Source organism: Ictalurus punctatus, chromosome 6, assembly GCF_001660625.3.
Source record: "Ictalurus punctatus breed USDA103 chromosome 6, Coco_2.0, whole genome shotgun sequence".
Lineage (NCBI taxonomy): Eukaryota > Metazoa > Chordata > Actinopteri > Siluriformes > Ictaluridae > Ictalurus > Ictalurus punctatus.
In genome coordinates this window covers 13,301,492-13,555,300 of record NC_030421.2, presented here as the reverse complement: position 1 = coordinate 13,555,300, position 253,809 = coordinate 13,301,492, and the positions used below count along the sequence as shown (strand labels likewise).

At 39.2% G+C, this 253,809-nt stretch overlaps 5 protein-coding genes and 2 long non-coding RNA genes across 12 annotated transcripts; 3 read left to right on the top strand and 4 right to left on the bottom strand.

Moving 5' to 3' along the window:
• Window positions 1-10,339: 10,339 nt before the first annotated feature.
• rab3gap1 (RAB3 GTPase activating protein subunit 1) lies at window positions 10,340-98,987 on the bottom strand. 2 transcript variants are annotated; one of them, XM_017470105.2, is made up of 25 exons: window positions 98,913-98,987; window positions 98,755-98,810; window positions 91,125-91,200; window positions 90,069-90,201; window positions 89,667-89,745; window positions 88,004-88,123; window positions 73,756-73,921; window positions 73,008-73,107; window positions 67,158-67,239; window positions 66,849-66,917; window positions 59,575-59,648; window positions 58,512-58,604; window positions 56,771-56,940; window positions 50,423-50,530; window positions 49,164-49,336; window positions 45,714-45,768; window positions 41,874-42,167; window positions 34,658-34,795; window positions 24,827-25,054; window positions 23,594-23,690; window positions 23,362-23,465; window positions 23,152-23,267; window positions 18,808-18,910; window positions 12,682-12,702; window positions 10,340-11,653 (listed from the first exon to the last, which is right to left on the bottom strand). In XM_017470105.2, the coding sequence occupies exons 1-25, from the start codon at window positions 98,928-98,930 to the stop codon at window positions 11,411-11,413; spliced, it is 2,916 nt and encodes a 971-aa protein (XP_017325594.1). In that variant the 5' UTR covers window positions 98,931-98,987; the 3' UTR covers window positions 10,340-11,410. The 2 variants fall into 2 exon arrangements, with proteins under 2 accessions (XP_017325594.1, XP_017325595.1); XM_017470106.2 differs by lacking the exon at window positions 12,682-12,702.
• A 3,110-nt stretch (window positions 98,988-102,097) lies between these two features.
• On the top strand, window positions 102,098-114,383 carry ubxn4 (UBX domain protein 4). Its single transcript, XM_017469737.3, has 13 exons — window positions 102,098-102,283; window positions 104,910-105,012; window positions 105,167-105,195; window positions 105,328-105,446; window positions 106,201-106,330; window positions 106,613-106,745; window positions 107,717-107,771; window positions 107,919-108,083; window positions 110,840-110,967; window positions 111,356-111,458; window positions 112,462-112,593; window positions 113,356-113,570; window positions 113,669-114,383. The coding sequence occupies exons 1-13, from the start codon at window positions 102,202-102,204 to the stop codon at window positions 113,805-113,807; spliced, it is 1,533 nt and encodes a 510-aa protein (XP_017325226.1). The 5' UTR covers window positions 102,098-102,201; the 3' UTR covers window positions 113,808-114,383.
• A 5,566-nt stretch (window positions 114,384-119,949) lies between these two features.
• parp14rs3 (poly(ADP-ribose) polymerase family member 14-related sequence 3) lies at window positions 119,950-136,398 on the bottom strand. 4 transcript variants are annotated; one of them, XM_017469739.3, is made up of 27 exons: window positions 136,063-136,398; window positions 134,961-135,178; window positions 133,956-134,137; window positions 133,633-133,657; window positions 133,367-133,525; window positions 132,947-133,183; window positions 130,967-131,203; window positions 128,698-130,763; window positions 128,469-128,565; window positions 128,276-128,380; window positions 126,617-126,679; window positions 126,325-126,501; window positions 126,082-126,248; window positions 125,954-125,984; window positions 125,718-125,822; window positions 125,299-125,361; window positions 124,933-125,109; window positions 124,673-124,845; window positions 124,057-124,162; window positions 123,865-123,984; window positions 123,670-123,732; window positions 123,080-123,256; window positions 121,950-122,132; window positions 121,210-121,842; window positions 120,906-121,060; window positions 120,643-120,817; window positions 119,950-120,557 (listed from the first exon to the last, which is right to left on the bottom strand). In XM_017469739.3, exons 2-27 carry the CDS (start codon window positions 135,130-135,132, stop codon window positions 120,262-120,264), a joined length of 6,144 nt encoding a protein of 2,047 aa, XP_017325228.2. In that variant the 5' UTR covers window positions 135,133-135,178; window positions 136,063-136,398; the 3' UTR covers window positions 119,950-120,261. The 4 variants fall into 4 exon arrangements, with proteins under 4 accessions (XP_017325228.2, XP_017325231.2, XP_017325230.2 ...); XM_017469742.3 differs by lacking the exon at window positions 136,063-136,398 and having other exon boundaries at window positions 124,057-124,159; window positions 134,961-135,224; XM_017469741.3 differs by lacking the exon at window positions 136,063-136,398 and having other exon boundaries at window positions 133,633-133,654; window positions 134,961-135,224.
• Window positions 135,284-145,590, top strand: nmi (N-myc (and STAT) interactor). The gene is made up of 9 exons (XM_017469745.3): window positions 135,284-135,463; window positions 139,134-139,202; window positions 140,729-140,887; window positions 141,863-141,979; window positions 142,230-142,410; window positions 142,680-142,786; window positions 143,142-143,328; window positions 144,499-144,602; window positions 144,934-145,590. Exons 1-9 carry the CDS (start codon window positions 135,440-135,442, stop codon window positions 145,138-145,140), a joined length of 1,155 nt encoding a protein of 384 aa, XP_017325234.1. The 5' UTR covers window positions 135,284-135,439; the 3' UTR covers window positions 145,141-145,590.
• LOC128632914 (uncharacterized) lies at window positions 142,245-146,456 on the bottom strand. Its single transcript, XR_008396548.1, has 3 exons — window positions 146,059-146,456; window positions 145,901-145,941; window positions 142,245-142,432 (listed from the first exon to the last, which is right to left on the bottom strand). It is a non-coding gene; the product is annotated as an uncharacterized LOC128632914 (long non-coding RNA).
• Window positions 146,457-147,788: 1,332 nt separating this feature from the next.
• LOC124628263 (uncharacterized) lies at window positions 147,789-187,526 on the bottom strand. Its single transcript, XR_006982698.2, has 3 exons — window positions 187,041-187,526; window positions 161,924-162,234; window positions 147,789-148,343 (listed from the first exon to the last, which is right to left on the bottom strand). It is a non-coding gene; the product is annotated as an uncharacterized LOC124628263 (long non-coding RNA).
• A 9,892-nt stretch (window positions 187,527-197,418) lies between these two features.
• LOC108266936 (rho-related GTP-binding protein RhoE) lies at window positions 197,419-208,074 on the top strand. Of its 2 annotated transcripts, XM_017470770.3 has the most exons (6): window positions 197,419-197,577; window positions 197,661-197,815; window positions 198,412-198,499; window positions 202,898-203,007; window positions 204,390-204,524; window positions 206,204-208,074. In XM_017470770.3, the coding sequence occupies exons 2-6, from the start codon at window positions 197,678-197,680 to the stop codon at window positions 206,450-206,452; spliced, it is 720 nt and encodes a 239-aa protein (XP_017326259.1). In that variant the 5' UTR covers window positions 197,419-197,577; window positions 197,661-197,677; the 3' UTR covers window positions 206,453-208,074. The 2 variants fall into 2 exon arrangements, with proteins under 2 accessions (XP_017326259.1, XP_017326258.1); XM_017470769.3 differs by having other exon boundaries at window positions 197,422-197,815.
• The last annotated feature ends 45,735 nt before the right edge of the window (window positions 208,075-253,809 follow it).

The window sequence follows — 253,809 nt, the reverse complement described above, 5'->3', positions numbered from 1 at the left end:
AAAGGTATTTGACAAACAATTCTCATCTCTCGACGGACAGTTCAATATTAAAACTATAATATACTATAGGGGGTGGGAGGGACTAACATCAACCGTATTCTGTTTGCTCTTCAAAGCCTCCAGTGTCACAAAAGATCACATCCGGGTCTGATTAAATTTGAAATAAAACCCAACGTGGAGGTTACAGGAAAATAATCAACACTGGGGTGGTGTGATCCGGCCCAATGAGATGTGCAGAGCTATTACCATGTCGAGGATTATTATTTTCCAATATGTGCATGTCCTGAAGTGTTGCATTAATCTTATACAACAGTAATTTGCTAGAAATGACAATTTAATTATTAATTAAAGAATTAGATCGTTATTAAAATATATATATATATATATATATATATATATATATATATATATATATATATATATATATATATATATATATATATATATATAATAATCAGTTTACAGCTACAATTAACCTTGTGGAACGTTCATGAAACAAGTTAGTTATTACATATGTTATAACAGTCATTTCCTCACCAGCCTCTCTCTATGTTTCGTTCTTTTGAAGACACTAAACACCATCTTCCATCCTGATGTTGGAAAACTTAATTACAGCTTAACCTGTGAAAGTATCGACACTGGAGACTCCTTCCAAAAACATAGTATATAAACATCTCCAGAAAACTTCACCGGATCACCAACCATTTTAAACTCCATTTATCAGTCCCTCCAGGATTTTGCGATCGCAGAAATTGACGCAAAATCGAGAAAACTCTGCAATATTCAGAAGAGCTTGCAATTTATTCTAAATCACAGTAGATTCTCCGCAGATGTGGGCCAAGAAGCCTCGTGTGAAGTCATCACGGTGACGGATTCCGTCAAAGCCATCGTCGATGTACGTGCGTCGAACATGTGTACAGCTAAAAGGTCTCATTTACCAACAAACCTCACCGCGAAAGGCTGTGCAAAACAATTTCACGCGATTGCAATTTCCTCAATTGTGAAGTAGTTTTCCAAAAAACCAAAAGCACAGAAAACGTCACATGTTGCTTCGCAAATTTTGAAAAAAAGCCAAATGTTTGGCTGCAACAATCGCAAGAAAATTCCACGGAATCCTGTATGGACTGATTTATGCTGTGTAAGTTACTACAGAAGCAATAACATACTAAAACGAGTGCATTAATATCGACGGTGCATCCAGCACTACCGTTATACAAAATTAATCAACACCTTCTGACCAATCAGCATCAACATTCAAACTCAACACACCGTAGCATAATCGGTTGACTACGATTATAAGGTAATATCGTACCGTATCCATCTGAGCCTCACTCAAGCCTTTTCCACTGACAGGGTACTGGTTCTGAAATGGTTTTTCCACAACAAAACAACTGGAACTTATGTTGCAAAATGGGTTTGGCTCCAGTACCAACATGATGTAGGTCTAGAAACAAGAATCTCCGACATCATCAATCGTTGGAGGATTTGGATCTGTATCATTACGTCAGTAAAACAAAACAAAACAAAGAAACATGCCACTGAAGTTGTCTTCATGACGTCCACTAAAATAAGATGTCGGATTTATGACAAGTTAATTAAAATTGGGAGCAAGACTGGTCATGCTCTCTCTCCCCTGTCAATCATAGTAATGAGTCAATCGTGAATGTCTGTGAGCTCATGTATGCAGAAGAGGGCAGACAGCACCGTGGTCTGTATTGTATATGTGGTGATGTCCTGTGCAGCAGTTTAAAAAGATAAGAGCGGTGTTTGACTTCACGTGGCGTTGAGCAGACCGATCGGCGGTTGCCGGTTAAAATTTTTGTCCGACTTGAGACGGCGCAGACGCCATGTCACTGCAATGTATGGCATCAAAGAACTGCGATAGCGCTACGAGAGCATCCAGCTCCCTCAGCCAGCGCAGCTTCTCCAGAGCGGCTATACGAGCTCTGATGACAACACGACCGGCCATACTCAGCGACGACAACAATGGCATGCTTTTCATGTTCATTTTCAACCTCGTCCAGGCTCACAAATCCGTATTTCTATAACAGTAAAAACCCTTTTCATATCATCTTAATGTTATATTGTGTCATTTTTATCAACATAAAACTGATTAAAAAAAGAATTAAAAAATGCAGACCCAACTTTATTGTTTTTGAAAGAACTTTCTTCTCGTACATACAGGTACTGTTTTAACTTAACCTATTCAGTGAAAAGTGTTTCTGGTTGCTACATGTAAGATTCAGACGTCCGTTTAGCTGAGAAATATTACATGTAATCTAGCTCGTCATCTAAAATGTCCGACTTGACGGCTCCGTTTTCAACTCCTCCCCCGACTGCAAGCGGCAAATCTCGCAGATCGGTTACCGCCGCAGCCGAACACACTGAAGGTTAACTGGCTTCACGTGTCTCAGAGGAAGCAGGTATTCACCCTCACCCTCCCTGGTTGGTAGCGGTTGTATAATAGAGGGGACCGGACTGGTGGGTGGGAACTGGCCAAGACCAAATTATGGAAAATAAAAAATAAGAAAATTAAATATTGGTAAATGGTCTGCACTTATATAGTGCTTTTTTAACCTTAGTGGTTCCAAAGTGCCTTACACTGGTTCTCATTCACCAATGGTAGCAGAGCTGCCACGCAAGGCGCTAACTTGCCATCGGGAGCAACTTAGGGTTCAGTGTCTCACCCAAGGACACTTCGGTATGTGGAGTCACGTGGGTCGGGAATTGAACCGGCAACCCTACGATTAGTGGACAACCCGCTCTACCACCTGAGCCACAGCCGCTCCACAAATATTGCAATTGTAAAGTTTTACTTCCAACTGCATTTAAAGTAAATGGTATAGAAACAAACTAAATAGTCTTAACAATAAGGTTAATGTTTTTCTTCCTTCAAGAGGCCACACACTCAAATGGCTAAGAGGAATAAAAAATGACCAGATGTCTCGTGTGTAAGTCTAAAATTGGTGGAAATGCAATGGTTAAATGGTTCAGAGAGTGTGTAAGTGGTAAAGAGGTAAATGGCAGGTGGACGTTCTCCTGGGGGAATTGTGGTCTAAGTGAAACAATGAGAAGAGCCAGCAGGGGCTTCTGACAAAGCTGGAACTCTCAGCAACAAAGCAGGTCAATAGGCTCTCACCAGTGTACTCTGGAAAATGGGTCTACTCTAAGCAAAGGCTGAGTGCAGCTGCTGGAACAAAAGGTGCTTTGCAAACAATTCAATACTAACTTTTTAGTATAAATATATATATAAACTTAGTTTGGGAGTAATGTAGAGCTGGGTTGCAGCTTTGGTGCTGCAGGGGGTAGAAGGAAAATGAAAAATGGAAGCTATAAGCATATTTATTGTTTACCTCTGAAGCTTCACTGTTTCATATGCATGTGTGAGGGAAAGAAAATACATCCCAAAATAGCAATTTTGCCAAATAAAGCCATGTTGATGTCAAAAGGTGAATGAAAACGCAAGAAAATTTTTTTGTGTTCTGTACATTAGCTTCTAGTTCTCCCTCATTTACCAAAAAAAAAAAAAAAAATCTCCAAAGAATTTCAATTTCAATAAAGCCAACGATACATGAGCATGAACAGCAGAATAAATGTTGCACAAATAGACATTATTATATCCATTACCAGCGATGTATCTTTAGATCCATGCTAACTGTTGTTCGCAAAACACTATAGTTTGCAAAAATGATAAAAGGTGGGTTGTAAGTTCATATATTAATTAAATAAACCATGCAAACCATGAACCCTCTGGCTGTGCTTCCTGGACCCCACTCGGAGAACCAGTGCTCTAGTACCTGCAAGAAAGACCAACACTTCCTGACTATGAAGCAGGATGGACAGACACACTCGAGGTCCAAGGTTAAATTTTGATAACCAAAGCCAAGATCTCAAAGATCTAAAAGAATCAGACATGCAGGCAGGGATAAAATCCTGAAAACAGGACATCCAATTGAAACATGAAACATACCCAGGAACCAAGTAAAGACGATGTTATGAAGACAAATAAAGCAACTGAAATACATCTGCGGTCCAGGGTATTAAACTGCCGCCGACACGTTAGAGAGAAGCGGCGCATGAATCAAAGAGCTGATATGCCTGACATTTCGAGCAAGGTACAAAATGCTTTACTGCTGAAACGTTTACAATACCCAACAAGAACAAGGGTAGGAAAAAGAGCACGGAGCTGGAAAGCTGGCAAACAGAAACGGGCAGATGGGGCAAAGAAACATCACCACAGCCTTCTCTCTTCTCCAATGATCTGCTGCTTTGTGTTGGGAAAAGATAAACGATTTGGAACAGCGTGGAACATATTCCCTCAAGAAAACTGGCGACAACACCAAGACAACCAGTGAAGAGTGCTGAAGCGTAGTATTCAGGGTGTGACAGCAAGGCAAATTTGTAAGATCCTTAAAGGAACACAAAGAGTTTTAAAGAGTGAGAGCAAGAGAGAGAGAGAGAGAGACACAGCAAGATTGCATGGGATAAGCCAATGGCAGGAGCTGTTTGGAAAGAAATAGGATCCTAGGGTCCGGTATAACCCGGATTGATTTTTTCCCCTCCTTCTCCCCTTGCAGTGATTATGACTCCTTCTGTGCTACTGTTTGCCATTTTGCTGAAGAGCCTGCAGAAGAAACGCTCCTAAAAATCAATGGCTAAGACATCCTGATATCTTTAGGGGACAGCTACATAATAAATATTATTTGTACAGATCATGACTAAGAACCATGCAGTGAAGGTTCCTGGTAGTCCAACCTGCCGACTTTGAAAGTTTGAGGTCCGTGATCAGGGAGGGAGGGACGGATAGAAGCGTGCATTATTGTGCACTCGGGTGATCGTCACTCCCACTCACAGTCACTTTATGGTCTGCGGTGTCCCTCAACCCTTCTTCGGCAGAGTGCCAACCAATTACCAGCGCTGTGCTCTGGAATGAGGATCGATTTTGCCCCCTCCCCCCTCGGGGGCGTCTATGTCTAAAGAGGTGAATTGGCCCACTGGGTTGGACTTGCGCTTCGAAATGTCAACGTTTACACCCGCATGACCCACTCTGGGATTTCCAAGCACTCACGCTGTGGCGGTCTGTATTCTACAGACATGGTAGCACTTTCGCTTCACTGGTAACGATATGGATGGCGATCATAAGCAAATCTTTGCACGACACAGTTCTTTAATATGCTTTCATGAGCAGTCAGCTAGGCCTTTTTCTAAAGCAGGCGATCCTGCGTCTATGTCGAAATCATCAAGCTCTGGACGGGAAGTTCAGGTCTTAATCTTTAGTAATAATTGAATGGTTGGTGATGTTGATTTACTGTAGTACCAGTGAAAAAAATACAGAGGGCACAGGCTCATCGAAATCGGATTGAGAAACTCTTGCGTGTTGCCCATGGTAGCCGAAGTGCTTTTGTGCTGACGTTGCGCATCCGCCTTAAGGTCAGTAGTGTCCTGAGATAATTTTCTATTCATCATGGTTGTAAAAAGTGATGATTTGAGTTACCGTAGCTTCAACCAATCCGCCCACAGAACAGCGACTTACAGGATGTTTTTTTTGTTTGTTTTTTTGCACGGTTCTGTTGTGTCCCAGGAGATTTCTAAAATACTCAAATCGGCGCATCTTGTGCCAACAACCACGCCACAGTTACAGTCACGGAGATCAAATTCAAACATGTTTGATGTGAACATTAACTGACGCTCTTGACCTGTATCGTCATATGCACTGCACTACTGCTACATGAGCAGAGGTACAGCTGTTCCTATTAAATTGGCAGGTGATTGTGGAAAAAAAGAAAGAAAGAAAGAAACAACGAAAAGGAAAAAGCCAGCTGCCGTTGCCCTTTCGTGTAAGCCGTTGTCTACTTATTCCAAAAGACAAGCAAGAACCCATTAGCGCTCAACCGTCAATTAATCAAAACGTCAGTACTCTTAATTCAGCTCTAACTGTTCCCTGAAGCTGAGGAGAATCAATTTTCAACATCTTAAAAGATCAGTGGGCAAAAAAAAATGAAAGAAATAATAAAATCACAACATGGAGTGTTGCATTTAGCGAGCACAACCCTTTTGTCCACATTTCCTGGATGAGATTGGTTGTATAATCGCTCCCCCACACCATGCATTGCTTATATAATGGTGAAAGCTTGCTTCGCACAATGCCCCTGAGGTGTAGCGCTGCGAAATCCATAGCATCACTAACCAAAGGGAGCATGCACCACCCACGCAGTCCTATCTGGCTCCATTCAGGAATCATTTAATCCTGACAGTAATCTGTGCGTCTGCCTTTCACAGAGAGCATTAGGCAGGAGCCAAGCCATTTAAGAGTCAAAACCACCAGCATGGGCCTTGTGCAGATTCACCATCGCCAAATTAGGTCTACAATTACGCAATTTGTTGCTGTGCAGAAAGAAAGAACTATCCCATGCAAAAAATGTTTACTTTGCCTGATGCTTTCTCTTCCACCCCCCTACCCACCCCTACACAGGTCATAAGCTCTGCTGCCTAAAAGACGAGGCACTCTTCCAAGTTAGGATGTCCAGAACTTTGCTTAAAAATCGAGTACTTTCAGAAAGCCTGGCAGTTCCAGGACCTCGTGCAATCTTATTTCACGTGGGAGTCATGCTTCTTTTCAAGCACTCGGCTACATTTAGCCCGACAGAACTTTTCTGAAAGTTAGCCCTGTATTAGCAGAGGTCAAGGCTGACCCAATACTTGCCTCATTTAGGTTGCTCAGGTAAAAATCCAGGCTGGTGTTATGGCCATAATGAGCCAATTGTGTCATTTGGTAATGTAACGGAGGTGGATCTATACGCCTACAGAACACTGTCAGGAAAATGTCTGCAAGGCCTGTACACACAGAGTGAGATCAAGGTTTAAAAATAGACGTCCGTCTATTCATGGAATTACCAAGTTAAATTAGTGTATCGGTACAGCTTGTCTGACAAATCAAGATTGGGGAGAGAACAGGGCTTACTCTAATGCTAAATGTAGAAAGCACTACATACTACATAGCAAAAATGTATCATCAGACACCAGGCTTGGCTCCCCCCCCCTTTCCTCTCAGGTATTGGCATCATTATTATTATTTTTTTGACCTAAAGCCCAAAGTAAGGAAGGAGTCATAGCTTGTGTCAATCGAATGTGCCATCTCCGGCCTAAAATCCACCTGTAACTCTGACCACAGAGCAATGAGTTGGAAAGATTTGTCCGAGTTAAAGCCGTGAGGCTGACAGTTACCGCAGTGCTCAATCACTACGGAGCGACAAGCGCTAGCAAGCGTGTAATCTGCCGTTATCCGGCCTGCATCTGTCTTCCTCCGTGAACTTATTTCAGCAGAACTGAGTCAGATTTGATTTATGACAAGCCTATCTGGCTTTGGGAGGGGGGTTTGGGTAGGTGGGGGGATGGGGGCATGGTGTGCATGTTGGGGGGGAGAAGATGAGGGAAAAAGCAGAGCAGTCTGAAGAGCCATCCCTTTAAAAAGTGGAGCAAAACTTTGCAAGTTATTTGCAAACCCAGTTATTGTAGTAACTTGTTTGGCTTGGAAGCAGCACTAAAGAGGGGAGGAAGGCTTTCAAACTAGAACAAAGTAAAAAAAAAGAAAAAAAAGAGAAAAAGTTCCGAACCTTTTCTTGTTATTTTATATTGCTGCATTCTTGATTCCTCAATATTGCTCTCCACATTGCTTGCGTGTTTGATTTTGGACGGCAGTCGGCACACAAAAAGAGAATTGAAAATAACAAGGCCTCTTGTGAAAAATCTGTCCATCGTCTCAGAGCCACCAGTGGGCGTGTGTATGCAATGCCACCCACACCTTTTCGTTCTCTGTTAGCAACTTCTCACGAGTGTGCGTGCCAGTATAAAATCGGAAGGAGACACAAAAAAAAAAATAAAAAAGTCAAAAGGTTGGAAACCGAGGAGGGGTGGAGAGAGAAGTGCTGAGCGCTGCCATGGCAACAGGAGCGGGTGAGTGATAAGCGGCGCTCGGAGTGTTAAAGCGTTTTGCAGCCATATCTCTGTTTAGGGAAACGCTACGGGACCAGCCAGCAGCCACAGATTCAAGCTGTGAACCGCTCTCCCACGGCACTGATCTCATTGTGCCAAGCCAATGATATCTCAAGCTGTCTCGCGTTCACAATTGTAACAGAAGAAAATGAGGAGGCAGGAGAGAGAGAGAGAGAGAGAGAGAGAGAGAGAGAGAGAGAGAGAGAGAGAGAGAGAGAGTAATCTTTCAGAGAAGTGCTGAAAAAGAAAGTTTCAGAGTGTCCGATTCAGGTGCTGAGTGTCTTTTTCTCATAATGCATGAGCTGAACAGGGTGTCGAAAGAAGTCGTTATTCTTGACATTTGGAGAATTATTTATTATTTTATATCAGCTTTGGGAGCAAAAAGCAGTCAAACCCACCAACTATTCAATGATGTGCCATTTCCCCAAGTCTGTATGACAAGTATATTTATATATCTATGTCAGGTGGCTTTTATGGTCATTTCAATCATATCCAGCCGGTACAGTACACAGTGAAACGCAACAACGTTCCTCCAAGACCATAAAACTACTAACACTAAGCGCATGAGACGACACGGAACTAAATAAGACCTATACATTTTTACCTAAAGTGCACGTGTAAACGTGTGCAAACAACACAAGGCAGTACAGTATCTACTAAAACAGGACAGCAGGCACAGAACAATGCTCTACAACCCCAACTGCGAAAAAGTTGGGACAGTATGGAAAATGGTAAATGTACTTTTGACTTGTATTTAAACTAAAAACGTATAAAGACAAGGTATTTGATGTTTTACCTAATCAACTGAATAGTATTTTTATTTATTTATTTATTTATATGTATTTATTTATTTTTAAGGATAAACGTTTGTTTGGAAATTGATGCATGAAACACGTTCCAAAAAAGCTGCGACAGGGGTAATTTGGGACTAATAGCGATGTGACGAGTTGAAATGAGAAGGTGATGTGAAACAGGTGAGGCAATCGTCTAATCATAGTATATAAGGAGCCTCCAAAAAAGGCCTAGTCCTTTAAGAGCAAGGATGGGTCGAGGCTCGCTAATCTGACAACAGATGTGTCGGTGAATAATCCAACACCTTGAGATCAACATTCCCCAATGACAAATCAGTAGGATTTGGGGAATTTCACCTTCTACAGCGTACAACATAATTAAAAGATTCAAGGAATCCGGTCAAATCGTGGTACGTAAAGGACGAGGAAGAAAACCTGTTCTGAATGCGCGTGTGGACCAAAGGCTAGCCCGTCTGGTCCGATCCCACGGAAGAGCTACTGTAGCACAGATTGCTGAAAAAGTTAATGCTGGCTATGATAGAAATGGTATGTGTGATGATCTGGGCAATGTTCTACAGGGAAACCTTGGGCCCTGGGATTCATGTGGATGTTACTATGACATGTACCACCTTCCTAAACATTGTTGCACACCAAGTACACTCCTTCATGGCAATGGAATTCCCTAATAGCAGCAACCTTTTCCAGCAGGACTTGCACCTGTCCAAGTGCCACAACTTGGGGCAGTGTGGTGCATTTGGTGGCATAGTGGTTAAGGCTCTGGGTTACTGATCGGAAGGTCGGGGGTTCATTGTTGGGCCCTTGAGCAAGGCCCTTAACCCTCTCTGCTCCAGGGGCACTGTATCATGGCTGACCCTGCGCTCTGACAGTCTGGGGTATGCCAAGAAAACAATTTCACTGTGCTCTACTGTATATGTGACCAATAAAGACACATCATTAACTAGTAACTGGTTTGCTGACCATGGTATTACTGTGCTTGATTGTTCAGCCAACTCGCCAGACCTGAACCCCATAGAGATTCTATGAGAGACACCAGACCCAACAACCTGTCAAAGCAACCTGGGCTTCCAGAACACCTCAGCAGTGCCACAGGCTGATTGCCGCCATGCCACGTCGCATTGATGCAGTAATTCGTGCAAAAGGATTAAAGCCCCGACCAAGTATCGAGCGCATAAATTAACATACTTTTCAGAAGGTCGACATTTCTGTATTATAAATTCTTTATTCTAATATTTTGAGATACTGGATTTTTGAGTTGCACGAGCTGTAAGCCCTAATCATCAAGATTAGAACAAAAAAATGATTGAAATACTTCACTTTATGTGTAATGAATCTAGAATATATGAAAGTTCCACTTTTTGAATTTGGAACTTTTCCACGATATTCACATTTTTTTGAGAAGCACCTGTACATGTACACACACACATTCATAATGCACACAAAGAAACACAGAAATTTATGATGACTGAAGACAGCTTTGAAAATAATATCCACACGATACAGTAATTCTTTCACATTACTTGAGGCCATACACAAGCTGATTTGCGCCATTAAAATATTTTATTTCATTCAGGACAACAGTGTTAAATTAAGGAGGTCTCACATTTAAGATTGAAATGTTGACTTGACATTTACACGCTTTGGCCAATTTCACTCGTATTCATAAAACAGACTTGGCGCAAGATTAGCTGATCAAACGCGCTCTGCGATTTGACAATTAACAGCAGTTACAATTACTACGCAACCGTCAGGAAATTTGTAAGGCTACTATACGCGATCTAGAATTAAACCTGCACTTTAAACCTGTTACACACTGTAGGTAACTGAGACTTTTACTGTCATAACATACAAACTGTGGCATGTTACTGGTCCAATAAAACAAACAGCACATACAGCGAGATGAACATCTAGAATCATTGTGAAAAATAGTGATATACCATCATACATACGAGTTCGTTATCTGCTGAGGTGTCATTTGTTTAATCATTTTACAAGGCTACGGTTACAGAAAAGAAACATTGTTGTATTCTTCTAGTTACTCCATAAACATCCATGATATTTCTGTGAACACTGATATACATAAATGTACAACTTTTATTTTTATTTCTTGTATTATCCGCAAATCCGATCTTCACTTTGGCTCTTCTGTACAATGCCTTACTGTTCTTACTTCAGTTTGCACATGACATGCCCATGTAGAAGGTGTGTAAATATATATATATATAGTGTATATATAATAAAGAAATATTTTCCCCACATCAATGCTGAGATTTCTTTTCCTTAAGCATGATTTAAGAAACGGAATGCTGCAAGTATGTGGGAAACTGACAGGCCGATATTACTGAGGTGTATGACAACCCAAATGAACAGGTTGTTCACATCTATCAGAGGTGATAATGCATTCATGGGTGAAGTTACCCAAAAGAACTGGTCTAGAAACAAGCCACCCTACGAATAAAGATCCCAAATGGGTTTTAACTCCATGGCAACCTTGTTTCTTCATTAGTTCTTCAAGGCAACTTGAACACTCCCCCAACTCAAAAAACGTACGTGTTTAAAAACATCCACAGCGTCCTTAGTTTTCACCTCGGTTCCTCGAGCGGTTCTCCTCAGAAGAACGAGGTGTCGGACGAGAACGCTCCAGCTAGCCGGAAGTCTTCCCTCAGGAGGACGCAGAAGAGGCGCTGGGGCAGGGCTTTGGAATACGGCGCCGGCCGCGGCACGCACGTACGCAGCAGGATCTCCCGTCCAGCCGGCGGTGGGAAATCTGGAACTCCGCCTCCTGCCGGCTTGCGATCGTCGGGCCCACCCACTCGGCCCGCTTCTTCGTCTAACGGCGCCAACAGGGCGGCCTGCGTGGATCGAAAGACATTGTTAAAGTTATGCAACGGCACTGCAGATCTCGAGTCTTTCCACAGGTTTGGAATTGTCGCGATTGATTTGAAATTGAAAGAACTTCAACCTGACATCGTGCTTCCAAGACAAACTTTAATGAGCTGAACGTGCTTGAAGTCTAACATGCGCGAAAATAAATAAATAAATAAATAAATAAATAAATAAATAAATCCATCTCGTGTGCCCTGAGAGTTTTTCAGAACTGGCGAAACTAGCAAATTCACATAGTTTATAATTTTTTTTTTTTTTTTTTTTTTTTCTTTTTTTCAGTGGTGGAACAAATCTCACTAATTAGCAGGCTGATTGCAAATTAGCAAGTGTCTTATCACATCCACAAGATGTCAGAAGATAATGAAGGAGGGGGAGCTGGTAAGGAAACACTGAAAAGGCAGCGTCTAAAGGCTGCTGAGAGAAAGACGGGCGTCTACTTCTCGTGAAAAGGCCAAGCGCGCACAAACTGCGACAGAAAGACCAGGAGTCAAACGACAAACAGCACTTTTGTCCTAATAGGCCAGGACTAAAGGGGTGGGGGTGGGGGAAGCAAATGAGTCCTTTGACGACACTGACCTCCACGTCCATGAGAAAACCCTTGTTATTAGACAGCACCGGTGAGGAGATGAATAGACGGGTGAGCAAAGAAATAACTGATTAGTGCGAGACAGAGCTTATAAAAGGTTGAGAAATGAAAGGAAATGGTTCAAAAGCCGACTGTGAACACGCAACACTTTCCTCTGACTCACTGAGCAATGATCACTGACATCCTACACCTCTGCAGCTTGGTCATTACAGGACTAATAACTAATTATCTGTATAACTTCAATAAATCAGTGTCATTCTTTTTTTTTTTTCTTTTTCTTTCCGTCCCCCCACCATCCTTCACTTGGCAAGGAGCGAGAAAGAAGTTGGTGGGCCAAAACAGACAACCGAAAACCAAGCAGGAAGAAAGAGGAAGAGGCAGATGAGAGAGGATATTGCTTGTGGTTACCTCATCACTGGAATCAGCCAGCTTGGCAAAGGGTGAGAGGCAAGCCGTGTTAGGAGAGAGAAATAAATAAAGAAATAAACAAACAAGCAAACAAAAAAATCATATGCACACACAAAAATATCACAAAGAAATAAAGTCAAGGTGCCAGCTTTTCACTTTCTCAATGAACACAACAGTCAAAATAGAATTTTTATCCTACACATCAACAAGCATGACTGCGTTCGGTAAAATCAATGAGAATACATGACACGGTGTGTATCTAGATTTCAGAATATTTTTTCTATTATTATTATCATTATTTTTTTACACATGCCATGCTCTCTTTAGTGGCAGCTAAAGCAAGCACGGTATCCCACTTCCGCATACATGTACGATGCAGATGCATGCACGCACACACACGCGCTAGCTCCGTGTCAGTCAGTCGGCTCATCCCTCGGCGCAGTGGTCAAATTTTAATCACGGCGTTTTAAGGCGTCCGACATTTTTCCACCTCTTCCCTTTTGTTCCTCTCTTTCTCTCCCCCCCCCCCCCCCCTTCTCTGTTTATCTCGCTTTCTTTTCCAAGAAAGCTCACCTCATTTGAATCCCCTGATTTCGCATGATTTACATGAGGATGCTTGGGATAATTATTGCCTTTCTATTTCCAGCTTGGCAACACACAGGGTATAATTTAACACTCACACATACATCTTCCAGACGGGGAGGAAAAAGAGAACGAGAAAGAGAGAGAGAGAGAGAGAGAGAGAGAGAGAGTTTGGGCAAACAAACTCGATTTCAGCGAGTTCTTACTTAAAGAAAGAAGAGCCAGCCGTGACTTTATTGGCGTTTCTCAAAACACACCCGTGCTAAATAATACACTGGGCATTTTAACGCTGCTGGAATATTCTTAACCTGTTTACCTAGGAGAAGAATATCCTAAATTTGAACAGATATTCGGAGTGTCTGTGTACGTTTCGAGCCCAAAAGCATCATGGCGTCACCAAAAAGCCACAAAATATTTCGTTCATTTCAAATTTCAGTTTGCACTTTAAACTACAAGCCCAAAATTCAACACTTATTTATTTATTTATTTAATTCTTTTCCTTTTATTGCACCATAGGATCTTCCATAAACGCCTCTAATCTAATAAACGGTTAACTTGCCAGTATGACCGCTAATTCGAACCGCTCGAGGCGTATTAGTGACACAGAGTGCTTATTAACGACAGTCCTGCAGCATTGTGCATTAAACCACACTAAGTTTTGGGTTAAGTTGCATCTCTTGGGCTACTTCCCTATTAAAAAGTTTCACAATTCCGTCTTAGTATAACGCGATTATTTACACACCTGGGTAAATAACAAATCCGGTCAGAGGATTGGATCGGCACTTCTTGAAATTCCTTCTAAAGTTTATTGTTAAATCTTCCGGAGATATCGATGCGTCCTCTGTTTATAAGGTTTAAAAGCCATTACATCATCGAATCACGAAATGTTAATGCGTTCGGCTAATCTGTACCCGACGCAAACCTTACACGTGTTTCGTGCTTGCTCTGGGGATTTTTGCATAATTGATAAGGGATTGCAGGACTCTGACTAAGACACATTGCAGACTATTAACACTCGGGCTTCGGAGTCTCGTGACCTTTCTCCGCTGATCATCTTTCGGTGTATTTCGTTTCACGGAGTCGTATGAACGCTCTACGAACGCAACGCTTGTAGGAGCGGTAAAGACGGAAGAGCTTACACGCGTAATTGTCTATTCGCAACCGCTGTGAAGCATGGACGACATCCAGGAGTAAGCCGTGGTCACGAACAGATCACGGTAGAAAAGATCATCGTCCTGTAGCTTGTCTTTCGGACTCAAAACCCGGAGAAACCCTGCACAGATGAGGAACCAGAGCTGAGGATCGAACCCGACACCACTCCAGATTGATATTTCACCCGAGTATCAATCGAAATTAATATATGTAACGAAACACACACTTTGTCCTTCGTAAAATGGCGATTCTGTACAATTCGAACGTCAGAACTTTGTTTTTCTTTTGCCTGGCCACCCATCTAACCACTCGTCCCTGGGTCTTACAAATGTATTTATTCATTTTAACTGAAATATCCCCCAGACCATAGAATTCTGCAAGGACTATCTATTAGTCACACGATATCATTATCTGAATTCAAAATAAAATAGTGACTGCTTGAAGAACTTCACGAAGTGACCGCATATGAAATAAAAGCCGACAAGACCTAAAACCTCATTAAGTTGAATTTAATTTAAACTTCCTCATCTGCTTTCTGCTTAAATTTACCCACAAAAAAATACCACAGCTCTTATTTTACTGGCTCACAAGAGTGAGCTTCTTGAATTCACAGCTCAGTAGAGATGCACCGATACTAAATTTCTCAGCCGATACGATAAGCGATTATGTGATATCGGCCGATACCGATAACCGGTACAGATCGTTCTGCCTTTTATGCCTTATTTTAAATGAATAGAGATTAATTCCACAATTCTGAAAGAAACGCACATAAAAACTTTATTCTCTCCATCTCAACAAGTTGTTTCACAGTAACTGGTCTCAGAAACAGAAGACACATTACTCTAATTAACATTAACACATCAACTAAATTCTGAAGAGTAAAGTAAACTTATTGAATGTTATTAATTCATATTAAATTTGACTGCAATCTAAAAAACCTCCTGTTAGTCTCACATTCACTCACCACAAACACAAGCATTTCTACTTCATCACTGACATCAAACTGGTAATATATAATATCAACTTTTTATATATTAACATTAAATGGATATGAAATACACTACTCTACAAATATATTTTTCTGTGCAATATATATACTTTTTTGTCAACTCATCATTTAAACCTTTAAACAGTGTACTGGGCTTTAAGTCAGCTCGAGCAGCGCGGAGAAGAAAAAAAAAAAAGCAATTAGACTCGACACTGAAACTCCCGCTTCACTGCTGCAGCGTCCGGTGTAAAAGTTTATCAGTACAGAGATGACAGAGATTACAAACTGCAGTTTTGTCATCATTCCACACAAGAGACATCTTTACACACAGCACGGAATCTGTGTGTTTTCCCGCCCTCTTTTGATTGACAGGATATAATCGGCCCTGATCGTCGGATGTTTTTAAACTATCGGCCGATGGAGTGAAAAATAGCCTTTATCGGCCGAAACATCGGTGCATCTCTACAGCTCACCCAAGTCTGAACAAAACGAAATGGACAGCAACCAGAACTAAAGGAGTCTTTCACATGCCGCATCTTTTCCCATTTCCCCATTTGAGTGGCATTTGGTCTAGCTTTGGCTGAGAAAGCAGAAACGTGTAGCATTCCCAGGTGTCTTCTGTACCTCAGTAGCAAGGAATCAAAATTTGTGAACACTGGCTAAACTGTTCTAATTTCAGTTAAAAACTTCAGTTAAACACTTTCGCAGCTGCTGCTCTGAAAGATATTTGAATAAGGTGCTGCCTCGGAGTATTGAATATAGAGTCCGCCGTCATCAACTTCATTCTTTAAAACAAGTCACGTGGAAATGCAGAGAGGTTTTTATCCTGTAGATTCTTTAGGATAATGCGGATACAGATACCCGTGTTACACTGAAGAAAGCAATTGTGGCTGGTCAGATTTGAGAGACCATTTTACATGTAGTTTACATAAGAATATTCACATAAGAAGTTGATGTCATTGCTTATACTAAATTGAATTTAAAGCCATTTCTGATTATTAGTTCGAATTACAGAATTGTAGAGTGAGTGTGACCAATTCATGTAGTAAATCACTCCGTACAGGATCGCGGCAAGTTGTTTTTTTTTTTGTTTTTTTTTTGTGATTGCGACCGAAAACCCATCGATTTTGCTGGGTCTTCTTTCAAAATTTGCGAGTTTTTGTGCTTTTTCGAATTTTTCCGGAAAACTACTTGAATTTGTGAAATCGCAATCGCATGAAATCGTTTTGCACGGTCTTCCGCAGCGATGTTTGTTGGTAAACGAGAGCTTTTATCTGTACTGTACTCCGAATATTGCGGAATTTCCTTGCGGAATCCTGGAGGGACCGAGTGTTAACATGAGCCGATTAAACAAAATGAACCTGATGAATTCATGCACGATACAATAGCGACGTGGGTGATGTTGCCGTTTCACAACACCAGAGGCCCAGGATTCGGTCCTGAGCTTGGTTGAAAGTTTTGAAAAACACAAGATCGAATCTTTTTGGATGTAAAAAAAAAAAAAAAAAAAAAAAAACAAACAAAAAAAAAAAAACCCAGAACTAATTCTGGCATTTTCTCTTCCCCCCCACTCAGCGAACCGCACCTTACCACATGTTTGTTTGTAGAGGAGAAGTTCCAGGAGCCCAGCATGTCTCTAATCATATGTTGTGAAAAGCACAAACTTTACGCATAACGAAAAAAAAAAAAAAGCAGTAAAATTATGCTTTACAAATCAATCTTATTCAGAGTCATGGTAGAGGTTCGCTTGGCTCTACGTTGGCGCATAAACTCACACAGAGAGCATTCGAGGCAAAGTTTGCTTGAGCCAGAACATTGATATTCATATAGAACGTGCTGCAGACAACGTGAGCAATTATCTTCCTGTGAGACTCAGGTGGAGTTTCAAACTAAAACGGGGTCTTCGGCGTTTCCAAAAGTCTCCGCTTTCGAGGGTGGAAAACGCCGGAGTAGTGTAGACGACGGGCATAACTGTAGCAAAACCAAAACGCACTAATGTAAACGGGGCCTGGATTTCAAGCCAGCTTCATACATCTTCATCGAAAGCATGAATTTATTCGATCCGGCGTGTCAGACGTGTGTGGCCAAAGTGCTGTCTTGGGTTTGAGACGATGTGACGGAAAAAGTATCTCATCAAAACAAAAGCGATCGTCAATGAATAAAAGAAATTTACGAAGGCCTCATCTCAAAAACAATTTAACGCTTTAATGCGTAAACGTTTCGTTTTTTTTTTTTTCTTCTACTTGAGATGAGTAGGTGTGGGTTTTTTTTTTCTTTCTTCTTCTCCTTTTTAAACAAGTAGATCGGCCAGCGTGTTAAATTACCTCTGTGTCACATTAAAGCACTCTAAATGAAAACCCAGATATCTGCTTCATTTAATTAATTTAGTTAATTATGATGAACAGCTAAAAACAGCTCGCGTATGCCGGGGAGAGCACTTTTTTTTTTTTTTTCTTCCAACATTCTATTATTGCAAAACAGTGTACATGCTATGAATGATGGCTCTTCTCATTTACTATCCATTCTATATGATTTAATGTTCTTCAGCACTAGTTCGGATCTTGATGCGTTACTTCTTCATGCAAATTTAAAGCAAAGAATATTGTAAGTGATATGCCTTTTCTCCAGTTTTGGATGATCACCTATGGGTCATTCCATCTCAAGTGGTCCAGCGCAGGTTGCTCAACTGTTTAAACATTTTTTTTTTTTTGAGTGATTACCTTTATGAATTGTTTTTTTTTTTGTTTTGTTTTGTTTGTTTGTTTTATTTTACTTGGTATAATTTGATGACCTAGAGATCAGTTTTTGTTCAGGACCAGGACCATTCAGCTGCATAACCAAATTTTGTTGTGTGCCATGACACAAAGATGGCCATCATAGTTAAAGCAAGTAAAATAAAATGTAAAAAAATAATAAAAAATGGTGGTTTTGTAACGCCGATACAAAAATCCGGATAATTAAATATGGCCGAGCAACCAACTTTACAATTATTGCACCATTTGAGATAGGAATGACCCCTATACTGTGGAAGTCTGATAAAGAAAGAAAGGGAAAAAAGAAAATTAGTTCAGTTTGCTCTAACTGATGCTGAATATAATATTTGCAACATTTTCAAACACATGCAACATAACACACCGGTTCTCCTGTGTGAGCTCAAAGGGAATCCGCAAAAACAGGCATTGGCTTAGAGCAAGGTGCAATGATTTTCACTGTTTGTCTGTCATGCTTATTAGCCACGCCCCCTACAGGCTGCCAATCAATAGGTGGAAATTTTCTGCTCAAGCTCTTTCTTCGACCTGGAGGCCGCAGTGGCTCATGCGACACAATGCGAGTCCAGGACTCGGAAAACGGTCTATAGAGGCAATATGCGTGTGTGTGTGTGCGTAAGCAAGAGGAGTGTTTACCCGCTGAGCGCTGACGAACAGTTTATGGATGATGCTTCCTGCCGGACCCCGTCCCGCGCCAATCACGGCCACCTCGGGCTCTTCTAACAGAGAGCTCACGAACCTGAGAGGGAGTAAAGAGAGGACAGAATTGAAGAAACGCATGACGTATCGTCTTTGTCAGATTGCACGCATGCATACAATTATTTTGGTTAACGTACGGGAGATATGTCGAGAAACAGAGCGAGACAGAGATTGTAGTGAGTGAAACTGAATCGAGCCGCCGGGGAGGGGGGGCCGGACAAATGCTTTCATAATTGCACTTGCTCGATTCGTCTCATTTTAGTACCATGCGAGCTGGAGAACACGCTCCTACACCTCAAGCAAAAAAACCTCTGACTCATTAAAACTGAAATGCAAAAAAAAATAAAAAAGAGCCAGGTGCGTGCTGTAGTTTTTCAGTACACCAGCCCTGTTTAAAAGCTGTGCACAGAAAGCATTCACCTTTTCTCAAAAAGTCTCTTAAAAAAATTACCGTCATACTCTTAAAAATTATTCTCAGCATTTTCATTCGCTGAAGTTGCCTGGGCTTGTTTATCCACTCTCCCTTCCTCTCATGTATATTTTATATATATATATATATATATATATATATATATATATATATATATATATATATATATATATATATATATATATATATAGAGAGAGAGAGAGAGAGAGAGAGAGAGAGAGATAGAGAGATAGATCTCTCACATCTTAACTCACTCACTCACACACTCATCCCTTCCCCTCCTCCAAGGGAGCTGAGAGTTTCTCCTTAATGAGGCCGGCAAGCTTCTCCTGTCCTACCCCATGCTAACCTCTAACTGACCCCTGGGAACTAACGAGGCCCGCAAGCCTTTTGTGTGACATGACCCAGGCTGAACCCGTCAAAGCCACATGCTGCTCTTGAACGGCCTTCGCGGCTCCAGCGGGTCACTGACCGAGATGCTGCCTTCTACACATCTAAGCGGAATCTATTTTGGGTCTTGCTTGTGCAGAACAAACAAACAAACACGCGCAGTGCTGACATACGCCGAGACGCATGCCTGGTCATCTATAATGATATCCTCCTAGCACTTGGCCGTTCCTTCGATACAGGGTGATCTATGAAAGGGATTTAGCTTTAGCTCAGGGATCTATTAAAGAAGTTTTTTTTTTCCCCCCCTAATAGCTCTTGTGTACTCAGCCGGGCTCTTGAAACAAAATTGTTCTTCTCTTTGAGAGGAGTTATTGTTGTTTCAGGACCCCGGAGTAATCTGTTGATTACCAGCTCTGCTATTATTTTGACTCTAAAATATAGCAGCTACACAAAGTGAAAAACAGGCAACAATTTCACAAAACCACTATGATTCGAATCAGGAGCGGATTTTTGGGGGATGCAGGATGATATTAATAACGACAAAGCCTCTAGACTCCATTGTTTAAGGTTATCACACTTGACTTGTGCTATAAGCCAATGAATTTTTAGAGTATACCCCATAATAGGAGGGTCAACAATATACAGGCCAACCCAAAATTACTGGAAGACATTTGGGTTTGAGATCAAAAGATGAATATGAGAAGAGAGAGAGTTTAGAATTTCAGCTTTTATTATTCTGGTATTTATATGTAGACGTGCTAAACGTAGCATATTGTGTATCAGAGCACCCAAGTTATAGGAGAGCAAAAATATTGGAAGATTTGACTGACAGGTGTTTCTTATTACCCAGGTGTGTCCTGTTAGAGTGATTTTTTAAAGAATATAGAGCTCTGAACATCTGTGCTTGGTTTGAGCCTTCAGTTTCACCTGTGATGACTGCAATTTGTTGTTAAAATGCCAACATGAAGACCAGAGAACTGTCTATGGGAGAAAAGCAAGCCATTTTGAAGCTGAGAAAATAGGGAAAATCAATCAATCAATCAATGCACAAACATTGGGCATAGCCAATACAGCTATTTGGAATGTCCTGAAAAAGAAAGAGCAACAGACACCGAGTGAGTCGGCCAAAGAAAACACCACCACCTGATGACAAACAATGATAGAAACATACGAGCTCATCTGTGAAACACGGTGGAGGTAGTGTTATGGCTTGGGTTTGCATGGCTGCTTCTGGAAGATGCTCACTAATCTTTATTAATGATGTAACTCATGATGGTAGCAGCAGAATGAATGGAGTAGCCTGCAGAAACCTTTTGTCTGCCAATTTACAGAGAAATGCATCCAAATTAATCGGTAGGAACTTTATCATGCTGCAAGACAATGATCCAAAACACAATGCCAACCGAATAAACAGACTTCATCTTGGGGGAAACGCAGGAGGTTTTAAACTGGCCAATCAATCACAAGACCTTCACCCACCTCCTGAAGAGGAGACTGGCGGAAGAAACCCCCCAAAACAACAACAAATAAATGAGGCTGTGGTAAAAGCAACACAAAAGAAGAACCCAACAGTTTGTTGATGTCAATGTGTCACCGGCTTGATGCAGTTTTCGCAAGCAAGAGATATTCTACCAAATACAAAGTGTTATTTACTTTAATTTTCCTCTTCTCTGTTCCTAGACTTTTGCTTGCCTAAAATTGGGTGGCTGGATACAAAAGATTCTATGTTTTATGTTGTTTAACAAGTTTAGATGTACATACCAGGAAATAAAAGCTGAAATCCTAAACACTCGTCTAATATCCATCTTTTGATCTCAAACCCAAATGTCTATGGTGTATAGAACAAAAATTTTTAATTGGCCTTGCTGTTGCAAGAGTTTCGGAGGGGACTGTACATGGAGGCATCCAGCGCGCTGTCTAGTAGCTCGTATTGAGTGGTTTTAGACGTATATTTGTTCTGTTCTCGAGGCAGCGGATGTGTTTCCCATCGCTATGTCAGAAAGTGCGAGTCAAACAAAGAAGAGTTAATATCACTAAGCAGGGTTGCCAGGTTGCAGCAAACATTTTCAATCAAATTACTCAAAAACCACACAAAAGATTTGAAACTAGTCCAAATGTTTCGGGATTTAGAAGAGACAGACTGACTTCTTTTTCTCAGCCTTTGTGTGACGGACGGGGTACACACGCAGTTTCTGATCGACACATATACATACACACACACATACATTTATATATTTTTTTTTTAGAGATGCACCAATGTATTTACTTTCCCGCTATAGGCTATCATATCGATAAAGGCTATTTTTCATGCCATCGGCCGATAGTTTAAAAACATCCAATGATCAGGGCCGATTGTATCCTGTCAATCAAAAGAGGGAAAACACATCGATTCCGTGCTGTGTGTAAAGATGTCTCTTGTGTGGAATGACGACAAAACTGAAGTTTGTAATCTCGGTCATCTCTGTACTGATAAAATTTTACACCGGACGCTGCGGCAGTGAAGCAGGAGTTTCTAATTGGCTTTTTTTTGCCGTGCTGCTCCAGCTGAATTAAAGCACAGTACACCGTTGAAAGATTTAAATGAAGCAGAGTTGACAAAAAAGTATATATATATATATATATATATATATATAGCACAGAAAAAGAGTAGAGTAGTACATTTCATATCCAGTTAATGTTAATATATAAAAAGTTGATATATATTATCAGTTTGATGTCAGTGATGAAGTAGAAATGCTTGTGTTTGTGGTGAGTGAATGTGAGACTAACAGGAGGTTTTTTTACAATTCAGTCAATGTTAATATGAATTAATAACATTCAATAAGTTAAGAAATTTTACTTTAATCTTTAGAATTTAGTTCAGGTGTTAATGTTAATTAGAGTAATGCGTTAATGTTTATGAGACCAGTTACTGTGAAACAACTTGTTGAAATGGAGAGAATAAAGTTTTTATTTGCATTTCCTTCAGAATTGTGGAATTAATTATTATTCGTTTAAAAGAAGGTATAAAAGGCAGAACGATCTGAATAATCGGTTAACGGCTGAGAAATTTAGTATTGGTGCATCTCTAATACACACACACACACACACACACACACACACACACAGAGAGAGAGAGAAGTGTAAAACCGTGACCTTGGCAACCCTGTGTTTAACCATCATGACTGCTGCTCCAGCTCCGCTGATATCAACATTCATAGAACGCAAGCATGAGGCAGTGTGAATCCTGCCCCAATGGGCCTCTATTAGCACTTGTTTTGTAATAATAACTCCACGGAGCTAAACAACTCCCGAGATCAAATCAATAGCACATCGGCTTGTCAAATTGAAATATTTTTGAAATCGTTGGCCGTTCGAAAGAAGTAAGGTAGAAACTGGATAATCCTCATCCGCACCCATAAACGAACCGCCACTGATTTAATGTTAATATATGAAAGCGATATATGAGACAGGATATGTACAGCTCGAGATCCTCAGTCTCCTCTCGTCTCTCTCCTTTCCCGAGGCCAAACTTAGCTCTGAGAGATCGAGCCCGGGCAATTGTGGCCTCCAGCATCGTGATCTGGTTAATAGTATCCTGAGAATAAAGCCAAAGCGTAGAAAAGATTAGCCATGATATTAAAAGTGTGCGTGCTTTAACAAGGCTAACATAGCTGACTTTTATGCCTTACCTCCAGTTTCTTGAGATCAGGACTGGGGTGGCGCAGCAGTTTACTGGCATGAGAGCTGACCTGAGGAATGATTTTACGCACCGATGCGATGTCCTCAACCGCCTCTGCATGCGAGTGTGTGTGTGTGTGAGAGAAAGAGAAAAAGGAGATTCTTTTAAACAAGAAGAACAAAAACTAGTCCTCACACACTGACACACAAACACTTCATGTGAGTAACCTTGAGTGCACTCACCTTCCTCCTTCACTTTGAGTATAGCAGCATGGACGATGCAGGGCAGCAGGTGTCGTGTGAGGTCAGAAGGTTTCTGGACTGCCAGATAATGCAGCACCTACACAGCACACAAATAAACACACACACACATATACATATATATATATTTATATATTAAGTGTCTATAATTTGACACTAATCCATTCCTTACCCTTATAACAAATACCAGGTGGACACAAGTACATTGTGTTAAGTGTCTCCATAATATTTTCTGTCCTGTCCCCATTTCAAACACCTATATGCCTAAATTTTTTATAATTAAAAAAAAAAAAAATAGAAGTCTTGTGTCTCAGTGACCTACTGGAGGCTACTCGGTATACTAGACCAAAGCAAAATGCGTCATTGGCTAGGACAAGTTACTAGAGCGGTTAAAATAAATAAAAAAAACCACAAACCTAATGGGAAAGCAAAATTAAATCAGTAAATGGATTCAAACTAAACCCTTCACTTCATGTTTCCCCAAAAGAGCTTAACAGACTGCTGAAGGACACGCAGCGACGACGACCTTCAAGCTGGCAACGGTTCTCCTGAACTCCCCTTCAACTCGGCGCGTGGGAAAGGACACCTTGCCCAAGCTTTGCGTTCTGACCCATTTTACCACTTTTGCAGGCACGCAACCACTCGGGACTCGCTCGAGCCTGCATTTGATCACTGCAGCAACTGGGTACAGATTTTTTTTTTATTTTTTTTTATCCATCGCGCAGGTGGCATGCAGATGGGACAGGACTTCAAAGAGTCCTTGAGTCTGAAGGAGCTTTGCAGCATTCGAAAGGGAATCTTGCTAATTGTTATCGCTTTCACACAGGAGTCCTTGAAGGAACTGGGGACAGTGAAAGAATTCAGACTGCTTTAAAGGGACTTTATAAAATAAAAAAAAACAAACAAACAAAAAAAACCTAGCACTGTCTGGGAGCTTAAACTGTCTTACTATAGATCTGTCAAATGAACGTCTTTTCGAATCATTCCGCCCGGTCATACTCATTTAAAATATATATATATATATATATATTTAATGAGACACATGGTATACACAGGCTCGTAAATGCCTTGGTTATATCACTTGATATGAATCTTTTTCTTTTTTTTTTTTACTGTCAGTTCAAAAGAAATCAAGAGAAAGAAAAAACGTCTAAAGCTTCTTCTGCACACCGGCTCCTACCAGCTCAGGAGAAATGATGCAGTGAAGATGCGTACCCTCTCGGCTTCTTTAGTGTCGTCGAACAGCCGCTTCTGCCTACGTGCTGGTGTGGCCTTGGCACTCTCCCATGCTTCCACCCACATGTTGCCCGGTATCTTCATCCTGGCACTCAGCGATCCCTGGACCACCGTCCCGCCCGCCTCATCGCTCACTTCCTCCTCCACGTAGTCTCTTGGCGAGTACCAGCGCACAAAATCCTCCAGGGAACAGCCAGGATTGGCCGCCTGAGGGAGTTGTCACACACACACACACACACACACACACACACACACACACAGCAGAACCAAATGTAAACATATACATTCATATCTTTGACAAACTTTGTTGTTTGAAGTATGACTTATTGCGATATCATTTAATGCATTTAGAAATTGGAATCTGGATGCTACATGTTGCCCAGTATAATAAAAAGCAATGCATTACTCTTCCACACAAAACTCAGAATTAATTCTGTTAAGAACCATTAAACGTTAGATCCATCGTTCCCTGCTCAGTAAAGTCCGTACGATTTGGAAATAGTTACCACAAAGGGTCGGCATAGGGTTCTAATCCCCTCGGCTTTGGATCCTCCTCTTGATACGGGCGATATATTACGTCGCACTTACAGTGCTACATCTGGATAGGTTTTGGAATATATTTAAACACAGCTGTGGACTCTCGTATAATGAATGCAAATGAATCGGAAATATTTCTTTTTGTTGAATCGTTATCCTTACGGAATCAATCTGTAATGTAAATGTTATGATTGACTGATCATACAAAAGACGGTGTAACAATTAAGAAAGAGTGAATTGTGAAGCCTTAATGACCTTAATTGCTACATGAAGCTTCAAAATGCTTGGTCAGGAAGTTTACCACTTGCTCATTAGGAGACTTGGTAGCAGTATTGTATGTCTAAAGAAAAGCCTTATGAAAACTGCTAGATGTACAGCTTGCTGAAACAGGAAATATTGGCTGTTATACTGTCTCCTCTGAAAGTATTCGAGCAGCAAGGCCAGTTCTTTTGCTATACACTCAAGACATTTAGGTTTCCCATCAAAAGATGCGGAGGTTGTTAGTGAGGTCACAGACTGCTGTTGTTCTCTTCTCAGCTCACACGATGTTTGTCATCAGCTGCTGTTTCTTTCCTTGACCGCCCTGTTCGGTGTCTGGTTTGTCAGCACACCAGTGGTTTCTTTCTTTTTCAGGACATTCCAAATTGTTGTATTGGCTATGCGCAATGCTTGTGCAACGGCTCTTTATTGATTTTCCTGCTTTTCTCAGCTTCAAAATGGCTTGCTTTTCTCCCATAGACATCTCTACGGTCTTCATGCTGGTTTATCCTTTTTAACAACAAAATGTAGTCTTCACCAAGAGTAAATGCAGCTCAAACCAAGAGTAGACATCCAGATGGATTAATTATTTAAACCAGAAATCTAACAGGACACACCTGGCCAACAAGAAACACCGGTCAGTCACATGATTAGATACATCTGATCACTTGAAAAATGGGTTGGTTCAAACAAAATGCGCCGTGTTCTGCGTTGTTTAACACATCTAGATGTAAATATCAGGAAATGAAATCTGAAATTCTGATGTCATGTCATACTCATCGTTTGATCTCAAACCCAAATGTATTCAGTGTACAGTGCTGTGAAAATGTATTTGCTTTCTTCGGTTTTTTTGTAGCTCTCGTAATAAATAGTTTTAGAACTTCAAACGAAATACAGCATAAAACAAAGGCAACCTGAGTAAACACACGATACAGTTTTTATTTATTTATTTTTTTGTTGATGCAAAAAAAAAAAAAAAAAAAAAAGTTATCCAACATCTATCAATCATGTGAAAAGCTAATTGCACCCTTAAACTTAAAATCTGGTTGTGCCACCTTTTGCAGCAATAACTGCAACCGAACGCTTCTGATAACTGGAGATCAGTCTTTCATTTACTTCTAGGACTCCTTTAGGATTTTCTGGTAGAGAGCAGAATTCATGTTTCCCTCAATTACTGCAAGTTGCCCAGGCCCTGAAGCAACAAAGCATCCAGTGTCTTTCCAATAGTGGAGTCATGAACAGTGACCTTTATTGATGCAAGAGAGGCCTGTAGCTCCTTTGATGTTGTCCTTGGCTCTTTTGTGACTTCCTGGATGTGTAGTTGCTGTGCTCTTGGAGGAAATTTGGAAGGTCGGCCACTTCTGGGAAGGTTCAATACTGTGCCGAGTTTTTCCATTTGGAGATAATGGCTCTCACAGTGGTTCTTTGGAGTCCCAGAACCTTGAAATAGTTTTGTAACCCATCCCAGACTGATGTATATCACCTCCTTCCTCATCATTTCTGGAATTTCTTTCAATTTTGGCATAGTGTGTTACTGGGTAAAATCTTTTAACCAACTTCATGCTGTTGAAAAAGTTCTATTTAATTGTTGAATTGATTGATTTTTGTGTGTGTGTGTGTGGGGGGTGGTGGGTGGGATTTGTAACTTTTTTGCTTAAATAAATAACTATCATTGAAAAACTGTATTTTGTGTTTACTCAGGCTGCCTCTGTTTTATCTTCGATTTTGTTTTAGTTTCTGAAACTATTTAGTACGAGATATACGCAAAAACAGAAGAAATCAGCATGTCAGAAATGCTTTTTCACAGCACTGTATAGCAAAAACAATGGAATTGGCCTTGCGGTTCCAATACTTTCAAAGGAAACTATCAATCTATCTAAAAATCACCCAACCCATTGTCAGAGTTGCATTTATAACAGATATAAGGATTATACAGCTAGAAGAAACAGTTCACAAAGGGGAAGGTGAAAATGCAAGAGCCTATCAAAAGCTGCCTTGATGAACTAACATTGGATTATTTGCATACAATGACTAACAAGGAAGTATAAAAATAATCAAAATATTGCAAAATGCTAAACCCTCCGTCCTGAAGACTTTGTGTTGAAAATGTAAATTCACAGCTTTACCTCTGACTTGTACAATGCAAGACTCTTTCCAAAAATGTCAAATAAACATCTCCTCACAGAAAACATCTCCACACATCCTTGTGGAGCTTCCATCATACAATTCCTGTCTTAGCCGTTACCATAGATACCACAACCAGAACCATTCTGACCAATCCGTTTCAACTATTCAGCAATGCTGTATTAAATACTTGTGTGAATTAATGATTTACTCATCTCCATACAATATTACACTGCAATGATATCCAGTGACGTTTACTCTGATTACATTATCCATCCATATGCCAATCAGCCTACAATACGTCTTTGGACTGGGGGAGGAAACTGGAGTACCCGGCGGAAACCCCCAAAGCACTGGGAGAACAGACAAAGCAAACTCCAACCTGGAGGTGTGAAGATTCAATCATTTTTACGATTAAAGCCTTTATAAAAAATTTTAAAATATGAACAAAAGGTAAAATCACAAGCAACGAAAAATCTATATCGCACGAGACTAGTGTTATAAATCATATTAAATCATTTGATCATGAGCAAACAAAGTTCAATGCATCTCCCCAATGTACTTCTGAATTACAGAGATGATCAATGCTATCTCTTAACAGTGCGCAAATAGTAACAAAACATCAACATCAGGTTAAATAAAGTCCCGATTCCACCCCTAAGCGACCGCTCAACCCAGATCTAGTAACATGGCATCATCCTGTAAGCCTGAATGAAAAAGGGAGGAATAGTAAAAAAGAAAGAGAAAAGGAAAAAAAAAAAAAAAAAAAAAAAAAAAAAGTCTTGTCCTCTATAATGCTTTTTTATTTCTTTATTGGCAAAGAGATACCAGTGCATGAATAATCCCAACGGTGAGCAATGAGTGCGCAGGCTTGTCAGCCGCTGCCTTTGTAAATGAGCCGGCTGACAAATTCCAGCGGCGAACTTTCTCGGCGTGACCTTTCCGCCTGTCTGCGGAAGTCCTGTGCACTTGCATGGTCGATAATTACTAGGAGACGGAGCAACAAGACATAATGATTCAAGTTTTACAGAAATGAGGCAGCTCGGAGACTTAAGGGAGCCAGGCGAGGGGGAGGCGAGGTGGTGGTGGAAGGAGATTTCTACAAGCTCGTCTCATCACATTTCATCACAGGGTGTTTACTGAGATGTTTTACAGTATAGCAAGGAGTTCTCAGACTTCAATCAAATGTGAATTACCGTTCGGCCTGCATCTGTTTATACAAGAGTGGCGCATATCTAATGCAGCTGCATTGCAAATTCAGTACAATGGTATTGTGATGTGCCCATGGATATTGCGGTATTTCACATTGTGGGAGCGGGGGCGTGGCCGAGCACCGGTTTGAGAATGGCCTGTTCAGTTAGGATCTCTTTCGGGATCGGCATCTGCAACACTGCTTACTGACTGCACTGGTTCCGGGTATCGTCTTGCTTAGTTCACTGTAACGAACAAAGTGATGCCCTCGTGCAGGCCGTTCTAATGGCCGGACAAGGTGCAAACCAATTCTTTTAAAAGGGGTTACTTAAGGGTAATGTGCAAGGGTGTTTTTGAAGTGGCTGGTGGATTCACCAGCTGACATTCGCAACATGCCAGACACCACCTGCGAACATTTCTGCGAATGCCCAGCCATTCAAAACGGGTGCTCGATCATGCCCCTAATTCCACACAAACTACTGATTAACAGAACATTACTAGCTGATGATATGCCCTTAATGGCGTTTGATCAAGAGACTAGATGAGACATCAAAGCTATTTAAGACATCAGGAATGGTATCCATACTAGCTGAAATGGAGACCAAATACAGCAGTAATGCACGCTGGTACCATGACAGATCTTATTGCAGGGCCTTGAGTGATGGTGGAAGCAGTGGTGGTGTTGAAAGAGGAGGTGGTGCTTTGAGGGTTCAAAACGCTGTCATATTTTTAAGTCACCTCATTCATCATATCCACGAGTCTCCCTTCTCCACCCAGAGGGAGATGGCAATTAAAGCCAAAATGCCAAATTATGCTTGGCTAAGCACAATTAAAGACAGCACTGCCGCTAAATTTAGAGGCCATCTTCAGCTAAGGGGGCCATTTAGTGCAATAGCTGAGCTCTCAGCAGTCATCCGCTGCAGCTTCAGAGAGTTCAGGGAAAGAAAGAAAGAAAGAAAAAAAAAAAAAAAAGAAGAAAAAAAACCACTGGTGCGTCGAGAGAAATTAGAGCATTTTGTAGGCCAGCGGAAAATGCTGGGAGAACGCGTCACCTTTCCTCATCAGCTTCGCCCCCTGCAGTTAAAAACAACCAGTCGGCACAGACGATACATAAACTAGATTTGGAAACAAGGGTGCTCTTGCTGTGCTTAAGACACCCTCCTTTTCTTTGCAAATCTCTCGTTCCTTAATCTCCCTGGATGGTCTGCGGAATAGCGCCGTGGGATAATTCCACGTTATCCGACAGACAAGGATGTACAGAGCGGAATAAGGCGCTTACGAAGATGAATAGGTGTCCGCGAACGACGGCTGAACAGCTCTTACCTCTCGCAATGCCAGCCTTAAATTTCCTTGCCGCTTTATAAAGGTGAAAGCTATAAATGGGTTGACAAATTCTGGCCAGCAGAGATTAAGACAGAGGCACGAGGAAGTGGGGATATTTGATCTCTTGCCTGAAAACGCGGTGCTCTGCCTTTACAGTCCTGTCACTGTTACGTTAAAGATATGGAGTGATATTTTGCGCCGGCTTTGCACCTGCTGACATTTCGGTGACGTTGACGAATGTGTTAGGCGAGTTGAAATCTCTACAGCGGGACTTGAAATCGCCAAGGCCTTTAGCCTAAACGATGAAAATCAGAAATGTGACCAAAAACAGAGAAAAATTCTATTATCCTGACTAGTGTTTTTTTTTTTCCCCCCTTCTTTTTTTTTTGGAAACCATTTGAGCATGATGAATACATCAGGAATATAACTTTATTTCAGAAATTAAACAAGAAAAGCAGAAATACTTCACTTAATGTAGCTTAATCAGCTTAATGTCTTACCTTGAATCACCTCAGCATCCGCCACGCTAATTCATTAGGCCAACTCCCTGATCCAATTCAAATGTTCAGTCTTTACTAATTAGCTGAATCCTCAGCGGTGAACGAGATATCATAAGCGATTAAATTAAGTACACAAAAGCGGTATCTACATTTCTCCGTGTGAGAAGGGGACTGCGGAGATCGAACGCGGGCCGGGAGATTACACGGCTTCGCAACGTTCGTCAGCACTGCACGTTTATGTAGCATGAGCAGGACCTCCTGCATTTCGTTATGACATGACAGCGTGACTCGCACGACCGAAAGAGGACACGATCGGCAATTACCGGAAGACAAAGCCCGGCTCGTGTTCTGTTGCCAAGCTACCAGATTCATTTGAACAGCCAGGTGAGATCAACCTCATAACGCTGGAGATTTGATATGGAGGTCAATCTCTTACGTCGGATTAACGCAACTCAAAACCGATAGCATAAAGTTCCTCCGCATGACATGACTCATTTCTTAAAACAAAACTAAATACACCTGCGTTTACTAGGAGTACACCAAGGAGAACAGCTAAAAAAATAAAATAAAAATAAAAAGTCTGCTTTTATGTAGATAAATAAGCCAAGTTTCTTTCTACTTGCAAAATTTGCACATAAACACACATGCATCTGTATATTAAGCCCTCGGTACAGACTAAGGCAAAACCACATGCTGGCACATTCTGCCTGACATGCCTAAAATGCCCAGAATAATGCTACTCCCATTTTTAGATTCTTCATGTTAACAGCCTACAATTTAGCCTTGCAGATTTTTTTTTTTTTTTTTTAAGTACATTTGCCAGACTGTGAAAAAAAAACGGGTTGTGTTAATATTTTATCTGGAGGATGTTCCTCGTTTATTTCACAGTCTCTCTCTTTTTTTTTTTTTTCCTCCCCAAGACAATACTGCTGCAACGTTTTATCTTCACTTTTGTAATGCAAATAAGATCTAAAGGTCTTTTTTTTCCAGCCTACAACACACCTCGGGGGACTGCGCTGTTTGGGAAATCTTTCATTTCTGTTTTTATTTAACAATATCATTTAACTGACAAAAAAAAAACAACAAAAAAAACACAACGTCCCACTAAACCAAGTCCGTTGTATTGACAAATACTGACAAAGTACGGACATTAGATTTGAATGTTCTACGAGAACACGATATTGAAACAGACTGCAAGCTGTGCTCAAGAGGAAATACAGAATCTACTTACAATATGAGTAACCTGATAATAAAACAAACTAATACATTTTATTGCATTTAAACAGCATGTTTACTAGAGAGTGTGAGGGTGGCTGACCTTAGAGCAATGAGCGGTATCGGTGAACGCGGTCATTAAGAATGAGTGCAAAATGAGTTGCGTAAATTGCACGCGCACGCACAGGGCATTCACAAGCATAGATCATTGAAGACAGTGTCCAGAGCAACTGTCATATGTAAGAGCAGTTCAATTCTGCGAGCACTGAGCCATGCACGCTTCCTTTCCTTTCGCTTGCCAGGTCTACACTTTGCATGAGAGTCAAAGTGCAATACACGGCACCTTGTGCTCATTTCTGATACTGCTCCGCCCTCTCAGCTCGGCCACCCTCCTACTTTCTATTAAAGATATTGCAGACCCACAATCCCTTAACTAAATCCCACCACCATATTGATGGAGACCAGGTATAATGATTATCAATTCTATGTAAAACCTATCTATATATGTGTGATTTTTAAAAATTACTTTTATGCCTTTTATAAAACTATACAACGCACAGGTGTGGAACATGAATGATCGAAAATGTTTCTGAACACTATAACTACTTTGATCAAGAGAACTAGGCTGTGATAATTCCATTCGTCTTACGTTCTAAAAACACTCGCATATTCATGATGTAAATTGGGACGAAGGGCACGTCTCGTTATCCATGACATTGTTAAATCTCTGGCTCTCAACAGAGCAGACACAGAGAGAGGCGCGAGTGCAGCGGGAAAGCAAGACCTCGCGCTTGCAGGACAGAACTGGCCACACTTGGAAAGTCGCTCGATTTGTCACTAGGCACTTTTTCTTTTGCAAAAAAAAAAAAAAAAAAAAAGTAAAAAAGGGAGGCCTGAAAAGTCACTAAGTTGGCAACACTAGTCTGCACTGACTGCTAGATAAAAGGTAGTCTAAGCTCCGCCTCTCCCCAGCAAAAAGAAAATACAGAGGGAACGCTGGGTTTTTCCATTGATGCACATTCTATTTTAAAAGCAATAAAATAAACAGAGTACCCAAATGATGCCCTGTCTTGAAAACAATTTGCGCCCCCTTCCGATCTCTCCGCGCGCCCCCCTCCCCCCATGTTGAGAACCAGTGCCTTAAGTGGAACAATGAGTGGTCCTGATCTTGCTTGCTAAGATTCTTTTTCGCATTGTACAGTACTCCAACGGACTTGACCATGCTGTCTGAACATGATGCCCTGTCTCTGGATGGAGCTCTCATCAACTGGAGGCTACAGCCTGGAGACTGCTTCGGATGGTACGGCTTGAAGTACCATGGAAATGGTTCTGGACCTCAATTTCCACATGGACATTCTCGCTGTGGTTGCTTCTATGGCCTTAGGACTGCAATTACCACATACAGTTTTGCACTCAGGTCTCCTTTAGTGAACAGTGGACTAGTTCAACAAACAGACTTCATATAAAAACCATAATGAACTTTCTTTTACTTTCACACTATCCGTTGTTACCCAGATGAGGACGGGTTCCCTTCTGAGTCTGGTTCCTCTCAAGGTTTCTTCCTCATATCATATCATATCATATATCATATCATCTTAGGGAGATTTTCCTCGCCACTGGCTTGCTCGATAGGGATAAATTCACACGCTTAAAATCCCTATCCTGTGTTTATACATTTCTGTAAAGCTGCTTTGAGACAATGTCCATTGTTAAAAGCGCTATACAAATAAAACTGAATTGAATTGAACATGGCTGTGCAGGAAAGCAAACTATGTTTTGAAACATTCACACTTCATTGTAAGCGTATTTAAATTTGTAATCTTTTGGTCAATAAAGCGCCTCTTTCATCGCAGAAGAGTGCCGTTTTCATGATTTCCTCTTGATGCTTTTTCGGCGTGCTTCATAAATATTGTTAACTCATGTTAAATCTATACTAACGTTAGCTAAGTCAAACATATTGATAGATTTTACTTCACATTAGTGAACTCAATATTTAAGCAAGTAAATTGAGCGGAGATGAAAGCATATGACTAATGTCAGTCCAGATTCCCATTGTGGGGCTGGGGGGGTTCTCTTTTTGCACATTAACACATAACACAGCGTGCGAAATGGCGCAGCATGTTAAAACACGGCCTTCCTATGCAAAATGCATAAAGGTCGGCGGGTCTAAGCGCCATATCATCTTGAAAATAAATCTCAACAAAGAAGTTCAATTCTAGAACCATCTTCTTCACACTTCACAAAAACATCCCTGTTTGCATAATACCAAGTAGTCTACTCATTTTAGTTTGAGCATCGGTATAAATGAGTACTAAACACACGTACTCGTACTGGTATTTTGTCAAGCATTAGTGTATATCAATCACAAGAAATCAACTGCTGGCCAAATGTAATGTAGGCTCTTTGTTATCGCAAGAATATCTTATTCAGCAGTATGCTTTGCATGGGTTGTAATGAACCTGAAAACTCCACTACTTCATCTCTCTCCCTTCAGGGTGTTTCAAGATTTATTGAAAATTTTCTGAGTAAGTGGCAAGAAGCATTATTGCCACCTAACTCTGAGCGTTTAACGTGCGTGTGATGTAGACAATTGAGGTTAACCTCAGAATATCTTCAGACATAACTGAATTTATATCGAATTACAGAAGTTACGTATTCTTACCTTGAAGGACTCCATGTCTGAGAGCAGGCAGGCGCTCTGCATGCGCGCACGGAGATGGGCGCCCTCAGCCGACGTGCCCAATTTGGCCAACACCTCCGACTGTTCCTCCAGCGCGTCTTCGGTCATGGGCGCTGGCTCCTGGGAAAGAAAACCCCAACAAGATTCGCTGTTGTGCAACACGAACAATTCCTCTGTGATATTGTTAACAGCTAAATTTAAGGAGTAACAAAAATAACTTGTACAACTTCCTGCAAAACTTGACAGTCGGTTTAGACATCCTGGAGAGAACCAGGCCTCCAAGGTCACACGATATGACTCGTTTCTCTACGTAGAAAAATCTGCTCAGCTGAACACTTGATTGGACTGTCAGTCATCAGATCCGGAGCTGAAGACAGCTGACAGCTTTACAGATTCATTAGTGTGTTCGTGCCGTCCCTCAGCAGTCGAAACCTCTAGACTCGAGCCTTCGGCCCACTAATGACCCCTGAGCTTCACTAACAAGTGCTTTACGGGAAGACTGGAACAAAACCAGACATCATGAACTCTCGCAGTCTCACCAGCAACCAAAACCTCAAAATGATCTAATATTTCATGACGCAAACGAGTCAGGAGAGCCATTTAACAACAGCTTGTTACAGGTATTTCTTTTTCACTCGGATGTCTTAAGCCCTTTATGGGGAGGTGGGGGTAATGTATTATTACTAGAGTATCTCTGGGGTTTAGTCTTAAACTCAGCTGTGCTCTCTGGGTGGGACGGATAGCATACTCTCACTCACTTGTCAATCACAGTGATACTAGCCAATCGTGGGCATCTGTGCGGTCATGTATGCGGAAGAGGGTAGATAGCGCTTTCCTCTGAGAGTGCGGCTCCGAGAATGTACTTTGATTATCAGCATCATTCACGCCATTCTCAGTCCCATCAAATTAATAACGCATGTCCTATAGTAAGTTTATCATTTAAAATTTGGCGGTAATTTCATTTTTCTATAAGCAGATTAGGTTCTAAATGTAGTAGGGATTTTCACTGGAACTGGAATGATATCTTTAAATGAAGTTATCAAATCTGGCAGGACAGAAGGTTGATTAATGGTCTAAGTTCTACTTGCAGCTCTGACAGCAGTTCCGGCTGTAAATCAAGTGAAAGGTTTAAATTTATGTGGTAATTCCAATAGGTCATTGTTTCTATAGTAATAACTCATTTACACGGACCTGTATGAGGGATGAACAACATTAATCTAAGATAATAAACTATAAATAATTTACATTTTAAATGCATGTTGTTACTTAGCATACTTAGAAAAAACATACAATTGTCGACGTGGGGAATTTTTCAATCCATTCTTCACCCAATTTCTCATTCTATTCCTCACCCCATTCTTCACCCAATTTCTCATTCTATTCCTCACCCCATTCTTCACCCAATTTCTCATTCTATTCCTCACCCCATTCTTCACCCAATTTCTCATTCTATTCCTCACCCCATTCTGTAACCCATTCCTCACTCTATACTTCACTCCATTTCCTCATTCCTCACCCCATTCTTCACTCTATACTTTATTCCGTTTCTCACTCCATTCTTCACCCTCTTTCTCATTTCTCACCCCATTCATGTACTTCACTCCATTCTACATCCATTTTCCTCATTCTATTCCTCACTCTATTTCTCACCCCATTCTTCACCCCAAACCCCATTCTGCAACCCATTCCGCACTCTATACTTCACTCCATTTCCTCATTCTATTCCTCACCCAATTCCTCATTCTATTCCTCACCACATTCACCACCCTATATCTCATTCCTCACCATATTGTTCACTCAATTTCTCACTCCATTCATCACCCAATTTCTCATTCTATTCCTCACCCCTTCTTCACCCAATTTCTCACCCCATTCCTCACTCTATACTTCACTCCATTCCTCACCCCACTCGTATACTTCACTCCATTCTTTCCCCCCCAATTCCACACGCCATTCCTAACCGCATTCAGCAACCCATTCCTCACTCCTTTCTTCACCCTATTTTTCATTACATTCCTCACTCCTTTCTTCATCCCATTGGTATACGTCACTCCATTCATCCAGTTTCTCATTCTATTCCTCACTCCTTTCTTCACCCTATTTCTCATTACATGCCTAAGCCCATACTTACTTTATTCCTCACTCCATTCTTCACACTACACACTCTATTGCAAATACTTGCATTTTCACAAGAATGGCTCTCTCAGAAAGTGCAATAGTCATAGCATTTTTCAACTGTTTCTTTGAACTTAAGACCTGTATCTTTTACAAGCATGCCTCATCAAGTGCTCTAGTCTTAAGAGCAGTAGTTAACATCCTGAAAACTTATAGTGTTTCTCAAAGTTATTCATTTGATGTACTCCAACACAAATATTTGTTTAAGGGTCACGTCCTTTGAGATCATATAGGCTGGTATATGCATTTGGTTCAAGCTTTTTCACAATAATTGGCTAAAAAAAAAACAACAAAAAAAAACAAACAAACAAACAAACAGGGCTGTACATTACACTAACCTCAGCATGCTAACCTGTATCCACAACTTCACGAAGTGGACCATTAGATCACAGTAATGTAGTTGTATAATGCCAATCAGCCCAAATGGGGTTTGCTGAATGTCAGTGGTAATTTAGCTGTTTGGTCATAAATGGCTCTGTTTGTGAATACAGATATACAATGCAGTCTGAGCCCAGAATACACGAAGACACACCAGGGAGTGTGACTTAATGAATCAGGGCAACATGCAAGCTCTTTGACAAATATTGCATGCAGAAAAACCACTGAGAAATGGAACAAAATAAAAAGCACAGTCTGATATGACTGGTCTAGCCCTCGAGTGGGTACACTGAACAATAGCATGGCACAAGCAGCCACCTTTACACTGTATGTCTTGCACTGTAAAAGGTAAGAAGGAACTTTCTATCCATTTTCTGAACCACTTATCATACACAGGGTCGCAGGGAGCCTATCCCAGGGAACTCGGGACCGGGTGCCAACCCATCGCAGGGCACAATCCCACATATGTACTACAGACAATTTGGAAAATCAGTCTACAACGCATGTCTTTGGACTGGGGGAGGAAACCGGAGTACCTGGAGGAAACCCCCAAAGTACGAGGAGAACACGCAAACTCAGCGCACACAGGACAGAGGTGAGAGTCGCACCCCCAACGCTGGAGGTGCGAGGCCAACGTTCTAACCAAGTAGACCACCGTGCCCCACATCCCGGGAGGAACTTCTGAAAATAAAATTTAAAACAAGTTGAAAGGTGGAGAAAAGGCAATTATGGATGAATTATATTTAGTTTAAATATTTGTCTGCCTTCATATTCTCTCTTTCACCACTTCTGAATTACAAGCCCTCTCTCAGACTCGGAGCAAAGGAAAAGACGGAAACAAAAACAGAAGACAAATCAACGGCGGTGCGCCGAAACGCACGCGACATTGACAAATATGAGGCAATGAGATGAGCGGAGGGCCTTAAAAGCAAAGCGAAATGAGAGATTATTAAAGGAAAAGGGGACGCGCTTCAGATCTAATAAAGGGGGAGCCGGGGGAAAAGAGAAAGGGTGTTGAGGGAGTGAGTGAGAGAAAATTATAGCAATAATGAGAGAGAGGTAGAGTGAGAGCGAGGGAATAGGCAGAAGTATGACAGACGGCAAACAAGACGCAAACGGAAAAAAGAGAGCCGAGTAAAATAAATAAATAAAAGGATGTACTACAGCTGTGAGAAACTGCATAGAAGATTGCTGCATCTAAAATGAAACAAACCAATAATAATAAGAAAAAAAAATATATATAATACGCTGACACTTTTTCCTCCTCTTTTCTTTTCTCCTCCTTTCTCGGGTGCTCTCAAAAAAGCAGCCAGACACAGACAGGTGAGGTTCAAGAAAAGAAAGGGAAAAAAGCCCTAAAGGCCCTGAGGCGATATCACGTGGTTGGACTTGTCCGACCGTGTGTGTGTGTGTGTATGCAGATGCTGGAGGTGCAGCTTGCACGTCCAAAGACTTTTTCCAGCAGTATATTTTTGTGACGCTTCACAATTCAGGGCTCGATATTCTGAGCTGTGAAAACGGCCATGAGGTGCTGGCAAAAACTACAGTTACCCATCTGTGCCCTACTTTTGCATGCTGATTAACTGCAGAAGCCTTTTTTTTTTTTTTTTTTTTTTTTTTAAACATGCTGCGCTACAGCTCATTTACGTCATCGTTTTGATTGAAAACTTCCTCGATTTGGAGCCTGGCAGGGCCGGCTACCGTGTACCTGAGCAGATGTTCAAAAGCAAACAAAAACTAAAATAATTAAATAGAAAGAAAGAGGAAAAAATAAAAAGAGCCAAGACATCTGTACATTTCTGCATATAACAGCAACAGCTCCTGTACAACAATAACTATAATAATATATAATGATATGATGAAACAATATCCAATGACCCAGTTGATATTTATTATTCAAGAAAAAAAAAAAAACAACCTGTGTATGAAACTGAAATATATTATGTATAGAGTAAAATACACTGTATCGCCCTGCTTAAATTTCATTTAAATGGTAACACATGCACACATACTGTACACACAACAACAACAACACGAACACCAGTAGGATGCATGTGTGTGTGTGTGTGTGTGTGTGTGTGTGTGTGTGTTCACAGGAGTTCCTGTGAAAACTGTTATGAATTTCACAGAGTTGCACTTATTGATCATGTAGTACACAGTTATAGAAGGGAATTATGAGGATGGGTTTGCTTTCGAGTCTGGTTCTTCTCAAGGTTTCTTCCTCATGTCGTCTCAGGGAGTTTTTCCTTTCCATTAGGGATAAAGTTGATTTTTTCATAAATAAATAAATAAATAAATAAATAAATAAGGAGATCCTGAATGTATTTCTTTCTGTAAAGCTGCTTTGTGGCAATGACCACTCTTAAAAGAGCTCTACAAATAAAACGGAATCGAATTTTCAGCCAATAAGTGCAAATGTTCTTATATTAGTGAAGAACGATGCATTGAGAAATATCATTTGGTTTTATTGAAGATGGATAAAGATTATGATCAACCTTAGCTGAAGCAAAAAAAAAAAAAAAAAAAAAAAAAAAAAAAAAAAAAAAGCAAAAATAGTCTTGCCCTGCATGTCACACTGTTTTTAACATGCTGTAGATTTTTCTCTTGGCAGAAACTCGGCTGCCTTCTCAAACACCACTTTCAGTACTCTGTAGGCTAAAGCAGGGGTTCTCAAAAAATAAAAAATAAAAAAATAAAAAAAAAATAAAAAAAAGGGGGGGGGGGGGGGGGGGGGGGTTTTTTTTTTTTTTTTGTAACACTGCCAGGGCCCTTTTAACTTGAAAAGCAATTCCACGGACACTCTTCGGCAACGATTTGTTTAATGAACATAATACCCCCATTCAATTATTTCCCCCTGCTTATTTCAATGCCTACATTTACATTAAAACCGTAGAGGTCCCCCCCTCCCCCCCGAACAAATTCTTAATTCCTGAAAAAAAAAAATAAAAAAAATAAAAAAAAAAAAGGGAATAACTATAAAACCTCAATAATAAATATAATTATAACTTTGATAACACTGTAACTATACTGAAGCTATACTTCCCAGACCTCATTTTGAGAACAACTGGACATCACTACTGACCTCGCTTTCTCTCCCCCCCAAAACAGCAGCACATAAAATTGTTCATACAACGTACAGATAATCAAAAAAATGTATGTTACATTCACACTTACGTTCAGCTAATCAGCACACAAGGTGAACAGTGCACCATTATGTCTCTTGTGTATATTTAGAAGGAAATAGATGTACAAATTAACCAACAACCACCCGCCCCCATTCACACTGTAATAAACCCCTGAGCTCAAGTACGGGGAGTTTTGCAACATATCGTGACATTTAAAATCCGCCAGCATGCTGGAATTTTCAAGCTCTTTGGTCTGTCCTCTGAGAAGCACTCCTAGAATGGACACAGTGTCAAAAATGATATTTATGCGAATTCAAGTGCGGCGTTGAGAGTCCTGTCCCATTTATGAACAAGTTGACCGAAATGTCTTTTTTTTTTTTTTTGGTACTGTACCTAAGTCACCTTGGAAGGCGTAATTATGACGTCATGTACATTCAAGTCACTTTGGTCGGAGAAAGATGGCGGTGTACCTTCTCTTAATTAACTAACTAACTAACTAACTAACTAACTAACTAATAAATAAATAAATAAATAAATAAATAATCAAGCAAAGTATTTTAACTCCACTTCGAGAAAATGAAAAAAAATACACATGAGGAGCGTTTTTCTTTTTTTTTTTTTTTTTACTGTTTTTAATCGGTTTATGAAGCCAATGTAAACTTTATCGTTACATATTATGTCGTAATTGTACAACGCGGTCATATTTTGTGCCGGCGATTAGCTTGTTTTATTGTAAAATTAAAATGCCTGACAAAGACAGATCCCTGTTAATACCTATAAATAGCGTGGCTTATATTTTACTTTTATTATCTCTCTTTCTCTTACCCTCGATCATGTTCTTCTACTGACACGCCCCTAGCACAGAAACTCGGAGCGCAGAGAAAATTCGCACTAGTAATTACGACTCTAGTGGCGTTCGTGTGCGTTCAACTTGTTCAAATACAATCTTTCCGACTTGACTTGAACACAGCATGAGAGTGAGATTAATACACCTAGCATTTTACCAAAAATAATAATAATAAAAAAAGGGACCAAAAAGTTTTGGTACTTATTTTGCAATTCAGAGAAAGAAAACATTTATTTACTTGATAGCAAGATCGGTTTTATTTTTTCCACTTTACAGCAGATCAGATCTCCGCCTCGACTTGTGCTGTATTTCAATTTCTCTCCCACATGACCTACCGGCTCTTAACCGGTGATCTCAGGATCGTCGTGTGCGGTATATAAGGCTAGAAGCAGCGCATTTATATAATCGCAAAGTGGGTGTACGATGATGAGTAAAGAAGTTTCATCACGATTAAAATAAATAAATAAATAAAATAAATAAAAAAATACTGAACTTTTTTTTTTATTATTATTTTTTATCTAAAATGGACACTGCATATCACACCTAGGGCATTCTGTCAAAAATGTCAAGCTTGCTGCTAAAGTGCCAAAACTATAGCTCCTCTCCTTAGTTAGGGGACATGAGGGGAAGAGAATAACACGGTAAATGTTGACCTCACGTCTACCTGACTCACCTGCGTGACTGGTATATAGAGCGGCTCGAGTGAGTTGAGCAAGGTCAGCTTGCCATGAGTCTGCAGTCGACCCTCAGGCTTTATTTTGGCTCCTGCTCCTTTAACTCCGTCCGCTGGCACCTCTTTCATATCTTCTGCATCGCTCAGACACTCAAAGAACTCGTCCTCGCTGTCGCTCCACGAGTCCCAGGACTTTCCCGATGACGCCTGAGGCACCGGGAGTCCGTTTTCACTGGCCGCGTCTTTCCGGACGTCGTCCCTCGCTTTCTTGTGCTCGATGCAACAGTTGAGCATCTGTGTACGAAAGAGGATTTGTGAAGAACTATCTAATGAAACTTCCATATCCATATCTGCCTTGCGCCTGATTAGTGCTCGGAACGAAGTGTAAATTTTTACTTCGCGTATGTCAACTGGCACGAACAACATTCCGAGTACAGTGGGAATTTTAACGCCTGCTCTAAATGCCTGTAACGTTGACTTTCCAGACGCAGCATAATAGCGCTGACGAACATTCCTTTTCAAAAATGTCAAATCAGAATGACTTTCAGCTTAAAACCCCTTGTGTGTGTGTGTGTGTGTGTGTATATACACACACACACACACACACACATACACACACACATATATATATATATATATATATATATATATATATATATATATATATATATATATATATATATATATATATATATATATATATATATATATATATACCCTACATATATATACCCCTTGCGTGTGTGTGTATGTGTATATACACATATATGCATATACATATACACACACACACACACATATATATATATATATACATATATATATATATATATATATATATATATAAAAACATTTTGCACATGCTTGTTCTTAGAACATAACTCCCAATGTAATGCTCAAGATTGCTCACAGTTCCATAATGGGAACAGTTTGAGTCTCAGTCTTAATTTTATAAGGGGTATGTAGGTAAGTACAGTGTGCAGGTAGAACATTTGAGAATGGTTGAGACTTCTCTTTTTATGGGGGCGGGAAAGTGGTTTATTTATTCATTTATTTATTTATTTAAATTCCCCTCACTTTTGGGTTGAACATCTCTGGTGGGGGACCGGATTTGAACCTGAAATTTTCACAGAAACAATTCCTCTATCGTAGAATTCTGCTGCAACAATTGGGAGTTTGAGATCCCACTGGTTACAGAGCAATGGCTAGAGGAAATCTGAAGAAAAGCCTACTCTGTCGATGCATTTTGAGAAATGAACAGATGTACTATAAGCAAAACAAATAATACAAATGAACAGTATTTTATAGTATTTATGCTTTTCAATGCGGTCTAAAATGTTATGATACTGGCAACAGTGAAGTCGTCATTTACTGCTTTTTATCAAAAGAGAACCACCACCACAGCTGTTTAAGACACTGATTGTTTGTAAAACACCGAACTGAAGACTGTAATGTACATTGGAATGTGCTTTAGATCTGTTTTGTTTCAAGGAGCTAAGACCAAACTGAGACAAGATATTGACGTGTCCATAAACAGATGTATAGCCAAAATTTGTTGTGTGCCATGACACAAAGATGGCCGTCGTAGTTAAACCAAGTAAAACTGGAAAACAACAACAATAAAAAGGTGGTTTTGCAATGCCGATACAAAAGAGGTAATCATGCAAAAAAAATAAATAAATAAATGGAATGACCCAATACAGATACAAACAGCAGGTGCACTATTAGTTTGTTGTTTTTGTTTTGTTCATTGTCAGTTTGTTATTGCCAGGTTTATTGAGTTCCAAAATAAAACCAAATTTCTATCAAACTGCTATACAAAATGGCCGCTACTCCTAATAGCTCACACAGCATGTGCCATCTCTGGTGGAGAATAAAAAAATAATACAAAAAAAAAGGTCATTTATTTATCATTTATAACTCGATAGAAAATCAACTTGCAATTCCACTGTGCATGTATTTTGTTGCTCTACTTTCTACGTTATGAATATCTTGCCAGGAAAACAAATGGTAAGACGTTGGTGAAATGAAATGCTGCTTATTAAAGGACCTCATTTTGCCTCGCAGGAGGACTGTAAATTCTGAGATCATGTCCTACAATCTTTCCTGAGCTTTTTGGAATGAAACAAACCCAAAATGTCAAGTAAATCAGGTCAAAATATTATTCGATGGCTATTGTCAACAACAGTGCCCTGATGGGAAAGATGGTTATATTGAAATATCCCTATAGAGATATATGAGTTCTCTCATATATAGGGATAAAAAACAAAAAAACAAAAAAAAAAGCTTCTAATTTACGCCACACCCACTTTGGGTGTAAATCCAAATACAGACACTTAAAAAAATACATAAAACAGCTACAGGTAGAGATAGTAGAACAGCATTACACCCCTAATCTGAACAATGTGCAAGGACAGATTTTATAGAAAGTGTCAGCCTATATTCTTTCCTAATCAGTATTCGTGTACATTACGTTTCTTATTATATTCTTTCCTTATATTCTTTTTATCATGACACCCCTTCCCTCTGAGAGCAGTTTAAGGAATACAATTAACATTTATTAGCTAGAAGAGTCACTGATATTATTAGCTCCAAATTAGCTGTAGCTCTTGTTTTTATTTCCACGAAATTGCCTTAAGTATCGGTTTCACGTCCACTTTATTCGGAACACCTGAGTACCTGCACATTCATGCAGTTATCTAATCAGCCAATCATATGGCAGCACCACAATGTAAAAAAAATCACGTAGGTACAGTTCAAGAGCTTCAGTTCACATCAAAAATTAGAATGGTGGAAAAGTGTGATCTCTGTGATCTGATGGGATTATCACACACGACAGTCTTTAGAGATCACACAAAAAGGTGCAAAAAACAAAAAACACTGGTGAGAGACAGTTCTGTCAGTGGAAACACCCACAGTTGATGATATGTTGATGTTTGATGTGAACATTAATTGAAGCTCTTGACCTGGAGCTGCACGACTTTTTTATGCACTGAGCTGCTGCCACATGATAAGCTGATCGGTTAACTACTGCATAAATGAGCAGGTGTACAGGTGTTTCTATTAATGTGACCATTAATTTATCTACACAACATGCTGGCTCATCTTCGCATCTGGACACAGCTGGGCACAAACTGGAGTATCAGGTACCACTAACTTGAGAAGCATAGAGAGATGAATAAAGCCCGCTGAGGGACAGTGAAATAAGAGCGCGAGAAAGAACGACAGACAGACAGAGCGTGAGAGAGAGAGAACAAGAGAAAGAAAGAGGTAATGGTGGCTTGCCACTTACTTTATGACCGTGGGTCCCGTCTGGGCGCCCCATTTTATTGAAGTGATTGCAGATAAAGAGGCTCTCTCTGCTTCAGCTACAGATATTACCCCTCTCTCTCTCTCTCCCTCTCTCTCTCCTCCCTCTCTCCTGTCTTTCTTCTCCCTCTGGATGGCTTTATTACAGCCTCCTCTCCTCTCCGCGCTCTCGCTATGTGTCTGACTCAGACGAATGCAATGGAATAGCTGTGAAATGGTCATCAGGGGCCACGTTGCTCTTCAAATTTAAATAAGGGCGTCGGTATTAAACGCTTGGGCGTCGCATCTAACGGCGAAAGAAAGATCCAGCTTAAAGCCACCGTTGCGCTGTAATGCTATCGGGGGCCGCGACGCAAAGATATGCGTGCTATTGAGACCCATCGAGGTACTTTTAGGCTTCGTTCACATTTAATGAGGCAGATATACAGCACAGAGTGGCTCAGTGAATGCGGTTCAGATTTCCATTAAGCGACTCTACAGTCCCGAATGCATAAAGAAGCAAAACATGAGAGCAAATTGTAAAGAGGTTACCTGGAGTTTCTGGTGGAGAAGGCAGCATCGCAGATCAGGAGGGCCAGCAGGCAACCTGAAAACAACACAAAGAGGGAGGGAAAAGAGAGGAATTAAACAGCAATACAAGCTGTTGATAAACTATTAATACAAAATGACAATACAAAATACTAACAATGGATCCATTTCCATATTTCCACCAACACATTCTATTTTCACTCTCATTTGCACACAATGATATGGCAGGACGGTGAGCCGGAGGGACGGTTATTGTTCCCCCATCCGCTTTATCAATGAGCAGGACAGATACAGCGCTTCCCTCAGTCTCTTCAGAGAATTAATCAATCATCCGGTCTGCCAAAAAATTACAACACGAACACGACACGGCCCGGACCAAAGGAATTCAACTCAACTTTCAAGACGAAGTCAAAAGTGAGGTCGTCTCGAGGAAGCCAATTCGAGTACCATCTGTTCTTGTTAGCACTTTTTGTTGTTAGACTCGGTTTTTCTAGTTCTAGTCGAAAAACATACCACGTCCACATCACTTAGCGCTTTCTGAGACGTTCTTTCCGGATGGTCCTAATCTGCTTCAAATCAAGATGTAAATTTCCCCTCATTGATGTACATGACAGATGGTCCGCATGGGTCTAGGGAGCAATTAGCAACAAGCATCAGCACACAGGCGGAATGTGTGATATGACAAATCTGATGTCTAACCAAACGATCAAGTATGACAAATCTGTTCATGAACAAACAAACAAACAAATAAATAAATAAATGCATAAAACCCCAAACTGTAAACTCTTCTTTTAAAGCATCAGCACACAGCCAAAGATAATATCTGATATAACAACTCTGAAGACTATTCGCATGAGCATGCTGCAAAATTCTTAATTCCAGAACTCCATAGTAAAAATGAATTAGCGGTTAATTTAATAGTTAAGTTTAGTTCATAGTTAAGAAGCATGCCATGGTAAATGCTACATCCCTTCAGCTCATGCCACAGGTAGCAAAGCTATTTGAATCAATTAGTTTATCTATAATTGAACCCTTTTTTTTTTTTTAATCACGTTGATAAAATCTTCAACATTTAATCTTCTTAAAAGTAAACAAATATTGCATGTCGAGTCATCAAGTCTCCATCCTGCATCTGGTTCACATCGAAGGTGCTAGAAGTCGATTCTAAAGAGAGTCAATACCTTGATCCCAGATACTGAAAACTAATGCATTTACATTTACAGCATTTGGCAGACGCCCTTATCCAGAGTGACTCACAATTTTCTCATTTATACAACTGAGCAGTTGAGGGTTAAGGGCCTTGTTCAAGGGCCTTGTTCAAGGGCCCACCAGAGACAGCTTGGCAATGCTGGGATTTGAACAAGCGACCTTCCAATCAGCAGTCCAATGTCTTACAAATCAGAGCTTGAAATACAAGTATGCCCCTTTCGCATAATACAAAATACTATGCGCTTATGTTAGTTTTAGTGTCTGATTTGAAATAATATGTTCATGCCATGACAGTAGTTAGTGTCCTGTTGTTTAATTAAAAGTTTGTGGACACCTGAACATCACACCCATATATGTTCCTTCCCCAAACTGTTGGCACATAGTAGGAAGCACACATTTGTCTATAATGTCTTTATATGCTGTAGATTTACAGTTTCCCTTCACTGGAACTAGGAGACCCAAACCTGTTTCAGCATGACAAAGCGAGCTCCATGAAGGCATGATTTGCCAAGGCTAGAGTGGAAGAACTCAAGTGTCCTGCACAGAGCCCTGACTTCAACCCCACTGAACAACTTTGGAATAAACTGGAACACCGACTGCACCCCAGACCTCCTCACCCAACATCTGCACAAATTCCCACATCCACGCTACAAAACCTTGTGGAAAGCCTTCCCAGAAATGTGGAGGTTATTATAACAGTAAACAAGGAACCAAGTCTGGAATATGATCTTCAATAAACACATATGGGTGTGATGGACAGGTGCCTACATACTATTGGCCATATAGTGTATAAATAGACTATTAGCTTTACATATTTTTGCACATTCGGAAATGGCTTCTAGTGGAACAAATAGTAAAATAAAACGCTAGCATTATTCCATCATTCAGACACACAAATACATTAAATAACACAGAATACATTATACCCATATTAGAATAACATTGAAGGCTAATAATCTCAGATGACTGAATGTTTTGATTGTTACTCAGAGTTCTCCTGCACCACGGAATTACCGCACTGTGAAACTTTTTCCAATATCTGTAATTACATTTTCCTTTTAAAAGACAAAGCAGGGTTCCTAAATTTTGGTTAAAAGACAAAATGCATATTGTATATTTATAATCAATATATTAAGCTTAATGATGTTTCACCTTATGGAATGAAATCTCAGCAGACGTTGCTAAACGCCATGAATAAACAGGCAAAGCTTGATCAATGATTTATGTAATTCGAGTAGTCTGCCAAATTCGACTAAAACTTGTAACTTGACTAGGAAAAAACAAAACAAAGAATTCCTACTCGTAAACTCGGGAAGGTCTCCTCAACGAGTTCAGCAAATGATGCCAAATCAAAATGGCTGCTCTCAGCTTCCACAGTAAATAAAGTAGCACTTCTTTACGTTTAAATGTGTTAACAAGCGAATATGCCTATATGTTGGTTAAATCTATAACACCATCTATACATATAAGTAACAAAAAATAAATAATAATTTAAAAAAAAAATTTTTTTTAAAGAGATCACATTCCGCCGACTGGACATTTGAGAAGTAGATCACATCACCATAGCAACGGTGAAAATTGATTCTGAAAAATACAGGCTGATACCAATAACTTGGTATTTTATTTCCTCACATTCCTCCTACTGAAGAATGGTCTGATATATGCAAAGTGCAATTATTTTATATTCATGAAAAAAATAACTCTTGGTCTCTGTATTAAAAAAAAATAATATAAAATAATAAAAAAATAAATAAAAATCAGCTCAAATATTTTCATTCTCCCTTAATACCTCTTCTCTGTTACAAATTAACTTTAAAATTAATTACAAAATTCAGAAAAGCATTCAATAGCATCTTGTGCATATTTGCCCCGTTTTCCAACAGCAGCTACATGATGTTGAGATCCATCTTTTCACACTGAGGACAACTGAGGGACTCAGTTGTCCATTCACTGATACTCAAGAATTCAAGACATTATTATTTTGTTTCAAAGATCTTATTTTTCCCCCCCATTTAGTACCGCCCTTCAGAAGACTAAATAATAACAATTAACAATCTACTTTAAAACTATACACAGGCAGGAGAAGGTAATCTGATGTCTAATAAAGTTTGATCTGTTCATAAAATCTTCTATAAAAAACCATCACATTACCTTGCCTGTGCACTCGGTCTCTAATGTGACAGAAATGATGTCACACCATGTTAAGTGCGTCTCCGTAATGCGCTTGACTAGACATCACTTTACCCGTAGATGAGGTAATTGTTCTCCCAGCGATAGCGCATCTCCAGCACAAACTCCTGCCATAGGTGGGCCACAGCTCTCATGCCACCGTGGTAGAAATTCACCAAACACACACACAGCGCCAGCCTGTAGGTCAGACAGTCCCACGGAGCCGATTTCAGCACGCTAAACAGATTCTATCCAAGAGAAAAGAAACACAGGACCACATGCTGGTGTTGAAAATTAATGTGGAATATATATATATATATATATATATATATATATATATATATATATATATATATATATATATATATATATACACACACACATACATATACATACATATATATCATTCCCCCCTAATATCCTTTACATGATTTTTATTTTATTTAAACAGTAAGCACTCTGCATAGTAAATGGTGAAGTGCAACTAAGATAACTCGTTATCATGTGACGCAAAATGAATCAGATACGAGACACCACGATATAAAAATGTTATATCTTGTACGTGCGCTGGCTTTGTTTGTTACGTCTTGTATCGGTATGATGTTATGTCTGAACCTCGGGGCTTTATCATAACCTCAAAGCCCTAAGAATGATCAAAGACAAAAATGCCAGCACTGTTTACAAACATATACGAGCCTGTTTGCTGCACTCAGAGTTGACTACACTACACTAGGTTCTTGGTTTTATTAACAGATAACAATCTATAATATGTAACACTCCACAGTCAATGAGCTCACTAATACCGCAGTGCATATTAAAACAAGAAGCCAGCATAAAAAAAATGTTTAAAAAGATACACTTCATTAATTCAATTGACCGCTTCACTTAATTTAACGCATATAGTGAAACCCAAATGCCCTCTGCCATTAACTGTTGTGGTTATATCATTAATCAAAATTTTATTCGGTCAATTCTTAAAGCAGAGATTGGCTTTAAAAATCCTATTAAATTCAAATCTATCTGAACATCCTGTTTACAGATCATTTGCTTCATTTAAGAGTAACACAACAGCACACTTCTAACACCCGGTGTTAATCGTTATCATCTCTACATTCAGGACACGCTGTTTCGATTTCTATTAGTGAAGAATAATGAGATCTTATTTCAGGGGAGAAAAAAAAAATATTAAAGTAAAATTCGTCCTTGGAAATAAAATGAACGCCCCCCCCCGACGCAACTTAACTGATGACCGAATCCGAATTCACAAATCCATTCAAGGTCTGATTGGTCCGAGATTTGCAATGATGTAACGTTGAACGTAACTCTGCACTTACGTAGTCCTCCGTTTCTTTATCTTGATCGCTCTTTCCTCCCGGGTTCGACTGAGATGCTTTACCTTCATTCGAGTCGGATTTGTCCAGCGCTGCATCTGGGAAGAGATACTAACAGAAACACCTACAATCAGCAAGCACGTCTTTTACCTTCACGCATCTTCCAAATGAAATTTCCCCAATGAAAATCATTGTAATAACTGCTTTTTGGTGACATTTTCTAATCCTCTGCTCCACATCTACGGTACAGGCACAGATGCAATTAGTTTTGCAAAACCAATCGACTGTTAATTGGTCCCAGACATAAAAAGACTCATTAGCAAAAACCTGCAATCATGACTCACCAGTTCAGTTGTAATCTTCACTGTGAGAACATACAAACAACCGTGCACTAATCACAGCGATGTTTTATTCGCCATTGAGTCACTGCTGAGGCTCTAAGCCAATAAGATCAAGGCAATGAGAGAACAAGAAAATATTTTATATATATATATATATATATATATATATATATATATATATATATATATATATATATATATATATATATATATATATATATATATATATAAAATGTATAGATTAAAGGTTCCACGATGTAGAAACTCATGACAAACTTAAACTTAAAATAATTAATAACAATACACGAAATGTTCATTACTTTTCTTTCAAGCAAAGGGAATGCAAAGGACTCATCTAGTCCTAATGACTTTTTTTTTTTGAGATTACAACAACTTTCCACTTTAAAGCCCGTTATCAATGATTACCTCAATCCAATCCAGTCCAATCCAATCCATTCCAAAGCCGCTCTCGGCAAAAAAAAAAAAAATAGATAAAATCAGCCTAATCAAAATCAGAACCCTCCATGAATCATTCTGTAAAGGTATTTTGTTAAATGTCTTTATTCACCCTTACAGCACTGTTGGATTCTTTATTCCGATTGGTCAGAAGGTGTTGATTAAGGTGTTATAACGGAAGCTCAGATAGTGATGTCAGCTGCCAGTCAATCACAGGTTTATATTAATTGTGCTCGATCTAATAGCTTAACGTTTCTATAGTAATATAATTCACATGGACTTGCATGGCAGATGCTCTACATAATCTAAGACTATTAAACAAAACATAAGAAAACTTAAGACTGGTATTATCTTTAGAATTTTCTGTGAGAAAGGTTTATTTAGGATTTTTGGAAGGAGTCTCCAGTGTCAGTAGTTTCCATCCATCCATTTTCTGTACCGCTCATCCTACACAGTGTTGCGGGAAGCCTGGAGCCTATCCCAGGGGACTCGGGGCACAAGGCGGGTGACACCCTGGACGGGGTTCCAATCCATGGCAGGGCACAATCGCATACACACGCTATGGACAATTTAGAGCCTAAAACGTATGTCTTTGGACTGGGGGAGGAACCAGAGTACCCAGAGTTTCATCCATGGTAAAAATCTTGACTGAGGACTGGTGAAGGAACAACTGTTTATAGCTGATATAACACAAGTGAGTTTCACAGTTGTTCCACAACAATAACTTTAATCATGAACAGATACCTATACTTACATTTAATTAAAATATATATATTACTCTTGGTAAAGTGCTGTGGTGTAACTAAAAAAAAACAAACACTTCAGGACATGCAATAAAAGAAAAATAACCAACTTCAGGGTGGTAACAGTAACTTCGCTTTCTGTCTGTCGTGTGTTATTTCGCTCATACCACAGCGATTTGCCAACAACTACAATGTTGAATTTACTACACATGTATATTTAATGTTGCGGAACGTCTAAAAGACAAGGTAGTTCCTGTTGTCACTTACGCTATTGCTGTGATAAACAGTCGTTCCCTCACCAGCTTCGCCCCCCCCTTCTCTCTCTTGACCACTTTCAGGGGTCTTATAACAAGTTTTTAATGTCTTTATTCAACCTGTAATACCACAGCACTGCTGAATTCTTGATTATGGTTGGCCAGAAGGTGTTGGAGCTCTGACAGTAGTGACTGCTGCAAGTCAATCACAGGTTTACATTAATGGGCTCGCTAATATGTTATTCTCACTCTCTCTCACAGCCTGTCATTACAAATGCATAAGTTCTACTGTCTTGAGACTTTCCTGTACTGGGAAACTTTTCAAAGCACTGTAACTGTTAAAAGTGCTAACAGCCAAGACTCCTTCCACAATTACTTAAAGGGGGAAAAATAAGAAAAGAAAAAAAAAAAAAAACACTCCACATCAACTATTAAGTTTTACTTTGTTAAACACTTTTTTTTTTTTTTTTTTTTTAAATAGCGTGTATGTTCATTATTAGTCTTAGATAACGTGGCGCATCTGCCGTACAAGTCCCCGTGTGAGAGCTGTTACTATAGAAACAATTATGTATTAGAACGAGCGCGTTAGTATAAACCGGTCGTTCATGTTACAGCTGGAACTACTTCTCATGCCATGCTCTTATATGAAATCATGCACACCTTTTGACCAATCAGATTCGAGAATTGTGCACGTTATGATGTTTTATTCCTTGAAAAGATGACATCCTGAACAGCAAAATTCACAGTAATTCCATACACAATGGTAGTTACTGGTTTATCTTGTTTATCCTTCCCTTGTTAATAAGGAAACTAGGTCAGGTTTCATTGATTGATTGACAGTTTAGTTAGTTGGCGTTCCTGTAAATATTAATTTACTTCCTTTTTTTTTTTTTTAAATATTTTTTTTTTTTTTTTACATTTAGCACTGTTTATTAAGGTCAGTCCTACATGCTGAAAATGTCACAAAAAGTTTAAAAGCTTCGTTTAGGTTTCATTACACACAGACTATAAAATCAGGGACTTATTTACAGCTGCCATTTCAGATTTCCAGCACATAAGACGAAACGATTTAGCTGAATGGCACTTTTAAGCTCAAAGATAATATCAGCGACTGCACGTTTCTGTCTGTTTGCGGAACTTCATACTCAGGATTTATTGCTCATTGCTAACTTCACCGTCGTGAGATGGAAATGGCAGTGGGAGGAAACATGCCCACATTTAACCTGTGTGACTGAGCACGTTCAGGGCTGGGCAGAGAAATGATGATGACTGAAGACTTTGCAATACACTCATATTCAGTAATGTACACCATTACAATATATAAACAGTGACTATATTTAAAATACATCCTGAAAAGACACATGGGGAGAAGGGGGGAAAAAAGGAAAAAAAAAAAAAAAAAACCTGTGCTGTATCAACATTGTATAATCTTACTATAAAATGATAGCACTAGATATTAGATAGGTGTTACTAATCAACACTTTTCTTTATGCTATGCTTCTGCATGGTGAACATATGGATACATAGAATAGTCAGGGAGCAACGTGAACGGAAATGCCAGATCAAACTACTCAAAATGTTTAAACCAATTCTCCTTTTACTACACCATTAGGATTTCAGGTGGATCTAGTATAAGAAAAAGCGAAGAAACAATCAAACATGCGGAGTATACAGTCGGGTCCATAAATATTTGGACTAGTGACAATTTTCGTAATTCTGCCTCTCTACGCCAGCACAATGGATTTGAAATGAAACACAAATCAGATTTAATTCAAGGGGTTTAACAAATATATATATATACAGTGAGGGAAAAAAGTATTTGATCCCCTGCTGATTTTGTACGTTTGCCCACTGACAAAGAAATGATCCGTCTATAACTTTAATGGTAGATTTATTTGAACAGTGAGAGACAGAATAACAACAAAAAAATCCAGAAAAACGCATGTCAAAAATGTTATAAATTGATTTGCATTTTAATGAGGGAAATAATTTGACCCCTCTGCAAAACATGACTTAGTACTTGGTTTAAAAACCCTTGTTGGCAATCACAGAGGTCAGACGTTTCTTGTAGTTGGCCACCAGGTTTGCACACATCTCAGGAGGGATTTTGTCCCACTCCTCTTTGCAGATCTTCTCCAAATCATTAAGGTTTCGAGGCTGACGTTTGGCAACTTGAACCTTCAGCTCTCTCCACAGATTTTCTATGGGATTTAGGTCTGGAGACTGCCTAGGTCACTCCAGGACCTTAATGTGCTTCATCTTGAGCCACTCCTTTGTTGCCTTGGCCGTGTGTTTTGGGTCACTGTCATGCTGGAATATCCATCCACGACCCATTTTCAATGCCCTGTCTGAGGGAAGGAGGTTTTCACCCAAGATTTGACGGTACATGGCCCCGTCCATCGTCCCTTTGATGCGGTGAAGTTGTCCTGTCCCCTTAGCAGAGAAACACCCCCAAAGCATAATGTTTCCACCTCCATGTTTGACGGTGGGGATAGTGTTCCAGGGTCATAGGCAGCATTCCTCCTCCTCCAAACACGGCGAGTTGAGTTGATGCCAAAGAGCTCCATTTTGGTCTCATCTGACCACAACACTTTCACCCAGTTGTCCTCTGAATCATTCAGATGTTCATTGGCAAACTTCAGACGGGCATGTGTATGTGCTTTCTTGAGCAGCGGACCTTGCGCGCGCTGCAGGATTTCAGTCCTTCACGGCGTAGTGTGTTACCAATTGTTTTCTTGGTGACTATGGTCCCAGCTGCCTTGAGATCATTGACAAGATCCTCCCGTGTAGTTCTGGGCTGATTCCTCACTGTTCTCATGATCAATGCAACTCCACGAGGTGAGATCTTGCATGGAGCCCCAGGCTGAGGGAGATTGACAGTTCTTTTGTGGTTCTTCTATTTGCGAATAATCGCACCAACTGTTGTCCCCTTCTCACCAAGCTGCTTGGCAATGGTCTTGTAGCCCATTCCAGACTTGTGTAGGTCTACAATCTTGTCCCTGACATGCTTGGAGAGCTCTTTGGTCTGGGCCATGGTGGAGAGTTTGGAATCTGATTGATTGATTGCTTCTGTGGACAGGTGTCTTTTATACAGGTAACAAACTGATATTAGGAGCACTCCCTTTAAGAGTGTGCTCCTAATCTCAGCTCGTAACCTGTATAAAAGACACCTGGGAGCCAGAAATCTTTCTGACTGAGAGGGGGTCAAATACTTTTTTCCCTCATTAAAATGCAAATTAATTTATACAATTTTTGACATGCGTTTTTCTGGATTTTTTTGTTGTTATTCTGTCTCTCACTGTTCAAATACAACTACCATTAAAATTATAGACTGATAATTTCTTTGTCAGTGGGCAAACGTACAAAATCAGCAGGGGATCAAATACTTTTTTCCCTCACTGTATATATATATATATATATATATATATATATATATATTGCATTAACCGTTTAGGAATTACAGCCAATTTTTACAGAGTGAAAAACCTATCAATCATAAATACTAGGATTATTTTTAATAATTGGATGCAAATCCTTTGCAGTCAATGACTGCCTGAAATCTGGAATCCATTGACATAATCTAAACGTTGAGTTTCCTCCCTTGAGATGTTTTGCCAGGCCTTTACTGCAGCTGCCTTCCGTTCCTGCTTGTTTGTTGCCTTTCTGCTTTCGGTTTCGTCTTCAGTAAGTGAAAAGCAAGCTCAGATGGGTTGAGGTCATCAGACATTTAAGAACGTTTAATTTCTTTGCCTTAAGAAGCTCTTGGGTTTTGCGTCATTATCGATCTGTACTGTGAAGCTGCATCCCATCAGTTTTGCAGCATTTGACTGAATCTGAGCAGAAAGTCCAACTCTATACACTTCAGAATCCATCGTGCTACTTCTACCAGCAGTCAAATCATCAATAAACACCAGTGACCCATTTCCACGGGCAGCCATACACACCCATGCCATAACACTTCCTCCACATGTGGTATGCTTTGATTCATGAGCCCTTCCTTTCCTTCTCCATACACTCCCCATAATTCTGGTACAATTTAATCTTGCATCAGAACTGGTCAGGCTTTTTTTTTTTTTTTTTAAAGAGGATTTTTAGCGAAATCTAATCTGGCCTTTCTGTTCTTGAGTGTTACCAGTGGTTTGCATCTTGACATAAACCGTTGGATAAAGAGCCAGTTCAAAAAATGTGGCTGGAAAAACAGCCTAAAGTCATTGAAAACCTTGCTAGCTAAGTGTGATTTCCTCACAAAGTAAATGTCAAGCTTTGATCAAGTTGCAAAAATAGGAAAACTGGTTGTGCTCTCTGGGTGAGAGGGACGGCGTTACTCTCTGATATGTAAATAATTCATAAACACATATCGATGGTGCTTTGTTTAACGAGTACAGAGGTATTCAAAATATTCTCCTAAAAATTTAACTGTATTCTGAATACTGACTTTTGCTTAATGAATACTGCGTATGCTTCAGTTTAGAATTCCTGAGTACATAACACCATAACTTGTCTTGTATTACAGCACAACATTGAACAGAGTTGTGTGTGCATGTGCGAGTGTCTCACCAGTAGGATAGAATTGAGCACGTCGTTACTGAGTGGAGACTGATCGTTGCGGCGGTGCCGGCGGATGTGCTTGCGGGCACTGTGCACCATGTTCGAGACGGACAGTTTGGGGATCGGCACCGCTGTGGGCTCCGTCAGCTTAGACAGTGCTTGAGTGATGTCACTGTTTTCTGAGAAGTCCAAACCCATAAAAAATAAAAATCATTCCTGTATCCATACAACATTAAGTAGTTCTGCATATTCCTGTTTATTTAATTTAAAAAAATATATTTTAGTATTTTTTTTGTCATTTCGAACCCTACATTCACACTAGCAAGAAAAAAGTTACTCATGTTGCTTGTAGTTTGTCTCTTGTGGGTGTGATCGTGCACGGTCTGGTGTAGTTTTAGCCCCGATGAGAAGCCGTACTAGCAAAAATGTATAGTCTACAGCCCACTGCATGATTTATTAACACCACTTCTGTTTAAAATGTATTCGAGTTCGATTTACATGTTATATACTAGACTTAATTTGCTAACTGCTCTGCTGCTTCCTTCCAAGCTTTATTTTTCTTCATAATGTCTTTACACACGTTTAATTGGAAGTCATATACAGTATGACAGGATAAGATGAAATCAGGGTTATGAGTTTTTTTTTCCTTAATTTTTGTGCCTCAAACAGTACTAACTGCATGTAGGTTGTGATGTAAAAAAAAAAAAAAAAAGGGAAATGGAAAAAAGAGAAAAGAAACCAAAATGAATCTAAACATTGCCAAAACATTCATACAATCACACCAAACCAAGTGGCAAAGTGTGTTATGGTCTGGTGAGACTAAGGTAGAACTTTCTGGGCATAATTCGTCTAAAAGATCTAAATCACCCAAACACCACCAAACCCACAGTGAAGCATGGGCTATGGAGCTTGTTTCAGCTGGGGCTTGGACTACAATCAAGATGGAGGGAGTCATGAGTAGCTCCAAATACCAATCTATGTTGGCACAAAACCTGCAGGTCTCTCTTAGATAGCTGAAGATGAAGAAAAGTCACCCCCCAGCACGACAACGACCCAAAGTACAGATCAAAGTCAACAAAGGAATGGGTTCAGAAGATGATGATCAACATTCTTGAACGGTCCAGTCACAGCCCAGATCTAAATCCAACTGAAAATCTGGAATGAGTTGAAGAGGGATCCCTGTGCAATCTCATAGATCTGGAGAATTTTTTCCAAGGAAGTGTGGAATAAAATGGCCAAATTATGATGTGCGAAGTTAGTAGAGTCTTGCCCAAAAAGACTGAGCACTGTATTACAAGCAAAATGCGCTTTGACAAAGTATTAGTTAAGGGGTGTGCGTGATAAACAAATGTTTGTTTGTTTTCCACTTGAATTTCATTAGTTTCATCACTTTAAAGATGGAAAAAGATCTGACACGTTTTATCTTGGGTTCATTTTTTACATCACAAAAACATGCAATTTTAACACGGTTGTCTACGCTACTTTTTAAAAAAAAAAAAAAAAACATATATCCACTTTATTTAGCTGTAATATCTTAATCGCTTCTTAGCTACATCTTTTCCTTCTTAATTACACCTGCAACTCAAAATGCGGCCTGAATGCAATGCCAGCTTGGAAGCATACAAAACGATCATGCGTGTTGTTAATCATGATATTTTCGATTATCGGCACTAGAATCCACAGCTATCATAAGCTTTGTTGATTAACAGGAGATGAAAACGTTTAGCACCGAGAAGCTCCAGAAACTGACCTTTGCTTTCCTCCTCGGCTGAACTCTTTCCCAGTATCTCATCCGTGGACTCCTTCCGGCTGCACAGCTTGAGGAACTCCGTGAGAAAATCGCCTGGGGTTCAAAAAGGTGTCAATCCAGGGTTTTGTCATGAAACCTGTTCTATTCATCCATATCGGTCTTAAATCTATTCTTTCTTACATTCTGAGAGTTTCCTATTATTAATACAAACATGCTCCAAAAGACAAACCAACAAAATAATTTGAGAAATAAACCCCACAAAAATGTTACGGTCAGCAATAGCAAACCTTCCTACATTTGATATTAGAACTTACATACTTTCTCCTAAGAGCAAGGAGTCGTGTCTACTGAAAGTACTTTTTAAAACACCTTTTCTGGGGCGTAATTTTGCACACTCAGCACTAAGTCCGGTGCATTTTTCCACAGGGAGCAATCAGACAGATGGATGGGACTCAAAGCTCCCTGCTACAATATCCACAGCATTATGGGTACTATTGTGAAGACAAGGATACCAATTGGGAATCTAATAGGTGGTGACCCTCTACCAACAAAGGCTTTATTGCCATTTTTATACAAGAGTCTCCATGTGCCTAAAGCAATCGTGAACAAGAGCCGACTATAATCCCTTTCCGTTTTCTCCTTCACATTACATTATGAAATGTGATTAGAAACACTAACGGCAGCTAATCCGACATCACCTCTTCAGTCATTACCCGCATTTTACTCCTCACAGGCTGCACGTAACCTTCCCAGCTAACTCTGTGGCGTCATCAGAATGTGTTGCGGTGAATAAACGGGAGATTTACAACTAGACTTTTCTCAAAATCCTCTCATGTACAGCCCAGAAAAAGCTGGCAGGACGACGTGTGACATGCCCACTCATCCACTCCCCCCCCCCCCCCCCCCCCCACCTTTTATTTCATCCCTGCTCTGATGTTTACTCAAATAAAACACTCTTTCTAATGAAACCGAATAACATTATAACAAATTATAAATTGTGCACCTCTGCTCCATTTCTAACGACCTAGTTTAAGAGTTACAAGTACAAGTGCGATATTCTTACCAAGCAAACATTGGGGATTGTCCGCTTTCCGCACCCTCACGGACCAGTGAGGAGCTTGGAGTGGGTCCAAATCGCTACGTGAACAGAAAGAAGACACACAGCCTCGGCTCATAAGAACGCGTTAGAGAACAACAAAGCAACGCACGATTCATTACAAGAAACAGTAAGAAACTTTCAATTAAAAATAAGCTGTTAGAATCCAAACTTGATAGCTAAACAGACTCGTTACATACAATGACCAATTCCAATCATTTACAGGGTATTTTCAGTGGAAATGTTGCCACTTGAGATGGCACAATACTACAATTTCTTTTCCACTACTGATATTGATACTGAAACCTTGAGTATCAACCCATACTGAAATCAATCGAAGGTTTTCGTCAGAAACTGCTAAGACTTCAAATGTTTGCTTTCTTTTTTTTTTTTTTAATGAAGCACTTCACAGTTAAACTCTTTCACACAATATTCATATATTGTAAACATAAATATAATAAAGTATAAGGTTTAAATACAGTCTAGTCTCTAAAAAAAAAAAAAAAAAAAAATCAATCCAATTTCAATCTTTGCCATTTGTTATCATAATGCGCTGCGATGCAAAATTGTGACGATGTGCATTGTGGAAATCAGCATTCTATTAATTATACTATCAACTATTAATAGAATAATAATCACTCTATTAAGTTTTTTCGTGGACGGCCAACAGACATTATATTTCATATGGTTACACATTGTAACGGTTTAAAAAAGGAGCTGTTTAATAGCTTTCAAGCAGCACCAGATGCAGCCGAAAACAGGCATTTTAGCCGACTTTGACGCTCCACTTCCGCTCCAGAGGTTATGATGTTTCAGTACATCATTTTCAAAGTCCCCAGATCAAACAATCAAAATTTTGGGGAGAATTTACACATTTATTTATTTACTTTTAATATTGCAAACAAAATGTACTACAGGTTCACCATATCTTAAATGTCTGCTTGTAGCAATTTTTGTTTTGCAACAATAAAAACAATTTTTATTTATTTATTTATTTTTTTTTAAAAGGAGTCTTTTCAGTTAATTTTTCTTCATAAAAATTTTATTTAAAAATATTTTGCGAATCGAATTAGCATCATGAAGCTAGTATCGTGAATGAAATCATCACGCAATGTACTGTTACACCTGAGCCACCTTTATTTGGGGGGCTTATCGGATGCCTTATTAAATGCCCGTGAAACCTAAAACAATGCATTTACTATATGAATACACTGACGTTAATTAAGACTGAAAATTTGTAAGCATTTTTAAGCTAAAAGATGTCAGAGTTCAGAGAGAACATTCCAGATTTGAGACATTTTTACCATAATTTTACTATTTTGAAGATTCTAGAATGTTGAATCAAACATAGATATGAGCCAAAAAAAAAATCTTCATCATGTACATCATGGAACAGATGTTTTTCTACACCAAAATAATGTTTTACTATGTACTAACCATCCCTGGATATCTGTGCCAAATCTCAAGAGACAACGATCAACAAATCATTGTTGTTATCAAAGATACAGTGGTGCTTGAAAGTCTGTGTTGAAATTTTCAATATTTCTGCATAAATATGACCTAAAACATAATCACATTTTCAAATTATTCCTAAAAGTAGATAAAGAGAACCCAATCAAACAAATAAGACAAAAATATTATACTTTTGTCATCTATTTATTGAAGAAAATGATCCAAAATTACATATCTGTGAGTAGCAAAAGTATGTGAAACTTTGCTTTGTATCTAGTTTGACCCCACTCACTGCAACTAAACATTTCCGGTAACTGATGATCAGTCCTGCACATTCCTCAGTACAGAACAGCTTCAGCTCGGGGATGTTGGTGGGTTTCCTCACATGACCTGGTTGTTTCAGGTCCTTCAACAACATTTCTACTGGTTTAAAAAGGTCAGGACTTTGATTCATTGTTCCATCGATTATAGCAAGCTGTCCTGGCCCAGATGCAGTAAAACAAGCCCAAACCATGAAACTACCACCACCATGTTTCAGAGATTAAAAAAAACTTAAAAATTGTATTTTGGTCTCATCCATCAACAAAACATTCTCTTTCCAGAAGCCTTCTGGCTTGTCCACATCATCTTTGCTGCCTTCTGCAGTTTGCTAATGTTCTTTTTGGAGAGTAGTGGCTTTCTCCTTGCAACCCTGCCATGCACACCATTGTTGTTCAGTGTTCTCCTGATGGTGGACTCATGAACATTAACATTAGCCAACGTGAGAGAGGCCTTTAGCTGCTTAGAAGTTACCCTGGGTTCCTTTGTGACATCATGGCCTATTACACATCTTGCTCTTGGAGTGATATTTGTTGGTCTCCACTCCTGGGGACGGTAACAATGATCTTGAATTTCCTCCATTTGTACACAATCTGTCTGACTGTGGATTGGTGGAGTCCAAACTCTTTAGAGATGGATTTGTAAACTTTTCCAGCCTGATGAGTTTCAACAACTCTTTTTCGGAGGTCCTCAGAAATCTTCTTTGTTCCTGCTATGATACACATCCACAAACATGCGTTGTGAAGATCAGACAATCATAAATCCATGTTCTTTAAATAAAACAGGACGTCAACTGAGAGTCATTGATTGAAAACACCTGACTCTAATTTCACCTTCAAATGAACTGCTAATCCTAGATGTTCACATATTTTTGCCACTCACAGATATGTAATATTGGATCATTTTCCTCAATAAATAAATGACCAAATATAATATTTTTGTCTCATTTGTTTAATTGGGTTCTCCTTATCTACTTTTAGGAATCTGATGATGTTTTATATCATATTTATGCAGAAATACAGAAAATTCTAAAGGATTCACAAACTTTCAAGCACCAGTGTATGTGTTATATTGTGAGATATTGTGTTAATAACTTTTTTTCATATTTTCTATGATAATAAGATGCTGATTGAACAGCCCAAACAGTGATATTCATTAGGTTTTACACTCTAAAAGTGCTAATTTGCACATCTCTTGCCGATAATAAAGGAGCTGCATTAGTTCAGGGCAATATGCCAGAAGGTTCAAACCACAAAGGGTTGCCAAGAAAAAGTGAAAAATGCAGAAAAGTTATTCTCCAAGAGCGTTATGTTGTTGCAACAAAAGTTGAACATCTATTTTCATACAGCATTTATAGCATACTAATAAACGACACCAAAGATCGTACCCACATATAGTGTATACAAACAAGCCATAACGTGAAATAGAATATGCTTAACAATATGGTCCTCTCCGCAGCATATTGAATGTGTGAGCGTCACTTTTCCATGATATTGATTGTCATAAGTGACGACTTATTCTATTAAATTTGTCACGAGAGAAAACAAACCTGTTTCTCACAAGTGTTTAGCTAAGAAGGGAAATTAGTAAGTAGCATTTCAATTACATTTTAATCAAAAAGATACAGCCTTATTTATCAAGCTGGATAGAAATGGATTTCTTCAACAGAAAGATTTACGTAGAAAGATTTGATTTAATTTTGCTAAATCTTATGTTGTAAATCATATTTTCCATTTTCTTAAAAATGTTATACAGTTAAGACATCTGTACGTCCCAGCATTTCTTTGCATGTGCCCAAGACGTTTGCACAGTACTGTATGTACATGTCAAAGACAGACATCATTTAAAAAAAAAATTTTTTATTTTTTTTGGTCTGATGACAATTCCTTAATAGTGCTGGTTTTGTGTACAAAGATAAAATTGTCTTTTTTTTTTTTTTTTTTAAATTATACAAGGTAATTGCATAGAAATATGGTAAATCGTTCCAGAAACACTGTAAGGCTAATTTCAAAAGATATAAATGAGAAATGACACTTTTCTGTTAAGGTATACCTAAAGTAAAGTTAAAAAAAAAAAATTAGGTTGTTCGTGTTACTAAGCAGTAAGTAAGCGATTAAGCTACTAGGTTTCCCGTTCCATGATATGTGCACAAACCCTATCCCCATATTTCAATGCAAATAAGAGGTCAAATTTTCTCCCCAGGAAGGGTGGAAGCAGCAAAAGTGTCCTAATACCACAACGCTGCTGACTTCTCAAATCTGAAAGTGTTGATTAATCGTCTATAACAGCAGCACTGACATTAGAGAAGGCAAATGACTCATGATTCAATGAGTCAAATGATTCAAATGCACTTGTTCTAATATGTTATCAATTCTACACTAACATCTCATTCCCGTGTATGATGAACCATCTACATCATTCAAATCAAATCAATTCAATATTCTTTGTATAGCGCTTTTAATGGGCATTGTCTCAAAGCAGCTTTACAGAAACATATAAACACAGGATACAGATTTTAAGTGTGTGAATTTATCCCTATCGAGCGAGTCGGTGGTGACAGTGGTGAGGAAAATCTCCCTAAGATGAACCTAAGGGAACCCATCTGGGTAAAAACGGATAGTGTGAAAGTAAAGGAAAGTTCATTATGGTTTTTATATGCAGTCTGTTTGTTGAACTAGTCCACTGTTCACTAAAGGAGATCATCATCTGAGCCTAATAATAATAATAATAATAATACATTTTTAAATATTTTACAAAGATGCGCACAGAATTATTGGTGAAGTTTTCCGTTAGATTTTCTGTTGTTTATGTAGCCTTTACAGAAGGAGTCTCCAGTGTCAATACTTTCATTATGATCTTCACAGTGCCAAAGACTACAGGACAATGGAATTTGCACTTTTTCGATTTCTCTATAACATGAAAAGCTGCATTTTTTTGGTTTATTTAAAACTCATTAACCGAGAGAGAGAGAGAGAGAGAGAGAGAGAGAGACAGAGAGAGAGAGAGAGAGAGAGAGAGAAAGAGAAGGTGACGAGAGAACAGCTGTTTATATCAGTTATAAAGCAATAGATCGCAGACTTTTCATAATATTACATGTAGACCTTAAATAAAAGGATGAAAAGCACAAAAGTGTCACTCTAATCAATGAAACATTGAAAATCGCTGTCGTGGAAGAGGAATAAAACGCTCGAGGTCAGCTCCGTTAAGTCGGCTTTGCGTGTAGCTGTATCACATAACCCCGTCGTGGATTATTTTCCTATAACTGTGCACACTCCATCGCATTTTATTCTTTACATAAACAATTAGAAATAGAGATGCACCGATACTAAATTTCACAGCCGATACGATAACCGATTATTCAGAGTGATATCGGCCGATACAGATCGTTCTGCCTTTTATGCCTTCTTTTAAATTAATGATCATTAACTCCACAATTCTGAAAGAAATGCAAATAAAAACCTTATTCTCTCCATTTCAACAAGTTGTTTCACAGTAACTGAAACACATAACTCGAATTAACATGAACACATGAACTAAATTCTGAAGATTAAAGTAAGGTTTCTTAACTTATTGAATGTTATGAATTTATATTAATATTGAATTCTAAAAAATGTTAGCATTGCAGAGATAACAGAGATTACAAACTGCAGTTTTGTCGTCATTCCACACAAGAGACATCATTTTTACACACAGCACGAAATCAGCGTGTTTTCCTGCCCTCTTTTGATTGACAGGATATACTCGGCCCTGATCATTGGATGTTTTTAAACTAATTGGCCGAAAGCGTGAAAAATTGCTTTTATCGTCCGATACATCAGTGCATCTCTAATTAGAAGCATATGCTTTTCAAGATTATTAATAATGTTTTCTGTTGATTTCTGCCATTAAAGAAAAAAATGACGTTAAATACTAAATAGGGATATCAATAACATGCTCGTGTACGAGCTGAATAGCTAGAATGGTTCATTTAGGGCGGCTGTGGCTCAGGTGGTAGAGCGGGTTGTCCACTAATCGTAGGGTTGGTGGTTGGATTCCCGGCCCACGTGACTCCACATGCCAAAGACACTGAACCCCAAGTTGCTCCCAATGGCAAGCTAGCGCCTTGCATGGCAGCTTTGGTGTGCGCGTGTGAATGGGTGAATGAGAAAGTGTAAACCGCTTTGTAGAACCTCTCAAGTTTAAAAAGCACTATATAAGTGCAGACCATTTATATATATATATATATTTATTAAATAAAGAATGAGAAAAATAAGTGAATAAAAAAAAAGAAGGAAAAAAAAAAAAAGCAGGGGTACTTATTATTAGAGAAGAAATTCCGACATATTTTCAGACCTTAAATTTTAGCAGCTGTGTATCATATGCGCTCAAGTGTACCAGGGGACATTTATCATACAGTGATCACACGCTCCATGAGAAATAACGCAACGCGACCTAGAGCCACGTTTGCTTACAAACCCCTGAACGACCAGCAGCTTGCTCTGGCATAACAAACGCTCTGAAGCATAATCGTCCTTCAAAAGGGATTGGAGGTCATCAAACTAATAATGCATAATAACCATACTCGGCGTATTGGTTGCTAGGTTTGAAAAGCCTGAATGGCCCGGCGGCTTATTCATTATCCCTGGATCATTAACAGCATACTATTAAACGCTTGAAAACAACGGTGGGGGGGGGGAATAAAAATCACGAGGTCATCTAGAGCAGCCGACAGCTTTCGGGGGAAGGCCGGTCGACGCCACATCAGCCTCGTACAAGCCGAAATCTGCCTGAAAGAGGCCGGAGAGCATTTTTCATGGAGAACGGCGCCACTATTTGCTTGAGCACCCTTCATTATTCTCTCGCTCCTTATCTGCAGGTGAGAGTATTTGTTCTTCTACTTCAGGGAGAAAGGAAAGAAAAAAAAAAGAAAAAAAAAAACCCCTCTTCAGAAGTGAGAGCCTCCATCACAGGCAGGCGCTGCTGAATTGCTGACAGGAGGAGGAAGAGCGCAAAAACGACATTAACGCCATGCAACGGCTCTCTCAGCAGCGCTATACTAAAAAAAAAAAAAAAAAAAAGCGTAAAAATCATTCAGCGCCAATTAATTGCAGGTCAGGCGGCATCCGGTGCTGGTGTCGAGCTACAAGGCTCGAACCCAGCACGTGCACACACATGCACACACACTCTCTTTCTCCCCTCTTTCCACTCCCTCTAACACTGTGCTGGAGCTGCGAAAAATTATTATGGGTAACAGGTTCTTCGGGAGGTGACAAAATAAATTAATTTGGCACAGACATCATCGGGGTGTTTTGAATTTTCGCACCTGCTGCATATTCATGCATCGTCTCCCCCCCCCCCCCCCCCCATACACACATGCACACACACACCCCTGATTACCTCATTCCTCACACTTCTTTTTTTTTCTTTTTTCTTTCAACTTCATACTGCCACTTTGTGTTTTATAAGCAGCTGAAAACATATCTAGTACTCACGAATATACGTCATTGTCCACGACTATGCCTTCAGTCAGTTGGGGCCAGGTTGTCGCGAGGTGCAGCTCGCTAGCGGGGGGAAAAAAAAACAGACATGAATAAATAAAATACAACAAAATCAGTACATTTATTTAGAATTCATTTCATTTATGATTCGAGCAGGATCGAATATTTGTGTCAAAATATCCGCGAGCGTCTTCAAGAGAGATCATTAACGCTGTTTTCCGTTCACATCATTTCGCTGTGGTTTAATCAAAGCCTGTGATATTTTGAAATAGGGATATGTTGTGCGATGTTGTGCCAAAAAACCTTATTGGATCCTCGCAAGCGCCGAACGGAAGTTTGCCAAACTCGACGCCTCCGACTTCTCCGGCGAGCAGGGCGTCAAAGTCTGCAATGAAACGGAATATATGACTTATTGGTGTAATTTTAGAATTTTTATTCCTGCGCTTTATCCAGCCGAAATAATAATACGGCGCACGCATCCCTCGCACTTCTCCCACATTAATCCATTAAGATATAATTGGAAGAATATCATTAGGCTGAATAAATATCTCAAGTGCACCTTAATACAGAGGTAAACATTCATGCCTTGATGAATCCACTGAGTAAACATCATCTTAAGGCGTTTCTATTCGGTGCTGCGGGAGAGATATGACTCCATGGCAACAATGAAAAGGCTTTGGGGTGTAATAAAAATACAGCTTCTATGGCTTTAATGCAGTGAGTAAAATGTGCTGGTTAGTAGTGTAGGAGTGCAGCCTACAGCTGAGGTTCAGGTTTAGGGCTCTGGAAAATTGTGACCTCAAAAAGAAAAAAAAAAAAAAAAGAAAAAATTTTATTTTTAAAGGTAGAGGGATTCAGAAGTATTATTTCTGACTAATCGAATGTTTAAATGGAAATGTCCAGTTTAACGTCAAATTGGACGTCTTCTGCTAAAGGCTGCTAGTGCTGGCATTATTGTTCAGCCATCTTGTGCTAATCGACACAAAATATTTTAGCAGAATCTTATACTTCGCAGTAACACCATTTCAAATAAACATTCTCTTTTGTCCCTTAGCAGAAGCTTGGAACCAATAATAAGATCATACCGTGCTCAAATCAACATTTTGTTAACAAGCAGGACCATGTTGAGGCATTGCTCGCCATCGTAGATAAACCCCGATTGCGTAATACAAAAATCTAACTTTTGAAGCTGTTATAGCTATAATAACCGGTTAGCTTTACATGAACCCGTAATTATACTACAGCGCCATTGAACTCTCGAATCTGATTGGGCAGAAGGTGAATCATTTTCACTCGAACGGTGGTGCCAGCTGCAAGACAAATCACAGGATTAGATTAACCCATATATTCCAACTGGTTATAGTTTCCATAGTAACAGCTAATTCACGAGGAATTGGAGTACGGTGGACGCTCTACATCATATAAAACATATAATCAATCACTGACTTATTATTTAACAAAGAAAAAAAACAACACATCATTGCTGATAAGATGAAGTTTCTCTACAGAGAAAAGGAAGGAGGACTCATGTAAGGAGTCTCCAGTGTCAGCACGTTACTTTCTATTTTCTGGGTAACATGGCATGATGCATGTTTTTTTTTTTTTTTTTTTTTTATCTTAATACCCTCAAAAGACAGAGAGAGAAAAAGATATTCTGCTGAGATCTGAATGGTCATTTCTAGCTGCAATAACATAAGATGATAACAGGAAATTGTTTTCCAGATGTTGCACAATTCTAACTAGAATTTAACTATAAACAGATAAAAAGAATGATGGGTTGTGTTTTCACTGATGAAAGATATACAGTTGCTGTAAACTTCTGAATTTGTTCTGCTGCTACCATTATGAGTTACATCATCAATAAAGATTATGTTGCAGAAGCAGCCATGCAAGCCTAAGCCATGACACTACCTCCACTGTGCTTCACTGATGAGCTCGTGCGTTTTGGATCATGAGCAGATGCTTTCTTTCTCCACACTTTGGTAGAGGTTAATCTTGGTTAAAGAACGTTTGAGGCTCATCTCTGCATTTTTTTGCTAATTTCAATCTGACTTCCCGATTCCAAATTGCTGCATTGGCTATGCCCAATGCTTGTGTAATGGCTCTGATCGATTTTCCCTCTTTTCACAGCTGCAAAATGGCTTGCTTTTCTCCCAGACATGTCTCTGATCGTCATGTTGGCTTACCCTTTATGACAACAAAAGCAGTCTTCACAGGTGAAACTGAAGGCTCAAACCAAGAGTAGATGTTCAGAGCTATTTCTTGCTTAAACAATCACTTGAACAGGACACACCTGGGTAACAATAAACACATGTTCCAATATTTTTGCTCACCTACAAATTGGGTGGTCTGATAGCACATTTTGTATCTTCTGTGTTAACACATTTACATATACAGGAGCATCTATAAATAAATAAATAAATAAACAAACAAACAAACAAACAAACAGAATATCATGGAAAAAGTACTTTTTTCCCCACATAATTTAATTCTAAAAGTGGAACTTTCATGTATTCTATATTCATTACACAAAGTTAAATATTTCAAGACGATGATTACAGCTTACAGCTCATGGAAAACAAAAATCCAGTATTTCAAAATATCCTACCAAATAATTTATAATGCAGAAATTTCGACCTGCGAAGAGCTCTAATCAGATAATTAATTCAAAATACCTGCAAAGGTTTCCTTTAATCTCTCAGTCTGGTTCAGTACACAACCACAATCATGGGGAAGATGAAAGTAAATTTTGCATTTAATTTGGAAATCAAGGTCCCAGAGTCTGGGGAAAGAGCGGAGAGGCACAGAATCCAAGTTTCTTGAAGTCCAGTGTGAAGTTTCCACAGTCAGTGATGATTTGGGTGCCATGTCTTCTGCTGGTGTTGGTCCACTGTGTTTTCTCAAGTCGAGAGACAATGCAGCATCTACCAGGAGATTTTAGAGCACTTCATGCTTCCATCTGCTGACAAGCTTTATGGAGATGCTGATTTCCTTTTCCAGCAGGACTTTACACCTGCCGACAGTGCCAAAACTACTAGTAACTGGTTTACTTACCATGGTATTACTGTTCTTGATTGGGCAGCCAACTCACCTGACCTGAACCCCATAGAGAATCTATGAGAGACACCAGACCCAACAATTCAGATTTACAGCTGAAGGCCGCTATCAAAGCAACCTGGGCTTCCAGAACACCTCAGCAGTGCCACAGGCTGATTGTCCCCATGCCATGTCACATTGATGCGGTAATTAGTGGAAAAGGAGCCCTGATCAACTATTGAGTGCGTAAATTAACATACTTTTCAGAAGGTGGAATATTTTGAGATACTGGATTGTTGATTTCCATGAGCTGTAAGCCGTAATCATCAAGGTTAAAAAATTTTTTTTAAAAACCCACATCTTGAAATATTTCACTTTATGTGTAATGAATCTAGAAGATATGAAATTTCCACTTTTGGAATTAAATTACAGGATTATCCACGATATTCAAATTTTTTGAGATGCACCTGTATATACCAGGAAATAAAAGCTGAAATCCTAAACATTCATCTCATATCCATCTTTTGACCTCTCATCCAAATGTCTTCAGTCTACAGCAAAATTGGCCTTGCCGTTCTAATAGTGTTGGAGGGAACTGTATATGTTGGCATATTCCTGTGGTACAAGAGGAATAAAACACTTCAAGACATGCTTTTATAGAGTAAATGCTCACCTTTGTGGTTATAATAGCTGTAATCACACCACCCTGTTGTTGATCGTTTTCCTGTAAGCACTCCCTGTACTGTGTTATTCCTTACTTAACTGACAACAGTGTTAGAATTGTATTGTGAGACTTTCTGTATTAAATTCAGCCGGTACAAGGCCATTAATTGCAGCTAGAGGCGTTTATAATACTAGATAACATCAATCAGCATATAATGTGTTTGTAAAGTGGATAATGTGAGAAATTATCCTGATACCAACAGTGATCAGAAGCATAAAGTTGACTTTTTATTGCCTACCATATAACAGTGGAACTGCAATAGATAAAGGGGTTTCAGTTCCACTTAGTGAGCTCCTCTGATGGTTTATAAGGGCTAGATTTATATCTATAACTGTTGCCATCTACAGCACTGGCATAAAAACTACCGTAGTGCTAAGTAACCTGAAGGGACAACACAATGCCTGTAGAATAACTGAAGTGTGAGCAGTCAGAAGCATCAGCACCAAACTGTGATGAAGAAAGGGGCAAAAGGGTGTCCAAGGAGGTGGGGGAGGGGGGGCGGGAGTCACCCCCCACACACATCAAATACCGAACCGATTACATGCACATTTATTCATTAATTCATGCGCTGAATAATTATTCATTATCACTTGAAAGCAACTTTCAAGTGAGACAGAATCGAAACGAAGCAGGCGATAACTAAGGGTCTTGCTGATGGGTCCAGCAGTGGCTTGTTGCTGTGTCAGGCCTTAATCTGCCAACCTTATGGCTTTTGATAAAGCAATGAATCTTACCCGCTGATTTAGCACTGCAAAACAGATAAAGGCCTCTGATAGCATTTTGACTCCACTGACGATCTCTAGTGCTGAGCATATTGCCATATTTACAGCTAGACATACTGCCATGTGCGACAGATAATGCTGGAGGAGGAAAAAATGACCTCACTCCTTTCAGAAATATAGACGTTTATATGAAATGGAGAAAGATGGTCCAGGAAACAAAAGCAAGACAAGTGGTAGTAAAGCTTATTTACTTAGGAAGGGAAGGCAAAGCAAGGAAAAAGGGAAAGGAAATGAAAGGAAAAGAAAATGGGAAAAGGAAATGGAAACAAAAGGAAATGGGAAGAAAATGAAAATAGGAAGGTAATATGATGGGAAGTGAAGGAAAATAGGGAAAGAGAGGAAAGGAATGGAAAATAGGAAGGTAATAAGATGTGAAGAAAAGGAAAGAAAAATGGGAAGAAAAGGAAAAAAGGGAGGCAATAAGATGAGAAGGAAAGGAAAACAATAATGAAGACATACAGACACAAATAATGAAGGAAAGCTCTTGGGCTGCCTACCTAGAGCATGTGCAGCCCCCCCCCCACCCAAAAAAAACCCCTGCTCCCTGCTACACCACTTCCCGCTGTTAGGAAGCTGAGGTCAGAGCCCGGACTGAGTCATGATACAGCACCCCTGGAGCAGAGCAGGATAAGACCTTGATCATGGGCCCAACAGTGGCCGCGTCAAGCCCCAGCACTGCCAAGCTACCACTGTCAGACCCTTTAACCCTGCCTGCTTCACGAGCGCTGCATCACACACCCTGCGTTCTGATCCGAAATTCCTAACTAGCTCTTCTTTCTCTTCTAAATTCATGTCTGAAAGGCCAGACTGGCGAAACCACAAATAGTTATGTTACATCTTATGAGCTTATGATTCCCAGCAGCATGAAAAGAAAGCAATGTGAGTCAGAAAATATTTCAAGGCCATTTCAAGCAACCAAAAACCAAGTGAATCACAGTAGGATAAATATGAAATAAAGCACAATGGGGCATACTGTAATAAAAATAATACAATCAATGACAGGGCGGTGTGATGTGGCTCGGCGCGAAGCGGCAACTATTCCAAAGTTGCTTACGTTTCAACAACAGCATGTCCCGAAGTGCTTAATTTTTCTTACAGAACAGCAATTTTTTTTTTATTTATTAAAAAAATGACACATGCATATTATGTATGCATTCAACATTGTGAAGCGTCTGCAAAACAAGCTCCTGTCATCACTTACGTTATAGCAGCTTAAGTTATTTCAACCAAAAAAATAAAAAAAATAAAAAAAAAATAAAATCGCAGCTTGCCATGTACCTGAGGACTTTCCCGTGTCAGAAACCACCTTACAAAAATGCTAAACAGCTCCTTACATTAAAAAAAAAAAAATCACAGATTGCAGAAGTTGTTTTGTGTGTTTATGTGGAACATCTGGCATACAAGTACCTGTGTTTGTTGTTACTATAGAAACAAGTTCATTGCTTGCAGCTGGAACTACTGTCAGAGCTGCTCATATAGAAAATTAAAATCAACACCTTCTGATGAATCTGATTCGAAAACAACACTATACCGTATATGGCTCAAGTTCGAAACGTTCACTGTATTGACCACTCGAGCATAACGAGGGGGTGATGGAGGGAGAAAACCTACCAGGAGGCTGCTGGGGCCAGGAGTACTGCTGCCAGTCTTGGAGGATGTAGGTGAAGCGGATGGCGATGTTGATGGGTGGTAGCGGGGTCAGCGGGCACCCCTGTGGGTTACAAACATGACAGGAAATAGCAGAGAGGCACAAGTTAAATGAAAAAATAATAATAAAAAAAAAATTAAAAAGAAAAGAAAGGCGGCTTAATGGTTAGCGCGTTCGCATCACACCTCCAGGGTGGAGGGTTCGATTCCCGCAGAGTTTGCATGTTTTCCCCCTGCTTCAGGGGTTTCCTCCAGGTACTCCGGTTTCCTCCCCCAGTGCAAAGACATGAGCTGTAGGCTGATAGGCATGTCCAAAGTGTACGAATGGGTGTGTGAATGTGTGTGTGCGTGCCCCGCGATGGATTGGCACCACATCCACTGGGTGCCACCTGGGATGGGCTCCAAGTTCCCTGCGACCCAATAAGGATAAGCGGTACAGAAGCCGGATGGATGGATGGATGGAAAAAGCAAGGCACATCTGCACCTTGCGAACAGGACGAACATCCGAGAGCACGAAGTAACAGCCAGAAAACTTCACAGCCAACACCTAGAGGCTTTAATCCGAATATAAGCAGCTTAAATATCTTAATTAACACATATGCCTTTATTTGGCTGCACTTTCCCCCCCCAACGCCCTTCAGAGAAACGAAAGATTTATTACTTTTTTTTTTCGGCACGACATAAACCCCCCACCTTTATTGTTCTTACTCACTATTTTGGCTTTGAAGATATCCAGCAGGCCTGAGAGGTGGTTGTATTGGCTGGGAACTTTGCGCAGATGCACCATCTCGAAGTCGGTGCGAACCCCGGGGCCCTGGCATTCGCCCGTGTACATCTTCCTCCACTTCTGCTGGATCTGCACGAACAGCGGCACCTGGCTACACACACAGAAAAATCAGCAGCTGTGAGAAGGCCATATGTTAAATCAAAAGTGAACATGAAGTTGTGTCACTAAATCAGACAGCACATGAGATCACTCAGTGAAAATAATCGTCATATTTTACATCTCCTAATATGGGCTTAATAACAACAACTGGGCCATATGGACATTTTTATATATACACACATACATTTTATATATATATATATATATATATATATATATATATATATATATATATATATATATATATATATATATATATATATATATACACACATATATACACACACACACACACACACACACACACACATATATATACACACAAACATACACACACACAAAAACACACAGTGCCCTCCACTAATATTGGCACCTTTGGTAAATATGAACAAAGGCAGCTGGGAAGAATTGTCTTTATTGTTTAACCTTTTGAGCTTTGGTTCAAAAATTTCCCAAAAATACTCTGCTCTTATGGACGTCAAACAATTGCAAACAACACAGGTTTATCCAATATATTATATTATATATATATATATATATATATATATATATATATATATATATATATATATATATATATATATATATATATCTTTGTTAAATATAAGTGTGCAACAATTATATGGGCACCCCTTTAGTCAATACTTCGCGCTATTTAGTGGGATCATTTCATACAGCGTAACACGTAATAATTTTAAAAGGCAATTGTTTAAGAAAGAAAAAGAAACGTGTTTTAGGCTCTTTTTTTTTTTTTTTTTTTTTTTTTTTTTTTTAACACCCCAGCTGTCGCGTATGTGTCCTGTATAAAGTGTAACTGAACTCAATTATATCTGGTGCTTTGATCTTAATGAATGTATGAATTCAATTTGCATTCATTTGTATTTCGGATGCATTTCGAGCACAAAATGTCCTCCCAACGAGCAGCTTCGGCCAGGAAATCTGCCACGCTAAGCACTTTTATCTTAATGAAGCACATTTATTAGTACTATCATCCTCCTGGTCGTGTAGCGTGACCATGGTGGCTGCGCTGCAATAAACAAGGTCTGCTATCATCACAGCTGAACAGTTCATCATAACACAATGATGGGGGAAGGAAGAAAAAAAAAAGTTCAGATCGTTACTTTCTTCGCTTGTGGAAGAAAGACGTCGCTCTAGAGGAGCAGATAACGGACGATATCGAAGAGAAGAAAAAAAAAAGTGCACTGGAATTGAGGACCGATCCTCGAAACGCATCTCAACAGAGCCACCCAGTGGCACTGCAGAGTCATTAACGCTAACACACAGAGATGAGGTCATTAGTCTTTCAAAAAGCCTGCAACAACACCTGAGCACCTGGAATCCATTACACTCCACACGTGCCTGAGACGAAGGATTTTAAAATGTTAACACGTACACCAGATTGTCCGTCATGGGCAGCACTGGAAGCGTCTCAACAACATTCTGCATACAGCTAAATGAGGAAAATAACAGTTCTGCACTTTTTAATCGATATTTTGTTCAAAACACCTACAAATAGGAACAATTGCCCGCAGAAATGCGGTGACCCCGTGCCCTATGAGCCTGTCAAAGAGAAGGAAAGCGAGTTGCCGGGGGCGACGCGTTCATCCTCTTGCATCTCAGCGGGATGTGTGCTGTAACCTATTGTAGAGCGTTGCTCTTGGAAACCGGTCGCCCACACACACACACACACACACACACACACACACACACACACACACACACACACACACACACAGAGCCTCTGTTTCACAGAAAACAGCTCAGGACAATGCAGTGATTAAAAAACGAACGCTGTTTTCCAGGCAAATGTAAGCGAATGTTACAAAACACGCAATGTCCGTGTGTAGGAAATTAACTTCCGAAAAACACGCATTAGGACAGCAGCAAAGACACGAGTTCATATACTCAAATGTCATTCAGAGCTTGTGTCAGACGGAGAGTTATACAATAAGCAGATTTTAATCAGTCTGTTGGGGTGTGTGGTCTTTTTTTTGCCCTCTATTACATGCTACAAAGCAAAGTAGCATACACACTGACTCCAAGAGTCACAAGAAGGTTGACGGCTAGAAGTTTGCTAAAAGCTGGTATGTGCAAGAAAATCCTATAATCATGCTTGATCATATTTTTCGCAACGCTGCTACGTAATGACTTATACCCATCACGAGGATGTATTTAGAGCTCTAGCAAAGGCTTCGGATCAGGAAACAGCACAGCAACAGTGAGCAGGAAGAAAGAAAGAGGGAAAAAAAAACAAGATAAACTAATAAGAAGGCTTGAATTGCTGTTTTGGAGGCAGTAATGCATTATGTAAAACAGAACTCCTGGTACATTACTCTACCAAACATTTCTTTTATAAAACCCAGAGACGTGGTATTTATCTTCGCGCCGACTTTGGATGTACAGGCAATTTACACCTTGATATCTATCTCTCTCTCTCTAGTGTGTGCGGTTTACAGCCGAAAAACTTTTTAACTCCAAAAGCACAGCAAACAAAACAAATTCGCCTGTGTTAATGTGCAGTTTCTTTACCATATGACACTCACGGTCTGTGACTCTACATCAAAATGTAGCACAAATCAACATATTATATCTTCCTCAGTTTACAAAGAAAAGGTGAGCTCTTTTGGAACACACCACGTCCTTCGGGTTTGGCTAACACACTTCGATTCATTTTAAGGTAAAGATGCAACAGTTAGAAAAGACAAAAACGAGTTCCATCCATCCATCTTCTATACCGCTTATCCTTCCTTCAGGGTCACGGGGAAACCTGGAGACTATCCCAGGGAGCATCGGGCACAAGGCGAGGTACACCCTGGACAGGGTGCCAAGCCATCGCAGGGCACAGGCACACACACACACACACACACACACACACACACACACACTCACACACACTCACACACACTCACACACACTCACACACACTCACACACACTCACACACACTCACACACACTCACACACACTCACACACACTCACACACACTCACACACACTCACACACACTCACACACTACGGACACTTTGGACATGCCAATCAGCCTACCATGCATGTCTTTGGACTGGGGGAGGAAACCGGAGTACCCAGAGGAAACCCCCACAGCACGGGGAGAACATGCAAACTCCGCACACACAGGGCCGCGGTGGGAATAGAACCCCTGACTCTGGAGGTGTGAGGCGAACGTGCTAGCCAACGTGTACCCACAAAAACGAGTCACATAGGAAAATTTTAACAAACTAAGTTACCAAACGTTCTGCATCGCCTGACACCTTTAAGAGTACACGTTTATTTTATGAGCATAATCCTACTACTCCTACCAGTCCTACTACTACTCCTAATCTTCCTCCTCCGACTAATCCTACTATTAATCCTCCTAATAATCGTACTACTACAGTGAGGGGAAAAAAGTATTTGATCCCCTTCTGATTTTGTACATTTGCCCACTGACAAAGAAATGATCATTCTATAATTTTAATGGTAGGTTTATTTGAACAGTGAGAGACAGAATAACAACAAAAAAATCCAGAAAAACGCATGTCAAAAATGTTATAAATTGATTTGCATTTTAATGAGGGAAATAAGTATTTGACCCCTCTGCAAAACATGATTTAGTACTTGGTGGCAAAAGCCTTGTTGGCAATCACAGAGGTCAGACGTTTCTTGTAGTTGGCCACCAGGTTTGCACACATCTCAGGAGGGATTTTGTCCCACTCCTCTTTGCAGATCTTCTCCAAGTCATTAAGGTTTCGAGGCTGACGTTTGGCAACTCGAACCTTCAGCTCCCTCCACAGATTTTCTATGGGATTAAGGTCTGGAGACTGGCTAGGCCACTCCAGGACCTTAATGTGCTTCTTCTTGAGCCACTCCTTTGTTGCCTTGGCCGTGTGTTTTGGGTCACTGTCATGCTGGAATACCCATCCACGACCCATTTTCAATGCCCTGGCTGAGGGAAGGAGGTTCTCATCCATGATTTGACGGTACATGGCCCCATCCATCATCCCTTTGATGCGGTGAAGTTGTCCTGTCCCCTTAGCAGAAAAACACCCCCAAAGCATAATGTTTCCACCTCCATGTTTGACGGTGGGGATGGTGTTCTTGGGGTCATTCCTCCTCCTCCAAACACAGCGAGTTGAGTTGATGCCAAAGAGCTCCATTTTGGTCTCATCTGACCACAACACTTTCACCCAGTTGTCCTCTGAATCATTCAGATGTTCATTGGCAAACTTCAGATGGGCATGTATATGTGCTTTCTTGAGCAGGGGGACCTTGCGGGCGCTGCAGGATTTCAGTCCTTCACGGCGTAGTGTGTTACCAATTGTTTTCTTGGTGACTATGGTCCCAGCTGCCTTGAGATCATTGACAAGATCCTCCCGTGTAGTTCTGGGCTGATTCCTCACTGTTCTCATGATCATTGCAACTCCACGAGGTGAGATCTTGCATGGAGCCCCAGGACGAGGGAGATTGACAGTTCTTTTGTGTTTCTTCCATTTGCGAATAATCGCACCAACTGTTGTCACCTTCTCACCAAGCTGCTTGGCAATTGTCTTGTAGCCCATTCCAGACTTGTGTAGGTCTACAGTCTTGTCCCTGACATCCTTTCAGCTATTTGGTCTTGGCCATGGTGGAGAGTTTGGAATCTGATTGATTGATTGCTTCTGTGGACAGGTGTCTTTTATACAGGTAACAAGCTGAGATTAGGAGCACTCCCTTTAAGAGTGTGCTCCTAATCTCAGCTTGTTACCTGTATAAAAGACACCTGGGAGCCAGAAATCTTTCTGATTGAGAGGGGGTCAAATACTTATTTCCCTCATTAAAATGCAAATCGATTTATAAAATTTTTGACATGTGTTTTTCTGGATTTTCTTGTTGTTATTCTGTCTCTCACTGTTCAAATAAACCTACCATTAAAATTATAGACTGATCATTTCTTTGTCAGTGGGCAAATGTACAAAATCAGAAGGGGATCAAATACTTCTTTCCCTCACTGTAACAGTACTCCTACTACTCCTAATCCTACTACTATGATCCTACCACTACTCCTTATCCTACTACTATGATCCTACCACTATTCCTAATCCTACTGCTATGATCCTACCACTACTACTACTCCTAATCCTAATACTACTACTAATCCTACCACTACTACTACAAATAGTACTAATCCCACTACTAATCTTACTAATCCTCTCTCCTCTTGACCCTATACCTTCTCACCTTCTTCAGTCTCCCACACTATTACCTGCTCTCACACACATCTTTAATACATCCCTCTCAACTGGTACATACCCTACTTCATTTAAGCAGGCCCGGGTTACCCCACTGCTTAAAAAACTGTCACTTAACCCTGCTGCAATTGACGACTACAGACCTGTTTCCCTCCTACCTTTTCCTTCCAAAATCCTTGAAAGAGCTGCTTTTAATAAAGTCTCAATTTTTCTCACAGAGCAACCTCCTGGACACCAAGCAATCAGACTTCAAAAGCAGTCACTCCACGGAGACTGCTCTGCTTTCCGTCACTGAAGTCTTACGACTAGCAAGAGCAACCTCAAGATCATCTGTCCTCATCCTACACGACCTCTCTGCTGCTTTTGACACCGTGTCTCATCAGATCCTCCGGTCAACTCTCTCCAGCCTGGGCATCACTGGAACGGTTCTGCGCTGGGTGGAATCCTATCTCTCAGACAGGTCCTTCAAGGTATTGTGAAGGAGAGGTATTTCTGAAACTCAGCATCTCACAACTGGGGTTTCTCAGGGGTCAGTTCTGGGTCCACTGCTCTTTTCTATTTATACTACATCTCTAGGGCAGGTGATTGAGTCTCATGGCTTCTCATATCAGTGCTATGCTGACAGCCAGCTTTATTTGTCCTTCCATCCTGATGATCCATCTGTTTCTGCACAAATCTCTGCTTGCCTGTCAGACATCTCGGACTGGATGAGGGAACACCACCTTAAGCTCAACTTGGCAAAATCTGAGCTTCTCGTCATCCCAGCCTGCCCCTCAATCAACCACAACCTCACTGCACAGCTTGGCTCAACCACACTCAAGCCAACCAGGACGGCCAGGAACTTTGGGGTGATTTTTGATGACGGCTTGACCTTTACAGACCACATATCAACAACTGCACGGTCCTGTAGGTTCATTATGTACAACATCAATAGAATCAGACCCTACCTCACCGAACAGGCTACATAGATACTAGTCCAGGCTCTTGTCATATCAAAACTGGACTACTGCAACACACTACTCTCGGGCCTCCCAGCCAGCTTCATCAAACCCCTTCAGATGATTCAGAATGCAGCAGCATGCCTCGTCTTCAACCAGCCCAAAAGAACCCATATCACACCCCTCTTCATCTCCCTCCACTGGCTTCCTGTAGCTGCCCGTATCAAATTCAAGGCCATGATGCTCACGTACAAGACCTTGTCTGGAACAGCACCCTCCTACCTCAACTCTCTCCTGAAGGCTTACGTTCCCTCACACAATCTGTGATCGGGTAACGACCGATGTTTAGAAGTGCCTACTCAGCGTGGCTCAAGGTCCCTTTCCAGAACCTTCACACTAACCGTCCCTCAGTGGTAGATTGAACTTCCAACCTCAATCCGGACCGCAGAATCTGTCACTATCTTCAAAAAAACAGCTAAAGACCCACCTCTTCCATGAGCACGTAACTACCCCTAAAATGCCAACCCCACATTATCCTAATAAACATTTTTTTAAAACACCTACTCTGGCTCTTACACATCTACTCTGCGCACTTTGCTTTTCTAGCGCTCAATTAAAAGATCTTGTATAATAGCACTACTTGTATTGTTCTCCGCTTGATATATCGCTTTGCTTGTATTTCCTCATTTGTAAGTCACTTTGGATAAAAGCGTCTGCTAAATTAATAAATGTAATCCTCCTCCTACTGCTCCTACTCCTCCTACTACTAATCCTACCCCTACTACTACTAATCATACCCCTACTACTACTAATCATACCCCTACTACTACTACTACTACTACTACTACTACTACTAATCCTACCCCTAATACTACTAATCCTACTACTAATCCTACTCCTCCTACTACTAATAATCTTACAACTGCTCCTACTATTAATCTTACTCCTAGTCCTATTACTACTACTAATTCCACCCCTACTACTACTAATCCTACTACTAATCCTACTCCTCCTACTACTAATAATCTTACAACTGCTCCTACTACTAATCCTACTCCTATTACTACTAATCCTACCCCTACTACTACTACTACTCCTACTCCTCCTACTACTAATAATCTTACAACTGCTCCTACTACTAATCCTACTCCTATTACTACTAATCCCACCCCCCTACTAATCCTACTATTACTAATCCCACCCCTACTACTACTAATAATAATCCTACTCCTCCTACTACTAATAATCTTACTACTGCTCCTACTCCTAATCCTATTACTAACAGTACTAATCCTTCCCCTACCACTACTAATCCTTCCCCTACCACTACTACTCCTACCCCTGCTTATCCTACCCCTACTAATCCTACCCCTACCACTAATCCTACTACTAATCCTACTCCTCCTACTACTAATAATCTTACAACTGCTCCTACTACTACTCCTAATCCTACTCCTAATCTTCCTCCTCCTACTACTAATAATCTTACAACTACTCCTACTACTAATCCTATTACTACTACTACTACTAATCCCACCCCTACTACTACTACTACTAATCCTACTACTAATCCTACTACTGCTCCTACTCCTAATCCTATTACTACCAGTACTAATCCTTCCCCTACCACTACTACCCCTGCTTGTCCTACCCCTACTACTACTACTCCTACCCCTACCACTAATCCTACTACTAATCCTACTCCTCCTACTAATAATAATCTTACAACTACTCCTACTACTAATCCTATTACTACTACTACTAATCCCACCCCTACTACTACTACTACTAATCCTACTACTAATCCTACTACTGCTCCTACTCCTAATCCTATTACTACCAGTACTAATCCTTCCCCTACCACTACTACCCCTGCTTATCCTACCCCTACTACTACTACTCCTACCCCTACCACTAATCCTACTACTAATCCTACTCCTCCTACTAATAATAATCTTACAACTGCTCCTACTACTACTCCTAATCCTACTCCTAATCTTCCTCCTCCTACTACTAATAATCTTACAACTACTCCTACTACTAATCCTATTACTACTCCTACTACTAATAATCTTACAACTGCTCCTACTACTACTCCTAATCCTACTCCTAATCTTCCTCCTCCTACTACTAATAATCTTACAACTACTCCTACTACTAATCCTATTACTACTACTACTACTACTAATCCCACCCCTACTACTACTAATCCTACTACTAATCCTACTACTGCTCCTACTCCTATTACTACCAGTACTAATCCTTCCCCTACCACTACTACCCCTGCTTATCCTACCCCTACTACTACTACTCCTACCCCTACCACTAATCCTACTACTAATCCTACTCCTCCTACTAATAATCTTACAACTGCTCCTACTACTACTCCTAATCCTACTCCTAATCTTCCTCCTCCTACTACTAATAATCTTACAACTACTCCTACTACTAATCCTATTACTACTCCTACTACTAATAATCTTACAACTGCTCCTACTACTACTCCTAATCCTACTCCTAATCTTCCTCCTCCTACTACTAATAATCTTACAACTACTCCTACTACTAATCCTATTACTACTACTACTACTACTAATCCCACCCCTACTACTACTACTACTAATCCTACTACTAATCCTACTACTGCTCCTACTCCTATTACTACCAGTACTAATCCTTCCCCTACCACTACTACCCCTGCTTATCCTACCCCTACTACTACTACTCCTACCCCTACCACTAATCCTACTACTAATCCTACTCCTCCTACTAATAATCTTACAACTGCTCCTACTACTACTCCTACTCCTAATCTTCCTCCTCCTACTACTAATAATCTTACAACTACTCCTACTACTAATCCTATTACTACTCCTACTACTAATAATCTTACAACTGCTCCTACTACTACTCCTAATCCTACTCCTAATCTTCCTCCTCCTACTACTAATAATCTTACAACTACTCCTACTACTAATCCTATTACTACTACTACTACTACTACTAATCCCACCCCTACTACTACTACTACTAATCCTACTACTAATCCTACTACTGCTCCTACTCCTATTACTACCAGTACTAATCCTTCCCCTACCACTACTACCCCTGCTTATCCTACCCCTACTACTACTACTCCTACCCCTACCACTAATCCTACTACTAATCCTACTCCTCCTACTAATAATCTTACAACTGCTCCTACTACTACTCCTAATCCTACTCCTAATCTTCCTCCTCCTACTACTAATAATCTTACAACTACTCCTACTACTAATCCTATTACTACTCCTACTAATCCCACCCCTACTACTACTACTAATCCTACTACTAATCCTACTACTACTAATAATAATCTTACTACTGCTCCTACTACTAATCCTATTACTTCCAGTACTAATCCTACCCCTACCACTAATCCTACCACTAATCTTACTACTAATCCTACTCCTCCTCCTACTAATAATCTTACAACTGCTCCTACTACTACTCCCGCCCCTACTACTACTACTAATGCTACTGCTAATCCTACTACTACTACTAATAATAATAATATTATTACTACTGCTCCTACTACTAATCCTATTACTACCAGTACTAATCCTACCCCTACCACTAATCCTACCACTAATCCTACTACTAATCCTACTACTAATCCTACTACTAATCCTACTACTCCTACTACTAACAATCTTACAACTGCTCCTACTACTAATCCCACCCCTACTACTACTAATCCTACTCCTAATCCTCCTACTACTAATCCTATTATCGTCATGTTTTTCTTTTGGGTATTTTAAACATTTTCCAAGGCCCTTACTGCCATTCCCATTTCCGGTAATCGAGCTGTGCGGATCTCATCGCCCGTTGTCCTGAACAATTTTGGATATTTTCATCACTTCTTCATTATGGGTGAGATATATTTTTATTAATGCTACACATATTTCTTCTCTAATTCTAAGTTTGTTTATATGTTTTTTGGTGCTTCTTAGACATTCTGTGAGTATATGCGTGTGTGTGTTTCTCTTGAATATTTTTGTGAGTGTGTGCGTGTCTTTCTCAAAACATCATATGAGTGTTTTTTTTTTTAATTTTACGCTTTTTTCCATGTCATGTATTGATACCTGTTTCCTACATTCTTTGCATGTAACTTTGTGAATATTTTTTTTTTTTAAGTGTTACCACTAATGTTTTATTTAATTTTTGTCCGTACTTTCTGATCTCTGTCCAACTGATCAACGCCCACCTGCAGCTGGACTTTCTCTCTCTCGGCTGCTTAATCTCAGAGGCCTGGATGAATATGTATGTCATCAGATGGCTTATTTGGCTATCGACGTTACAGCTCTGCTGGAACGTCTCTTCTCCTCACCTGTACCCACCGGGTTTCCTTATTCTCCCGCTTATCGTATCATTCCCTCAGTGACCTATGTTCATGCTTCCACTCTAACTGAAGCTCAACTTCTTCCCATAACTTTTGTGGAGGGCCCGTTTATTCTTTCCTCCGATTATGATAGTAGCTTTGCTACAAACACATCATATGACCTTTCACCTACAAATTATTCTCCTACAAGACCAATTCCCTCCCCAATTCCCAACACTCATGTTTTCCTGTGTCTTATATTTATTCCCACACTACTACTACTAATCCTACTCCTACAGATAATCCTACTCCTCCTACTATTAATATTACTACTGCTCCTACTACTAATCCCATTACTACTAATCCTACCCCTACTACTACTAATCCTATTACTAGTAATCCTACCCCTACTACTATTACTACTACTAATCCTTCTCCTACTACTGCTCCTATTACTAATCCTACTACTAATCTTATTACTAGAAATCCTAGCCCTACTACCACTACTAATTCTACTACTACTAATCCTCCTCCTACTACTGCTCCTATTACTAATCCTACTCCTACTAATACTACTCCTACTACTAATCCTACTACTAAAAACCTCCTGCAAAGACCTTACTGAATAATAGTGCTGTCTGATGACATTAAAAGACAAACACTTCAATAAAATGTGCTTCAATCTCAAAGGATAACTGGCAAAATGGTGCCTCTTTACCATGAATAAAAATATTATGTGTGAGTCTTGAATGAGCTCCACGTCATCATGCGCACGCAGTCCGATCCCAGCGAATTAACGTTTTTTTCATGTGGTTTGTATTCTCACAGGAAACCATTTCCTCTAAACCATTCCTATGGCATACCAGTATACAACCAGTAACAACTAGGACATGACGTAGTTTTTTTATTTGTTCTATTAGAAGTAAAAAAAAAAAAAAGTTTCGAACTATGAATTACATTGTTAATGAAGGAACGGTGTGACGGTGAACATATTTGGGGAGCAACGTGCAAGTGGGAGCTTTACACTATTGAAGTGCACGGATGATATGGGTCCAGTACTCTATTATTTAGAACACACAAGTTTCTTGAAAAACAGGATGCTTCATACATAACTCCAGCAGTACCACAAGAGGTAATGGCTATGATAATTCTTTCACCACATCTTGTGCTCTTATATACAGGGCTGATAGGACATGCTTTACAAATGCATTCACATGTATAGTTTAGAATGATATGTGGGATTACTATTGCTATCATCATCATCATCATCATGATCAAATCTTCAAATAAATGCTTTGCAAAAACAATGCTAAAGCCCCCCCCTTAGTAAATAAATGAATGGAGAGGATTCTAATACATTGTCTACAGAAATATGACTCGGATTGAACAGATGATGTGTACTAAACAGATACAAATACCAATAGAAAACGTCACACCAGCGAGAGGCTTTTAACTTTCATCTGCTATCTTTAACATGAACGGGGGCAGTGTTGGCTTGGCAGTTAAGGCGCTGGGTTATTGATTGAAAGGTCAGGGGTTCAAGCCCCAGCACTGCAAAGCTGCCACTGTTGGGCCCTTGAGCAAGGGCCTTAACCCTTTCTGCTTCAGGGGCACTGTATCATGGGTACTGTATCATGGGTGACCCTGCGCTCTGACCCCAGCTTCCTGACATGCTGGGATATGCGAACAAAAATTTCACTGTGTGTGTATGTATATATGTATGTATATATGATCAATAAAGACTCATTATCATTATGAACACGAGGGTTAGTGTAGTGCTATGCATTTACAATACAGTACATTATTTTGACCTGGTCAAGGTCACGGCTATTGGGACCCCCCAATAGCCGTTTTTTTCTGTGATGTATTTCCATTCTGAAGAAGCACGAATCTTGCTTCTCCGGTAGCAATCTTTACATTCGGCCGTACAGAGAGACACCAACATCTAATGTTTGGTTTATTGGGGTTTATTATCCCCCCCGCCAAGTCTTGTTAGCTAGGGGGTTCATTTCTTTTAAAGAGGTCATATGATGCTTTTGAATGTTTTCCTTTTCCTCTATCTGTTTGTGCATGTATACGATCTGCAATGTTACAAAGCTCATAGATAGAACGAATCCCTTTGGAGAAGACTATGAGCCTTGTAACTTTGCAGATCGTATACATGCCCATCCCGAAACTTTGATCGATGCGTTTTAACATTTCTCTGTTAGATAGAATAAAGCCTTTGGAAGAGAACACTGCTCCAGACCTGCCTAAATCACCTCGATTGAAGTACAGATATTACTTCCACAAACGTCTACATCTACAATCTGACTTATAAGCATAATTCCGCCATAATTTTTTTAAATTAATTTTGAACTGTGAAACTGTGAACATGTTGTCACTTCAGGACATAAAGTTGTTACAGCGAAGAAGACAAAGTAAACCATTAGAACATCATATCTGAAAGGTAAGAGAGTTACAAAATTTTATCTTAACACTGTGAAACCTGCTCAATTGCGCTTGCAAAGTTGGTTCCGATTGATCTGCTCGATCGTCCGCATTTTCAGAATCTGACTCGGGCTCGAACTGATACCGCAGAACCGATATAAACTGTGTTTATAATTACTTTAGACGCCTTGGAAACTGAAGCTTGCGATTATGGTAAGTGGCGTTACATTTCCGACACGCACAAGGTTTTTGGCCAATCACAACGCGATGGGTCAGCTGTCCAATCAGAGCACTCTGGGCTTTTCGGGAGGAGGGGCTTTAGAGAAACCGGAACTCAGAGTGTGTTTCAGACAGACTGAGAATAGAGGTACTGCAATAATGTACAGTATGCGAAAACTAATGTTATTTTTTTAACATTAAAGCATGTTAACGTGTTCTACAATATTACACCAAATAAACAAAATAACGACCTTTTAAAATCATCTTATGACCCCTCTCGTAGGTATTTTCTTACCTTCATAGTTCACGTATGAGGAGGCATACAGTCCGACACCTTGCTGCAGCTTATCAAGTGTTCTTACATATACGATGAGGTTATACGTAAGAGCGAATGATACATGATGACGTTCATTTTCAGGAGCTCCTGCAGACACCGGGTATAAAATAGCACCGCTGTCACGATAGCAGACGAGCCGGAAGCAGAAGTGCTTGCGCAAGTAGCCCATTATGAACTCAAGTGATGTAACTGGTGCTGGGAAACTTTTTGCAGACATGCTGACAGCACCGGCATTTCTACCTCTGGGTTTTCTCCAGCTTTTCCTCAGGCATGTGTTAGTTTAAATCCAGTTACAGATACGGATATTTAGAGCACCAAACATATACGGATACAGGTGGCATCTTTATGTTACGCCTCTAATAGTCTTCAATATATTAAGGCCAGGAGTTAAGTTTATCAAGATGTCGTGGCAACTACTGTATTTTAAAATGACTGAGAGACAAAGAAATGAACAGAATTAGACCATGAGAACCAAAGCCACAAGAAGCATTATCTCTTAAGGGCTTATAGCATACCTCCAGCTGTGTGTGTGTATATATACTGTACAGTCTTGCCAAATACTCACCAGCCAGTGTTTCCCAAAGCGATAGAGACAGAACTGAGCAGCAGGTTGCACTTGGATTCGCTGATAATCGCTTCACAGTTCGCTCCAGGAGAGATGACCACAAATTCCCGCACTCCATACCTACAGCAAAAATGCATATATAACAGAGCTAAACTATTATAGGGCCCCTGACACAGCTCCACATTGAGGCCTACAGACACACCAGTCAGAGTTAAACTATTACAGGCCCTCTGACGCAGCTCCACACTGAGGCCAACATGACGGAAAATCTTTCTATGTTTAGCGCCTATCAGTAGCTGCGTTTACATGGACAACAATAATCCACTCTTAATCCGATTAAGACCATACTCTAATTAAGAAACTACCATGTAAACAGCAATTTTTACTTACCTTAATCTAATTAAGGTCATACTCGAAGTAAGCAATAATCTAATTAAGACAGGTGGAGTACTCCTGTTTTAGTCGCATTATGGACGTGTAGTAGTGAAATGTAAACACCTTAATCACATAATGAACATCGTGTGGGAGTTTTCACCGCATTTTGCGACAGGACACGATCACACACGGCAGTTTTACCTTTTACGGCGAACAAGAGAGTTCGGCTGCGTCCCAAACCGCATACTTTCCTACTATAGGAGTGTAGTGGGGAAAAATACATGTATCTCGGCTACTATACAGACGGTAAGTACGCGATTTGGGACACACCCACCGCTTCAAGCAGTTGTCTATTAGCACGTACAGCATGACAAATAATTAACTGCACTTAAAGCGTTCGTAAACAAAAATAAATAAAAACACCCAAAACTGTATACGGTACCATAATGAAGACGAACTGTATGTTGATACGTGAAATTCTGGATGGACGTCGGACGGCGTGGCGCGGTGACGTAATGGCGCGGGCTGTTAATCTAATTATGTTCTAAAGCATGTAAAACGGGAACATGACAGGAGTATTCTAAAAGCGACTCATGTAAACACCTTAATCACATTATTATCTTACTCAGATTAAGGTCAATAATTAGATTACTGCTGTCCATGTAAACGTAGTCACTGTTGTAATTTCAGACATTTTTGCAATTGCACCTTATTTTCTAAATCTTATATTTCAAGAGAAAGAATTAAACCGGTACTTCACCCAAAACATTTGGATCTAATTTTTGCATGTATTTTGAGTCAGTAAATCTAACCGCATATTTTTTTTTACAATTGTAGTTCCTTTCTAGAAGATATAAAACTTTTGTATGCTTACTAGGTGAGGAGGAGAAAAAAAAGAAAAAAAAAAACCTCTGCAACTTATAGTCTGGAAAATGCAGTAATTGGTACTGTAATATACGTTTTGTGTTATTTCTATGTGATACTTTCCACCATTGCACATTGTTGCCATAGGGCAACAATTTACCAACTAGCCTGATAAAAAGTACTTTGTTTTTGCTTTTTATTATTATTTTTTTATTACTTGAACTACTTCAAGTAGTAAAAATGCATAAAACCATTTTTTTAAGTAAAGGTAATAATTCACGCAGTAGAGGGTTAAGATGAAAATTCTAACTTTCACCTATCACAGTAACAGTAAATACAGTATATTAGTACATGCTATATCTATCCATCTATCAATACAGGAAAGTGTACACCTCTGGTTAAAAACCTCAGTGGTGTTACTAACCATCTGACAAGGCAGTGCGCCCTCGGAGGAAAGTCGTTGTTCATGCACAGCAGGTCCTGCATGGCCAGAGGAAAGGCATCTGGAAAGAGGACATTATCTGATTTAAGTCTGATTTAGGAAGCCAAGAGGCTTTACCATCATTTCTAACCATCGTCTACACCCCTGAAACACGGTCCTGTTTGTAACACAGCAGACGAACAGCTGTTTGCCCGTAATTTGAGGTCTCAGACAAAGCAATCCTATACTCATTTAACCTGCATAAGTTCTCTCTCGCTTCACCGAACAGCGTTTAGTATTTATTTCGGTATGAACAAGAATATCCTCTGTACTTTTTTCTGGCACACAGCATTACCATTGAAAACTATAGGAAATATTGTGGTAACCATCACTCAGTTAACGCACCTTCTTCGCCGTCTTCCTTCCCCTCGCCCTCAGAACATTCCTGTTTCAGGTAATGGTGCGTGATGGAAAACTTGAAATCGGCAAAGTTGATCTCGCGTGACTTCTCCTCCCATGTGCCTGTGGTATATTCTCCCTAAGCCAGTAAAAAAAAAAAAAAACCCAAGAAGTCATTTATTAGAATTAGGTGTCATCTATTAAATGCATCACCAGTGTGTTTTTTTGTTTCTTTGTTCTTTTCAATATACTGGATTTGTCTGTTCTCACACAGCCATTTTCTCACTCAATTTCTGTTCCTCACACTGAATTTCTCTGGACTGTCTTCCCCTTTCCTGTCCCCTATATCCTTTAATCAATCACTCGTCCCGCTGTACCTCTCCTTTGCGGTCTCCCCTTGTTAAACAGGCTTGAAGCCTTATTTCGGTAAAATCGCGACTCCTACAACAATTTTTAGAAAATGACCCAAATTGGTACAAACCAAAAATTTGTGTTGGAGATTGGAAAAAGACCAGACTACGCACATGTTTTTTTTCCAAACCTCAACAGTCTAGTTTCAGAGAGTCGCACTATATTCTTGGCTAGAAACTGATGTCTTCTTCTATTGTAGCCCATCCATGTCGTGATTTAAAGTGTTGTGTATTCGGAGTAAAGAATGATTATTTGAGTTAGAGTCAGCTAAAACCAGTCTGGCCTTTCTCCTCTGACCTCTCTCATCAACAAGGGGTTTCCAATCAAAGAACTTTTTTTTTTTTTAAGTACCATTCTGTGCGTGAAATTCCCAGGATGTTCTGAAATACTCAAATCAGCCCATCTGACACCAACAACCATGCTACAGTCATTGTCGCCGAGATCGAATTTTCCTGCATTCTGATGTTTAACGTGAACGTCAACTGAATCCCTTGACCTGCACAGTATCTTCCTGATATTATTATATTAGCATCTTCACGATTGCACTGCTGCCGCCGAATGCCTGGTTGAATGGATGATTGCTTATTAGGTGTTCCTAATAAAGTGGTCAGTGACGGCACGATTGGACAAATTCAATCTGGAAGAACTCACCTTTTCGGGTGGCTTGCCAACATTACTGCCAATCAGTTTCCAGTCGTTCAGCACTTCTTCGACTCTGGACACAAACCTGAACACATCACATTGTTAACATACGTTAGAGCAAATACAACAGGACAAATCATGTTTAAATTGTTCTATATTTCAATATTTTAAGGAAATCTATCACTTGTCCATTGTAGCAGCAGACATCCTGCACTTTTTTTTATTTTTTTTTCCTCTCTAAGTTTCATTCTTAAGTTGTATTCAGTCAGGATTAGTGCTCCATTTCCAACAAACTCATCTATGACAGTCCCGTCCAGAGATTTTGGATTTTGCAGGCGAAAATGTTGGAAAATGGTAGCCTTTTGATCACCGACACTCGGCGCATTTAGCCATTTAAGGGAAAATATATCGCAAAATGACAGGATACGTTCTCAAAAATAAAATAAAAAATTTTAAAAAACATTTCTATGGATTGCATCACTTTGTGACTCTATGTAGTCTTCACTGGGAATTTACTCGAAGCAAAAAAAATAAATAAATAATCAAAGGAAAGCGCACAAGTCTGCAGGCCAGAACAAAATGACAGCCTCGTTTTATATTTGCAAATAGTAAATCATCATGAATGTTGTTTTCTGATCCAATAAGGTGAGCACGCGTGAAGCAAACATCGTTCATCACAAAGTTGTTCAAATGTTTCACTAAACACATCAAAAATCAAGCCCACCCAAACAGGGTTTTAGTTTGCTCTTAAATCTGATTACGTTGATTCATACAACGGTGAACCATGCAATTTCCGGCATGTCCGCGGAACAGTTTCCGATACGCCACGATGGGGGAATTTGTATTTATTTTTTTTTTATTTTTAAACTGTCCATGCATAATGTCAGATCTTCCTAATTAATGTACATACCAAAACAGCAGGTATTATCCATCATTTCCAGACTGAGTCATGGCAGTGAGAAACTTTTTAAATATATTACATTTTGTTGAGCATAAAGTTGAGCAGTTTATCTTTAAGACTTTACAACACTGACTACGTTTACATGGACAGCAGTAATCTGATTATTGACCTTATTCTGAAGAAGATAATATACTGATTAAGGTGTTTATATGAGTTGCTTTTAGAATATTCTTTTCATGTTCCCGTTTTACATGTTATAGAACATAGAACAGTTGGTCTTCGTTATGGTACCGTATACAGTTTCGGGTGTTTTAGTTTTAATTTTACGAAAGCTTCAAGTGCAGTTAATTATTTTTCATGCTATACATGCAAATAGAAGACTGATTGAAGCCGTGGGCTGCGTCCCAAACCGCGTACTTACCTACTGTATAGTAGCTGAAATACATGTATCTCGCCTACCATATAGTAGGTAAGTTCGCAGTTTCGGACGCAGCTCTCGTTTGCCGTCAGACGGTTGAGCACTGCTGTGTGTGAACGTGTCCTGTCTCAAAATTCGGTGTAAACTCCCACATGGCGTTAATAGTGTGATTAAGGTGTGTACATGTCTGTAATGCACATCGATAATGCGACTAAAATAATAATACTCCACATGTCTTAATTTGATTTGTGTTTACTTCGAGTATAACTTTAGTTGGATTAAGGTCATCAAAAATCGCTGTTTACATGCTAGTTTCTTAATCAGAGTATCGTCTTAATATCAGATTATTGTTGTCCATGTAAACGTACTGACTGAAAGCCATGTCAATTCATCTGATGTGTGTGTCTGTGCGTCCTGGGGAAAAACCTAATTGGTCATGGTCAATTCAAACACATGCTCATTTATGCAGTAGTTATCCAATCAGCCAATCATGTGGCAGCAGCTCAGTGCATAAAATCATGCAGATACAGGTCAAGAGCTTCAGTTAATGTTCACATCAAACATCAGAATGGGGGAAAAGTGTCCATCTTTGTGATTTTAACCGTGGCATGGTTGGTTGTTGGTGCCAAATGGGCTGGTTTGAGTGTTTCAGAACCTGCTGATCTCCTCAGATTTTCACACACAACAGTCTCTGAGCTCACACAGAATGGTGTGAAAAACAAAACATCACTGAGTGAGCGACAGTCCTGTGGGTGGAAACGCCTTGTTGAGAGAGGTCAGAGGAAAATGGCCAGATTCCTTTCGAACTGCCAGGAAGGATAGAGTAACTCAAATAATCACTCTTTACAACCGTGGTGAGCAGAAAAGCATCTCGGCACGCACAAAACAAACATCGACCTTAAGGTGGATGAGCTACAACAGCAGAAGCCCATATTAAGTTCCACTCCTGTCAGCCAAGGACAGGAATGAGGCTGTCGTGAGCACAGACTCACACAAACTGGACAAGATGCATACGGTGAAAAAGATTTTTATTTGTATTTTTAACTGTTTCTCCAGCAGCTTCTGAAATACTCAAACCAACCCATCTGACACCAACATCTATACCACGGTTAAAACCAGAGATCACACTTTTTCTTCATTCTTATGTTTGACGTGAACATTAACTGAAGTTCTTGCCCTGCATCTGCATGATTTTATGCACTGTGCCGCTGCCACATGATTGGCTGAATAGATAACTGCATAAATGAGCTGTGTACAGTGAGTTACCGTGTCCAAAAAGTTAAACTAATCAGAAGGAAGTGTGAAGGCACATGAAACGGCTCAACATTTTCACACTATCCAAAATTCCCAGCAGAAGGTAGTTCCCATAAACCGACGTGTATACGTGCAGTCTGGTTTCTATCACAGATGGCTTGACCACGGTCTTTAAAAATCAAGGCCTGTGTGCTGCGCTTGATGTAATGGTAAATGGTCTGCACTTATATAGCACTTTTTTAACCTTAGCGGTTCTACAAAGCGCTTTACACTGGTTCTCATTCACCCACACACACACCAATGGTAGCAGAGCTGCTATGCAAGGCGCTAGCTTGGGGTTCAGTCATGACCCCCATTGGGAGTCATGTGGGCCAGGAATCGAACCGCCAACCCTACGATTAGTGGACAACCCGCTCCAGCTTTGACTGCTATTTTCATGCTGAGAAATGTCTAAGAGACTTTATATAAGGTTTTTAAAATCTAGTTTTCTTAAAAACACTAAAATTGCATTAGGTTTGACTTTCTTAAAAATGTATTAGAGAGTGTTGATAAAGAGAGAGTGTCTTTATTGGGCACGTATACATTACAGCACAGTGAAATTCTTTTCTTCACATACTCCATCATGTTAGGAGGTTGGGGTCAGAGCACAGGGTCAGCCATGATACAGCGCCCCTAGAGTAGAGAGGGTTAAGGGCCTTGCTCAAGGGCCCAACAGTGGCAGCTTGGCAGTGCTGGGGCTTGAACCTTCGACCTTCAGATCAGTAACCACTGAGTGCTGACTGAATAAAAAAGGTTTCTCAAGGGGTTAAGACCAGTACAGTCTAATAAAATACGTTTCAAGGATAATGGATTCTGGAAAATGGTACCTGTTGGTGAGTCTTCTCCTAATATTAAAAACTTGTGTGATCGTGGAGTGACCTATTCGACAGAGGGTGTAGACGATCTGGTCCGGCGATTTGAAAACAGAGAAGTGTTTCTTTTCCCAACAACAGGGCTGATTTCATGGTGCATTGGTCCCACTCAGTTTGCCATTTATTGTTATTGTATGAGTTTATTATGGGTTTAAGGTCAGTGGGACGTATTGGACACTTTTTGAAATCCGCCGATAATGCTTCTTTTGCAGCAGTGTCTGCTTCTTCATTTCCCGGGATTCCACAGTGTCCAGGTACCCAGCAGAAGTAGATATCAAAATTTTGGTGGCATAACCAGAAACTAATTTCAGATGGATGAAGAAATATCTCGAATAAAATCATGATTGTTTTCCTGATCTGTACAATGAAATTGGTGAGCGTGACATTCAAGATAGATCTCAGACAGCGATGAGGACACTGATCTGTAATATAAATCGTTTAAGGCGCAATCTACCATCAAACAATCCTTTCATATTGAAAACATTGCCATGATATACATTTGAAAATGATGAAAATTACATTAATAACAAGGGAAAATTTACACATTATATTATAAATCCTGATCTATGTTTCTTCTTAGATTGCAATGCAATGTATTGATATTGCAGTGATTTGATTTGTCGTCATTATAAAACAAATGCATTAAAATGTTATATTTTATTGGTGTCATGACGCCTGTATCGATCTCATGCGTGATGTATAATTCTGAAAACTACTATCCTGGATTGAAATATGAAATAAATAAATTAATTAAAATCTTTTGCATGCGTCTCAACCAGCTTTAGTTACAGCATTTAAAAAGAATCACATTTAAAGATTTCATTACAACTCCACTGAAAGAAGCCCTATTCAGATGAGATTAAGGTTACATGGGGTCCTGGGGTAATTTCCTGCATTACATCTGGTTATATTTCTGTCCAAACACTGCCGTGTCTGTGTTTAATTTCATCGTCATACGATATTATTCCATACGAAATTACAGGCCAAATTAGCTACAGTTTTTCAGCAAACTTGGCACTTGTCTGTTAACTGTAGCCCCGTGATAGTCTCTTGGCACGTCCATCAGTGTCCCTCCCCAAGATATTAAACACTTCCCGAATCGCAAGACGAAACATTAATGCTTTAGAGGAGGCACTCAACCATATACTCGGTCTGGGTGGTACAACCCCAATTCCAAAAACGTTTGGATGCTGTGTAAAATGTAAATAAAAACTGAATGCAATGATTTGCAGATCTCATAAACCCATATGTTATTCACAACAGAACACAGAAAACACATACAATGTTTAAACTGGGGAAATGTACCAAGTTAAGAAAAAAATATGGTAATTTTTAAGGTAATTTAATTTGATGGCTGCAACATGTCTCAAAAAAGGCTGGAAAAGTAAGTGTTACTAAAAAGAAAGAGGTTAGTTAATTGGTTAATTGGCAACAGGTCAGTAACATGATTGGGTATAAAAAGAGTATCTTAGAGAGGCAGAGTCTTTCGGAAGTAAAGATGGGCAGAAGTTCACCAATCTGCGAAAAACTGCATCTACAATTTGTGGAACAATTTCAGAATAATGTTCCTCAATGTAATATTGTGAAGACTATGAGTATCTCATCATCTACAGTACATAATATCATGAAAAGATTCTGAGAATCTGGAGAAATCTGTGTGCGCAAGGGACAAGGGTGAAAATCAATATCGCATGCTCAAGATCTTCTGGCCGTCAGGCGGCACTGCATTAAAAACAGGCCTGATTCTGTAATGGAAATCACTGCATGGGCTCAGAAACACTTCCAGAACTCACTGTCTGTGAACACAGTTCACAGTGCCATCCACAAATGCTGGTTAAAGCTCTACCATGCAAAGAAGAAGCCGTATGTGAAAATGATCCAGAAACACCGTGTCTTCTCTGGGCCAAAGCTCATTTAAAATGGACTGAGGCACAGTGGAAACTATTCTGTGGTCAGACGAATGGAAATTTGAAATTCTTTTAGGAAACCACGGACTCCACGTCCTCTAAAGAGGACTAAAGAGGAGAGGGACCATCCGACCTTTTATCAGCGCTCAGTTCAAAAGCCTGCATCTCTGATGGTATGGGGTGCATTAGTGCCTATGGAATGGGCAGATTGCACATCTGGAAAGGGATCATCAATACTGAGAGGTATATACAGGGTTTAGAGCAACATATGCTTCCATCCCATCTCTACTTCTGAAAGACTCTGCCTCTCTAAGATACTCTTTTTATACCTAATCATCTTACTGACCTGTTGCCAATTAACCTCCAGCTGTTTCTTTTCAGTAACACTTACTTTTCCAGCCTTTTGTTGCCCCCATCTTAACTTTTTTGTTGCGGCCATGAAACTCAAAATGACCTTATTTTTCTCTTAAAATGGTACGTTGCCTCAGTTTAACAATTTGATATGTTTTCTATGGTCTATTGTGAATAACATATGGGTTTATGAGATTTGCAAATCATTGCATTCTGTTTATATTTACATTTTACACAGCATCCCAACGTTTGTGGAATTGGGGTTGTAAAATGTTGACTTCACACGCTAGCTAGGAAAGCATTTTCAAACAGAAGAAAGAACATAAAATCGTTTAAAAATAGTGAGAAAATCCTGCAGACTGATTAAAGGCGGCGTTATAATGGCAGCTACAGACATATGCACAATATCATCAACTTCTGGCTTTCTAAAAATAATGACTAGTTGTTTCACTGCCAGTTTGTTAAATATCTAACATTAAATGCTGATCAATTGAAAAGTGTAAATGATGTAATTGTGTATATTCAAACTACACACCTTCATTTACAGTTATTCATTTATCAGCATTTAACATTAAGGAACTAGCCATATCGCGGTTTGTAGAAAATACAAACTGCTAGAAACTCGATCCCCTCTCCGGATGCGAGAATTTTATTCCTGAGAATTCTGTGTAAAAAACATATTACAGACACCCCTTGATAAACTAATCTGATCCGAATAGGGCTTTTGAAATAAATAAACTCCAACCGAGGAAAAGGGAATAATGTGCAGGAAGACGCATGGTAAAAATAATAATAATAATTATTATTATTATTATTATTATTATTTAAAAAAAAACAAAAAAAACAAAAAAAACAAACAAGCACCATACCAGCATATCCTGTTTACTGCAAACATGCTACTGCGGTAGGGGACGGGAGCGGGACATACATGCTCTAGAGAGCATTTCATCGGACAAACGCAAGACTAGTACAGGACAACTCATCAAAACATTTGATACGTTTTCCCAGACATGACAATCTATACAATTAAAATGAGAACATCTCCAAACTAGATTTTACCCTCAGATATTATATGAGCGTTTATTGATCACATATACATATGCACAGTGAAGTTATTTTCTTCACATACCCCAGAATGTTAGGAAGCTGGGGTCAGAGTGCAGGATCAGCCATGATACGGCTCCCCTGGAGGATTAAGGGCTATGCTCAAGGGCCTTAACAGTGGCAGCTTGGCAGTACTGGGGCTTGAACCCCTGACCTTCCGATCAGTAACCCAGAGCCTTAACCACCAAACCACTACTGCACCAATATATTGTATTATATTGACCATCACTCTAAGACCCAAGTACAGGGTGTTTCGAAACACCAACTTTAATTTCAGGTGCCACTTTAAACAGTCAGCTAATAGTATACTGCAAAAAATGTACTGGAAAGATTTAAATGACGTAAAAGATGTCTAACTACTCAGCTGTGTTAAAAATGAATACATCAGTCACATGACACGCGAGTTACGTGGCAAACAAAACACAACTAGTAGGCCTATATACAAAAGTGCGTTAATAATAATACTGCTAACTATCGGTCGAGTTAATGAATCCCAAACCGCTCCCTGCACTAGTGCACTACTTGTAGAGAAGTAAATAAAGACTATGTAGTGCACTAAGCTGGAATGAGCTTCACACTGAAGAATTTGCACTAATGTGGCACCATGACGCGCTACTATTCTGAGTTTTGCATTAGCAGATTCGCGTCAAGGCCTTCTATACATTTTATATGAAAAGACTAATCAATAAATGTCTAAACCATTTTTTATCTTTTAATTTTGTTTGCTTTGATCTCCCCACCAAATCAGTAAGATAACTAGCCTACATCTTAGGAAGTAAGTGTTTGCGTTTACCTTTCCCATTCGGACGCGGTGGTGAAATCTGTGATCTCAAACACCTCAGACTCGGGCTACAACAATAAACAATAAACATCGTTAAACTGGCGGAACATGACACGGCTGTGAGATGGTGTCGTTTTAGGGAACGTTCTAGCTAACAAGTCGCAACTCACATCATTGTCGGCCGCCATGATGAGCTCTGTTTATTTTCTCTGCGCCTTTCTCCACGTGCATTATGGGAAATGAAGTTCGAGTGAAAGAGAGAGAGAGAGCGAGAGAGAGAGAGAGAGAGAGAGAGAGATTATAATAAATACACACAACAGACTATACAATAAGGCAGTAAGCCATACGGTAACAGACTACAACAGTAAACCATATGCGTCACACTCAATTTAGGAAAAGGACACCAAAGGTGCACAAACTTTTTAGCAGACCCCCATTACAGATTTACTTATGAACAAAATCCAACTATTCAAATAACTATACTTGGCTTAACCATTGGAGCCATAGAGGATTTATTCCTGAACTTTCCACTCACAAAAGGAACACAGGTCAATAATAGGATCACAACCCAATAATAAATCATTTTAATAAGGATGGGTTTTACACAATGTAACTATATCTAAAATAACCAATAACATATAACTTGTTACGTTATAACCTTAACTCCCAAACTACACGGTGTCCCAAAAGTCTTGAACATTAAATATTTTAGATATTTCAGAAAGTTAACAATTTGAATTGATGAACTAATGGAAGATTTTGTTGTTGTTGTTGTTGTTGTTGTTGTCCATTTCAAGTGTAATAGTATACTATTCCTAGACATGGACATAAGAAATGAAAATAAGAATAGTACTTCAAGTAATGGGGTTGCCAAAATAGGGATTGCGAACCCCACATGGGGTTTCTTGATTTACAAATAGAGTCTCCTCTTTTGGAGATATACCAAGCTCTTCTTAGGAATTCAGCAATGGAAACAGACAAATTTCACCGTCCATCTACAGTACATCTGCTAAACAAATGAGCGTGTGTCTTAAATAGCATACTTATGTGCTTTTCTAGACCGTTATTGAGTACTAATGCTAAATATCACAGCTAGTGTTTGAACCTACCTAAAGGTCTGTTTTGTGTGGATTTTCTAGATTAGTAAATTCTTTTGAATGTAAGTTCAGAGTTTTTGATTTCAGACACAGCTCGTGACAACAATCACGACGACGGCGGAATGTTGTAAAAGAAACGGAGCTTATAGTGTGTTTACGTTCCTGTGCGCTAAAGCATTACTAAACATTTTTACATTCAAAACGTGACTGACAGACATTTGTAAGTGTCCAAATACTTTTGGGGCCTTGTATAAGATTCCACACCCACCCCTAGTGGGACTAATGGTAGAGAGACTAGGGCTATTCCCCGATCTATCAGTTCAAATAAGGGTCATAAGTCGATTTTTATTAGGAACACTAATTTTAAATTAATTAGGTGGGCTGGATTACAACCTTTATCAGGCTGCTCGTATGTTAGACACCCTGCCTTATGTCAACTAGGATATGAGAGAATGAACTTGGTGCCACTGTGATTTTACACAGCAGCACTGTGTCATTGTGTTTCTTTCTATCTTCATCATGCTGGCTTTGTGCCTTAATATATATACAATTATTTTTAAACACACATGCGATCCACTAGTTTAAACTGCTTTATATTGATCAAATGTTAATAGAATTTGGTGGAAGTTAGGAGGAGGTGGAAAAAGAGGAGGAGGAGGAGGAGGAAGAGGAAGAGAATGAGAGGAGTTGGGAGACGTGGGTGTGGAAGAGAAGGAGGAAATGTGGAAGAGGAGGAAGACGTGGGTGTGGAAGAGAAGGAGGAAATGGTGGAGGAGGAAGACATGGGGTGGAAGAGAAGGAGGAAATAGTGGTGGAGCAGGAGGAAGACATGGGTGTGGAAGAGAAGGAGGGAATGGTGGAGGAAGAGGAAGACATGGGGGTGGAAGAGAAGGAGGAAATAGTGGTGGAGCAGGAGGAAGACACGGGGTAGAAGAGAAGGAGGAAATGGTGGAGGAGGAAGACGTGGGTGTGGAAGAGAAGGAGGAAATAGTGGAGCAGGAGGAAGACATGGGTGTGGAAGAGAAGGAGGAAATAGTGGAGCAGGAGGAAGACGTGGGTGTGGAAGAGAAGGAGGGAATGGTGGAGGAGGAGGAAGACATGGGTGTGGAAAAGAAAGAGGAAATGGTGGAGGAAGAAGATGTGGGTGTGGAAGAGAAGGAGGGAATGGTGGAGGAGGAGGAAGATGTGGGGGTGAAGGAGGAGGAAGTGCTGGATGTGGAGGAGGCAGTGGAGGTGGAGGAGGAGGAGGAAGATGTACAAATGGAGGAGAGTAGATGGAAGAGGAGGAAGAGGAAGATGTAGATAAGGAGGAGAGTAGATGGAGAAGGAGGAGAAAGAAGATGTAGATAAGGAGGAAAATAGATGGAGAAGGAGGAGAAAGATGTAGATAAGGAGGAGAGTAGATAGAGAAAGAGGAGAAAGATGTAGATAAGGAGGAAAGTAGATGGATAACGATGAAGAGGAAGATGTAGATAAGGAGGAGAATAGATAGAGAAGGAGGAGGTGGAAGTTGTAGATAAGGAGGAAAGAAGATGGAGAACGATGAAGAGGAAGATGTAGATAAGGAGAAGAGTAGATAGAGAAGGAGGAGGTGGAAGTTGTAGATAAGGAGGAAAGTAGATGGAGAACGATGAAGAGGAAGATGAGGACGATGTCGGTTAGGAGGAGGGTAGATCGATAAGGAGGTGGAGGAGTAAGTGGTGGTGGTGGAGGAGGAGAAGAAGGAGGAGGAGGAGGAAGAAGAGAAAGACTGGGCTCCAGGGGTACCCATCACTTCTGACCCTGTGCCGAACAAAAACATTAGCACTTAATCACCTTCGTATTCCCAGCTCTTACTGGAGAGATCACACGTTCAACAGTGTTTGAACCAGAGGCGTGGCTAAGAAGAGGAGTTCAGGTTTGAACCCCTCTGAATTATATATTAACAGTGTGTAAAGCTTATTTTTGATTATGAACATCACACACACACACACACACACACTGATCATAATATAATATGTGTCACATTAAGATTTTCTCCATATTTAACCTCCCCAGATGTAAAATGAGCGTGTCGCTTAGTTTGTTTAATCACATTTAATTGGCCTGTCTGTTTTTTGTTTCTAAGTCTTTCTGTATATAATTTATGTAATAAAGTAACTTTAATAGTTGCACTGTTGAGCTATTAGATTTTAGCCACAGTAGCTAATCACAGTAGCAAGTAGACCTCACGCACACACACAAAAGGACTACATATCCCATGTCGCTTGGATTGTACGTCACTTCCGTGATGAGATTACAGGTTTCTAGTTGATCTGACAGCATAGATGCAAACCTACAACGGTCATACAGAAAGTGTCCAAAGCGGCTAATTGAGGGAAAGATGCGCTGGTTTGAGGGTTCCATCCCGGCAGCCATTGCCACCTCCAAGCAGCACGGCTCAATTTTTGTCGTCGTCATTGCAGGTAAATTAAACCACAAGTGACGCGCTCGTTAATGCTAGCTCGCTAATGCTAGCAGCTGCGGGACAGGCCTAGGAAATGTAAATAAAGTTAAAGCTGAAGCTAAGCTAGCGGAGCTAATTCGGATAGGATGGACTGTACAAGGCAACAGTAAGTGTTGTAAATATAAATTAATTTTAAAAACACCGTGTTAAATGTAATTAACGAAGAGTAACGCTAGGCCGAAATCTCCGTTTTCCATAGTAACTACATTGAAGTGACGCGTAGTGCCCTATATGTTCAATATGGAGTGATTTGGAACACAGCCGTAATTGTTGGCTGGTTTGGTGGCGCTTTGTTTCGGAATAAAAATCATACAGATATCAGGATACGAATGAATGACTTAAAAGGCGTTTCTAATAAACAAATAACAGCCCAGTGCGGAGATTCTTTTGTTGTTAAGGTCAGGTGCTGTATCCCAAATACCATGTTTCTTCCCTGGTGCAATGGAGCAAAGGCGACTTTAACCACTAGGTAGTGCACGAAATGTCCAGCAGGAAGTCAGGACTGGACATGTGCACGTAGCATAATTGAGCTGAGTCTCTTGTGAATTCGTGCGAAGTTTCACAGACGTGGTAGTGATGTGTGTCAAGATAATTTGGATCTAGCCATCCATCCAGGCTTCTAGCCAGCCAGCCATCCATCCATCCATCCATCCATCCATTGAACCTTATAGCCATCCATTTATCCATCTAGCCATCCACCATCCATCCATCCATTCATCCATCCAATCCGCCATCCAGCCATCCATTCATCCATCTAGCCATCCACCATCCATCCATCCATTCATCCATCCAATCCGCCATCCAGCCATCCATTCATCCATCCAATCAGCCATCCTGCCATCCATCCAGATTTGTCCCGAGACACGTCATGTGACATCATCCCAACGTGCATTCAGCCAAAGCCCTCCATGTTTCACGTGTGTCGAACATGAGTACGGTAATACGGTTTCATTTACCAACAAACGGCGCTGCGAAAGAGCGTGCAAAACAATTTCGTGTGATTGCGATTTTGTCAGTTCAACAAGTTTTCCGCAAAAAAACCTCACAAAAATCTTGCATCGCAAATTTTGAAAAAAGCCGCAGCAAAATAGTGTTTTTGGCTGCAACAATCACAAAAAAACCCCTCATTATTATACATTATATACATTATAATCATATATTAATGTACACTACCAGTCAAAAGTTTAGACACACTTCTTCTTTATTTTTATTTCCCCCTCCCACCACATTTTAGAATAATAATAAAGTCATCAAAACTCTGGAGTAATACAAATGTAACTATGGGAATTATTACAAAAAAAAATCTGAAGTAAATCAAAATAACAACATTTTATCATCTTCAAAGTAGACACGCTTTTTGCCTAGATCTTCCAGAAATGTATTCTTATCATTTTTTTCAACTGATTTATTAGTCTCTTTTTAAACAGTATTAAAGGAGTTCCCACCTACGCTGGACACTTATCGGCTGCTTTTCAGAATAATTCGCTCCAAGTCATCCATTTAAATTTAAATTTTTTTTTAAAAAAATAAATAAAAGTTTTCTAATGAAATAAATGAATATGTTGCCACAATTATATTTCAAACATTTAATCATACACCTTCAGATCAAAAGATTTTTAAGATCATGAGAAACATTTCAGTCGAGTGTCTCCAAACTGTTGACCGATATTGTGTAGATAATGTGACAGGTCTGTAAGGATCAGGCGGAATACGAGGTGGGGGACCCAAAAATTCCCAGAATTCGAATGTAGCGCGCCTACGGAAAAGCATCAAGAGAAAAAAGAAAAAGAGCGTCCGGAGACGCGGTGCGGCCAGATCCGCATCCCACACGCGTCGTCAATCAAGGAGTTTTTAACTAGAAACAACGTGCTTATCGCGTCACATCTACTGTATTCGCCAGCTCTCGCTCTCCTTGTGACTTCTTTTTGTTCCCGAAATTAAAAATGAGATCGAAGGGGAAAAGATTCAGCACCGTCGAAGAAATCCAGAAAAGAAAAACAAACCCAGATCATGTCTACAGCCTCTGTAGACATGATCTGGGTTTGTTTTTCTTTTCTGGATTTCTTCGACGGTGCTGAATGATGACAAAATATGACTACAGGAAATGTTTCCAGGAATAGGAGAAATGCTTGGACAAGTGTATCGCATCACAAGGGAAGAGAAATGCTGTGTATTTTTTAAAAAATTTTTTTTAAATAACATCACATAATTCTGGGAGGTTTTCTAGAGGTCCACAGCTGTATAAAAAAAAAATCCTTTGGATCTGTTGTTACTTGGATAGCCTAAAGACTGCACGGTTTACGCTCAAGTCTCAAAATCCCCGAACACTCGATACCGCCGCTACTATAGACTTAATGTTAAAACTCGAATGAAATGGGACCTGATTTCATTTTAGATGCTCCTTTAAACACTCTCTGTAGTCTTTTTGACTCTGGCTTTCTTCCTCGTGTCGTCTCAGGTAGTTTTCTTCCCCGCCGCCTTCGCTTCTGGCTTCCTCGTTAGGGGCAAACCTATATCCGGATCCGCTGCGCAAATAATATCCAATCGAATTAATGAACAAATATCGTTCACCTGTTCACCACTAGGAGACGACGAGCAGTCCACACAGATGCTGTCCAGCTGGGAGGACGAGCAGGTAGCCGAGCTCACCAACAACTGCTTCGTCGCCATTAAAGTGGACGCTAAAAGGTGACCGCTATACAGTATACAGTAAAATGGCTGGAAAGAGATAAAGGCAGCCATTTTGGAAACACAGTATATGTGTAGGTGCTAGAATGTTTTTTTTTTTCTTTGCATTGTCTGTGATCAATGAAATGAAATGAAATCCCTCTGCCTTTCACAGCGAGACGTGTGTCCAGTTTTCACAGATCTGTATCCTTTCTTCGAATGACGGTTCTGGCTTTGGTGTAGATTCTTGACAGGCTTTTTGATTAAGAATTCGCAGCCGAAGAGAAAGCGAAAGCCAAGGTTGTTTATCGTTCCCTTAACGTTAGTTCCTGGAAGATCCCGTAGTGTGCATTCCATCCAGCTTCTTCATAGGAGACAACGGAATTCCCCTGGAGATCATCGCCGGTGGCGTCTCTGCAGAGGAACTGACCAGCAGGATAAGCAAAGTCAAGCAGGTACACACACACAGCACAAGCGTTTATTTTATTATATATCTATTATGACGATTGTATTTTTTATACTCAACTTCAATAGCACTTTTAACAAGCGACATGTATTTGAAACCACAGCGCTATTCAGTTCTCAAATCTGATTGGTTGATTAATTCTCTATAGCAGCAGACTGGAATTCAAACTCGTAGGCTTATATTAGTGCACTCTTTCTAACAGGATGTGTTCTGTAACGTAAATCCAGTGATAACAGGATTGTTTAATCAGGATAAACGTTTCTAGTGTTAGGAATAAAGCTGTTCCACCACAGGACAGCCTTTCCCAAAGGGTTTTGCAACTTCTAAGTAACACGAGAAGGTGTATTTATTTATAATTTTTTGGCGTATTAACGTAAAGATGAGGGAGGGGGGGGGGGATGCTCCTGAAGAATCGTTTATAGCTGTTGTAATGCAAGTGATGACGGGAACCAACTCGTCTCGTGGACGTTCAACAACGTTTGTTCGTTAATAACTGAAAACGTTATAATCGTCAATAAATCGATGTGGTATGAGAAGAGGGATAGAACACTTTAGGATGTGCTGTTATAGGAATGGATTATTTCCCGTTGTGTTTTCAGCCTTACTTACTTACTCAAATTCCCACTTCGTTGTTATTCCTAGTAAAACCTTATGCAGTCTGATTTAAAAAGAATATTTTTGCCCCACACTTCTATCTGATCTTCTCACCACTCATCTCTTCCCGCGTTACCTGTATACTGTAGACACACGCTCAGCAGCCAGCCGCTCCGCCTCAGCCAAGCCCAGAGACATCTACCCAGGCTGGAAGTCCCTCTGCTTCTTTAAACTCGGATATCGTAACAGGAAGCTCCTCCACTGCTGCTGCGTCTAAAGGTGAGACACGTGGAATAACTGCAGCGCTCCGAAGTGCACTCGCATTACTCATTTGTCCACGTGTAACAACGTTTTTTAAAATATCATACTAAAGGATTTAGGCTTGTTGGAGTCATGCAAAGCTTCTTCATTTGCATGACATGGTTTCGGTTCATTCAAGGCAGGGCCACTTGTCAGACCTGCGTATCAGACCTTTTCATGCTGTCGGATGAAAACGCTCTTAAAACGGACTGTTTTTATTTGTCTTGGATACATCGTTTTTAATATTTTTATCTGTTCTAGAATCTCTGTCCACACCCATGGAAGAAGCAGAGGCTTCCGGTCATGTGACTCCAGGGGACGATAGAAGCCAGTCGTCAGATGACACGTCACAGGCGTCTCAGGCAGAGGAGAACTTGGATGCCAAGGTCGAGAGGTAAATGTCTTGCGTCCCGGTGCAACAAGAACATAAGAATGGACGTACCTCATCAGCAGATCTGTTAAATGCAGGTCTCGTGAGGTGCCTTTTTATAGCGTGATGTATAATAGAAAGCACGACGTTAAGTCTTAACAATAAGAAACCCCTATGACCAATCAAGCACATTTTACTGAACTATCAGACAATGCTTTTATTCAGAGACTTGTTTAATAGATTTTTTTTTCAACTATATCTGAACAGATTTGACAGTTTTTATAAATTCTTATTATAAAAATATATAAAATTCTTATTTAATATTGTAAATATTTATTGATGAACCTTTTCTTTGCTATGTGAAAAGCCTGGTTGCTGACATGGCATTAAAACTAACTAAATAAAGAAACAAGTCCTACAATAATTCCTACAATAAATTTAGAAGTTTTTTTTTTTTTTTTTTCGACTACTTAACGATGACCGTAGGATTCTCATTTGAAAAGCCGTGGCTGCTTTCACATACGTTGTGGCAGGAAGGGAACGCAGTATACTGTGTAATTTTGGTTTCAGGTATGTTGACACAAAAAAAAAAGCGAGCTGTTAAATTGACCCGTGAGGCATAAACTCAGCCAACAAAGAGCTGCTTAAGTGCTGCAGATATACAGCTAAGGATGTTTGGACTGAGAACATATCAGGTCAAAAGAAAAGAAATGCTGGATACGGCACATGAAACGTTTATTTGTAACTCATTTCTGTACTTCTGGTTGATTTTCTGTGATTTCTACTCGCACTGCTTGTACTTACTCGCCTCCTACTCTCTCCTCAGCCAGTGATTTAAAAAAGAAAAAAAAAATGTAAATGATGCTGTTCACTTGCGTGAAGATTAAGCTCAATCTGTGTGTTGTGTCTTAGTGTCAATGTTAATATTAGATTAACAGTCTTTTTCATGCGTTTTCTTTCTTTCTTTCTTTCTTTCTTTCTTTCTTTTTTTTTAGGTTAACAAAGAAACTGGAAGAAAGGCGAGATCAGAAACGGAAGGGAGAAGAGGAGGTGAGTCTTGTGATTTTTTTTTTTTTTTTTTTTTTTTTTTTTTAATAACGGTTTCACACCACACTTTACAGATTGCTATGTTTGTCGTTCTGGTCGCTCTTACACGAGATCGAGCCTGTCTAACGCCGAGTCCGTTTGCACCTCCAGGATGAGATAAAGAAGGAGAAGGAGCGGCGAAAGGTGGGCAAGGATATGCTGGACTTCAAGCGGAAGCAGGAGGAGGAGAAAACGAAGCGCCTGCTGGATGAGAGAAACCGAGAGAAGGCCGAGGAGAAGGCGGCCAGAGAGCGGGTCAAACAGCAGATCGCTCAGGTCTCACCCTGCAGCCTTTTACACCTCACTGAGCAGCATCGAATTATTTCTGTTAATTACATGCAAACAATATATACACAGTTAAACGGCTCTAAAGAATTAAAAGTTCCATAAAAATCAAACGTTCACACAAAACATCTAACAAAAGGTCAGCCGTTTTAAAATCTCATTCAAGGTTAGATAGTACTTTTTAGATAGAACTTTATATTAAAGTGCACTTATTATGGTTTTGAAACATGCTTAATTTTGTTTCAAAGGTCTCATATAATAGATTTACATGCATCCAAGGTCAAAAAACACTTTAACGTTCTCATAATTTAAACTGCAGCATTAACTTTTTTTCCCCAGTGACACAAACGACTCGATCAATGATCCGTTCTAAATGATTCACTCTAAACTCCTCCTTTCAGAGAGCATACTCTGCTCTCATTGGCCAGATGTCCCAGTCTGTTGTGATTGGTCTACCGCTGTCAGCGTGTGTTGAAAAGTAAACACCCACTTCCATAACGACTTTCAGCTCCGCCTGTCAGCGAGCAGCCGATGAAGACCAGAGGCGGGGTTTTTTGTTACAAACCTGCAGTATCTCACAAAAGTGAGTACACTCCTCACATTTTTGTAAATATTTGATTATATTTTTTCATGTGACAACACTGAAGAAATGACACTTTGCTGCAATGTAAAGTAGTGAGTGTACAGCTTGTATAACAGTGTAAATTTGCTGTCCCCTCAAAATAACTCAACACACAGCCATTAATGTCTAAACCGCTGGCAACAAAAGTGAGTACACTCTTAAGTGAAAATGTCCAAATTGGGCCCAAAGTGTCAATATTTTGTGTGGCCACCATTATTTTCCAGCACTGCCTTAACCCTCTTGGGCATGGAGTTTACCAGAGCTTCACAGGTTGCCACTGGAGTCCTCTTCCACTCCTTCATGACGACATCACGGAGCTGGTGGATGTTAAGAGACCTTGTGCTCCTCCACCTTCCGTTTGAGGATGCCCCACAGATGCTCAAAAGGGTTTAGGTCTGGAGACATGCTTGGCCAGTCCATCACCTTCACCCTCAGTTTCTTTAGCAAGGCAGTGGTCGTCTTGGAGGTGTGTTTGGTTATTGTTATGGTATGATTCGTTATCATGCTGGAATACTGCCCTGCGGCCCAGTCTCTGCTTCAGTATGTCACAGTACATGTTGGCATTCACTGTTCCCTCAATGAACTGTAGCTCCCCAGTGCCGGCAGCACTCATGCAGCCCCAGACCATGACACTCCCACCACCATGCTTGACTGTAGGCAAGACACATTTGTCTTTGTACTCCTCACCTGGTTGCCGCCACACATGCTTGACACCATCTGAAGCAAATAAGTTTATCTTGGTCTCATCAGACCTCAGGACATGGTTCCAGTAATCCATGTCCTTAGTCTGCTTGTCTTCAGCAGGTGTTTGCTGAAGACAAACTGTTTGCAGGCTTTCTTGTGCATCATCTTTAGAAGAGGCTTCCTTCTGGAACGACAGCCATGCAGACCAATTTAATGCTGTGTGTAGCGTATGGTCTGAGCACTGAGAGGCTGACCCCCCACCCCTGCAACCTCTGCAGCAATGCTGGCAGCACTCATACGACCCAAAGACAACCTCTGGATATGACGCTGAGCACGTGCACTCAACTTCTTTGGTCAACCATGGCGAGGCCTGTTCTGAGTGGAACCTGTCCTGTTAAACCGCTGTATGGTGTTGGCCACTGTGCTGCAGCTCAGTGTCAGGGTCTTGGCAATCTTCTTATAGCCTAGGACATCTTTATGTAGAGCAACAATTATTTTTTTCAGATCCTCAGAGAGTACTTTGCCATGAGGTGCCATGTTGAACTTCCAGTGACCAGTATGAGGGAGTGTGAGAGCAGTGACACCAAATTTAACACACCTGCTCCCCATTCAGACCTGAGACCTTGTAACACTAACAAGTCACATGACACCAGGGAGGGAAAATGGCTAATCGGGCCCAATTTGGACATTTTCACTTAGGGGTGTACTCACTTTTGTTTCCAGCGGTTTAGACATTAATGGCTGTGTGTTGAGTTATTTTGAGAGGACAGCAAATTTACACTGTTACACAAGCTGTACACTCACTACTTTACACTGTAGCAAAGTGTCATTTCTTCAGTGTTGTCACATGAAAAGATATAATCAAATATTTACAAAAATGTGAGGGGTGTACTCACTTTTGTGAGATACTGTACGTAGGTTTGTACAGGAAGTAAAGTCTGGCATTACTAGCGACTCGTTTCAGCTGTTCAGAATCGGTTCCTTCTTTTGGGAGTCAGTAACTTAGTTTGTCGTGCACTTTTGATTTTTGAAACTTTCAGACTTTTTTACATTCACAAACAGCTCTATAACACACTACATGAAAGGTAATATTTGAAAAACCATAATAGGTGCATTTTAAAAGCTGACTGGGCTCCAGACCCCCCTTGCAGGAATGTCTGCTGTGTCTTTGTCAGTGAATAGGGATTCTAATAAATGAATAAAATGCACTGGTTTATTTATTAAACTGTCATCGAGCAGCCTGTCTCTGTTGCTGGGGATAAAAACAGATATCCTTTTACGTTTACTTATCCAACACGATGTCACGTACATTTGAAGCACAACTGTAACAAACACGACTTGCACAAAAAACATGCAGGTAATATTTATGTAAGATATTAAGCATGGTAAAAAGCTCACATTACAGGGTGAGTGAGTATGCGGTACTGTTGTGCTGTTGCAGGACCGTGCAGAGCGGGCAGCCCGCTATGCTAAAACCCAGGAGGAGGCAGACGCGGCCAGAGCAGCAGCACTACAAGCCAAACAGGCCGAGCAGGAGATGAAAAAAGAGGCCGCGCAGAGAGAGAGAAGGTCCCGTATTTCTAAAAGGCAGAGCTTACTTGATTATTGAAAATGAAAATTTGCATTAGAGAAAGTATTATTTTTGACATGTTCTCAGGATTTATTTGTATGCAAGTAGGCGAAACCATTCAAAAGACCAAACGTCGAATCTGTATCATTCTGCCAGTTTATATCCAAGATTGAGCATATAAAACTGCATAAAAACGACCAACATTATATAATGTCGCTTATAAAGGTGCGGGCAAAATAGGTTCATCGCCTATTTGTGATTGAATATATGATTTTTTTTATTAGGCTAAAATCAGCAAGGATGTGCATAGATGCAATTGTTGCAGCAGAGCTGTACTGGGAGCAGCTTCCTGTATCGTATGATCAAATTGTATTTCTTGCCTCACAGTGCAATTGCCCGGATACAGTTCCGCCTCCCTGACGGTTCCTCCCTGACCAATCAGTTTCCCTCGGAGACGACGCTGCAGGAGGCCAGGCAGTTTGCAGCTCAGGTCAGTCAATGCAGTGTGTTTATGCAATGACCCATGACTGTTTCCTCCTTGAACGTGAGAACTGATGAACGAGACACGTGTACTGTAGGAGCAAAAGATTCTAACAGAAAGAAGAGACTGAAGACATGCTAGAATGGAAACACACAGCTGAGTTCAGTATTTTAATTCGTTTGCAGAAAATCAGGGATATTAGTGGTGGGGTTTTTGTTTGTTTTGTATACACTCACACCAGAAAAGTGTATCTGTAAAGTCTTCCACCTTCCAAAATATCCAGGAAAACCTGAACCTGTGGTGTTCTACATTCATCACCTAGCTGCTCATATGCACAGTAGGCCACTTTATAGGTCTAGAATTACTGAGTCTTGCCCATCTTATACACAACTTGTCAGATCTCCTCCATCCTATCCATCAGTAAAACAGGCCCGACATTGCGGTGATATTATTTTGGTCATGGATTGTGTGGTGCTGCTGGAAGTGTATCACATACAGTAGTGTTACTGGGATTTTATAGCTTCTATCAGTATTCCTTATTGGCACAGATGAATTTCCATCTCCTTTCCTTCACCTTGACCTTTCATTTTTAAGTAATGTGATGTTCATAAATATATTAATACTTTTTTTTTTTTACTTATTATTATTTTCTCCTTTTGCCCAATTAGATGTAAATGGAGTTCAAATAAACCCTTTTGAGATGTTTCTCATTCCGCTTCGATTCTGTGGTTTCCGATTTGTATTTTACAACAAGAAAGTGTTTAGTAGTTCAATTCTGTCCGGTAGTGTTTTATCGCTTCGCTACGCAGGCATATCACACATGGTGCGCATGATTTTATGTTTACATATACCATATAATTGATTGCTTTAATATACTGTGTAGCCTTAAAATGTGTAACAAGAAGCTTACAGTCGCGTTAAAAATGGTCTTAGCGTTTGTATGCGTTTAATTGAATTTGTGTGTAAACGACTATTATACTCTCCCCTGAATAACTCGCCCCGATTCTCACAGGAGGTGGGCAACAGGTTCGGGCACTTCTCTCTGGCCACAATGTTCCCGAGGCGCGAGTTCACAGCTGAAGATCTGGAGAAGACATTGCTGGAACTCGAGCTCGCACCCAGCGCCTCCATCGTCCTGCTGCCGGTGAGCTCTCCACTTACTCTGTCAGAACTGCTTGGGTAGTGCATATTAAGGGTGGGATGGTATGGAACAAATCAGTGTGTTTTATTTATGTATGTATATATATATATATACACACACACACACACACACACACACACACGTGTATATGTATGTGTGTGTGTGTGTGTGTGTGTGTATATATATATATATATATATATATATATATATATATATATATATATATATATACACACACATACATACACATGTATGTGTGTGTGTATATATATATATATATATATATATATATATATATATATATATATATATATATATATATACACACACATACATACACATATGTGTGTGTATGTGTGTGTGTATATATATATATATATATATATATATATATATATATATATATATATATATATATATATATATATATATAAAATGTGTGTATGTATGTGTGTGTGTGTGTGTATATATGCATATGTGTGTGTGTATATAAAAGAAGTTTACCTAATTCTAGGTAAAAAAAGGGGTCTACATTGAAGATGCTAAAATATAAAATTATTTTAATTTATTTTTGGATTTTTTTATCACGACATAATTCTCATAGTTCATTTGTGTTACTCCAGAGTTTTGATGACTTTATTATTATTATTATTATTATTATTATTATTATTATAATAAAATTTTGGGGGAAAAAAGATAAAAAGAATGAGTGTGTCTAAGCTTGACCGGTAGTGTATGTATGTGTGTATATTTGTATTCCCACAGCAGTCAGGAAGGCCCGCCAACACCGTCGTCCAGTCCTCTAGCACAGGTGGCATCTGGGGTTTGCTGGGCACCGTCCTGTACCCTCTGCTGGCAGTGTGGAGGTTCCTGAGCGGCTTCATCTTCAGCAGCCCTCCTCCCGGAGCCGCAGCAGCACCCCGTAACCAGCCCCAGCGCCCTTCGAACTCCTCAAATGCCAACTCCGGAGAGCCAAAGAGGTGGGCCAGCTCTGCTAACAAAATCTTTCTTTTTCCATGTCCTAAACGCATGCTGAAGTCGTTTACTGATCTTGACTCGAATCTTTCGCCGTTTCCAGAGAAACGATCCGCAAGCGGGTCCTTGAGAAGCGACCGGAAGACTTTAAAAAAGACGGTAAAATCTACCGGCTAAGGACCCAAGAGGACAGCGAAGATGACAACAACACTTGGAACGGCAACTCCACCCAGCAAATGTAGTGCAATAACACCACTTTATCGCTCTCTTTTTTTTCTTTTTTCTTTTTGCCCAGTCGTCTCCTGTCTTCTCACTCTCTTGACTCGGTTCGACTTTGCGCGTGTCTTACGGCAGATTATAAACTGATTTACGGCTTATGATTTTCATTCTTTCCCTCTCTCCCGATCCAACCTTCCACCTCTCTCTTGCATGGGTAGATAAAAACCGAGTTAATCTCTCATGTAAGCTTAAACAGACATCCACTGTGTGCAGATTTCTTGATTTTTATGTTTTTCTTTCCATTTGCTTTCCAGCAGTATTTTTTACAGTAACACCTTGCGTGCTAAACAGGCTGAAAAATTAGGAGGCTTGGAAGCTTGAATCCTGCTGCTTTTTTATTGAAACTTTAACCTGTACGACACAAAAGGTTTCCAGCAAAACTGTGTGATTTTGATTTTGAGGAAATAGGGTCTCGGCAACCAGTGTGTTTTATACGGAAGCTTGGACCTCTTGGCAGCAGAATGTTTCTACTAGTTGAAAGTTGAAGTCACTTTAACACTGTCATTTAACAAAACAATAAAGTTTTTTTTTCGATTAAATCTTTGATCCACTTTAATGTTTTCCTTTTTCTTTCTTTTTTTTTTTTAAAGCAAACAAATATAAGGAACTACAATTAAGTTCACAGAATTCTCCCTGTACGTGAAATTCATTCTATCAGCCAAGATATGTTGACGTATTTAGTGTTCTGCTGAAATTTCAAGAACAGTGCGTGAAGTTTATAGCTACCAGTTTAAATGAGATGATCATACACACTCGCCTGACATTGAACCAAGTTGTTCGGGAATCTCAATTCGACTTCCTTTAGGAGTTTTCGGGCATCTATACTAATAGACAAAAGCATGTTGCGTCATCCTTGTAGACTCTTCAGATTTCTCAAGTTTTAAAGTGGGGAATTTAAGAATTTCAATCAAACATAAGACAGGATTCAGATGCTGATGATGATAAAAGTTTCATTTCTGCTGTATTTTCTGCTTTGATTTAAATCTGCTGCAAGTATTTGAAGCTTGCAGCGTTACGTTTGCATTACTTTCAGAATTAGCCTCAGTGTAAAAATTCATCTTGGCTGATTCACTATATTTATGGTAAAGGGAAAATTGTGTCCTTTTTTTTGGCGCTCTGCTTTTATGTTAAAAGATTAACTAAACCTTTTTAGGTGGATCAGATAGAATAATTTTACACTGCAACTCTTCCTGCTTAACCACAATTTTAATCGCAATCCTGCCTGAATTGGATTCAATCTTAAATTAAGCAATTTTGAAATTTTAATTAGCAAAAGCTGGAAAAAAAAACACATAAAAGGATGAAATATAAGGCAAATTGTGCCAATGCATATAATAGAAATTTGCATACCTGTGAGAAAATTACATTTAGGAATGTGTGCTGCATCATTTGACTTTTTATTCAACACTTTATAATTTTAATTTTTTTTTTTTTTTTGCAGTTCTGCAGTTGCAATGTGCTACCAGTAGATGGTACTCATTGTAGAAGCAAATTCTTTGCTATAAACCTTTTGCCGTATTTATGCATCAGCCTTATTTTTAGGTTGTTTATCAAATTTTCCTGTGCAAGTATATCTCTACAATAAACAAAATAGTCTAGTGTGTGCGTTTTCTTAAACACAATGGGAAAGAGATCTTCCAAAAAAAAAATTATTTATTTATTTATTTTTTTTACCATGTACTAAGTGGAGTTACACACAATTTATGTACTCCATTCAAGAAGAAATCAAATGCAAAGCATTTTAATGTACATGCAGTTACAAGAAAGAAAAATAAAAAGACCCTGATTTGATTTGCCAGGGTTTAAAAAGTAGTCTGACACTCTTTTATATAAATCACAATTATAAACAAGACACATTCTGTGTAAAATAATGCAAACAGTTGTACTAGGTCTCGTGAATACTGAATAGACAATTTAAACATCCATCCAAACAGTCTATGTATAAAAAAAAAAAAAAAAAAAAAGTATATGAACCCATGAGCTACCAATTCTCTAAAAGCTGATTTGAGTCAGATGTTCTGATAAATGAGGGTGTAGGTGTGGGGTGTAATGCGTATAAAATGTCTGGTAACTGACAGGATCTGTACATTCCTGTAAAAAAAAAAAAAAAAAAAAAAAAAAAAAAGATCCCAAAGGTACCTGGAAATGACCTTTATAAAGCCACAGATCCTGCAACTCAGAAAGTCTCATGTCTGTGGACAAATGAAAAACAAATTTTTAACCTAAAAGACATCAACACCAAAACATTATCTAAACTGTAAAGCACGGTGATGATAGCATTGGGGTTGCTTTGCAGCCTGAGGGCCTGGACAGCTTACAATCATTGAGGGAACAACACTTATAGAAGAATGTCAGAGTAGCAGTTGATCACAAGACCATGACTCCAAAATACAAAAAGAGAAAACTTTCTGAATGGTCAACGTTATACTGGTCAAGCTTATACAAGTCCTATTTATGTGCCTTTACTAATACTATTAATCTCTGACAGCGTAATACAGTATAGTATGACATTACTAAACTTTAAAGAACGAGCTCTAAGCAAATCCAGAAAAAAAGACGACTACAGATTAAAATTTAAAACACAACAGGGCCGATTTAAAGATAAATAAATTTTAAAAAATCACCTCACCTTGTCTCCAGCAAGGCAGGTATAGTATGAGGAGCTTATGATAAGCTTCAGTGCATGTTTTACAATCAACCACAAATTATTTTTAGTGTACGTTTAGTGTGTAGAGGTGCTGTTACACCGTCCTGAATTCCCTCACTTCCTACAGAGTGCAAAAGGCAGAAGAATGATCTTTGTCATGTTGTGTCTGCAGATACTATTCTCTAGGAAGATGTTGGCAAGACTGTGGTTCAGCAAATGAAAAAAAAAAAAAAAACCCACCGTTGTGGTGTTTACATAGCTGCTGTTTTTTGTAAAAAGTTAAATCATATCTTGAAAAGTCATAAATTTGAGCTTGAATTAGGCAGATCAGGGGATAAAAGCGATTTAAAATAGTCTCACTTAAATTGCAAAGGCAGGCCACTCCACACTGCACGTGCATTCTACTAACAAAATCCATTATCCCTATATATGGTTTAGGAACTTACTCTATAATGTAGACTATCCCCCACCCTTTTTTAAAAATTTTTTTTAAAAAGATAACTATATCCTTATTATAATGTAAAATCTTCTTGGACTAAATTGTTGGACATGTTTTAGTCCCATGGACCAGTGGTTTTCAAAGTGGAGGCCGCGGTCCCATTGGGGGCTGCCAGGGGGCGCCCGGCGGGCCTCAACAATTTGGTGTGCCCATCCCTCCCACTATTATGTTTTCTCTTTCTCACTCTCAGACAACCACACACACACAATCAATTCCTAATGTAATGTAATGCAAAGATGTAAGATGTAATTATTAAAAAAAGGGGGATATATTCAGAAGTCTGCATTTTTAATGTGTTTTAAAGACATCTTGCAAAAGGGGGGCCTCGGTCAAATGTTAATGCCATTGGGGGGGCCTTGCCCTGGAAAAGTTTGGGAACCCCTGCCATGGACCCATGATGTCAGACAGATTCTCTCTTGGAATCGATAATGCCAAGTCTCAACATTAACCTGATATCCATGCTGAAAAAAAAAAACCAAACAAAAGAAACCATCACAGAAATTCTAATGTTTTCCACAACAAATACCATTACAAACCATCAGCTAACAATTAAAACCATTACCATTATTGATACTTAATGGTGTCCACTAGACAGAACATGCCACCAATAGAAGGCAACAAATGACCAGTAGAGACCCACAGGGACCATTACAGTTTCCATTAAAACCAATATAATTCCCATTATAAACATTAAAACCATTACAAACTCTCCAAAGGTTTCTATTGTTTTAATTTTTTTCATAGCAGGGAAAGAGCAGGTTTGTGCAAAAGTTAATAAGATAAGATAAACTTTACTGATCCCACACTGGGGAAATTCCCTAACGTCATAGTAACCGAACATGGCTTCCTTCCTGGAATTTAAACTGATGAAACAAGCCAGGTTTATTGAATTAGGTTGCTATTTTGTTGGTGGTGTTTTGGGGATATCCCATTGATGTATTTAGGGAAGCGAAACGTTTTTGTCTTGAACTGTTACCTTCAAAGACCTGCCAGATTGAAGCACCTTAGTAGGCAACATGTTGAGTAAACAGAAACATTGTACTGAGTCACGATTTGAGGTCACCCTGCCTCCAACTACAACATGGCAGGCAGTCTTTTGTCCATTGTAAACACACCCTTTGTCACAGTTACTTTCATTCAGTCATAAATTTCATTTCAACAACTGCACTAGAAGCCTCTGACAACACAAGACTACTAACTAACCAACCAACCATCTAACCAAGAAACCAGCTAGATAACTAACTAACTAACTTTGTTAGCTAGATCTATAAATATGATTTCTTATGATCTGTCCCTGTGAAGATACTCTACTGTGCTGCTTGTAATCAAAGACCTTATACTCCATGCAAATGCTATTTGAATGCCCTTTGCCTGCATTTTGCTAATCATATCTTCTTCTTCTCATTATTATTATTATTATTATTATTATTATTATTTTAGCACCTTACACTGCAATAGCCCATGCTACAGTACCTCAAGCTTCACATAGTGGTTTACACAATCCTGCTTGATGCAAACTAAGCTGCACGATCAACACTCTTCTTAAACACTGCCACCAATAACTATCAGCTGTACACTCTAAAGAGCTCCAACTCCTCACTGATCACACGGGTGAACGAATCTGAATCAGAAACTTCCAGTCATTCCTACAAACTTAAAACATGGAAGCCAAACCACTGAATTTCCCAAAAGCCGACTTCAAAATGTAGAGCTTATGTAGATTTGCGTTTATGTCTATGTTTAAAGTTTATGTCTGTGAACAGTGAATCAGATCTGCGCACCATGAGTCAGCGAATCAAGACAGGTTCATTGGATCAGCTGAGTCAATGAGTTTGATGAAACTGAATCATTTGGTCAGATGGAGATGTCCATCATTTGAGATGGGTGTGAAAGTAATTCTTCTAAAATAAACAGACATATCAGGACATTATAAATGAATAACAACAATCATTAGCTATTTTACTCAAGCTGTTTTTTGGCTGCTTGATCTATCTGCACAATTGGGCAAACATGAATGAATCATTGAACTGAAATGACTTGACTCACTGAAAATACTTTAATCTCTGAATTTAAATTTAATCTCTTCTGAGACTCTGAGATTTCTCTGAGCCAGGTAACAGGAAGTAGGAAGTATTTATTGCAGTCTGGCAACAAACATAAAATGTGTAATGCCCTGTAATCAACTTGCTAATAATGTAATGTCAGAGGGTTTTGTCATTTTCTTTTTCCAACAAACCTTAAGGCTTTTGACTTATAATTTTTGCCCAAAAGCTAGAACTTGTTGCATGTTTGGACCCTATTACCCTACTACAATAAAACCTCTGCTTCTGATACATGACGAAGGCTTTTGTTTTTGGGTTTGAGTCAATTATCTCAAGCTGACAGGGATTCTCAAACAATCTGCAAATGGTCTTGTCCATCACGGGGAGGCTGGAGCCTATCCCAGGGAACTCAGGGCACAAGGTGGGGCGGGACACCCTAGACAGGGTGCCAATCCATCACAGGGCACTGATGTTGAATTTAATTTAATATATAAATATGGCATAAGTACCTAATGCTGTATTTGACGGCCTGCCTGCTATTAGTCCCATTTTAATCCCATTTTAGTCCCATTTGATGCATCCCATAAAAATCCCATATTGATCCCATAAAAATCACAGTAGTGAATCAAAAGAAAATGGTATAATTATTTTCTTATCTAAATACTGTACATTCCGCGTCTATATCTATAGAGTTCATTTCCTTGAGTATATTCTCACGGTACTGAGTTACTCCAGTGTTCATCATAAACCTTGTGCCACTATACCATAATGATATGAGGAATGGTTGACTGTATACCGGGAAAATTTAGGAACATAAATTAGTTTGATGCATGTCCAAACTTTTTGTGGACACCTGATCATGCTCTTGAGTTAAGTTCTCTGAATTACTTATGTTGCTGCATTTAAGGTACACAATCAAATGTATCAGGTGTATTTATTTTTCTTTGTATTTATTTACCACATGTACAAACCCGAGTTTTACAAAGAGTAAACAACACAACCTGAACTAGTGCCTGAGGTGACAACTTTTAAGGCACGACATGATTTCTGGAAATTGAATGAATTTGAATTATTGCTTAAATACGAATATGAAAGATTGCTTACACTCTCGTTATAGAATAAAAATGTCAGAACATATCTTATTCGCTGTTATTTAAGTTTGCACGTCATTGATGTTAAAAATGATGTTCTTTGGTAGAAAAAGTGCTAAAAGGTACCCAAACATACGGTTAGACATTCTTAAAGCTGATGAGATAGTCAGGGTACGCCCCTGCATCGCAGAACACCACGAAGATGAATGGGTTTTGCAAATCGTCCACAGCACAGTCATATAGTCCAGCACGGAGATTTTTTGGGTCCAGAGGGTCTGGCTCCTTCATACCGCTTCGACTTTTACATGGTGACCCAGTCACAACTCTAGCTCTGTAGATATACTTCAGTCCATTCTCATCTGGGTTTGAATACTGGTCATAGCAGGAGTACCAAGCTTCTTTGGCGAAGTACGTGCCATCACCGTGAGCGACAGCTTAAAAAGAAGAGCGAATAAAATTCAGTACTATGGACCAAATACTACATAGTGTGTTTAGAATGTAAGACAACTCATGAGGTACCATTTCTCCCACAGAAGCTCCTGTTGAAGCCATTTTTATTGATTTTCTGACAAATGTCTTTGGTAGTGCCATGATAGAGAAACTGCTCGTTTTTCTGCTTGGGGTATTTTTTGTCCACTGCTTGCTTCAACACACAGTATCTTTGCCATTGTGACTGACTCTGAATTCTGCGGATCTAAGGATTAACGCGATTGTTAATAATTATTCACAACATTGCAAGTGTTACTATACGGTGATAAATCTGACCACAATGGTCTTTATACCTGCACCACTTGGACAGGAGCTACATCTTTGTGTTGGCTTGAGCGTAAAAAGGCTTTCTCTATTTTCTTGTATTCTTCTGTATTTGGAGACAGAACAATAATTTCCAGATCACTTCCATCCATTTTGGTCCATGTTGGTGGAGGCTGAATGATAGCTGAAAAACAAAAAAGTACTTCATAATACTGCCATAGTGTGTTAACTGATGCCTTAACCTATTGTTTGCAGTATCTTAGAATCACAGTTAGTTTTAAAAGTTAAGTAAGTGCCTTGAAGTACAAGCTTGCAGAAACGTAAGATTATTACCCGTGTCCGAGTCAGCAAACAGGGTTCTCTTGACTTTACAGGTCTTCCCCTTGGTGTTTACCCATTTCATCTCCTTAAAATCTACTGTACAGGTTTCCCCTTTGTCCTGATAGCTAAATTTCTGCTCTTTCTTGTCAAAAGCTAACTCCAGTTCATAACTAATGCTGGAGCTCAGTGGCACCCAAGTCTCTCCTACTGCTAGTTCCCAGCACAAAGTTTTGCTCAGTCTTCTTTCTTCGCCTTCTCGGATTTCCATGTCCCGGGCTGCCTGGAGGAAACTGTTGATTTTTAGAACGGTGTCTAAAACATCCTCCTTCTTTCCTGACACAATCAATTTGTCCTTTGCAGCCACAAGAACATGCACTTGGTTGCTTTGGCTCAGCTCCACAATCGCCTTGTTGTCAGCTTCAGGAAGGTTGGCTATATGGTCAGACTGAACATCCACGCTAGTATATTCGTCTGAAATTAGATCGTCCAGCAATTTTTTGACCTTGGCAATGTCCGTAGAAGAGGTTCCATATACGTCTACATTTGTGACTGGGAAAGTCACTGCAGCCGTCTCAGTAGCGAGACACAATTTTGGCTTGGTGGAATCTGATGTCCCTGTTTGCTGAGTTGATTTGGGGATAGTTACTGTACAGAACGCACAAAAATATAGCATTGTTGGTTACAAATCTTTAAATATCACGTTGAATATTGCTTCATGTGTCTCAGTGGTCAGTGCGCAATGCAAAGTTTACCTGAGAAGGGTTTTGGAGAAATCCTTTTGAACTTCTTCATAGCATCCTCAAAGTCTGACAACATTGTACTTTGGAAAATCACAATTTGGACGGTTTTTAAAAATACTGGCAAGTCGATAGCAAAATTTGCCAGCGCGTCCATCATGGCATTTGCTACCTGAGCTGCTGCCAGGTTTCCTACTCCTGTGGGAAAGCACACTTTACTTGAATTTAAAGTAAATGTTTTCACATTTATATTAAGGCACTCATTATAATATGTTCTCATTCCTATGATAACAATTCATTCACAGGCAGACGTTCTGCATCATTTTAGATTAATCATCATCTAAAAAAAAGCAAAGGAGACTGTATAATCATTAATATGGTGAAGTTTTCTGTTAGGTGACATTTATTTAACATTGTGGAAGGAGTCTCCACTTTCAGGCTTTCTGGTTTCTCAGTAGGGGAACAACTGTTTACATCTGATCTAAGTCAGTCCTTCCAGGATTTTGCGATCACAGAAATTAAGGCAAAATCAAGCAAATTTATAGGAGCTTGCGATAAAAAAAATTCTGCAGATTTGGCCCAAGACATCTGATGATGATATGACATCATCACAAAGCGCCACATGATGTCATCACAACATGTATTCAGCCACAGCCCTCTTCGATTCGAATGCATCGAACATAAGTACAGCTAAAAGGTCTCATTTACCAACAAACATCACTGTGAAAGACCATGCAAAACAATTTTGTGCAACTGCAATTTTGCCATCTTCAAGTAGTTTTCCGCCAAAAAGCACCAAAAAAAATCCTGTACGGACCGCTGAGTGATTACAACTACTATCCTGTCTTGTGGACGTTTTATAATATTAAACACTATAAACTATAAACGGTTAAAAAGCATGACATTTTGTTCATTAATACAAAATAAAATTCATTGTTGGCAAAGTGCTGTGGTATAAGAGAAGAAAAACAAATTGGACTGTGCTGCTATTAGAAAATAATCCAATTCAGAGATATAACATTTGTGTCGGGCCACGTCACAACAACCCATCGTGGATTATTTTCCTCTGAAACATGTCCACAGCTTATCATGACTGATTGCTTCTCCTGAATGATATTTAGTAGAAACAGTATAGTTCTGCTTACCAGTTCCGAGAGCAGGGAATGAAACAGATTGAATCTTGTTTTCCTCACACTTCTTCAGTACTTTATACATGCTGTTTGTGATCTCTTTCTCCTTGGTCTGACCAACCATATGGACAATGTTCTTAATTGGAAGATTTCCGGCTGTTGTGAGGACCACGCCATCACTGGGTTGAACACCTTTATCCAGGGAAAAAAAATGATCACAACCTCTCATCGACAATCATGTCTTTAATTTGTTTATTCATTTCCATATGGTTCATTTCCATGTGATTCATTTACATGTGATTCATTATCACGAGATTCATATTCATGAGATTCATATTCAAGTGATACATTTTCATGTGATTCATTTTCATGAGATTCATTTTCATGTGATTCATTTACTAATTTGCTTCTCTTTAAATCCAGTTTTAGACTGTGATATTACAAAGGTCTTTTCAGATTATTACTTGCTACACTGTATGAGATAATCCCAGTAAAATCATCGACAATCATGAACAAAGCAGAGTTAGCATATAGACCACAGCTTTATTTGCTGGTACAAGTAAAGCTATGTAGTGTTTCAGAATGAATAAGATCCAACTTCATACCTAATTTTGTGCACTCATCCACAACGGTCTGTCCGGCTGCTTTGAGGATCGCTCCTGATACACCTGAAAGCAATGAATTACAGGATTGTGATACGTCTAATTCATTGTTCAGATCCATTGCATGTAAACACTGATGTAAATAGTAAATATATAATATATAAAAGTACTGATACGTACAGTAAATGTATAAATTACCTGAGCTTAGATTAAGGTTCGTATTAGTGCTGCTGACTATTGCGTCTGTCTTCTCTTTCGTGATGTCACCACAAAGCACTTTAACTTTGACTTGGCCAATGAATGCTTCTGTGATGTTTCCTGTATATAATGTTGATCTTAGTATCTGTGAAATGTGAAAAAAAAAAAAATTGTTTTTGACGCCGCTCTTACCATTACGGTCATCCTCTTCTTCTTCTGAGGACAAACTCTCTTCATCTGAGCCATAATAATATTCACCATCTTCATCCTCATATTCTGTAGTGTCATCACTGTCCTGCTAATATTGTTAATATTTTTATATTGAAGACTAGTGTGTCAGTATAAATTCACAGTATGTACAGTAAATACTGACATATGGTCTAAAGTTTGTGGACACCTGACCATAACACCCATATGTGTTTTTTGAACATCCCATTCCAGATTTAGTCCCCTGTTGCTGTTATAATAACCTCCATTCTTTTGGGAAGGCTTCAGGAGCGTGGCATTCAGCGTGTGTTCATTCAGCCACAAGAGCATTAGTGAGGTCAGGCCCTGATGTTGAGTGAGGAGGTCTGTTCCAGTTCATCCCAAATGTGTTCAGTATGGGTTGAAGTCAGGGCTCTGTGCAGGACACTCGAGTTCTTCCACTCCAACCTTGACAAACCATGCCTTCATGGAGCTTGCTTTGTGCACAGGGGCATTCCCTGTGCGACTTTGTGGCAACAGTTTGGGAGAACAGCCACATATGGGTGTAATAGTCAGGTGTCCACAAACTTTTGGCCACACAGTGTATGCAGATGTTTTCTACCTGGGAGCATGTACTCCATTGATTCAGTCCTTGCTGAAAATCTTTCAGAACTTCATCTCGGTCAACGACAACATAAATGAGCCTGAGGGCGGTGGAGGAATGCTGTGACAAGTGGTCGTGAAAGCCTTGTAGCATAGCAATAATGGCATCCACACTTTTAACACCACCTCCACCTTTAGGAGAATGAAATCAGATGAGAAATGCATTCATGATTGTGTAAAATAGTTCTCAAGATGCTTATTTGAACATTTTATGCATACCAGTGCCAACAGCAGGGAAGGAAATGGTGCTGATCTGCTTCTCCTCACATCTTTCCAATACGTTCTTTACCCGTAATCTTGCTTCTGCAGTGGAGTGGGGTCCTCTCATGTGAATGATGAAATCACATTGCAGATTTCCAGCACTGGTCACTGCAACTGTATCACCCTTAAGTGGACCTTAAAAGACAAACAGTAAGCTAAATGTAAGCCACACGAATGACACACACAATATCAGACTTGATCTATTTTCATATATACACTGTACATGAAGTATATATATATTTTTAAAAACCTTGCTCATGGACAGTGTAAACAATTTGTGTGGCATTATGTTGCATGTGTGTATACAGTTTGTTGGCATCTTACCATGTTGTTTACACTCCTCTTGAACAGAGGTTCCAGCAGCTCTGAAAATGGCCCCTGAGACTCCTGTACAAAAGGTGGCATTTTAAAACCAAACAAAAGGATAGTTTTTTATTCAGGTGGGGCGTGTAATAATGATGAGAACTTAATTTTTTATACAAAACTGTTGAGAATACAGTAGTATGCATATCTGAACTTTTACTTTGAGACAAATTAACCAAGTTCTTCCAAAATCCTTTTGATACACTGGTAACCATGAAAAGGTTCTACTTCTGCTGCATTACTAAAACCTTTGTACTGATATAATAGAGTATCTGATTGTTGGTCAAATCTGTTTTATGGTACATTGCAGTGCCATGCCCATATGGCCAGAATATACAGCATGAGTATAGATGATTCATAAGTATAAATCATTAACACACCTGTTGTCAAGTTCATTTCTTTACTGGTGGTGTTGACAATACCACGGACAGATTCGTTGGTAATGTTCCCCTTCTTAATCTCAATCCACACACCTGCAATTTTGACTATTGGGAGAAAAAAAACATATATATTTCCTCTGTAATACAATTAATCACTACAGAAAATGAACCACAGTTCCTAAAAATACTATTTTGTGCTTTATGCTTCCAGGACTGTGAAGGACAGTATACAATACCTTTATTTGCCGGCATATTGGTAGGTGCAGTCTAAAAAAAAAAAGAAAGAAAAAAGAGCAAAATCAATTATTACTAAATACAAAAATGAACAAAAATGACACTATTACACGTCAATGTAAGCATTAACCTTGTTCTTCCTCTCCTTCATATAATTGCAGTATGCATCTAAAATCTTCTGCTCAAATGCCACCACGGTTATTTTCTGAAGACTGGATGATGTTGACCGAGTCAAATGGTTTTCCACTCCAGCCAAAATAGCCTTGATAGAGTCATTTGCTCCAATACCACCTCTCCCTGGGAAAACAATTTTTAAATGAATATTTTACATTCATTTGATACATCTGTTGCTTTTGAATGATTGTAGTCTCACCTGTGCCAATTGCAGGGATGGCTACTGTGGCAGACATTGTAGTTTCACATAGTTCCAGGACTTTCTCCACAGAAGTAGTAATATCAGCAGCATTATTGGGCCCAACCATCTGAGCAATGTGCTTACATGAAAGTTTACCTCCGCTTGTCAATACCACTCCATTCTCTTGCTGATGACCTGGCAACATTATACAATCAAATACTCAGGGTTTGAGCACAACACACATACAGTATAGCGCTTTGCTACGGTAATTCAGCAGGAAATTAATCAGGCATATATACTTATTGATTACCATGCTTTTTGCATTCATCCACAACTGACTGTCCGGCTGCCTTCAAAATTGCACCAGATACACCTAAACAAATTAAAATGACATGAATGAACAACATGACAGACATACCATTAATAGTACACAGTGGTCTATTATATAAAGTTAACAGTTTATCACATCATGTCACAATCCTGTACACCAGAGGCCACAGCTACTGAAATTCTAGTTTGCCAGTATTAACTGTCAGGTGTAGCAGATTCACAACACCATTCTTAGGAAAAGAGGTTTCCATCTAGCACCTAAAAGAATTTCTTCATTTTGTCCCTCTAGGAAAACTGTCAAAGGTTCTATATCAGGGGTGTCCAATCTTTTCCGGAAAGGGCCGGTGTGGGTGCAGGATTTCATTCCAACCAAGCAGAAGCCACACTCAAGTCTACTGAAAGACAAGATCAACTGATTAAACAGGTGGAATCAGGTGTGGCTCCTGCTTCATTAGAATGAAAACCTGCACCCACACTGGCCCTTTCTGGATGAGATTGGACACCCCTGTTCTATATAGAGCCAATAAACAGGTAGAATTCCTTCAGAAAACTACACAACCACTAACCATTCAAAGAACCCCTGAGGAACCCCTTTTAGTAAGAGTGTATTTATATCCAGCACTCATTGTCATGGAGTCTAGATAAGTCTAAGCTAGTCTAACGACTAAACTACATATAAACACTCCTTTGAGGTCAAGATTTGGCACTTTCTGAAGATGACTCCATCTAAGTCGAACTGTACCATAACCAATAACCAGCCACCAATAATGCCCCCTAAACTTACAAGTTCTACTTGCCATCTTTAGGCAGACTTCTCAGCTACCTTCCCGGTTCACAGAGTGATGTCAAATCAACATGGCTGCATACAGCCATGAACAGTGTAACATCACCCTTCTCTTGATTTAAATGAGTTTATAACAGTATAGGCTTTAGATCAGTTAATGTACAGACATAGTACTTGGTTAAATCTATAACACTTGCCATACTAATCACTGTTTTGAGATGGTAATCATCAACATCACTAATGTTATCACTAATGTTAGTCGGCTAATGGTACTTGCTATTACAAATTACCGCTTACAAGGCTCCATAAACGTAACACAGTTTCAAAAAGTGGTGGGGACTGATCCCCAGCATAATTTTGTCTATGGTTACACATTTCAGTTTAATCAGACACAAGGTGATATCCTATGCAATGTGCAGTTCTCTTATGCCCTATCTACATAAAGTTTGGAAATGTTGAAAATCTTTTCAGTTTTAAGCTGTTGCCACTGTCCAGTTATTGCCACATCAGATTCCTAGTGTTTACTGATGGATATACTAGTCAGGCACATTCTGCATACAGCCTTAGCATGTAAATAAGGTTACCTAGCAACCAAATCTACTCACACTAAAATCGTACCGTGTAAGTATTGCTTTATTCCCCAAATATGATCACGCTACCAAATTTGATCTACTCTAGTCTGCTGTAGGTGACCTACTCTACCTGTCCTTCTTTTCTTTTTTGGACTGTATTCAAAAACACGTTGCCGTATTACATTTGTGTACCAACACTAAATAACGTGAATCTAACTTCTCCTCACACCAAACCCAAATGAATATCAAATGCAATACAGTAACATAAAGAAGGTTAACATACCTGTGTCAAGATCTAAGGCTTTGTTGTTGGAATTAACAATCACATCCACTGTTTCTTTGGTGATATCTCCTCTTTTGAAAGACACGGTCACTCCATGAACAGTTACTGTTTGTAGCCCAAAATGAAACAATCATATACTGTAAAGTCTCAGATAAATAGTTATATTATAACTGTTATAATAAAAAAAGGGTACCTTCTGTGTCTGATGCTTGTTTAAGATTTAGAACTTTTGGTTGGTCTTGAGAGGTAGTGTTTTTTGGAGTAGCAGATGCTTTTTCATTAGAAAAACCCTGGTGACAGGAGAGGAGAATTAAAATAGTTGGGTCTGTAGAACTATGATGTCCAAGTATATGTACTTGAAGTACATATGAAGTACATGAAAAACATGAATTACAGGCATGGTGGAGAAAAAGCACACATACCAGTTGAGTAATGATGTTGTTGAAATCCTCCAGCAACTTCACATCAGAATCTACCAGAAATATGTTCTTTATGTTCTTTGGGGAATTTTTCTGATCATTGCTGAACTGCAGTATTGCTTCTCTGATTGCCATGCAACTTTCTTTGGTGGAGAACCCAAGAGTTTCACAACCCATTATCGGCATTGCAATAGAAGTATCGTTTTTAGATTCTGCTTTTTGGAGACTATTAAGAATGGCTGACTTCAGGTAGTGAGAGGCCAAAGTGAACTGTTGGCCACTCTGGGGCAGCACAGTAAAAATAAGGCTGTTGGCATTGAGATTTCCTGGGTCAGTGAGTACCACGTCCCCAGAAAGTAAAGTTTGCTTTTCTTTCTGGAATTTCTTGCACACTGCTTGAATATCTGGACCTGCGACTTGAAGAAACCTTTGAGCAATAGGATTGTCAAATGCTAATTGGCTATTCATAGGACAAATCAAAGCATCAGCTGGAAAGTGCTGCAGATCGCCCTCGGTAACTGTTAAAGTGATGTAGCTGTTTATTTGGTGGCTGTATTTTTTTGAGGGGCCAGACTTCTGAGTTGAAATGTAAGCCTTGCAACCCCACTCCTTCGCTTTGGCCTGAATGTTGGCTTCATTCTTAAGTATGACCTTAGATTCTCCTGCTTTAGAATAAGTCTGCTTCTTGGTTAAAATGGAGGATAAATGCTTTTTCACAGTAGTTACTACATCCTGAATGACTTCTTTTGAGGCTGTAACCTTCAGACATGGTGAATTCATTGTTCTGCAAGATCGAATAGTTATGTCACAGTTTCGGATTTCTGGAATTTCTAACAAGTTCATGCAAGAGTCAACAAACCCCACTTCCTGCAAAGATTTTAGATGGATATATTCAGTTGCCGGTGTCTTATTCTTCAGATAATCCTTGACCTTTGTTGAAACATTTGCCACCACATCAGCAAATCCGCAGATTACAATCTGTGTCTCTGAAGGTACAATGTTAATGTCCTGTGACTGACTTAATTCCACTTTAATTTTGTTCAAAAAGTTCACCCAGTTTTCGTTGTTAATTACTGGGTTCACATCAGGAGTAAGTTTGATAACCTCCTCTCGAAAGATCTGTTTAACTTTGTCTTCAGCTGCCTTGATGTATTCTTTCTCTGCAACGATCCCAAGAAGCTCTCCATCATTCAGAAATAAAGCTGGTATATGGCTTGTTACAAAATGGTTTCGCTCAAACGTCTTTAGATCTACGGACTTCAGAAACTGAAGCAAATGGACAGAGATGTTCAGTTGTTGAAAGAGAACATTCTCCTTTGCTTGTTTGATGATCCTTTCAGCAGTACTTACACAGTCCTTCAAACCTTGCAGTTGAAAAGTCAGGTTAGTTTCATTTTTTGTTAATGTTACGTTTTGAAGTTTGGCATGTACACGTTTTTCTACCAACTCTAGTGTCTCTTCTGAGTCAAACCGAATCACTTTTTCAACAGTGTTCCTTTCCATTTCAAATTCGGCAGTTGCATCCCCAACAAGGCTTTGAATCTTGTCAAAGAGGGTAGTGACGTCTGTTTTTAGGCCAACTATTGCAATTTTGGATTTGGTTTCCATGTAGTTGACCTCAGCATCAGAAGTGACAAATCCTAGGTAATCATGCGCTACCCTTTTCCAGATCTCGGCCTCAACTGGAAACTCAGCTGTGGTGTAGCTGTTCAGAAAGGCTTGTGCTTCTCTTTGGGCTTTACCTTGCCAAGTTGCTCCTAGTCGAACTGCAGCTAAAGACTCTTTGTCCACAGCCATCTCAAGTGCAATCTCTCCAGGGGACGTGGTCTTGTCAAAAATGACATTAGCATGAACTACCCTTAGTCGACTCTCAAAATCATTTTTGCACTTTTCGTTTTTTTCAATGAAATTGCGGACTGCCTCGTCAACAGGAATAATCGTCTTAGTGGATATATTGGAGCATGTAGGTGTTTCTCCTGTCAAAGCCTTCTGGAGACTTGAGTAAAAAAGCGACGTGCTAAGGTCTTTGCCACAAAGATGATGTTTCCGCTCCACAACTTCTTGGGGAACTATTGTAGGAGGAGAAGAACGCAGAAGAACCTCTGGTCACCATCTTACATAAACTGATTCCCAAATGTTTTGATAAAAAAAAGTGTAAAATAAATAACTTTTTTATTTAATAAGTTCACATTGTGGCATACTAAAAATGAGTATGCTCATTCAAAGTATGCTTTGAAGTACTTTATGATACAAAAATAATTGGAAAACCTACCATGACAATCTTGGAAGGATATGACCACACTCTTTTGTTTGTTGACCCAAATTAAAGACTTGATGTCACTTCCACCACTCCTTTTTTTGTTGCTGAAGTAGAGTGTAAGAATGTCTTCTGTAAGATTGCCCATATCCCCCTGTACCAGAACTGAATCTGTGAACTCTAAATGAGAGGCTTCAATCTCCATGCCCTGCAGGTTTTTGGTTGCACACTTCTCAAAGAAAGATTTTGAATCTGGAAAAATAAAAATGAAAAAAAAAAATTATATTAATTTCTTCCTTGATTCAATTGTATTATAATGTGCAAGGGATTTTGTTGGATTTCTCATAACCTCCTGAGATCACATATCTTCATATGAGGAGACTAGACATTCAGAAGACATTCAGTATCTCTGTGCCATATAGATTATTTTTCTCAATGTAGAGCCAGTGTCTTTACACAAAGACATGTGTTCTTGCCATCTAGTGTTATCAGTAGCACAATCCTGCTCTTGGATTAAAAAAAAATTAATAAAGTCAACCTCTGTAAACGTGCTTTTACAAGAGAAGCAAAACTAATGTTAAGAAACTTATGATAAGTAACCCAGAGCCACTGAGCCCCACTGCTGAGCAATTTCTATGAAATCTCTTTCCACATTACCAAAGACACTTAAATTCTCCACCAGGGGGTAAGGTCTCTACCTACAGCTAAAGGGAGTGTTGTATTCTTGCCAGGGAGAGAAACAAGCCTCACTTGAAGGTGCTGCTTTTCATCCTAGCTGCTTTACATGCAGCAGTGAAATGTTTGAGAGTGTGTTGGTGCTAAGAGAACATCATTTGCAAGAAACAGGGACATTACCTCTACTCCTTTACCACCCTTCCCCCCAACTGGATTGGATTATGATGCTCCCATGGCCCCTCATAATGCTGTGCAAGAGTAAAGAGCTGGTCCACTCCTCTGCAGCCTGGGCAAAACCTCCTGTATCTTAGGTTCATCCTAAATGCTAGGTTAAACTATCAGATGGAGTCTCCTCTCCAGAATCCTGCCTTAAGGCCTGTTCACACCGGGACATTTTTCTCAGCGTGTTAAACGGTCCGTTTAATGCCCAAATGTCTGTCAATGGGAGTGTTCACACCCACGCGTAAAACGCGTAGCGTCAAAGCATCAAACGCAAAGGGTTTTTTTTTGTTGTTGTTGTTTTTTTTAAAAAAAAAAAATTGGCCGACCAATGAGATTCATGCTTTCTTCATGTGCCCAGAGCCACTGAAGTTACATAAAACTACAGCTCCATCCGAAACCGCATACTTACCTACTATATAGTAGCCGAAAAGCAATATGCCAGAGGGGTAGTGTGTCCAAATTCAAAGTATGCGAGAAACAGTAAGCAAGAAATACCCGGATGTCATACTGCTTCTGGAGAGATTTTGCAGTGTGCAACCGATGGACACTATGTGAGTGAAACAATCCCACAAAGCAACAAGACTGGGGCGGACGAGCGCAGGAAAAAAAAATGCGGAAGACAGTGGCTCTTTTTAAGTATTAAACCTTTGTTAAACAGGACTTGTTTAACAATAACAGAATAAATTGTTTAACTTATTTAAGATTTTTGTGGTTCTGATGACATCGAAGGTCACATGACAATGCTAACATGGCGAATGTAGTGTGTCCGGGATTGTAGTCATAACACACACATACTGATTAGTATGTACTGTTTCAACGGCAATGCAGGACGTACTGTCATAGTACACGATTTCGGACGCAGCCTATGACTTGTTAAACATGATGACAGAATGAGGCTCAGTGTTGTTATTCTCCCCAAGGAGCCTCTCCAGATATTAATCAATGGAGTGATGATAATTTTTGAAATCAGTGCTTTGTAGAAAAAATGCTTTTATGTTTTAAAAAATATTGTGTCCGGTCCCTAACCATTACTTAATTGGAAACAGAGCAGAATTTGGTAAAACACAGAAAACTGTTTATTGTAACTCCTGAACTCACCAATGTCTTCCTTGAAGGTGACCACAATTCTCTCATCATCTACTATCTCCCAGGAGTGTGCTGCCTTTTGACTGCAGCTCCCAATGAACATGCTAATCAATTTGCATTGGCAGCTGTCTTTGAACCCAGTTAGGATGAAGTGCCGAGGGTCCCACAGCTCTGCAACACCTGCTTCTTTATACAACTCCACAGTAACACCGAATTCATGTTTCTTCTGGTCCAGGATAGTCAATACATCTAAAGAACAGCGTGAATATTTTTAGGTTCTGTGGTGCTGTCATTATAATTCATTTTTACTGTATTTCATTGTATGTGATTCACAAGTTCTTGTTTCATTTTAGTGCACAGAACCTGGGTGAGGTTTAAACAGCAGCAAGTTTTAGATGGCCCTGTTCAAGCTATAAATAGACACAAATGTACCTGACTGATTGGCAACTTTTAGGATCCACTTGTTTTTTCCATGTTTTGTGATTTCAACCTTGTCTGTAAACTGTTCAAAGTACATCGTAAGAATATCTTTGTCAACTGTCTCCATGGTGCCGATAAGCAGGTCCTTGGTTTTTGCATTTTCTTCATTTCCTGAGACACACAAATCATTTCATGATAAACTTATTCAGCAGCCCACTTTTATAGCCTTGACATAGCACAGCAGTAAACATTACATGTTATGAAGTGTATTGCAGTACCTTTTTGAACTTTAGAGCCAGACTTCTTATATTACATGTAAAATAGAAAAGGATAACATACAAAACAAAAAGATTAGGCCTCATACTCAAATGATCAGCATATTGAGTGAATAAACAGAACCGCTTATGTAACAAGGAAATTAACAGAACCACTTCCTCATTCTTCATGTTTACCAGCAGAGTCTCAATATTCCTTTAATGTCCTACAGTGTAATGTCCACACAGGCCTAACTGGAAGAACAAGCTAATAGGAATGCTTCTGACGCAAAACCTTATGTATTAGATGTGCAGTCATTAGAAACAGAGGGATCAAATAAACTCACCTGTTCACCTGTAGTGGCTTGCGCAGATCTGACGTGTTCAAGAGTTTCTATCTTTCGCCTTGGTAAAAGACGTGGTTTAACCTTTTCTTTCTTGCCATTCAAGAGTTTCACTGTCAGTTCAACAACTCCCTGGGCTTTGAAATCGATTTTGTGCATTCCTTGTTTAAGGACATTGTTTAAATCTGCAGTTTAAAAATGAAAAAAATAAAAGAAAGGAGTTTCACCCCCCCACACCCCCAAATTAAAGTAATTAATATACTGTACGAGCAAAAAGACACAAAATGCAATCGAATGGTATTTCCTTATAATTATGTGCTGCTTTAGTTAGCATTTCTAAACCCACTGTAAGAAATTAACCGACGTTTGTTTAAATGTAATTATACATAGACGATACATAGATACAGATTGTATCTATGTATAGTCAGGATTATAGGCTCTGAATATACCATGGGTATAGTTTACATCTCGACAAAGCAGAAGTTTTAGGCTCATTCGTACTGGTCCTGCACACATAAATATCTCTTTAAGTTTTTATTAAATGGTCAAACCTATTCCATCTAGGACTAAAAATAAGCGAACATACTGTAAACTGGCATAACTGTAATCATGTTAGGATGCTTAATCTTTATAGACTGAACTCAATCACTGGGTGTAACTCTTAGAAATCCCCCATTCACTTTCACTTAAGTCCTGAAATGACATATTTACTTCATATTGTGAATTAATGTAATATTTTTTTTAGTTATGAATGGAATACATATGGATTGATACTTGTTAATGAGTCAACGCTTTAAAAAAAAAAAGATCTTTAATTAAAAAAGACGCATTGTACTTGTGGTTTATTGGTGCTAGAGTGCAGTAAATGGTTTGTTTACCATAAACCATAGCTGGAAGTGTTAGTCAAGTCAAGGAAATGTGTAGTGCTGCTGGATATCCAAATTAAACAGTGTATGTGTTTGTCTATTTAAAGACAGTCGTAGTGTTAAATTGTGTTGTAATTTGTACCTGTTTCTAGTAGGTAGATGAGCAGGGCTTTCCGGTTGTCCTCAGGATGCTCTCGGATCTGCATGACTTCTCCTCCAGATTTCCTCTTGTTTTTGAAATAAAGCTCTAGTTTGGGTCTCACCAGGTCTAAATCCCCTGGTAGACCCTCAAGAACCAACGTTTTCTCCTCCATTACTATTCAAAGTAGTGCTAGCACTGAGCTGATAGACGTCTCATTGCTGCGTGAAGTAAAGCAGTAAACTCAGTCACTACGATATTAAAGTCAAGGGTATCCCCCCCCCCGCCCCACACACACACAAACAACTTTTAGTGTTACTTTCACTTTCGCTTCAGGGCTCCGAGTATGACTTCCCAGAATCCCTCCACCCTCTCGCAGTCGCGTTAGGACGCGAAGTGAACCTTATTTCGACATATTTGTTAAATTTTTTTTTTTTAATTATTATTATTATTATTTTTGGAGTTTGTTTTCGGGTTTCATCATGGAGGAGCAGATGAACAGAGAGGTAAGCTCGAGTGCTTTCTAAAACCGGTAGCGTGAAAACTGGACAAAAACAACGACCAAACAACACCAAATCTTAATATCTGTACTTATATTTAGTTTATACGATCATTTTTTTGATAGTATATATATATATATATATATATATATATATATATATATATATATATATATATATATATAAAAGTTTGTAGGTCGCTTTACATGCTATTATTTGTTAGCTTTCAGTAGCTTACATGCTAGTGGAGCGCCGAACCGGAAACGCTGATTTATATTTAGTTTTGATATTTATATTTATTATTTATTATTATTATTGTTATTATTATTATTATAATTATATTTGGTTAATGTCGACGCTGTTTTGATTGTAGACTGTATAGTGTAGAAATGTCTATAGTAGTTAGGTCGCTGTTTTAACACACTACTTATTAAGTGCTTTAACACTTTTTGACATGATGAAAAGTTCTACTTGGTTTGACCAGATAACAAAACATATAGTTCAAGTGCTGGATAGAAGAATGGATAGTTTCTGAACTAATAGAACCGTGTTGACAAGTTTTTAAGAAAATAATACAACAGTAAGGAAGGTGGAAAATAGCTTACCAGCTGGCAAAGATGGTCTGCCATTTTGTTTTGGTATCTGGTTAAACCAAACTAGATTATTTTATTTATTTATTTATTTATTTATTTAATTATTTATAGCATGGATGTTTTCTTTTTAATGAGTCTTAATCGAGCCCAAAAAAATTGCTATTTTTCTATTTTGCCCTTTGGGAAGTGGATAATTTTTATGACAAAGAGAGACTTGGTTGTTTTGGTGGCCTACATTAAGCCACGTTAATTTGTTTATTAGCCATTAGTTCATTTTTTCATAGTTATGTCCCTATATGACACTATATAGGTGGCTATTTTAACACATTAAATGTTTTTTTTTTTTTTTTTTTCTTCTTCTCTTTTTCAATCTTTATTCCAGTTTGTTTTAAATTTCCACATGTAAATCATTTCACATTAAGGCACCCTGGACTATGAGAACAATAGCGTAGACCTTTCTGCTTTTAAAACATTAAGAAAAAAAAACCCCAAAACAAAACACTATTACCTTATAAAAACTAGTTAGATAAGACAAATACCAGTATACATGAAAAGCCCCTTGTAAATCTGTCACTGAAACTGCTAAGAGCTGAATTCTCTCCAATCTCCACCCACGAAAGTCAGAACACCGAGGGCACATGAAGAAAAAAATGGGTTGCGAAAAGAAAAAGAAAAAAAGATTGACTACATGCATTCTTCATGCGCTTTTCAAATCACTTTGCTATTCACATTTTACCCAGCTATTGGGTTAAATTGAAGACTGTGTGGATTAGATTATGATGCACCTACTACTCTCTAATTGAGTGAAGGAAAAGAATGGAAAGTCTGTTGAAGTGGTTTAATCTGAGAAACTGTGGAGCCTCGTTTGATTCGTGAACATGTAAACAAGTCACAGTAGTCCAGGTTATGCAGCAGGTACGAGAATCAAAAAATAATGAGAGTAATGGTGATATAATATAACGAGAGTCAAACAGACAAAAACAGCATCAGTAGTAAATAAGATTTCAAAAAGAATGGAGATTCTTCAAACTGACACCTGAATCCAAATCTGGTTTTGTGCCCCTGGAAGTTGTGGAGAAACTCATCAGTGGTAAAAACACCAAATCGCAAAGGATCTTAAACAGTCCACATATCACATGTACAAAATACAAAATCGAGTGCAAGTTGATATGGGGCGTAATTAAGTGGTAGGTGGTTTGGCTGTTTTCTGTTGATCCCATAATGGTTAATTCGCGTCAGGTTTAAGGCACAGCGATATGGAATGGGGAGCCCGGGATATATTCCTCGCCCCACTTCACCGCCAGATCATAATTTCCGCGCTCCTTCAGGACGTAGCTGACGTTGTACTGCATGCTGCCCATGTGCTTCACTATGATCTTATAGCACGGGATCTGCGGTCCGAGAACTCCTACCAGAAGCATGTCTTTTCCTGCTTTGCTGCAGTCCACAGAGAAGTTGGCTTTCTGGCCCACTTAGGCCTTGCTGAGACCTGGACCTTGACTGGTCACTTTGCTGGCATCAGAGGCAGCCCTGGGCATGGCGTTGGAAGAGTTGTCACTGATCGCCATGACTGCAGGATCCAGCATCAGTGTGGAGGTCTCGCTAGCGTTGGTCACGTTCACAAACCGGGAGCCTGAAGAGAGAGAAATATGATGTGTGCTTCACAAATAATCAACTGCTAACGTGTGTAGCGGAAACTGCACAGGAGAACTGCCTCTGAATACCGCACTGCCTGTGAAAAGAGTGTTACAGTCCAGTCTAGGTTAGGCCGCACAGAGTAACCAGCTCGGGATTCAATGGAATTTGAATGCCCCCCTGGCAAGAGTCAAAAACCCAGAACAGCAGTCAGAATATAATACAGAACACAGAATACAGAATTTGATATCCCTACAGAATTTGATGGCCCCTAACACATTAAATGTTTAATACTTTTCCCCTACTGAAAAATTCAGCTTGGTCTGACTAGATACCAAAACACAGGTTGGTCAAACTGGTAAAGTGCTGGTATATCGGAAAGTTTCTGAAATACTACTACGTATACAACCTTGTTGACAAGTAGCCTAATAAAATATAAACAAACAAACAGAACAGTAAGGCAATTAGAAAATCTCAGACATTTATTGATCAAGCCAGTAACTAGGAAGCTGGAAAATAGCTTACTAGTTGGCAAAAATGGTCTGCCATTTTGTTGTGGCAGCTGGTAGCTGGTTAAACAAAACTAGATTATTATTATTATTATTATTATTATTATTATTATTATTATTTAGCATGGATGTTTTCTTTTTAATGAGATTTTATTGAGCAAAAAAAATATTGCTATTCTTCCATTTTGTCCTTTGGGAAGTGGATCATTTTTATGACAAAGTAAGTGTGTGAGAGATTTGGTGTCGCTTGGTTGTTTTGGTGGCCTACATTAAGCCTATAATACCTTTGTAAAGGGGAAATGCTTAATATGAAACTCCATGCCTTATACTTAGTTTATTGGGTTCTTTTTTCATAGTTATGTCCCTATATGTCATTATATAGTACTTAGGTGGCTGATTTAACACATTAAACGTTTAATACTTTCCCCCTGCTGAGGTATTCAGCTTGGCCTGACTAGATACCAAAACACAGGCCAAGCTGGTCAAACTGGTAAAATGCTGGTAAAATGGAAAGTTTCTGAACTACCGCTACTCATATAACCTTGTTGACAAGTAGCCAAATAAAAAAAAAACCCAAAAAACAAACAAACACAACAGTAAGACAGTTAGAAAATCTCAGACAGTTATTGATCAAGCCAGTAACTAGGAAGCTGGAAAATAGCTTACCAGCTGGCATTAGCAGGGATGTTTCCTTTAAAACGAGCGTCTATAGAACAAAAAACATGAGAATATTCACTCTTTTTCTGTTTTGTCCTTTGGGAACTGGACAGTGATTATTACAAGTTAAGTGTGTGAGATATTTAGTGTCGTTGGGTTGTTTTGGTGGCCTACATTAAGCCACATTAAACACAGTTTGCCTCAGTGCTTAAAAACAAATCTTTTTCCTTGTATATTATTTCTTTGTCTATTAACCTTTTCTTACCATGTATGTTTTCCAAGGAGCTTTTTCAAGATGTATCAAAAGACCAGCAGCTGAGCAATGCCAAGGAGGAGCTGGAGAAATGGAAAGTACGTTTAGATCTACATTATGTTTTCTTTTAGGTTTTCCACCAAATTGGATCACTCATTATGTGTGCATTCTCAAAAATTTTAATCTTGTATCCACTAGATTTGTGTGAATTCTGCTAGAACAGTTTGTTGGAATGCCAAGTATGTGTTGTTTAATTAATAAAGTACCATGAAATGCTATACGTAATTTTTAATGACAATTTTAGCGCAGATTTATAATCATGAACTGAACAATTATCAACATTTTGACCAATTCCCCTATAATACCTGACTAAATAGGAATAGGAAAGCACATGTAAAATTTTATGAATACAGCTCAACTAGAAACAAAGAGAAAACTGATTTTGAGAAAAACAAGTTTAAAAATGAACATCATTTTATCTGTTTCTGCACTATTAGTGTCACATCTCGAGACATAACGAAGATAGGACGGATGCAATTGCAGTTTGACAGTTTTATTAATGAGAGACACAGGCAGGTAAATCCAAATCGTAATCCACAAACTTAATCCAGAAACATGCAAAGGTCAGGCGATCGGCAAACAGATATAAACTGGGCAAGGCAGGAATCAATGTCGCAGTCATGGAAAACAGGGTCGAGAAACAAAACAAGAAACATAAACAATGACTACGAACTGGGAGCGGAAAAACCAGCGTGAACTAAACAGACATCTAACATGGAAGATAACATGGACAATAATTATGACGATGACTGTCTATGGTAACGAATCGAATCTAAACTAAACTTATCTAATCTATTCTAATATTCCGCGTTGAGTACTGGGAGACGCACGGTATATATACAAGCACAATCAGCATGTTAATTGACAGCAATCCAGACACGCGCTAAACAACAGCCAATGACAGAACAGGGAGGAGACATAACAGAAACATAACAAAAAGCACGTGTCCAATGTACACAATGTCACAACTGTCAAACAAACGAAAAGATCATGCTCTCCAGCGCGCTGCTTAAAGGGGAAACCGTGACAATTAGGTGTGGTTTATAAGGTTTGTAAAGGAAATTCACATGTACAGTATATCATAATGACATATAAAGTATGTAATTAGGAAACAAGTATATATATATAGATATAACATGACATGTATATGCCATGTGGGCAGAGCTAAAGCAGTGGTTGCAGGTGGAGAAAAACATTTAAATACAGTTCATTTTAATTACTACAGTTTAAGAGTAGACATGTTATAGATGCAGATTATTACATGAAATGTGACCAAGTAATTTCAATCTATTGATTCTTGAAACAAGCTTGCTTTTGCTGCAGTTAACATGTCAGATAACTAATAACAGTGTGAAAAAACTGCGTGACATTAAACATTATAATAACAAAACAAAAGAGATAAATATGTTAAGGTAAATAATTATTTTTTAAAATTAATTTGTGATGGTTTTTATTTAATTTTATAGAAACTTAAATCTTACAAGGCTTTATAATGATTTATAATAATAATAATAATAAAATAATAATAATATAATAATAATAATTATTATTCACTCTCTACTAGAAATTAGTGGAGTCTGCAGATACAGAAAAATCCAGGTTGCTTCTGGAAAAAATGGATACGGAAGATGCAAAGAAAAAAGCCCAGCAGGAGACCACAGATGTGAGGAACACTGAAGAGCAACTTGCAGACAGCTTCCACAAAACAAAGAAGGATATAGAGGTATGCTGGATACCTTAATACTGTGTGAATAATGTTCTTATTTTAGGCTTATGATTTAATTACATGACATTTTATTTTGTTCAAAGTTTGGTTTATGCATGTTGTTATGAAGCACCTTTTAATTGAGTCATTTTCTGATATTTTTTGTTCATTTGCTGCTTGTTGTTTTATTTTATTGTTATTACTGGCATTTTAATGGGTACTTATTACAAAAGGTTTGGCACCCAACATTTCTTCTTCTTCTTCTACTTCTTCTTCTTCTTCTTCTTATTATTATTATTATATATTATTATATAAATTATTATATTATTTTATAAAAGCTTAGTGATATAAACAAAAATATGTAATAAATAAATGAATAAATAAATAAATACAACTTTTTTTTTCAAAAAAGTTTGGACACTGTGTAAAATGTAAATAAAAACAGAATGTAATGATTTGTAAATCTCATAAATCCATATGTTATTCACAATAGAACACAGAAAACATCATGTTACTGACCTGTTGGCAGTTAACCTCCAGCTGTTTCTTTTTAGTAACGCTTCCTTTTCCGGCCTTTTGTTGCCCCGTCCCAATTTTTTTGAGACATGTTGCGGCCATGATATTCAAAATGAACATATTTTCCCTTAAAAGGGTACATTTCCTCAGTTTAAACATTTGATATGTTCTCTATGTTCTATTGTGAATCACATAAGGGTTTATGAGATTTGCAAATCGTTGCATTTTGTTTTTATTTACATTTATTTACATTTTACACAGCGTCCCAACTTTTTTGGAATTGGGGTTGTAAATAAATCAACTCTGTCCATGGATACAGTGTGAATACCACAAACATGGTGAAATTCGATCTTTACTAATTTCAATCAAATACAAATTTAGACTACATGAGTAAAGTCATGTTTATATTTATAAACCATAAGTCTATTAATGTTACCTCACTTACTTGACAATTGAAGACGATCGTTTTTCTTTTAGGTGGAAATAAATAATATGAAAAAAGCTAACCAGGATCTGCAGAAGAAATTACAGCATTATAAGGAGCTGCTCAAATCTAAGAAGGCTGAAACGGACAATTTGCAACAGAGATTTAAGGTACTGACTGGTTGTGGATTTGTGCTGGCTATTTTAGGTGGTGCGATGTAATAAACTACAACAGCACAAGAGGGCAGTGCAGAACTTTCCGGTTTGATATTGTTCTGTGATTATGACAAAGCAAAAGTTCCCCCTTGATAAAAGAGTTAAAGAAAACCATGCAAACATGTTATATCTAACAATAACCAAACTTAACAGATGAGTATCATGATCAATTTGAGGTTAGAATGGTGTAAATGTACTTTCTCAGATCAAAGCTCAGATCCCTGAGAAACGATTGAGATTCACTCACATCGAACAAAAGGAGGCTGATGAGACTGATGAGCAAGAGCATGCTGGTCAGGATATCAAGGCAATGTTCACCATCATCCAGAGACCTTCCTTTCTGTTGAAAGGTGGCGAAGCTCTCATCACGTTTGAGGAAGAGAACGGTAAAGCCCAAAACAGCATCCTCTTCATAGAAAAAACATAGAACGTAGTAGAACAGCATTTTAGACACTGTACTACAATAGACACAATATGAATTATGTCCTTGTTAGCATTGCTAGTTGTTGCTGTGGAACCTTACCACTGATTGAATGTGGTGGGAAATTTTATTCAAGTTGTTATTATTAGCCATTGCAGTGGCTAGCATATGACAAATTGATGTATACTGTATCATCTCATATAACCTAACATTTTCACTGATCCTGTCTTTAAGTGGCGGATCAGATCCTCAAGCTGCCGAAGTGCACTGTGGCCTGCGAGAAAACCAGGAGTGAAGTAAAGCCAAGCACTTTACCTCTTGAGCCCTCTGCGAAATTTGAGGTACTGTGAAATCACATTATTATTATTATTATTATTATTATTATTATTATTTCATCTGGTCTTAGTGGTTACAACTGTTGCCTCATACCTCCGGGGTTGGGGGTAGAAACCCACCTCTACCCGGAGTTTTGCATTTTCTACCCCAGCTTTTGGGGTTTCCTCCGTGTACAATGGTTTCTTCCCCCAGTCCAGAAGACCCGTTGTAGGCAAATTGGCATTTCCAAAGTGTCCATAGTCTGTGAATGTTTGTGTGCAGTATGGAAAATGGATGGATAGTTATATCATCTTTCAGTTCAAAATACTGACTGTGAAAAAGAAACCAGGGTTGTTTCTGATCTCTGCTTCTTCTCTGCAGGTGCATATTAGGGTGTCCAAGAGGACCATCGAGTTCTCAAATGCTTTTGCTTGTATGCCCGAGGAACGAATGAGAGACCGCTTGGAGCTGGGCTTCTCAAAACCAAGCCGTGGTGGAGGCGAGGTGGAGAGAATGGAATATGACGTGAATTCTGGAGCAGGGCGCATTACCTTCCTCAATACTGGAGGTCTGTATGTGTTACACATTACTTTCTACAAGTGTATACTGAGTGATGTATAATCCTGCTACCCAGAAGAGGATGGGTTCCATTTCGAGTTTGGTTCCTCTCAAGGTTTCTTTTTCAACTTAATCCAATATTCCAATACTCTGTGAATAGTATCATCCTAAATGTTATTTTCTTCCTGATACCGTTTAAGTCTGGTAAGGAATATTTATTTATTTTATTTCAGACGAGGTTATTGAAGCTGCTTGCATACAAAACTACATACAGAAGTAGTTTTTATTGGATCTACTGTATCACTACAACAGCCTTGGCTGTTATTTATAATGTAGGTTGGGATTTGTCAGCACTAGATGGCAGTATAATGCAGTTGATCTGGAAGTACTAACAACTAACATCCACATTGTATATTAGACATGGGATGTAACTAAATACAAACCTTATTCAGATTGAGCAGACGTGTTCTAAATGGATACAGATACAAATAGAGGGTGTACTATTCAATTTTTTTAAATATAAAATTTACCAGAAATCTTGTCTGGTCGAGATTAGAAGTGTGCATCAGGACTGGGATTCTGCGGGACACGACATAACAGTTGCATGACTTCCAGTGTTGCATGTGGATGCAAGTGAGCGGTCAGATATGAAGCTAGCAGGACAAAGAAAGACCACATTCAATAACATGAATGTGGTGCAGATACATTTACAGCATCCTTAGTAACTGCCTGGTCAGGGTAGTGGTGGTAGGCTGTTGATACAATCCTGTGCATGTATCTGAAGAACTTTGAAACCCAGAATTCACACACCATGCTGTCGGAGCTGACATTTCTACCTCTGGGGTTTTGTACCGTGTTTTCCAGTTTTTCGGCATAGTGGTAGGATTCATATTTAATAAAAAAAAAAGTACAATTTAAAGGTTATAAATTCGAATACTATTTAGAGATAATTGGAGCACTAAACCAATACAGATACAGTTAGTGGTGTTAAATTACACATTACATTAGACATACATATACAATATGCAATCACAGCTCTTACTTGGTTGGGCGTGAGTTGGGAGAATCTCTTGCAAGCTCATATTTAAGCAAAGAAAGAAAATTATATTTCATTCTTTCTTCTCTCATAACAATACAAACCTACAGTGTCTTGAATGATCGTCTTTTGTTTCATTTATAGTTGCAGAGAATTTGACCCTTAGGGGAAATTTGTACATAGATGCCGTCAATGGGATGGAAGTCAGCGTGGCGCCATTGTATGACTACCAGCTGAAGAAGTTTCAGGTGATTTGCTGATGTTGATTTAGAATGTGTTTTAGGGTTACACCTGCCACTGACCACCAACCTTGCTTCAGTTTACATCGGGCACGATGATTCTGAGGTATCTATTTGAGTGCACTATATATTTTGGCACGTTCTACCTTACCAGCACACGTGACTATGATTAAGAGGCCTTTCATAAGGTAGAAATGGATTTCTCCAGAAGCAGGATTGTGTAACTCTGCTTTTACACAGAAAAAGCTTTTTGCTGTTTTACAGTCAGGCCAAGCTGTTTTCAATAACCAACCTCTGTGCACTGTCTGTTATTTACTGGGTGATATGTGGTCCATTCTAGACATTCTCAGGGGTGCCAAAGCGTACCGTACTGCTCAGAGGCATTCAGGATGCAAGCGATGAAGAAGATATGCAGGACCATCTGGAGATCCATTTCCAGAAGCCTAGCAACTATGGCGGAGAGGTGGAGACCATTAAATATGTCTCGCATGGAAAGGAACTGAGGGCTTTCTTCAGTGAGGATTGTGCTAAAGAGGAAGCCCAATAAGCAAATCGTCTGCAGATACTACATGCAAACTCTTTCCTATAGCAATGTTATGGCAAATTGATCTTTTCCTATACATAACTGAGGTAAATGTGGCATTGTCAGGTATATCTATACTAAGGACGATTATGATTTGGCTTTCCTTGGCTCGTAAAAATGGTCACAAATCACAATTGGCTTTAACAAATAATAATAATGAAACATCACTGAATATTATTCTCAGAGGTGGCTTATGCTAAGTAAAACAGATGGCTAATTATTGCATTGAAGCTATTTCAATAATTATTGAAGCTAAATTGGGTTTTATGCATACAGAAAAAGCAGTGATGACATAATATTTATTTCAATATTTCTGATTCATTCCATTAATTATGGGAATTTTTTTTCCTCTGCTTGACATGACCCAACCTTGATATCCTTTTAAGTCATGAAATAAAATCAAATTCTATTCAAGCTGAGGCTGCAGTGTATTTCTTAAAGCTGCTTATGTATATTAAGGGACGGTGTGTCTTTCTGCATGACTGACGCAATCTCAGAAAGGTCAAGGTTCAGTGTGATCTTGGCTGTGACTTATAGTCTAGGATTTAGTAGCACTAGATGGCAGTGCTCAGCTTTAACTGAAGACTTGAATTAAAAGGCTTAGACGATGATTAGCTGGATAATGCTCCCAACGCCCAGAAGAATCAGCATGCACGTGTGCATTCTGCATCAATACAAACATCAGTCAGATAGATATATTTAATGTTGAATAATACATACATACCTTTAGAAATGAGAATAGAAACACGACCATTCCTACTTTGCCTGCAAATAACGAAACACATACTATAATTCCTGTTCTAATCACTGAAAAAAAAACCCAACATAAAGCAATTGAAAAGAGACATCAAAATCATAGCATTAAATATTTAACTCACTCACAGTCGTTTAAATAAGATTAACAGCCTGAGGGTGTAAATAATTAATGTCTTTGCAGCGTCAAATTCATCCCCAGAAACACAGAATCAGACATTTTTGCCATTTGGTGCTTTCAGATCCTACATTCCTCAGACTGTTTCTGAAAAACAGATTAGACTTGATTAGACCTCTTCCACCGTTATGGTTCATACAGGAAATGAGGTGGAAATTCCTTGCTATGGCCAGCATGCTGTTTACCAGACAAAACAGATGATTGATACTAGACTGAAAATGAGTTAAGGGACATCCTATAGGTCTGTGTATCGCAAAAAATGAGAATGTGCAGTACATGAGCAAAATTGGGTGTGATTAGATGTTACATCTGCACATTATCTGTGAATAAAAGCAGCTTTTTTAGCTGCTAAAAAATAAAACAAGCTTCTTTAGCTTGTGCTGAACATTTCCCTGTTACACTTTAAACCTTTCAAGTAGGAAAGCTCTCAAGTATGTTCACAAATAAATGTTATGTCTGCTGCATATATGCATATGAGGGAGGTAACTGAATAGGAATACGTTATTTAGATTGAACAGATCATGAGATTTAAATGCATACAAAGTCGCACAAATTAGATTTATTTATTTTTTTGCTGTAATGCTTGAACTAACAGTCCGAAATGAAACTCGTGGGACCAAGAAGGGCCACTTTCTATGTCTCCGCCAATGAGTGATGGCATCATGTTTTTGGGTTTCCTGTCCGTCTGCGTGTCCGTCCCAGATTCTCCTTAGCATGATATCTCAAAAACAATTGGCTAAATGTTTGTACAATTTTTGTATGGAATTATCACTATAACCAGGAGATTCGATTTTGGAATTGATAAAATGTCAATTGTCAAAAATGTCAAATGTCAGAAATAGTTTTCTCCAATATCTCCCTTGATGTTTGAAGTATATTTAAAAGATATTTCTGGCATACAAATTAGTAACAAAAAGGCCCACGCTTGTTGGCAGTGGAGACATTCCAATAGCGTCGAGTTCTTGTATTAACTGCGATGCCTTTTCAGAGGCTACTAAGTTTTTTTTTTTTTTTAATCTAAATTTTGGGAAACAGAACCAACTAAATTCATTAGCACATATTGTGGCCAGGGACAAACAAAAATAATAACTGTATGAGCAGGATTTAAAAAATAAACAAAAAATAAAAACAGTCCCACATTTCTAGTTGAGACCAATTAAGAACTCGAGTGATGTAGCTGAGGTTGAGAAACTGTTGTGACTATGCTGACACTGCTGGCATTTATACCCCTGGGTTTATTTGGATGGTAGGAAGATAGGACAGAAGAATGGTCTGATAGATGTCCAGGTTAAATTCTAATACAGATACAGATATTTGGATCACTAACAGATACAGATTTTGGACTTGTGTTACAGCCCTATTACATATTATTGTACCATGTATTGAAAATGATCTTATAAACCATTCACAAAATAAAACATTAAACTAGGAGACTTTTTTAAATAGATAAATTTGGGCCCGTTGTTACCTGCACTTTAGCCTCCTGACTCATTATTATTAAAAGGTTAAGTCCTGTACTTTGATAATGCCATCTTATCTTGATTGTGTCTATTTTGTGTTATTTATTGGGCGTAGATTTTCTTCACCATGGCACACTACATCCTTGTAAAACCAGAAAGAAATTGCTTTAGGGAACTAGCTGAAAATCCCAGTGATTAATCCTCTTTTAATTAATCCCAACTGTATTTTTTAAGTGGAATACATTGGAATATGTCCCTAAATGGTTAATAATTTTATGCAAATTTCCCAGTAATAACCGTAGTTTATTGAGAATGATTTTTGCTGTAAGGTATGGCAGTTTGAAGTTCATTTTTTGGCTCCTTTATTTTTTCTTGACATGTGAGTCAGTAAATCTCATAAAAATGTTTAAAGTCAAGGTTGCCATAGAGACAAGCTACACAAGGTCAAGAGCGTGGTGTCTCCAAGATGGAGACGGGTATACTAGAGAGGAAAACTGGCACAGTTTTTTTTTTTTTCCCACAACTAATTGTTTTACTGATGATCCGGTTAATATTGCATTCATATTCAAAAACTCGTTTCCATGCATTGCACTGATCTCAGAGCTCTTCTACAACAGTGAGAAGGATTCTGCTATAAAAAGTCATGTTCTCTCATTAAAATGTACTTCATGATGCAGCAAGTCAGCTATCTTCATCACGCAGCTCGAGTCTGGAGAAAGGCCTGGATGGACTTCCTCTGAATTATTCAGAGGTGAAGTTGTCGCAGAAGGGAGGTGCTGTGAAAATGGGTACATTATGAAACAGCAGATTAGCTTTAGGACAGCTTGAGGGGTCAGCTGCCTGCCATTAAAGTTTCACACGAGATGTCACTCGTCCAATGTAACTTCAGTTTACTGCCTCATACATACATATGCTTCATTTTCTCCCAGTCTCAACCTACACACAAACTTCAAGTTTGAATGCAAAACCAAATAAAATAAAATAAAAAAGCTCCCCAAATAACTGCTCAGTATGTGACATTATGCAACTTATAATGCATAATGCAGCATCTACAGCTTTTTCTGGTTATCTGCAAGCATAAAAACACTTTTTCACCAGTCATAGGCGACACAAGGAATAATACATGATAGGGCTTGTTGTTACACACAATAACCCACAATAGAGTGGTATGATTGTTCCCACCCCAACATTTTCTTCATTCCTTTTTTGTTTTTTGTTTGCCAGTGCACTAGATTTAGTAGCGTGGCTGTGGGGATTTGTCTTCATTCAGTTACAAGAGCATTATTGATTTCAGGCACTGATGTTGGGCTGCAGTCGGTGTTCCTGTTCATCCTAAAGGTGTTCAATGGGTTTGAGGTCAGGGCTCTGTGCAATACACTCTAGATCTTCCTCTCCGACCTTGACAAACCATGTCTTCATGGAGCTCAGGTTTGGACCCCTTAGTTCCAGTGAAGGGAAATTGTAAATCTACAGCATACAAACACATTCTATACAATTGTGTGCTTCAAAGTTTGGGGAAAAAGTTTTGTGAAGGAACACACACACACACACACACACACACACACACACACACACACATACACACACACACATATATGAGTGTGATGGTCAGGTGTCCGCAACCTTTTTTTATTTTATTTTTTTTTTAGCTTTTTTCATGCTACCAAGAAACCAGAAAATGTAAATCCCTCTGTCCTGAAGACTCTCCAGTGGTGGAAAACGTCTGACTGTCACAAAGTGCAGACGCTGGCAATAAATAAACATCTTCTTACAGACAGCTTTACCATATAAACAATTCGACCTTTTACTTTGTTAAATAAGATTATTTAAAAATCTGTTTATCGTTAGTCTTATATTATGAGGAGCATCTGCCATATAAACCCCTGTGAATGAACTGTTACTATAGAAACAGTGTGGTGCAAAGTTATTTTCCTGCCACGCTAATTGTATGAAGGTGTTGTAAAACTGAACTGCAGTAAAATACCAACTTCAAGCCAACACACCAAATGAAAAATGAAAAACAGCACCAGTAGTAATGTTCAGAGTTTGGCAACTGACATAACAGCAGCAGGCATAAAGTCGAGCAATGCTATGACTCAGGATCAAACTAAGATATGATGTAACTTGTGCAAGGATGATTTAATGGTTAAGGCCACTTTGTGTTTCTTCAGAAAAATGGCATTTGTGCTGTTTTAGGAGAAAGTATTAATCAGCATCATAGTGAAAACTGTAATCATATACGTAAAGCGCAACATAACACCCTGTGACAGCTTTTTAGACCAGATGTAAGAAGTGCCTAAAAGTGTCTTCAGATAAGTGTGAAAGAAATTCCATTTCTGTACTGTCAGTAGAAGACAAGCTTGATCTGAAACAACATAAAAAACAGTCATACACCCCTACAGCCAGGAAATATTTTCTTTTTGAAATACATTTGAAATTGAACACATCATTCCCTGGATCTGGAATGTCACTGACAGTCTAGCAATATCCATCACTCTGTGGTTTCTCGAAGAGTATGCAGAAAAAAAATCCCTTTGATTGTAGTTCACATGAAATTGGACTCCTAGTTCACGTAATCCGGAGCTTATAGACAGACTTGGCCCACACCCACCTCCAGACGTTTATAGGGCCGCAGAGACAGCTCCGTCACTGGGAAGGGCGCTCATTATAAACGTGTTTCATTGGAGTGTTATTGCATGTGACTGCACCGTCCTATTAGGCCCAAGCTGAAGGCCTCGTTGTGCTCTCCAGTTGATTTTGGAATAACAGTGACTTCACCCCATGGGCCAGACAAACGTGGCCTTTGCCAAGGAGAACCATTCAAATATGATCAGGATTAATGGATGAATATATGACGTCGGCGCCATTAGAGTGGGGTTGTGCTAGCATTAGCATGTAGGACCGGTTTACAGATTGGCTACACTATGTTAATTCTCCTGTTTTCTCCTGAAGATTATACACCACGTATATGTATTTTTGTATTTAGCCTTATGTAATTAACCAAAAAGGTTTGAAAACACGATCCAGCTTGTTTCCTTAGCCATAATGGCTGTGATAGCACAGTCACATGCTAATGTAGACTGTTTTTTTGGGTTTTTTTGGCCTTGGATTTGGGTTAACAAGGTTTCAGCCACTCTATGAGCAGATCATTAAAGTGCTCATTGACAGTGGATCAATCTGAAATGGAAACTGCAGGAAGACAGAATGGAAATGGAGTAATCTTTGCACCTGACTGGCAGATAACACGGCCTGCTCTACTTCCTGAGTGGCAGATGTATGGAAATCTGCTGTGTTGGAGATTGGAAATGCTAATGAGAATGTCTGCAAGGGAAATAGTCACTTTTGGCATGGCATGAAGTGCCCCACATGCACACACACACACACACACACACACACACACACACACACACACACACACACACACACACATACAGTACAGAAGAATTACCCAGTTATAATGCCAACAGTTGACCCTTAGTGGTGAAAAAAAATCATGCTTGCTATTCTGTTACTAAAATCTATAGCAACATGGGTTTGATATAGATTTGTGTCCAGACATACTACATTGTTACTCCAGTCGATAAAGGTTATGTTTATTTCTTACACAAAGCCTTAATGCTATGGTAAGTTAATGGCCCCACGGTTTATGATTGATTGCTTACCCAACTAAGCTATAGTTCAGTTGTTTTGCCTATTAAAAGAAGTGAATTTCAGGGATGTGATATTGTGTATTGCATGTATAGAACAAATACTAATCCACTGTATAGAACTTAACTCCATTCATTCATCTTCAGTAACCACTTTTTCCTCATCAGGGTCATGCTGGATCCTGAGCCTATCCTGGGAACACTGGGAATGAGGTGGGAATACACTCTGGATGCCAGTCCATCACAGGGCACAATGCACACATATACACACACTCATTCACATCTAGGGGCAATTTATCTTAGCCAAACCACCTACCAGCATGTTCTTGGGAAGTACACTAGAAGGAAACCCATGCAGGCATGAGCAGAGCTGTAAGAACACAGTCCCAGCTAATTCATGACTCTCTACAGCTTCAAAATACTATACAAAATTACAATTTCATAGAATTCAGATTTATGTTTGGCCACTTTATCAGAATACGTTTTGGATACATATTAGAAATGTCCACCTGTGATTATTGGTTGAACACCAAGCTCAAAATGCTTGCCTAACGGACGTATTAGTGTACTGTACGTCTTATAATCTGTTGTTTTTATCTACTCCTGACCACTGATGAAACAACTGAAAAGAAATCCAAGATTGTTGTGAAGCAGCTGTAAGTGATGTTGGCATGCTTGTTAATTTGTACCAAATTTAGTCACTGAAGGATTCCATCCCCTCACTCCATCCATCCAAACGTCTGGTTAGCACTTTTGACTCACACCTCCAGGGTCGGGGGTTCGATTCCCACCGTGGCCCTGTGTGTGCGGAGTTTGCATGTTCTCCCCGTGCTGCGGGGGTTTCCTCCCCCAGTCCAAAGAAATGCATGGTAGGCTGATTGGCATGTCCAAAGTGTCTGTAGTGTATGAATGGGTGTGTGTGTGTGTGTGATGGATTGGCACCCTGTCCAGGGTGTACCTCGTCTTGTGCCCGATGCTCCCATGGATAGGCTCCAGGTTTCCCTGTGACCCTGAAGGAAGGATAAGCGGTAGAAGGTGGATGGATGGATGGAATATACAATTGACCTGAGCAGGTGAGGATTAAGGGGTTTGCTCAAGAGTGTCGTTTGCCATTTTGTTATCTCAAACCTAGATCGCTAGCTGCTTAGAAGAAGCATAATTGTTTCTAAATAAATTAAAAATGGCCAACGTCCTGTTTGAGAAATCACAAATTTGTTATATCCACAACATCGGCACCTTCAAGGGAATCAAGAGGAATAAGAATCTTGATTTAATGTCTAATGGTTCACAAATTTGTTAATTATTGCACCACCTAGAGGTGAATTTAGAAAACTTTTCTGGAGATACTTAGGGTGAGGAATATCAACATTCTTTTCATTACATTTACTTTTGTCCAGGTTGCTCTGCAGACGACATGTGCTAAATGTGGTGTTTATTGGACAAAATTTGGAGGAGGACTAGGGAAAACACAGTTTTTGACAAAATCCAAGATGGTAGACAGGAAGGACACTTGAATTTCAGATGTTGGTAGGCATTCACTTCAGCATACTCCAGGGAATTATATGAAAAACGAACTGTGAATTTAGCAGAAGCTCTTCAAATGATATAAGGAAAAAAAAAAAGAAAGTTGTTAAAGTTCTTGACCACAACGTGGCACAGTCACAAAACGTCTTCGGTAACGTATTCAGTTCCTCGTCCTGAAAATAGTTATCAAGTTTAGTGATGATACACCCTCACATCCTTTTTTTTTTTTTTTTTTTTTTTTTTACATTTGCCAAGGAACATTTGTCAGAATGTTCCTTAGACCCTGCCCAATCAGTGTGCCAAATTTCACTAGTTTTTACCATACGGTTCTATGGGCTGCCATTGACACCCTAGCCAGAAGAAGTAGAAGAAGAAGAAAGAAGAGGAAGAACAAAAAGTAGAATAACAATAGGGAGCCTACACACCTTTGGTGCTTGGCCCCCTAATAATAATAATAATAATAATAATAATAATAATAATAATAATAATAAACAATCACTAAAAAGGACCTACACACCTTCTGTGCTTGGTTCCCTAAATATTACATTCAATTCTGTATGAAAACTCATCCATTCAGTCTGTGCTACAGTGTGTAAAATTTATGTTCAATTGAGCTGTGGACTGTTGTTGGTTATTATACCAAAACCTATTCAGCAAATAATTACCTGTCAAGCAAAAACAAAGCAAGCTCAGCTTTAAAGCCTTTTGAATTTCTCAGATCTCTCCAGTACTCTTTTTGTTTTATTAATGTTTTGTAGTGTAAGTGATTTTGAGCAATGGTGCAGTTTGAACTTTTTGTTCTCCGTCATGGCAGCCACTAGACGCATCTATATCTCCACAATTTGAGGCTAGTTATTACTGCACCCAAGCTAGCACATGATAAACTTCCTACTGATAAAAAGGCAAAATAACTGATAGGCCTGGAAGATGTCTTCTGCAGCATCTTTCAAACAAGTTCGCTTGTTGCCATAGACACGAAAATATATTAACACCATCAAATTTGATTGGAGAATTCACCATTGCTGTGGTATGAGGAATATTTAGTAACCACTATGACTTTTTCAGTAACTACAGTGAAATTAATGAAATACTTGTAGTTACAACAGACCGAAACACAAGACTGTATCCACTGAAGACTCCTGAAAGTTAATTAAGGGGTTGGACAATTTATACTTCTAATCAAAATCTAAAATTTTCCACATGAGAATTTTCAATGATATCAGGCAATAAAAAGATTTGTCAAACTTGGAAACTACATTGAGTGTAATGTCTTGTGTAATACTTGTTATAAAGGCCATGTAATGAGTTTTACAGCAGCAGCTTCACTTACAGTTTGTTACTTGAAGCTACGTCCTCTGATTTTTCCAGTTAACATAGCTTAGATTTGAATGCAGGTCTCAGATTTTAGCCAGGGAAATTCTGTGTAAACGGAGAAAGCAGAATCTGCTTCCTGTGTGCTTTTTAAAAGTCTCCAATGAAATAAATGAGCCAATACGTGTAAATAAATCTTAGCTGATCTCTTGGCTTTTTGGCTCTGATTTTGAGGCGTTCTGATAAAGCCCTGGGTAATCGTTAACATGTGGGGGTATTACACCCATACTGCTTCCTGAGTGAAGTCCCACTGCACTCCCTGTCGGCACACACACACACACACACACACACACACACACACACACACACACACACACACACACACACACACACACACACACGCACACACACACGCACACACACACACACACTCCCTGAATTTCCTCTCTGAGGCATATAATGAGTTCCACATGGTGGCTTTGACACCATTTCTTTACAGCTGATGTAGACCAAACCATGCCATTAGGTTTGTTTATTTGAACGCTTGCAATCTTTGTACTTCCCCCCCTCCTTAACGTATACAGTGACTCATGTCCCCATGAGGGTCAGAGAACAAGATTGATTTATTTATGCTGCAATCATGTCAGTTAGTACAACATACTGGACACTGAACATCCCTTACCACCCCTGCTTGGAAATCAATCAGTTTAATCTGTTAAGTCTTTTTCATTTTTGTAGGATATAAAAAGTTTAAAAATATACACTACAAAACAACATCATACCATGGCCAAATAATGTTCTGGTGATATCAGATGCAGACCTGTTTACTGAAGTATATTAAATTCCGTGATCAAATGACTTACAAACTAGAAATGCAATTCTGGACTGGCCAAAGCAGCCACCATCTTGCTTGCCTGAAGACTGTGTGGATTTCTGGACGGGAGAAACTGAGTTTAATTGTCTTGAACATTCAAACCCTGGTATGGGGGAGTGATGGATTGATTCACTGGATGTAGACGGAAGAAAGTGATGAAGCCTGGTGCTGGTACATGTTTAGTGTAGAGGCCCTTGGCTAGATGGTCCATCAATGCCAAATCTCTGGCTCTAGGCTCCATTAGCCAAAGCTGTTAGGACCAGGTGAGTAGGCGACTAAATAAGTTGATGGGTGGGCTGGTGGTAAATGACGACATTGGTGCTGGGAAATATATTGCACAACCTCTTTATTGCGGCATAGTTCTTACCAACAAGCAGTCTGCTAACTGGAAAATTGAGATGATAGATTTTGCAGAATGGAGACAATATCCAGCAATTGACAGAGAATGTGCCACCAGTGATTTACAGTTGTGCTATGGCCTGCAAGTGCTACAAAGAGTCACATTTAATATATTTCCCAGTACCACTGCTCTGGTGACGGCTCTACTATTGAAGTGCTTTTATTTTACATTCTTTTCTAATTTAATACAACAGTTTTCATTAGAAATGATATTATTGACAACAACTTGAGTGAATAGTAGAATCGTTTAAATATTTACATGAAATTCAGAGTTTCTTAATATTTGGTTATCATTTCCTTTCTATTTGGTACGTCCCCTTTTTGCTGTAATGACAGTGTGCACTCGAACTGGTATGGGCTCCACAAGGTTGCTCAAAACCTTATGATCCATTTTAGATCAAATCCATCGGAGTGTCGTCTGAACACGTGCTTCAACACGTGAATATGAAATATTCAAGATACCGGACGTTTAGAATGTTTATTGAACATGAGCATAATCTACGATTGAAACACATTTACTGAATAAATTCCTGTAACTTTGTCTCTACAAATCATGTGATCGGATAATTGGCTCAGAAAAGTAAAACTGGTGGAAAGCGAGATGCGTCAGTTTCCCCTGAAGTGACGATTTTGTTGTCTTGAACACATGGGATGAAAATGGCGCTTTATCCGCCTACATTTTGTGCGATATTCCAAGTTTTTGTACAAGTTAAACTCGCAACTTGGATGAAAACATAGCTACTGATAGATTTCACATACAGACTTTTCATCCTTATATGGCCATTGTGAGTGGTGATTGGCCTCAAAATTAGTGTGGCTTTACTGGCTGCTATCAAGTCCAATTTCATTAACATGGACTTAAGAAAGCTCCATGCGATATGACCTTACTGTGATATGAGTGAGGAAAATTGGTTTGTTCACAAGTACAACTGGGTCAATGACAAGATATCAGTTAAGGTTAATTAAATTTGTGTGGCGCAGGTGTGTGGGCTTGTTATTTATGACTGTGTTTATTTGTTACCATTATGCCAATGACTTACAGCAAATTATATTCACTGCCTGTTGCATGTTTAGTTAGCTAGGATCTGAGAATCCTTTAAAATGGCTGCATGAAAATGCACAATCAACCAACATGCAAATCAAAATGTTTCAATTACAGCCAGGGGTTAACTGTTAGGCAAACAGAGCGATCAAAATCAAAACAAAGGGCTAGAATAGAAAACGTCAAAAACAAGGAATAATAGAGAAACCGATGCAAAACCTTAGAAAGATAGCTGAATGGAGGGTTGTAAATATACAGATGTAAATGAGGGTGAATAGGAAACAGGTGAGCTCAATTGGCAGGTGAGTGCGAATGAGCTAATGTCTGGAATGGACTGGATTGTGGATTTGTTTTGGCTACTGGATTGGTGGTGAATTCGAACACATTCATTAGCACAGGAGTTAGCAAAAGTAACCTAGCAGGTAACAGCTAACATTTGCTGAAGTCCTCAGAATACAGAATGAGAGTGACTGACAGGCAATAAATAAATAAGACATGGTGGAATTTATATTGATATATATACCCTCTCTACATTAAACTACATTTCCTCCCATAGTAATACACACCAGTTTAAGGTTTACTTCCCTTTTGTGGAAAAACATGTTTGGCACAGCATCTTTTTTTTTTTTTTTTTCCAGCAGGCCTAGAGCTTTCCTGCAAAGCCCGGCAAGATTTCTGAAGTCATTTACTTCGAAACAAATAAGTAGGAAATGTGCTGAGCAAAGCACTAATGTTTTGGACAGGCTAAAATTTTCCTTCCTACACTGGAAAGCCAGCTTGCTTACAGTCTTGTTGGCTAACAGAGACTTGTGAAATGATCATGCTTCATGACTAGTGAAGTTGCAGCTGCAGCCCACAGCTGTACAAACAGGTACATTGAATATAAAGCTAAAACCAAATCAATTATTTAACAAAAGTTTTATATAAACATTCTGATCTTAATGTGAGGAAATGTGCACATTCTTGAGCACTAGAAGGCAGTTACTATGAACACAAATGGGAATGACTGCAAACAATATCACAATATCAGATCATGTCCAGGTCATTTTTTTTTCAGAGCTGGAACAGATCATTCACTGTCTGGTTTTGCATTTTGATGAACACAAAGTTAAAAATATCCATCCATCCATCCATCCATCCATCCATCTTCTACACCGCTTATCCTTTAGGGTCACGGGGAACCTGGAGCCTATCCCAGGGAGCATCGGGCACAAGGCAGGGTACACCCTGGACAGAGTGCCAATCCATCGCAGGCACAATAACAAACACATTCACACACACATTCATACACTATGGACACATTAGACATGCCAATCAGCCTACCATTCATGTCTTCGGACTGGGGGAGGAAACTGGAGTACCCAGAGGAAACCCCCACAGAACAGGGAGAACATGCAAACTCCGCACACATAAGGCAGTGGAATTGAACCCCCAACCCTGGAGGCATGAGGCCACCGTGCTCCCATGTTGAAAATAAATGTGATTTTTCTGTTGAGGTCGCCATATTTGGGACCAAATTTCTGGCTTCGCTGCACAATGCAAAAGTAACTAGAGGTGAAAGTTGACTAAAATTACCAGCCTTACTTTGGAACAGAAGAAACAATCCTTCATTAAAGCTGATAAAATAGACTGTGATTCTTATGTACTTTCCCATGAACTGCTGAATCCACTGGCAGAAAACGTACCAAATTACAAGCCTACCTGATGTTCATGTCTAGGGTTGTATAGGATTCCAGACTTTCATCAGGAGAAAAAAAACCCTATGTGTCATTATTAGGAGTGTAACTTAATATTTGCTAACTAACTTTTGCTAATGATAGGAAAAAACTTTCCAGTTGTCCCAAGTCCCAGTAGTGAAGTGTATTATGGCAGTCGATTATCACTATAATTGAAAATGTTTCCTATTTGGTCCTCAAAATGGCAGTGATGAATGCAAATATATGGTTTCTATTGTTTTCTTTCCCTTTCAATCGAAGGAGCATCTCAGAATCTATACCACTGACACTTGTGTGAAAAATACAGTCAGTGTCTGTCATATACAATGGATTTGCCTAGTGCATGATGATTGCTGTGTGGTGAAATCTTACTCACTAAGCAGTAGCAAATTTCAGCAGAGCTCAACTTTATGCAAATGAGTCTGTCCACCTTGCGTTTGGCATTTAGACAAGAGTAGTTTGGTGTTCATGACTGACGATAATCAGAAGAAAGTGATTTAGGTTACTATGTAGCTTGCTAGTACAATTGCACATGCTAGCTAGCCAGGCAGATAAAACTGTAAATTAAAATAACACAAATGAAAAAATAGTGAACAACCAACACCAACAGCCGTAACTAAACAAATGCATCGAAACTCCAATCAAGTGGCGAGCCGAGGGAGATGATGCTGTGACAATTTGCAAGAGGGTGGAAACATTTGGTGTCATATGCAAGGAACACAAAGACTCTGACATTAGTTGGAATGATGAGGGCTTGGCGAGTGTCCAGAGTGATCATGTCAACTGTGAAGGGTGAAAGTGATTATGTAGGCCTCTTGTTTAGATTAGTGAGATCAGCCTTCAGATTTGGCAGCTCTCCTGTTGCACCAGGTGACACCAATTGCCAAACAGGAAACCATTAGAGCCTCCATACTGGACGTCTAGCAAGAAGGTAAACATTAAAATTTGAACTACAGTCAATAGTAAGTGTGGAATGTCCAACTCTGATGAGCCACAGAGGTCACTGTCCTGATTAAGGGTGGCCTTGAGATGAATCAGAGCGCGCTGTTATTGGAGAATCGATATGGCTTAAGTAGGCTTGGGGATTAAGCAGGGTCATGCTTATGAATAACTTTAGTCCTATAGTGTTTAGATATCATTATCATTACTTACTCAGTAGTGGGTCTAACACATTTGGTGCCCTAGGCCAGCTTCACCCCCTAGCCCTCCCTCCCTGACTCAAATGTTTTAGACATGATGAAGAAGAACATCCTGTTTTTACACCACTGTTTTTTTGTGCTTCAATTGAATGCACTTTTTGTTTACACAAAGCATGTGAAGTGCTTACTACTCATAAAAGATTCATGTAAACATAAAAAAATAAATAAATTTAGCAATAGTTTATAGGCTAATTACCTTTCTGAATTATATGATTTTTAAAATCTGAATAATTAGTCTTGTGAATAGCTATTAAAAAGTGCTAAAAGAATATTTTCACTAGTTCTAGCCAACACCATCTTAACGACACATCTAGGTTGACTATCCCTGGTGCCTTCTCCTGTGCGGCTCCAGAGAACTGTGATCCACATAACCAAAGGCTATGAAGATATGAACCACAACGTCAAACCTTATTTGAATATGTCCGCAGTCTAAAACAAAGAGCCATAAGGACATGCAGATATTCAATGGTCACAATCTGAATAAACGCATTATTACAATTTAGACTTTATACCAAACTAAATGACAAAAAAAAAATGTTGAGTGGAAACAGAAACTGTTGAAACCCAACACCTAGTAGAGTTCAGAATGATTTCAGAATCTAAATTTAGTGTATTAGGTGAATATCACAGCTTCTTTCTATTTCATGTCTAGTGCTTGGTTATAAATCCTTGGAACTTGGAATTACAGCATTTTTGACCTGGGCGCCTCCATGTTAATTTTTTTGTTAGCAACAGTATAGCTAACTATGATGAGGGATGTATAATTACCTCTTCAATACAGCAAATTGTATAGTCATTGTTATAGAATTAACTAATATGTGTGCATGTTGAATGATTTGAAGCAAATATTAGTATATGCGTATACTACAGTATAACTCTTTTTAAATGAGTCGTTTTTTTAAATTATTATTTTAAAAAAAGAAGTGCTACCTTGCTTACTGCTTGTGCTGCGAGCAGCCATTTTGATTTGATGAGACTTCGGGGTTGAGGAGACCTTCCTAAATTTCCAAGTAGGAATTCTGATTTGAGGGGGCATTTTCTTTTTTTTTTTTCCTGACTCAGAGTTTGGAAATTCAGATTTTTTTTGTCAAACAGTGTTTTTTTTTTTTTTTTTTTTTTTTTTTTTAGCTACAAGCTTCAGGATCTTGGTTTTTGCCTGGCTTTGTGCCAGAAAACAAACTTTTGAACAATGAGACGCAATGAGCTTTTTGGACTGGACTGGCAAAAGTTTATAGAATCAGTGGCACATAAATTTAATCTTACAGTGGGGGAAAATAAGTATTGAACGCGTTAACATTTTTTTTCAGTAATTATATTTCCAATGAGGCTACTCACATGAGATTTTCACCAGACATCAGTTTTAACTCGAGAAAGCGGCAAATATAAAGAATTCACAACATTAAAGTCCATAAATAAAGTTAAGTGTAATGAAGTGGAATGACGCAGGAATAAAATATGTTTCTTGGCCATATGTATTGGCAAAATGTACCACACAGTGAATTCTACAGGTCTAAGTTTCGAGACCATCATTCCTATTTTGCCAACTCTGTAATGCCACCATATTCACTTCTTTTGTTTGCAGATTCTTTTTGCATTTCTGTATTGCCTTCAGTATTTATGTTGAGGTTAAAGGATTCACATGGCCAGTCCAATTTTGGCATTAAAAACCCCATAGTTGCTTTACTAGCATGATTTTTGTTGTTGCCCCTACAAGGGTGAAGATATGTCCAGTGCTAAGCTTGTGTAAGCTCCATAATTCATCCAGATGGTGCTGTCGATAAAGAGAACTAGGTCAGTTCCCCTGATAATGCCAAAGCCATATCTGCACCATGTTCCACAGCAGATTTTCTATGCTTGAGATTAACAAGCAGCTCCTCTTTTACATTACTCTAGTATGGATTAATCCACATCTTTTTAGACAACTTTGAAAATACATGAAAATTCTACAGACATGAAAAATTAATTCACATTTTAGTATGCTGTACCCTGCCTTTTCTAAAATTTCTAAGGTCAAATTGGTGCATTCATCTCTTAATAATAGTCTTTAGTGCAGTATATCGGTGCCATAACACTCTCTGTCAGTTGAAATATCTGATGCTTTCTTGTTTGGTCCTGTTGTTGAGAGACACTTCTATTATCACCATTATAACCATGCTATGATTTACATTTCAACCAAATTACAGTAAGAGAGTTCAGCTCCAATTGCTATTTACATATGCCAATTATGTTCTACTGGAAGCTTTTTTTTTCAGCTGTTCTACCCTAGAGTCTTTTATTACCTCTCTTCTATATGATCTAACACAGGTCAATAAACAACTAATCATCCAACTGTCCAATTAGGTGTAGTGCAGTAAACAGTAGGATGGTTTCAGGAAAAAGTCTTAGAAAAGTATTCTTCAGTATGATAGGGAACCCAGTGTTTCCCTATCATAAAAGATTCCAGGCAGCACTTTCTTTAGGATGCCAAAAACACTTAAATATCACACAATGACACACACACACACACACACACACACACACACACACACACACACACACACACACACACACACACACACACACACACACACACACACACACACACACACACACACACACACACACGCACACGCACATCCTTTCATTTAGACTTAATTGAATCTCACCTGGGTGCATGGTGGCTTAGTGGTTAGCACATTAGCCTCACACCTCCAGCGTTGGGGGTTCGAGTCCCACCGTGGCCCTGTGTGTGTGGAGTTTGCATGTTCTCCCTGTGCTGTGGGGGTTTCCTCTGGGTACTCCGGTTTCCTTCCCAGTCCAAAGACAGGCATGGTAGGCTGATTGGCATGTCCAAATTGTCCATAGTGTATGAATGGGTGATGATGAGTGTGCCTGTGATGGATTGGCACCCTGTCCAAGGTGTACCCCACCTTGTGCCTGATGCTCCCTGGGATAGGCTCCAGGTTTCCCCATGACCCTGAAGGAAGGATAAGTGGTATAGACGATGGATGGATGGATGAATCTCACGTATTATCTACACTCTAAACCCATTGAGGTTTGTGATGTCATCTGTGACATTAATGATCTTAAATATTGCTCAATAATGTCTTGTCCTGGACAGTGATTGCAAATCCACTTGTAGCTTCACAGCTAAGCAGTGAACTGCAGTTTTCTTGTTTTAATTTTGTCTGGATTTTAAGCAAGCTGTCATGCTATGAAGTTGGAGGCAAATTCAAGTGCAGGTTAGAGTTTTATTTAAAATACACTGGCAAACAGTGAAGCAAAAACCCATAAACATGAGCAGGCAGAAAGTCAGGTGATCAGCAACCACTGACTACATTAACACGTAAGGTGTTTGGATGAGTTGCTTTTAGGTTATTCCTTTCATGTTCCCGTCTTACATGTTATAGATCATAGATCAATTAACGTCACACGTCATTACGTCCCCACGCCACGCCGTCCGACGTTCCCTCCAGAATTTCACGTATTAACATACAGTTCATCTTTGTTATGGTACCGTATACAGTTTTAGGTGTTTTTATTTTTAATTTTGCGAAAGCTTCAAGTGCAACTCATGTATTTCACCTACTATATACATGCATCTCACCTACTATATAGCAGGTAAAAATACAGTTTCGGACGCAGACTTTCTTGTTTGCCGTCAAATGGTTGAGCACTGCCTTGTGTGTACGTGTCCTGTCGCAAAATGCAGTGAAAAACCCCACACGACGTCTTAATTGGGTTAAAATCAGATTATTGTTGTGCAAGTAAACATACAGACTATAACATGGGCAAATCCAAAATCAAGCTCAGAGACCAGAATAGCAAGATACAATATAGGCTTAGTAAGTCATGTTAGAGCATACTGGCTGAATGTCCAAAGTCTGTTTATGTAGGTGTGGGTGTGCATGGTTAGAACTCAGGTGACACTGAACATGTTGGTCGAGGTGTTGTGAGGGGATTGCCAGAAACTCCACACAGACAGTAGCTTGAGCTCAGCATTATGCTGCACCACATGCCACCTAATGATGTGACAACTGTTCGAAATTTCTGCAAACATTACAAATAATAATAATTAAAAAAACCCCAGATAAGATTCAATGCCACACACTAATGTCATTTCTCCCTAACATGATTATTGAAGGGGGTACTGATATTGTAATATCACATGGATTGTTTATTGCACAAATACTAAACTTAATTGTTCATATCAATCTAAAAACTTAATTGTTTAACCATAAATATCCAATGGAGTTATGTAGATAATTAAGTTTGCAACCTGATCTGAATGTTTAATACATTAATGTATAATTAATGTAAATTAGGTATGATTTATTGCATGTTACGATGCTCTCAGAGTCTTCCACTGCTGAGTATTTCACTGTATAATTTAAATAGAAATGAGAATTGGAAATCTTTGATGCCTCTTCATGCATTCCATAACACCAGCATGGATCCACCTTCAAATGGACCTCCGACTGGAGAAATGACAGCTACGAATATGACTAGGTACGTTTTTAAGGATCAAAAACAATTACAATTTTGTGAAAATGTATTTCTTTTATAATCTGCATCATTCTTGATGGATTTAGGAGGTGGAGCCCCACGTCTTGCATGTGTGCCAACAACGTGGTAACAATACTTTACTTATACAGAGCTGTCATGAACCATAAAAATGTGATTAAAACAACTTTTCACTCGATTTGTTTCTCTGTAAGGCGCTTACTTTTAATAACTAGAGTTATGTGCACCATGACTGGAGAGGGAAACATTTTTTTATATGAAAATATATATTTTTTTATAAAGCAGTTGAAAAGTGGTGCGTTACTACCTTTATGCAGTGTCCATCAAATTATAGGATCATACCTTGCTCACATTTCTTGCTGTATCATAAACCATGAGTTGTGGTTCAACATCAGTTTAGCAGAATTTGTAGACAAAGTAGTAAAAAATAATTATAGATAAAAAAAAATGTAAGTGCATTTTGGTTATTACAATTTCAGGTGGTGAAAAATAGATTTAACAACAGTAAAAAAAAAAAAAAATCTACATTTCAATATTGAAATAATGTTTGACTAAAGACGTATGTACATTCCATACATGCAGTAGTGTAACACAAGGTAGAGCCAGGTAGCAGGATGTGACTGCAGAGTCAGTTTAATGATTGCCAAGGATATAGGAACAATATGGTTCAGTTTACTTGTTATTATATAAAGTATGTAACATTGATATCATCCAAATGTGATTAAAAGTTTTTGATATGCTGTATGTGTTTCTACCCCAAGGGCTTCATTTAACTACCTACCTGGGTGGCCAGATATTTCATTTTCAGGATTGCTTGGATTTCAGTTCTGGTATCATAATGATATTTTAATACCGTATCATGCACTTCTAGGAAGAAACCCCCCCCCCCACCCCCCACCCAAAAAAAAAAAGATCTGATACAGTAAAGTTATTAAAACAGCCAAATATATACATTTTTGCTTTACTGAATAAATGTACACATCATTTAACATGTTTACATTTTGAAATGAAAGAATTTATCTATAAAGAAGTATAACTGTATTACACGATCATTATTATCACTATCATGCCATCAAATTATAATGTTTGAGTGAATAGTATTTACCCAAATTTTACCCAGATTGATGTCTCAACAGCTGTATTATCAGGACATTAGGTTACAAATGCTTAAAAAACAGTAATGCTTCATTTTATTGTCTATTAGGGCATTATTACCACATGAGTTCAACATAAATGGGTTACTTCAGTATGAAGATTCGACTTCATTTTTCCACATCTGTCCAAATAAGCACCAAATGGGATATGCTCGACTGCTTTGGCATCTTTCAGATCTACACTGTCTACTGTTGGTATGATGATAAACTAAACCCTGCATTCAAGTGGAACAAACGTCAGCCTATAAAGAGGGTTATGATCTCAGCATTGTAGTGCAGCATACGGCTCAGGCTGTAAACAGGCAATCAAGGGCTTCTGGATGTAGACCAAAACATGCACCAGGAGCTTTGTAGCCTAAACCTTGGCCAGGGTTTCCTTTGCTTCCCTCTGTGAAAAATTGCTCTGTTCTCCTTGGTGGTCTGTGGACGCCATCCCAGCAGCCTCGGCTGGCATTTAAGTCGCCAGAAGAGAGGCGGCTGAGGTAGAAAAAACACCGACTGCAAGACTCGAGAGGAAATTCACCCTTCCAGACAGAGGAGAAGGGTTTATTCCAAACCCATTATACAATTGTGGACAAAATTTGGAATTTTTATTATTGGTTTGATAAAAACTGCACTCCCTTTTTGAAGATACAGCATATAATACAAGTGATACAGCATTGTTTGTCCAAAATGTCCGAAGTTTTTCTTCATCACTATTCTCAGTGTATTGTTGCACATATCCAGAACTCCCACTGTGCTCCGGTATAGAGTAACATCGTTCTGCTGCCCACTCATCCCTCCCAGTACCATGAGATGGTGAGATGCAAAGATAGACTGAAGAATTGGCACCTTGCTTTGAACAATGACAGATTCAAAATGTAATGAAAAGATGCACTGAAGAGCATGTTATTTCCATCACTCCACTATCTATAATAAGCAGACTGCAGCGCTGAATTGATATAACACTCCAAGACAAGCCAGGAATGTGTGAAAAGTGTTCTGCTGAGCATCACCATTGCTGACATTTTCCGTTTCATTTAGTCCTGAGGTCTTCCAGCAAGCGGGATGGAGGATCAAATTGGAAAAAGACTAATCTCATGCTGTGGAAAGTATTGGACAGACTGCTAAACGCGAATACCATGAATGTGTGCACCAACACAGTCAACATATTTTTCCCATGATCGAATTTTGAATGCAGGGCAGAACTGTATTTTCAGGTAAAACCCATATGTGGGTTAAAACTTTAAATGGTTGTCGCTCCTAAACGCCTTATAGAGATAGATGTGTGTGTGTGTGGGGGGGGGGTGTATGGGGTGCATGTGTGAGGACTCACCAGTCTTAACGCGACTGTCGGATCCAGTGCGAGTTCTCTTGTTTTTACTGGCCTGTACACATGCACTCAGCTCTCACCTGTGGCTCCTAGTATCTGTGACATGCGCAGTGGCCACACCCCGGTAAATCACTTGACAGGTGGGCTAAACCAGGTGAGGTTAGCCGGAGGGCCTCGGCTCATGGTGATTCTTCCTTGCGATATACCTGTCCCAGCATGTACAGTTTGTTTTAGTTGGAGGAGTGGATGAGGTCACTATTGACCCAACGATCTCTCAGGCGGTACAGAGACGTGTCCGTGGTACACGTAGAGCAGGATGAGGTACAACGGAAATCCTGGTCAACCACTGTGCCCGGAGCCATCTTCAGTTGTCTTGACTCTGTCTTGCCACTGGATTATGGTGGTCACCGAGAAGTGAGAGTGAGGCTGATGCTGCGCAAGTCTTTCTCACTTTAATCCAATTCACACGCAAGTCGACTTCCATTTTTGTCTCGTTGATAAAGTCCTGCGGCGATTGGCGAGCAGCAAAGCAGTAGGTGTGGACACACTGGCAGCCGTAGTCGTGGACATTGGTCGCTCTTCGCTGGACCCGAAGGAGCAGCGGAGTTCGGTAGCATCCTGAGCGTCTGAGCAGCCCTCTTTAGGATCACACTGCTCACCTTCATGCCTGAGGAAGGGGCTAGAAAAGGTGCCCCAAATATTGTCTGCTTCACCACCCTTCAGCTCACCCCGGTTGTTGGGGATGTACTCCTGCGGTCGAAAAACAACACAAAAGCATATATACAAAAAAGCAGTTCCGATCATAATTGGGGCTTGGAATATCTGTTCTCTTTTAGATGACACAAGAAGCAGCAGACCCGCCAGGAGAACTGCGTTGGTGGCTAAAGAACTTGAACAGTACAAAGTGGACATTGCAGCGCTCAGTGAAACTCGACTTCTGGAAGAAGGACTAATCAAGGAAGTTGGTGCCAGCTACACCTTCTTCTGGAATGAACGTCCAAAGGAGGTGCGACGAGAAGCGGGAGTCAGCTTCGCCATCCGGAACGAAATTGCCAAGAAACTCAGCAACCTTCTTAAGGGCATTGATGACCATCTGATGACTCTTCGGCTTCCTTTTTCAGGAAAGTCTTATGCGACACTGATTAGTACTTACGCGCTGACAATGTCAAACCCAGAAGAAGCAAAGGACAAGTTCTACGAAGACCTAAATTCTATACTCTTGAATGTGCCAAAGACGGATAAATTGATAATTCTTTGAGATTTCAACGCGCGTGTTGGATAGGACAGCCAGACGTGGAATGGAGTCATAGGGAAGCATGGCATTGGCAACTGCAACAGCAATGGCCTCCTTCTTCTTAGAACCTGCAGCAAACACTGGCTCCTTATCACGAACATGTTGTGTCGACTACGGAATCGAAACAAAACCACTTGGATGCATCCAAGGTCCCACCACTGGCACCTCCTGGATTACATTATCGTCAGACGCAGCGACAGACGGGACGTTCGCGTAACAAAGGCAATGTGCGGAGCTGAATGTTGGATGGACCATTGACTTTTGATCTCAAAAATGAATCTTCAGGTCAAGCTGCCTAGATGCCCACAAGGGAAAAAGGTGTCCAAGCGCTTGAACGGCAACAAATTGAATGATGACAACTTTCGATCACTTTTCGAGAACAAACTGAACACTAACTTAAATGCTATGCCAGCCCAAAATGGCAACATTAATGAACAGTGGTCGACTCTTGTGACACTCTCTATTCAACATGTGCTCAACCACCATCAATATGGATGCATTGAACAGGCTGCCACAGGTGGACATCAACAATTCCTTGGATCTCCTCCCTTCCATGGAAGAAACTCAAAAAGCAGTCAACCAGCTATCAAATGAAAAGGCGCCAGGCTCCGATGCGATTCCTGCAGAGATATACAAAAGTGCCGGCGCTCAACTTCTCCAGCAACTGACTCTCTTTTTCAAGAAATCTGGATGCAAGAACGGATTCCTCATGATTTTAAAGACGCAACTATTGTCCAGAAGAAAGGTAATCATCAAATTTGTGACAATCACAGAGGAATCTCACTTCTGAATATCACCGGTAAAATTTTAGCAAGGATTCTTCTTAACCGTCTTACCACCCATTTGGAAGCAGGTCTTCTGCTGGAAACACACTGTGGCTTCCGCAAAGAGCGGAGCACCGTGGACATGATCTTCGCTGTTCGTCAATTGCAAGAAAAATGTCAGGAGCAAAACATCAGTTTATATACTGCATTTATCGATCTCACAGAGGATTTCGACACTGTGAACAGATAAGGTCTGTGGACAATTAATATATGGCTGCCCGGACAAATTTATTTGCATCGTCTGAGGATTTCACGACGGCATGCTTGTCCGGGTCATCAACAATGGCGTCATATCAGACCCTTTTTCAGTTGCCACCGGAATCAAACAAGGATGTGTTCTTGCTCCAACACTCTTTAGCCTCGTGTTCTCCGCCATGTTGTGGGATGCATACAGGGACGAGAACCCCGGCATTAAACATCGATACTGTACTGACGGTAAACTGTTCAGTCTGTGAAGGCTTCAAGCAGTGACCAAGGTTTCCTTTCAGCATGTGTGCGAACTGCTGTTTGCCGATGACTGTGCCCTCAATGCCACCACCACGATGGACATGCAAAGAAGCCTGGACTTGTTCTCTGCCGCCTGCGACAACTTCGGACTGACCATCAGCACCGACAAAACTGTTGTGATGCATCAACCTGCTCCAGGCACGCCCTACATAGAACCTGTGTTGCGGGTCAACAACCAACTTCTATCTGCCATTGACAAGTTCACATATCTCAGAAGCACCGTTTCTCGGCATATGCTAATTGATGATGAAGTGATCTTCCAGATTTCAAAAGCCAGCTGCGCTTTTGGACGTCTAAGGTCATCAGTTTGGAATTGACGTGGAGTTAACCTCTCTGTGAAGCTCTGTATGTACAAGGCCATCATTTTATCCTCCATTCCCCATGGCTCGGAAACTTGGACCGTCTACCAACGGCACGCCAAGAAATTGAATCACTTCCACCTCAATTGCCTTCGACGTATACTCGCCATCAAATGGCAGGGCAGAATCCCAGACACTGAAGTTCTGGAGCGAACAAAACTACCCAGCATCTTCGCAATGCTGAAACAAATTCAACTGCGCTGGGCTGGTCACGTTAGCAGAATGTCGGTTCGCGCCTTCCCGAACGTATCCTATACAACGAACTTGTAACTAGATTACGATCTCACGGTGGACAGAAGAAATGCTTCAAGGACACTCTGAAAATTAACATGAAGTATCTCAACATTGATCATAACAACTGGGAAATTATTGCACAAGATCAGAACACCTGGCGTAGAGAAGTGAAACAAGGAACCGCAGCCTACGAAGAAAAAACAATCGACGAAGCAAGAAGGAAGCACCAAGCCAGAAAACAAGTCGGAAGCCAAAGGCCCATACCCCAACAAAGGACTCAACCAGTCTGCCCACATTGTGGTCGTACATCTCATGTCCGCATAGGTCTTGTTGGACATCTGCGCGTATAAAGAAACGCTGCTCCACTTCAAACTTCTCTATAATGGAGCCATAAAAAATGGAAAACTTTGGTCCTTGGTGAAATCGACGGATAAACTCCTGTGTGTGTGTGTGTGTGTGTGTGTGTGTGTGTGTGTGTGTGTGTGTGTTGTATTGTGGTCTTGTCATCAGGTTAAAAACTAATGCAGTTAATTTCACTAGCATTAGTCATGTAGTATACACACGCATCAATGGGCCTTGAGTGCTCATGACCCTGTTGCTGGTTGTCCTTGCTCACCGGTTGTCCTTGCTTGGACTACCTTTGGTAGGTACTAACCACTGGGAATACCCCACAAGATCTGCCGTTTTGGAGATGCTCTGACCCAGTTGTCTAGCTATGACAATTTGGCCCTCGTCAAAGTCACTCAACTTACGCTTGCCCATTTTTCCTGCTTCCAACAAATCAACTTCGAGAGCTGACTGTTCACTTGCTGCTTAATGTATTCCATCCTTTTCGAGGTGCCACTGTAATGAGATAATCAACTTTATTCGCTTCACCTCTCAAGGGTTTGAATGTTATGGCTGATTGGTATACATATAAATGCAATGCACCTTAAGGAACAATTGTTCTTCAGCAGCTCTTCTTACTTTGATGAACGAGTTCTGCTTGAAATATTTTATGGGTAACACAAGAGTCTCCCAGAGGGACAAACCAGTGAACTCTTTAATCTCCCATATTTAATCTTTACATAACCTCTAAACACTAAATGTAGTGAGAGGTATGTACATACTATGTAAATAACCTGTATTCTTTTGTGCTGTTAATTTTTCCCCCATTATATTACTTTACACATGAACATGTTTTGACAGCAGCACGAAGAGAAATTCCTCGCACACCTTGGTTTTTAACCCCATTCAGGGTGTCCCCTGCCTTGTGCCCCATGCCCCCTGGGATAGGCTCCAGGTTCCCCATGACCCAGTAAGGATAAGCGGTACAGAAAATGTATGGATGGACGGAGCTTGTTTTTTATTACAAATCAAATATTCTGGGTTTTACTGTGCAGGACCATGCACAACTTGCTAGTTATCTATTTAACCTATTGTTAATTATTATTTATTTATTTTTTTTACCATGACTACTGTACATTATTTTACCCATATCAAAATGGTTTGACTGTGATGACGTTGTAGAGGAGATTCGCAACATGAATGTTGCAATTATTTGCTGCAGTCATGTCAATATGGATCAGAATCTCAAAAATGTTTCCAACATGTTGAGGAATTCATGTGATGGAGAACTGAAAACAAAGGGAGTCCTAACCAGCATTAATATGGTGTTGTGGCTGGTATGTGTATAAGGCTGCATTCATTTTCCACATTTGTGCCATGATTTCACTCTGATATGCAAAATAAGCAAGTTAATTGAATTGCTTGCCATCTCTCTCTCACACACATACAGACTCAATAGGGAATTTTTAATATTTAGTAAGTAACAATAGTAGTTAATTATATAGCCCAAGGCATAGCTTGTGTAAGTGTATATTATAAGGTCGATTTCTGGACACAGGTCGTTTGTACTTTTCAACCAAAATGCTCTCTAACAAGGGGTTACATTACACTTATTTTATAGTTTGCTTTGGCTATTAATTTAATTGTGTTGAGGTTTCTAGTAGGAAGTGTATTAAAGGATATCATGCAGTTCCTATTGTGGTGCAGGTCACTCTGTGTCTTACATTTATGTTGGCATAATTCTTGCATCCTTCCTGAATTAGTCTGACTTGTATCTGCTCTGAATAATAAATATCAAGGCAGTGTGTGTTTGTTATTCCTTTCTCTAGTCGACAGAGACAGAACAGTGGTGAACTTGCTGGGTGGGCGGTTGTGTCGACATGACCTTTATATTCTTGGACTGTAAACAGTTCAACAGTTAAAGTGCAAAAAATTCCAACAGCAACAGCAAATAACACGTCCTCAAATAAGTAAGGAATAAAACATGACCTGGCGTGTTGTTATGGGAAATTAATCAAATGAAATGAAAAGGTGTGATTCCATTACCACCCTGAAGTTGATTAGTTTCCAATAACAGCACATCCTGAAGTGTTTTATTCTGTGTATACCACAGCAATGTGTCAACAATTCATTTTTATTTATTTATTAAAGAGCCAGTTTCTTTTTTTTCCTACTTGCATGAAGTTAATAAGACAAAAAAGAACATGGTTGTCATGTTAACAAGAAGCCTCAAAATGCAACTCAAATCATCTTTCCTGAAGATTCTTTCATGTTGAAAACGTCACAGCTTTATCTTTGACTAATAGAAAGCGCTGACACTGGAGACTCCTTCCAAAAAATGTTAAATGAACATCTCCTCATAGAAAAGTTCACCATATCAACAATTACACCAGTTTTTGTTACCACCCCCATACAAGCCCCTGTGAATATGTTGTTGCTATAGAAACGATAACCTTAGAATATGCACATTAATATAAACCTATGATTTGTATTATAGTTAGTACTACAGTCAGAGCTGTTGTTACTGAAAATGATTCAACACTTTCTGACCAATCAGAATTGAGAATTCACCCGCACTGTTGCGCAACCTGAAATAACTAATACATTTGTAAAATAACCCGGAATAAGCTGTTTTTGCTCCTGGTTTCATCATTTGTAATGATGTAATACTTCTTATAAACTAACTCAGTGAAGCTGCTGGGAACCTCAGAATTGTTTTTAGTACATTAGAAGAAACTCATGTTCATAAATCATCAATGATCAGACTTCAAATAATTCTGCATATTATATCCTAAACAAACAACAGCAGAGAATTTATGAAAAATAACTGACACATGCTATTAAAAAACAAAAACAATGGCTGTTTTATGATTAAAAAATAGAATTATTCACGTTTTAGCTCTCATATAATGCAGAATACAAAACCAGCCAACATCATGATAAATAACCTTTCCTTTAATATTATCTAGTTGTGGATTTTATTTTAGTCATGTGTGCAACATTTATGCGTGACGCTGACATTCCTTTAGGCCTTAGATGTATGTGCCATTGTCAACAGTTTCCTTATTAACTGTAGTCTATTTGTGTGTGTGTATGACATCTAAGCTGTCTGAAGAGCTTCGATCTTGCACACACAAAAATAGACTACAGTTAATAAGGAAGAGTTTGAAGATTTTTTCTGAAGAGTTTGTGTATGTGTGGAGGAACAGAGTTAAATTTCCTGAGCTGGCACTGACAGCAAACCTAAGATTGTGTATAAGTAGGGCCTCTCTATAATAAATCCACAGAGTGGAGTTTTTTACGAGACACAGAAACCCGAGTCAAGACTCCAGACTTTCCCACGGGCAGCCGCATTCCTCATAACATGAGGATGATATGATGGAAGGGACGCGGGCACTAAATGGACATTGTGAAATGTTAAATCAAATGAAAATCAGTTGATGTAGATTGAAGAACCATAGCAGAGTTGCAAATGCTGCTTCACTAATAGCTCCATGTGTCTGTAATGCTGTGTGCTGGCTGCATTGCTAGTCATGTTCTGAAAAGAGCTGCAAGGTCATGTAGTTTTCTTTCTTTTACTCAGGCTTGAGGACAGACGGTAATGCTTTATACAGTCCACTCAGAAAGTGTTGTAACGGCTATACAATAAAGACATTTGGGTTTGAGATCAAAATATGAATATAAGACGATAGATCCGAATTTCGGCTTTCATTTCCTCATATTGACATCTAGATGGGTTAAATAATGTAGAACATAGCACCTTTGGTAACAGACCATCCAAGCTTTATATTTGGTAGCATATTTCTTGCTTGCAATAACTGCATAAAGCCAGCGACTCACTGACATCAACAAATTGTTGGTTTCTTCATTTGTGATGCTTTTCCAGGCTTTTACTGCAGCCTCGTTTAGTTGCTGTTTGTTTTGGGGGGTTTCTCACTTCAGTCTCCTCTTCAGGAGGTCAAATGCTGCTCAATTGGGTTAAGGTCTGGTGATTGATTGGCCAGTCTAAAACCTTCCACATTTTCCCCTGATGAAATCCTTTGTCGAGTTGGCGTTGTGTTTGGGATCATTGTCTTTCTGCATGATGATGTTCTTCCCAATTAGACTGGATGCATTTCTTTGTAAACTGGCAGACCGAATGTTCCTGTAAACTTCTGAATTCGTTCTGCTGCTCCTATCATGAGTTACATCATCAATAAAGATGAGCGAGACTGTTCCAGAAGCAGCCATGTGAGCCCAAGCCATAACCCTGCCCTGTGGAGGTTGTTGGTGATGTCACTGGCTGTTGTCTTTGGGTTTTTCTTCACAGCTCTCACAATGTTTCTGCAATAAAATGTTATGGGTTTCCTTGGCTGACCTATTCGATGGACTTGGTTTGTAGCTGAACACAGTTTGTCTTGTCCGCAGAACTTCTCATTTCAAAGTTACACATATCATCACAAGGAACGAAAATGGTCGAATAGTCTAGCTTAAGATATATTAATAATCTAATAGGGTAATATTCCTTAATATGTATGCATATCTAATATAATATACAGTATCTCACAAAAGTGAGTACACCCCTCACATTTTTGTAAATATTTGATTATAACTTTTCATATGACAACACTGAAGAAATGACACTTTGCTACAATGTAAAGTGGTGAGTGTACAGCTTGTGTAACAGTGTAAATTTGCAGTCCCCTCAAAATGACTCAACACACAGCCATTAATGTCTAAACCGCTGGAAACAACAGTGAGTACACCCCTAAGTGAAAATGTCGAAATTGGGCCCAATTAGCCATTTTCCCTCCCCAGTGCATTATGTATATTATATATGCATAGCCATTTATGTACAACTTTTTTTTTGGTGTTGGGGGGTTGGGGGGGGGGGGGGGTCTTGTGCAAAGCCAACAAGGAATTACAGGTCAATGGAAATTGTGTTGGCCTTATTTCAGCTCTTTCTTCTCCTAATCAGTTTGCCTAATCTTGTTTTACAGATGAACCTGATCCATTGCCTGTAATTATTCCTATGCCGGTTCACAACGGTGCAAATGCAAACCTCATTTCGACGTACAACATTTCAGTACTCACGCAATCATATGTACTATCTTACCCATGTTGTTGCAATGGTAAACAAACAACTATTCAACATATAATCAATAGTACCAGGTTGCTTATAGGTCTGACTAAGCACTTATGCCTAGGCTTGGGCACAATCTCAACCCCTTGGAGAGATTGTTTTTTGCATTTGTTCCCTCCCCTGTCTATGGTAACCTACAAAATGTTCATATGTCAATGATTCCAGAGGCAAAGAGAATATTTTCCAGAAAGGCAGCCAACAATTAATATCCGCTTTCCTCATAAAAGCTCAAGGCTGTATGGAGGGGAAATGGTGCTGTCCACTTGATTAAAGGTTGATAAACTTTGTTGAATGAAAGGACCCGGGACAAGATTTGGACTTTGTCCATTTATGAGGAAAGTTTTAACATGTACACAAGGCAGAACATTTAGAAACACGTGACTGGTTGTTTTTCTTTAATGTAACACTGGCAAAGATAATGACGAGGGGGGAAATATGAAACATACTATAGATGTGCTCTTGTTTACTAAAAAACGATGAAGACCAAAATTTTAGGCAGCAGATATCTCTCTTTATGCTACATATAATAAAAACACCTAAAGCTTTCAGATCACAGGCAATCACGAGACAAAATGGGGTCACCGCAGTACTGTGTATTTCAACACTGACACTTTCGGGGATGAATCATGAGCTTTGTTTGGTGGAAGCATGACACAATATGGAGAGTATGTCTGAACAATCATAGCTCAGGACAGCAAGGCTGATAATTACAGCCAGATTCCTGACGAGTGGGTATTGCCAAAATATGCCAATGTAAAAAAAACACCCTACAAAACTGTTTGCCCAGTGACTGTACACTTGAGAAACTGCTAAAATGAACCTTTGCTTATAATGGAGAATGTGTAATGCAGCACATTAATGAAAAGCATACGGTTGACATCATGATGTCATAATATTCTCTGGTTTGAGCCTGTATTATGAGAAACTGAAATGGCACATACAATTGGAATTTAAAATGACCATGTGTGTGTGTTCTTATATATCTGAATAGAAGGATTTGCCTTTCAGGTTTAAGAAAGTAAGATTTCCAAACTAGATTTTTTGCCTTGACTTAATGACAATTAATCAAATATTTACACAAATTGCAGTTCATACCCAATCCCAGTTCTGATGTCTGTCTTTGTGTATGTGTGTGTGTGATATAAACTCTGTGGAACTCAGACAGCTGTTGGTAGTAAGAGATATTCGGAGACAGAACTGAAAAATAATGATGGTGGCATAGTTGGAAATTGCTTGTTTATTTGCAAAAGGTCATGAGGAAAAGTTCCAGTCCCCTACCATACTAGCATTTCAGTTTCACCTCCTTTGCTAAATGTCATTAAAACACACACACACACACACACACACACACACACACACACACACACACACTCACACACTCACACACACATTTACCACCCTGCTAATAACTCCTGGATCAAAGCATTCCAGTATTATTGTAAAAGCTAACACAACCAGTTAATTGTCTGCATCTGAACAACAGATTGCTGCAAATTCCCCTGCAATGTGGGAAAAAGGGAGAAAGAAAATAAAATCAATCAGAAGAACACAATCCTGAATACTGATTAAAAGAGCTATTAGAATGACAGACACAGGTATACAGTTACTTTCTATTCACATACAGTATGCCATAATATCATACAACTCCTAGTATTTTCATACAACTACACATTCCAATTGTATGCATTAAATGTTTATGCATTTAAACCTTATTTACGGCCCAAATGGTGCACCCGAAAGGTGTTTGCCCTATTACAAGTTTGAATTCCGACAATGCCTTAGCCAAAGGAATAAAACTGGTCATGCTGTCTGGGTGGGAGGGATGACATAGTTTTTCATTCCTGTCATTGACAGTGACAGAAGCCAATCATGTGACAGAAAGTGCTTTCATTTACATTACATTTACATTTATTCACTTAGCAGACGCTTTTATCCAAAGCGACTTACAAATGAGAAAGATACAAGCAAAGCGATATATCAAGCAGAGAACAATACAAGAAGTGCTACCATACAAGATCTATTAATTGAATTCCAGAAGAAGCAAAGTGCAGAGTAGAGGTGTAAGTGCATTTTTTTTATTTTATTTTTTTTAAAATTATTATTATGAGTTTGTTAGGTGTTCATGGAAGAGGTGGGTCTTTAGCTGTTTTTTGAAGAATGTGAGAGATTCTGCGGTCCGGATTGAAATTGGAAGTGTATTCAACCACTGAGGAACAGTTAGTGTGAAGATTCTGGAAAGGGACCTTGCGCCACGCTGAGTTGGAACTGCTAAACGTCGGTCGCTAATCGATCGCAGATTACGAGAGGGAACGTAGGCCTTCAGGAGAGAGTTGAGGTAGGAGGGTGCTGTTCCTGACAAGGTCTTGTAGGTGAGCATCAAGGCCTTGAACTTGATGCGGGCAGCTACAAGAAGCCAGTGGAAGGAGATGAAGAGGGGTGTGATATGGGTTCTCTTGGACTGGTTGAAGACGAGGCGCTCTGCAGCATTCTGAATCATCTCAAGGGGTTTGATGGAGTTGGCTGGGAGGCCTGAAAGCAGTGAGTTGCAGTAGTCCAGTTTAGAGATAACAAGAGCCTGGAGTAGTATCTGTGTAGCCTGTTTGGTGATGTAGGGCCGGATTTTCTTGATGTTGTAAAGGATGAACCTACAGGACCTTGCAGTTGCTGAGATATGGTCTGTAAAGGTCAAGCCATCATCAAGAATCACCCCAAGGTTCCTGGCCGTCCTGGTTGGCATGTGAGTGAGCCGAGCTGTACAATGAGGTTGTGGTTGATTGAGGGACAGGCTGGGATCACGAGAAGCTCAGATTTTGCCAGGTTAAGCTTAAGATGGTTTTCCTTCATCCAGACCGAGATGTCCGAAAGGCAAGCAGAGATGCATGCAGAGAAGGATGGATCGTCAGGCTGGAAAGACAAATGGAGCTGGGTGTCATCAGCATAGCAATGATATGAGAAGCCATGAGACTCAATCACCTGCCCTAGAGATGTAGTGTAGATAGAAAAGAGGAGTTGACCCAGAACTGACCCCTGTGGAACGCCAGTTGTGAGTTGCCGAGTTTCAGAAATATCTCCCCTCCATGATACCTTGTAGGATCTGTCAGAGAGATAGGATTCCACCCAGCGCAGAACCGTTCCAGTGATGCCCAGGCTGGAGAGAGTTGACAGGAGTTGACAGTTGACCCTTCATTTGAGGGTGTTATGCTGCTCTATGATGCAATATGAGCAGCTCAAAAAGATGTGGCTGGTTGGCTTCACATGCTGCAGAGGAAGCATGTATTAGCGTTCACCCTCTCTGGTTGCTTGCTATTATGTAATAGGGAGAGCTGAATTGGGAGAAAAATGCCCACTACAAGGGCAGTAGTGGCTTGGTGGTTAAGGCTTTGGGTTACTGATCGGAAGGTCAGGGTTCAAACCCCAGCACTGCCAAACTGCCACTGTTGGGCCCTTGAGCAAGGCCCTTACCCCTCTCTGCTCCAGGGGTGCTGTAATATGGCTGACCCTGCGCTCTGACCCCAACTTCCTTAGATGCTGGGATATGCGAAGTTATCAATGTGAAGTCATTATCAATACTTAAACATCAAATGGGGGAACGGTGACTTAGTGGTTAGCATGTTTGCCTCGCACTTCCAGGGTTGGGGGTTCAAGTCCTGTCTCTGCCCTGTGTGCATGTAGTTTGCATATTCTCCCCATGCTTCAGGGAGCTCTGGGTTTCCTCCCCAGTTTCCTCCCCAGTCCAAAGATGTGTGTTGTAGGTCTTTTTTTCAACACACAATTGACCTAAATGTGTGTGTGTGATTGTGCCCGGCAATGAGTTGGCACCACCACTTTGTGCCCTGAGTTTCCTGGGATACGCTCCAGGTTCCACATAACCCTGTGTAGGATGGATGGAAACCATCAAATGGCAATACGGAAAATGGATGGATGAATGGAAACCATCAAATGCAACTCATACTAATTTTCAAAGAAAACGACGAATCACAACGAATCACCTTTGACTAATTGGTCCCAATTGACATTCACACATTAACGAAAATAATTTTTGCACAAATTCGTGAAAAAGACATTATGGTGATATTTCTGGGTTTTATTGGATTTCATACCAATCAAGTTGTACAAATGCTTTCCACGTTCCTAACCTTTGGAACTTTTTAGAAGTGTGAGACAAAAATGACTTTACAATCCAGTTAAAATAATTTGCTTTTAAATACTTAAATACATAGTGTCACCAATTTTTTAAAAAATTTTCACTCAAGTATAATTTAGACTTCTTACTTCCATTTTTAATCGAGTAAGATTTTCACACAATACTTTAAATAACTTTTTCCAATCCTGCCTACTTCCTGTAGTAACCCCAACAGTCTACTTGTTTCTAGTTGATGATACCTTGCATATTTTACTCTTTGCAAATCTCTAGTCCAGTCCTGCATCCTGATCTTGTCTGATATCCTTCTTAATGCCAGAACTTTATGAATTTGAGCTTTGCTCAATGCTTTTGCAGATCTTCTTGAGTGCTAGAAATCTGTCCAAGCAGGACCTGAAGCAAAGCAAATTTGGAGTGGGTTTTAACCACTGCAATAGCCAACAGACAGTGATCACAACACTGAGACAACCAGTGAAAGAGCCAGCAACATCTCTGAATCATAAACCACAGGTCAATAAGCTCTCAAATTGCAGTCTTAACTGATATCTGGTTCTTGTGTCCAGCCTACTTACCAATTTTCTGGAGAGGATTAACAACCAAAATGCATAAAATACTGGGAATTACAATGAACATAGCAGCCATTTATCTGATCAATGATGACATACCACTTTTCAACCAGTTAATATACACACTAAGAGGAAACATCACATTTAATGTTGTTTTACAATTGCAAATACTATACATAAGAATTCCCCAGAAAATGTACATCAGGTGGTTTTAGCTTCATTCATGAAAGAGCCAACAAAAATCTGTATGAGATCATGACAGTGTGATCCAAAGCAAAGGAAATCTCAGAACCATTTTCATACCCTTAGCCCATCACACAAGCATGTCGCTGAAAAACTTCTTTTGAAGCAATGGAGTTTGTATTTTGATTCAGAAAACTGGATCCTCTTACTCTCTTGGAGAAGGACACTTTTTCAATCATTGACAGTTTTCCATTAAGCCAGATGACAAACACAGAGGTACCTGCTCCCCCCATTATCACTGAGATTCACAATCTGTATGTCAGTGGGCCAAAGCTTTCCAGTAAATTGTTTTAACTGATGGCGCAACATCCTGTTTTCCATGTAAATGGCTGGATTTTGTAACAACTCAGCTGATGCCAAGCTCGCTCTCCTGAGCCAGGACATGCAGACAAATCCTCTTCCAATTCTCTTCTTCATTCACATGGATTTTTCTCAAAAGCTGCAAAACATTTATTTTCCTTCATCCATCATGCACTAATTTACATGTTGAAACCATGGACAAATTCAAACAATATGTTTTCACGACTGAATAAACACTTGCTGTCAAATGTGTACCAACACCATTGTTCTGCAATTCCAAGAATATTTTTGCACTGAAGCTACACAATTAAAACAATGTTCTTTTTGCAAAACTTGATTCAATTCAATTCAATTTTTATTATATACTATGGATATAAAATGTCCACACATCCCAGTTTAAAATGGCTGTTTTTTTTTCTGAAGTAAAAGAATATACTAATATAAATCATGTCAGATCTTTTCACACCTTTAATGTGCAATTACAAAGTACATAAATAAAGTGGAAAAAAAATACATAAAATAATAATAATGAAAAAAAACAAAACGTACAATAACCTATTTGTGTGCACAAAGTGTACACACCTCTAAACTAATACTTTCTTGAAGCACCTTTTGAATTTATTACACCACTCAGTCTTTTTGGGTAAGAGTTGCTCAGCATGGAACATATTGTCTTGGCAATATTTTCCCAATCTTCCTTGCAAAAACATTCTAGATCCATCAAATTGTCAGGGCATCTCCTGTGCACAGCCCGCTTCAGGTCACCCCACAGATTTTTAATTAGATTCAGGTCTGGACTCTGGCTAGGTCATTTAGGCCCTGTTTACACTAGTGTGTATTTGTTTTAAAACACCGTTTTAAAATTAAAATGATCCTCGTCCACACTGGTGCTTCCGCCATGTTTCAGAAACGATCTTTGTCCACACTACACGACTGACAACGCATATCATATGACCATTCATGCACACTGGGCATGCGCATACAAGTGTAAACAGGAAGTTGGTTGCTAGTCTAAACCAGCGCTCCATGAAGGCCTTACGACACTTGAAATGAGATTTGTTGGCGAATGCTCTAATTATAGCTAGCCTCTTGCGAATGTAGGCAGCTGCAGTGTTATAAAATACAGAATTTAACTGCACAATGGCTGCTAAGAATGACGACAAAGGCAGCAAAGCTTGCGGTTCAGTCTCCGTGTTGTTGTGTATACGATCAAGGTATTGTAATGGTCATACGGTAGGGGCTTGACGATTCAGGGAAGGATACGCAATGATCCAGAAGACCCAATCATTTACATTTACATTTATGGCATTTCACAGAAGCCCTTATCTAGAGCGACTTACATGCATCTCATTTATACATTTGAGCAGTTGAGGGTTAAGGGGCTTGCTCAAGGGCCAAGCAGTGGCACCTTGGCTACTCTGTGCTGGATGACCTCATGACCTTCTGGTGAAAAGTCCAACGTCTTAACCACTGAGCTACCACTGGCCCAATCAGGGGGCAAATGTTGGCAGCCACGCCTTCATTTTCAAAAGTCATCATTTTGGTCTGTTTACACTGAAACACGAGCCCGGAGTTTTGGCGTTTCCAAAAGTCTCAGCTTTTGAGGGTTGAAAATTCCAAAGAAGTGTAGATGACAGGCATAACTGTAGCAAAAGTTATGCATTTTAAAACAAAAATGCACTTGTGTAAACAGGGCCTAAAAAAATATTGATCTTTTGGTTAAGCCAATCCTTTGTTGATTTGGATGTATGCTTTGGATCATTGTCATGCTGAAAGGTGAAATTCCTTTTCATCTTCAGCTTACTAGAAGACACCTGTTATCCTGTCTACCTTGATAAAACCTGCAGTTCTGGCAGAAGAAAAGCAGCCCTAAAGAATGATGCTGCCACCACCATGCTTCACCATGGGTATATTGTTCTTTGGGTGATGTGCTTTTTTTTGCACTGGTATTATAAGAAATAGTGCCATAAGTTTATTATAGTAAGAACTGTGGAAGAAATTTAATAAATCCATATTAAGAACAAATAATTCAAGCTTTACACACAAAGTATACCTCCACCCATCTCTCTCCACCAAGACAAGTGTCACAATTTCCCCTCAAGCTAGCGCTGTAGTATTGCAGCATGCTCAGACACCCGAAACGCGAGCTTGTTGTGCGAGCTTGAAGCGCGAGCCCAATGCACGAGCTCTTAGCGAACACATGCTTTTGGGTCTTCAGTGATGTTGACATTGTTTACATTGGACACGTGCTTTTGTTTTGGCTTATGTATTGTCTGTGCCCTTTATTGTCACTGGTTGTTTTGGTTGAGAATTGTTTTCAGCTGTCTTGTGTTTCAGCACAATTCCGTTTGTCATTTAAACCCCTCCTGTCTCTTTGCACTTCGCGTAGTATTGAGTCTTATCACCATACCAAGTGTTAGTACCCTGTTCCTCGTTTAGTTTCATGTTCTTTGGCCTTGTTTCTCATTTCTCTTTCTTGTTTCTAGCCTTGCCCAGTTTATGCCTGTTTGCCAATAGCCTGACCCCATTGCCTGTTTCTTGACCTCGCCGTTGTCTCCTGTTTTGAATTTGTCTGCCTGTCTCTCTCTAAATCTTAATCTCTATCTGCACTTGCATCCATCCTAACCTTCATTATGTGGATTACTTGATAATAGGCAAAGATTTTATATACTGACTGCAGAGACAGTAATACAATATCAAACCCAAAGACAGTTATACAAGGGATGTTTCATTTCAGTTTGTTCTCTACAACGTGCAGAAGAAGTTCTGAAGAAACACCATTACGTTCTAACGTCATTTCGTTCCAGTGTATACAAGCTATAGAGGAATGACAATAAAAACCCACTTGCGTTTACTTGACTCGAACTTGAATTTTCCCAGTTGGCTAAAGATATCATATATCTGATGAGGAGCAGGGTCGGTGGCATGCATGATGTGCTAATTAAATTAAATTAATACCATTTATCTCAACTGAGAAAGCCGTCATTTGTTTGTTAAGCGAAGGAAACATACCAGGTCTTATCCAAATCCTAATAATTAGATGTGTTCTGTAACTATCTGCAAACCAAGCTACATTTGTTTCTTTCAAATATGATTTAGAATTCAGTCAATAATCAAAGATCACACTCCATATTGCATTCCTCACTCAACTGCCAATTCAACATCCAAAACGTATGAAACTGTTATATTCAGCTCATGAATTTACCATGCATGTAACGTGGTGTCAGTGACTGATGTCTCTAGTCATTCAAAACATTCGATCCGTTCATGCATAAAGGGAAGGAGGAGTGCGAGAAACTCATGAACATTAGCCCCTCAAAGACAATTTCCTCACTGAAGGTCATGGAAATACTCAACTATTAATCTTCTTATGATTATTAGACCATACAATCAGGTAAATCAATTAATTTATTTAGCATGAAAGCCCTAACTCAGCCAATAATGTGGGAACAGTACTATTTAATAAATATTTTAAATCGGATTGGTCAGAAAGTGTTGATTTATATTCTATAACAGCAACACTGACAATTTAAATCACAGGTTTTTAATAATGTGCTTCTTCTAATTTAGAAGCCACCACGGGAAGAGCTTCTGCTTCTTAACTCTCATCAGAAGTCATTCATCTCTTTTATATACAATCAGCTCTTGATAAGATTATTTGTTTACTAGGAATGAAAGTGCCTGGGAGTGTGAGTTGGGTGGTGGTTTTATAGAGCAGTGGTGTGTTTGTGTTTGTGACAGGATTTATACAAGTACAGTGTGTTCTTGGGGTTGTACAATTTAAAATACTACATAGAGTTCACTATTCCAAAGCTCGTTTGGTTGAAATTTATCTCGCTATATAGGACTGATGTGACAAATATCTGGCTTCCCCATGCAGTTTCCACCATGTGTTCTCCTTGTATTCAGCATTGCATTGCTACTGGCTTAGTTACTCTTCGTAGTCATCATAAGTGATGTTCTAATAATGAAAGATGAGGTCTGGCCTGCTGTAGCAGAATTTGGTGTGCCCAATAACCGACATCAGTTTAATTCTAAAGAGCTAGACGTGTTAGTGTTTACATTTTTATTGGCTAGACATCGTCTTTTATTTCTTTGGAAATCTAACAAACCCTCAGATATCACTCTGTGGCTCAAGAATACAATGTCCTGCTTTAAACTGGGACAAAGTAGACACTTTCTGAAAGGGAATTCTGATGGATTTTTACAGCTGACTCAGCTTACCTTTATTCCTTACTTCCTTCGTTCCTTCCACCCTTCATTCCTTCCTTTGGAATTTAGTGTTTCACTATTTTTAGTAGTGGGGAATAATATGGTATTACAGTCTTAGACTCTTATACTTCTGTTATTCAGGATTTGTTAGTATTAAAGTATTGCATAGTGTATAGTATTTCTATCTCCACTGTAATATAAATTACAACTGAGTCTACCAGTTTCTGCTTAAGGTGCAATATTTGGATATTAGGATGGTAACTGTATTGTGGGTTGTTTTGTCTGTGATATGTGTGTTGGAATCTGTGTTGAATGTATTGTGTTCTCACCAAACACTAAGAAAGATTCCTAATCCATGTCAATGTACAGTATAAGACGAATAAAATGATTCTGGTTGTGTAAAATTGTATCTCGTGTTTGTTACCTTACTCCATGTTCCTCAATAAAACGTTGGAACATAACAATTGTAATCGTTGGCAAATTTCTGAGGGAAAAGGAATAAAACAGTACTGTGTTGTTATAGGAAAGTCATCAACGTTGTTGCGCAGTAACAGTAACTCCACTTCCTTTCTTATTGGACTCTGCCCTAGGATTTTAATTTAGCTTAGTACAATTGGGTGTCCAGACCTTACTGTATGTCATTAGAATTTATTGTTTTAGCATCAAAATCACATCACTACTGTCTTACAAAAACACATGGTACAGTTTAAGGATTAAAAGTTGCATAATAAACACATCTTGCCTCTGAAATAAAAGCATTTCTCTAATAATAGTGTGAAACTATATTACAGCACCTTTATGATCACCATTATTCAAAACTCTATCCAAATATAATAGCGGAGTTCAGCTCAGCTTGCTCATTACATAAACCAAATGGTGTAGGAGAGCTCCACTCTCTTAAATTTAATCCCTGACTACAATAAACTGCTTAGGCATTTTAGTCAAATGTTATTTTCTGAATGTGTTTTACAAACTATGAACACATGGTTGTATTTCAGTTTGCAAATACACTGCATCGTTCCCATGATGTCTGGGTTTTCCAATTATAAAATCATTCACCTTTTCTTCTTTCTGAGCTTCTGTGATCATGACTTTCTTGCATGAGATTCCTGGCTGGTTGCCTGGATACAAGAATTAGCATCCGTTCTGCTAAAATGATCTCTGGCCCATTTCTGTAGGACTAAGCGTAACCGAGTCGGCTCGGAATTTGCCTTAACATGGTTTTGTTGTGCTTTGTGGAACATTAGCGACATCCTTCAGCCTATCAATCACCGAATGGAGTGTAGAAAGAGCCATCCATGCTAGAGTTTAGGTCATATGTTATTTCACATGTGGGAGGTCCCTCTGGGAGACTTGACATTTAATTATGACATGACAGTTTGAGTAATGTCTTATTTCCTGTCGCCAGAGGCGGTCAACAAGTTTGAGGAAGAACTTGTTAATGCACCGTACAATCTGACTCTGAAGCTTGTGTACATATGTTAATTTTGATACGAGGAATAATTTTGCAGTTCAGTCACACTAAAACCCAACCTGTTATCTATTTCCTGTTATTATTAAATCCTCCTACATCAGCTAGTATACATATTTTAAAATCTACATCCGCATCTATTTTTATTTTGTAGTTTCTTGCACAGTCATTGTGAATGTTCCAGTCTGTTATTGGCATTTTTTCCGGCTCCGCAGAGAACATAATATAGCACTGAGGTGACATTTAACTACTTTGTCATGTACAGATGGGCTAATTGTCACTTGTTTTAATTAGAATTTAATGAGCGACTCGTGTACAGGCGACAGAACAAATGAGGCGACATATCTGAAAAGCTTTGTCTCTTTGTTCTGCTAGTTAATTGGCACATCTATCATAACGACAGGGGAGTGAGTGAGCCATTACTTTGCCAAGTCCAATGTCAATATAAAGGTCTCTTTGAAACATGGCATTAGCAAATCTGCATATGATTTTCATTTATTAATAATGAAAAAAAAGTTTAATGTAATTGAAAAACATTGAACGTGTCATTGCTTCTTTAGGAACATACAGAATTCATTCAAAAAAAAGTATCAGTCCTTGAAAAACGTCCTTATTTGTTCACACTACAATGACTATTATGATATTCATAATTTTAATTATTGTAGCATTTGGTATAAATAGCTGCTTTTTTTTTTTTTGCCTTGGCAGATCCTTAGACACAGCAGCATCTGTGACTCTTCGCCCAATGAATAATTATGGGATGGTGTCAGTATCCCTGGGAGATGTCTCTCCAGAGTCAAAAACTCCCCACTGCAAAGAACCAATTAAAGCAGAGGCCCAGGTGAGCCCACCTGGTTCTTCATTATCCTGCTGTTTTATCTGCAGCTCATTCTCGGGGTGCGTCAAGACTCTGCATAACTTAAAATGATTTAACTTCTGCTTAGAGACTGATCAGAATGAGATCATGAGTTATGCACAGTATGTGTGTATGATGAATGTGATTACTATCCAGCTTTCACATTGTTAATGAAATATACTGTACCTTAGACCCTAATTTTAAATATGTGTTACAATAGCTTTTGACAATCCCTGGACTTTGAAAAATTGCTCTGCATTTCTAATCCCCCCCCCCCCAACCCCCCCCCGCCAAGTCTGCATCTTTTCCCTCTTTAGGATGATGAAAGGCCACCTACCTTCACCGGTTTGAAATATCATCTCAGTTCTGTCTGCAACCCAATGAACATGAACAAAGAGCCTCTGGCACTATGTGTCTCAGAGTGGAGGATTACTATACTCTGCGAAGGGGAAAAAAGAGAGCGGAAATCCCTGAATGGAGTGACGCTAACAATTCCAGAACTACTTCTCACTCCAAGAAAACCATTACACCATCTGTGGTTTTTACTGATAGGGTCCACAAAAAAGAAACAGTACAGATGCTTGAGTCTACACATCAATTGAATCTAAACCTCCAAAGTCAAGGCATCATATGGTTTTATATATATATATATATGGAGTTGAGGGAAATCCCCTCAAACAGTATGTTCAAATAATATTTAAAAAAAAATGCTTTATGTCATAAGTAACATAAAAACTATGTTAATGTTGATTGTTTCAATTAGTGTCACTCTATATGCTGAGTAACAGCATCTGTCATAGAAATATGTTGCTCATAAACATTTGTGTCAGTGTCTTTTGCTATGGTCTGTGGTATTCTTTGTTGCAGTATTATTCTCCTGACATGGTCTACAGGTTATGGTGAAGATAAATAGAAACATATGTGTGGAGAAAAACAAATGAGCAAGTGGTATGTGGTGAATGTCAGTGCCTTTCCATGATGGAATGAAGTCTTACACATTGGTCTCTAATAGCTCGGAGGAATGCCTTGTTACAGAAATTGGTAATGTATGTCAAGGTGCTTTTGCAAGAGTGGAATGCCTTATTATAAATGACTGTATAACTCCTGCTCGCCCTTAGATAGGAATAATTTCGCTAGGTTGATGTTGTTATCTTCCTCAACACTTCATCTCTGTATGACACAGAAAAGTGAAGAAAAAAAGAGATGTTCTGGTAAATGCTTCGTATAAATCTAGATCTCCCAGGGGAACACAGTATCCTTCTTTGAATTTGCTTAACTCCACTGCATATGATTGAAGTTCGTATGCTGGGGTAATCTGTGATCTGAGTTTACCGCCAAATTATTGTACGCATGGTCTGTTTTCTTATTTATTTCCTGAGAAGCTCTAATAATTCATAATAACTCAATCACACATCTGCTCCAGTGCTCAGTAGAGATTAGAGTTCAGTTTTCCAGATGAGGCGTCACGTCACCTCAGCTGCAAGGTCAATACAAAGGCATTAGTGATGCAACCGAATACAAATATGTTATTCATAATTAACAGATAATTTGTTCTTTTTTTTTCTAACTTATAAAATTTGCGAGAGAGATTCAAAGGATATCTGGTTGAGACTAGGTTTGTGCATAGGGATGGGGATTCTGTAGGACACAACAAAAGGTCATGCATATGCGAGGATTACTTTCATGTAGGAGTGAGCGAGTGGTTAGGTATGAAGCTCATAAGCCAAACAATGACCATGATCATTAACATGAACATACAGCATCCATCCATCCACCATCCATCCATTTTCGCTTATCCTACACAGGGTCATGGGGGAGCCTAGAGCCTATTAGCGTTCATTTATTCATTCATTCGTCATTAGTAACTGCCTGGTCAGGGTGGTTTAGCTTTAGATTAGACTTCTAGCTTGTTTACATTTTAGGAAATAAAACCAACTAAGTTCAGCAGAAAATATTGCACGCAGATACAAATAAAAGTAATAACTATGCAAACAGGATTATTAAAAACAAAAAAAATAATAAAATAAAACAGTCCCTAACAGATCTCTATTTGAGACTCATGCACTGGGGTGATGTAGCTGAGGTTGAGGAGGTTGTTGTCATAGCCAGTTCTTGCTGGCTGTCCTGGCATTTCTACCTCCATTATTTTGTCCCAATGTTTTTGTTTAATCTAAATAAAGACATGGATATGGATAGCAGTACTGCATTAAACCCATAAAAGGCATAGGCAAACTATTACACTCTATATAATAAAAAGGTCTCTGAATAATTGAGAGTTTTTATTGGATGACACCGGGCCAAGAGCGCTGTGGCAAATGTGGATTAGTTGGATTGTTTCCCAAATGGCTTTGAAAAGAAATGGAATGCATCAAGGGAATGGCCAAGCGATGTAACATGCAGATCTGTCTCATTTTTGCCCTTTTGGGTAATCCAGTGGTGCACCAATGAAATATTTGTTTGGCTTTGCATTCCATTATGGAGACCATGACCAAGACAACAACAAAGGTACCCCTAAGATAATATAATAATGCGCCTTTCTTTTTAAAAAGCTGGGTGAAAAGGTTAAACCTAAGCCTTTGTCACTTAAATTTTCACCATCGTTCCACTTTTAGTTAGCAGTAGTTAACATTTTTGAATTATTAAAAAAATATATACATATATATTTGTATGACTTCTAGACATAACAACCCAGTAAATGCTCCCATTATTTTGATTTAACGGTGCAGTGTGTGTAATGCGTTGCTGTGGCTGTGATGGCCATTTGGTGTGCTTGTGCTGTCAGCTCTAAGTGCCGTCTAGAGGCAGGGGGTAATTGCAGCCCTGTGCGAACAGACCGCATCAGAATGCATGTGATTATCGTACAGCTAACAGGACAAGGAGGAAATCACAGCTCATCCAGCACTTTTGGCACCAGATGGATGGAGAAACATAGTATGACTTCGTGTTTGGCATTCTGGAAATGGCATGTTGATTGGTGATTGCTAGTAATTACATGGACAGAATCTTGTTCTTTGACAGATTTTTGTTGGAACAAATGGTTGGTTGTCCTCCAGTAATAGTGCCAGATATTTCAGAAGATTTAAGATTTAAGATATTTTCAGAGATTTAACCTTTCTCGTCATTTACATATTTATAGAGAACTTACCAGCTCATACTGAAAAAAACCCCATCAAATTTAATCAAATCATTCACATTCTACGAATCTTTCTATTTATGTTAATAAAGTAAATCAGCATTTTGCTTCCATATTGACTGTCTACGTGAACTATTTTTGATGAATTCTGAAATCAGAAGTGATGCCACATGACTCATACCTGCTGCCATTCTGGAAATGCATGATCTAACATCCCAGGAGTTGGCATGGTGATTTCACATTCACAAACATTATGTGTCACACCATCCGTGTCTCAAATAACGGTATGACAGGTGTGTGCTGATGGAAACTACAGCCGAATCCTTGTCTAAACCAGCACAAACCTTTAAAAAAAAAAAAAAAAAAAAAAAAAAAAAATATATATATATATATATATATATATATATATATATATATATATATATATATATATATATATATATATATATATATATTCTGCTGGACCCTTCTGATCACACAAACTGTACATCGTTTTCACTTGTACAATATATGACACACTCTCATTGACACACTTTCCAGATCACAGCCTCGAGGTGACGTTTTCCCAGCATTATAATGAGCCCGTGGCATTTACAGGAACGTACCAGAGTGTAGCGACTCTATTTCCATCGAATATAGCTCTGAGCTTTGTAGCTGCACTCCTTTACTTTTCCACAAATAGATAAAGCTGTAATTATTTCTCTCCTGCCACTTCGATGCACATAAGCACTTATTTCTTTCCTGTGTTTTAAGGCAGGCCTCATACAACAGGCGTCATCTATGGTTTTGTTGCCTCACAACATATGCGACCTTCAAACAAACACGGGTGATGTTCATTGTTTTCAAGGAGAGGGAACACAGCTCAGTAATCACTCGCTATGCTAAATATACACTGCAGACAGCTGGCTGAGAGTGAGATCATTTCTAAACTGACTGTTAGAAGATGTTAAGAGAAATATAAGTTGAAAGAACAGTTTCAACCACACAATCTGATCTAATCTAAGACATGGAAAGATACAGTTTTGGTGTACAGATTTTTTTACAAATACAATATATTATTATTTACTACTTATACTTTTTATTTCTTAACTTTCTATTCATTATAGATAGACATTACTTTAAAATTATTATTATAATTTTTAAAAAAAATATTGTACATTACATTAACTAAACATCTATTTGTTTTTGAGTTATTATTGAGGTTTGGATTACATTTATTTAATCCAGCCATAGAGGTTAGTAACTACAATAACTAAGTAATAATTACAACATGGTATGTTGCAATTTCCACCAATTTAATAAATAAATAAATTAAAAATCCCACTTTAAGAGCCATGGCTATAAGAAATTCAACATGTAAAAATTGGATTTGCTAAGAACAATAACATATGGCATACACTTATCCATCCATCCATTTTCTATACCGCTTTATGCTTTTCAGGGTCACGGGGAAACCTGGAGCCTATCCCAGGGAGCATCAGGCACAAGGCGGGGTACACCTTGGACAGGGTGCCAATCCATCGCAGGACACACAATCACATACACATTCACACACCCATTCATACACTACGGACACTTTGGTCATGCCAACCATGCATGTCTTTGGACTGGGGAGGAAACCGGAGTGCCCGGAGGAAACCCCCACAGCACGGGGAGAACATGCAAACTCCGCACACACAGGGCCACGGTGGGAATCGAACCCCCGACCCAGGAGGTGTGAGGCGTAGTAGTAGTAGTAATAGTAGTAGTAGTCTGTAGATGTGAGCATTGAGTACTGTTATAATCTTCAGTTAATGTTTTGTACCACGATGGCCAAACTACAGCCAGTGATTGAAGTAAAAATAACCTACATTGAATTATTCTTATTGCTAGATGACAGACAAAAGCAATACCAAATTATCATTGTGTTGGAGAAATTTCTCTTCGATACTATGAGGGAGCTTGCGTCAAGTGTACACTGAAAACCGAGTGAACAGATTCGACTGTAAAAACACTCCACAGAGTTTAGAACAATGGTTCAATGTTTAATTGATTAGTAAAGTGATGTAGTGCTCAGGGAATATAACCTGATTTGGAATTTTTCCCCCAAACCAGAACCAGCTAGTGAAGCTTCCAGACTAGCCGCCAGGTTACAGGCTAATTTAACGTTGGACTTGTGATTGGAATGCTATGAGTTCAAATCCCAGCACCACTGCTGGATCCTTGAGCAAGGCGCTTAACCTTCAACTGCTCAGAGATAATTGTAAGTCGCTCTGGATAAGGGCGTCTGCCAAATGCCGTAAATGTAAATGTAAACATCTCTTAACAAAAAGACCGTTGTGGTGGAACTACTTTCTATGTGGCAGAAGAAACTGTCAATATCAAACAATGTTAATTTTTTTTGCTTTACATTTCTTCACTTTTTAAACTGTTGTATAAATGCAATAGAACACTAGGACAATATTCATGATAAATTTGTGATTGCTCAGTCCATACAGGATTGCTAGATTTTGCTGCGGTTATTTTCAAAATTTGCGATGTATTTTGCAAATTCTTTTGCTTTTTCTTGCAGTGAAACTACTTGAATTGGGAAACTGCAATTGCACAAAATTGTTTTGCATGGTCGTTTGCAGTGATGTTTATTGGTAAATGAGACCTTTTAGCTGTACTCATGTTTGACGCACATGAATCGAAGAGGCTGAATGTGTGTTGTAATGACATCACATGGCATGCTGTGATGATGCCACATGGCACATCTCAGAAAATCTGAAGTAATTTGAAAAATGGCAAGCTCCTCCAAATATTGCGGCGTTTCTTTGATTTTGCTTTCATTTCTGCGATCACAAAATCGCCAAATCCTGGCGGGGCCGATTCCTTAAATAAGTGCACTGTCACACATTTTGGTTAACCAACTTTAAAAGAAAACTTAGAAAGAAAAGTTCACCTGCTGCCTTACAAATTTAAGCAAACTCAACTTGCATATAACCTTTGTTTCAACTCAAACACACTCACAAGTAGTCAAGACAATGTATTACTTTGAGTTAAAATTTTTGCAAAACGTATAAATATCCAAAACTTTGTTGCATCATGATGACTGGAGTTAAAGAGAAGAAATAAGTTCACATAAGGTAATGTGTCTATCATGTTTTACAGTGTAATAATGCTTGGTTTCAGTAAAACAGTGTTACAGGAACAATTGGCAGTTACGGTGTTGTAAGTGCCTCAGGATGATGCTAAAGTTCTTTGAAAGAAGCTGGGGAATTCAGGTGGTGTAAACAGATTGCACGACAAAACGTCATTTGAGCCATTGCTTGGAGTTTACAGGGAAAATGGACCTAATTTACACTCCGGTGCAACTTCCTAGTAGAGTGTTTTTAAGAACTTTGTAAAAACTTCTGCTGAATTGTTGAGTTAACTATCAAAGTGATGCTTTGTTTCCATCAATATTTATATAGCTACTCCCTCAAAAAGCTAACAAAATAATTACAAATTTCATTTCATAATACTCATGTCACCAATATATGTTCATTGTAGAGCAACTCTCCAGCCTGTCACTCAGTATTGGGAGCAGGTGGCTTAAGAAAATCATCACCAATTATGTACTTGGGATCCCAGGTGTTACTCAGAACACAGAGTGGGCAGCCATTATTCCATCAATCCATCTGGCTCGCCCACCTCGTCTTGACCAATTTCAGTGTTTAAACTTGTTTATTCTTCTTGGATCTTCTGGACTGGATCTTCAGCAAATCCAATCCAGAGATTCTTCCAGAAAATTCTCTCCACACTTAACTCTGCAAATATTTACTGGGTTTCTTTTGACCACTTTAATTTCCATCTTAATACTCTTAAGGTTCTCTCAAGTTCTCTTAAATGGGTCTTATATCCTGATTGGCAAAACAAGAATGTCTGGTTTATAATTTAGACATATTGATTATTCCAATCCTTTTGAATTTCAGAGGTGGAGTTGATCTGTCAATAGTCCTCTCTCACACATTGATTTTGCTGAAACTCATGAAATTTTCATAACCGGAAATTACTTACATTTGAGACACACACTTCAATACCTCCAAGAGAAATGTACATTCGTCCAAATGACATCAAAATACTCAGTAGTTCATAGCAATGGTTTCATATAGTGCATGTTGCCATGTTTTTTTTCTCCCTATTGTGGACGTGTTTTCTGCTTGGAGCAATGTTGGTTATTGTCTGGGTGGGTCTTCAGGGAACGGAGAGCTCTTAGTCTTGCATGTATTTGAAACAGCATTCAGTCTGCTTTTATCCAAGGTAGCGGATGGTTTAAAAACTATGTAAAGCCTCACAGGCATTCCGAGCAACTTGTGGGGTTTAAACTTTTTTTTCTTCATTTTAAGGCTAAAACAAAAACAGATTGTCACCATAGTTACATCCCTGGGCACAGGAAATTCCCATCTGTGAAGCACAGCAAACTGTATGAACACTGCCAAACTACTTCATGTTCTCTCTTTGGCAAAATCACAACGTAGATTTACTCTAACACTGTAACGTATTATATACAATTTGCACTTGCATTATGTGATCTCAGACATTTGAAAATATTCACAATAGATTCTTCTCTATGAATAATGGCGTACAGATGTGTATTTCTCAGAGTCGTGGTGCTTTCCAGGAAAGATGAGTCAGAGAATGGAATTTCAGGGATATTTTTCCTTACAGATGACGAATAGCTCTCAGAATCCACAGAGACTTCATGCCAGGTACAACAAAAGTCCTACAACTCCCTTGCGGCATCTGCCAGAGTCTAGTGCGATAATCTCCCTCTACCTCCATATTTAGTCAGGCTGAGGCATTTGGTGGGACGGTGTGATGTTCGTCTGTAAAATATCTCAACATAACAGAAAGTCCATGTTAGTTTGCCGGGCCACTTAGGGGATGACTGGTCCATATTCCATTGATGCCATTTTCCCACCTGCTTTCTTCAGAATCATCTGTTTCTTAACTAGACCATTCTTTGCTTCTTTTTCAGCCCCATCTGGCTTTTCTTCCCTTCTTTTGTGCAGCTTCCATCTTTCATTCAAATGTCCATCTGCTCTCTTTGGCATGAAGGGCATCTTGGTGTGTGTGTGTGTGTGTGTGTGTGTGTTGTTACATCGTCATCGGTGCCATTGGTTGACAGGACAAATGCAGTCAACGTTTTGAGTTGTATATTTAGATTTTACATCTCATTCATTTGATTTAAATAATATTTAGGACATCAATCCAGTCCTCAACTCCATCCCCTACTCGATTTTGTACTTGAAAAAACAAAACAAAAAACTTGCACTGTTCGCAATAAGGACATATAACGTCATATAATTCTTAAAGAAATATAACATGCATGGAGTTACAATAGATAGTAGGGATTTCTGTAGAAATGTAAATGAGGACTATCCTTTTATTATTTTATTATATCCTGTTATTATTAAATATTTATATTTATCAGTTTATATTTAAGGATTTTATTTTTATTTTTAAGCACAACAAATATTCTCATTTTTTCCCCCCCATAACCTTTATTTTGTTTCCTTTGAATAATTCTCCAAAAACTAGCCACAAAGGGAAGCAACATATCTGACATATTGTGTGTGTATATATTGTGGTTTTGTGGTTCCTGAAGGACAGCAGAGCAATCAGACAGCATTTTGAACTGCTTTGGGGGGATGGGTACCACTTCAATGGTCTTTTATCCTGTTACTCTATTTGGCTGTCCTGTTAACCATTATTGAGGAGAGCCACTATTCAAGCAAAACAAATCAATGTGATCCATGAGATGTTTTGCTGGCAAATCAATTCCCTGTTCTTCTTCTGTGCCCATTATTAAGTTGTGGGTCTGGGAACCTTTGATCAGGTTAGGGCACAAACATTAATTATCTTGTGCTCGGCATTCCAGGTGATTAATAGATTGTCATCATTAAAATCAGTAATCAGTATTAATGGCAGGATTTGCAGTGAAACAATGGTAGTAAGTATGTAAAAGCTACGGCTGTAAATGAACTCCGGGCTGATAGCAGGTAATGCCATCTCTCTCTCTCATTATGTGCCTCCCTACGTAGAACAGCCACAAGGCAATGCTAACGAACTTGTCTTATCCTACTGTTACCGTCATTCAAATAAAGGTCAAGATCAGTGTATCTACATGTGTGCATTGAGAACCATTGGTTTAATCGTGATTTAGTTGGCAGCGGAGCCCTACTTTCTTCATAGCATTCCATTTATGTTCATCCATTCATCTATTTTCAGTAACTGATTTATTCTGATCATGGTGGTGGTGGATCTGAAGCCTATTCTGGGAACACAGGGTGCAAGACATCAGCCAGCCAGTCCAAGATTTTCTGGAAAATTCTGACTTAATGTAGCGTAATGTTTGTATCAACCAGCTAGTGGAGCTTCCTGACGTCCTCACTTTTGGAAATCCCTATCAGAATAGCCACAAATATTTTTTGATTAGCTCTCATGAGTGGTTTCAGAATTTCTGTGTATTCTATATAATGCATTTTGGGAGATAATTTTGAACCAGCAAGTTGGAGTCTACAATACCAAGTAGCATCACAATATTTAGTCTGAATAATTGATTAAACATCTCGGGAGGACTGATTTAGCATATAGTAATCTGTCTCTTTATAAACACTGGAAAGTAGTAAACCTAATAAAAGTAATACGGCACTCTGGAATGAGACCATGGCTGAGGATGCATAAGGCTTTTTGTAAATTAGATAAAGATAAATGCTTATGGTGGTACGGTGGAGCAGTGGGTTGAGATGCCACCTCACAGCTCCAGGATTTGTCTGAGCTCGGGTTACTCTTAGTGTGGAATTTTGACTGTTCTTCTTGTGTCCATGAGGCTTTCCTCTGGATTATCCAGTTCCCACCCACCTGGCAAATCTAAACTGCCACTAGGTGTGTATGAATGTGTGAATGTGTGTGCATGGTGCCCAGTGATAAACTGGTGTCCCATTTAGGGTGTATGGCAACAGCTTTAGTTCACTACTGTGTAATAAACCCTTTGATTTGCTCCCATGAGTAGTTTCAGAATTTCTGAAGTTCTGACGAGTCAGTGATACCATGTACCATTGGCTACAACAAATTAAATAAGTTATATAATTTATAGGTATAAACGAGTGTAAGAATGTATGTACTGTATGGTGCCATATAATGTACTGGATTCCCATCCAGGGTGTATTCCCGTCTTGCGTCCAGTGTTCAGAGGACTGGTTCTGGATCCACCCGCAACTCTGATCAAGATAAAGTTCTTCCTGTAGATGAACGAAAGAATGGATTATGGAAAGAAATGCTTTAGAAGTGATGATACTATTTAGTTATAATGCATCATACAAAAGCAAGTTTCATTTTTATTTTGGATTTTCCATTCTTGCTTTCCCTGAAATTCATTTCCAAGGAAATTCCTGAAGGTATGGCCAGACAGGCAGACTAAAATTAGTCTCTTTGCTAGAGATTATAAAAGAAGGTAATTTTCCTCATCAATTTCTTTTCAAGCACTCAGGTTCCCATAAAACGGGTGCTGGAAATGATTATTGGCAATCGAGGGCGCTCTTTCTGTGCATGTGTATAAACAGGCAATTTGCGGTAGTGAAAGGGAGAAAAGGAGGGCCGGCTGTGGGTGTGGGTGTCTGTGCGTGTGTGTATGTGTGTGTGTGAGCGCACATTAGGAAGGCAAGCGGCTGCTCATTGCTTTCACATGGCATGAGGAGAGCTGAACAGGCTGCAGCACAGGAGTAATGCTGAACGAGTGAGGTTTTTAAAAACGGGATCAAGTAATCGGGGGATGCTGCGCTTTTCTCTGGAGTTCATTCTGACCTCGATATCTTTTAGGACTATTGTTAAGATCCATGAAGGACAGTAACTCGAGCCTGATGTCTGGAATGGACGCCAACCAGAGTGTGAAGTGTAAGATAGTAGTGATTGGGGACAGTCAGTGCGGCAAAACCGCACTGCTCCATGTCTTCGCCAAAGACTGCTTTCCAGAGGTAAAGATCTTCTGCATGATTATTTTTAGCTCCCTTCTTATTTTTTTTGAAAGGTGTTAGAGTGGAGTGGAAGCAGTGGAGATAAAGTTGCCCCAGTCGTTCTTATCAGAGTATACTCTCAGAAATAAAAGATATCAAACCCTTACTTTTCCTTGTGAAGTGGGTCCATCAAGGGGACATGTTTTTATACCTTTAGTAAATATATTTTATATGGAAAATAGCATAATCTAAGGTGCAGAATAATTGGTTCTTAAGTACCACTACTCAAAAAAAGCTAGTTAAAGGTATACCACATGCACTTTCTTTGGTACTAAAGGTACAAAGGTACATGCACTGTCCATTGTACCACCCCGACTACAAGGAAAAGTATAATCTGTAACCTTAAGTTCTGAGAGAGTACACTTTCTTGGGGGGAAAAAAAAAATACAATTGGTTAATGCATCCGTTAAAAAAAAAAAAAAAAAAAAAAAAAAACCTAGCTACTCCACACTTTTATTATTAAAAAAAATGTTAGTTTTTTTAAATGATATTTAATACACTGTAATTAGCATAAGCTTGTATTTATAAACGATTTGTAATTGTGTATTTCCATGTAGAACTACGTGCCAACAGTATTTGAGAACTATACAGCCAGCTTTGAGATCGATTCCCAAAGGATTGAGCTCAGTTTGTGGGACACATCAGGTAAGAATGCAATGTTTTGCATTTGCTTACTGCCCTGAAATAATAGTCATGTTTCCATACCAGGTGAAAAAAACAATTCGGTGCTTTGATCATCACTCTGACTTTTGTACATGATGTTTTCAGAAGCTCTCAGTACGTGTCATTGAACACTTTTACATTCCCACTTACTGCTGAATTTCAAGGTCTGAGCTCAGGAGATGTAAGGATAATAAGATTACCAAGGTTAAGTATATAGTCTATAAATTAGCACTAAAGAATTCTAACTATACGATGGAATTCAACACTACGGGTATTAATTGAATACGTTTTTTCTGTGTACTGCGTAGTGAGCTCTCACTGAAAGCAAAAGGGGGGAAATTCTCAAGGACTTTGCATGATGAATGTCCAGACCCTTGCTTGCTAGGTGTGAAATGTGAATGCTTCAGGGTCATTCGAGATGCTGAGCTAGCCTGACAAAGACCTAGCCTGAGCTCATTTAGCAAAGACACGCAGGGACTCTGCTCTCTGGAATGCATGCGATGCAGAGCAGGAAGGTGGTAATTTGTCAGGGCAGGGAGCATCTCCACCCCTCCAAGCACAGAAACTGTAGTTGGAAGCACATGAACCTAGCTTATACAGTATACTAGCACAATATACTGTAAGTAACCAATTTGGCTTTTCAACAGAGAAAATGCACAGCTCTGGATCTTGCATTCAGACAAAGCCATGAATCACATGTCTTATTGTTTGCCTTAGGTATGTGAAGGGTTGTGTATAAATCTCTCAGTCTGCGGTCTCAGAGACTCCACTGACTGTGTAAGTTGTGGCTCTATGGCCTATAGATCACGCAGTTAGCTACAGTTAACGACACATGTGTTGGAGCTTGAAGTCTGGGGGTGATTACACTCTGGAAAAGATCTCCTTCCATGGACAGACTCCACCAGCTGTCTACTAAAATCTGCCATTGTGGGCTGGAGGATGGGCCATGAGAACTCTGCCTGGGCTTGACCCTCTGCTACTTTCCCAGCTGAGGGCACCCAAGTGGATAGTGGGCACAAACATAGATGATGTGTACACAATGGAAATGTACACAGGTCATGTCAGTCTCAAAACTTAGAAATCTCAAACGGGCAGCACTTCAGGATAAACAGGTCAGATTGCTTTGATGGAAATTTTCTGGGGTGAAGTCACTGTAGCTTCCTTTTGCCAGCATCTGCATTTCTGACAGAACATATTTAATAAATTAGTTTTAAGACCACCAGGCATCGGAATATGAATAGCTACTCAGAGTCATAACAATAGTGTACCTACTGAGTCTTAACAATGGCACAGTTAGCATTTAGTGTCCTATTTGTAGCAAATAAGCAAGAATTACTCACAGAGTGATACGGGACATCCTTTTAGTCTGTTGGGATGCTTCCTGTGGAGCCACTACTGTGACTGAGAATGTGAGAGCTCTTTAAAGTCCCCATGAAACAGCTTGAGGGCCATGATTTGTTTCCATATGTTGATGTATTTCCTATTGAAACAGGAAGCCAAGGTGACGTGATGACGCGCTTGACTGATTCACACAAGAGCCAATATTTGATCTAAACAAACTGGACAGTAGCTTAGTGAACTGGCAAAATATGGAGTAAAGCAAAGAGTTTCGAGAGAGATTTTTTAAGGATTTCTCACTACCACCTTCACCCATGCCTGTTGACTTCAATGAGGATATGTACTAGATGATGAGATTCTGTGTGTTTTTGCCATACATGTTTGAGCCGAGATCAGTAGTGAGTCAGTGGTGCCAATGGTGACAGAGAACCATGAGGTCATCACTGAATGGGTCGGCCTGACAATGCATAAAGAGAGAATCATGTTTTTAATCAGTCTAAGGTAACGAGATTACTCCCAAATTGGTAAAACACTTCTTTTAAACGTGCCTATCACATAAACACAACCTTGCATCAATCTTAAAATGCACAAACTCCACCCATTTATTATATTGTTGCAATAAGAGATAGGAACAAAAACTCTGTTGAGACACGAACTTGTTCCATTCACGTTCAATCATTCACTTAGAATCATTCAAATTAGTTGAGAGTTTTTTTTTTGTTTTGTTTTGTTTTGTTTTGTTTGTTTGTTTTTTACAAGGAAAAGTCCATGTTGAAACCTTTTGGAGACCTATGTAAAAAAAAAAAATCTTTGCTTGAGAGTTCCAAAGGAGAAAGTGCCCTGTGTACTAGTGTTAATAAGCTGGTATGTGGAGAAAGATTGGAAACGGTAATTAGGATCCACCAATTTGAAAGTAGGTTGGAACAAAGGGCAAGCCGCCAGCTAATTTTAGCACTATTCACATCCCCTGGCATTTTCTTTTCAAGGCTTTGAGCACTCTTGTAAGGGGTTTCCTATTCCAATGACATTCCTATTGCTTAACCCACTTTGTTGAGGGAATCTGCTGGAGTGCGCCACACGTCTTGAGTGGATATTGTTGAGAAAGCCACAGTGAAAGACAACACTACATTGTGGGCTAGTGGAATGGGGGTGGGGTAGGATAGAGTTCCAAGGATTCCTGCCTTGAACAGGATAGGCGTGATCATAATCACATAAGGTCATGATGTGCCTTGACTTGACCACAGGAAAGCAACGAGGGAATGTGTTCTGTGTTTGTTATGGAGACACGAGGTGATTGTGGTTAGATTTGTTGTTAGATAAATTGGCGTGCATTATGAATATAATAGTATTAGAGTGAAATATAGAGTGACTGTATAAAAAAAAAAAAAAAACATTAGTCATATAAGGTATTATTCCCAAAACATTTTTAGCAGGGCTTTAGTGAAGGAGAATAATAGCAAAGGGCAGGATTTTCTCAGTGGGGCTTGTTTCTTGAATATTATCACATACTTGAATATGCATGAAGTTCAGATGGGAAGATCTGGTGAAACTGAAGATGTCCTTTTCAAAGCCATAGACTGTATTTTTGCACATTGTATCTCAAGTACAGATTTTACTCCTGACAGATGTGATTAAGCACCCAAACACCTTCTCGCTCACAAAGGAATGTTTGTTTGTGTGATGTATACGGGCAGGGGGACACGACTCCTTTCTTTGTGTTTTAATGTTTCGAGTCAACAATGTCTCTTCTGTCTAGTTGGGAAAAAAAAGACAAATTCTTCAGATTCCTGACACTGGAACAGCATTCCCACTTTCAGACCTTGAGTTTCCAGACATCAGGCAAACAGAGTCTCTTGCCAGTCTTAATTGTGACCTAGAAAACCACGAAGTGCAGAAGCTTCCGTGACTGGAGAATTTGTGGAGTGTCTCAGGAAATTGAACGGTGACAGCGGTGTTCTTTGCATGTCAGTGGTTTGAATTTATGAACCTGAAAAGCAGCACGTTATGGAAATGACATTTCGTGCCCTTGTTTTGATTGCTATTCCTGATGTGCCGAGACAGGGCTTCCCTTTTTTTTTTTTTGACAAACAAGAGTTGTTTGCTTCTCATCTCTTTGTTATGTGTTTGTTTGTGTGTATCTATCTGTTTCTTTATTAAATACATTCAAAGATCATTGTAATTTACTTTGACCATTAAAAATACACAGTTATTGTTTGAGTTATTGGGTTTTAGGATTGAGGACTGATGCTTAGTTTGCATGTTCTCCTCATGTTTCTGGGGTTTTCCTCTGGGTAGTCCGGTTTCCTCTCCCAGTCCAAAGACATGTTTGGCATTTCCAAATTGTCCGTTGTGTGTGTGCAATTGTGCCCTGTGACGTGTTGGCACCCCATCCATGGTGTCCCCCACCTTGTTCCCAGAGATCCCTGGGATAGGCTCCAGGCTCCCCGTGACCCTGTGTAGGATAAGTGGTATGAAAAATGGATGGATGGATTTTCTACCTCTACCTGTTAAAGGGTTCAGCCTACTCCACATCAATTCCTCCTTAAAGATCCTTGTCATGATGACCCAAATTTACTCCAAACTGCAGAACTCAACCAAAAGGAATCCTATATGGCCATTTTGCTACACAAATTGTTGCTAAAAATCCATGTCTGGACATCTTCACTGTTATAGTATGCGGTAAACCTCAATAACGTCAAATGGCTTTGCACAAAATAAGAAAAATCTGTTTTTTCCAGTTATAACGCTGTATTTACTCACAGCAAAGTCTAAAAAAACCTACATTTCATAAGACTTACTCTGGTTGGATCCTTTATTGGATGGTTAGAATGTCTCTATGAGAAGGAATATGAGTGGTGAAATAGTTCATAGTTAATTCTCAGTAACTTTAATGGCATGTCCTCAAAAAGGCTAAAGAATTAAATTCAGCTGTGAATGCCAATGCATAAACAAACATAGTTATCAATTTGAAAGGGACTACCCTGTAAAACATAGCACTGTCTGCCACTGGTTAAGCTGTGTGTTTAACCTTTGTTTTTACAGGGTCACCATACTACGACAATGTGCGTCCACTGTCCTACCCTGACTCGGATGCGGTCCTCGTCTGTTTTGACATCAGCCGACCAGAAACCTTGGACAGCGTACTAAAGAAGGTCTGTAATGAGCACAGCTTTAATTTGCGGTTTCCTCCTGTTAAGCAGGAACTGATGTTGAAAGAAAGGCGTGCTCACACAGTCTGTCATCTGGATTGTTTTTGGTTTACTGGGACAAGTGGTTTATGGAAGAGAGTCTAGACTTCAGAGGGTCAAATAAAAGGTCATGCCAAGCATAAAGAGAATGTGTGGGAGGTCTGGTTGCTTTGCTTTGATTCCTGCTCGCTCACATGAGGACAAAGAATAATGGGTTATTGAGGATGTGTTTGTACGTTTTGGTATGAGAGATATATAGTCTTTGTGGGGTCGAGTGCCCTGTGACCTACGACCTGTGTTGTCAATGACACTTCTTTGTGTGCTTCACATACGTAATAAAACACAATAGGACATGCAGGGACACAGTCCAATGCAAAGTTGATTACTTACCTATAATAGCATGTCCCTAAGTTCTTTATTCCTCTTAAATTAAGCAATTTGTCACTGATTGCCATTTTTAAATTCATTTTATTTTGTTCATTTTTTAACAAACAACACTTTTATAGCTACATTTAATGTTGCAAAATGTCCATGAAACAAGTTAGCGCCTGTTATAACTTATAAACAGTTGTTTCCTCACCAACCTTTTTTTTGTTTTCTGTCAAAGTTAATAAGAGAAAAGAAAAATGCAGCTTGTCATGTTTCAGACAAACCAGAAAGGATGAAGTCCTCTGTCCTGAAGATTTTATACTTCTTTTATACTTTTTAAACTTACAGATCATTACAAAGCACTGTACCCGTTACATAAACATCTCCTTACAGAAAACTTTATCATATCAATGATTATGAAATTGCCATAGTTAAAGAACTGGTTCTAACCCATTTATTATTGGAGTTAAATTAGGAAGATTGTTTGCTAGTGTATTAGAATGAGATCACTTGAATAATAGCCTGACCTTCTGTCAGAACTGCTGTGATAGGAAATTAATGTACCCCTTCTGATCAGTCACAGCTGAGAATTTAACAGTGTTTTGGTATAAAATGGCACAAAACATGGTGGCACAAAACATGGTGGCAGAATCTAATTTAAGAACTAGATGAGACGTTTTATGAGAAGTAATCACTGACTGTTATTTGAGGCATAACATTTAATTAGTTACTTGCATTCTGCTTTTGCACTCAAGGATTTCCAGATGGCTTAACAAGAAGATTAGAGTTTGTAGCTGTTTGTATATTTGGAATTTAATTTTGACCCAATGAAATAGAAAACTGACCAGTTGTTTTGTGCACAGTAATGTTAATAGAGGACATTTATGCTTTTGTTATAGAACTATGGCTACCTCTCTATTGATTACAATTCTAAATAAGAATGGTTTTAAATAATTGTGTTTTTTTCCCCCCTATAGTGGAAAGGAGAGATACAAGAATTTTGCCCCAATACGAAGATGTTGTTAGTGGGATGCAAGTCAGACTTGCGTACAGATCTCAGCACCTTGGTGGAACTTTCAAATCACAGACAAACACCTGTATCATATGATCAGGTGAGTAGTTCTTAAATATTCATCCTTTATCATTTGTTTCAAGATTATACAACCTCAATTCCAAAAATGTTGGGACAGTATGGAAAATGCTAATAAAAACAAAGAGGAGTGATTTTTAAATGTACTTTGACTTTGATTTAAATAAAAAACATATAAAGACAAGGTTTCTGATTGTTTACCTAATCAAGTGCATAGTTTTTTGAAGATAAACATTTATTTTGAAATCGATGCATGCAACACGTTCCAAAAAAGTTGGGACACAGGAAATTTAGGACTAATAGCGATGTGACAAGTTGAAACAAGAAGATGATGTGAAACAGGTGAGGAAATCATATATACTACTAAATCATAGTATATAAGGAGCCCCCAAAAAGGCCTAGACCTTCATGAGCAAGGGTGGGTTGAGGCTTGCCAATTTGCCAACAGATGCGTCAGCAAATAATCCAACACTTTGACAACAACATTCCCCAAAGACAAATCGGTAGGATTTTGGGCATATCAGCTTCTACAGTGCACAATATAAATAAACGGTTCAAGAAATCTTGTCAAATCTCAATGCATAAACAGCAAGGCCGAAAACCACTTCTGAATGCGTGTGATCTCCGATTCCTCAGACGTCACTGTCTTAAAAACTGTAATGTCTGTAATGTATTATCCTGACATAGGCTAGGGAATCCTTTGGTAAACCTTTGTCACTCAGCACCATTCGCCGCTGCATCCACAGATGCAAGTTAAGGCTTTACTATGCAAAGCAGAAGCCAAACATGAACACTGTCCAGAAGCGGCGCTGAGTTTTCTGGGCTCTGTCTCATCTGAGATGGACAGTAGCACAGTGGAATCGTGTTTTGTGGTCCAACAAGTCGACATTTCAAATAGTTTTTAGACAAAACAGCCATCGTTTCTCTGGGCCAAAGAGGAAAAGGACCACCCAAGCTGTTATCAGCGTCAGGTCCAGAAACCAGCATCTGTCATGGTATGGAGGTGTGTACAGTGCACATGGGATTAGTAACTTGCACATCTGTGAGGACAACATTAATGCAGAAAGATATGTACACATTTTGGAGCAACATATGCTGCCATCCAGAGCAGAACAACGCCAAACCACATTCTGCCCGGATTACAAGCGCATGGATGCATAAACAGAGAGTGCGGGCGCTAGCGTGGCCTGCCTGCAGTCCTGACCTGTCTCTGATTGAAAATGTGTGACGCATTACGAAGCGCAAAATAAGTCAACAAAGGCCCTGTACAGTTGTGCAGCTGAAGAAATACATAATGGATGAATGGGAGAAAATTCTGCTTGCTAAACTTAATCAACTGGTGTCTTCATTCAGCGCCCAAAAGTTTAATAAGTATTATTAAAATAAAAGATGATGTTACATAACGGTAAACACTCGACTGTCCCAACTTTTTTGGAGTGTGTTGCAGTCATCAGATCTGAAAAGAGTGTATATTTTCAAAAATAAATGTAATTTACAAAGTAAACCATCAAATAATGTGTTAATAATGTGTTTTCAATATAGTACAGGGTGCACAGATTTTCAAATGACTCTTTTTGTTAGTTTTTTTTTGTATTTTCCATACTCTCCAAACTTTTTCAGAATTTGGGTTGTAGTAAGAACTGTTTGAAATGAGAGACAAATGACTACCAGCAGTTTAAGCCCTTTTATATCCTCATGCAGGGATCAAACATGGCCAAACAAATCTCGGCTCCCTACATCGAGTGTTCCGCTTTGCAGTCAGAGAACAGTGTGAGGGACATTTTCCACGTTGCCACTTTAGCCTGTGTCAACAAGAGCAACAAGAACGTGAAACGCCAGAAGTCCTCCAGAGCCACCAAGAGGACCTCACACATGCCCAGTAGACCCTATCTGGAGTCGGTAAGCCCGGACATGCGTAAAGATAAAGCCAAGAGCTGCGCAGTTATGTGAAGGATCTGGAGAACATGGATGGGTGTCGAGGCAAGGGAAAAGAGAAGGCACAAGATATTGGTACAACTACTTAAGTGAAGCAGTGAGGGATGCGGGACGATGTCGTTGCACTTTATATCCTTCTGTGTCTGTCCTTTCTGCCCCACCTGAAATAAGCTAACCAAAAAACAAACGGTGCCACAGAAGAAAAGCACTAGGTGTTGGAAAGACATCCATGCTAATACAAAAGAATTCCAGTTCTTGGAGATTTGGAAGGAAGTTCTGAATAATCTACATGGAGAATAATCTACATGAAGAGTATGTCTGACATGATAGGACATGAAATTTGGGACATATTTGAAATACAGGTCAAGGAACTTTTCTGATTGTGTTTGCAGTTTTTGTACAGGAAACGGAATGGAAATGTTTGAAGGAAAGCCACATTCATGCAGCTAATGAGCTGCTGTGGAATTTTCCCACAGAGTACAAAAACAAGGCACTTAACAGAGAAAATGATGCGACAAACACTGTGGATAAACCTGGCTTTTTTTGGTTGTCTTTCTGTTTTTCCATCTTCTTGCCTTGATGATTTGTTCAGATGAGAATTGGATGTGTGTCTGTCAAAGTCTCGATACTTGTAGGTCTGGAAATAGCAGGAGACTGCCTGAGCTTTCCAACAGTTGTATCTTTGTGGTGATGCTAACCTCAGAACATTAGTGCTTGTGTTCCTCTTCATTCTTTTTAGAAAAATGCCAAAGAAGTGTCAAAGTCAAGCTTGTGTCTCATAGTGCCAGAGTTTCCTGTTTAGACTGTTTTGCTTTATGTGCAGTCTTAAGTGTTTGATATATTGTTGGTGGTAGTTCTGGCTTGGCTTGACGAGCATATCTCCATGAGTGACTGGGTCTTGTGGAACCAACATCAGTACTGTGTCCAACTCCAGTGCCTCCATGTGTTTGCGTGTTGGTGTACCCAAGCTTTTCATGGCCTGGGTTTTCAGTATTGCTAGAGAGCCTTTTAATACCTCTGCCTAATCCATCAGCACTTGGAATTTCCTGTAAGAGAATCATCTCAGCTATGCAATATGCTGACTTTGGTCCGTTTTAGCAATTTAAAAAAAAAAAAAAAAATGGCTGGCCTGGAGAAATCCGCATATCCTCTTTGAAGAAACCCACTAGACTTGTCCTTGTTTTTTTTTACATGCCCTGTTTGATCCGCTGAGGTAAAAATTTCTCCGTAGTATCAGGGGAATGGAAGTACATCTTTAGTCCACATTAAAAGCAATGCTTATGCAGCCTCAAGCACCAGTAGACCCAGCATGAAACTGGAACACAATCTGGCTGTGGGATTATTTCCTGTTATACTGGTCACTACCTTAAATAACCTTCATAATTTCCTTAATAGGTGAAGATGCTGGACTTTGTTACACTTTGTTCGGATAGGTGCCTCACAGTTCTCCTTGGCATTTTTATTCAGCTTGCAGGTTTATGCCATGATTTACAATATCCAGTGTTAGCTGTAGAGTGTCAGCTTTTTTTAATTTTGAATGTTGGAATCCATTGTATGTCTGTATGATATGTTTCTGCAATATTTATTACGTTTTTTTTTGTTGTTTTCTTGAAAATAAAATGCAGTGTACAGTGCAATACTCTCTGTGCTATTTTTTGTGGGGGGATCAATAAATATTGTTGGATGTATATAAGCAGTAATTCAAAACTAAGTAGATTTCAGTTATTGTTCAGACTGGCAACAATAATAACTGATATATTATTTAAAAGATGCACATCTATTAAGATGAATTTCTTCTAATATAGTTGGAGTACTCTGCAATCCCAAGTGTAACAATCCAGTGAATTGTCTAAATCCCACACCTATGCAGACATCATTTCCAATTAATGTAACACAGATTTTATATGACTGCATTTTGTCAACTTAATCTGTAGTTAAATGAAAATCATTTCACACATAGCGTTGTACTGTGGAAATGGCAATCAATCTTACACTCACCTCTGCAAGTAACGGATACGAATATCTTCTCAAATCCATGTTCTGAATTTTGTAAACACAAGGGGAAAAAAAGGAATAATATTTTCAGTGTGAGTGAAGACTTTGGGGTCTGACAGATGATTTAAATTAGGGTCATCAGACACACACAGTTGGGTTTTTAAAGTCATTCTGGAAATAAAACGCTTCTATTAACTCCGGCATGCAGGCCGATTTGCTGCGAACAGAGCACTGCTGATGTTTGAGATGGAAAATTTCATGCCTCGCTAATGTTTTGTTTGCATTGTCTGAGGAATGTGCATGGCTGTGCAAGCCTTGAAGGATTACACCCACAGCTGTCAAGAGCTATTCTTAAACATATCTGATTAAAGTCTGTACTATTGCATCATATTGGAAGGCTAGCAAAGCTAAAAGCAAAATAATTCTCTATATATACACCTTTATGGTTGAATAAGTCAGGCTTAAATGGTCTATTGTGTGTCTTCGTGATGCTTAGCAGTGCATGCTGCAATAAAAGATATGCACAATGCCAGGCTTATCTTAATTTTCACCCGTATTCCATAAAATGGGCTTTATTTGGTCTATTCAAGAAGAATGAGGGACTCTGTTGGGGTACCCACACTAGAAAACCTTCTCACCTTATCTTAGCACAATCACTCTCCCTTACTCCCCTACTTCCAACCGCCTTCCTTCCAAATGCTTTCCGTAAACAAAGTGTGACATGGTGCGTGACGGCGCCCGTGGAATTTGATCCATTATTCTGAAATTTTCCAGCCCCCCTCCATGTCTCCATGATGGCCTTTCTGCAGCTCATCACCATCCCCCAGTTTTCCCTGCTTGGCAGAAGACAGACCACTGCGTAGCGACAAATTGAACATATGCTTTTCTCGCATCGCAAGGCATCTGATTGGCTAATGGGTAAATGGTGTCCTGGTGCATTTGCTTCAGGGAAAATTAACAAATGACCCTTGGGAACTTTTTATCTTGGGAATGGACTATAAATAGTTATAAACTGATTTGAGTTGCATGAAATGCATCTTTAAATTTGCGTACAAATCAGTGATCTTTTGAAACTTCTTAATTTCATCAAATCAGGCTACTGGTGATTGGTTAAAAGTATTTGTAGATATTTGTAATGAACACAAATGTCCTGTGATCACCTTGCTAATTTTGTATGGACTACCTCTACATAATGCCATGAAGTCACCCCCCCCCCCCCCATTCCTTTTTGTTTGCCTCAGAAGGACTAATACTGATTATGATTTATTATTGTAAGTTAAGCCTTATTGTTGTATTTAGCCTCCATTGCCCAGCCTCAAATAAATCCTCTGCTCCTATAAAGTGACACTGTCTGCTTTGGAGTTTGTTAGTTAAAACTAAAAGGGATTCTCTCACAAAATCTGGTAGTAAATAACATGTTCATTTTACAGGTGCTTATCTAGGTGAAAAGAGAATATATATATATATAACGTTGGACATTACCCACAAAGTGGTCCTTTTACTTTTTAAAAACATCATGCAAGTTTCCCAAGTGAGGCAACTGTCTTTGTCTTTGTTTGTCTTGGTGGGAAAAGTGACGCTAACCAACAGATGACGGCATCTGTTAGGTCATGTGTACAAAATGGGCAAGTTAGTGCTTTCCTACGAGTGTGTTCAGCTGTCCTGTGACACAGAAAAGGAGATGGATGGATTCAAGTGTGTCCGAAGAACACATGGTAGGCTTTTGTGTACCAGGTTGATAGATAGCAGTAGAGGAGCCCTAACTAGTACCACTTTATAATACTGTTCAACAACCCATAGGTAATTACTCAGTTAATATGTTAGTAGGACTTCACTATTAACAATGCAATAATTACCTTAGTTTAAAAAAAAAACAAAAACAAAAAAACATCACACCAACCCTGTGCTCTTCTGAGCAGACCTAAAACCGATATAAATAATTTTATTTTAGATACTGTTGGAATAGTTTGAGGTATATTAGGTAATAAATCTCCAGTAGGAAGGTAAGACATAGCCATTGGTGATTAATGTCAATATGATCAGTAATTAATCAGTAGTAATTATAAAAGAGCCATACTTAGCTAAAAGTTCTGCAGGAGAAATGTAATTACTGCTTAAGGTTCAGTTAATTACTGTATAGTTCATTGTGAACACCTAATAACTTACTAAGTAATTAACTAGTAGTTCTTAGTATTGTATAGGAATAAAATAGGGCTTAGTTACCTATGAGGTTTTGAACAGTATGTAAATTGTTGCCATAAAAAAACTTCATGTTCAAAAGGATTTTCAGCTTCACCTATGAGGAAACAGTTTCTCCTGAGTGTGACTCAGAGCTGTGGAGCAATTCCGGCTACAATATTACAATGTATGTAACAATATTTTCATGCACTTGAATAAAATATGATAAATGGATCAACAGACTGTAGTTCTTGTGGTATAGTTGGTTTCTGAGCAGTACAGCTCCATTCATGTGCTTTATAGGAGCGCTTTTTAAGCTTGAAAACCGCCACATTTGATAGTGATAGCAAGTAGAGTCTTCTCAGGCGTTCAGCAACATCCTCAGCTTCTGGAGTTTATGGATGGGAATTACTGGATGTGATCCGAGAAAATATCATTGTATAAAACATTATCGTTTACACTAGAGATGACCATTGATAAAACCTGCAGAAGAAGCGGCACACCGTCTCGTTACAATATTTCCAGGTACACAATCAGATCCACCTCTCCACCTCAACCAATGAGCATTTGTTTGGAGGCTCGTTGAGATGCAGCATCATAGATACGCGTGACTCTCTGTTACACACAAACACACTCACACTCATAGACCTTTACAGAGACACGTCGCATTGCATATTAGATATGAACCATTATATTATGAAATTCTCAATTGGCAAAGTCTTCTAGACCAGTGGGTCCCACTGTGAGTTTAGTGCTGCTGTGGGAGGCATGTTTGGACTAGTCAGTTAATTACCAAGCACTCAGATATGTGAGAAGGCAGATTATTAATTTAGCAAACTTAATTTGGGTTCAACTCGGTGCAAAAGATGATCATCATTACAATAAATTCAAGATGCTTAAATTGATTCATAAATAAATATGATTTTATTAATATATAATATTTTTTGCTTTAAGCAGTGACAATGATATTAAAAAAGTATTAACATTTCCTGCAAGGGACCTTAATTCTTCATTCTTTTTCCAGATATATTGTGGACCAATATTACTCTGAAAGCCTTAATTAACCTGCAGAAGAAAGATCAAAATGTTTCAACATAACATTTCTGGGTATGCAGCCAGACACACCTCCCCACCTCCACCAATCATCATTCTATATGACAGCTATGGTCCTTAATTTCCCCCCAATTTGGTCACCTGCCATTTCACACCCACAAGCCTCTCTCTACTCTCACATAACAACTAACAACCAGGGAGGGTGAAGGCACACAAGTGCTAGCCAGTCGCATCTTTTCAAACTGCTACATCACAGGGTGGCATAGAACATTCAGAGGAAAGTGCTATCTGCCCTCACTCCCACACAAAAATTTTGTTCTTTAAGGCATGGATGGCTGTTGCATCAAGAGATCGTGAACACCTTTCTGTTGTGCCACTCGGGTAGACAGAATGCAATGATTTTAGCTATATTTCTACATTTGATTAACCCATCCATCCACTTGCCAAACTTCTTATCCTACAAAGGGTCACAGTGACTCGGGGCACAAGGTGGGGGACACCCTGGATTGGGTGACAATCCATTGCAAGGCACAACACTCACATACTACAGACAGTTTAGTGATGCCAATCAGCCTACAACGCATGACTGGGGGAGAAAACCAGATTAAACCCCCAAAGCATGGGAGAACATGCAAATTCCCCACACACAGGGCGGATGCGGGACTGGAACCCCCAACCATGGAGGTCCGAGGCAAACGGAAGGTTTGTCCTATTGGCACCTCAATATGAGTATGCACTTTCTGGAATCACATCAAATTTGTTGAAATCTTAAGTGCAACATGGTTAAAATTAATACATTAACAATGCAGCAAGTGCATGAATTCACAAAGCCAGTCATTGTGTTGCCTTGAACACTATTTGTAGACAGTTTGGTTAGTGAATCCTATTTCCTTTAAGAAAGACTGAACTTGTATCTTGTTACACTGTACTCATATTTTACAGGAGTGGGACGGAGAAAAACTGCATTCTGATAAACGATGTGCATCATGCAGAAAACCTGATGTAAATCTACTAAAAACTGTTAAATCCAGTTCTTAGCCTTAATACAATTCAATTTAATTCAATTTTATTTGTATGGCGCTTTTAACAATGGACATTGTCTCAAAGCTGCTTTACAGAAACATATAAACTCAGGATACAGATTTTAAATGTGTGAATTTACCCCTATTGAGCAAGGGAAAGATCTCTATGATATGAGGAAGAAACCTTGAGAAGAACCAGACTCAGAAGGGAACCCGTCCTCATCTGGGTAACAATGTATCCAATGTAACTTAACAGACATGTTTCTAAAATTTTAAGTTGTAATGTGTTAAAGGCAAACATTTCCTGCATTAACGCATACTGAAAATCTCAGACAACAGAGAGTGGAAATCTGTTTTTAAAGATAAATTGCTTCTCAGAGTGATGGATGGATGTCCCAGTCACCTTAGGTGAAGATAAGCCACCAATTAAGGTGGCCTGTCAGTCAAACAAACTGTACTGGAAAAAGCTGTACTAGACGTTCCGGCATTTCAGATTATTTTGGAATGCTGCACACTATGGAGAACCCAGATGAGAATGAGGAGAACACTCTGCCACTGTGCTGCCAAGTGTACAATAATGTTTTATTTAAAACAACTGGTCTTTGCATACACTTTCTTCAAAAAAATATTTTTTCCAGGTGTTTAGGACTTCTCAGAGGATTCACAATCCATCGTGATGTTCCTCTCAAGCCCTATGGTTCTTCCAGAGAATCTTGTTTGACATTGATGTATCTTCAGAATGTGTATTTGTTTTTTCAAACTTCAAGAGCTGCACACAGTTTATACACCATGTTGTAGTTTAAAACATCTTTCAGCAGAAATTAAGCAATTAGAGAACAGTGTCTATTTGTTTTGAGTGTGGGAATATTTAAATGGCTCTGTCCAGAACATGACATTTCCACTGGTGCGGATCTCAACCTCAATCCTCCACTACAAAAAAGGCTGTGCCAATATTTATACTTTTTTTTATGCTCATGAGCGCCCTGGAACTAAACATGTTATTTAATCTAATGCAGCTGTGGGTAAACAGATTTGTATGAAATCATAACTGTGATACGGTCCAGATGTGGATTTGTGGGCCTGGCAGTTTTAGTTATAGTGAAAATGAGCTAAAAGACATCGTTATGATTCATTGCAACACTATTATTTTATTTGTCTGAAAGCAAGGAGAGACTTAATAGCTCTGACAGTCTCACGGGAATCAGGTTGCCTGGTTTGACCTAAAGAATTTCAGCATGAGCGATGTTCTGGCATGGATATAGAGAGGTTACATGAAAAGGGAAATGAGATAAGCTGACCCAGTTGAGTAGAAAAATAACTTTTGTAGAAAAAAACATCTACAAAATGATAAGCAAAGAGGCTTGACTAAAGCCCATTGGATTACAAGATGATCAACATTAAGTGAAATACATAAAGTATACTTCAAGTCTGTTATCATTGTGTAACAGTGTGTTAAAAACAATTTGCTTCAAACTGGTTATCGTACAATAAACATCCACCATGAATGACATATTAATCTTAATCCAAGATTTATTTTGTAATTTTGCAATTCCGAGTTGTTAGTTTAAACTTCTTTCATTTTCACTTTGGTTAACAATTTCCTACATTACCTACAATGCCCTCTGCCGATAGTAGTACCAGTGGGGTTTAGCCATAACTGCATCTCAACCTAAAGAGAGCAATGCAGCGGAGCTTCATTCCTTTAGTTGGTCCAGCTCTCTCACCTCTTCAACTATACATTCTACTCAAACAGATCAGCTTCAACTATCACACTAATACCACTGTCAATGCCATCACACTCGCCATCTTGTAGGCCACTAACACGCCAAGCCAAATGCCTACCCTAACTCGATGTCGTGTAGCTCTCTTGAGTTCTGGATCTTTCTCATTAATATGACATTTTTTAAACTTTGCTGGAAATTCCTTTGTTTTTACGAGCTTACATTCAAACCTGACCGTTATTAATTATGTTAAATCACATAATTTCATTCACCTAGTAAATGACAGTTTAACTACATGAGCGGTGTCCTCTTGTGACTTAAGAGAAGCAGACGATCTCATGACAATAGTGAAAATACATCACCAACCTAAACATTTGCACCAGAACCTCTAAGCCAGGGGTTTCTATACTAGGGGTCATGGCCCCCATGTTAGATCAATTGATTTTCTAATGGGGTTACGAGAGAAACTCACAATTTCCTCTTTTGTTTTATTCATGTATTTTACAAATTATTCTTAGAAATATCGCTCTAACTATAAAGATGTATTTTGTGTGCTTATACTTTAAATGAAGCATGGCCATGCTACTTTAGACTTTTCTCTGTCCTGTCATGCCTTATAAACAAATTTCTCTGTCCATCTAACAATGCTAAACAAACTAATATTGTGTCTTAAAATGCATATTCACTAATCTAAACCGTTACTGAGTATTAACACTAACCAGTTTTTATATTAGAGTTTTTCTATTAGATCTGTTCTGCATACCGGTCTTCTGGATTTTGCGAGATTAGTAAATACTTTTTGGGTGTATTGCTAAACATTTTACAACAGTTCGACTTGGAAACCTGTTGGACAAGGACGTCTTGGCTCTGATGTGCTATCTAATGAATGCCATTTTTCAGTTTTCCAGATGTGCCGAAAATACGCAGAAGAATGTGCGAACAAATAATTTGTATTGCTGCTTCTTTTTAACGTCAAGTATTAACCAGACTCCTGTGCTTCACTTTGGGCTGTATCACACCACTCCTGCGTGGACATCGTACCCCAGGTTTATTATTCCTTATGTACCATTTCAAGCTAGACGTACTAGCGGAAAGAAATACACCCTTTAAAAACACAATTCCTGCCTTTTTTTTTAAAGCTGTGTCAAGAAATGTGTCATGCTCACCCTTCTCTCTAGACTAGTAAGTCAGTGAAAGGAATATTCCTTTGATTTTTAGTCACTTATGTCAAGTTATTGGCATAATTGTTATAGTAGTCCTATATTAAAAATACAGAATTTAAGAAGTAATTAGGGTGGTCAGTTCTTGGGCTTGCAGAAAATGTGTAATGTCCATTTGGGGTTGTTTGCTCAAAAAGTTTGGGAACACATCATAAATATTTCAATATAAATATATTTAATGTGTTTCAGGGTTAAGTTTTGCTTTATGGAAAATTTGTAAACTAACAAATACCTGCTAAGATATCCTATTTTCATTTTACAATCATATGTCACACTGAAATGTATGTTTTTTTTTTTTTAATAAGACAGAGTGAAAAAGTAAAGCCGCGACATTCCAAGGAATGAAGGCAATCTCAGTTTTTGGTATGAGAAGTAGTTCTGCACGTGAGAGTGAAATTTGCATTTCCTTGAAGTCAGTCACTGCTGGCAGAACTCATGGTAGCACATTCAAAGAACGATATTTTTACCTTCCATGAGAACATAGAGAGTGCAGAACGGGAAGCAGAACATGAGAGATTTTTAAAATGTCACTCTAATTTCCCATGAGCTTTAGGGCTTCCCTTATCCTCCGAGTCCTGAGCAGAAACGTCCCCCCCGTTGTATTTGCCTCTGTAGCGTGTAGAAGATTTCAAAGTGTTCACATGCAACTTTCATGTGGGTTCGTTCTCATTATTTTAGAATTTTGGAATGACATTTTTATGGGTTATAAATTAAGAACAAAGCATTAGACTCAATTATTATCAACCCAGATACTGAGTTTTGCTTTTGAAATACAACATGTTTTATATGTTTTATATGTTTAAAACTTGAGCCCCTGAAAGCTCTTCCCATAACTGGGTATCATCCTGATGGCAGAGGTGTGTGTAGATGTGTAAATGTGACAGGAACTGAAATCCTATTGAGTCATTTATGAAAATCATGTCTTATCAAAGCAAATGACCTGAGCATACAGTGACGTGTTCGATATAAATATGACCAGCCAAAACAAAACAAACCAAGCCAAGCACATTATTAGTTATTATTCATCATTGTTGTGCATCATGAAATCTCTACATAACATTCAAATTCTGTTCTGTCTCTCACATCAGGTCAGAGTCTGTTTGCGTGAGTATAGCATTTTAATGACCTGATAAATTCCTGATTTGTGGTTAAATAATCAAAAGTCATATCAAACCTTTATGCCTATGGTGAGAATGCATGCTACAAGGCTCAAACTTAATGGTTTCATAATAATGTCATAAAGTTTCTAGGTACAATTTTACAATCTTTATTAGCTAATTAGTCCTTAAGTGTGACTATCAAGACTATCACTAAGTCCTTAAGTGTGACTATCACTAAGTGCAAGATTCTATTAATTTTAAATCCGGAATAGCTCATCTCTAGATAATATGATAATGGGTCTTTATTGGTCACATATACTGTAGAGCACAGTGAAATTGTTTTCTTTGCATACCCCAGCATGTCAGGAAGCTGGGGTCAGAGCACAGGGTCAGCCATGATACAGCGCCCCGGAGCAGAGAGGGTTAAGGGCCCAACAGTGGCAGCTTGGCAGTGCTGGGGCTTGAACCCCCGACCTTCCGATCAGTAACCCAAAGCCTTAACTGCCCACCACTGCCCACATAATATGCACATTCGCATTTGCGCGCATGAAAGATTGTTGAGGCTGTGGAGCCTCAGGCAGGAAAAAACGCACCTACAATATTCATGTACAAGATATCGTGGATTTTTAAACATTTCTGTCAACACATGGATTTTATTCATTTTGTAGTCTTTTTTTCACTATTTGATTGATACCTTTCAGCACTTTGTTTATTTGGTGCATATTAGATCTGCACCAGTTGGGGGTTCAGGATGGGTGTCATGAAGTGGACGAATGTACACTCAGGGTTGGGTTTTGTTATAAATAAATCAGTGGTGACAACCAAAAGGAGCAGGCAGTAATCATAAACCATAAATAGGCAGAAGGTCAGATGATCAAACAAGACAAACACGAAGTGAGACAAATCCAGTCAAATCCAGAACAGCAGGCATAGACTGGGGGGAAAAAAAGACATATTAACAAGTGAATATTTTTACTTATTATTATTTTTTTTATTTTTTTTTTTAATAAAAAAAAATAATTTCAAGGTTTAAATTTTCTTATTCTATTGGTAGATCATTTTGCTTCTTTCTAGAAATAAATGCTTAAAACTAGCTAAATTTTTTAAGACAACAACCTCTTCTGGCCGAGTCCACAAGAAGATATTAGTTGGTACAGGGATGAGCAGATTGTGTGGCTGATGAAAGAGCCACAACCTTTAAATAAGAGGTCCGTCGTGCTAGAGGAAACAGTGTAGAATTTCTTAGAAAAACACCTGGGATGCTGGTTTGTTCAATAGTTTACTGTTTCTGAAATATCTATGAGATGTTAGACTGAAAAATGTTAAACTTTGAATGGTTGAAGTTTGATGTGAACATGTGTCTTTCTTCTTCACGGGGGTGACAGGGTGAAACACCAGCATCCCAGGTGTTTAGCTGCGACTAAACGGTCACAGCTTTCCTTACATAGCAGATGGGGAGGGGCTATATCAGGCTCAGATGCTGAAGGAAAAAAAAAAAGATGTTTTCATTGCCAGCAGCCACAACCACAATTTACCAAGTTGATTTTAAATTGTGCAAGCAAAATCGCCTGCAGAGATGATAATGCCTTAGTCTGACCGTGACTGAGGATTTTTTGGAAATAAAAGGAAACATTAACAAGCAGTAAATGTACCAATTCATTTTTGTTACCTGTTTGGCTATTTGGCTAATGCTAGCACCATCGCATTACGTGTGTTTGATGTAATTTACCCTCGACCGGGAAACAGCATATACTTTCATTTTTGAGTTGACATAACATTAAACAGCTTATAAAACAGCACACTACCCTAATTGTCTATATACACACCTACATTATACAATTAATTCCAAAAAAAAGGATTGCAAAGTGTAAACCTCTTTGAAACTGTTAACTGTGTTTGCTCACCTCAGACCATTTTTGAGGCTTCCAACAAAAAGCACATGCACCTCTAACTCATCTTTATTTAAATGTATTCATTACCTTTTCAATTTATTTCCTTTATTTCTCTCACTATTGCACCACATGCTTAAATAAGGGTGTGTTTATGTAACTGTCATGTATAGTATATGAGGGGCATGCTGAATGCTTATTACATGTGAATAAGGGATAAAGAGGGCAGGAGGTTGTTTCCAGCAGCTGAAGCTGATTCATCAATTGCAGTCACTATGTCGTCACTATGTTGTATGACTTGAATCAGATGCATATTTGTTCACACGTCATTCCTGGTTCTTGTTTCTATGCAACTTTGATAAATAAGTGCAGCTGAGTTTCAATAATATAGGAATTAGATTTTCTGACAGCCTCATTCATTCTAAATCAGAACAAATCACTATGTTTTTTTTTTGTTTTTTTTTTAAAAAATAGTACATTTACATTTGTGCTGTGTTTTCACATCTTCCATACATCTTTCTACCCAACCCTCCCTTAAAGACACTATCACATCTTGCTGTATAATCATCAACCAATCCCCACTGCACAAGGTGACTTTAGGATATAATTAAAAGGTCATACTTCGTTCCAGGCATCCAGGACATGGTGTTATGGATTTAATAGCAGGCTAGGGGACAAGATGTGACCGACCTATATAGATTAACCTTTCTGGCCTTCATGGTGCTGTGAGGTCATGCTGGGGGTCAACGATCTCCATCACACAGGTCCTGAAAGGATGCCCGAGCAACCTGACAGAGTGGTACACATAAAATCACAACCTTCACCTTACATCAGTTTTGGATGAGGTAGTGTTCATGTTTACAAGCATTGTGTCCATACAGTACTTAGGCTCATGTGGTTCACTCTTGGTTGCTTTGCTGTTATACGTTTTTTTTTGTTTGTTTTTTTGTTTTTTGTTTTTTTTCTGTAAAGGAGGAGATCTCTGAAAATGAGAACAAAGCCAGTTATCATGAGTCTGATTAAGGATTGTTACTGGAGCTTAACATCTGACAAACTTGGGATAGACATTGGAAGACATATTGGGAGAGAATTGAGTTCAGAAGGCAGGGCTTTCAATGATTTGCTCAATCCAGAGCTTAAAAGGACTCCACCTGACTCCACCTTAGGAACCACCGGGCTCAATTTTAACCAGTATGATCTCATGGAACATTCACTTGAATGACAAACGATTAAACAATTAAAACCTGCCGTACATCAATAATCATTTACAAGAAGTTCAAGGAACATTGATGTCTCATCAATTGCCATGTTCTAATTCATGAAAATGAATACATTAATATGATTATCAAGATTTTTATTTTTTATTTTTATTTTTTAACAATAAACAGATGCACAAAAATCAAAGTTAACAATGGAGGCTGCTGTATAGTCATCATCACAAGCAGATGGTTTATAAGAGCTATATTTAGGCACTGCATGCTACTTTAATTAAATAAAGCTGTGCACCTGTTAAATGACTCATCCATCATCTGATCAGGATGAAAAAAAGGGCTTATGCACAGCCCTGTTCATAAACCTGCAATTTTTGAATGTACATGTTGATACATTGAACATGACTATATACAAATATGAGAGATAGCTAAAATGGTGAATGCAACATATTCAAGAAAAAACATTTCACTGATTTACAAGTTTACAAGCTAATCTAGTCTTCAGTAACTCCATCCATTATATGGCCATATGCAGGTGATGCTGTATAAATTATTTATGTTCTGACTCAAAGTATGATCCAAAAGGATGCCACACTGACCTTCACTCCTGTGATGAGAGGATGCTGACTGACTGCATAGTAATTACCACTGGTGTATACAGTATGTAGAGTGTATATGTGTATGTGAGTGTACGTATAGGTTTAACTCAAATTATTCTATATAGATTAGATATTGTATACATTATATACTTCTTCTTGACATATACTGCTTGGTTAAATATCATTGACTGTAAGATGTAATCCATTTAGTTAATGCAGAAATCCAGGTAGCACACTGTACCATAATGACTGCCTTTGTCCAATCCTGTATATAGATGATAATTTATAAATAATGTAAATGACAATAGCAAAGTAAACATACACTATTTTACTATGATTCTATGACTAAAGTCATAGTACATAAAGGCGGTTTCCTTTGGAATGAGTGGAGATTTCCTTGTGCTTGTTTCCTTGCAAATACACATGACAAAGCAGTCATCTTGTGACCATGACTCCACATGGGTAGCCTATAAAAGGTGACCAAGATGGCTGTCTGTTCTACCTCATTACATCCCAGACCGCCACTACGCTCTGTTTGAGGCTACTTATCAAAGTTGTCACAAGTGATTGTGGCAGGTTCTGGCCAACCAAACAGTAATGAACAGCACTTACTTGGTTCAGCTCAGAGCAAGCATATGTTTTTATTCTGTTTGAGTCCTCACTATGGCTTTCGAAGGGAGGAACCTTAACATGCAATTATCACTCTGCTTGTGTGGGAGTGCAAGTACCTAAACTGCATAGCAATTACATTGTGAAACAATATATTTTTACATCTATGGCCACAAAGCAATTGTGTGTTTTTCATTGTTTGCATCACATATTTTATGTGTAGCAGAATGGCAGACATTTCAAGAAGACATTTAAGCTTCTAAGATGTGAATTCTGCCTAATTCTTGGAATCACATCTCTGAAAAATATGACACCTCTGTGGGGAGGATCTCTGTGTTTGTGGTGGTCAGTGGTGAAACAGTAAACAATACTCTGTGTTCTCAGCAGTCACTGATATTATCAAGCTCCATTGTCTCAACTGCAGAGAGGAAAACATTGACTGTATATTTTAAGAAATGGTCTCAGGATGCCACAGCACTTTCAGTAATCCAGCCCTGGAAATTTGATCCTGCCCTAATCTGGCACTAACCTGTTTTTCTGTTCTGGTGACACAAACATGGTCCACATTTTTCCCTGTATAACTCCCTCTGTCCACTGTTTTTGAAACCTTAGTTTACAGAAATAATTTGACAGCAAACAAGGGCATCTAAAGGTAGTCTGCTGCATCACATGTTTTGAAAGCGGTGATCATCACATGGATCCTGTGGCTATGTGCCAAGACCTGTCCAGGCAGCAATGACGGGTGATGCAGAGTGGTTTAAGCAGGATCAGCCAAACTTGCCTTCTTATCAGACTGTTCCACTTGTGAGGCCACCTGTGTCTTTGCCACAGGCACTGATCTTAGCTATAGTGCTTCTTCCATTGTAGACAGTTTGTGTGTTCTTTATCAGCTTGTAGCTTCAGTGCACCATTGTATACACATAACAACTCTAAAGAAACTTGTTCACAGTGAAAGCCCAGGCATTCACTTGGGTGGTTGTACTGAATGGGCTAGGCCAGGGGTTCCCAAACTAGGGGTTGTGACCCCACATGCTTGATTTGCAAATGGGGTCGTGAGAGAAAATCACACTCAGACTCAATCTCCTCTTTCGCTGCATTAATTTATTTCACAAAGTAATATAGAAATAGAAATATCAAAGACTGATTTTCTGTGCAAATATGTAAAATGTTACTCAGAGTCACATTCAGATAAGCCACATTGAAATTAATAAGGTGCAATGAAATTAATTTGAGTCTTTTTCACTATCCTGACAGCAGCACTAGAATAGTTCAGCAATAACAATGGATAAATTTCCCAGTCCATCTACCGCTGGTAAACTAACTAGTGTAGTGTTTCAAATCAGACAGGCCTGTAATGAATGAGGCTGGCCATCATTCCTTCACCTACCAGAATGAGCCCTCGCCCGAATACGGACATGTGCTTCGCTGCTTAATTCCTGTTTGCTACCGTATTAAACCATGCCATTTCCATCACACCACTGCAAAGTATTGTTAGTTTGTGTACACTACCGAACCTACATTACCATTGCCTGTTTGTTGGAATTACCGATACTTTGTATTACCCATTGTTTTGTTTGCCTGGTTGGACTGTCTTTTGGTTTACCAAACCTATCTGCCTGCACCTCGACTATGTTTGCTTGTGTGTTTCAATAAACTTCCTGCACATGGAGCCTAACACCGTCTCCATTGCCAGTTTGTCACAAGGCCTACATATGAACTATTGACATACATATGAACATACATATGAACTTATGAACTACTACTAGATTGATATTGAGTACTAACACTAACCAGATTTAATATTACAGTTGGTGTTTGAATAAAAAACACAACCTTTCATGTCACCTTGAAACCTACCAAAAGGTCTGTTTTGCGTACTATTTTATTGATTTTTTTCTGGATCTTCTAGAGTAGTACATACTTTTGAATGTAAGGTCAGAGTTTTTGAATTGAGACACATCTCATGACAATAATCATGATGCCACTCTCAAAGTTTTAAAGAGAGATAGAGCTTGTCAGTGTGTTTAAAATCACAACTCTCTAAACATTTAATATAGTTCGATTTGGAAACCTGATGGACAGGGGTGATTTGGCTCTGATGTGCAATGTGTGATGTACTTTAGATACACATTGAGTGTGTGAATAATGCCGCTCGCATTACAACTGTTTCTGCACATGCAAGTATAAACCAGGCTCCTCTGCTTTTCATCTCATGACCCAGGGATGAATTGCAGTATTACACTATAACAGCAAACCAGACTGGTAAGTCAGCACAAGGAATATTTCTTTGGCTTTTAGCCAATTGTGTACCATATAAGTATGTTACTAACATCATATAATGTTCAAATGTTGCAATAGTTCTATGTTATAAATCTGGACTTGTAGGGTGGCCATGGCTTGGGGTCGCATAAAATTCATAATGTCCATTTGGGGTCATTTGCCCAAAATGTTTGGGAACCCTTGGGTTAGGCTTATGCTGAGCTGTGTCTGGTAGAGGATTCAGCATTAGTTTTGCTAAGGCAGATTTAATACCAGTTTGCAGAGCATTCACTCCTGCAACTGAGCTGCACTCCTGCAATTATCAATATCAAAACTATAAGAACTCCCTGCCTGATGTGGGCCTCAATCTTACAGAAATAGTAGCAGCCACTTAGAATTCATCAGGGCCTGTCTCCATATACAAGGCAGATATACTCCACCAGTGTTTTCACTTCACTGTGCCATTGCATTGTTGTTAACAGCTTCTGCATTTGGCTCATGCACTCTACCAACTCCTCTACTCTTTGTTCAGCAAAATAGATTCAGATATAGATGCTATTATGTAAAATTTACTATGCTGTCAAAAGAGACGACATGCTATTAGGATTTTAGAGGAATTTATATCGGGCATGCTTACCCATAAACCCTCTTTGTGTTGTGACGCAAATACACTTCAAATCATATTTATAAACCAGAACTAAGGGTTCTCTTTGAAGTCTATCAGAAACTGAAGAAGCTTTTAAGGCATTACATGTTTTAAGAGTGTACTTTCTGTGCTAAAGTGAATAGGGAACACGTATCAATAGGGGAAAACCATCAGAGAACAATTTCCATGATGTGTACAGAACTGTGCAAAAGTCTTGAGCAACCTATCTTTTTTTTAGTACAAACTTTGTTATAGATTTGTATTTTATGACGTCTATTTTATCAAGGCAATACAAAAACGTGAGATTTTTAAACATTGGTTTTCCTGCACAAAATTAAAACTTTCAGAAAAACATTTCAGAAAGCAGCACATTACATAAGAGGCCACTTTTCAGACAAAAGAACATAATGAAGGCTGCTGGATTTGCTGCAAAAATAAGAAACAAGTGTGAAAGTGAAAATCTCCAGAAGAACTGTGGCTGGTTCTGAAAGACGCTCAATAAAACTTACAGTTCATTTCCTTATAAAACTGCACTTATTGTACCTGAGACTACAACAAAAAAAAATTCAAGCAAATGGTCGTCACACTAAATATGAACTTTGTTTATTTTATTTCTGTTTTGCTGCTCTTTATAGTATTTTAAATGTAAAAATGTTTAATTTTATTATGTTTGAAGGCATCTTTGTTGTACAGCATTTCTTTGCACGTGCCTCCTTCCTATCTCAAGGATCTTCTTACACCACGTTCAACGAACAGACTTCTAAGATCTTCTGATAGGTTTCTTTTGCATGTCCCTCGTTCCCGGTTAAATACAAAGGGGGATAGAGCTTTTTCAGTTGCTGCCCCTTGTCTATGGAATCAGTTGCCACTGGACATCCACCTTGCACCTTCTATGACCACTTTTAAAAAGAGGCTTAAAACATATCTATTCTCCCAGGTGTTTTAATCTCATTTTTTTTAAATTATTTTTTATTGTTTTTATTTGCTTTTATTCTGTTTTCTCTTTTTACTTTCCTTACTCTGTTCAGCACGTTGGTCAGCTTTGCTGTGTGAAACGTGCTATATAAATAAAATTTACTTACTTACTTACTTAGACTACTGCACAGTACTGTATATAAAACCACAGTACACACCTATTCCACATTGAAGTCATGTCTTTGTGACTCCAGTCACAAAAAGTCCTGTCAATCTCCTGCTGTTTAATGTTGTGAGTTTGTTCCAGCACCTCCATTGTGCCAGAGTTGACCCTCTGGATTCAACTTCCTGTCAGAATCCATTATTTGAGTCCACTATGTTTGCACAAGCATATAGTTCAACCACATCCATCTCTTTCTTAAACGGAAACTTATTTTACTGGTTAAGCTCAGTCTTTCTTTGCTGCTCTCATTAGATGGTAAGATTTATTTTTTGCAAACTTTAGTCACACTGCTCACTTATAAATACCATCTATAGTGCATAGTGTCGTATAGTGTAGGTGAGCAGTTCCATAGAGTACCTGCAGTAAACCAGTGCGTATCTTCACATATTGCAGCTCTAGTTGTGCTCATTATTGAGAAAACCATTGATCCATAAGACTTTGAAAAATGAGGAAGAACCACCTTTTTAAACTGACAAAGCATTTAACTACAAAAAGATGTATAGCTATGACTGTGTCCTCTAGTCTTATGATTAATTTAAGAGCTGACTTTCTATCGTAGAAAAATACTTTTTCAGGGCTCCATAATTCATCAAAAAATAAATTTGAGAATTGTATGCTTTAAGTAAGCCTCATTGTGGCTGGAAGTCTTGGTGCAGTCACTTTAATGACCATCAGGGTGTAAATGGATGAATTCTACAATATATTTTATGAAATATGGCCACAGTCAAAACAAAGATGGTGCAAAAGGCATACATTAAAGCATGTCTGAAAAGATGTGTTGAAGACATCTTTGTACAGAGTGGAGGATAAAAAAAAAAACAGATTAAAAGTATTGGTGTTATAGAAATGTGTTGACCTTGTTCTGTTGTACTTTGTGTGAAATTATGTAATCACTGTTGTTTGCATGTATGCACTCCTCTTGCAATGGTAAGATTTTCTGCAATGCCGTGCATTTTCCCTGGAATGGCAATGCTGCACTGATTTTGATTATACATTGTGTTTGATTCCCTGTGCCTTTATTCCTGCCTAACTCCTGTAGTGCCTGAAGGTTGAGAAAATCATTCGTGCTGCTTTTTTCCCCTTTATTCTTTTCCCATATGCTGCCTTCATGTTTGACCTCCAGGTCTTGGTCTCTCTCGGCCCATCTGCTCCCCTGCTATGCCAGTCGTGGCCATTTTCCAGACTGCTGCCATGCAGAACCTTGGCACCATGTCCTTCTGTGTCCCCCACTGATTTGGCATTTTGACTCAGTGTTTCACATTTGGATTAGTGGTATTTGTTATGAATGGTGCTAATAAGCATGTGCAAGACAATGCATTGTGCAGTAATATCAGATTCATTTATTTATTTATTTTTTAGAATTAAGCAGTCCTTAATTATGCACCTGAAGCATCAAGCAATTATTGAATTAATATCTAATATATGAATTGCTGTACTGTGAAGCATAGAGCTTTGTAATGTTTTTCTTATGATTAGGAAACATTCAAACAGATCAATGTTAGCATTCTGATATTAGTCCTTTCCTAAGCTTAAATGCAGATTATCATATGAAGTGACTAGCCTAGTTTGGCACCCAAGCTACTTGCCAAATCCAGAAACTAGTGGCTTATTGTTCAGACATTTTTAAATTAAACAACATTAAATACACAACATTCTTCAATATTTGTTTACGGAGGAGATGTCAGCTCTGTTTCTGCTCTTCGTGTCACTCTTTGTACCATGGCAGCGTCTTCTTCTTTCCAGCCCTCCATTGAAATGGAAATTCGCCCAGGAAAAATAAACCTCAGGCAACTGCATCCTGCTGTGCCTGTTCATTCGGCTTTCCATAATCCCTTCTTGTAGATGTAGAAGCAGGGCGTGGATGAATTTGTTCCCTTCATACACCTCCATACAGCATTGCCAGATTCACCTGACCCATTCGCATGAAATAATCGCTCATACTTTCTCTTTGAAAAATGCTTCTCATTAGACTGCAATGTCTGCATTGGAGGTTTGTGCAGAGATGTTGTACCCTACCTCATCCGTCTCTGTTGGAGGCTGAACACCCAAAAAATTTAATTAATAAATAAAAAATGAAGGAAAGTAAGACAAAAGATAATAATCCCTCCTGGAGTGGGCTCTACTTGAAGACTATAATTTATTTAGATTTATTGAAAGGGACAAACAGCATCCAGGCCTCATGGAGACACGCCAAGCTGTGGCAGGATTGTGGGGGGTATAGAATTATAAAGAGAAGACCCTTCAGGGTAGGTTTAGGAACTAGGGAGATATGGGAAGCATGTGTGTGGTGTGGTGTGTGTGTGTGAATTACAGTGAACTGCACATCCTCCCTTATATATGTCTGGTCTGTCTCACTCCCCCAGCTGCAACGCATCCATGCATGGGGAGGATTAATTATGTTTTGCTCCAGCTATCTGCGTGTTTAATAAGCAATTACGGCACCACTATGGAGTGTGAATTGACAATTTGTCGGCTGTGATTAATAAGGCCTGTCGCATTATGGACTGGAACCAAACTGTGCCGCTGCTCTAGGTCATTATCCGTGACTTATTCGGATGTTGAGAAAGATATTGTGACACTCGAATGGGGCTTGTGCTGACACTCCATATCTATTCAGTACCTTGATCGCTGGCTCGAGCTGGTTTTCAAATGGATCATTGACACATATCTTCAGATATGTCAAGCCACTGTAGAGAAATGACAAAAACGGATAAGAGCAAAGTTATATTTCAGTGGCGGTCTATTACTTTATCATTAAGCTTGACATTTACTGAACCTGACCTGGGTAAATCAAGCTAACTTAATTGGGATTGAGTTATCGGTTTTAAGGCTGTTAGGAACATTCAGGATTGGGAAATGGGGAGATTCTAAACATATTCACCATTTAAAGATGCACTGTTGAGTTTTCTCTGCTTAGAAGAGAATACAGTAATAAAATGTTGAAAACACGCTAGTATTTTACTTTGCAAGCCTTTGACTGCCTCCGTCTTGAATTGCACCATGTGAGCCCAGAGATTTACATCACTTTAACGGTTATGGAGGACAATAGAGGATCTCCTGAACATTAGCATGTCATTGGCAGTATATTTCCATTTAAATGCCAAGAAAAAAGTCTTCAGGGATAGCCCAAAGCCTAAGGCTAGCCTTACTTCACTAATCCAATCTAATACAAGGACAACTGTTTAGTAAATGTTTAGTACAATTTAGAATTCACTTTTCTAATGGTTTAGGTCACTAAACAGCTTAGAAAAATAACTAAAATGGCATACATTTTATTTTACACTGGGCCTTTAGATACTGTATCACTACAGAGCAGCTAAAAGCCAAAATGTTGATGTAGTCTGCTACGTAGGGAGCGTTTCCGACAAGTACTCTACATTCAATTCAAATACATTTTATTTGTATAGTGCTTTTAAGAATAAACACTGTAACAAAGCAGCTTTATAGGAATTCGTGCAGATTTATATTTAGATCCCCAATAATCAAGTCAGAGGCGACAGCAGTAAGGAAAAACTCCATGAAAAGAAATGAAGAAACCTTGAGAAGAACCAGACTCAAAAAAAGGGAACCCATTCTATTCAGGGTGACATTGGATAGTGGGATTATCAATCATTACAAGTGTAAAAGAGTAATGGCACACCATACTAAAGGGAATAAAAGATGTCCAGTAGTGTTCATGGTTACATCAGCAGTTCTTAGGTACAAGTCTACAGTATGAAATTTAGATTATTCACTGAAGCAATGGTGAGACTTGGGTATAAACTGTTTTTAGGAAGTGAAACCTACATAGAAATCAATACAATCAGTTAAACAACATTTGTTATTATGTATTCTAACAGGCCTGGTGTAATAAAAAGGTGTCCTGCAGCGACCATGATGGCATCCTACAAAATAATGAAAATAATAACATGAATTAAGGCTCATTCTGTGAGCTGGGAGAGAAACTCAATCAGATAGATGGCTTAATGAATATATAAATAAAAATATGAGTCCCATCATATTCATAATCCGTATCATTCTTTTTCTAATTACTATGACAACTGAATGATTATTTTGTACCCAAGATATCTCTTGTAAGTACATACAGTTCACTATCCTTTTCTCAAATGTTCCTTCATTTTGCAAACTTTTACACAATGTTTAACAAAATAACTAAACATAAGAAATAGCTAACAAGGTTGGAGACAATAACCCCCAAAATGAAGTACGGTAATCATATGTGCAACAGTCCTGATAAACAAATGTTGGTCCCATATCTTGCACAAACAGAACTTTGTCCTCCATTTCACTGATCATGATGTTATAATTGGTGTTGAAATGTCTCAAATCCATTGAAAATTATTCTAGTTTCTATAAGCTAAATGGTTTGCTACAATAGCCATACCCATTCACTAATGCACAGCTACAGTATACAGTAAGTGTTCATGGAGAAGTGGAAAGTGAAAGACAAATTAACACATTAAAAAAATTTAATTGTTAAGAAAAAAAGACTTTGTAGGTGATAAAAAGACAGCAATGGTGAGAAAAACAAATGCTATTATAGTAGAACTTTTTCTCCTATCCAAAATACATAAATATAGTGACTAATCAGCCATAACATGAGCCTGGTGTATAATAGAGTGTCGAAACTTTCCCTTCATAAGTTAATTATTAATTATTAATTAATTATAAGCTTTTTTTGTGTGCACACAGCCTATTCATAGCCTACAATGTCATTTTCATAAATACTACACTGTACTTACATGTCATTAATGTTGCAGAAGATTTACAGCAGGTTAAACATAATGGGCTGTACTGAATGATGTCTTTTAAAATCAGGGCAATTGTTAAATATGAGCCATTACTCATTTGTTATGCCCCACATTGTCTAGTACAAGCATCTCTGCCACTCTGTGATTGAACATCACTGATCTGATTACCTAGAATCAGTTAAACTGTGAAATCCTGAATCTGTGTCCCCTTTTTTTCTTACCCAAACTGGGCTTAATAATTTTCAACTGCATATTTTATATCTATTACATGCCTTGTGTATGGTTAGGGGAAGCTAATGTCTTGTGTGTTGAAAATGCTTTGGTTTTCCCCCATGGTTATGAATATAAAAGAAATGCATACAGTATGTGTGCAGTCTTGTACACTCACTGTCTACTTCCATATGGAAACAACGGTACCCCTGCTAATTAATGAAATTATCCAGTCAGCCTAACATGTAGCAGCGGCACAATGTATACAAGTAATATACAAGTGAAACGTAACTAAAGGTTCACATCAAACATCAGAATGAGGGAAAAATGTAATCTCAGTGAATGATTTGAGTATTTCAGAAACTCCTGATCTCCTGGAATTTTTACACTCAGCAGTCACTAGACAGTCTGTACAGGATTTTGCGTAATTTGTGATTGCTGTGGCCAAAAAATGCTTGATTTTGCAGTGGCTTTTGTTTGTTTTTTTTTTTTTTTTTTTTTTTTTTAATTTAAATTTGCAATGCAGCTTGTGAGGTTTTTTTGTGTTTTTTGTGTGTGTTTTTTTTTGTGTTTTTTTTTTTTTTTTGCATAAAGCTACTTGAATTGGCGAAATTGCAGTTGCATGAAATTGTTTTGCACTGTCTTTCACAGTGATGTTTGTTGGTAAAGGAGACCTTTTAGCTGTACTCTTGTTTGGCAAACGTAAATCGAAGAGGGCTTTGGCTGAATGCACGTCGTGATGACATCACATGACACATCTTGCCCCAAATCCACAGAAATTCTGTGGTAATTTGAAAAAATTAATCGCAAAATCGTGGAGGGCCTGATTAGAGTTTATACAGAATGTTACAAAAAAAATCCAATGAGTGACAGACTGCCTTGTTTGATGAGAGAAGTCAGAGGAGAATGGCCAGATTTGTTCAAGCTGACAGGAAGGCTACAGTAACTCAAATAATCACTCTTTACAGGGGCGACTGTGGCTCAGGTGGTGAGTGGGTTGTCCACTAATTGTAGGGTTGGCGGTTCGATTCCGGGCCCACATGACTCCACATGTCGAAGTGTCCTTGGGCAAGACACTGAACCCCAAGTTGCTCCCAATGGCATGCCTTGCATGGCAGCTCTGCTACCATTGATGTGTGTGTGTGAATGGGTGAATGAGACACAGTGTATAGTGCTTTGGATAAAAGTGCTGCATAAGTGCACCATTTACCATTTAATCGCTCCTTACAACCATGGTGAGCAGAAAAGCAAGGATAACAATATCTGCATTTATTATAAATTCTGAGTGAAACCTTGTGTATGCTGTTTATTTTTGCTCATTCTCTTAAATTCCAATAATTCTAATATAATTATTAATCAAATTATTACATGCTAGTTAAATAATTCGAGAAGACGGGAATATGCAGCATTGTTATAGTCAGCAATTCTAGCTTTTTTCCAGATCACTTCAGCTAAGATGTCCAACCATTATAATAAGCAATGTTCCCTTTCAAAGGGAACTTCAACCTTGCATTTAGCATAACAGTATGGGCACGTGACTGCATTTAGCATAACAGTATGCGCACGTGACTGGTATCTGAAGCTTGTGTAAAATCATGCCTCTACTTATAGGCTTATAGGCCTGCCATGATCAGGTGACGTTGCAATTAAGCGCGTCGCATGATATATATATGGCACCTGTGAACCACGCCACCAGCCTTTATTATCTTCAGTGAGACTGCATGTCTGTTATTTGTGTGACAAAAAACGCTTCATTTCTACTCTATATTTTCTCAAAATCTCTAAAATTTTCTATCTCTTTTTTAAAAGAGGAAAAAAAGAAAAGAAAAGAGAATGAAATAATGAACGAGAAAGAATTCAGAAAGTATGTTACGTCTTGATCCCATTTCATCAGGAGGATGAAGAGAGGACACACTTTCTGTGTGAAGTGTTTGGGCATAGAACATGCGACAACAGCCCTTGAAGGGTCTGACTGTCAGCATTGTGAACATTTCACGATTAGGCAGCTCCGCTCTCGACTTGCTCTCTTCTTGTCCGAAGGGAGTTGTGTTTCAGAGCCTCGCGGATCTGGGCCGTGCGCATCTAAGGTCGTGGGGTTCTCGTATGGATTTGGAAGAGGAGCCAGAGATGAGCACTGCTCTATCTCTTGCTCTGTCTTCCGGGTCTGCCTCTCCGCCTGACTTTGGAGCTCGCGTTGTGACTCCTCCTTCCCCTATGGAAAGCCAAAACACCCTCGCTGACTCCGAGGAGTCGGTAGAGGGTGCCATTGCACCAAAAACCGACAGCAGCTCTCAAGCATATAAAGAGCTACTTGAGGTGATTACTAGGGCAGTTGAAAAGTTGAATATAGACTGGCCCGGGGAAGAGGAAGTGGCTTGTAGCAGGCTGGATGAGCGTTTCCTCTCCAGTGAAAATAAATATAAAGCTCCCTCACTCTGCAGAAAACTCTTCTTTTTTCCCGGAAGTGCATGATGAGATATCACGCTTCTGGAGAAAACCATACACTAGCCGCGTTTATAACCTCGCGACGTCTGATTACTCAGCCGTCGTGGGGAGTGAGCAGCACGACTATTTAGCGTTGCCAAAGGTGGAGGAGGCATCGCTCTCTCCATCAACGGCAGGTAATTTAGGGAGGCCAACTTTACCTTCTAAGCCATGTAAGGCCACCTCGACGTTGGTTGGCAAAGCCTATGCGGCAGAGGGTCTTGCTTGTTGGTCACTGCATACAATGGCAGTGTTGCAGGCCTACCAAGCAGACCTGCTTAGTGAGCTCGATACTAGGGAGGGAATTGGGTCCAAGGCAGTGGCAGAGCTGCGCCGCGCCACAGATTTATCTCTCCGGGCAACCAAACAAACGGCCCGTCATATCGGCTGTTCAATGGGTAGCCTGGACGAGGCTTGTGGCGAGAGGTGCCTATGGCTCAACCTCTCAGGGATGGGGGACAAAAACAAGGTCTCCCTGCTGAACACCCCTGTTAAACCTTCTGGTCTGTTTGGTGGCACAGTTAATGCCATCGCTGACAGGTTTCGCGAGGCAAAACAGCAAACGGCGGCGTTCAGCCAGTTCCTTCCCCGTCATGTCGAGTTCGCCCAGGCCTCCCTGAGTGGAGCCCAGGCCAGCATTAGTGCAAGGGAGGCGCAGAAGGCGAGTGTGGCGGCCCGCCTCCCCCTGCAGAAAGCCAGGGGGTCTGGGCGGCCACAGCCACAGCCTGCTAAGAGGCCTGATCTAAGAATGATCATAAAAGCAAAGCAGGCAAGGAAGGAACGGTCATGAAGGGCCACGGAGGTATCAGAGGTTGTTAGGGCAGATAGCCCCCAGTGCTACTATAGGGCCTGCCATGGCCAATGCCATCCAACATTTTCAGCCTTCTCTGGTCAGCGAGCTGTCACAGGCGACAGACATCTGATGCTTTCCCTCCAAAAAATGTGGAAAAGCTGACATCACTGAAAGACCATTTGGCAGCATGGAAACTACTGCCAAATGTGTCTCCATGGGTTCTGTCTACCATAGAAAAGGGTTACCGGGTCCAGTTCAGCGCTCGACCCCCCCGGTTCAGAGGTGTGCTCACCACAGATGTCAGCACAGAGCAGAGCCCAATGTTAGTGCAGGAAGTAAGTTCCCTTTTGGACAAAGAGGCCATAGAACATGTACCCCGTTCCCTAAAGGAGGGAGGTTTTGACAGCCATTATTTCCTGGTCTGCAAAAAAGATGGGAGTATGCGGCCAATTATAGATCTGTGTCATCTGAACCATACTCTTCGGACATACAGGTTCAAGATGCTGACGCTCAGACTTATCGTGCCACAGATCCAGCCCGAGGACTGGTTTGTGGCGATAGATCTGAAAGATGCATATTTCTACATAGGAATATCTCCCAGTCACAGGAAGTTCCTAAGGTTTGTGTTTGGAGACAACACATACCAATTTCGGTTTCTTCCCTTCGGGCTAGCTTTATCCCCTCGCACCTTCACAAAGTGCATGGATGCTGCTCTGGCTCCCTTGCGACTCCAGGGCATCTGTATACAAACTACCTGGATGACTGGTTAATTCTACCACGATCCAGGGAACAGACATTTCAACATCGAATTGTTGTTCTCTCCCACATGAGGAGCTTGGGGCTCAGGTTGAACTTCAAGAAAAGTATGCTTTTTCTAGTGCAGAGGGCAACTTCTCTAGGGGTTATATGGGATTCTACTACGATGAGGGCATTTCTATCCCCAACAGGATTGATCCTATCAACTTTGAGCAAGATAAAGCTAGGTCTGGGCACCCCCTCCAGTCTCTACGAGAGACTGTTGGGCCTTATGGCAGCATCAGCCAATGTCATACCATTAGGGCCTATTGCACATGAGACTGTTTCAGTGGTGGCTGATAAGTCAGGGGTTTCATCCGAGGATGAAACCTCTGAGAGTAATCAGTGTCATGCGGCGATGTATATATGCTCTGAGTATTTGGAGGTGCCCGCAGTTTCTAGCCTCGAGTCACACGCTAGGGGCGTCTCCTTACCGCAAGATGGTAATGTCAGACGTGTCCCTCATGGGCTGGGGTGCAGTCTTAAATGGCTGTCCAGCTCACGGTCTTTGGAGCGACCCTCATCTGGAGTGGCATATAAATTGCCTAGAGATGCGGGCTGTATTCCTAGCCCTGAAATTCTTTCTTCCTCAGTTGAGAGGTCACCATGTGCTAGTTGTGTCAGACAACACAGCGGTGGTCTTATATATCAACCACCAGGGAGGGTTATGTTCACGCCCCCTGTTCAGGCAGGCACAACTAATCCTTCTCTGGGCAGAGGGAAAGTTCTTGTCAATGAGTGCAATATACATTCTGGGCAGTCGGAATGTAGGGGCAGACATCCTGTCGAGGCAGAGGCTGAGGCCCGGGGGTTGGAGGCTCCATCCACAAGTGGTGGAGTTCATATGGCGGAGGTTCGGACAAGCGGAAGTGGATGTGTTCACCTCCAAGGAGGCAACACACTGCCCGCTATGGTTTGCCCTCACCCCTCCCACACCATTGGGGCTGGATGCCGTGGTGCACATGTGGCTGAGGTCATGTCTATATGCTTTTCCTCCGATCGCTCTGCTCCCACAAGTTCTAGCAAGAGTTCACCAAGACCGTCTACGTCTGCTGCTAGTAGCACCTTATTGGCCAGCTCGAATATGGTTCTTGGAGATAATTTCCCTGCTCGACGGTACTCCTTGGGAGATTCCCATCCGCAGGGATCAACTGTACCAAGCCGGTGGGCTGATTTATCACCCTCGGCCAGAACTATGGAAACTGTGGGTCTGGCCCCTGAGGTGCACCAGCTCATAGATTCTGGTCTCACAACTAAGGTTGTAGAGACCATGTTAAATGCTAGAGCATCATCCACAAGGAAATTGTATGCGCTCAAGTGGCGGCTTTTTGTCTTGTGGTGTAAGGAATGTTAGCTAGACCCAGTGAACTGCGCAATAGCTACAGTCCTGGAGTTCTTACAAGAACGTTTCTCAGCAGGGTTGGCTCCCTCTACAATCAGGGTTTACGTGGCCTCTGAGAAGCTTCTGAGTCTAAAGGTAGCTCTTCTACTGGCCCTGACGTCTCTCAAGCGAGTGGGAGATCTACAAGTTCTCTCTGTTTCCCCTTCCTGCCCTGAATTTGCCCCTGGATTAGCCAAGGCCTTCCTGTATCCTAGGCCGGATTATATTCCTAAAGTGCCTATATCGGTTGCCCACCCTGTGGTGTTGCAGGCTTTCTGCCCTCCTCCGTTCCTCACACTGGAACAAGAGAGGTTGCACCTGCTGTGTCCAGTAAGGGCTCTCTGTACTTGCGTCCACCGCTCCGGCCAGTGGCGTATGTTGGAGCAGCTGCTGGTCTGCTTTGGTGGAGACAGTAAAGGAGATGCTGTGTCAAAGCAGTGCATCTCTAATTGGATATCGGACACAATCTCTACAGCTTACGAGGCGCACGGTCTTGCCATGCCTTTGGACATTACAGCTCATTCCACTAGGGCGGTCGCCTTCTCGAAGGCTTTGTCCAAAGAGGTATCCTTGCAGGATGTGTGTGCTGCTGCAAGATGGTCTACGCCACACACATTCATTCGTTATGACAGCCTGGATATTCATTCCACCCCAGGCTCGGGTGTCAGTGACCCTCGGGCTTGGGTCTTTTTGAACAGGCCGTACCCTCGGTATGACGGAGTGGGTATTCCCATTCCCATACTGTTATGCTAAATGCAACGTCGAAGTTCCCTTTGAAAGGGAACGTCTGGGTTACGCATGTAACCCTGTTCCCTGAGAAGGGAACAAGACTTTGCATAGCTTTTTCATACCAGGGCAGGCCTGTGAATTGCGTCTTCGCTTCAGATAATAGAGGCTGTTCACAGGTGCCATGTATATATCATGCGATGTGCTTAATTGCCACGTCACCTGATCATGGCAGGCCTATAAGTAGAGGCATGATTTTACACAAGCTTCAGATACTGGTCATGCGCGAAAGGGCGCTTCCCATACTGTTATGCTAAATGCAACATCTCGTTCCCTTCTCGGGGAACAGGGTTACATGCGTAACCCCGACATTTACTGATATGACAACTTAATCACTTTGATTGCAATATGGCAAAAACTGTTTATTTATTTATTTATTTTTATTTTGAATTTCTTATATATTCTTATATTCTTATAACATGAGGGATACGCAACAATGGAATAACAGTTATGTGTCCCGTATGTACAAATTCCTCTTTCATATAATTTTAAGGATGGATAAATTAAAATTCACTTTTTTGCTATGGACCAGAATGTGTATAATCTTTTTAAACAAACTTATTCAATAATTCTATTATGGCATGATGTGGTACTTGACTGATTAAGGAACACAATAAAGAGCTACAGTAAATTCAGCAGGTTTGTCTGCCTGCAGTAAAATAACCTAGAGTAATCTGTAGCTTGATTGCTTTTAGTTGTTGTCACAAATACATGCCATGACATTGTGTTATTAATAGATTACTATGATCATTCTTTTGTTAATGAGAAGTCATGAACTAAATCTGAGCTCCTCAGGCTAAACAATGTTTTTAGAAGCCATGTATAGAAATGATTGGCCATGCTGTTTTGATGATCTTCAATACTTCTATATTTTGTCACCATTTTGCATTTAAAGCCACACATAAGATCACTACTTGCTCCTGAAGACTAACCCCCAATCTGAAAATATAATCACTGATCATGTTTTTTTTTTTTTATTTACACAAAATTTGTCTCTGGGAAATGCTATAGAAGAAATATAAAGAGACTCTGCCGCTTGAGAGGGCGTACTTGTGAATTTTCCTCCATTCCAGTAAGTTGGTTCAAAGCACTGGTGTAATGGCAGAACCATCTACAGGAGTGCATCTGTTTGTGTTTTTTTTCATCAGTGTTGTGTATTCCTGTTCCCTTACCACAATGATACCAGTATAAACCACTGGAGTTTGTAAGAATTACAAAGTGTTTGCAGCAGTCACGTCTGGTGCCACCAATGTCTGGCCTAAAAAAACCTCAAAATGTGCAAATTGTTACGTACGTGAAGTACTCGTGAATGAAATTACAGAGGTAGCAGCAGAAATATCATCTTAATAGAGGGTCAAAGAAGGAAACCTTTGAGAATTCAGCTGGCCATTAGTTGCTGTAGAATGACAAAAAGAGCATTCCCTTCATGCTTGAGGCATAAAATGCCATAAAACTGGCACTCTGCATCTTTTGTCAGCCTCATCACAGCTAAGCAATGACTCAGAGGGCCTCTCAGACACAAAATGGTCACTGCACATGCTATGAAGATGCAATGCACTTGCCCTAATGGACCATGATGTTTATTGTCTAGCATTGACTTTCTTAAATGTCCTACAGGCCCCATAATTCCTGTGCTTCTTCTTTTTTTCAGTCTGCTTAGATGTCGAAGTATTTCATGCTCCAGTAATAAAATTGCTCTGGCTTTACATAATGACCAAGAAGCTTGTATTAACATGATCAAAGCTACTGCATTTTATTTTAAGCTGGAAGCTAGTCACGAGCCATGGGCAAGATTTATTATATAATTAATAATTAAGATGAGCAATATATTTTCATTGATTATCAACTGGACAATATTTGGACAGCTAGTCCTAAATCAGTCTCAAGTGATGAAGATTGCAATAATATAGAACACAAGCCCAGTATTGGAGAGTCTGAAATCCATGCAGTGGCCTACTTTCTGTATCGGGAAATCGTATTAGGCTAAATCTTTATTTTGAAACTGACAGACTGGTAAATCTTCTGCTGATTCATAAATGGACATGACAATTCTGACCCATGCCCTAAATATTGGCTTTTAAAGCATTTTAAATGTACTGATTCTAGCACCCTTTCAACTGGCAATCATGTTGTGGTTTAAAATATCAGAGTAATGAAACAACATATATTTAGGATATACTATACAGACAGAAATGCATGCTCAAAAACTAGAGCTATATGAAATGTGACAGGAAAGAAACATGCAGCCTGATTTAGCTGTGACAATTTTAAAATGATTTTTAATTATGGAGTATTATTTGCAGATTAACCATTTCATGCATGAATTATGAAATCCTGATAAAGGATTTTTTTTCTCTGTGTTTTCACTCTCCCTTTGTCACGATTCAAAGGTGGAAATGGATACAAACGCAGAATTTCAAACATTTAATAAATAACCCAACAAACTACAAAAGACACTAAGACTACAAGGCAAAACACTGTGGCAAAGGCTAAACATAAACTAAGAAACAACACATGGTAACAGGGACAAATGTAAAGTAAGACAAACATAAGACAAGGAAGCAGTGCAAACAGTGCAAACAGTAGTCTGATATGAGTGCTCGTTAACAGAAATGTGATTCAGGTGCAGGTGGTCATGTGACATTGATGTAGTAGGGTGCAGTGGCTGCTGGGAACTGAAGTCCAGAGTTCCTTCTCTGATACATGACACATTTAGGTATAAAGAATTATTTTACATTCATTTTACGCTTACATATATTTTTCTAAAACTTATTGAAGTGCCCACGCCACTGGACTGCATGTGTTCAAACAAAGAATTATTATCCACTCTAGTGGCTGTTATGCAGTTATTCTATTGAAATTCTTGCAATAGCCAGAACATGGCTTTCGAATAACTGTCCACTGTAGTGACCACTATGCATGAAAGGATTCATTAGAACAAAAAGTCAATTAGAGTGAGGCTGTAGCATAATGAGTAAAATTTAAGGTATCTGTTCAGCACATGTATCATGACACTGGAAAGTTACGCATTCTATAACTTAAGTGGAGGACCTCTACGGTGGTTTCCTGTGGAACTAGAGGAACTTACGCATGTGCTAGTTTCCTTACAAATAGCAAAGCTGTCACCCTCATGACCCTGCAACGGCATGTTTTTTCTCTCACCTTTCTCATCAACCTGAGTGACTTAAGTGGCCTGGCAGTCCACCACTGAGTTGTAAAACATGGGTTACTACATAATTTTCCATTATTCTTCCTTATGTTCCAACCTTTTGAACAAGTGGAGGTCATGTATCAAGTCATCATGAGGGTTCAGAACACATCCTGATATTGCAACTGCCAGGTAATAATAGGCAGCAATACTGCTTATACTGTACTTTAATGAGGATGAGAATCACTAAAGTATTGATACGCTACCTTATTGAGGATGAGAATCACTAAAGTGCTGATATTGTTCTGTATTGAGAATGAGTACTGATACTGCACTTTATTGGGAATAAAAATGGCCCAAACTCACTATAGCTGTTATATGTTGCTATGAGGTAACGTTCAGTCAGAAGGTGGATGTGGAGTTATATGTTGCTGCTTTGCAAATGTCCAAAAGTGACACTCTTCTTGGTGTCGCCTAGGAGGTAGCCATAGTGTGTATTGAATGTCATTTAATGGAAGAAGGTGCCTCTTGATTTGCATTTAAATATGCTTTCCCAAACACTCCCTTTACCCAATAGACTCTGAATGGGGTGCGTTCCAAAGCACACAAACTGTGAGACAGTGATCTGCAAGCTGGCTTTGACTTCCATAAATAGAGCTGTTCTCTGGACACAGGGCTGGCCTGGGTACAATCAAGCACAGATAGGTTTACCTATTTATTGATATACTACAGTGTCAATATCTTTGGCAGGAGTGCTGGGTTTAGCCACAGCATGACATGTTTGAACTCAGACACTGTGTGCTGACTGATAACGTAAGCAAATCGTATGTAAGACTCATCTAGTCATAGAAACGGTTTGGAAAAATATTGTCAGAGGGATAATCAGTACAGTCACCTGGTTTCTTTTTACTTCCACTTTTGAACCCTAGATATTTTAGTTCCCATTTCATGTTCATAGCTGGCTAACATTAACAGAGAGACAAAAAAAAAAAAAAACAACATACAAAAATAGCCTGTGCTAACAAAATGACACTAGCATTTATTAAACACACACGATCAAATATGACTCACCAAAGGTGAGTATGAAAGATAATGGATATTGTAATTCAAGTCTTTGATATCCAGTGTGTGGGTGTGAATGAGAGAGCGAATAAAAAAAAAAAAGTGTAGCCTTCAGAAGGTGCTGGAAGTTTCCTAAGGAGTTTCAGCAGACATCAGTAAGCCACCAGACGATAGATAATTGCCAACCGGCGCTACTTAAGATTTTAGTCAGTAACTCACAGCACATTTCCCAGAGGCATGAAACTTTTTTTTTTTTTTTTTTAAAGAAAATACAGAACCAGTGTTTTGCAGTGTCTACACAAGGCACCATAAATTGTCTGGTTCTTAGACACTCACCCAGAGTGTACACAATGCTGTCGTTTGCCTTTCATATTTTCAAACAGGATCAGACTTACCTTGTACAGTCTGGTACACTAGATATACCTTGTATATATGTATATCTGACTGGATGATGAAAACAGTCAGATATGCAGCCAGGACTATGAATAACTAAATTTCATGCAGCATTGCATTTCAAATACTAATTCATTATGAGGCACCAGCTGTGACTGTTTGGCAGACTGATACACATTCCAAGTTTATGAGGTGATGAGGACGTGATGAAGACCTTCTAATGAACTGGATAACTTAGCATAAGTCTTACTGTAGACCTACAAACTGGTGACAAATTAAAGGAAGAACTAACATAACTACAAGAACAGCTTCAATGTTGCTTTCTAGAGATTGTGCAAGTATCTAGAGCTAGAATTGGACACTGATCATCCAAAAGATATTCCCTTTGTTTGTGATGATGATCATGGTAGAGAGCTCAAGCACATTGCTCCAAAATCTCCCATACTGTATGTGCTCAGTTGGGTTGAAATATGATGATTGTGAAGCCCACAGCAAATGATTTATATCATGGTCATTCTTGTCAAATTAAAAATATTTTAATTCAGTGAGGATGGAGGCTTAATGGTTGGGGGTTCAATTCCCGCCTCCACCCTGTGTATGCAGAGTTTACATGTTGTCCCCATGCTCTGGGGGTTTCCTCCGGGTACTCCGGTTTCCTCCCCCAGTCCAAAGACATGCATTACAGGCTGATTGGCATTTCTAAATTTACAGTAGTGTGTGCATGCGATTGTGCTCTGCAATGGGTTGGCACCTCATCCAGGGTGTCCCAAATACCCTGGGATACTGGGCTCCAGGCCCTGTGTAGGATAAGTGGTACAGAAATGTGTATGGATGGATGGATGGATTCAGTGAGCCCTAGTGCCCTACAGTTCAGGGATGGAGTCATCCTGGAAGAGATGTTTCATCATAGGATTAGTTAGAAGAACACTATATTGATTTGTTGTGACTCTTCACACAAGTGGATCCACCAGTTTTTCCTTTTAATTTGCATATTGAATTTCAAACTGTCAACCATATCCATCAATATCACCTCCTAATGTAAAAATAGAACAGACATATGTAGATAAACAGGTACAATAATAAAAAGACATATTAGACAGCACGACCATATGACCACGGCTGTCGAAATTTGAGCAATTGCCAGCAAGTGTACATACAATCCCTTTATAACCGGTATAAAGATGTCAGGGAAGATTTAAAAATTCATGAATATTTAGGTATAGAAACAGAAATGGAAATGTGAAAGGGTTGCCATGAGCCTGTGTTGGAAGTAAGTCAAAATGTTAGATTTTTCTGAAGGCAGATTGCCTGGGGGTAGAAACTGTGCCAAATCTGCTGGTTGGTGTTTTGATGCTGCGCTTAGTAATGTTTGCCTAGCCCTACAAGGAAAAACAGCTTGTGGCAGACGTGATCTGGGGCTTAAATGTTCCATGAGCCTTTATTGTACCAGTGGAGCTGTGGTAGGCATAAAACAGTCTGGTCTAGATTTTTAGTCATGCCCCACCTTGTTCAAGTGCACACTTCCTGCATAGGGGAATGCAGTGCCAAAATATTTGAATATTTGAGTGAAAGCAATTAAAAGGGCCAATGGTCTGAAACTGTATCTTGATTTTGTTACAAGGCAGCTGTTATGTTCTCATTAATACAGAGAGCAGGATATGGTTTTGTACATTTTGTTGACAAGTTTGGCTCAGCAGTGCAGTAAGTGGAGTTTGCAGGAAGACACTGGTGTAGTAGGTTAAAGTCATAAGATTTACAGCAACTTTTCATTACCCTGTTTGGAATCTTCTGGATTTCATACCATGCAATACTCCAAACAAATATATATTGTATATAGAATGGATATGATCTAGAGATGCACCGATGTATCGGCCGATAAAGGCAGTTTTTCACACAGTTTTTTAGTTTAAAAATATCTGATGATCAGGGCCGATTATATCCTGTCAATCCAAAGAGGGTAGGAAAACACGTTGTTTTTGTGCCGTGTGTAAAGATGATGTCTCTTGTGTGGAATGACGACAAAACTGCAGTTTGTAATCTCTGTAAGCTCTGCACTGCTCACATTTTACACAGGAAGTGAGCAGCAGTGAAGCGGGAGTTTCGGCGTCGAGTCTAATTGTTTTTTTTTACCGAGCTGCTCGCACTGAATTAAAGCGCAGTACACCCTTGAAAGATTTAAATGAAGATGAGGTAAACAAAAAAGTATATATTGCACAGAAAAATATATTTGTAGAGTAGTGTATTTCATATCCAGTTAATGTTAAAATATAAAAGTTTATATAATATTTCACCAGTTTGATGTCAGTGATGAAGTAGAAATGCTTTTGTACGTGGTGAGTGAATTTGAGACTAACAGGAGGTTTTTTAGATTTCAGTCAATGTTAATGTGAATTAATAACATTCAATAGGTTAAGAAATCTTACTTTAATCTTCAGAATTTAGTTCATGTGTTAATGTTAATTTGAGTAATGTGTCTTCTGTTTATGAGACCAGTTACTGTGAAACATCTTGTTGAAATGGAGAGAATAAAGTTTTTATTTGCATTTCCTTCAGAATTGTGGAATTAATTATTATTAATTTAAAAGAAGGCATAAAAGGCAGAATGATCGATTATCGGTATCGGCCGATATCACTCTGAATAATCGGTTATTGGTATCGGCTGAGAAATTTAGTATCGGTGCATCTCTAATATGATCCCAAGCCAAAACAAATAGATCAATTATGAATTAGCTTAATTTGGGGTGTGCTTTTTGCCAGATATTATAAGCTCAGATATTTCAAATGTCATCACAATCGAACTTTAGGCACAAAAGAAGTCTGACACAGATCAGGTAATAAAAATCCACACATAATAAGCGAAATTAGGGGCAGCTTTAAAGATGTCCCTTTTGGTTGTTGTGTCTTCTAAGTTTAACTACAGAGTCGCTGGATATTAATTTCACCACATAAATGACCAACCATAAAATCTGACTGTTGCAACATTTTATTAAAAACTTCACTAATTAACAGATTTATGCAAATGTAATGTCTGTCACGGTTTTCCCCTCAGCACTTTTATTTTAATATGTGTGACATGGCCTCCTGTGAGGAGTGAGAGACATATTCCATCTTTTTTTATTCATGGAGTAAGAAAAGTGTGGGACACACAAGGATTCAAAATCCTAACAAGCTCTGTATATTGACAGGAATTCCACAGGAATGTGATCAATATTTCTGACCGTAGTGGCGCCTATAGAAATAAGGACACGGGGGACATCAAGCATGTGAGTTCATGTCATGTTCAAGTCACTGGTTTCAAGATGGAAATAACTGAGAACCCCTCTGGCTTTCTGCTGCAGCAAAAATCAAATCCGAACCTTTTGTCCTTGCACTACAGACGTCAAAGGATCTGCACCATGTTTAACTATGTATATTCGCTTTTCCACCAGACGGTGTGGCACAGCATGGCTTGTGTACAAATCACTAATTCCACATTTGGTTGTTATTTCCAAAGCCAAGTGAGCAAAATCATACATAACCATCTTGGCCAGCTTCCATGCAAGCCGAACAGGGATCTCTGTTTTCAGCATGTGAGTGAAGCTAGAAATAGCACAGACCATCGATGGGTCAAACACAAAACATTGCAGAATCACACAAAATGATGATGATAATAATAATAATAATAATAATAATAATAATAATAATAATAATAATAATAAAAACCAGAGTTCTCCCAGCTATTACAGTAAATTATTTTTTGTGCAGTTTTCTTTTTTTAACAGCTGTATAGTACAGCTGCATTACATTCAGATAGCATGTCAGACTTTTATGTACATCCCCTCTGCGACTGCCTTTTACAATATTGCAGGGATGTCTCATACGTCTTAGTAGTCCTCATTATGGATTTTACCAGGGTTATATCACAGCCATTACATTTCATAAAGCAACCCCGCCTACTCTATAGTCTACTGAAGGAATCCCAACATTTTCTCAGATCTTCATTTTCTTCAATCTTCTAGGATATGGGATTTTATACTCACCTCATTTGGAAATTCTGTTCCCATTCTGTGAAATGGGCACTTTCACAGATAATTCTTCTGCAAAATAATTCTTCTAATCATTCTTCTACTCTGTATTACCACTGTGTGGGCAAACAGATGTGCTGCAGGTTCAGTAACCATTTTGTCCTGGTCCCAGGGCACTGTGCACACATACAGTAAATTTGCACATTAATTCACATGTAGGGTCAAAATAGTAGCCAGTCCACCTCTATGGATGTTTTTCAGTGGTTGCAGGAAACCAGAGAACTCTGAGGAAACCCACATGGACCTGGAGAGAACAAGTGAAACACAGGACAGACAGTAGTGCTACCCATTGTGCCAACATGGCATTCTATAGCAGAATCATTGAAATATAGTCAGGAATAAAGTATTTGGAATATTACTAGCTTGGTCACTAGCTGCTTTACCCATTTGTACTAATTATGTCCAAAATTGTGTCCCAATTCCTTGTCGATCTACATTATTGCATGATGAACGTGTCCCACAAAACCAACTGCTGAGTAAAAAGAAAACTAGACCTTAAAGCAACCATTAGTGTTTCTAGTTACCTTCACACATCACAGGGAAATTATGTCACTCACCACCAGGGAAGGTTTGGAGGGTTACTTAAAAAATGTATTCCATTACAGTTACAAGTTATTTTATAAGAAATGCAATCAGTAATGTAATCCAATTATCACAATATGATGAAAGTAATGTAATCTGATTATTTTTGGATTAATTCAAGGTCACATATGAAAATAAAGTCAAGAGAAAAGCAGTATGATTGGAAATACTTTTATTTAGAGGTAAAAAAAACAAAACAAAACAAAACAAAAAAAAAACATGCTCAATGTTTGGATTTGTTTTAATTAAATAAATAAATAAATAAATAAATAAGTAAATAAATAAAAGATCACCATCACTGATGCGGTATGTAATAACATTACATCACAAAAGCTAGGGTGACCATATTCTGGTAAGTGTCCAGGAAGACACTTTTTTTTTTTTGGGGGGGGGGTCATTCTTTTGAATGTCCATGGAATAAAATAAAATATTTGATGCCATGAGTGTACCTTCTGCCCCTTCTGCCATCATTTACACATTACACATAACATGAAATTAAAAATGACCTTATATGGCCATGGGCATTGTTTCGACTCAGGACAGCTGTCACTTGCTGCTATTGTCAAGCAACTGTTTGATACCGTACACAACAGCGCTTCACCTTCACATGTTTGCTGAGAGTAGGCTAATGGTTGAGAGGCAGGAATTTGGCCAATAGTTGCCGAAAGCCTTTTATAATCAACCAACTGGTGTGTGAGAAGGCAGGAATTACAGAGAGGGGTTAAAGCAATGCAAACACCTGCACACATGATGCAGTATTAGACCATAAGCACATCATAATGAAACTAAAGCTGAATCCCAGACATTTTCTCAAATTTAGAAATCCCAACCGGATGCTTTTTAAGGTTCGAAAAAGAAGACATGACAGGAAAAAGAGGACGTATGGTCAGCCTAACAAAAGCATTTCAGAGAACTTGTGTTAATTTCTACCAAATAAACTTTGCACAAAATTTATTTGCGTGTGCACCCAGAGGTTGTTCAAGTCAGCCATGATTGGCAAGAGAGAACCAGATCTATAAGCAGCTGTCTATATTGTGTCATGTGAAAAGTTTCATTTCTTTGGTTTTAAATGAATTTTTTTTTTTTTTTTTAAATCCTGATAGTATTACCATTATTTATTTATTTATTTATTAACAAAATGTACCTGTGTACATTAATTACATTGTATAATATACATTAATACAGTAATCTGATTACTTTGTTTTTTTGAAGTGACTGTAACGGATTACAGTTACCAGTTTCTTGTATCCTGATTACATGTATTCCGTTACTCCCCAAGCTTGCTCACAACCCTGCAACTGCTCCTGCTTTCATGGCCAGCATTATTAACTGACCCAGTACAGATAATCCTTGATTCGTTTTAGTACTAAAGCCTGCCTTTGCCACAGTGTCTGGTGGAAAGTCACATTCTATGCTACAACAGGGTGCCAGTCATATCGAGCTTAGATATCCAAGCATACCTCTTAGGAACAGTCTAGAACAGGAGTCTTCAATCTTTTACACAAAAAGGGGCAGATTGAAAGTTTCTTCGTATATATCTCTGCACTGGTTATACTTTTACTTTCTAAACTGTTCATGTTCAGTTAGACATTAGATAAATTGAGACTCTAGTCTCTAGTCTACAAATAGAGGATAGCTGGTACAATCGTAACAGTACATGTTTTGTCTACATGCACAAATGCAACTGTGACCATTTTACATGCATACACACTCACATGCAACTTTATAAGAAGTACACGTGCCCCTGCTCATTCATGCAATTATCCAATTAGCCAATCATGTTGCAGCACCACAATGCATAAAATCATTGTGGTATAATGTAGATACAGGTCAAGAACACAGTTTACATTCAAACATGAAAATGGGGGGAATATGTATCCTCAGTGACTTTAACCATTGGTGGTGCCAGATGGACTGGTTTGAGAATTTCAGAAACTTCTTATCTCCTGGGATTTGCGTACATAACAGTCTCTAGAGGTTACATAGAATGGAGTGAAAAACACTAAACATTCAGTGAGCAGCAGTTCTGCAGGCAGAAATACTTTGTTGATGAGAGAGGTCAACAGTGGACAGACTAGTCCAAGCTGTAACCATGGTGAGTAGAACAGCATCTCAGAATGCACAAGAACATTCAAACAATGAGGCAGATGGACTAGAAGACAGCAGAAGTCCACATCGGTTTCCACTCCTAACAGCCATGAACAGAATCTGTGCTACAGTGGGCACAGACTCACTGAAACTGGACAGTTGAAGACCAGACAAATATGTCCTGGTCCTTTTCCAATCTTTAATTCATTTCAATCCAGTTTTATTTGTTTAATGCTTTTAACAGTGGACATTGTCCCAAAGCAGCTTTACAGAAATATTTAAATTCAGCATATATATTTTAAATGTATGACTATATCCCTAATGAGCAAACCAGAGGCAACGGTGGCACGGAGAAACTCCCTGAGATGATATGAGGAAGAAACCTTGAGAGGAACCAGACTCAAAAGGGAACCCATCATCACCTGGGTGACACCAGATAGTGCGATTAGAAATGAATAAATCCCTTCTATAAGTGTGCTAATGCTACATGGACAAATTGTGCAGCTATGTAACCAGGTTTATTTATTGCAATTTTTACATGAAGTCTTTTTGTTGAACTTATCCACTGTTAACTGATTGAGACTTGAGTGCAGATTTGTTTGTGGTAATTGCTGTCCGAAAGCTATCATAGCAATTGTAGTGCTAGCCATCATAGCATAACTGTTCATATGAATAGAGATCCAAAGCCATGTTTATGGTTTTTAAGTGGTATAATCCTCAGCAATCTCAATGATCATTAGGCTGCACCATGTGGGGCCATCCTCAGTAGCAGCAGTGACTTCCAATTAATGAAAACTTATGATGGACATAAGGCGGCCACTTCCCATTTTGTGAAGCTCAACAACCTTTTGCCGCACATCACAGCTATATTGCTTGGTCCTGGTCTTCCCCATTGTTATGAATGACTAAGTGAATTTGGCCTGTATGTTAGCTCATATGTATACCCCTGTGAAACAGGAAGTCATGGTTGAACAATTTCCTGTTCCTAGTCACCCAGGTTTACTTAAAAAGTTTAAAGTATCAATGGGAATATACTTCAAATATATTTTCCTCATATGAGTTCATAGGGTGCCATTTAATAAAATTAAATTGTTGCAAACCAATATTTAACAAAGATTTTTTTTTTAATATAAACCTGTGTTGTGTTTGTAATTGTTTGATAACTATGAGAGCAGAGTATCGGTGTGAATTCTTTTGAACAAAAGATCAAAAGGTTAAACAATAAAGACAATTTTTCACAGCCTTCTTTGCTCATATTTACCAAGGGTGCCAATATTAGTTGAGGGCACTGTATTCAAATGAGTGATTGTTCTGCACATGTTTCTCTGCATGTGAATGCAGACATCCACTGATCTTCTATAATTACTTAATATTCTCCAAGCTACCCTCAAAAGGTATATCACACAGAGTAATGCATGTAGAATATTGATTTTTCCACATGTACCTTTAGTTTGCAACATTTTTGAATGGGTCTTTAATTGACCCCTGCATATGACTGTAATAGTTTCAGGGAAAATGTAGAGAAATGCAGAGCAAACATGTGCATGATGTTATGTAGAACTGATGAAGCCTGTAATTGAAATCACTGTTGAGTACAGTAATTTATCTCAAACAATTTTTTTTTTATTTTTTTTTTTTACAACACTCCCCTACTTTGTAGGTACAATACTAAAGTGGCAACAAAAGATATATATTGTATATATATTGTGTATAATATATTTTAAGATTTTAGATTTTTAGATCATATATTTAGTACGGTCCCCGGAGTAGTGGAATAAAGTGTTTGTGCTTTAGTGCCAAATATTCTTGCAAGCACTTGCACAGGGTTGCTTGTGTGAACACTTGGCGTGTTAAACAATGCATTTTACTCTCCACAGATTGCAAGGCAAATTTGAAAATGCTTGAAGAATACTTTTCTATTATCCATTGCTTATATGGAATATTATGGTCACAGTTAGATTTTTAAATAGGAGCAAATCTATATCACGAAATGTATATGAATAGAAACATGCATGGAATGTACTGATCTGTAAAGTAGGGTGCATTCTTATTCCCCAATTTTGCATTAATACAGGTTGTTCAAGCACTATAGCAGTATATGTGTGCCAATCATATTGACAATCAGACCATGTCGGCATACAAATTCAAGATTAAAGCATCATGACTCGCTTCATTTAAGTGTCTGCTCACTCCAGGAAATTATGCCTTCCTAATGCAGTCCAGATAAAGACAACTTATATTTAGGTACATCTAATAAGTTCATGTACTGTATATGCAGAAACTATGGTGTTCATCTCTAAGTATAGAAGAAAATGTTTCAAGGTGCCTTCGAGCTGCCTGGTCAGAAAGTATTTGATGCCTGTCTATCATATATTGAGTTCTTATGGTTTTCAACATATTAATGGTGTCCTTACTGGCTTTAGTTTGTACCTGTGAATTTTGTTCTGTAGTAAACCAGTTTAGATTTTGCTTTCTTTTGATGATTTGGGTTTGGACTCTGAAACATACTTTTCCAGACTATTTGAACTGCTACATTTGATGTATAGTTGTGGGGAGAGGGCAGGTTGTAATGGTTTCTCAATAGCAAGTGTATCACCCAGGTGGTTTCCATTTTTAGAGACCTTATTCATCTTCATCTTTTATTTGCAGATGGGCAGCAGATGGAACATGTATTCGGCTATTCGTCATTTTATCAAAAAAAAACAAACAAACAAACAAAAAAAACAACTACATCACACTCTTACATTATCTGGAGCCTGGTAACAATGCTAACAATGATCACTGGTAATGATGGATCGAAAAACTCTGCACAGGAGCTGGAGAAAGCAGGAAGCAGATAGATGCCAAAATAAAGGCAAACAGTTGCACCAGAAAAATCACAAGATGCACAAAATGTGCCTTTCAGGTCATACACTGTTGCATTCAATGGCAACTTTTAAAAAAATAAAAAATAACTGCAGGATATTGGATATGAATTGAAACAATGGCTGAGTTTTATATGCTTACTGACAGATTGATTTATACATGCCTGTTTCATTTTAGGGGATCAATAGAGTTAACAAAACCTGGCTAAAAATGGTGTTTGTACATGTAGACTTTTTGTCTAGTCTCTTAATGACATCAGGCTGGTGAGAGAATAAATTATTCATATGCTATATGGCCAAAACCTAAACATCACACCCATATGTGATTCTTCGCATAACTGTTACCACAAATTTTGAAGCACACAATTGTGTAGGATGTCTTTGGATGCTGTAGCTTTACAATTTCCCTTCAGTGGGACTAAGAGACCCAAACCTGTTCCAGCATGGCAATGCCCCTGTGCACAAAGCGAACTCCATGAAGACATGGTTTGCCAAAGTTTGAGTGGAAGAACTCGAGTGTCCTGAACTGAGCCCTGAACTGAACCCCACAGAACACCTTTTGGGATTACCTGGAACACCAACTGCACTCCAGACCTCCTCACCCAACATCAGTGTCTGACCTCAATAATGCTCTTGTAGCTGAATGAACACAAATCCCCACAGCCATGCTCCAAAATCTAGTGGTAAGTCTTCCCAGAAGAGTGGAGGTTATTATAACAGCAAAGGAAGGAGAAAACCTGCAGCACACGTATTCACCAAACACATGAGATGACCAGGTGTGCACAAACATTTAGCCAATAGAGTGTAAGTCAAATATTAGGTGTTTCAAGGCCAATTGTTTAGGACATTACTGAGAAAACAATAAATGCACTGGTGACCTAAGCAATAACAAAAAACAAACAAAGCAAAAAAAAAAAACAACAACCTCATTGCAATTGACTATGAAAATTCTTTCAGTCCCAAAGAAAACAGTTGAACAGATGAAGAACATTATCCAGGACATACAGTAGATGTCTCAGTGACCACCACCACAAATATTTGGCCTTTGCAGTAACTACCATTAATTACATGGCATGCAGGAAATCAGAGATTTGATACTGTGCATTCAGTAAGAGATGAAAGTTATTATTCTGTTAAATTTCAATGCTTTACATTTGAGTGTCTAAAGGTTTCTTCCATTTCTCTGAGTAAGTAAATGCAGCCTCAAATGCAATCGAACACACATGCATAGAAACACCACCCACACACACAGTGGGACTTTTGGCTTTAGAAAGTTACACTCCCATGCAGTGACTAAGAAGCTTGGAATACAACTAAAAACACATTTGATTTTTTACCAGAACATCTCAAAAAAGACACTTCCCAACTTGTTTTTTATGACATTTTTACATGCTTGATACTAACCAGTTAATAATAATGAACACTGAATGATGGTTAACCTCAGTAGTCAGTGATTCTGCTAAGCTACTTTAGATACATACGAGCATACCTGTCTAATATTAAATATGGGTGCATTAAAATAAGGACTGTGGAATCTGACAGGGGAAGTAGAGGTTAGCCAGGTGGGAGACAAATGCCCTCACAGTTCCACACATGCAGTCTCCTGACCCTACTGCGAATTAAATTTGACACGTCATGGCACCCAGCATCTTACTGAAGACATTTGTGACAGCTTGTGCCATTTTCTCCAGGTAGAGTCTGACAGTGTCATGACATAGTGACATTACCATCAGTCAAATAAAGCCTGAAAAAAGATAATGCACTGATTCTGCTTATTTTCTCTTTAGTGATTTTCTTTCCTTCTTTTCTTTGTTTGCAGCTTTTAGAAGCAGATAAAGGCCCTTAAGAAGCAGTGCTTGCTTATTAAAATACTCATATGTATGTTGTAAAATGTGATTCATGTCGTACAAATCACTAGATATTTAATACATGAATGCACTTTAAATGTTCCTTGACCTTGATCTATTTTAGTGGATCTGATTTCAAATCCCATTGGCCTAATTATGATATACAAACAGGGCAAGCTAATTAGAATTTATATTAACGGTCGGAAGCAGACTTTATATATATATATATATATATATATATATATATATATATATATATATATATATATTTCCATCTTCAGTAAAACTTTGCAATAAATGTTACATCATTTACATTTACAAGTTACATTGTTTCAACATTCAGTATGAATTTTAAAGATGTAGGTAGAATTCTATTGGGTTCATATGCCATCAGTCACAAAAACTACCTCATGCATTACTTAGGAACTGACTGAAGTCAACAGCAGCTTTGAATCTTCTTGGACACAACAAAACTTTGGAAAAGTCACTGAACCCACCTCAGGCTAATGGAACGACCAAAACCTGTCAGTCAGATAAATTGTATGACATATTAGGTTCAGCAGGCCTCCAGACTTCATTTCCCAGCAGCCATTTGGAGCATTGTTACAGTCTGTTTATGATTTTTGCCTTTGCAGGCAGCCATAAAATCTGTTAAACTAATCCCCATACCCAAGCTCTATGTCATGGAAATAAAGGTACCAAAACATTCCTTGTTGCTGTGGTAGTAACATGGAGGGTACATCTTCTGTACACTTAGTATGCATCTTTTACCTAGGAAGGTGCATGCAGTGGACCTTTGATTAGCTTTTAGAGTAAAGCTTTAACACTTATGTCAGTTGACTATAGTGTAAAATTACCATTCTTATTTTTTAAGGTATGCTATATCCTCATTTTCAGGTTGAAGTTATACACTGAAAGTAGAAAAGATGTGTCCTTTATTGGACACATATACCACACCATTTCTGTGTCTGAGATTTTCAGTTAATCAGGTAATATTTTAATAGCCTGGTTCTATTTGTGCACCCATTAATTAATAAATAATACACAATAATAATTTACAATATTTGTAGTCTACTATAGAGTAACAAACATAAATGCAACTCTGTGACATGGACATGAGGATGGTCTTCATATTTAACACTGTGTGAAATGTTAATAAAAGGGTCAGTGGGGGTAATTTTCAGGGTAGGCGTCAACTACCGATACAGTGCATCTGGAAAGTACTCACAGCGCTTCATGTTTCCACATTTTGTTATGTTACAGCCTTATTCCAAAATGGATTAAATTCATTATTTTCCTCAAAATTCTACAAACAATACCCCATAATGACAACGTGAAAGAAGTTTGTTTGAAATCTTTGCAAATTTATTAAAAATAAAAAACAAAAAAAGCACATGTACATAAGTATTCACAGACACTCAAAATTGAGCTCAGGTGCATCCTGTTCCCACTGATCATCCTTGAGATGTTTCTACAACTTGAAT

Bases quoted from the DNA above. Each gene is read 5' to 3' on its own strand.
- rab3gap1 (XM_017470105.2), bottom strand. The intron at 73,108-73,755 runs GTGAGTAAGAAC...TGTAACCCACAG, and splicing joins ATATCTTCAAAGCCAAAATA to GGGTGCCCGCTGACCCCGCT. The intron at 11,654-12,681 runs GTAACCACAAGC...CGATCCACGCAG, and splicing joins TGGCTGATTCCAGTGATGAG to GCCGCCCTGTTGGCGCCGTT.
- nmi (XM_017469745.3), top strand. From the start codon at position 135,440: ATGGAGGAGCAGATGAACAGAGAG. The intron at 141,980-142,229 runs GTACTGACTGGT...GTACTTTCTCAG, and splicing joins ATTTGCAACAGAGATTTAAG to ATCAAAGCTCAGATCCCTGA. The intron at 144,603-144,933 runs GTGATTTGCTGA...GGTCCATTCTAG, and splicing joins ACCAGCTGAAGAAGTTTCAG to ACATTCTCAGGGGTGCCAAA.
- ubxn4 (XM_017469737.3), top strand. From the start codon at position 102,202: ATGCGCTGGTTTGAGGGTTCCATCCCGGCAGCCATTGCCACCTCCAAG. The intron at 106,331-106,612 runs GTGAGACACGTG...TATCTGTTCTAG, and splicing joins CACTGCTGCTGCGTCTAAAG to AATCTCTGTCCACACCCATG. The intron at 113,571-113,668 runs GTGGGCCAGCTC...CGCCGTTTCCAG, and splicing joins AACTCCGGAGAGCCAAAGAG to AGAAACGATCCGCAAGCGGG.
- parp14rs3 (XM_017469739.3), bottom strand. From the start codon at position 135,132: ATGGAGGAGAAAACGTTGGTTCTTGAGGGTCTACCAGGGGATTTAGAC. The intron at 133,526-133,632 runs GTACTGCAATAC...TGTGTGTCTCAG, and splicing joins TGGCTCTAAAGTTCAAAAAG to GAAATGAAGAAAATGCAAAA. The intron at 130,764-130,966 runs GTAGGTTTTCCA...CTCCTACAATAG, and splicing joins ATCCTTCCAAGATTGTCATG to TTCCCCAAGAAGTTGTGGAG.
- LOC108266936 (XM_017470770.3), top strand. From the start codon at position 197,678: ATGAAGGACAGTAACTCGAGCCTGATGTCTGGAATGGACGCCAACCAG. The intron at 197,816-198,411 runs GTAAAGATCTTC...ATTTCCATGTAG, and splicing joins CCAAAGACTGCTTTCCAGAG to AACTACGTGCCAACAGTATT. The intron at 203,008-204,389 runs GTCTGTAATGAG...TCCCCCCTATAG, and splicing joins TGGACAGCGTACTAAAGAAG to TGGAAAGGAGAGATACAAGA.